The following is a 267,252-nucleotide window of genomic DNA, read 5'->3' on the forward strand; positions in this document are numbered from 1 at the left end:
CTGCTGAGTCTATCCACAATGTGCAAATGTTTTCCTGGGTTGTAGGCTACAAGCAAGTCAAAAGCCTGCAAATCTCATTAGCATTCTCTGCAGTCTTGGAGGAGGTTTGTGTAGTCCTTTTTTAAACACTGACTCACTAAACAACACTGCCAGGTGGTTAATGATCAGACTCCACCTGTACCTGTTTTCCATACAGATACTGTTTGAAAGTTTCACACCCATCCTGTGCATAATAGCGCGGACTTATTTTTCTATTTGTGCATATCTTTGCTGCGTGTCAGTAAGAGACCTTGAGCCATGTTCCACGGGTTGTCCTTCTTGCATTATTATAGCTCCATATCCTTCACAGCTTGCATCCACTGTTAATGTGACTTCCTTGTTTATATCATAAAAACTTAAGCACTGGGGCATAACTTACTAGTTTCTTCAATTGTTCAAATTTGTGTTGTCTCACACCCCCTTCCAAACACTTATCAGACAGGTTTGGTATGAACTTTAAGAGGTACTGCACCATGCCTTAGAACCTCACTGCTCTTTGTTAAGCTTTAGTTCGATGCTCCTTATTCTGTCAAGAAACTGTCTCAGCCTTTTGTCGTGTTCCTTGTCTGCACCCGACGCCAGACTGTCGTCCATGACATTAACAACTCCTTCCAAGTCCTACAGTTTCTGAGCAATGCATTCCTGGAAAACCTTAGAAAACTTAAAACTGCCCTCTATCTAGTTGTATTTTCCAGAACCCATGGTTTGCGTCCAATACAGAGAAGAACTTTACATTTGGCATCTCTGCCATAACCTCCTCTACCGTCCACAGGGGAAAGTGTTCTCTCTTTGTGGCTATGTTGGGGTTTAGGGGGTCAATGCCGATTCTTATTTTCTTGTTTGGCTTCTGACCATGCTGTTAACCCAGTCAGTGGTGCTGTCTGTTTTTTCAACCACACCAACTTTCTCCATCCTTTCCAGTTCACTTTTGATTTTGTCTTTCAGTGCTAAAGGCACCTTTCTGGGTTGCGCGAATAACTCTGCTACTGCTGGATCAAAATGAATGTGATGCAGTACAGGTACACATCCAAACCCTGTGAACACATCTTTATATTCCTTCAGGATGTCTGCCTCCTCTTCCCTGTCCACCTTGTCGATTCTTGTTATTAGTCTCATTAATCAATGTTCACCTCTAATATCCTCGATCAAATCTTCATCCCGCCTCGGACTGGACTGAATGCTTTACTAAGTTGGATGTTCACTTATTGTCACGGTCTTCCATTGTCCCATTGTGGGTTTAAGAGTTTAACTGGATGCTCACATTGCGCCCTGTGGTTCACAGGTCTCTCTCTCTCTCTCTCTCTCTCTCTCTCTCTCGTTTACAACCTACAAAATATATTTTCAGGCATTATAAAAGATCACAACAGTCACAAAAAATAATTGATCGGTAATTCCATATAAATATAAGTTTATACAATGTGTAGATTGAAACAAATTTTACATTTTCAAATGTATTCTGTTATTTTAATGGATAATATAAAGAAAATCCCTTGTTTATTAAAAATCAATATAGTGGTTGGACTTGGCAGACGCATGTGTTGTTGCCATCCTGCTGCAATTGTGCCTCCTTCCACCTGGTGGCAGCAAAGGGCAAAATAAAACACATTAATAATTTGCATAAATTGGATTTGCCCTTTCCTGATATAATTGAAAAGTCCATTAGAAAGTAAGGCTGAATAAATAGCTTCTTCATACCATGATGTTTTTAGCTTTCCTCAAAAAAATTGATATACACCTACCGAGCACAAAACACAAATACTAAAAGACAAAAATAAAAAAGCAAAACATAAAGCTCCAACTTGGATCTGATGTAAACTAAAAACAGATGCCATTGGGTCTATATTAAGCAGTATAATGAGGAAAGGGAGCGTTTCCAGAGCTCAAGAAAATAGGGTTTGGGTCAGAGGCAGAGCCATTTGCAAAGACAAATAAATACTGCAGAAGCAAACAGGAGCTATCACACGTTGATGGAGGCGACCAGGCGTAAACAGTAGGCCGCTTCGGCAGGAATGTCTCTGGCGCTGATCTGATTGGCATCCAAACGTAGCACTGTCAACTTGGAGTAGTTGATCATGTCCACCACTTGGCAGAAGCGGCTCAAAGAGAACTCTGGAAGACGGAGGATGAGGAGGGGACAAAAGAGGAAGACGTTAGAAGATGCATTGTTCAGTAAATATTTTAGAAAGCTGTCATATGCCATATTCACTAAATATTCTCATATTCCAATATTGAGGTCATTAAACAAAAAATCATTGCAATAACATGCCGGATGATGTCCAGACTAAATCGCATCTGGATTTGTGCGAGCAATCTCAGCTTACCTTTTATATGATTGGCCTGTAAGTAGAGGTTTTCCAGGTGGCTATTGACCACAGGAATTCGTTCCAGTTTATTGTGGGAAAGATCGAGTTCTATCAGCGTGCTGACATTGAAGACATTGAGGGGAATCCCTTTATCCGTCAGCTTGTTATTTGCCAGCCTGAAGAACTGCAGTTTGGGAAGCCGGCTCAGAAAGCCCTCAGGCACGCTCTCTATGCTGTTAAACTCCAGATAGAGCTGGTGGACCCTCTCGGGCAGGTTGTCGGGGATATTGCGGAGTTTGTTTTTCCTCATGTCCAGAATGCTCAGAGACTTCAGTCCCTTGAAGACCCCTCCCGCGTCTTCAATGGCGTTTGTGTGCAGCTGGAGGTGGGCGAGGTCAGCCATCCCCTCGAACGCACTGGACCGTAGTTTGGAGATCTTGTTGTGGCCCAGACGCAGGTCTCTGACTGACCTTGGTAATTCGGGAGGCACGCGGGTCAGCTCGTTGTGATCCAAGTAAAGCCGGTCCAGGTGCTTCAGCTTTCTGAAGACGTTCTTGCCGATTTTGTCCGAATTGAGCCGGTTCTGGAACAGCATGAGCCAGACCAGGTTGGTGGCGTTGTCGAACACCCCATCCTGTATGCCTGTGATCTGGTTTCGCTGCAGGTAGACGTATTTGATGTGTGTCGGCACGTAGGGGACGTGGTGGAGGTTGCGGCTGTGGCAGTACATCGCCGTGGGGAAGATGGAGGGACAGTCGCATTCCAGGGGACAATCCTCCTCCGGCCGGTCGGCCAGGTAAGCAGCGTGGTGTCGGCGGCGGCTCCTCAGCTGAGAGAGCCACTGCAGCTGGCTCAGATGGTGCCCCACGCTCAGGTTCACTAGACCCACCGTCAGAAGGAGCATCACTGCACGCATCGTCACTGGGGAGACAAAAATTATATTTCCTGTGAACTTACGCCAGACATTCTCAACCCCAGAGTCGCAGCCTCACATCAACCTCACACCAATCCATATGCAGACAGGGGTCACGGAACATTTTAAAAACTGATATACATTGATATTTGATTGACATATCTTAAATGAAGACATATCATCATTTCTATTGTATATATTACATTTGGAGCTCCCTCCATGCTCCATGATATCATAGAAGCTGATGCTCAAATTCACATGAAACAGTTTTCTCACAAGCAAAGTGGAAAAATCTGCTCTTAGGTGCTTATTTAACCTCCATCTGTTGCTTATAGGACTAAATGTGAATTGCAATCCATAAAATCTGTTCTGCCTCCAAAATAATAACAATACGAAAACTTGTCAACTGTAACTGCTGCTGTTGTGAGAATTTGGTCAACTAATAATGTGGCCGTGGGCCAAAAATGGCCCTGATTTCAACTCTAAGCTATAAAGTCCTACAATACAAGCCATTTAAATTGGCTAAGTTCATCAGCAAATGAAAATATTTATATTACAGATAATCATTTCAAAGTATTAAAATCATCAAAGTACAATCATCTCGCTCCACCTTGGAATCATATGGCTACTGTACTCACCAGGTGTTTGTCCAGACACACTCTTGCCTCTCTCCCTCACTTTGTCTTCGTTTTCCTCAGACTGACTGGAGTACGGTGTTATTACAGAGCAAATATCCTCCTCTCCACAGCTGCAGCCCCAGCCACTCTAATTAGGATGCATACATTTTCCACGAGTGTGTAGGCCTTACACCGCAACATATCACCTCCAGCCATGTATATATCAATCCCATCTGGGGACCAGCCCAGACATCTGCTGTTTAACAACCTTGTTTTCTCTCCCTGTGTTGTGCCTTATCATTAAGGCGGCCAAGCAGGGGTATACCTTGCTGTTTTTGCTAAGGGTGTTTAGGTTATGGAGGATTTATGGTGCCTCGCTAAGCTTTCCATAGGCTGGGTGCCAACATACGTGGTGGCTCACGCAGATTCCACAGTGTAAAGACAAAGCGGAGAAGTTGAATGATGATTGTGATTACAAACTAGCTTTAACGCAACCCCATATCTTTGCCCACATTTTAAACCCTGTCTAACATCACCAATCAACAACACTTGATAATACATTTCCGTTGACACATTCCGCATTTATTTTGTCCGGGCCTGCTCTGAGGGGCCTGCACGCAGCCACTCTTTTTAAATTACAATGTTTAAGTTGTGCTGAAAGTTAACATATGTCTTGACTTGGCGCCCCTCCAGACAGAAGAGGACCACTCCGCCTGCAGGTCTTCTACAAAACGAGCGGCAGCATTTCCATCCTCTGTTGGAGCCGCATGCATCGCGGACAGCGCACCCTCCCTCCATGCATTTGTAATTTGAGAAAAAAAAAAACTATGGTGTATGAAACTTGGGAATTTCCCTTACTGTAATCTGAAAACAAATTCACATTTCTGGAACCTTTCTTCACAAAGAACCCTGGCCACATCTGGACATCATCACCCACGAAACTTTGAGCGTCGAGCACTAAATTTCCCGCATTCAGGTGAATCTGCACCAATTTGTCCCTTTTCTGCGCCAATTTATGGTGGAAATGTTTTTCATGCGATAATTGGGGGTGGGGGGGGGGGGTGGCGACATGCATGTGTTGTAAATATTGAGGGGGATGTAGCCCCAGCAACCCCCCAAAAAAAAAAAATCTACGCCTATGCTTGGCCAGAAACAGCATTCTCTGTAATCCTAACCTGAAGCCCCAGACTTGGCCACATCCTGGATGGATTTCCATGGCAAAATCAAAATCATTTAGAGTGTGTAGTCATTTTCATTTGGATCCACCCTAAAGTAGAATGAACAATAATTACAAAACATAATTTATTCTAAATAGAAATATACTGTATGTAGTCTTAAACAAAAATGTTCCTGACTGGATCATTATAGAGTTGTTTTTCAGGGCTCCTCCCACATGCATGTGTAGGTCTATCTATAGACTGTATGACGCAAGGGTCAGTATTTGAGATCTTCTTTGCATGCTGTGTTCAGGGTTTTGCATCAGGGAGAATTGCAAGTCTCTTAACAGACCAATGTCCGGCGTGTTTACAACATCATTAAAACCTGTGTTGACACCTTTGGTTTATTGGACACAATACCTAGTTTGTATTGCCATCTGTGAAGGCTTTGGAAGGCTATTAAGATGGAAAAATGAAAGAGAAAGTTGAGGTAACTCATTGGAGTAAAATACATTTGACTTAATATGGAAATTTAAAAAAATGATAAACACAATTATAGACATAGCGATTAAATACACAAGACAAAACATGATTTAAAAATATTTAATCCAGAATAAAAGACTGGAACAGTAGTAAATTATTTCCAACAGAAATAATTTTTGCTTTTTTTGATATACCCCTACTGCCTTCCACCCATCTTTCGCTGTCGTTCACATAATATGAACTGAATAGAACTATTATTACCCAATCCTAGTGTGCAGTAAGTAAATGCTACTGAAGACCATAGCCTCATGATATCTGAAATGATAGACAATTTTAAGAGACAGCATGATAAATCAATAAATCGTGATGAATGCTGCCTGGATTGTCTGGTGGCTGGACTGGCGAGCAGAATAACACACCAAACAAGAGTTTCAGCCAAAAGTATAAATAAAAATGACAGTCCAAAAAATATGGGAGCAGAACATCGCACAATAAAGCACACTTATATAAAATAACCTACAGTAAAATAACCTAAAAATAAGCTCTTACATAATATTGTTGATGTGAGATGTTAATTAATACTGTACCGTATTTACATCAACCCCCACCGGTCCAAAAAACAAGACTGAGGCACATACACAGGTTTGTTTCCCCTGGTGAGAGGTTTTTAAAAAAAAAACCTGAATTGCACGTACATTTCCAGTGCATAGATTCGCTTTTTAAAGCTCTTCCTACAACAACCAGGGTACAGTGTAAAAGCAGAGAGAAAGACCATGAACTGATAAGATAACTGGCATGGTTTTCGACAAGTGCAAGAGAATTTTACATTTCAAAGGCTTGGAGTCGGTGCGGCTGTGCTCTTTGCTTTCTTTCTTCTCTTCATGAGCAGCGGATTAGTGGAGTCTTCAATGGTTTTAATTTTGATTTGTTCATAGTCCACTCTCATTGTTGCCAGGGCGCTCGTCATTTCCTCCTGATAATCACGAAAACAACTCCATTATTGAAACCAGCCAGGATAAAAAAAAATAATAATAAATAAATAAATAAAAAAGCCTCATGCACAATTTTCCTGATTGACTTGCTTTTGATCAGAGGGTATAATGACAATGGCACACATGCACTGGCACACATTACAGATCGGGAAAAGCTATCTCTGATTCACACGTCAGAATGGGCCAGCGCAATATCTTGTTAACAGAGGGAAAAACACCTTGTTAAATCTGAAAGTCCTGTGTGCCCGTAACATCTTTGTCATCTTTGTTCTTTGGCATTCGGTGCTTCTAAGAATGTGAATACAGAGAAACTTGCAAGGGCTCCAGAATTGTTATGAAGACAAATGGAAATCTTTTCCTTCAAAAAAACACAACAAAAAAACAAACAAAAAAAACCAAAGCCTACTTTCCAATAGTTTACCAATGGCACCCAAACTTACCTTGACCTCCTCCCAGACATCTTTCTCCTCCTGCAGCACTCGGCTAGTGTGGAGAGGAGTTTGGGGAACCTCCATCGACTGCTGTAAAGATTGAGCAATATGGTATTAGTATTATGGTACGGTTTGTGTACTAATAAAGTGTTATCCTATTAACAAACATCACAGATTTCTATTAAGATTTATATATTATATATTACGCAGACTTACATTGATCCAGGGATGGTTCATGAACTCTGCAATGCTGATCCTCTGTGTGGGCTCCGTCTTCAGTAGGTGGCGAATCAGTTGTTTGGCTTGACACAGGGATTCACGGGTCAATGTTAAAACCTACAGTACCATGTGTGTTATGATGACAAACATACGTATTGTAATTTGCGCTGATATAAACCTTTGTCACCACAGCGGCTATGGTTGGCATGGTGAAACATGTCTCTCTCTCTCTCACCTTCCTCGGACACGTCCGACCACTCGGGGTTGGGGAACTCATACTGGCCATTGCGGATTCGCCGCTTCATCCCCGGAGATATCGCCAGGCCGTGGTTGGAATAGAATGGCGGATATCCGCAAAGTCTGGGAAGAGGAGAGGAAATAAATCCAGAGGGACCGACTCGGCCACGCCAGGAGTGGGGGCCGTGGGACGATCTGCTGTCGTGCAAATATGACTCTTCAATTCCTTACTTTCCTTGTGTTTTGACTTACAGAATATACATGATGACACCGAGAGACCACATGTCACAGGAGCGGTCGTATTTCTCGGGACCAAGAACCTCTGGAGCTGCCGTAGTTTGAAGGAAGATGATATATTCAAATGCATATTTTAAATCACTTTAATACACTTGGGACATGCACACTTCGTAATCTGGATCACGTCCAAAAAGGAGGATCCCCCAATAAGTGATGCTTAAAATATGCATCCTAATTAGAAGTCCTCAATCCGTCCAAAATATTTCCAATATTACATACATCGCAAGTAGGAAGTTACAGGACTGAAGGAAGTGATTCACTCCTTACCTACATAGTACGGCGTGTAGCACGGTGTAGCCAGAGAGTTCAGTGTGGTGATTTCTTTGGCAAACCCGAAATCCGTCAGCTTGAGGAGAGCGTCGGGCCTTTTGGAGGTGTACAAGAGGTTCTCTGGCTGGGAGCCGGCGGAGCATCAATCGATCAGTAAGATCCGTCATTTTTAATGTAGCACGATCAAAAAGGGAGACATGAAAACACTCTCATTGGCTGGCAGGGGGCTAGTGTCAGATTTTTTGGACAGGCTGACAAAAGCCTATTCGGCCCAAATAATAGCAAGCTAAAGAGGATCTGAAGAAGAGCAACAGTATGTTGAAAGAGAAGCAGGAAATTAACTCCATACTTTTCACAGTGGAGGCTTTATAACATTTTCAAGCTGCTATGGAGGACATAAAAATAGTCTCATGTGCCGCTTAAACATGCTTTAAAATGTGAATTTATTGAACGACCCCAATTCTCCAGCCATTTCTATATCCTGTGATTGAAGCTGTACCTTAATGTCTCTATGAGCGATGTTGACGGCGTGGAGGAAATGTATGGCTTCCCCGACGCTCTTCATTATGTCAGAGGCCTCTGATTGGACGGACGAGAAATTTGTTTATAACGAGAGGAAACCACAAATAAACCTGTACAACGAGACAAGACTGGTTTTTCGAATTTCAAATCATTGTCTACCTCGCTCCGTAAATGCCTGATTGCCTCTGTCCTGGATGTGACTGAAGAGCTCCCCTCCGTCCATGCTAGAAGCAGCGTGAAAAAACGAAACAAAAAGACAGACGTTGAATTAGTGCTAAGATTGGGCACCACAAAATTTTTTTTAATAAAAAAAAAATTTTGAAAGACAGTTGTAACCAAAGCAGATGGTATCTCTACGTGTGACGCCTCCGCTGCCTCGGAGGGATCTAAAGGCAGTTACGCATGCTTTTCTGTTGGAGCTTATCAGGGAGCAAATTACAGCCTCGCAGACAATCTGACATACGTGGTTAGACTAGGAAATTACCCAAATATCCCTGAGAAACATTAACACAACGACTTGGCCAGGTCGTCGCCAAGACAGTCTCCCCCTGGCAAGAGATCAGTAGAGCGGGATGAGAGGCATGAACAAGAAAGACATTCTAAGTAAATGATGCTATTGTCATCTGAATATTACAAGGTAGAAATTATAACAATTTAAGATGTTTTACGCCACCCGTTGTGCGTCTCCGCGTAATCCTCCAAGGATTTCCTTGCAATTTTACATTTCAATTAAACACTTAAAATCAAAAAATATATATTTTAAGTTTTGTATTTATTTAAGACTGATAATTCGTTAAACAGGCAAGTATAGAGCAGTGGTGTAAATGCCTAATGATTCTCCAATAGAGACCGACACCAACCCCTCCTTGCACGATTATTTACTTTCCACGTGGATCATTACGATTGCAAATTGCACTCGGCAGCAAAACTTTACAACCGCGTTTGCGCCGTCATATCATTAGCGCAACATCTTTTGCGAATCGGACGCCGAGACGGTGCGGATAGGTGGACGCAATCCATGCAGAATTCGCTGACGGCGCAATGGACCCCCGAGTGTAGCTTGTGCTGGACCTCACCACTCCATGACAATGAGGAGGCATTTCCTGCCCTGGTAGAGATTCTCGTACACGTCGGCGATGCGCACAATGTAGGAGCAGGGGGAAGCCCTCCAGTGCAGCTCCACCTCGCGCCGAGCCTTCGGGCAATCCTGCAGCATCTGGACAGAGATACACAGAGGTGCACGTGTTTATATCCTGATCTGTGAAGTGGGTGATTTGGTTCCACTGAAGCGTCCAACAACATAGCACATCAAATGGGCTGTTTTAAAGCCAGACAACGTTTACGGGTTATATCCGTTTGACTGTGGGTGAGAGAGCAGTTGGGATATTTAGAAACTGGACTATTACGCTGAGCGGTCGGGGCTATAAATTGGAAGAAAAAAACGAATTAAATCAAATAAAATCAATAAACCAACTTGGGAGCTTTGAAGTATGCAGTATATCTACAAAGGACTTCACAGAATAGAATTACAGTCTTGGCTTTTATATGTTTTCCTTGGCTTCCACCACCTGAATCACTGGATTTCTTTGTTCGGAGCAGAACGTATGAAGCAGATGTACAGCTAATTTGAGCCTGATACAGGTCTTACACTCTGATCTGGATGGATTTGGTGATGACATTTTAAAAGTAGCAGTACAGTATTTGTATTTGGCCCCAGCCGTTCAGTCCTGAAAAGTTCAGCTCAGAACAAGAATTTCCATTTCGGTGCTTAGAAGTTGCCTAAATGGAAAAAATCCTCTTTATGGCAGCTTCAAATAATTGTTACTTCAATTAAATCACATCCATTGCCATTCAAGAGACAATGTGTAATGTTGGACAGCGAGGCGATGCAGCAGTCTCTCATAACTTGATCAAAAAACAAAACTAAGAATGCCAAGTTTAAACTTGAGCCTGTTATTACCTGTTATTACCCTCTAACCTCTCGCACAGTTGAAGCTTGTGTCAATTCCTGTTTCCTTATTATTCTAAAGAACAGGGCGTCATTGTTCCAGGAACTTCAGGGTCTTTGCGGTCAACAACATGGTGTTCGGCTGACTAGTTTTACAGGAAATAAACAATGTCCAGAGCTAGAGAGAGCCAAAATGGACCAGGACCAGAATATTGTCAAAAAAGAGGCAACAGTAAAGGACAACCTGCCATGAGGGCTGGATATTACGCTCCATGCAGGAGACTGAGGCCAAAAGTTGTTTAGTGAGGCTTACTGTAAATAGAGATATAGATTAACCAAATATCAAGTGACTGCACCTTTGGCATCATAGTCCCAACAACAGGATTAGGTATTATACTCTATCTCTTTGATTCAAAAATGTGTGTTTTTATAAATTATGTGTGTTTTGTCATGTATGTCATCTCTGCTGCAACACTGGATTTTCCCTTTGGGGATTAATAAAGTAGCTTTATCTTATCCTATCTAATATTGCATTTTATTGTGATCAAGGTAGCCCAGAGATCAAACTGTGTGGCCATACACACTCCTTGTTAATTCCATTTATTCTGCAAATATTGTATTTCTATGATTGCTTCTGTTGTTATTACTAATCACCATAGTAATCGCTATGGCTGTGACAGAACTTGCTTTCTATTGTTTATAATATTTTGAAATTGGAATAATCAAATTGCAACTAGAAAAAAAAAAAAAGAATGATTTGACTTGACAAACACTACAGCAATAGTTGTGGGCTGTGAGTCCTTTATCCAGGCCCTGTAGAGAAACCAGAAGAACAAACAAACCCATTTGCTGACAACAAAGGCCAATCCAAAATAAAGGTCATTTGCCATTTTCACGCTATTTGTTGACCAGCCTCAAAAGGCCCAGAGTACCTCATAAAAGCTGAGAGAATCTATCTACATGACACTAATGTTCCCACATGCACTGAGGCTTAATAATCCCCAAGTCATCCCCGGCCTCCTGCACGGCGCTACTTTTAGACAGGCATGTCCCCTCCCTCTCTTCCAGGCTGGCGACATTTGGATGAGTCACACGGCACAAGAAAAGTCAACACTGCTCTTCTCTGACATGGAGGCATGGTGACGTCATGCCCTTTAAGAAAATATATATATATATAATAATAATAATGAATTTAAACAAATGATATACTCGAATGCTTCAAATATTTCAAACGATAGAATACATAGTTAATCAATGTCTCAATGTCATCTCCGGCAGGACATCAAGAATGATTCATCCGCAAATCAAAATCGCACCAATCAGGAGAGCCGCTGTGGAGGAGGGGTGAGGCACGCCTCAGGGGTGACTAATAGATCCCAGAGGAGAGTAGGATAAGAGGGCGTGATCCATATTCAATCATCTTTTTCTGCTGATCATAAGCTATGGCTTGGCACAGGAAACACTGTCCTGATAAACCGAAAATAATAACAGAAATAATAAGTTGCATATGCGAAGCAGTCTCTCTGAAATAGAAGAGAAGCATGGACATGGCATTCATTTTAAAATTAAATGTCCTGTTGAGTTTGTTTGGTTTTTGCTGCCACTACAAAGACAACCTAAATGCAGGATTAGGGTCGACTTTCCAGGAAGCTTAAGGCCAAGAATCAATCACAGAAATAGCCCTTTAAACTCCTTATCAGTGCAGACACCTCCAAACATCCCCCAAAAAGGAAAACAAGAATATTACAGGGATACACATTTATTTACATTTAATCTTAGGGGGTGTGCATACATAACATCTGTAAAAACAACTAATATATATTGCCTTTTAAGTACACACACTCCTGATTGCACGACTTACATGTTAAATTAAAAACTTAAAATGTTCTTGATAATAATAACCTTATTCTCACCCCTAAGAGAACTACAAAGACGTTGTTCCTATACCCTTTAATTCCCCCAAAGTCATATCATGAAATATTCTCTCAGATCAAGCACAATGAATTGAATAGGAAATACGTAGAAAATCCTCGTTAATCAAGATTTTTTTTTATTTTTTTAAAGCAAAAAAACAAAACAGTAACCATATGAATCTCACAATAATACCGCCATGTAAACAGACGCATGTGGACCGCTGTTTATGTTGCTGCTTTGTAAGCATAAGAGTCCAGCTCATTCTTTTCCAAATGACGTTATTGGATAGAGCGGACGAATGTGTCGAGACCGCAAGACAAACCGAGGCTCACATATTAGACTTGGCAGCTCATCATTTACCAATCCAACCCAATTCAACTCAAATCAAAGGGAGCCTTTCCAACACGCGATTAGGCGCCGCGCCATCTGAAGCCCACGCCAAGGAAAAGGGCAATTTCCTCGTTAGAAACTAACGATTACGCGGAGCGCGACGATAGTTTCGGACGAACACCACCGCGTTCCGCCGGGGCGGCTTCCAGCAGCAGCGGCGGAAACGACACCGTCCACGTGGAATCGGATCCGTGCAGTCGCGTCCACCCGTCAAGGACTCGGACCGCGCGTCCCAGGCTAGCTCCAGCGCGGTTCGACTTTAAATGTGTTTTTCGGGTCAATTTCTTTGTCAAATCAACATGGTTACACATCGGGGAGAAGGGAGGGATGAGGGGGGGGGGGTCATTTACCTTGAGTGCATATTTCTCTCCAGTCTCCTTTTGGAATATTTCCAGAACTTTGCCATTGATCCCCATACCGAGCACTTGGCTGGTCACCTTGTAATCGTCCGTGATGGCTTTCTTTTTAATCTGGAGGACATTGTTGGGCTTGAGGTAAAACTGCGGGAAAGCCGGGTGGTTTAAATTCGGAGCCGGCGCTTGGTTCTGATTCGGCTCGTTCGACAACATTTTTTTTTTTTTTTTTTGTATAAATTTCCCAACGCGCTCGATCGGGCCGAGGAGGACGGTGAATCCGGGTTTAGCTTTGCTTCCCACCGGGCGGACAACGACTAAACGAAGCGACTCCCGCGGCTCGCTGCATGGGGATGCCGGCGTTGAACGGTTGCGGGAGTCCGACGGAGAACTTTCCGAGCTCCGCGCGGAGCGGGATCCTCTTCGCCCGGCTGTCCCGTCGAGTCAACCCGGTGGAACGTCAGATAAAAACCATCTCTTCCAGTCGGAGAACCTCAGTTTGAGGTTTCTCCACCTGCACCTTGTCAACAGAACGGGAGACGCCGCTTCCCCTGGTTCCTTCCGGGTGGCATTGCGAAACTACCCAAACAAACAAACAAACAAACAAACAAATAAACAAATACACATATAAATAAATAGATATAGGCATTTATAAAAAAAAAAAAACATATTAATAAATAAATAAAACGTATCAAATATACAATTGTGAAATACATTAAATGGCATCTCTTTATTTATCTAGTTAAATCATTTAAATTGACGTTAATACACAAATACAAACAAATAATCAACGAAATCTGTGAATTGATTTTATATCGAATTTATGGGGAAGTGATCCATGTAATTAATATGAATTACATTTTTACACACTCTACACGCAGCTTCAGAGAGAATGTAAATATGTTTATTTACATGAGTGAATAAACGGGAGCAGCCGAAAGAAAAAGAAGAAGACACGAGAGAATAAAGTCCATTTCGACATTTCTTCAACTTTCCATCCGGCCTTTTTCCATTCAGCCGGATTTGAGCTTTTTGCGATTCCAACAAAACATGTATTGAATATTAAATAGTTGCTTCTTGTACTCGTATGTTGTTGTTTTTTTTACTTTCGTGAAAGTTACAAGAAAGAATCCACTTTCACTTTCAATAAGGCACAATTTACGCATTGCGGAACCCAAGTGCTGCGACTGAAATAACACTGTTTCTAGTGGGTAAGTGTTACGTGCCGGACCATAATAACACGCCATTGAGCGTCGTGTGGAGCGTAGTGTGGCCGCTTCTAAAACGATAGAACTGTTGGATTATTGAAAGCGCACTATGTGGTTGAGCCGAAGGACATAACTGGTGCCGTAGACTTATTATCTTTTTACCTCCAATATGTTCGCAAAGGCATTTCGTGTTAAGTCCAACACCGTGCTCAAAGGATCAGACAGGTGAAGTGACATCTCTCATCTCTTATTTCCATAACTTTAAAATGTTGTCTAATCTTAAATAATCAGAATGTTGCACGTAATGTAATGAATATGCTATACCATAAACAGTTAGTTAATATTACAAGTAATTATATCTGAATATTGGACTGGTTTCAAATACGTTGTCATGTTACAGGCATCATTTCTAGTTTTTGTTCAGGTGTGTTTTGCCTATTATTTGCTCTGTCAGTCTACATTGTTTTGTGTATAATAACATTTAGTGTTAAAAGTTGGTCATCACAAATATCCTTCTTCTTGTCAATCACTTCAGGAGAAAACTGAAAGCTGAATTATCCACTGCCTTTCCTCTACTGTCTCCGGAGCAGTTATCAGAATTGATTCCAAACAAAGAGGAGTTGAATGTGGTTAAAGTTTATGCACACAAGGGAGATGCAGTTACACTGTATGTTCTTCATAAAAACCCATTGTTCTTTGAACTGGAAAAACGGCTCTATCCCACAGGTAAACATCTGTGGGGAACTTAAAATAAACTAATAGTGTCACTCAGTGCACAGTACAATAATGTTTATTACATTTTACCATATTTTTCAGTGTATATGCTGTGGTGCTACCCAAATGTTTTGCCAACATTTACTACTTGGCCTCCTGTGCTTCAAAAGTTAATGGGAGGTGCAGGTAAGCGGAAATACTAGGTTAAGATATTTGTGTGTGTGTGTGTGTGTGTGCGTGTGCGTGCGTGCGTGCGTGCGTGCGTGCGTGTGTGTGTGCATGTGTGTAAATACACATACTGTATATTTCTTTCAAATCAACATTGGAGGTCAACTAAAATGATCTATGCTTATCCATAGATCTTATGCTGCCTGGAGTTGTAGTCTCTTCACATGGTCTACCAGAAGTACAGCGGGGTAATACCTGCGCTGTTACAGTTGTGAGCAACAGGTGAGCTAATGCACATGTTATCAGTCCATGGTTGTCAGACTTGAATCGCGGGGTAACTGTAATGTTTGTTGCCAGGGCGCCAGTGGCTGTAGGCACAGCTGTCATATCCAGTGCGGAAATGTGTAGTGTGGATATGAAAGGTAGAGGGGTATCTATTCTCCACACATACATGGATCATTTATGGTAAGTGGCTTCTGGTAGCCTTAATGTTAAAAGCATGACTTGCTTTTACTATAATCTAAGTAAGAGACCATTCCAGATATACAAGCAAACCTATACTTGTGTGTTTGATTTTCTTCTGTTAGGGCCTTTGGAGATAAGTCTGGTCCTCCATCTATTCCGGATACAGACAGTGAGGGTCTGGTAGCAAATATAGAGAAAAGTGATGAAGAGGAGGAGCTTGAGAATGATGTAGAACACGAACCATGTCCTAGTGCAGCTGGCGACCAGATAACAGACCCGTCATGTCCACGAATTGAAGACCTGAGTTTGGCAGAGAAAGAGGACCATCAAGGCCATGATGAAGAGGAGACAAATCAGGACAAGCAGAAATCTCCTCAAGGTAAATAGGATGCATAGACATTTTTGAAATATGTTTGTTTGTTTACTTATATGTTTGTTATGAGGTGTAAGTGCTTGCAAAAGAATAATTCTTAAAAAGTAGCATTTCCAACCTATACTATGTAACTCTGCAAAAAAAAAAAAACCCACATGTTGTCATTGTTTGTACTGCACTTTTTTTTTCCTACTTTGCTCTGAGAGGGTGATAGTTAACTCTGCAACGCCCAAATAGGAAACAAGTGATAGAGATGAGCTTCTTGGAAAGTTGGACCCAAAAATGACAAAATTCCCAGATCTGTTAACACATCATCCATCCATTAAGATTGCAAGGACAAACAATAGGACACGTTGACCATGTAAATGTCGTTTTTAAAAGAGGTACAAGAGGATGTTACACTGTTATTATGTTATATTACACCTAGGGGTTTTACAGGTACTGTAAGGAAGTGAAGCTGAGGTGAAACTTAATTGAAAAATGGCTGGATGACTAGTGTGGGATGAAAATGTTAGTTTGCAATGTTGTTCGTTGCATATCTTATTTAGATTTATTTACTGATGTGCACCAGACATCACTTTGGTGTACTATGGAAAACAAGTGTAAAATTATTTTTCCCTCAACCCTGTACATGTTTGTTGATATTTATTTTCCAAAACAATGCTCTCCCTGATAACTGCAGATGTTAAAGCCTTACAAAACATCTCCTTTTCAAAAACTGCTCACAATATACTCAGACAGTTTTTACAAGCCATCTACAGTGGTACCTTGATTTATGAGTGCACTAACATACGAGTTTTCCGAGTTACGAGCCGTCGTTCCATCGATTTTTTTTGTATTGATTCGCATCAAAAATATGAGTTACGAGGAGCGAGCTTCAGGTACGCTGCTGCTAGTTGGTGTGGCGAGCAAATCCGGCCAGCATCCGGCGTTTCACTCGTTGACTTCACGTGGTTACCTCTCTTTTGTGTTTTGTGCTCCCATTTTGTGCTTTTTGTGCAGTTATTTTGCCAACAAAAAAAAAAATGTATAACCATGGGTCCTAAGAAAGTAAGTGCTGAGAAAAAGAAGCTGATAATGTCGATTGAATTAAAGCATGAAATCATAGAAAAACATGAGCGATTCTCTTCGACATTCTCTTTTATTATGTTTTATACAATATTTGTTATTTATAATTACATTTTTCTTATTTAAAAACACGTAACAAAAAAAATTGGGGTGTTTTTTGGGGGGGCTGGAACGGATTAATGGCATTTCAATTAATTTCAATGGGGAAAATTCATTTGCTAAACGAGCAGATTGAATTACGAGCTCTGTCACGGAATGAATTAAATTCGTAGGTCAAAGTACCACTGTATTTCAAATCAATCAAGCTCTTTTGACTACATGCACGCTAACGTAAGATACTAGAAAGAGGAACTTTCACCTCTGTAGTATGAAAGTGTGGAGCTCTAGTGTGGAAGTTTACAAATGCATTGGATGTACTGCAGTCATTGCAAGGAGTAGTTTGAAATAAAATATTATATTACTATTATTCAAGACTGGCCGTTCTGCCTGCCACATGCCATCCGAGTGGCGTTTTAAGGGCCCTCCAGCACAGACAATAGGGTTGCAGACACAAGTTTATTGTGTCGATGACAGACTCCCCTCCTCCCTTCCGGAGCTTGGAGCCTTGGGCTGCTGTGCTTGCTGGTGGAGGTCTAGCTGGGCTTGGCTGTTGCAGGGGCTGCTTGGAGGGGATGCCTGGCTTGGATGGATGGTCCCGGCAGTGGCTGCTGGGTGGAGCAGCTAGCTGCAAGCAGTTACCCATGGTGGTTGCTGCGGCTGCTTCTCCCCCGGTCCTCCGCCGGACACCCTGGGTGCTGCTGCTGCTGCTGCTGCTGCCGCCTGTCGAGAGAGGGTTGGATCTGTGTCCCTTCCCCGTGCCGGAGAGTCCCTGTTTAGGCGCCACTGTGGCAGTTCCGCCTGCTACACACCACCCCAGTGGCGTTTTCAGGGCCCTCCGGCACAGAGATACAGACGATAGGGTTGCAGACACACATGTTTGTTGTAGCAAGTGAGCTAGGTGGAACAAGCCCAGGAGCAGATGGACAGCATGTCATGACAAGGGCTCCTCTCCTATGTGTGTGGGGATGGGGGTTTTACCTGTTGCTCGTTAGACCAATCAACGAGCAACTGGTAAACTGCTACACTGATCCTGGGCCCCCATTACCTACAGCCAGGACAGGTGTGGCTGCTCAAACCATACCATCCCCAAACCACAAAGACGTCTTGATATAATACATCACGATATTTTGAGATATAATGCAAGTTCCCTGCTTTCAGAAAGGAGATTCATCATATTTTTTGTTTTATTTGTTGAAAATTGTAATCTCAAACAAAAGCTTATTGTGTACAGTACATGTTAAGAAAGGGTTCTACACTATTTCTGCATCAAGTCTATTGCTTACATTCATTTTATTTTGCATCCACAGAGCTGATGGATGCCTTGCTACTCCAGTGCTTCCTGCATGCTCTTAAGAGCAAAGTAAAAAAGGCAGATCTTCCACTGCTCACAAGCACATTTCTCCGAAACCACATGTTCTCCTGCTGGTTAGTATGTTTTTGTTTTTTAAACAAGAAGGAGTAAAAACAAGCACTCGGGAACAGTTTACAATCTTTATTTGTATTCTTTTGCAGTCCGAGTGGAAAACAACTTGATATCAAGAAATCCAGCTATAAAAAGGTACCATGGATGTTCAGAAGTCTGACATATTTGGAAAACAGACCACATTTTCTATCTTCATTCCTCTATCCGTAAAGGGATATATCTTGTGTTTTTGTCAATAGCTGTCCAAGTTTCTGCAGACCATGCAGCAGCAGTATAAACTTGTGCAGGTGAAAGAGCTGAGCAAAGGAGTGGAGAGCATCGTGGAGGTGGACTGGAAGAATCGAGAGTGAGCCAAGTTGTGCTCTCTGCAAAATTCCTTGTTGAGCTTCAGTCAACAAATAACATTGATTGACTATCTTCTGTTTTATTTATCATACAAACTGTTTACAGACTGCGCTACCTCCATGTCCCTGAGGAGGCTGATGTAGAGGAGGCTCCAGTGCAGGTGGAAAGGGACGGAGAGAAGCCGTATCACCCCCCTGAGATCACTACTTTATACTCTGTGTCAGCTCGACTGGAACCTCTATTTCTGGAGGCAAATAAGAGGTCTCTTCGCTTGTTTTTGTCATTACTGTGCTTCTCTATGAATATAGATTGACACTTTCTTTTTGTCTGTATTTATGCTTCAATTGTACTGCCCGGAATTATGTATTTACAGGAAAGGAACAGTACTCCAGCCCAGTGATGTTAGAAGTATAATCACAGACTATGTTAAAAATAATGAGTTGGTGGATGAAAATAATAAAAAGTAAGCAAATTTAATTATTTTCATTTGTTGTTTTGTTTTTTGATAAAAAAATGTTATATAAATATAATTGTATTGTCATTTTTGTTTTTTATTATATATTATATTTTTTTATCATTACTTTTCATGTATTATTATTGTTGACTATTGCTACAGTAATTCCTTTATGTATTTCTTTCTCCGACAGCTATGTCCTCATAAGCCCAACTCTGTGTGACTGCCTGTTGGATAAATCCGAGTACCAGGAAGTGGATGCTCTTAAGTGGGATGATCTGTTCAGCAGGTAAAGAGAAATCAATTAAAAACGTCACTCACACTTTAAGAAACTGTCAAAATAAAATATACTTCCTTTTATTAATGGCCGTTAGTGTGGGTGTGACCCTAATCATGAGAAGAAGGTAACGAAAATGGATGGATGGCTGTGCATTTTCTCTGAATCTATCGAAGTTGTCAAAAGGTTTGACAGTCCTACAATGAGAAGTTTCTTCGATCACTGAAATAGCTTCACATGCAAATCACTACATGCTCTCACGAAGGGTCTGAAGGCTACAATTTGAGGGAGAGCTCCACCTTGGTTGTACCCCATACTAATGGTTTAAGCAGTGCCACCTTATGTTCACAGGACTCTAGGTAGGATGCAGGAGTGTTACAAGGTTGAGTTCCCTGGTCAAGCACCGATTACAAAAAAGGGCCACATTGAGCCGATAGACATAGCTGTAGCTTCTCGAGGCTCCAACAAAAAGGTATTTGAAGTTCTGATTACATAAATGGTCTTTTTTTTTTTTAAATTTCATCCCAAATTATGTATTTCTGGAGGAAATAGTTTATTTATTATTACATACATTATATACTTTATTGATCAGCTGTATGTGGCTGTATTTGCAAGTCTTCCCATCTTCTCGCAACAGGTGACTACAATAAAAAACCTGGAAGTTTACGGGTTGGACCCGACCGATGTGTCCGTTGCCTTGCAACGCAAAGTCCAGGCGAGCTCAGTCTTACAACCTGTCCCTGGAGCCAAGGACAAAGTTCTGGTCCAGATCCAAGGCAACCAAGTTCAACAAGTTGGCAATCTGCTGCTAGGTTGGAAGAAAAACATTTAAGAAAAATAATCTGCTTTACAAGTAAAACATTAGTACTTGCACAAATACGTTTGTATAGTCATTTGTCACATTTTTTTTTTTCCAGAGCACTATCAAATTCCTCGTAAGTACATCCAAGGATTTGAAAAGGCTCCAAAGGGCGGAAAGAAGAAACAACATTAAACGGTTTGGTGAACCACTCCATGGGAAAACAACAACAAAGTCACTATTCATGCAATAAATCATCCAAATTCTTCTAAGCGTTGGTCAATTGAATCTGAAACTAAAGTGTTACTGCACTTTTAGTTACCCCTGTCCTTTTTGGCTGCGTGTACAATATTCCAACCTTTCAAGGTCATCTTTAACCACTCCCTGACAGCATTGGTGTGGTTCAACTAAATTTGTTGGCTTTCTGACAGACTTGTTTCTTCAGCACAGTCATCATGTTCTCAATGGGGTTAAAGTCAGGACTTTGGGAGGCCATTGTAAAACCTTAATTCTAGCCTGATTTAGCCATTCCTTTACCACTTTTGATGTGTGTTTGGGGTCGTTGTCCTGCTGGAACACCCGACTGCATCTAAGACCCAACCTTCGGGCCGATGATTTTAGCTTTTCCTGAATCATTTGGAGGTAATCCTCCTCCATCATTATTCCATTTACTTTCTGTAAATCACCAGTTCCACTGGCAGCAAACCAGGCCCAGAGCCTAATGCTACCACTACCATGCTTTACGGTAGGTATGGTGTTCTAGGGGTGAAAAGGCCTCACCTTGTCTCCTCCAAACATATTTCTGGTGATTTTTGCCAAATAGCTCAATTTTTGTTTCATCTGATCACAGAACTTTCCTCCAGAAGGCCTTTTCTATGTCCATGTGATCAGCAGCAAACTACAGTCAAGCCTCAAGGTGCCGCTTCAGGAGCAAGGGCTTCCTTCTTGCACGGCAGCCCATGGCGATGTAAAACACACCTGATCATGGACACTCAGCTTCTATTTCATCGCTGACCTGCATTTTGGTGGTTCTTGGTTGACTGTTGACCATCCTGACCAACTTTCTCTCAGCAGCAGCTGATGGCTTGCGTTTTCTTCCTGATCGTGGCAGTGACGCAACTATGCCTGTACACATTTTACTTCCAAACAATTGTTTGCACAGTTGATTTTGGAAATAGCTTTGAAATGGCTCCAAGCAACTTTCCTGACTTGTTCAAGTCAATGATCCGCTTTTCCAGATCCGTGCTGAGCTCCTTAGTCTCCCCTGTAGCGTTTGTGGCTGAGTCTAATGAGTGTATCAAATGAGCCCCATTTAAATGGGCTCAGAGAAGTCGCTGGCTGTAGTCAATCATAACCACTCACAAGAAGTCAAGAGGCCATGACACCAAGCAAATTCGACTGACACAACTCTCTACATCACAAAATTGATCATTCAAGTTGCTCTATGTATAGTTTTGACCCAGCAGATTTGGTCACATTTTCAGTAGACCCTTAATAAATTCATAAAAGAACCAAAATTCATGAATGTTTTTGTGACAAAGACGTATGTGCTCCAATCATTCCACCACAGAAATATAAGAGTTATATGAGAATTATTGGGAACTCAAGACTAACATGACATACATGTTCTTTGCAAGTGTGTGTGTGTGTGTGTGTGTGTGTGTGTGTGTGTGTGTGTGTGTGTGTGTGTGTGTGTGTGTGTGTGTGTGTGTGTGTGTGTGTGTGTGTGTGTGTAAACCTTTTGAAATTCCATACTAGTCCATCATAAATGTGGGTATGGAGCGATTAGAAACAGATTTACTCTTTCAGTGTAGCTGGAACACGTCTCTGAGGGACATTAGAGGTAACATCTGCAATAAAATCTCCCAGTGAAGCCTCAGTTGATACCAGCTCACAATGAAAATGAGAGGATTAGGAAAACATAATATTTTTTAATAGTAATTAAAATTAATTAATAGTAATTACTTTTTTTTTTTTTTTTTTTTACATAATTTTATATTATATATGGGGGGCGGGGGGAGGTGCGGGGATACATGATTATTTTTGTTTCCACCAACTCCAACAACATTGAAGCCTTGTATGTTGCAGAGTTGAGGTTGCCCCTTAATAATACAGTCACATATAATTGGGGGAACCTGTTTGGTCTTGTGTTATCAATAATTGCTGTTACATTTGTTATTTTTTTCCGTCCTGGAGTTGCAATTTATAGTTTGTGCTGGACAAGCATTGAGTCACTATCTTTTCAGGATTCATGTCCACCAGTGTGTTATATGGTGTGAGATGATGAACCCTTCCACTATTTGAATCCATCTCCGTTTTGAATGAGTGTTGTTGCGCTGATCCAAGGTGGCCACCGGATGGCGCTCTATACGAGCCGAGCTCTGTTCCAATCCACCCTCCCCGCGCTTTCATGTTGCACGTCGCCTTTGCCTCCAGAAGCGATTTTATAGCTTGTGGCGAAGCTTTAAAGCTGGCCCTGTCGCCAAAGTGAGCAACAGCAGCCGATCAGCCCTTCCACGGGCCCTCGATACTGCAAACTCAAAAACGACGGATTACCCAGCATGCACTGCGTGGAGAGGATGGGGCAGAAGGAGGAGAAGTGACGACGTCCCTCAAAAAATGTAAATTAGGCAAAGTGTAATAACATTTTACACATAGAAACATTTAACATTTGGTATTTGTGCTATTCAGCTCTTTTCTGTGATTTATATCCTATCATATTCAACCGCCAACTGACAAATATGGTCACTGCTAGGGAGGACCTGAGCTGGCAAAAAATGGCAACTATACCGCAGCTTTTTTAGTTGAGAATGACATTCAGAAACGTATAAAGTTATCATTTTATAAAGTCATTGCACAGATGCAGAAATAGTATATATTCATAGCCGGTCACATCAGACTTCTGAGGTTTCTTTCTTCTGGAAAACATCCAACTCATGACAAATTGATAGTTAGACACCAGCTGAGAGCCAGGCATTAATAATATGATGTTCTAACCTTTACTGGTCTAGCGCTGTGGTGTGGTTGTTTTACCTGTGCTCGTTGATTACTCTAACGAACAACGGGCGTACAGCCACCCTGATCCCGGGCCCCATTACCTAGACCCAAGACAGGTGTGGCTGCTTAAACCACACCACCCCCACCACAAACACCTTTCATGCACGCCATGCAACTCAAAGTGCTTTACAGGAACATTACCAATAGAACACATAATTATTTTAACTGCTATTTTGCATGAACAATGAGAGTTGGTCTTAACTGTTTTCATTTCTAACTATCAATGTTCTTTGCGGGTGGTAAATGAGTGATTCAGAACAACTCCAATGCATGCATCTTTAAGGACACAAGCAAGGAAAATAAGCATTAAGGCAAAAATAAACATTTTGTTACACGTACGCTGGTTGCTATTTTTAGATGTGCTTTGTTGCCAAGGAAACGAGGATTCGGTGATCAGTATTCTGGACTGTGAAAAGAATCCTCTTTGGGTGATTTGATGCCTCTGGTGACCTCTGGGGTCGCCTAATCTTTCACACACACCCAGGCACCCGACCAGGCAGCCTGCGGGGTCCTAGCGGGGGGGCTCGGCTGCATCCTGGTCATCCAAGGGTAGGTTAAAGGGCTGTTGTCATTTCATGCACCGGCACACAAAATATGACTGTGATTACTGTGCACTGAGGATGTTATGTAAGGCCGTAAGCCCATCATTAGGAGTAATGTTTTTAAACAAGTATGAAATCTGCTTCTGGCATCTGCCTTCCAGTTGCTAAATGACGGTGCTGGTCGGGGTTTCAGCCCGCTGGAACTGAGATTATCTCCCTTGGACCACTTCCGTTACCTTAAAACCGGTCAGTTCCTACATTGTCTCAGCTTTTGCGTAGACATTTAAGGCACTCGGGTTAGTTGTAAGTTGCAATATCTGTTGCAATCAGGAAAGTTCTGATTAAATAACTACATTACTCATGCTATCCATATTTCAACATTGTAAATGAACATGGCCTACACACAGCAGGGCATGGTTCCACAATATTAGGACAATAAGCAGGGTCATCTTTTGTTTCTAGGTCAAAAATGATTTGACCCTTACAAAGGGAAAGATTTCAAGGCTAAAGATATATTAGCTGCCAGAGGACACATACTTAATTCACAAATATTGCCAGTAAATCAGCTTGGACTAAAATGTAGTATTTTAGCAAATTTTGAAGCTCCAATTATTCCACTGCGGTAGCACATCTCTCACAGGCTAAATATACTTTTTTGCATTTACATTTACATTTAGTCATTTAGCAGACGCTTTTATCCAAAGCGACTTACAATTATTCAAACACCGACGGACGCAGCCATCAGGAGCAATTAGGGGTTAATTGTCTTGCTCAAGGACACTACAGCATGCTAGCAGGAGCAGCCTGGGATCGAACCAGCAACCTTTAGATCACTAGACCACCAGCTCTACCGCCTGAGCCACCATCCCCCCGATTTACTCCTGATGATACTGACCGACACTCCAACACACAAGGGATTACTTTTACAAATGCACAATGACATCCATGGGATACATATTTTAAGAAAATCATAATTGATCTCATAATTTACAGTACTGGTTTTGTCCAGTTAAATTAGTCTTATCACATTTCCATTTAACCGGTTTTATTTTAAAATGGCCTTTCTGGTGTTTACTGACCACCAGTGGGCAGGTCACAGCATTGGCAAAAAAAATAGTAGAGGGGTAGGAGACCTCATCTGTCATTTTTTTCTGTGTGTATTTACAGTATGTTTCTGTCTGTGGAGTTCTTAAGAATCTGAAGACTCTCTTCCACTGAAATGCTCTCTAAGAGAAAAAAAATCTGCCCCAATTATCACTAATCTGATGTGGAACATGGATTTCTCTTTATGGCCTTGAGCAAAGGGCAGCGGAAGATACCTAGGATGTATTTCCTTGGCGGGCACAACACATTCTTGTGTTGATAGGATTTATAGGACTGATGAAGCAACTGGAGTTATGTCAACCAGTGTTCAAAACCTATATTTAGTTTTAATGGAACTATTCAGAGATCTTCTACTCTAGTCACTGCAAAAGCTGGCAACTGACCTGCTTTACTCCCATGTCCATAATATTTTTTCCCCACATCTGAAATTTACGTCTATTTTTTTTTCTGAAAGAAGGATGTCCAGCGTCCTCCTAGCCGTTCTTGAGTCTGTTTATAACTGCCCTTTGTGTTGACTTTCTTATTTATTCTTTTTCTAAGTCTATTAATTTTGCTTTGCTTTGTCAGCCTACAAATATTTCACCAATTCTTTCCTTATATGAAATTGAAGTCGTGTTGAACCAGTAATGAAGTATGTAAACAGCATTGCTCTGTAGTCATATCCCTCCAAACTCAATATTTGAGAGAGGTGAACGGCCATAGAAAATAATGTTAAAGTAATGCATTTTACATTCAAACCCTCCAGTGAGAATGTCATCCTTATCATAAATTGGTTTTGGCGCATTACGTTTCTAAAGGAAGAAGTCAGTCAAAAGACAAAACTGTGGGACACATGCGTTACCGAGGGACTCGTTGACAGTGAGTAAGATGGGGGGCAGTTTGCTACCAGCTCAGGACTTGAAGAATCCATTGGGTGAAACATCAATGGCGCAGAAGGACGTGCACATGCATGACACTATCCAGCAGGTCATGCAGGGCAGCGGGGAAAAACTGGGACAGCAGAATAAGACAAGCGTCTGGTAAAGGCAGCCAGGAGGATTATTTCAGGATCAGTGAGATAATCGGCGTTTTTTCCTGTCCAAATACAGAAATCATGTCTAGTAAATCAATATTATGTAAGTAGGGACTAGTGGATTGTGTTACTATTTATTGACAGGCCTTTAATGATATGTCATGAAAAGGCCCCAGTCACTTTTATCACTTTGTATTGTTTGAGTAGAAAATACCTCCTTCAACCATAATTGGAGACGTCACCTTATAGCTAATGCAAATACTGTACGTAATACAAAATGGTTTAATGTCTTTGATGGTGTTAGTGGGACAGATATAGGGTTTTCAATTGCTGATGCCATTATTTAGAGAGCAGGGCGGCCGAAGGCAGATATGTTTGTTTTTTTTCCATCTGATAAAATACAAAAATGTTATAACAAATGACACAACTGAACTTAAATAAACATTTAACACTAATATTGCACTAATATAACATTGTCTCTGTAGCGCACTTTTTTTTTTTATAAAAAAAGTATGAACTAAATTAATGTACACAGGTATTCAGATAATTTAACTTTGTAAAAAAATTAAAAACAATTATAAACGATAAAGAAATAAACTGAGTCATATAAAAGTATGGTTGGGAAATACAGGCTTCCCGTAACAGAAGTGTAGGATTTATTTACAAGTAAAGTAAATAAACAGAAACATCCAGTTCACTAAATTAAGTCCCATAACAACGGGGAGACCGTGGCGTGGCACAGGGTTTGTTTGTAAGGGGACGGTCCCTTAACCCAGTTGTATTTATAAAAAATAAATTACAAAATAAAAATGTTTTCCTACAAGTGGAAAACAAAAAATCAATAGCGCTAAAGGAAGATGGGACCCACACACGAGGAGGAGAAAAAAAACCAAGCTAATTTGCTGAGTTAGGTAACGTTTTACGTCAAATGTGAAGTATTTAAGAAAGCACTCCTGCAGAGGCTCTGCACTTGCCATCTTAAATGAGCTAACACCATAACAAACCGGAGCGAATGAGACGAGTGAGTGAGACGAGGCGGAGCTATGTGGGCACTGCATCGGTGTGTGTGCCAACTCGCCGTGGGAGAGAAGCGCAGCTATTACTGATATATCAATAGTGCGGACAATGAGTATTGAAACCATTTCAAATATTCAGAAAAGATATTTATAGAAAAATAGACTAGTCTGCAGATATTGTTTATCAGCCTCTTGAGCGCAGGCATCGGCCGATGCGGATTATCTCAAAATGCACAAACATCGGCCCCATTTAATCAGGCCGACCACTAGTTTTAATGCCATGAATAGAACCATACACTGGCAGACAGAAAGAAAGGCTTATTAAAACAAATAAGGTAATATTTTCAAATGTTTACCTTAATTATTCAAATTTTTGAATGTGCAAATATCAAAAAAAAAAGATAAGATACACAAAACTCTACATAACCAAGATATATCCATAGGGTTTTCAATTAGCCTCGGAGGAAACTTAACCCTCCACGTGATTGTAACATGTTAGAATATAGTCGGCTGAACCCAAATGCAGGACACAGAGGAGGCTCAGGAGTAGGTGCAAGGGAAAACTTATTGGCAAGGAATCAGGGTGTGGGAACAGGCAGGGAACCAGGGTCTGTGAACAGGCAGGGAACCAGGGTGCGGGGAACAGGCAGGGAACCAGGGTCTGTGAACAGGCAGGGAACCAGGGTCTGTGAACAGGCAGGGAACCAGGGTCTGTGAACAGGTAGGGAACCAGGGTGCGGGAACAGGCAGGGAATCGACACAGGAGGCAAGAGAAGAGAATTCTATCTGCACAGACACAATGACCTGACCAAGCGCGAGTGAACGGGGAACAGGTTAAATACAAGAGGAGCGACGAGGAAGGTGAAGACAGGTGACGAGATTGCTGACTGGGGACAGGTGTGCAGTGGCGGGGAAGTGGAGCCAGAGACAGACAGAGGGAGCTAGAGAGGGACACGGGGACTTAGAGGGAGTTCGATAACGAACAAGCACAGGGCAGGATCCTGACATTTTGTCGAAAAAACCGAAAGGCTCAACCTTTCCGTTTTTCCCTTTTTGGTAGACTGACTTTAGCTGCGGCTTTGTTGAAGATGCAGTGTGCCTGATTCTGACAATTTAATAGTTCAACTTGGTTGTTTGGCGCTCAAGCTTGTATGAGCTCCCTTCTTTCATCCCAGAAGAACTTTCATGGGCCTTCTTTGTTAAATGAAGAAGAGTGAACTTACAGAATGAGATGCTGTTGCTTGTCACTGATCCATCGGCTGCGTCATTATGTTGAGAGGATTGGAGAGCTAAAAAAGGATTACACCATTTGACATTTTTTTCTGTACAAAACTGCTAAAGCACTTTGATTAAAGGGAAAAAATAAATTCATGACGAAGGCACATCAGATCAGATCCAAATCTTTTTTGGGGGGGCTGCTCATGTTCTCTCCGAATTTATGTGGTTCAATCACAGAATGTTGACGAGTATTTGAGGACAAATATGCAGATATAAAGTATGCAGATACTTGTATATGCTCTGATATGTTCTTACGTTTTAAAATCTACACATTGCCATGATTTTGAATGTTCTTTCAACCCGAATACTGCCCAAATTGTCTTTCTACGAAGTTTACTCGCCAAAATAATTGACCCATCTAAGGGAATCGTTTTCAAAGTTGAACTCCATCCAACCCATTCACTGTTCAAGAGGAACAAGTCTGCCAACAAGATCAGGAAATAAAATATCAATTCAATATTGTAAGATTGGTAAAAAAAAAAAAAGGTGGAAATATTCCTGGACACAAACTTTGTGTTTGAGACATAAATATTAATTGTGATTGGGCCGAATAAATTTTTTATAAGTAATATGCGTTAATATACGAACACGTACGAAAAGTAAAGGGTAGGTATTTAGAAGGTGTAATGTCTGAATATCAAATTACTCTAATACTTAGTATAGTGCTTTTTGTACCATTAAATTGTGTATGTTTGAAGAAATCAATCGTGAATATAGGGTAGAGGTAAACAGTGTACACTCAGATACACGTCAGATCTCTTTCTTTGTTTTCAGACTGAAAATGAGCATGTACTGTAGATGTACAACTATTAATTCCAGGCACACTGTTTAAGAAACAAATTCTAATTTACATTTACTAATTGCTCAATTACTCCCTGTACTTTAGTCTTCTTTTCTTGTTGTCTTTGACCACATTTCTTCTTCTTTCTTCTTCTTTGATTTTTTCCAATAGGACGCCTCACGGAATTGCGTTTGAATGCACAAGAGGGCCATTCATTTTCTGTAAAAGGGACTTAATAGCACATTTTTTACAACCCACATTAAAGCAAAATGTGAAATCCATACAGAGGATACACTGACCCCTGCACTCCACTGCAAGAAGTGAGGTCATTTGGGGAACCAGTCTAAACTATATGACTAAAGGATCCTTTTAATGGAGGACTGAAAGCAATAGCAAAGCTGTCTAACATGATATTATATATTTAAAAAAATGTTTTACTTAAAGGTGCAGTGTGTAGAATTAAGTGGCATCTATTGGTGAGGTTGCAGATCGCAACCAACTGAATACCCCTCCCCATGGCGGTGCAACATCGCAGCCTCCGTGAGATGGTGGAGAGCCAGTGTTTTGTTTCTCAGTTCTGACCCTTGAGTGCACCGCACGTTGGGCACTCTGTTGACGGGGGGTAAGCGAGCGACTGACATTGCGTCCCTGTTATGCACGGTGCCTTTCTTAAGAGAGCCTTTCTTGTTTCGTTCAATAAGGTAACGGAGAGGCACGGGGACGCTCAGCGGAGTCACTTATATCTAAAATTGCCTGTCTCAATCTCTGGTCATACAACAAAATTGTGATGGATTCAGAGAATTGGGGAATATACTATACTCAATTTAGGATGCCTAAGTCTGAGCCTTCATTCCATGTCTTGAATAATTGCAGATAAGTGAAAAAAACAAACTGCACTTTATTTCCTCTTCCTGGATCACTTTGATTAGGCCACACTGAGCCAGTTAAGTCAACCACAGAACAGTTAGGCATTTTTTGGTCTTTATCATAAACCTTCAAATGACATAATCAGATCAGTCTACCTACAGTAAAAAGTCACACTGACTCCTAGAGAAATGCCCTGACTGAGCCAGGTAAAAAATAAATAGAATGACAACCTAGAACCCCATAGATAAGAGTCATTATGACCTTGAATTATTACCTTTTTATTACCATAACTACCTTTAAAAGGTACTTATTACCATAATTATCTCATTACCGTGCAGTGTTAAATCTGGGCCAACCATATACAGTATATGCTTTACATGTGATGTTTTTGTTTTTCATTATCTATATTATACATTTTATTTTTGGAAATTGGAATTTTTGTCGGTTGACAAGGTGTGTGTAGGTTAAGACACAGTTTCCTCAGTATTTAGACTCATTTAGTACTCAAATAAAAAAAGCACGATTTAAGTGCGTCTGTACCTACTCGCTGCCTGATCAGAGAACAGAAAAAGTGGATTCAGACTAGTGCATCATGGCCTTAATCTGCGGGATTAATGCATTATAAAAGTTTACTCCAGAGTGATATGTGTTTGCATATGTACATATACTTTTTCACATATTTATACATACGTAGCTTTAATTGCATAAGTGTGCATGTGATTAAATGCGTGTCCTAGCTCTTGTATTGATCCATGCGCATGTGTATGAAAGCAGTTGTATGACAGCGGGGGCAGAGGAAGCGAGGTGCCCGTGGGTTAAGAACTAAAGCCGCTTGGCCCAGATGAAGATGGCTCACGGGCCCTCTGCCAATAAAATCTCTGCCAGCGACCCACTCTCACTGACAGAGCAAAGGAAACTGGGAGTTAGGCCACGCCCCCCCCACCACCACCAGAAAGTTACAACTTGTTTTCTTGTTCCCGTCTGAATCTTAATTTTTCACATTGAAAGTTGTTTATTCTGAAATTATTTCCAAATAAACAATTTGTCATTTATTCACTATAGGCAATTCATACAGTACAGCATCTCTGAGATATGACTATCCAAAGCTTCTCACTTATTCAAGTTTCAACATTTTGTTGTGCAATGCTATGGCCCTCCTTATTTGTTTATTGCTGCTGAGGAGATTAAGAATAGATTAAAATGTCAATAGTATACAACTGATTTTAATGCCATCAGGGCTTCATCCAAGTATAAATATTGCAGTAAGAACTTCATTTGGAGATTTGAATGATCACTTAAAAAAAAAAACATATAAAGCAGTAGATAATGGCCACCAAACTCAGCCATAAAAATATTTCTCTTGTGCTCAACTGTATTTATTTGATGGTTAATTGGGTGTTTTTGATTTAGCCTAAATCTCTAGACTTTCCATTCAAATTAATCTTTTAATTAGCCAAAATCTGGAATCTATATGGCAACCACATTAACATGCATATTGTATATTGTATGTGGTTTCAGGATGAGCCACAGTGACCGGACTGTCAGCCAAACACAGGGGGCAGATGTGACCGGGAGACTATGACTGTCAATCAGAGTGAATCGAATCATTTTGACCATCTGCCAAAAGTGGGAGCTCATCTTACCTGAGGTCACCGCACTCTATAAAAATACAAACGGTTTAAAAAAACAAAACAGTATATTATCATCCATTAAAAGACAACTTTTTTGGCCTCGCTATATTTGTCATTAGGAACGGGGCATTTGAGTGCTTTGGATTAACGTTTTTTCTAAACCTCAGTATTGTGGCTACATTCGACAAACCGTAATAACCCTTAAAGCCAAAAGCTCCTTTTCTGTCTTTTACAATTGCTGTCCTTCTCAGGATGGTTTGTGTAGGGCACAAACTGTCTGATTAGATTCATGCAGAAGTCCAGGAATCTCCATGTTTCACTTATTGATTTCAGAGTTCATCTGTCCCAGTGAATCACTTTGAGGGGGGGACTGAGGTGATACGGAGCGTTCCGAACCATAGGATTTAAAAAAAGAAAAATGCTATCATTAACTATTATCTTTCGCAAATCCAATTCACACTTTACATTGAGCAAAACGGTGAAGAGCATGAGAGGTTTGCATTTCTGTCCTCTAAATTCACGGTTACACAAGCACAGCCCCCAGCTCCACTGTAGATAATGGACCGGAGACCCAAGAAGAAAAATAAAAGAGGGAAGCAGCGGAAGGAAAATTACAAAAGAGGAATGAATGAGCAGTGACGAGGAGGAATCTCGTCTCTCATCTGAAAAGGAAATACTCCATCACAGAAGACAGCACTTTGTTATTTGATGTGCCTCCCCACTGTCTTCAATCACTCCCTTCCCATCTCTATCTCATGATGAGATCGTGGATGATTAAAAGTGTGCATGAGAGAGAGAGAGAGAGAGAGAGAGAGAGAGAATGGGAGAGCGTAAGAGCGATGGATGAGCAGGAGGGCGGGAGGTAGTGAGAAAGATAATACCCCCTGAATGCATGATGAATGTAGTCATCAGGGCTTAGGTTGACGGGGGCAATGAGTGGCACACAGGCACTGAGAGTATGAACGAGTGTGTGAGCGTGTGACCGTGGTTACAGGCGCACCGTCTACAACTCCACTCAGCACCACAGTCCCATTCTCCAGCCTGAAGACGGGGTGACAGACAAGGAGAGGGAGAACCAATAAGTAGAGATAGACCTGTTCCTTTTCTCCCATATCTCTCCTCTGGAAAATCCACAGAGGGCAAGAGACCTAATAAATAAGGTGCATCTTTTTTTTTTTTTTTTTTACGGAGACCTTGGAGCTCCAGAGTTGTCGTCGCTTCTCTCGACCGGCGGGGAGCAGAGAGGATGCAGAACAACCTGCCAGACTGCGAAGAGGGTGAAGGGGGACCCAACAGCCAGGGTGAGTGACGAAAGCTGCTCACAGTGAGATGCAGAAATAGTTGTGTGTGTTTGGGAGGGGTGGGGTGAGGGTGGTTCATCTGGGGTCATGTGAGTATGTACAGCATGTGGGCATATGTTAATGTGTATGTTGTTAGCTGAAGAAGATTGTCATTTCAGGGATAAACACATAAGTGCGTGTCTTTACATCTGAGCCATTTTGCGTATGAGTATAAGTAACTCAGAGAGATGGATGTACCTGTCGATCGGAGATTTTGTGTGATAATATTACTCATGCTGCATGTATTTTACTGAGAGAAAAAAAGTGAAAGAGAGCGGAATCCCATGCAGGGAAAACATATTTAGGTGACAGGATCTTTGAGGAATGCACTTCAACCCCTGCATGGTGGCCATTTTCCTCTATTCATTCTTTTATTTTTAAGGTCAATGCAGTAATAGTAAGGATGCCGTGGATTCTTTCATCTGTGTGACTTTGTAATACAACAGTACTGCAAAGTCATATTGGGGTCATTTTGTGACATGACGCATAAGACATATTGCCAAAGTTTGCCGTCCCTCTTCGTCAAGAAACATTTCACCACAGGCCACATCCACCATGATTCACACTAATACCACACGTGCTGTGCTGTGTGTGTGTGTGTGTGTGTGTGCTCCAGCATTAATTAACTACTGATTAGACACATTTGTCATAGCTCAAATGATTTTCCCAATATAAAGTTGGGCTGTTGTCTGCATGTATGATTTCTGTATTTAGCATCTGTTTCCTAACCAAAATGTGAATTTCGTAATTTTCCCTGAAGGAAAGGATTGACTTAGGTATGCAGCTGTTCTTTCAAAGATCATTCACAAAGTCCATTATGTGTTTGGCACATCATTCTGACAGAAGATGATTCTATTCTGTTTTTTGGTACCTACTCACCTCTTGCAAGCCTTGTTGTGTCATAGGATTACCATAGAACATTGGATTACATAGGCAGCTACAATATCTGCATTTAAAACACACTTGTATATACAAGATGTGGGTTAACTGTGGCATTGTTGTCACCCGTCTCTGACTGGACACATGACTATACTAGGATAAAGCTATAAAAGGAAAAGTGATGGCTGGGTGATGTCAATACCCACCCATTACCCTTGTGAGTCATCTGGATAATAACTTTCTATGGTGCAGGTATTTATCATTGTCATTTAATTCCATGAGTGAACATAATGTCTCAATGATAAAAAATAACCTTTTTTATATTCACAATTACAGCTACATCATTGTAAAACACTGCATAATGAGATATAAATTTCAATCTGCATGTCTCCAAATGGAAATGTGGACCCCAGGCTTGTTTAATGGCGGGATCAGTGTGAGGCTAGGCCTTTGTAGATGTTTCTCAAGGTGAGTTTATGGTATGGAACAGGTTAAAGCCAAAGGAATCTGTTGAACTTAGGCCCAAGAGCGCCTTCCCTTGGGTCTGTCTGGTCTTGGTTTAGCCAGTGCTCAGCGCTGACCGATCGTGCCCCTGATGGTAAATCATCCACAACAGATTGAGTATTACTGGCCCGTTGCCTAATCTCAAATCCTCCTGTCATTAGTGAAGAGAGTGATCGAAGACAGTTATCAACATAGAATACTGGTTAACCGTTTCCACAACATCTCCATTCTGCTCATTATGATCCTGGACATGCCTTTGGACTGCATATATGACACAGCACGGACTGCTAGTTGTTCCAAATGGGAGCACTTGCCATTCATACGCCTCTGGTGGCTCCTTACGTTCCATGTTGCGCCATAAGAATCAAAGGAGAGTCTGTCCTCAGGTAATGGTCTAACTTGGTGAAGATTAGATTTTATGTCACTGCTTATAGCCACTCTACACCGCGTTCCAAATTATTATGCAAATTATATTTTTCTCCGATTTTCCTTAATAGTCAATGCAAATGACAGTCAGTATAATTTTCAAGTCATCAACCATTAGGGTATAATTTGAATGTTATTGAACAAACCTCCCAATGATAACAGCAGTTTTTTCCAAAATAAAAAACTCAAAATGCACTGTTCCAAATTATTATTCACAAGAGTTTCAAAACATTTTATATGTTGTAAAGAACTGAAAATGGTCATTTGTTGAATTTGCAGCATTAGGAGGTCATATTTACTGAAATCAAAAGCTATTTCAATCAAAAACATCTGAACAGGCCAAGTTACATGTTAACATAGGACCCCTTCTTTGATATCACCTTCACAATTCTTGCATCCCTTGAACTTGTGAGATTTTGGAGAGTTTCTGTTTGAGTTTCTTTGCAGGATGTCAGAATAGCCTCCCTGAGCTGCTGTTTTGATGCAAACTGTCTCCTACCCTCATAGATCTTTTGCTTTGCAGCATGAGATGGTGCATGGTCATGCATGAAGATGATTTTGCTACGGAAGGCACGGTTCTTCTTTTTGTACCATGGAAGAAAGTGGTCAGTCAGAAACTCTGTATACTTTGCCAAAGTCATATTCACACCTTCAGGGACCCTAAAGGAGTCTACCAGCTCTCTCCCCATGATTCCGGCCCAAAACATGACTCCGCCACCTCCTTGCTGACGTCCCAGCCTTGTTGGGACATGGTGGCCCTCCACCAACCATCCACTCCTCCATCCATCTGGACCATCCAGGGTTGCACGGCACTCATCAGTAAACAAGACTGTTTGAAAATTAGTCTTCATGTATTTCTGGGCACCTTGCAACCGTTTCTGTTTGTGAGCATTGGTTAGGGGTGGCCGAATAGTAGGTTTATGCACAACTGCAAGCCTCTCCCCTACACCTTGAGGTTCACGGGACTCCAGAGGCACCAGCAGCTTCAAATACTTGTTTTCTGCTTTGTAATGGCATTTTAGCAGCTGCTCTCTTAATCCCATGAATTTGTCTGGCAGAAACCTTCCTCATTATGCTGTTATCTGCACGAACGCGTCTGTGCTCTGAATCAGCCACAAATCTCTTCACAGTACAATGATCACGCTTCAAGTTTTCGTGAAATATCTAATGTTTTCATACCTTGTCCCAGGCATTGCACTATTTGACGCTTTTCGGCAGCAGAGAGATCCTTTTTCTTTCCCATATTGCTTGAAACCTGTGGTCTGCTAAATAATATGGAACGTCCTTCTTAAGTAGTTTTCCTTTAATTGGGCTCACCTGGCAAACTAATTATCACAGGTGTCTGAGATTGATTTCAGTGATCCAAAGAGCCCTGAGACACAATACCATTCATGAGTTTATATGAAAAACAAAAATTAAATGTTTAGGACACTTAAATCCAATTTGCATAATAATTTGGAACGCGGTGTCTGCTGGCGGAATCGCAGGGGCACATTAATAACAGAGGGACATATAGTAGGACCAGGGAGTAGCTGGTTGTTGAGTACTTGGCCTTGATAGGAAAAAGAGCAATTGTGATAAGGAATATACCAATATGTAGGTATAGAGGACCTAGGGAGGACTAAAAGACTTGGCAAGTACTGAGTTTGGCTATGTAACCTGCTTGAACCAGCTCATATTCTTCCTTATTGTGGATTTCAGCTAACTCAGGTTTCTTCTGAAACTGCTGTTCAGCCCGACAGAGAAGGGGCATTGGTAGGGAGGTAAGGCCCTTGGAGTGCCCAGCCAAGTCTAGCATTTACTGCTGCAAGGGCCCACTATGAACAGAACGCTTTCAACAGGAGGTGAGGTGGGGATTATCAGACTCAATGCAATCTCCCCTCCCTACCCGGAGGCTGTACATTGGAAAAGGCATCCAAAGGCACTTGATTTAGATGGCGATAGCATTGCTTGAGCCTGTTGATAGGGTAAGTCTGGATCAACGGTGGGAGTCTATCTGATGTAAATGCCCCTTCAATTGTATGTGTTCTCTCTGAATTTGATGCTGCAGAAATTTTTAGGGTGACTGACCTACCCAGCATGGTCTCTGTCTCTTGGCTTATTGTGCGCAGGTCAAGTTTCTCGGCCGCCCCATCTAAATCAGGGTACTCAGCGTCTGAAGGCAGTAAGATGGTGCGCTCTGAGCCATCGTCCAGGATTGCATAGGTCTCAAAGGTCCGGTTGTTATTAGATTAGCTTTAACTGCTTTAAGTATGACTTTGGGGGACTTGACTTATTTTAAGGATTCATGTTGAGCACTTTAGATGCAGTAGCTTGTTTATTCACATCATGCTGGATACCCAAATGCTTTCCATTGCATTTATTGCAGAGTTTCTTTAAATCACAATTTTCTGCCATACGTGACCTTTCACATCTACGGCATCTTCCTTGCTCTTGAATTCCGTTACCCACTTTTTCTGTATTTAATTATTTCAGTCTTTCACAATTAATCACAGAATGATCAATAGACTGACACTAGGAACACGAAAAATGTAATTTGTGCCTGAGGCACAATAAATGTGTCTCAGTCTGCTTTGGAATTGGCACCATGGAGTATGGTAGCTGATAATATGGAAAACTCCGATCTTTGACTGTATTCCCTTCTCAGGTATTGAGAGGTGCGCATTTGGAGGTTTGGGGCCTGAGCTGCCACTGCTTGGCACTCTGCTTATCCTTGGCGCCATAGTGAGAAGTCTAATAAATTATAATGGGCATTTGAGTGAACGGCACATGCATGTCTTGCATAGTTTGCTACTAATTGAGCGGATAATTTTCTTAATGAACTTGTGGTGCGCAAGCAAGTTTTACTGCCCCTTCTTGCCCTAGAGACTGTAATATACCCACAATAGATCTCACCATGTACTGCAAATTTGTGGAAACTATCTGCATTACCAGGGAGAACTATGGGAAGGTTCAGGATAGACTGTATGTTTCTCAGTGCAAGGCAATGTGGCTGACCATACTGCTGCTCCAAAGCTGGTCGAGCCTTGGTATAGGGCCGTGGATCATAAGCATAAGAAAGGGCAATATGACTGGCTGAGCTCAACTGAAAGTGGTTTAACAGAATATGATATTTGTTCATTTCAAATTCTTCTGCTGGAAAGAGGTTATTGAGAGCCATCTTTAACATTGCAAACTCATGGTCCTCACATGTGAAGTCAGGAAATGAGCGTCCTTGAATGTGTGGAGCATATCTTAGTTAGTCAAAATTTTCAGCCGGATGTTGCCATGCTGGAGCTGGTGGGGGTTGTAATATATGGGGTCAGCTGGGAAAAGGGAATGGGCTGAGATGGAAATGCAGGCTGGGGTGGACATACAGGCTGGGATGGATAAACATGAGGTGGGACTTGGGCAGCGTGGGTTAAAAGTCCATGGGCGGACTGTAAAGAAGCTCATGATGGTTGAAGAGGAGGTAGATGACTATGCTATGCATGAGCTGTTGGTGCTTGACTAGAATGCACATGGGTCAGGGGCATTTGGCTTTTATGTGCATACGTTAGATGCACCCAACTGGAATACACATGGGCTTGTGGCACTTGGCTGTAATATTTGTGGGCTACAGGCAGTCGATTATAGTGTACTGAGGTCGTTGGCCTGGGAGACGCTTGGGCTAAATGTGCTTGGCTGAAAAGTGCAGGAGTGGAAGACAGTTGGTTAGAATGTACATAGGCTTGGCTGAAAGGTGCTTGAGCTGAGAGTGCCTGGCTGGGTGGTTCATGAATTGGCGGCGCTTGACTGGCAGGTCAATTTGGTGGGGGCCCTTAACAGGTACTGTAGGTTAATGAGCTGGGGACACTTGACTAGTAGGTACAGAAGTTAGATTTTCACTGCCTCTAGTTGCAGATTGGGCTGAAGTGCTCAGCGTTTTTTGTGCTCTGTCTCTAAATTCCGCAATGCGATACTTTGGTTGGTGCTCCTGGCAGGGAGTGTTTGTACTCTACTGGCTGAGAAATCCTACTACATTCCGTTACATGTACAGACTCTGAAAGTGCAGGCTCTGAATGCACTTCATCATAAGGAGTGTATTTCTTTTGGTAAAAACGCTGGTGCTGTTCAACACATTCTCTATCAGATGGTTCATCACGACATTGCTTCTTATCAGAGTCATCTACTTCAGAATTACACGTTCATATTGTTCGACTCTATCTTTAAGTTCGCTGACCATACTTTTTAACTGTGCCATTTCTTGCCTTAATAGAACATTCTCTGGAGGTGAAATGCAGGTTGCTCCATCCTGGAAGAGGGCTTGGTTGTACAGTTCTGTTTGGTAGTCTTAGAGATAACCAGCTGGCCTCCTCTCATGACGTGGTCTTCCATTTGATTCCTCTTAGACACCATCTGGGTTGGCTCTTGGATCCATATCCAGTCCAGAGATTTATTCAGCTCGAAGGACCATGTAAAAAGACTATATACTTTGAACTTGGCATGTAACGTAAATTAGATTTATTTTGCCAGGTTAAGTAGTATAAGGATGACTGGACCATAGAGCCCCTAGCCGGTGTGCACATTTAAACACAAGGATCCAAGAGCCATTTAACCATTTATTGAGTGGGGAATGGATGATTGGGTGGAAGACTGGATCAGTGGATGATTTTTCTGTACAATAAACAAACATAAGTCAATATTTTGCCATGCATACCATAATGAAAAATAATAAACAAAAGTACATATTGTTAGCTTACATTATTAATGCAGCCACTAGGTTAAGAAGGAATCTCTAAAGCCTCCATCCGGATCCTATATATGGCAAACATGTAAATACAGCATAACAAAATATACAGCTACTTTCTCCTTTAAATTAAGACAGTTTGCCTTACTTACAGGTTTCAACTTTATCTCACATGAAAGAATACTAAGTGGCTTCAACACAGTGCATGATCTGCTTCTGTACAATTCTGCCTTACTTAGAGGTAGGTACTGTATAGTATATCAATCACCTCACAAACAATACATCATGATCTGCTAGGAAGTGAGATACATACATTGAATTAGGATTCATAGCACGTAGACATATTATATATATATATATACTGTATATATATATATACATATATACACTACTCACAAAAAGTTAGGGATATTTGGCTTTCGGGTGAAATTTATGGAAAATGTAAAAAGTTCACGCTACAGTGATATTATATCATGAAAGTAGGGCATTTAAGTAGAAGCATGCAATGGTGATTTCCTCATCTCAAACAATTTATTGAAACAAAAGCCAACAACAGTGGTGGGTTTACCACAACAAAAAATGTCAATGTCTCAATGACTTGTCATGTGCCCTTGAGCATCAATTACAGCTTGACAACGACGTCTCATGTTGTTCACAAGTCGACTTATTGTCTGCTGAGGCATGGCCCCCCACTCTTCTTGAAGGGCGACCCTCAGGTCATTGAGGTTCTGGGGTGCAGAGTTACGAGCCTCTACACAGCTAATCAGCAGATCCCATAGGTTTTCTATGGGATTCAGATCTGGAGAAGTCAGGCCACTCCATTTGAGGTACCCCAGTCTCCAGCAGCCGTTCCCTAATGATGCGACCTCGATGAGCTGGAGCATTGTTGTCCATGAAGATGAACTTAGGCCTGTGTTGTTCATGCAGGGGCACAATGACTGGATTAATGATGTTATTCAGGTAGTATGGGCTTGTCACTGTACCATTCACAAAGTGTAGGGCGGTTCTGTATTGACTAGACACACCTGCCCACACTGTAACACCACCACCACCAAAGGCTCGTCTGGTGACAACAGTGGCTGATGCATAGCTCTCTCCTTGACGTCTCCGACATTGTTGGCGGCCATCATTTCTGCTCAACGTGAATCGACTTTCATCAGAGAACAGCACTGAGGCCACTGGTCCCTCGTCCAGCGTAAATGCTCCCTGGCCCGTGCAAGACAATGATGCCTGTGCCTGGTGGTGTGGTCAGGTACCCTTGCAGGTCGTCTAGCACGCAGACCGCGCTGATGTAAATGGTTTGGAATGGTCTGACGTGACACTTGGGTGCCTCTCACCTCCCTTAAATGTGCCTGGAGTTGAGTGGCATTCATCATCCGGTTGCGCAGGGCACTGTTCACAATGAAGCGCTCATCAGTGTGGGATGTGGTCAAAGGACGTCCACTTTTATGCCTTTCTGTGACTCCTCCAGTCTCTGTATCTCTGTTGCAACCTGCTGATGACACTCTGTGACACTCTAAGCTCAGTGGCCAATTCCCTCTGAGAACATCCTGTTTGAAGCCTCACAATGGTGAGGTACTGTTGATCAATTGTTAGGTGTCGTCTTGGTCTCATGATGTCAAAATGTGAGCAGCATGATGAAGAGGACTGTTTAATTACCAATTCTAATTGAACCAGGAAACGTATTGGTCAATGGATCATGGATCAAACACCTGAATTTTGCTGTTCAGCTCCTTGTTAGAGAACAGCAAGTTTTGCAAAAAGTACTGAAACATTGAACAGTTGGACATGTGCATTCAAACGTTTAGAGAAGGTCAAATTAAGTTCACCTGTAAAGATTATAGTGCATTTTAGGTTCATCCTGAAATTTCACCCGAAAGCCGAATATCCCTAACTTTTTGTGAGTAGTGTATATATAAACAATATGTAATTTAGTAGAAATTGGCACGCTAATTTCCAACAAACTTAGTGGTGACACAGCATGGTCTTAGACAAAATAATCTGAACAGTACACATCCAGCCCTTATATAACCTCCCCTTCACTAAACACCTCCCTGGTGCACTGACAGGTGAACCTCTCCACCACTCCTGATCTCACGAAATTGATATTCAAGCTTGGGATTCTTGAACAGTCCTGTTGTTTGACCAACCATCAGCATATTAAAGCCTGGGGTCAGAATTGGAAGTCAAAAGCAGTTTGTCTGTTGTTATAGTCTTGCATGCTTCAAAGAAAACACAAAATAGTATTTTGAAAAGTAATTCATTTGGGGAAATAGGGTCAGCTTCCTGTGGTGGTGCCCATCTTATTAGCAATACAATTAATGCATTTTAGTGTAATCCAACTCCTAAATCGGTACGATGAAAAGAGGGATCAAAGCACTGACAGTTCACTCCTATGATAAACTGTAGATCTATCTATGATGTTTGGATTATTGATGTATTGTTTGCTTTGTTCCATCATCAGAGAAACATGGATTTTGCCAGTATCTACATTTTGGCTTTATATACATAACTAGATGGGATCAGTGGATTATAAAGATTGGATTATAAAGTAAAATCTACAGGTAAAGGTTGGGTTAGGATATAGCTGTTGAAAAATGGGGGGAAATATAGTTTAAGAAAACATTGACCTAAAGCTGCCAAATAAAGCCACAGCTCTGTAAAAGCTCTCAACACGGGGACTAAATGTTGATGTCATCAACTTTTTGTAGATTGGGAGAGAATTGAGTCTATCCAAAGATTACTCAGGTTGTAGGATGTCGACTTTCAAATCTCAAAACAAGCTGTTTGCTTTCTAGTTCTGTTCAAATATTTTGGGTGTATTACAAATACTCATGCAGACACTCATTGTGAGATATATATGTGATATACAGTATGTTTCTAGCTTTCTAGTCCAGAGGACACAAAGGCCTCACAGTTGCCCATCAACGCACACGTTCATACACATTTCACTGGATATATGTATAACCGATATATGTATGTGACAAATAATCACTTTAACTTGAACTTGAACATATGGAGGATAATCTTGTTTTCGAACCACTGCAAACGCAAAATGCATTGTTTAACAAATTCAAATCAAAATTTCAATTTAAATTTCCCAGCATTTTTAATTTAGCCATTATTAAGTTATTTATTTTTGTTATTCATTTAACTGCCTATAAAATTCCTTCTTTTTCATTAATATGTTGTGTGCTACGGTTTCAGAATATGTATATTTTTTCTATCTAATGTGCTTTTTCTTGTAATAAATGCTTCATAAAATAACCATGAACTGAGGAACATTTTGATTAAACAGGATACCATAAACAATACCAGAAAATCAGCACTTTTTTTTGTAAAATAGTCCAAGACATAGAGGAGAAGGTGACTGTATTACGCAGTCAGGTTTAATGTTCATAAAGATATTTTTAAATCGTTTACCTCATCTTGGCTGCACAGCTTTTTCAGGCTTCAAAGAAGAAGCATCATATTTAGTAATAGCCACCAGTGCACTCCACAAAACACAACTACTGTGCATTTCTATGATATCATTGGTGTAACAGAATACTGATCATTTCAAACACTTTGCATGTCCCTCTGTGGGTGCCGAAAAGCACAAACACCTATGAGAGTGGGTGACAGACGGAGCGGCCAGGCTACAGATGCTGCTAGCTTTCTGCCTGTCCTTGTCTTTTGGGAGTAGGTCAAAATGAGCATTGAGGACAGATGGTGTGGACCTGTCCTCCAGGGGCTGTTTAGAATGGGAGAGATTACTGTAAGACTCGTCTGATAACACGCAAACACATATACACACATGCGCATTTGAATCAAAGCACAAGCAAGTTGACGCACATACAGAGTAAAGCACATAGTGCAGAGGCTCAGCATCATCACACAAATTATTATTATATTATTAATTATTAATTATTATATTCACGGGACCACCACTACTAGTCCATTAGTTGATGAAGGGTTAGGGCTGGGAGATATATCTATATATTATCAATATTGCAATATGAGACAAAATATTGGGATTTTTGTCATGATGTTGTCTTTTTCTGATGTTAATGGTTGTGAAGTAAACTTCATATACTGCCTCCTAACCAATCCAATTTAGTACTTATTGTGCGTAATCTCTGGGTGCGTTGCAATGTCATTTCACTACATTTCACTACATATATGTATGCTCGTATGTATATGTATATGACAAATAAACATCTTGAATCTTGAATCCCTCTACCTGCTTAGTGACATCCACATTACTAATGATCATTTCTCAAATATTTATTGTGTGTAGATATCTTAGCCATCCCCAAATTATCAATATAAAGGGGTTTGTGATGTTGATATAGGTGCTATTTTGTCAATATGAAGGGTTGTCAAATGTTCGTACAGCCATATTCAATGTACTCAATGTACTCCCCTCAAGGTTATCATGCAACCCATTCCCTTCATAATTCACACAGTATTTCCCTGTGTCTAAAATGGCCAAATCTGCTTTCCCAGCTTTTGGAAGCCGCCAGTGGTGTGTGATTCGGAATCAATTTGCTTGATTGTCCGTACGTTCATGTAGAACGACTACCATTGTAATTTTCCGAAGAGGAAGGTCAGGCAGAAAGGTGCCTCTATGCTTGGTTAAAGCCAGTCAAAATCCAAACTAAAAAACCCTGTTATTATTTTTATTTATTATTCATTATTTTTTACGATCCCCTGCCCAATTCACAGCCTTTCATGTCGAGTGTGAATTATAATATAATATAGTCTCGTGTTCACAGCATTATCTTCACCTTTTGCTTCCTGCGTCCATCCAAGTGTGTAGTTTGTGTTAGATATGAAGAGTCATTGTATCATTGTGGAGAATGTCACTAGTATTATGTCACTGCAGAACAGCGATGCATTATATAAGTCTGTGCTTTTAATAACATAAAGGATTTTCGCTGCTTCCCAGTAATTCCACTGATGTTCTCTCAATTGATTTACAGCTTTGCTAAATTGTGGTTGCCAGCTGTATGCAGGAGGAAAAGGCCATTCCTTTGCTCTGCAAAGATGATGACAGCCAATAAAATAAAAATAAATACATTCAACTGCCATCACCATCATGGATATACTAGAAAACTGAAAAGCTAAATTTCAGAGAGAGGAATGTTTTTTGTAACTCTCAGACTTGCTTAAATGTCATCATTTCGAATAAATTGTGTTCTATTTTAAACACATTTCATGGGCTTGGAAAATGTCAAATCTCGCAAATGACAATCAGGGGATTCTAAAGTGTTGATTAATGGGGAAAAAAAAGTGCTAAAGCTGGATGAAGTGAAAAGGTTTTCAAGCCACAACATTAAATAAATAGTACTTTTAGTTTGGAGTGGGTAGTAGTAAAATTATTTTTGTGAAGAAAGTAAAACGGGGGATTGACAAATTGTAAATAGTCGTCCGCTGATATTTTTGCTCCATGTTTGAGTTATAAACATGTAATTTTTTAAACCCAAGCATTGCATGCAGTGGGTGATCAGAACGATTAACTCAGATTAACGTCTAACGTCATAATTGCGTGTTTGTAGATTGATCTTAACTTTTTAATAAGAGTCCACTCTCAAACAATCACTTACCAAGATGATTTAGCGTCACAACAGCTTGATTCAGTAATTCAAGCTGGACAGTATTTCCTCTCCGGTTCTCAAATGTTCTTCAAATAAATATTGTCCATTTAACAACCTGTCCAGTGTTATTTATGTATCTAAGGGAGTCCAATTTGTTTTCTTAAACAACCGTCCGAAGACCAGTAACAACTCCTTACAATGAGCTGAATGTACCACTTAGGGTACATAGGCTGAAACCATGGTCTTTAGAGACTGCTTATCTGAATGAATTATTATTAATTTGGATTTAAATTCCTGATGCATTGCTCCATGGTTATTTGAGACCGTTGAGGCCTTGCACAAATATAGAATGATCTATTCCACAAACTTCACATTTATCCGATCTCCGCATTGTTCACCTTTAAACGTCTCCCTTTTGCGAGTCAGATGGGTCCCGGGTGCTGATGCTTGGCTGAGATTACAATCACACCACAAAGATCTGCTGATCAAGGATCACAGCAAGCAAAGCTAAGAGAGGCGCGCGGATGGAGCACGACGCTAATCCTCCCTCTAAGCTCAAACATCCGATACTTTCTCTCCCGCCCGCTCGGCTCCTTAAAATCCTCTCTTCCTTGCTCATCACGTCTCCTCTCGCCCGACCGTTTACAGACGTCCAGTTCGGAGCATCCATCTCTGTCTGCACTCGTGGACGTCTGAGGTCGAGCTATTTCTTCGAAATGATATGTTGAAATGATGAATGTTTGGAAGGTGTGGGCTGTGAGGGCTGTGATATTTGTATCTGAATAGGTAGAGAATTTGTACTTGGTGTCATGTTCACCTCAAGAAAAGACGCCCGTTCAGTCTCCCAGTTATAGGATTATTTTTTTTCCATCAGCCGTCATATGAGATATCACTTTAAATTCACATCACATTGTTTTTCCCCATATTCGACGCCAACTCGGATCTCAGAAGACCGTGCTGGATGCCGGTCGTAAGCAGTCAAAAAAAAAACTTCTGGGAAAATCCTTGAACTTACTGAGACTTATTTTCCAGAGGCCAAATTTATTTTGCCGGCTGTGTCTTCACAAACAGACCAGGTACTCCCCTCCAACCTGTCAAGCCCGCTGCGAGGCTTCCCGGGACGGCGGTGGAGCTTGCTTCGGGCTCACTGAGGAGCATCACAACCGGGCTGCATTGCCACCGGACGTCCTCCATGATTAGTGGCGCTTGTCAGCAGCGTTGCTCCACGGCGCTCCGCTGTGACGCAATCAGAGCCGGTTAAGTCGTTAGATAAACGGTCTCACTGAGCGATGATGTGCAGAGAGCCGCGTTGGCCGTCGAGCGCGGCCTGCGTCGAGCGACCGCGCCCGCGGGACCGAGCCTTCCCGCTACGGTCGGAGGTCTGCTCACTGTTTGTACAGCGATGGCTCCGTCCGTTGATTCCAACTTTCTGTTTCTTCCCACCGTCCCCTTTCTCCCCTCGCATGCGGTGTGTGGGCTAAACTCTGCTCTCGTTTGGATTCAAAACAACCGGAGTTTAGTTAGCGGAGACCTCGGCCAAGAATCCCTCGTGGTATTTTACAAATCGTTGGACACTTCATTGGAGCCAAAGTACTGTTTTTATAGAATCTAGATTTCTATAAAAACAGTACATCAATTAATCTATGAACAGATTTGTGTTGACGTTTCTAACAATACAAACAAATTCTGTTATTAGAGACTGACAAATCAAATAATTATCATTTTATTATTTTGGAGCCAGCACTGCTGATTTAATTACATATCTCATTTAGGCATACCGTATAAGTAACAAATTGAGGATAATTAATATTTGTTGTTTGTACTTTCAAAACTGCATATTACACAACTTTCTCATGGTAATTTGAGCCATGGAGGGAGTGCCGTTTTTAATTAAAAGAATGTTTTTAATGAATCCGATATCAATACAGCGATAGACACATAATATATATATCCTGCGACCCCGCGTGCATATCAAGAACCCCAAGTGGGATCGCAATCCCATGGCTGAGAATGTCTGGATTAAAGTACACGTCATATTATACTGGGAAAGTCCCAAATTCACATCAAACATCAAATCTCTCCATCACATGAGCTCTCTAATAAACGGATGCATAATGTCTTTCCATACCAGAATCCTCTTTGCATGTAGTTTATTTATGTTATTTATGTTGATAGGCTGTTGTGACTCCATTGTTGCAGAAGACTTTTATTAGAAACACACATCTGCATCCATTCGATTGAGTGCAATTATTGATAATGCAGATAGTAATACAGTTGTCCATAATTCAGCATAGCTATTATTTTATGTCATTGTTAATTCGTTTTTATGTTACACTATCTTTACAGTGCATGAAATGCTTCTACATTTGGCTGTAGCTCGTGCTATACCTGCTCACTGCATTTTATCCTCAGCCTCCTGCTGTGCTTTAGTTTCAAATAAGCCTCAAAAAGGAATAGGACACTAATCTTTTTGCAACATCATGCTGTAGGGACTGGGAGGCCTGGATTAAATGAAACAAACAGGATTAGCGGCAAACTACCGGGGCCAATCTCTGTTGTTTTCCTCTGCTTTTGTCAGTGTTTCACTCCGTCAACGATCCTGTGATCTCTAATCAAATGAAAGTGTCTTCAAAACAACATAATTATTCCAAGCCACATATTGTCGTTCATTCTACAGACTTGCTGTGTTTGCAATAAAAGCGCGCGCGCGTGCGTGCGTGCGTGTGTGTGTGTGTCCACATTTGGGAACTGTAGGCTATGGTGCGCGATCCACTCTGCGTTTCTCCAAAGAAAACTGTACATGTATATATTTGACTTATTTAATTTTATTTTCCGACGTTTCCGTAATTGAATGAAAAGCCCCATGACCGGCCGTATCCTGTGCTGCTCCAAGCTCTGGGCTGGTCCGAACACCGCAGTGAAAGTTTAAACGAATGTTTAAATTTAGGCCCTGTAGATCTAATATGAGTGAAGGTTCGGCAACTGGATTGCTTATTTCTCACCCTAAATTTGTTCAGAAACAGTTTTTGGTGGACTGAAAAGGTGAAATCGGTGAAAGTTCACCAAGTAAATAAAACAAAACCCAGAGGCCATGCCCTCATACTCAAACCCCAGTGGCTCACAGAACTAGGGGCCTCGGGAGCAGCCCGTTTTAAGACAGGGTGGATTTGTTGTATGTTAGAATGGCTCGAATACATTATCTGAGTGCTATTTTTGAGCAAAATCTTGTTTTGGAGACCTCAGGGACAAGGAGCACAATAGGTCCATTTTAACTCAGAAACAATAGTGAGGCAAGAAGCTATGTGACTCTTTCATCAAAATAATAAAATGAGGCATACGCTAAGGGCAGTAAACTTCTCCAAAAAAAGAGGGAAATGAATTTAATTCGACATCAAGCCTCATCAAGAAGCAGAATTGGAAGACTTCCGCCTTACGGATCGTCGAGTTGTGGTGGAGAGTTTCAGTCGGCTTTCCAAAGCTTACATGGGCCAAGTCGAGTCCATGGGCAGTTGCTGCAGCTCATCCCGTCCACCAGTGATTTTCAGCCACGCCGTTTGCCACGCCAAAGTTCCCAGGCGGATCGGCTGAATCACCAAACCTCAAGGTTACGAAATAAAAGAAAGAAGATAAGAAAACACAATTCTTCAACTGGGTGGCTGGAAGAGGCTTGTTCAATCAAAATTTTAATTTAAATTAAAAAACGTAAAAGTTCTTAAACTCGAGTGAGGAGCCGCCTGAAGACACAGTGGTTGACGGCTTCTTTTAAAACACTCACCAGGGGAAGGAGGAGTTTGGGGTGTCTCCCTTTGTGCACCTCCTTTCATATTGGCTGCCGATTCTTCCTAACCAGTGAATGTGATTTCTTTACACGCAAATGTCACATAGTTTCACACAACACTATGTTCAAACAGGGGGTTGGCGATACCGCAGAATTTCGTTTCGATCCGATACCAAATAATACCAGAATCACCGAAATTGATACCGATACTGACACGGCTGGTTTAAATTATCATGCGTGACGTGGCACTAGTGAGTCGGATCATTTGGCTCAGCTCAGCAATAAGACATCTCTTTCGGCTCCCAAACGGCTCTTCATTCAGTGCCACCTTTATGCCTTTAATACATCAGCCAAATTTAGCCCATGTCTTGACCTGTGATTGGTATGTGTGCACATATATCCTTAAATTATTCAATTTAATTATACTAAACCTTATAATTTCCAGAGTACCTTAAATAATGTAAAACAACATTTTTACATTTTTCATCATAGTGATGGTTAAAGAATAATTATCTTAGTTGTATAACAAAAACAATACACTACTAATAAAATAGCATGGTTAATAAATAATTACACAACACTTTACAGACTGATATTTCAATTTAATTTTTATGATATAATATTAAACAATAACCGGTGGTTACCGGTGCAACACACAAAGTCTCACCATGGTTGGCTCTTAATGTTATTCCCAAAGTGAGATGTTTCGGGATCGTATTCAGCCAATACCTGACAGGATCATCCTTTTGTTTTGTCTTGTATTAATTTACAAAAAATAAATAAATAAATATACATGCTCTCAGAGGGAGGCGGCGACCATCGTTCACAGAGGCCGGGTCATAGGACCAACACATCACTGCACGGTGCTCCATGTGGGTGTGGTGTGGAAAGGATCTCCCGTTCACTAGCAAACAGTGACGGGCAGCGAGCCAAGTGAGGAAAAATATACATATAATAAAAAAGAAATAGCAATTTTACTTATTTTGAAGAGAGAAACTTGTCCATTTTTGGTATCGTTCCTATTGACGCTAGAATGGATCTTCAGAAGGAGACGTAGTATCGATACTTTTGGTATCGATCAGCCCACCCCTAGTTCAAACCAATTAAGGATTTTCAAACAAACTCTCAAAACTGATAATGTTTTACATTCATAATATAAAATAAATCGGCATCTTTCAAAACAATTCTTTCAGGAACATAAAAGTAGTGACTTATTAAATGTAAGGATGAATCAAATTACTATTAAAACATAATTTATAACACTAATAATAAATGGCATAACGTTATCTTCCTTAGTATGACAAGAATACACAATGAGCCTTTTAATCTTGATGGTTGCCGCGATTTCTATGTGTTGGCCCCTAGATGGCGGCCTGGCAATATGAGAATAACGGTATTGATTTCAAGAGATTTCAAGAGGTGTTGTAACTGTGTTGTTTTGCATCGTACAGTGATGGGAATTAGATCATTCTTCAGAGACACATCCATAGAAATAATGTTACTTCAATTACTGACTGATGACTGACATTGTGACATGACATTGGTTCAGCTTGATTCAGGCTTAAACACGATGGAGAGACTGCAGATGCAAATAACTAAATAATGTGGATTGCATTTTATGGCCAGGTCTAGAAGACCATGTTTCTCTGCATGGGTCCTGGATCGAAAAAGGGAAGAATGCGGGTTGGGTGTGAAAGAGAGGTAACAAAACAGAGCCATGTGGTCGTCTTCCCGTCTGTCTTTGTTTCATCCCAATTGGCATCTTTATTGTGTGGGAATGCAGAAGTGTTACAGATCCTGTGATATCTCCCATTGAATCACTGGGGAAGGGATTCCAGAGAAGACAGTCCTGGCTATGCCTGCTCCAATGGCTTGTGAAAATGTTTATTTCATTTTCCCCTCAGCTCTGTGTCTATATTGGATTGGATTGTTCATTACATTATATTTGTATATACACATTAGATGCACATTATCTCCAACCATTATTTTTTTTTAATAGCTTTATAGTGTGGTAATATGACCATATCACAAAACAAAACCAATATTTCCCCCAAGCGACCTTCATGTGCTCACGCCCTGATCCAGTGATTCCCAAACTGGGGTGCCAGACCCCCACAGGGGGTGACCAGAGATTGCACGAGCGGTCATGAGGCCTTTGACAAATTGAGGCTGTTTCCCGCCTGGTTTCCTTCATTCAAAAATCCACACAAGGGTTCCAATTGAAATAAAATCCATGACTTTATGTTTTAATGTATTGTATACCATAAAATGTTGCTCTCCATGTCATGAAATTAGAAGAAATTCAGACGGCTAAATAATACATAAAAAAATAGCACATTTTTAAAATAGGACAAACAGTTTTGATTGCTAGTTTGGGAGCCCCTGCTCTGATATCTGGTGTCTCATATGATATTTACATAATCTTTCTCTACCTCATATCATATAATATTTGGTTCCCTGAGGCAATTAACACCTATTTGTCCACTTTATGTAAATATTGATCGACTTTATATACATATGCTGAATTCCCAGTTGTAGCACTTGGAGCTTTCTTGGTTTTTAAACACACGAACACAGCCAGGAATGGAACGGCCTCATTATCGGCTGAGTTATATAAAGCATGCCCGCCTGCCACTTTCCACCGATAACCTGTCACCTCTTCTTGCAAGAACACGTTCTGTGTGTCATGGTTACCGAGGTACAAATTGATCTGATCGTTGTACTTGAGGTGGAATACAAAGCAGATGGGGGATGTTGTTGATGCCGCCATTTCCATTTATCCTGTGTTTCGACAGGAGCCACTCTGAGGACCAGGCATGTGCATTCATGTCCTGTGAATATTGATGTGTTGATTATCATTTGTTATGCAAGTTGCTATCTAGTCTGTCTGTCTGTCTGTGTGTCTGTCTGTCTGTTTACTTCCAGCATCCAACAGTTTTATTTTCTCAGTTCTCTTGTCTTCACTGTGTGCTGCTTTCAAACCAATGACATTATAATTTGAAAAGGACAGACAGCCCAGTAAGTAACTGACGCCGCTTTTGCGAAGCAATGTTTTCTTTTCCTTATTTCCTTCATTATTGTGTCAGAAGCACAAATTTTAGAAACTCATTTGATTTGTTTTTTCCAACTTTCTTGGCCCGCCTTGCTTGTCACAATGAGAGAAGCCAACGTTTTGAGTAAACAGGCAGCACAACAGTCCAGTTGTTAGGACATTTTGTTGTTGACTTACTGACTTAAGAAAATATGAGATGTGGTTTCAAAAGCTTGTTTCTTGAGCGAGAGAGAGAAAGAAAATGAAGAAAGACAAAATAACCAAAGGGATCTCAGACATTCAGGCATCCAGCGTTTGGGCAAAATGAAAAGCAGGGACCGGACAAAAGAAGAAGAAGACGACAGAAACAGTTTCACCAAACTATGACTGTGCGCTGTAGCTTTACCAGGATGTCCACTCAGTCATGGTTTATTAGAAAATAAACCAAGGATGAGATCAAAATTTGTTCATTTTTGCACTCCCCAATGGATCGCTTTTCCAAAGAGACTTACTGTAACACTAAAACAATTTTTTTTGCCTCTCAAAAAGGACGAAGGTACACAGAAAGTTTTTATGTCATACGTGCCACAAACACTCTGGAGCTCTGATTGCGTAAAATATGAGAATATCACAATAATTTTGTGAGTGCACAGAAAATTACACATAAAAAATAGAAAGTTTTGTTTTGGGAAATTTGTTTTGTTCGGTATCCTTTCCACTCTGCTTCATGAGGGATTTACATGATTAAATTTTTTATTATATGAATCTGACATTGTAAGAGCTCTGAAATCTCTATCACCAATAATTACGTACCACTCAGTTAAAGATTGATTTATGACAAATTCAGTATAACCAAATTCATGTAATGCAATAGCCATTTTGAACCCATCCTCCACGTCGATTAATTTGTTTTGAGAACTTAATGTTCAATGGTCGGGAAGAACACCGTTTACATTAAGGACACAGATGCTCTCTAGCGCAATCTGTCACATTTCGCTCACTTCCCTGCCGGTAGAGTTGAGGGATGCGGTCGTGCTGTGAAAGCTCATCGACGAGAAATGACGTCACGGCATGGTCACCAGTCATCTATTTGGCCGAAGAACTGAGACACGTTTGAGAACTGGTGGGAAACATGAGAATCGAACAGCCGATACACCAACTCCGAGGACTGACATTTTATTCTCCACCCGGATGAGCCAAGGTGAGGCCATATGGGAGCGTTGTCGTCGGAATTTCTATGTTGTTGTGCGGCCGAGTTACAGAACCCCATTCATATACCAGAAGGTAGTTTTTTTTTTTGCCGTCATGTCCTCCAGCAGCTGTTTGATAATCCCCTTGAGCCAGGGCTCTATTAAGCTCTTAAAAGCCGGTATAAACTGTCCATTTTGTAAGAGCCATGTCACATCAAGGGTACAATCTGCACTGTTCCTCTCATTCTGCAGGCTTCGGTCCGGTCTCAGTCGTCGGTCTTTCCACTAGAGAATCAGTTTATTGTGCTTCCATTGTTTAGGGAATCAGAGTTTGCTGCAGAGGACTTGTCTTAATGTGATGCTGTTTGTCCTGAGGTTTGAACCAGGGATGGTAGACAGGTAGATAGATGAGCCTCCACTGCTTATTCGGTGAATTCTATCCATAAGCATTCATAAGAAAATAATGTGTGCTGGGAGCTGGGATGAGGAAGTTGGATTTATTTTCCCGCAATAAAACTCTATTTCTTAATTAAAACTAACTACTTTAAATACTTTTACTGAAACTTTACGTCACGTGCACTTACCTCTCACACTTTTTTACATACCATTAGCTCGACAAGGAGATGTCACGCAGAAATAATAATCACTACAAAGATACCAACTTTCCAACTGGGACAAGTGCAGCAATTAGGAGATGGGACAAACTGGGGCCTCTGCTTAATGTCACCATTTGCCACAACCACAAAAGCCGAGTATGAACCTTGAGTTCATGAAAACTGTCCATCTTTAATTGGCCTTTCGTAGTTTCCTGCATCTAACTGCAAACAGAGCCTGTAAACCCATCGCTCACTGAGATTACGTCACATTCCTGCTTTGAATCTCTCTGCTGCAAGTGTCGGTGAAGTAGGGAACTTAAGAAGTTTATTGGTGTTTTCCACTCTGCAAGCCTTCATTCTGGTTGTGCCGAGGTAGAGGAGAGATAGGCATGGAGATAGAGACCGACGTAGAGGAAGAGATAAGCACAGGGATGGCAATATAGATGGATAAAGAGATTGATAGAAGTAGAGACAGAGGTAGGGATATATAGTGATTCATTTATAAGAATAGAAACTGAATTTAGAGATAGAGGTGGAGATAGATGTGTAGAGAGAACAAGGTGGTGAGGTTATTGAATTACCATGATAATTGTGATCATTATGAATTATTATACATACAATTCGATTCTTGTAAAGCTGCATTTTAGAGGGTTGTATCTATCTACATCAAGTGTCATAGTCTCATTTATATTCAAATGATCTGTATGACAATGAAAGGGAGAGGGTGATAGTGTTTTTATTTTGTTTTTATAATAATAAATATATTTTTTAATAAACTCCCTTTATTGTTTTGTGCAAAATCTTTAGTAGAAATTGGTTTGGAGCTGTCTGACTTGATTGACAAACTTCTTCACCCTTTGTTGACCCACACTAAAATGGAGATTTCCTGAGGTGCTACATATGTTTAGAAAATGCCCCGCCGGCGTCCTTCGTCCGATTCACTTTGACAGTGCAGATGAATCCAGCCCTCAAGATGCCCGCTTTCGAACGCTGTTCTGTCACCTCGCCCAACACGCGACTTCACTCAGAGGGATTTTCAGTAGTCACTTCTAATTATTTGTCCAGTTGTTTTTGTTTGTCAAGCCTTTAGTCACATCACGTCAGAACCGATTGATCTGAAGATGTCCCTCAAGCCACACGGCTTCCCCTCAAATGGGGCAGAGGATGGAAGACACATTGCACTCAAGTCAAAAATCAAAAGCCCAAACTATACTGAGTATTTTCTATATATGCAGGTGCTTGTCTGAAGCCTTACACACCTGAGAGATGTGGTAATGCCCTCTTGGTTGGAGGAAAAATAAAAAAGATAGTACCATGTCGAGTTGGCTGAAATCAACTAGTGAAATCTCAATGAAATGCCTCATCATCTGAAAAAAGTGCTTTACTGTGTTAAATGTAGTTTCATGGTCGGCCAAGAGCTTCCAAGTCTGTCGTTTGGATTTCAAGGTCATTATTTTACTGGATGGAGGGATAGAGGATTGTTTTTTTATCTCTTGCATTAGCATATTATGTAATGTCCCCTCCCGGCCATCAAATCAAAGATAATATTTTTTAAGCTATATGGCATCGATATACTGTATTGTCACTGGGACTCAATAGACTGATGTGTACATTTATTTACCAAGGGGGCAAAAGGGGTTTAAATGCAGATTTTAAAATTCTGCTGGATTACAGAACACTCAGGTGGTTGGTCTCAACACAAGGTAAACCACAAATGGTAAAGGGGAAAAAAAACGGGGTTGCTGAGGAGAAGCGTTGCTTTTCATAACAGTAAAATTATTTTGGGGTTGTTCCTGGATGTCTTAGGTTTATCAGGAGGGCTAAAACATATTCTACTGGAAATACTTTCTCTTGAACTGGTTTTAATGAACCTTTCCAATAGGGTATCATTCAAAAAAATGTGGAAGCTGCCTTTTTACCAATATCAATACATGCCATTATGTAACACTATGACATTAAAACCACCTGTATAATATTGTGTAGGTCTCCCTTGTGCCGTCAAAACAGCTGTGACCCGTGGAGGCATGGACTCCACAAGACCTCTGAAGGCGTCCTGTGGTATCTGGCACCAAGACGTTAGCAGCAGATCATTTAAGTCCTGGAAGCTGCGTGCCGTTTTCACACCAAAATTAGCGGGTTGAGTTGGGTTTTTTTTTTAAATAGGCGATGGGCACCTTTCCCATTGCCAGGAGAAATGCAGTTTTTTTTTTCACGTTCGACTTCACAAACACGCCGGAAAAGGGGCATGTCATGGTTCCAGTGTGAATAAAACAGTTACAGAAGACAGCAACTTCAACAAACAACGACCTAAAACTGTAAAACTTGGAAAAAAAAAAGTATTTTGAGCCGTTCAGAATAATCCGATTGCTCACGAACGACCCGACACTACACTAGAAGCAGCATGGAGCACCGGATTCTCCATTCTGCCCGTTTGCACCAGTCCTTCGGCGGCGGGGACCAGGGACCTGTGGGGAGCAATATTTGCCCGTCGACCCTGGTGTCCTGTTCACATCGGTTCACATCTGAGCCGATTGGAGGTGGAGCCAATTAAAAGCGGGTCTATTGCCAGGTAATTTGACCCACTGAGCCTTGAGCAGTAGTGGTCTAACGGAATGAAGTTGATCCGTACGGGTTGCCCCCCACAGTTCGGCACACATGTGAACTGCGGAGCAATTGCAAAATGTAAGACCTGTCGTTTTGGAGATGCTCTGACCCAGTCGTCTAGCCATCACAATTTGGTCCTCGTCAAAGTCATTCAGATCCTTACGCTTGCCCATTTTTCCTGCTTCCAACACATCAACTTCAAGAACTGACTGCTGCTCACTTGCTGCCTAATATATCCCACCTCTTGACAGGTGCCAGTGGAAGGAGATGATCAATGTTATTCACTTTGTAGTTTCTTGATTTTTGAATTTGATGTGTTGATGAAGAAGGAGAGACCGCTGACGCTGACTTGAGTAAAATAATAGATTTATTAGAAAAGAACAGCATCAGACTGGACTTGCCATGGACGCCCAGGAGAGAACCGAGCCGGATTGATTCTCTGTCGAATGAAACTCAGGCAGGTGCTTTTATGCTAGCCCAGAGAGAACGTTGACCCTCTGCTTCCCCTGCATAGGTCACCGTTCACGTTTTCACCTCCCTTATCACCGGGACCCCTGACAATGGGCTCTGTCTCTCTCTTGAGACCCCTGGCACCGTCTGTTAATAATTATTATTTTATACAATGGGCACTGTCTTGGGACGCTACTCATTCCCAGACACCTCAACTTCACCCGTCAGTGGTTTTAATGTTGTGGCTGATCGGTAGATCCAGTGTAGTATGGGTATTTTAGATGCGCATAAACAGAACGCATTTCCGACAATGCGGTACACACCTAATCCTTATACAAACTCAAACTGCATAAAATTGAAATGTTTGCTCATCCAATTTGATGGGTGATGCGTCTTTAGTGAAACGCTCCAACTCTCAAAGGATTATGTGCTGTGTGACAGCAATTTGGCTGGCAGTTTCCTTTCCTTCTTGCTTTTAAGATTAGTGTATAATACCAGCGGAGCTTGGGGAACAGGAAGATCAAACTTGATTTTGTCGCTACAGGCTACAAAAGCCTCTGTGCATCAGGCTTTCCCTGTCCTACTCCTTATCAGTAATTTATGTGTCCCTTTGTGTGTCCCGTTGGAGGAGTTTGGCCCCCACAATGTGTAATGTTTGATATTCCCAGATAGTGGATACTCTTGTTTATGTTGATGTCATTGAATTACAAGACACTGTTAAAATTACATAAATCCCATAATCAATGTTCGATTTGAAATGTAAATCCTTTACAATCCCTTAATGTGGGGTGTGTGGCCGCCTGGTGGTATTCAAACATGTCAAGAGTGTGTCTACAATTCTCGGCGCGCTGGCTGCTCTTGTCTTGTCCAGGCGATGGGAACCCCAAGGAGAGCAGCCCGTTCATCAACAGCACGGCAGCCAGCGACGCAGAGAAGAGCCAGCAGTACGACGGCAAGAACATGGCTCTGTTCGAGGTGCGGACGCGCTCCCATCAGTGCCGATCGACACATAAACAGACGCTCTTACGTAGATGTAATGGTGACGCTCATGCTGACATCTGTACTTGCGCGCTACAGGAGGAGATGGACACCAGCCCGATGGTTTCGTCTCTGCTCAGCAGTCTGGCCAATTACTCCAACCTACCAACAGGCAGCAAGGAGCACGAAGAGGCTGAGAACAACGAGGAGGGGCCACGTCCGTCCAAAAAACCTATCAAGGTGTGGAACCCACTGACTGATAAGTAGAAGGGTCAAATGGAGTCACAAACTGGAAACAGATCAAAGCCTGTGATGATCACAACCTCAATTCCTGCAACTCCCTGTGGCTTTTGCTTACCACAATAAAGCCAAGTTTACTGTAGTGATATTTAAAACTTGGGGCTCACCTGGGAAGCTCATGTTCAATGCACCATACCTGATATAAATTCAGGTTTATCATAGCTCAATATCAATATCAATATCATATTTATCATAGCTGTTTTCTACTGGCTGAGAGCAGGACTTTGCTTTTTCAGTTATTCTGCATAATGTGAAGTTGAACATACTGTGTGTCAATGATCATTTTCAATCTGAACCTGTTTCCTTACCGGAACATAACCCCAAATTCAATAGATGTTGTTTTCTGTGTTATACCGCTCTATCCTTAGTAGAATTTGACTCTTGGGAAAAAATATATAATAAAATCAAATAATTAATTCACAATATAATGGAAAAAAGTGGAATTGCAGGACTGAATCTTTATTTTTTTCCACTTGAAGGAAGGTATTGAAGCGAGTGGTTAATCCTACGTTGGACTTTATTTGATCATTTGCGTGAGCTAGCCTTTGAGGCGTTTCGTTGATTTCTTGAAAAATTCCTGTTTTTCTGCTGTGCCCAAGTCAACAGAAAAACTCACAACGGAAGTCCTCCTTACCTCCCTTACTTTTCCTTTGTTGATGAGTGTAAAGGTATTTGTGATATTGTCGACACCTCAGCCTTAGGCCTTAACTGTTTTCATTTCTTTTTCTTCTTCCCCAGGCACCGCAGTTGGGAACTCTGATGGGCGTTTACTTGCCCTGTATCCAAAACATATTTGGGGTGATTCTCTTCCTCCGGATGACCTGGATGGTCGGCATCGGAGGAGTCTTCGGCTCCTTCATCATTGTCTTCATGTGCTGCTCCACGGTGAGTGGCACTCCATCACCTGCAGGGTTCCATTTTAAAACCTCTCTGTTAAGTACAAAAAAATGAAAAAGCAAAAGCATGCACCGTGTCTTTGGAACCCGTAATCTTTGTTTTATTTTTTTTTTAAGCGCCGCTGTTTTATCAGATAATCCAAAAAAAGTTTTGTTGCGGCGTTAAATCACGATAGAGAAATAGCGGCGATGGCCTCATATGCTAAGCATGTTTAGCATCAATGTCGGAATGAGATTTTCGGGCAAGTACGGGCAGGTTTTTTTCCGATACAGTGTTCCAGCAAAAATAAATTGTGTTTGGGAGAGCTAATCCAGAGCAAGGGCAACAAGGTCATTAACAGGTCTAGTGAGGATATTCAGGAAGATGCTTCAGTTTTACATTTCTTTTTTTTGTTGTTGTAATAAACCTGTTAAATGTGCAACCTGTTTACTTAAGAGTGGAGTAGAGAAGTCTCTCCTTGGATTTTGTAGTACTGTAACCCTTTAAAATGAACAAAATGAGATGGGGGGAAAACAAAAGGCTGAAGTTGATAAAGTTGAATACAATATTTTTCCTGTTTTTTTGTTCTGATTCGCCATTAACCTCATTTTGTAATATAATCGTTTGTGTGTCAATTGTATTCCCAAATTGTTGAGACCGCCTGCAGCCATGTATTTCAAGCTGTCCTATATCAAGTTCTGTACATTTAAATGGCTGTCCTGTCCTACATTAAGTTAGAAATGGGCACCTCTGTGTGACATTAGTACAGTATGTTTATTTTAATATGGCAACAGAAGAGCCAAGCCTGGTGAAGATGACTCAAACTACCAGCTTTGCCTCATATTTATGAATCAGCTCAATGATATATTTTTGCAAAATAAACAGTTTGTAAATTCAGTAATATCTTGCAAATATATTATAACTTATATTTCTCAACCCACATGAAGATGATTGCACTTTCAAAGATATGCCTGTTGTCTCTTGATATTATATTTCGTGTCGTGTTTGGTTATACCGAAAATGTTTTGAGAATGACACCAATAATAAAAAGCATTATATCTCCATCAGTGACAAATACATTTTTCATTGCATGAGGGATAGTTGTTGGATCTACCTTGTGACACCCATCCACTAATCCCGGCAGCATCAGATGACAGTCAGAGCAGTGATGGGGGTGGCAGCGAGGTCACTTCATTAAAACCTGATTATAGAGTCACACACAGACAGCTGTGGGCCTCAACACACTTATTTACTGGAGATCTTTTTTAAATGATAATATTATCACAGAAATTGCGCAATTGGTTTCTCACCGGCTCATCGACATTATTATACTGTAATGATTTCATTCTGTGAAATACGACCATTTATTTGGGTTGTTGGATAGATAGATAGATAGATAGATAGATAGATAGATAGATAGATAGATAGATAGATAGATTTCTTGATTTCTTGATTTCATGATTTCTTGATTGATAGATAGAGATACTTTATTCATCCCCAGAGGGAAATTGCAGTAATACAGCAGCTCATCATTATCAACATCTAAAGCCTTTTATTCTTTTGTGTTTATGTATTTATTTCTTTTTTAATCATTTTTTTCAGTGTCTTTTGTATTCTTATTTGAATGTCTTTCATGCACTATGTAAAGCACCTTAGATTGCCTTTGCATAGGAATTGTGCTATATAAATAAAGTTGCCTTGCCTCTTAAAAAAACTATAACTATAAAAATAATAAAGTAAAGAATGACAATTTAAAAAAAATGACAATATGCAATCAACTTCAACATTTACAAAAAGTTGAACAAACGGCAATATTATATATAGCTAAACATTTACAAAAAAATAAAATGTTAAAATATTCAATAAACATAAAAATTCACAATAAAAATATTCCTATAAATTAACAATAAACCTGTCTATTAACAATTCACACTATGTAAAAAATAGGAAATGCAGGTGAAATCTAGCTAAATCGTGCATGTTTTTCTCTCATTTTCTTCTATAATTTAATTTAATTTAATAGAATTGAATTTAAAATCATTTTACTGGAGATGCATTCAATGCCATCTATTTGACCAACAACATTGTCTTCCAATAACTCACTTTATTCCAAAAGCAAAGGTTAGAACTTGTTTAGTCACATAAGATCAGAGGTGGAAAGAGTTATGGAAATCCTTACTGCTACTGCAAAGATCATTTACTTAAGAAGAAGTAGAGGTATGGAAAACCACTCATTAGAGAGTATATTATTAGTTTGCTAAAATACTATTAAACTCAAGTGATTGCTTTATTTAGTTACTTTTTTGGCCTGCATATCTGTGCGACCGCAATCCTTTTTTTTAATTGACATAAGCTATTTAATATAACTTATTTGTAGAAAACATCCACAAGCCCAATTAAATGATAAACCAATTATATTTTGGCTCGATAAAGTCTTCTTTTGTTCCTGTGATTTCTCCTGGAGTCTGTTCAAATGACTGTCTAGTTTATTTAAGTTATCTTGGACGAACTAACTATAGACACTGTCTCCCCGTCTTTTCAGACAGTTGCTCAGTTGTACTCTTCTGTCTGTTTTTGTTTTCAGACCATGCTGACGGCCATCTCCATGAGTGCCATTGCAACAAATGGAGTTGTGCCAGGTGAGAGGAAATCAATAAGGAACATATTCATTTGCGTGCGTGCCTGCGTGCCTGCGTGTCTAACTGTCTGTTTTACCCCCGTAAAGCAACATATTTTGTTTATTTGTGATCCGCAGCTGGGGGCTCATACTACATGATCTCCCGTTCGCTCGGGCCTGAGTTTGGCGGAGCCGTGGGAATCTGTTTCTACCTGGGAACTACCTTTGCTGGCGCCATGTATATTCTGGGCTGCATTGAAATTCTACTGGTAAGGAGTCTCAATTAGCTGTTTTGGCTATTTCCTCTCCTTTTGACCATTAATCTTATCAGACATCTTACTTTAACCCAATAAAGTGACATTTTAAGCTAGCAGTGACTACTTTGATTCAGCATTGCACTCACTGATGATATGGCTTTTCTGTTTTTACCATTTTCATCCTTCATTTTCTCTTCTCTCCGTCTCCCTTTTGCCTCTACTCATCTGCTACCTGCCCCCTCACCTGCAAACCCTCTGTGTTTTTCCACCCGTCCCATCTTATAGATCTACATCGTTCCTCAGGCAGCCATCTTTAGAATAGAGGGCCTGGAGGGGGCGGAGGCGGAAGAAGCTCTGCTGAACAACATGCGTGTGTACGGCACCATCGTGCTGAGCTTCATGGCTCTGGTGGTGTTTGTGGGGGTGAAGTACGTCAACAAGCTGGCGCTGGTCTTCCTGGCCTGCGTCATCTTGTCCATTGTGGCCGTGTACGCCGGCGTCATCAAGACCGCCATTGACCCCCCGGTTTTCCCGTGAGTTTCTGTTTTGATTACTGTGCACGCTTATCTGATGTTATTTCAACGACCTCTTACACATAAAATTCACAAATGTGACGAAATGAGAAAATGCAATTTCGTAGAGCCTTTATCTGCAACATGCAGTGAAAATGAATGGGAAGTCACCAAGGTGTGGTTGCAGGCCAGCTCAAGATATCAAAGATGCCACACAGAGATTAATTAAAATGTTTGTATTATCGGCTTTTCGAGCCACCATTGCCAAATATTGTCCACGGAACAATGGGACCCCAGTTTGATAAACACTGGCATCGATCTTATACATCTATTCAGAGAGAATCTTTTACTTAATGTGCATCTATGATACTGCCCGACGCTATCGTAATCTAGATTGGGTAACAATAAATCTGATGGAACTGGTCGGGGCATTGGGATTTCATCCATCTCTGGCAGCAGAAACAGAGCTAAAAATAATAAAGGGCCGCAAAAAGCAAGGTTGTTCCTCTTCACACTCCACCCACCTCCACCGCAGGGTCTGCATCCTGGGGAATCGAACGCTGCTCTCCAAAGGCTACGACGTGTGCGCCAAGGTCATCGAGAGGGACAACAGCACCGTCACCACCAAGCTGTGGAGAACCTTCTGCGACTCGGAGTTCCTCAACGCGACGTGCGATGAGTACTTCGTCAACAACAACGTGACGGAGATACAGGGGATTCCAGGCGTCACCAGCGGCATTCTGGCAGGTCAGAGGTCACTAACGTGTACAACAGTAGATCCACTCGCTGAGAACAATCTCTTAGAATGCGTTCTAAGGATTGGCATGAATCCCTGTGTGAAATTTCCCTTTACCTCCACCCTTCTCCAGAGAACCTGTTTGGTTACTACCTGGACAAGGGGATGATACTGGAGAAGCGCGGGCTGGCGTCAGTGCCAGATGTGGACGCTCCGTCTCCCACCAACAACCGCTACGTTCTGGCCGACATCACCAGCTTCTTCACGCTGCTGGTGGGCATCTACTTCCCCTCCGTCACAGGTCCGTCACAGTGTTGACAACGCTGATCTGTTGAGTGAGTACGCTGAGCGATGTGCGATGGGATTGCTTTTTTGCCGGATGCCGGAAAGGATAGATAAGTTGGATGTTTGAACCGTGCGAGTAATAATGAAGTGGAAAAATGAGATGACAGAATCAGCTCCACACCTCATGTCCCCCACCAGGACCCTTCTCCATGCTGCCGATCGTCACACATCTTATAACACATTCTCTTTTGAGAACCTCTGGCTCTTATACTGGGGATAAAATGCTCGGAAAGAAAAATGAAGTTCAAGTACGAGAAAGTGAATGTGTTATTGTGTCCTGCGCTCCGAAACTCCCAGGTATCATGGCGGGCTCCAACCGCTCCGGAGATCTGCGCGACGCCCAGAAGTCCATTCCCATCGGCACCATCGCTGCCATCACCACAACATCCACAGTGTGTATCCTTCGTCGACTGAGGCCGGTGATCAAACAGCCGGAGTTGGTTTACAAGAGATATACAAATGTTTTTTTTTTTTGTTTTTTATATAGATTTTATTTCTTAACTCTTGCTGTCAGACATGTCGTGTGTGGTGCTGTTTGGGGCGTGTATAGAAGGAGTCGTCCTCAGAGATAAGTGAGTCCCCTGTAATCCAGCTTTAAATCCAACCTGCTCCACTCTGCATGTAATGCACCAATGTCGACCTGTCTGATCATTGATCTTTGAGGAAAACCCTTCCATTCAGCCGTCGTCTTTGTCCTCAGGTTTGGTGAAGGGGTGAATGGCAACTTAGTGATTGGAACGCTGGCGTGGCCGTCCCCGTGGGTGATCGTTATCGGCTCCTTCTTCTCCACCTGCGGGGCCGGTCTTCAGAGCCTGACGGGCGCCCCACGGCTCCTGCAGGCTATTTCCCGGGACGGGATCATTCCTTTCCTCAGAGTAGGTGCATGCGTTGCATCTAGATACATCTGCACAGAGAGGCCTCTCAAAATGTGGCTTCCTCAGCTGAAACCCAATTAAAATAATTCCGGCCGTGTTGATGAATGCCTTTTCTGTTTTTTTTAAGACGAACTGAAACCATAAATCAGTCGTAACTCTTTTATGTCTGTAAACCTTGAGCACGCCATTATAAAACACACAGCAACATTTTTTTTTATCCGTAAATGACTTTTCATTTCCATGGTTTTATCCAAAACTATCTTCCAAAGTTATAAGTTATCGCAGAAAAAAACGGGTGGTATTGTCAAATTAGGCTGCCTGCTAGATTAAATAAGGCATATATGTCCACGTGTCCCTTGACTGTCTGTGTCTTTGTGGTTATGCAGTATAAACTTTTATTTTGTGCTACTGTAGGTGTTTGGACATGGAAAAGCCAACGGCGAGCCCACCTGGGCGCTCCTGCTCACAGCGAGCATCTGTGAGATTGGGATCATCATCGCCTCCCTGGATGCCGTCGCTCCGATCCTCTCCATGTAAGTGCACGGCGCAGGTCTAGAAAATAGTCAATGATCAGATCAGGTCCTTCTCTGCACCTCGATTTCACGTTCTGTCTGTCTATCAGTCTGCCTGTTTGTCTACCCGTCTGTCTTTTTGTTTATCGCTGCGTTGTGACTCTCGCTCTCTGTTTCTTTTTCTTCCTGTTTGTCTCTCTTTTTTCCCTCCTCCCTGCAGGTTCTTCTTGATGTGCTACATGTTTGTAAACCTCGCCTGTGCCCTGCAGACGTTGCTGAGAACGCCGAACTGGAGGCCCCGCTTTAAATTTTATCACTGGTGAGTGGGAGGCGGATGTGAAATTACTATAAATATACTTAAATCGGATTCAAAAAATAGAGCATCCCTGCATAGTGATCTCCAGACCAGATTGAGTTCCATAATATGGGTCGAAATGTGTGGAAGGGTTAAATTAGTTAGTCAAAGTTATGTTTTGTTGTCATTCCTTATCAGGGCTGTGAGTGCAACAACCACCATGGGAATCTGGAGCCTTGCTGTTCTTGTTCATATTTATCCTCTCATTATCTCAGCCAACTATGACACTTCCTATTATCCTATTATAGCAAGATTATAATTTCCTGTCCCCCACAGGGCTCTCTCTTTCCTGGGCATGAGCCTGTGTCTGTCGCTCATGTTCATCTGCTCCTGGTACTACGCCATCGTCGCCATGGGGATCGCTACCTGTATCTACAAATACATTGAGTTCTGCGGGTAAGTGATTATTATTATTCCCCGCTTCGAGACCCAGACATACTCAAAGGTTGGCGAGGGAGAATAATTATTGTGTGACCGCATGCAGTCCTCCTTTCAATAGAGGAACTGCTCTGGTCACTTTCTGATTATCCTACAACAGTACTGGTATATTCAATTAAAAAGAAATGTATGCCCACATGGGACACAATTGTTAAAAACTTTCATTCGAAGACTGAATAAGAAAGGTTCTGTTTGGCAGAGCGGAGAAGGAGTGGGGTGATGGGATACGAGGCATCTCCCTGAGCGCTGCACGCTTTGCCCTCATGAGGCTAGAGGAGGGACCGCCACACACCAAGAACTGGAGGTCAGCAACATTCGCATGGGATGTGTTGTTGAATGTACTGGGCCAGTTTGAGATCAACGAGAGCCAGGTTCAAGGGTCACTGACCAACGCAATCGTCATCGATCCCTTAAAAAATGCCTTCCTGCTGTGTGTCAGGCCTCAGATCTTGGTGCTGGTGAGCGTGGACGCTGGGCAGAATGTGGAGCAGCCTCGCATGCTATCCCTCACCAATCAGCTGAAGGCGGGGAAAGGCCTGACCATCGTGGGAACCTCGGTGGTGGGAACCTTCCTCAATAACTACGCCGACGCCCAGAGAGCTGACCAGGTTAGACTCACGCATCGAGGGCAAACAAAATAATCTTGATTGCACAGTAATATAAGATATAATATCATATGTACACACTGTAAAATGTGTTTGAGTAGTATATGAAGACTTTGTGGTTAAACACACACATATTTAGCTGATTTGAATGTCTGACAGTTTCTTTGTCACTTTTTAAAATGTTGTTTTGTTATGGGGGGTGCGCTTGATTTACCCGGAAAAAAAGTATTCGAACAAATGAATAACATCAATTTTATGATTAGTCGAAATCCCAAATTAAAAGCAAACTATTTTGAATCGTCTCCCTAAACCCACGTCAACCGCGACCAGACACACGGACATTCATCATCCTCGTTCCTTCTCCCATCGCTCCCTCCACAGTCGCTGCGTAAACTGATGGAGACGGAGAAGGTGAAGGGCTTCTCGCAGGTGGTCATCTCCTCCAACCTGAGGGACGGGACGTCGCACCTCATCCAGGTCGGGGGACTGGGAGGCCTGAAGCACAACACGGTGCTGGTCAGCTGGCCGCAGAACTGGAAGCAGGCCGAGGACCACCAGCGCCTCAAAAACTTTGTCGGTAAAGTTTGGAAGATTGGTTTTATATCTATTCCTAAATTATGCTTCAATATCCAATTTTTTTTTTTATCCAGTTGAAGGTCATATAATGTTTTTTTTTAAACAAAATAAAATTACACGATACATTTACTCTTACAAGCCTTTACTTTTGGCTTTTGGCGCTCTCTGTACTTTACAAATGAAGGTGTCTCTCTCCTTTTCTAACTATAGATCAATCGTGTTAACGTGACGGAGGTCACGTAGGGATTTCACGTTCCTATACGTCAAAGATATTTTTTGCGATCCCTCTTCAGAGGTGGTGAGAGAGACGACCATCGCCAGTCTGGCCTTGCTGGTTCCTAAAAACGTTGCGAGTTATCCGTCCAATGGAGAACGTTTCACTGAGGGACACATCGACGTGTGGTGGATCGTCCATGATGGCGGAATGCTGATGCTGCTGCCCTTCCTGCTGCGGCAGCACAAGGTGGGGAAGCTTTCAGTTCAGCTCCCTGTGTTCACAAACATGTCTGACATATATATAGAGAAATGGGACATTAAAGGATGTGTCATGCACATCATTTTAGCTCCCGTTTTGTGACGACAGGTGTGGAGAAAGTGCAAGATGCGCATTTTCACCGTGGCTCAGATGGACGACAACAGCATCCAGATGAAGAAAGACCTGCACATCTTCCTCTACCACCTCCGCATCAACGCTGAAGTGGAGGTCGTAGAGATGGTGAGAGACCCGTCTGTCCAGGACTTATATGGGAAACAAAAAAAGAAAAAAGCCTCCGGGGAGATGATATTTCTGTGTGTTAATAAAGGCATCAAACGGGTTTATTGTAAATGCAGCCATCTTTGTCCTTCAAAGCATGAGAGTGACATCTCAGCCTACACCTACGAGAAGACTTTAGTGATGGAGGAACGCTCACAGATTCTCAAACAGATGCACCTGACCAAGAACGAGAAGGAGAGAGAGGTACAGTAAGGCTGGAGTTACAGTTTAAGCGGCCGCAACAGATTTTCTTCTTACTTTTAATTAGAAATTACATTTAATCAACATAATATTTAATTCATACACTATGAATTCAAGTTGGCCTGAATGATCTAACATTGTAATGTTCAACACTAGCCACTGCAAGTTCCCAGCTTCCGGTGCTAATGAACTAAAGGTCGATGATATCAACAGGAGTTAAGTTTCCAGGTTTTTGATGCAAATTCCTAACTCATAAAGGATCCATTTGCTTAATCACAGAAGGAAGAAAACTAAATGGTAGCTCGACAGTTTACGAGCCCTTGAGAAGCAAGGCTCATCCCCTGCTTTCTTGCGTTTTGGCCACACTAGATCCAGAGCATCACCGACTCATCCCGCGGGTCGATCCGCCGCAAACACCCGACCGGGCCGCGGCTCCGGCAGAGCGTCGACGAGGGGACCAGCGTGGCCGAAAAACCAGAGGAGGAGGAGGAGGTACAGAGGAACGAACCCACATGAAATAATGGACGTTTACGCAGCGTTGGCCGTCCCCACCCTCCCCTCCGTCCTGTGACCTCCGCTGCCTTTGCATCCTCTACTGCACTAACCCGGCATAGGCAACAGCGATGCTTCCCTTTGTTTTAACCCCTAAAGATTGGGGTTCGCGTCGCCGCTCGCCTACCACGGGCGTTTCCCCACAGGCTGACCCGTGTCTCTCTCCCTCTCTCTCTCTCTCTCTCTCTCTTTTTCACACGGTCACGTCACATACGTCCCTTTCTCAGTCTGTGGCTGTGTCCCGCCCGAAACAGGTGCAGCTGATCCACAGTAAGAACTTTGCGCCCGCTGGCCCGACGTCCCTCGCGGCGCCTGCGGGGGCGGCCGCCGCCGCCGCCAGCGCAGGGTCCGAGGCGCAGAGGACATGGACGGAGGAGAAGGGCGCCGGGCAGGGGAGGGGCCAGGCGGCATCGGCGAATCCGGAATCGGCGAAAGACCTCTTCAACATGAAGCCGTGAGTGAGCTTCCACGCCCCGAACCCTTTCAAATGAAATTGCGAACATTTGCGTATATGAAACCACGTTTCAGGTTTCAAAGTTATAGAAAAAATTAATAGACAGCTTAACTTATGCCATGTCTCGTCTGTGCTACCTTTCATAATTATCCTTTTTATTTAATGCTGCAGTGAATGGGAGAACCTGTAAGTACTGCCGCCCGGTTCTTCTACCTGTGCAGGTTTCAGCCTTCAATACGGTACGACTCGGGGGCTCACGTCTTGTTCTTCTGCCGTTCCTCGCCAGAAATCAGTCCAACGTGAGGCGGATGCACACGGCGCTGCGGCTCAACGAGGTCATCGTCAAGAAGTCCACCGACGCCAAGCTGGTGCTGCTCAACATGCCCGGACCGCCCAAAAACCGCATGGGCGATGAAAACTGTATCCTTCGCGCCTGTGTCGGATCTGCGGCGCCGTCGGCGTCAGGGTGTGAAATCGTTAAAGCTTGAATTGTGTAATGTTTGTAACGACTACTACAGTGAACACTGGTCCTTTATAACTTAATAACAAACCAAGGACGGCAAGCGGGAATCCAACTTTAGACCTTTGACCTCCTTGCCGCTCTGCATCTTGAAATACAAGTCTTATGTTGACTCTGGCTTTTTACCTTTCTGATCTTCATTGACGGAAAGCCTGGGGTTTCTTTCTTTGAGATGCTTTTTTTTTTGTTGTTGTAGAACGCAGGGCTCTTGCCTCCTGCGGCGAGGACGCCATCTTCCCACAGCAGTAGCCCAGATAGTCCAGAGAGACAGGCCGGGCGTCGTCACCACATGGAAAAGTGGCTGCAGACCGACCGAGAGTTTCTCTTAAAGTCTGCAAAAAATGCCCCTTAAGCCTCTTAAATGTTTCAGTATTAAATAATATCAGTTCGGTTCTGGACCATATGTGTCATGCCCAGGCTCACCCGCGTCAACTTTTTCACATCGGATATATTCAAGATTCAAGATTTTTATTTGTCACATACATATACATACTTCCATACATATATGCAGTGAAATGTAATATATATATACGGGTGGAGCAGGTGGAGCTTGGGTGGAGGAAGGCGGAAAGGGACCAGGAGCCGTTTCGCATGCATTGCATTGAGATGAGCCATTTCAAATGTGACAGTGATGATTGGAGCAGATCAGATTTCTCTAAATGTCGATGTTTGAGTTCCCTGAGTTCCTTCTCACGGTCTCTTTCTAATTTGCCCAAATCCCTTCCTTGACTCTCACTTTTCCTTCCCAGACATGGAGTTTTTGGAGGTACTCACGGATGGTCTGAACAGGGTTCTCCTGGTGCGCGGTGGCGGACGTGAGGTCATCACAATCTACTCCTAAAGGGGGCGTCGCCGCACTGGCGGCGCTCCGCCCCCGTATTCACATCAGTCGCACCGGTAGCTACAGGTCCCCCTGTGCCATTCGCTCAACCCTCACTGACTCTTTCCCGGCCGTTTTCTTTCTGGTGATGAAGCTTTTGATACTGTTTGCGTGTTGTTATGTCTGATGTACCAGCAGAGGTGGATAATTTCAGGTTTAGTAAAAAAAAAAAAAAAATCCTGTTTCCATGTTTTTACTCCAGCCGGGCACTGATCCAGCGGTTTGATCCCCCACCGGTCGATGCAAATGAGCAACTCCCGGAGTGGAGTTTATTTACTTTCTGAACCAAGGTTTTCCACTGCTGCATACCAGCCGTTGCGCAGAGAATAATGTAATTACCGCGTTGATGTTTGTTTTGTACGTTTATTTTCCGTTGGAACGTCTCCGAGCGTGTGATTGGATATTTCCAGGACCTTATCCCAATCCTGCTTTTCTGACCGGAGAATTCTTCCTTTGTGAAATTACATCATTTCATTTAGCTTTAGTTTCTGCGCTTGAAGGGATGAGAAATGTTCTTTGCCATTTGTTCTCTTTTTTACAGTTTATTTATTATTTGTGCTATTTATTTATTTATTCACCCGTTTAATTATTTTGTCTTTCTCTGTTGTCGTTGAATGCTGTCGTAGTATATTATATCAATAGGTCAATATTTAATCTTGGAGCAAGAGCTCTGTGAGGAAGTTGTTGACGATGCAAAAACAATAATAATTAGCAATTCATGTTTTTTTGATTGTGGCATAGTTATCAGAGGGACTGAATAATAGATTTTTCTTCTCTCGTCTTTAATTGCACCATCTGTTGTATGCTTTTCCGGGATGTTTTTTTAAATCCGTTTTTTTTTTTATACCATGTTGGGAATATAGTGAGAGCAGGAGAATAATTTATTGAATGCTACGTCCCAAATCGTCTGAAAAGTCAGTTGTACCGGTGTCCTGTATCACCGCCATAGTCCTACATGACCCTCTCGTCCATATGTACAGATTAATATAATAAAAGTAAATAATTTAGTCATTTGAAATAATTTGGGGACGACCTCCATTGGCTTGTGTATATTTGTCTTAAAGTCAAGACTGAGCACATTACACCACTCGAAAATGCAATTTTATCTCTCATTTGGTCTGGCACAATATCGGCCTTTGAGTGTTTCTTATTTTTTATTTTTATATATATTTTTTTCAATTCAAATTGTGCCATAAAAAGGTGTCGACACATTATTCGTTATGATCGCATTATCACAGGTTATTGTGTCACTACAAAGACACAATAATGTGTGAATTGTACATAAAGTATTTCAGGTTTTTTCACCTATAGAAGGCACTGTAATGTATGAACGTTTTAAAACACTACATTTGTATCTCGAGTCATTCATTATTTTTGGATGTGCATTTCAAGTATATTATTTATTCAGAACGCGTCATTTAGAGAGGATACTATTAGGCTTTTCAAACTCTTGTCATTTTAAATTTGAATTTGAATAGAATGGAAAAATGGGTCACAGTGAAGCTTGACGAGGTGGACATTTCAAAATGTAGTTTGTTATAAATGGATTTTACGAGCCAAGTTTGATATTTGCTGTATTTTGCTCCCTGTATAAAAGAAGCATTATTTTAAATACTGACTCTCAATGCGTACATGAGGATAATTTGTTTATCCTTTTAAGTACATTTAAAAATAATTCCCACCGGCCATTCACGGCTCTCATTGAGCATTATTTATTTGGAAAGCCAGCCATGAATGATCTTAATGTCATCATGCATTCAAAAGGTATTATATAGAAATGAAAAGCATAATGGAAATTGGTAATAGAAATAAATAAAATGTTATACTGTCGCCAAAAATATAATTTAGCAAACTGTAAACATGTTATTGTTATTTACAATTATTTTTAATTTTTATATTTATCTTTTTTATTTCAACAAACAAAGCAGTTGCTGCTGTGTTCTCTGGAAGGATGTGGGGGGAAAAGGGGCTGAAGTTACGAAATGCATTTCGTTTTTCTCCAATTAATTCACGCTGTTCTCTCCCTGATTTGCAAGGAAAACTTTAACTCGTCCTCCCCAGGTTTAAAAATGCCTCGTAGTCGTACGCACTCTAATCCTCCCTCAATTGGACCTTGCCTTCAGCTCAGCAATTTAAAAGAAAGTTTATCTGAAAGCAGCCGTGGGTTACAACACAGGTTTATAATCAGATAAGTGGTTGAAGTTGGGTAACACGGTTGCTCCCCTTTCTCCTCCGGCCGCAGGATCCTCTCCCTGTGTGTGATCTAGAAAATACTCCGACATATAAGACTTTGCCTGAATACACACGAACCACAGTGTTGGAAATGGTCTTGTATGATTTAGATTCATCTGTGTTGCAGCATTCCATCCCTAAACGATGTACGTTGTTTATTCCTAGTACGTGGTAAGTTTATCATAATTCAACAATGAAGCAATAAAGTGAAGGCAGAGCTTTCCATATGAATAAGTGTCAGCTCCCCCGTGTAGCGCTCTGTAGCTTTTGCATGAGATTTGATGATGTTGAACTCTTCTAACTCTTGCAAAATCACTGTTTAACTCCAGCTGAAAAATGTTATCGTGACTGTGGATCTTTCATAGTTCTCATTGAAATCCTGAAAAGTGTAAAATAAGAGATGTCTAGAGATCATCAGATTTTTTTTTTTTTTATCTAGCGACGGCATGAATAACGGATATTACAATTCCTCATCTGAGAAGAGATATTATTTATTGAAGTGAATGGTTACAGCCTCCTTACATTCCAGAGCTCGATCTAACACCACCAGCAACAATAGTCATAACATAATTATAGCACCCAGAATCGCGATTGTGGCGTCGCCCCTTGCGGCCGCCTGCACGAGCACCTCGTGTCGATTACTCACATTTTAGTATTTTTAGTATTTTTCGAGCTAAAAGAGCTAAAAGTGCGTAATCACCGGATGTCACGACATTTCACTGCATATATGTATGACCGTATGTGTATGTATGTGACAAATAATCTCTTGAACTTGAACTTGAACTTGAATGACCTTTAAAACACAAAAGAATTATGACATCAGTACAGTTCTATGGGTAGAGACATATTTTGGGACCGCTATATGGGTGTGTGCAAGAGAGTGTGTGTATGAGAGATATGCCACATTGCTTTTTTGGAGTAGTATCAGCGTGTAACAGTGATGGCGTGTGTAAATATATGGGATTTTAAACTGACGAAACGAAACAATAACCTGTAGTTATTTAACAATAAAAGATTCATATTTGACAGTTATTAAAACATGTAATCTATCGTGTCCTAAAACGATAAATAAACAATATTTGATGTTTTACCATGTCAAATGCCAATGGAATTATGGATCAGGAAATGAAAGAATTTCTTACCTGTCTGTACAAAATACAATAAACGAAGGGAATTTTAATACAACAATGACCTACTACAGAGTTGGTTTATTATTTTATCAAGCGCATCCCTGTCTGAGTGATAAAGAAAATTATAAACACACAGAAAATACTTTTCTATAATAATTTAAATCTGGAAATAGAATGGACGCTTTACAAAACACATTAGGTTTGGTGCACCTAGAGTTCAATGGGAAATGCAGACTAGACACAGAAAAGAATTGAGAGAAGTCTTGACTCAGGGTTCATGAACTTGATGGACCGCAGACATTGAGCTACAGTGATTGTATTTTTATATCAGAATAACAGCGTAAGAACCGACCCGAAAGAATCGACTCAGACGGAGGATATTTTGTGACTCAGGCCAACCTCAGCCTCGGAGGCCAACCTTTTGCTTTGCTTTATTTTCAAATGGAAATCAATAGTCCACAACTTCCGCCTGATTTGAATGTTTTGGTTGCTACAAATACCAATACACCAGAAAATTGATTATGCTGTTATGTAGGCAGTAGTCTATCACAGCTGAATTCTAAAATATGCACAAAAAGAACATGGTAGAAGCAGTTCAAATCAATCATTTAATTACTTAAGACAGACCAAGGTGGTATAAAATACACTATTACCCCGTAAGAGACATTATTGTATAATATGCGCCATTATTATTGCACTGACAGACATATTATATGAGCTCTATTCTGAAACTGACACTGATCTGTGTGCACTCTTTGCCACTGTTACATTATTTAATTGGAGCATTGTGTTGCAAAATAGCGACAAAGAAGCTGACAGATCATAACGGTAAAATAATGTATTATGACGGCCAAAGTGCACGCAGCGGTCTTCCATTACAAAGACAATGTGAGCAGCCAATGTGCTGGGCCTTCCTTATCTAGCCAGAGAGAATATAAAAGGTGAGGACAAACTCCTAGCGGTTTCTCTGGCGTCGCTCTCAGAATGAGGAAACACTCGACCAACCTCCGCGTGAGGCTGCCTGCGTTGGTGTTGGCCTTTGAGGTGCTCGTCGTTGCTCTCTACGCCGCCTTCGTCACCTACGACGACCACAGCGACGCCAGACTGCAAAGCAACCAGACTGTTGCCCTGGACAATGCAATGTACAGGGACTACCCTTACTTTACCGACATACAGGTCATGATATTCCTGGGCTTTGGGTGTCTCCTGGCTTTCTTTCGACTCTACGGCTTCGGGGGAATGGTCTTTAATTTTCTCACGGCTACGTTTGCCATCCAGTGGGCCATTCTGGTGCAGGGCTACTTCCAATTTAGCCATGATGGGAAGATCCACCTGGGCGTGGTCAACCTCATCAACGCCCAGTTTGCCTGCGCTGTGGTGCTGATCTCCTTTGGTGCGGTGCTGGGCAAGACCAGCCCGGTGCAGCTGCTGGTCATGGCTTTGCTGGAGGTGCCCATCTTTGCGGTCACAGAGTGGGCGGTGCTGAAGTATATCAAAATCAACGATGCCGGTGGCTCCATTCTGATCCACCTGTTCGCCTGCTACTTTGGCCTGGGAGTCACGTTTGTGTTGTACAGGCCGCAGCTTAATGAGGGACATTCCAAGGAGAACACCAGCTACCAGTCGGATATCTTGGCTGTAATGGGGACCTTGTTCCTGTGGGTGTTCTGGCCTTCCTTCAACTCCGCGCTGACGTCAAGGGGGGACGACCAGCACAGGGCTATCCTGCACACCTTCATCGGCCTCAGCGCCTCCACGCTCACGGCCTTCGCCCTCTCTGCGATGCTCAACAAAAACGGCAAGCTCACCATGGCCGACGTTCAGAACGTCACCCTGGCTGGAGGAGTGACGGTGGGAGCGTCAGTCGACATGATGATATCCCCTGCAGCTGCGTATGCGCTGGGCATGTTGGGTTGCACGGCCTGCATGCTGGGCTACAAATACCTGAGCCCCTTCCTGGCCCGGCACCTCAGGATCCAGGATCAGTGTGGGATACATAACTTGCATGGCCTAACAGGACTTATATCATGCGCTGCAGGAATACGTGCTATATTGACCGCTACAGAGGAGGTTTATGGTCCCAGTATGTATGAGACCTTTCCCCATAGGGCCCCTATGGCAGGGGACCCTAAGCTACTGGAGCTCCAAGCGCTGATCCCTGGTTTGAAGCCGGGTTTGGGAAGGACAGCCCAGGAGCAGGCACTTTACCAGGTGGCGGCTGTGTTCTCTACTATAGGAGTATCAGCCATAGGAGGCATCTTCACAGGGTTTGTATTGAAAATACCGTATCTAGCCTCACCATCGGATGATTTCTGCTTTGATGATGAGCTGTTTTTTGATGTGCCCCGTGACCCCATTAGGCTCAATAATGCAATTCCAACAGAGGATTCTGTTGTGTGATGTGCAGCACGAGTACTCTGTGAAGTTCACTGACTTTGATATTTAAAAAAATATATAATATCAATTTTGTTTATCGATAAATGTTATGTATCCCTTTAGCAAAAGAATACATAGTAGGATACATACTATATACATACATATATCATTATCAGTATTTCTGGTCATGTTCCAACACTGTCTATTACTGTCTATTATTATTATGTCCAAAATGTCCGAATAAATGTGTACTTGTGATACTGGAGTAATAAATACTGAATTTAACCAACCGTGCATTGCTATTTTACGAGTTCAAAGTTTTGTTATTTGTTGTAAATTATGTGAGTTTTAAGCTTCTGTCATGTTATTGTTATTACTTTGCCAGTCAAGGAGCAGCCATTTGAGAGCCGTAAAATCCCTTCTTGGTAACTGCCGCTAGATGGCAGCAACGGGCCGCTCTTGAAGAACGAATGCAGCGTTCAAGTCAAATGGGAGAAATGGAAACTGTTAGATTCCAAATTGGAAGTACCCCTTCACGCCAGCTTTTAAGGCCCAAATGCTACTTAAATGCTACTTGTGAACACCGAGTTGTACTTCTTAGCCCGATTTTAAGAGTTAGGAATCATCTACGGGCATAAAGATAAACGAATGTTGTGCCGAGAATGCCGAGAATAAAAATAGCCGAAGCTTCGAGGCGTCGAAACTGGAGAGCACAGCGACACCCCGTGGTCTGCCCGCGTTATAGCAGCCCTCGTCTGGGCTGGGGACGAGACTCGGGGGAGTTCCAATCTCTGAAATGTGCCCCCCCAAAAAAAACAACTTCAGGAAGGCTTTGTGCTTTCATTAGTCATCTCCTGTTATTCGTTTTTTTTTTAATGCATTGCCAATCGGTACATTTAAAATTATTTGTTGAAATGAAAGCAAAGCGTATTAGGGCATTATAAGGCATTATGAGCGTTCGCTTCTACAGAACAGTACAGTGTTGTGTGTGTGTGTGTGTGTGTGTGTGTGTGTGTGTGTGTGTGTGTATGTTTTTCCTCAAGTATTTCATCTGAGACTTGATGCAATGAAAAAAAAAAAAACACATTTCATCACCAGTGCTTGGGGAATAAATGTGAACAAGGACGACGTATCATCTATGTTTTGGGGGAATGTGTTTATGCAAAAAGGGAAGCGGGGCGGTTTTATTCCGTTGTCGTTGTCGTTGTCGTCTTTGTGTTGTTTTAACATGGTGCCTGGTCGGGGCGAACCCGGGTCGCAGTGGCTCCCTATTTGCATTCAAGTACAATTTAAAACAACACGCACGCAGAGCATCGCCGTCGAGGCGTGGCGGGCTGCGCGCTGAAACCTCCAGAAACCCCCCTCAAACCACTTCCGGCGAGTCGGGACGGTAGCCCCCCCCGTATGACGTCACAGTGACGTGCCCCCCCCCCCCCCCCCCCCCAGCACACTGGGTCCACTATTCCGCGCCGAGTTCAGACACATGTGACGCATGCAAACGACGCGTCGGTGTCTAGCGTCGCATCCCAAATGCATAGCGTCATGTATACCACGCGTGATTTCATTGCATAACGATGCAAACAATGTATGTACTAATCACATTTCTCGCTTCGGTTGTGCTTTAATGTATCGATGAAATGTTTCTTAATTAATTGATTACCAGGCATTACATTAACGCTGGTTAATTAATAGTTATAGATTAATAGTTAATAGATAGTTCAGAATAAAGCAAACGGTCTCCTTGAAATGTCCACGAACCGAACGCCTGAACGTTCGTCGTTCAAGGGAGCAAGTCGCCCAAAACCGGCAGCCGGACCCCCCGAAAACACACACGGAGCTCTCTTCTCCCCGCTTGACTTGAAGGCAGCGCGGGCAAGCCAGACACCGAGCGCCCCCCGCTGAAAGCTCTGTTCTCCCGCTCGACTCGAAGGCAGCACCGGCAGCCAGACACCAAAAGGCTGCGGAAGGTGCACTTCTCGCGGTGGTAAGCGCCATTTCGGGAACGGCGTGCCACGGACGGTCAGCGCAAATAATCCGCGCAACGTTCCCACCGCGTATCAAGTAGTTAGCAAAGTCAACCAGGGGCCGCGCGAGTTCCACGGAAGAAGGACGCGAGGCTCAGAACTCTTTGAAATACTCTCATTTGTCATTTTCTGAAGGTGGGTAACGCCAGACAACGCGTAGCTTTCTCAGCCAGCCGCGGCTAGGCTAACGTTAGCACAACCAGCTACACTTTCAGCGCTCGCTCGGCCGGCCCCGGCGAACAACGGCGGCGCGATTTCCAAAGCGGGCGAAATATTAAATGTTTCTCGGCGACATGTTGGATTATCTGCCCCCGATCCGCGTTCTGGCGTTGACTTAAACGTCTAATAAGCTAACGAAGTCGACGCCGACACGGTTCGCTAGCGTCGAGGACGCTGTACGCATGTCCTCCCGTCGTTTAATCTAGTTACGTAAAACAAATAAGTACTATGTGTGTTTGTATAAATAACCACGTATACTTGACACATCCTCTCGGCATTTAGCGCGATGTATGTATTGTTATGATCGTTTGTTTTCCTACCTTATATTAACTAGCAGTATAGCTTGTACGTATGTGTATATATATATATATATATATATATATATATATATATATATATATATATGTGTGTGTGTGTGCGCATAAACGTGCACAATATCCTAGTTTTGACGTTACGAGTTGTTGACACCCGTCTTCTTATTTTTGTTAATCCCACAATGCCGGATTTTTATTTTGTCCTCCTCGGAGCCTATTGTTTTGCTGTGTGCTGCTCCTAACGCCACGGTTCACCTCAGTTTGCCAGCGCTTATAGAGGTTAGTTTAGGGCGAACACACTGCGTCAACAAGTTTCTCACTGGTGCATGTTTCTGAAGTTTTGGAAACCCGTTTCCCCCCCCCCCGCAGGATCATGGCTGACGATTTTGAGATTGAGGCAATGCTGGAGGCCCCGTACAGGAAGGTGAGTGCCGGGTTGTTCAACACCCTCCAGTTTGGCTTTAGACGCAAGACATTTTTTTGTATTCTGCCATTCAATTGTTACCGACTCTGTGAATTGTTTTCGTGTGTGAAGCCTTTCCAAACGCAATGCGGACTTTAAATTTCCATCTATCTCTCTCTGTAGACTTGCCTAATGATATCTCAACTCCTCCAATGAGTTCATCTTTGATTCCACTGTGAACTGTGATAAAAAGTAAGGTAGTTATTGCGTAATGTACTGATGTACTGTGGTTCCCTTAGGATTAAGAGGCTCAACTTTAGAACGTCCCTGTTGAGTGTCAACAAGGTGAATGGGATGGACACTGAGCGCAATGTACCTGTGCTAAAGGAGGCAGTATTCAGATCTGTGTAACGCAGCAACGTCCAGTTCAGCCACAATTGTGAATTGTGGTCGAACTGGAACATGCTCTGCAGAATCTGACGACGACTGTCAGTTTTAGTCTATTAATCACTTATCTTACACATGTTTGTTTAAATGTTAAATCTGTTAAATTGCATATTATTGTGTTTCAACTGATACTATGGTACATTAATAAAAGTTCTTAGAATGTCTTGCTCGAGTTATAGAAGCTGTATCTTGTGTAGAACTGAGAGCCAGAATTCCTGCAGATAAATGAGTTTTAATGCTTTTCATATATTATAAAACATGAATACTGCCTCTTTGTGAACTGTATATATTCTGTAAGGTTTCAGTTCATCAATTTGCATGCTAATAATACACAACACTATTTACTATAATCCCAGCATTGAAATGGATGTTTCTATTCATCTTTACTATATCATTACAAAAGCCAATAACTGTTCCATAGTGTGTATGATTTCCACTTGAATAAAAATGCCTAAATGGACTGTCGGCTCTCTTGGAGACCAAAAGACATAAGTCATTTACATGTGGCTGAAGTAGAGGATTACTTTTCCTGGGCATCCATGTTACTAAGCAGTGTGAATCCCTGTTTGCTTCAGGGCGAGATGTGTGACAGAGGTGGCATCGAGCTCTTACAGTTCAAGAAGGAAAATGGGTGAAGATCACTGGACTGACACCAACCACACAGGATCTCTTTTAGTGGCTGTGGGTCATACATAGCCTCAGACTTAGGCACAGATAGTGGCATTGGTATGACCTAGTAGGAGGGGGGACAAACTGTTATCAAAAGATTACTGAACAACGCTAAAAATCTTGGGACAGTCGCCCATAAAATGTTTGTATCTTTGGTTGCAGTGAGTATTGAACAATGAAGCTAAATGTCTGTTCTGGGGGGCGGGGGGTTAATAGGGCACTGTGTCCAGAATAGTTAGTTGGGAATATTATTAATTTGATTTTTGTATTTTCTCTTGTCCCACCCCTTCCCCCTTTACCTTGACGACTTGAATTGTTTCATCTACGTCCTCATGATGTTCTTCTATCAACCTTGCTTAGGATGAAATCAAATCCTCTCATGCAAATGGACATGAAGCCCACAGCAAGAAGTAAGTCCGGAACATAGGATATTTTAAGCCCGGGCCCCGCACTTGAGCACTCTGTTTTGTTCTACAACCCCGGTGTGATGCGTTCCAGGAAAAAGAGGAGCCGGAGCAGGAGCCCGGGCTCTTCTCGGAGACGGAGCAAAAGCAAGGATCGGAAGAAGAACAAGAAGAGCGGCGGGGCCGGGGAGAGAAAGCGAAGCCGCAGCAGAGAGCGGCACCGCAGCCGCTCCCGCAGCAAGGAGCGCCCCGGCCGCTACAGGACCCGCAAGAGCCCCTTGTAGGTCCAGCCACACATCCTTTTATTTTTTTTTGGGACCAAGCTGGTTGAAAATGAAACTATATGGGGTTTCCTCTTAATTTTAAGTATTAAAAAGGTCATTTGTTTGTTTTTGTTTTTTTGGAAATTGGTGACAGTGATTAAAAAAAATAATAATTGTGTACGTTTACTGTATTTCATAATGCATATCTATTCTATAGGAAATGCGCACAGCTTACGATGTAAAGTTAAATATTCCAGTTAGGCCAGTTGTAGTGGAAAAGCCGCAGCCCCTTGGCCCTCCATGGCACATGATTTCACATGAATGAAGAAAATGCAGTCGGTATTTTGAGCAAACATCACTAAGATCCTAACCCATACACTTAATGTTTGTCTCTCTGTAGCCGGAAACGTTCCAGAAGCCGGAGCCCTTTCAGAAAAGACAAGAGTCCCGTCAGGTGAGCCGAGAGTCCACTCGACTACGGAACAAATCCACGAACATCCATGTTTACTAGTGTGTTTTCCAGCGCCTCAGAATAATCCTCCTTTCATTCCTTTAAGACAACCCATTGACAACCTGACGCCGGAGGAAAGAGACGCCCGCACAGTGTTCTGCATGCAGCTCGCTGCCAGAATCAGAGCACGAGACCTGGAAGACTTCTTCTCGGCTGTGGGAAAAGTTAGTCTTTATTGATTATATTATTCACTAAAGCGCCTAAATGACTTTTAAATGAAACAGGAAGACCTGACACTCTAGTATTTCTAGTTTCAATATGAATGCGCATGTTGCGCTTTTTTCTTCTTCTCCCTCCTCCTGGATGCTTTGTTTCATTTATGTTTTGTCTGCTGCCTCTCTTGGCGAGGATCCTCTTTTAAAAAGATTCAATTGTTAATGTGGTGAAATAAAGTACAACACATTTATGTTTGAATAATTTACACTCTCCTTTCGTCCCTGTAGGTAAGAGATGTGAGGATGATATCCGACAGAAACTCCAGAAGGTCCAAGGGCATTGCCTACATCGAGTTTCTGGAGGCGAGCTCCGTGCCGCTGGCCATTGGTTTGACCGGCCAGAGACTCCTCGGGGTGCCCATCATCGTCCAGGCCTCTCAGGTACGTTTTTAGTTTTTTGTAATCACTGGACCTATTAAATAATGCAAAATATGCATGAGACAAAGTGTTAAACTGTATTTTTTTTTGTCTCTGCGTGTAGGCAGAGAAAAACAGGGCTGCAGCCATGGCAAACAACCTCCAGAAGGGCAGCGCTGGGCCGATGCGTCTCTACGTGGGCTCACTGCATTTTAACATCACTGAGGACATGCTGCGGGGGATCTTCGAGCCTTTTGGAAGGGTGAGTGGAGCACAAAGCCCCCCCTTTCCCACGTGGAATCCGTAACATGGCCGGATAATAAATATCTGGAAAACGCAGGAGGTCGTCATCGAAAAGTTCCGTATGGAGTCTGTTCCCACTTAGATGGATGTTACGGATACGTTACTTAATGCTCGCGCGACAGGTGTCTAAATCTCACGCGAGACTAGGCAACAGAATCTGTTTTTAGATCAATGCTTCGCTCCCCGTCTTCCCGCCCCACGGGCTCCTCCCTCCGCTGAATGAGAGGGGACAGAACCCCCGTCCCCGGACAAAATACCCCTAAACCCAAAGTTATTAAATCAGTGTGATCACTTTGAACCTGTCCTGCACTCTCTGCCTCCGGAGAAGGAACTTTCTCCACCTGTTGTCCCCGTCCACTTGCTCCTGCCCCAGCTCCGCCCTGTGGTGCAGCTGGTGAGGAAGCCAGCTGTAAAAAGACACGTCTAGTGTCTCAGAGGCATTTTTAAGAAGAAAAATCATCAGATTTAAGAACAAACACCTGACTCCGTAGAGACTGGACGTGCTTCAGTTTCAGAGCTCCGCAGGTTCAGAGCTGAGTCAACATTTTCCGTAATGTGTAGCAGCTCCAGAAATTATACCACTTCAAGAGTGGGGACTTTTACGCAACATTGACACCGGCTTCCGTTCCCACATGTCACCGATATGGAACATTGCCGGTAGATTTACGGCTTTTAGTGCAAGTGGGAAAGGGGATTAACTAGGCTTGTTTTGTTTTTCTCACCACTTGCAATGCAAACCTGTAACACACCGTGTTCCCTACAGATTGAAGGCATACAGCTAATGATGGACAGTGAAACTGGACGCTCCAAAGGATACGGCTTCATATCTGTGAGTACGGAGGCGAACTGAACATTGTTTGGTTCTGGAACTGGAACACGGTCCGGATAATGAAATGTCTTCAAAGTTCGCAGACGCAGAGTGTGCGAAGAAGGCCTTGGAGCAGCTGAACGGCTTTGAGCTGGCTGGGAGGCCCATGAAGGTGGGCCACGTCACGGAGCGCACGGACGCATCCACCGCCAGCTCCTTCCTGGACAACGATGAGCTGGAGAGGACGGGCATCGACCTGGGCACCACAGGGCGACTGCAGCTCATGGCCAGATTAGCAGAAGGTCAGTTTGAACGGGACCTATTATGCTGCTTTTTACACAAGTTCATACAAGTCGGTCCCCAAAATATATATTTTTATTTTTTATTCAATTTTTTTGCTGAAAATACCACGCGGGTGAATCATTCTGAGCATACCTCTTAATCCATCGCCCGAACGCCCCTAGCTCTGTGAGCCAATGGGGTTTGAGCTTTACCCCATTCTTTTGTATTTCCGAGTGCCGAATCTTCACGCATTAATTCTACAAGACCTAAACTTAAAAGGCTCTCTGGTGTCGGGAGCGGCTTGGGGCTTTTGTTTCATTCATTTATGGAAACTAAAATAAATGTGGTTCTTGCCTGTCAACCAAGCGTGGGCACGCTCAGCAAGTACTTCCATTTCCCTCATCTGCAGTTTTGTCACAGACATTTGGTGTTAATTCCTTTCTTTTAAAACATTTGTGCAGGTACATAAGCCAAAAACAGCTCTTCCCATGCATAACACTGACATAACAATACTGTAATGATAAAATATCAAAAGCTGCTTTGTATTTGTATATCATTTCAAAATGCAAATGTCTACAATAAAGGGTAGGACTGTCAGATTCAGTGAGTCTGATTTGGCAGTTTAATTTGACCGTTCCTTTTATTTATTTTTTCAGACTTTCTGGCAAAATTTAAATAGATTGGGATTGAGTGATTTAGACATTCTCATAGTCATGGTCAAGAACATTTTTATTTATTTTTAATTTAAGCGAAACGAAGGCAGTGGCGTGTGATGACAGTGCTGTCACTATGTGTTCATTTTCTTGGATGAGAGCAGCAGAAGCTATTCCTGCTTAAACAAAAAAACTTTATTGTTAGGAAAAAAAAAAAAAAGAAGACTCGTAATAAACAAATGAAACTTCATATTAATGCCATAGTCAAAGCCTTTAGTGTCTATTAAAATAATTGATGTAAACAAACAAATACGCGCACGAGGAATGATTTGACAGGGTAGACAAATGAAGTCATATTCATCGGTGACCTGACTCGTTTCCAAAACAAATGTCTCAATTTGCCATAAGCTCCCATATTACTCTGGTATTCTCCACAAAAATACACTTGCTATAATTTTACAAGTCAATATTGTGATATACTCCCTTTGCATTTTTTTTTTCTACGTTTTACTTAATGGACTATTATTTTTAAAAAAAATGGATTATTTAAAAAAAAAAAAAAAAAAAAAAAAAACTAAGTCGACTGAGGTCTTGGTTCTAGTCATTTCATTGAACTGTTACAGGTTTGCTAATGTTCTCTCTTGGTTTCCTTCTAGGCACTGGTCTGAAAATCCCTCCTGCTGCTCAGCAGGCGCTGCAGATGAGCGGCTCCATTCCCTTTGGAAACCTGTCGGCCACAGCAGGTGAGCGGCGTTTCTTAATGTTTGCTATTTTTACATTTACACTGTTCCACTATTCACTGTGTGTGTGTGTGTGTGTAGCTGCTCCAGCCCAGGCGGTGAACCTCCCATCACAGCCGCTGGCCACTCACTGCCTGCAGCTGTCCAACATGTTCAACCCACAGGCGTAAGTAGAGCCGGCACAATCATTACATGGCCATCCAATTTGAAGAGGAATTTTTTCGATGAATAAACTGCGTCCATGTTCCAGAGGTGGATGCCAATAGTATGCTTTTCAGCCACAAGACAAATTCTTAATCACAATTACTTGTGTGACAATTGTCAAGACGCCAGGCCAACGCTTGTTCAGATATGTGATGTAATACTTAAAGCTTGAGTCCAGACCTTTTTAAACTCGTTTCCCCCCCCCAGGGAAAACGACCCAGAATGGGACGTGGAAATCAAAGATGATGTCATCGAGGAGTGCAACAAACATGGAGGAATCGTTCACATATACATAGACAAGAACTCCTCTCAAGTGAGCCCGGTTACACGTTTATGTTTTGAGTTGCTTTTAAAACAAGATGACTCGATATGCCGAACTCTAACACCCCTCCTACTTTATAGGGAAACGTCTATGTGAAATGCCCCTCAATACCAGCAGCGCTGGCAACTGTGAACGCGCTCCACGGCCGCTGGTTCGCAGGTATGTGCATCTCTCGGGTCTTGAAAGGTTTGATGAGACCGTTGAAGTTGCATCATTTAACTGCTTTTCCTCCCTCCCTCCCAGGCAAGATGATAACCGCAGCATATGTTCCATTACCCACCTACCACAACCTTTTCCCAGACTCTGTAACGGCGACCCAGCTGCTGGTCCCGGTGCGTAGATAGGCCGGCTGGAGAGTCCGTACTGAATGTATATACATTGTTTTTGCATACGATGACATCTGATAGAAGCCGATCAGTTGTAATAAGTTGGTTGTGATTATTAAAACTAATGGTGTTCATCTGGTTAGGCAGTTCATTTTAATGTCCAACGCTTTCTGGGTTTGTATTGTAAATTACCACGACTAGTTTCGCTGAAAACTGCATTACTGTGATTTTAATACTATTCTTACAAGTTGCCACACAAGCAGCAGAATTTTATCTGTTAAAGTTTATAAAAAGCAATTGTGATAAAAGTGTTGAGATTTTCAGCATCTATTCCTCATCGTTTAGGGAATGTTTTTTTCTTTTCTTTTTTTTCTTTTTTACAAATAGAAGTTTAAGTAATTTCAGTTCCATCTTTCATGATTTGATCTTGCCAGACGAACTTCCTAAACTTTTTCTTTTCGCGAAAGACTGGATAACCGCAATTGGATTTACTATGTATTTGTAAATAAAGGCTTATTCACAACTCAGTGTGTTGTAAAATCTAAACTGTTGCACATCAGTTAGGATTTCTAAACGTGGACTATGTGCACAGACACCAGATAGAGCGACAACCTTACTTGAAGTGCGTCAATTGAGGTACCGTCCTTCATGACGCTGCTCGCTGAAAAGATCCACATCGTACTCATTTAAGAAAGGTTTGACTTCTCATGGTCGATGAAATGATTGTGCGTGGGTCCAGTCTGAGGCTGACTGGATACCCTGTTGCGGGGGCATTGAAATGACTTCTGGAGAAAGTGAACTTGTCGGTTATTTGAATCAGATTTCCAGATCGTGCACATTTCAAATGACCTTTTAGAATAGGTCCAAAACGTTTTCTACATAGTTTTACATAAAGCTTTTTGTTTCCGGCCGACACGCTGTCCTGACTTTCATTTCTTTGGCCTTGGCAGGAGAAATGTAATTACATGAGACTGGTTTACTGCATGAATTTTAATCTTTATTTCTCCAACAAAAGGTACCACTGCAACAAAGTTGTTGAGTTTGACAAACCTTAATTAAATCACAAATCTACAATCTAAAGTACCAGTCAGAATTTTTTTTTTTTTTTTTACATATTTTTTCTTCAGATTCTATTTAGAGTTCAACACTTCAGTGTCCTGTAAAACAGAAAGAGCTTTTAGACTGAAACAGAAATGAATAATGAAACATTTAAAAGGGTCATTGTACATTTTAAATGTTTTTCAAAGGCTTCAGCTGCAGCAGAGCGGTGGGTTTTTCCACTCGTGAAGTGTTTGTCCTATGAGCGGTTATAAACGATGGAAACCAACATATGAACAGGGCCTGGGTTGAAATACTGAACGTATCCTCTAAAGGCCAGAGTCGGCATCAAGTGGACAACAAGACACCTTAACATGACTTCACCAAAACAAAGGTTGGCACCGACCTGAAGGGGTTCGTTACTTCTTAGTGGAGCACTCTTTAGCCTGGTGAGCCTCGAGCACAGCCACCGCTTCCTCCACCTAGAGAGGGAGTCCAGTGTTTTATGAAGCTATGAAACTGTCAAACAGACAGCGGATAAGCAACATGCATTACAACGTCATCCTCCCAGAGTTTTTGTTTGCTCCATGCTGCTTCGATTAGCGTTATTGTACTATCACCACGTCTAGAGGTTAGAAGTGAGCCTGCCTTGGAGTGCAGTGACTCTGGCGACTCGAGCATGTGAAGCAGCTCCGAGTTGTCAATCTCCAGCAGCATTCCTGTGATTTTTCCTGCCAGATTGGGGTGAAGGGCCTGGATCAGGGGGTACAACCTCTCACCTGCACACAAGGAGGGAAATTGCCACGTTGTGAGAGGAGAAGCAGCGAAACACCTCAACGGCATGAGGTCAAGGTCAAGAGATTATTTGTCACATACATACATACATACATATATGCAGTGAAATGTCATGACACCCGGTGATCACACACAAGCTCCATAAGCTCGAAAAATACTCAAATGTGCGTAATCGACAGCAGCTGGTCAGGAGAATACACACCCAGTAGCTGCTTCTGGTCCATGAGAGGAGCAGCAGCCAGCATGGAGGCAGTGAGCGGCTCCTGGCCTCGAACATGCACAGCCGGCTCCATCACGGCCGTAGAAACCACCTGGCACCACAAAGCAGGAGGAAATCATTCAGGATCATGTGCAACTTGTACATTTTTGTAGGTTTACCGGATTTTTATTTTTGCATTGACACGCTTAAAACAGTTTGTAGAGCAGTATTTGTTTTACATTTCTGATAAAATACATACGCTAGCGGTGATGGTGCATATCTCATTCATCGAGTGTGGGAGTGAACTACAGCAGTGAAATAATACCCCTTTCCCACTGCACCAAAACCCTGATAACACCCTCTAACAATCGGCATTTGTCACCAGTGGGAAAGGAAAAACCCGGGTCAGATGACCTGGGTTTTAACTGGCTCTGATGTGAACAGGACACCCGGGTCGACGCGCTAATTACCTTTACCTGTGCGATGCAGAGCGCGTTGGAGTTCCGGACGCTGGCGCATAAATAAACAGGAATATCCGTGTATCATTCCATATCCCATTTAGAATCCAAAATTAGAAATTAAAACTTTTTTCCCCCGCATGGGCGACCGTGAAATGTGAGTGCGGGAATCGCACCGTGGGGACCACAGCAGAGAACCCCCACGCTCCCCGCCGCACACAGGCAGCATGGAGTATCCGTGCTGCTTCTCCTGTAGTGTTGGGTTGTTCATGAACGACCTGATTCTTTTGAACAGCGCAAAATATTTTTACAGTTTTATTTTGTTGTTTGTTAAGTCGCTGTCTCTACTATTTTATTCCCCAATCACATTGGAACCATGACACAGCCCTTTTCCAGCGTGTACGTGACGCACCAGAAAGAAAGGCATTCTCTTGCCAATAAGCGGTTTGAAACCGGATCAACCTGCTAATTTTGGTGTAAATGCGGTATAAGTCAAGCAGGAGATTTGCACTCTCTACTCAGTTCCACAAACTTCAGCGTTGAATCGAGACACTGTATTCAAGTCTGTAGAGCACTGACCAGACAATGAACAAAAACATCACAGTACATGCATGATGTGAACTTGCATTAACTTCAGTCAGCCATTCAAGTAAAAGTAAATGAAACAGAGTACCTGCTGTCGTGCCATAGATGCAGGTACACTGATGATGTGCAGAGGGTTCCTGCCAGCAGTAGAGTACTTGTACTGTCCTCTGGCCACACCAGACACATCACCCCGGCCCCCCATCGTCTGGGTGCCGATATTAGCTTGGCAAAGACAAAGGGAATGTAAGCCACTAGTTCCAACCAGTTCAAGCTTTGTTACGTGGCGCTGGTTGTCTTTAGTTTTTGATCGCAAATAGTGCAGAACCTACTGGTCTTTTGATACTTTATGTTCGGCGCTTGGGTGGAAGCCTGTCGGACAGTGGCAATGGTAGTGGATGGACGTCGGGGATGTGCGGCTCCAACAAACTGGGTGGAGTACGGGCCTGAGGGAAGACAAGATGGCCGTATGGATCTGCCACTCTGAGTGGATATGGGTACACGCAAATATGCAGCGTTTACTGTGTGCTCGAGGAGGCTGCACTGTCCAGCAAGGGGCCGTTCTCACACTGCTCACAGTGTTGTGGTTGTAGAAAGAGCGATTAGGAGGCTGTAAGCACAAAAAATATAAATATATATTAATAAGCACAGATTATATCACAATAGTGAAGATGAATGTCTTAATCATTTAATTACATAAGGCCATAAATCCTTGCAAATACTGTGATGCAGCTACTTTTGTTGCTAGTTATCCAAGTGGAGCTTGGCAGTCTATGATGAGTAAAGGTACACCCACACCACAACTACTTCTCTAATAAAGGCCAGGTGACACAGGCCAAATCAATGTTTTTTTTACCAGTACTTCAATAACACTAATTTGAGGATATTTCTGGGATGACTCAATGCTTTGATAAAGATATTTACACACCAAAAAAATTTTTGACAAACAATCATTAGGAATGTCGATATTATGACCAAAATTATGTCTAATGTAGCCTGAAAGAGGACATTTACATAATGTACATATAACAATATAATAACATAATAAGATAACAACCAAAATCCTAGACGATATCTAGTCTCAGATCCTATTGCCCAACCCTACAGTATCTTCAATCAAGAGTTCCGCTCACTAGCTTTAGTGCTTCTTACCTGTGGTACGGTGGACACGTAGTATCCCGTCTGCTGGTATGAGTCGATGATGGGGCTGGGCATGGTACGCACAGTGGCCAGCCTTTGCAGGTACTTGTTGGTGAGGATGGCTTTACGCTCCTCTTTACGCTGCGCCAGAGCCACATAGAGAGGCTTGGTGGCAACAATCCGACCGTTCATCTCGGTCACAGCTTTAGTCGCTTCCTCGGGCGATGAGAAGCACACAAATCCAAAGCCTTTGCTCTGGCTGCCATCAGTCATAACCTAGACAACAAAGCAGCACCAACGATGCAAAAAGTGTTCAATGGAAGTGTTCAAACTGAAATGACAATATGACAACATCACAGCCGGACCATTCCAGAACGAACGTCCTGTTACAAAAGAAAGTATCGGAATAACCGGATGCTGTTTTAGCCACTGATTACTATCGCTCCCTTATGCTCATTCAAGTAATAAATAAACAAGTTGGCATCTGTCTATCTTCACAAGTCAAGTAAATACATTTGCTAACTAAAACAGAAAGACTACGACAAAATGTCAAATAGGTGTCAAATCAGAATAGTCACGAAAATTATCCATTTAATATTCCACCTATCGGTCCATGCAACTTCTGCTTACAATTTTTCGTTTGTTCTTAGGCGAATGTGTAGATCACAAATGTGGAATTATTGGTTAGCTAGCCAACTTTAAATTCTGTTTGATTTAACCATGGACTTTTCGGCTGTCACCAGTGATGACTCCGTGGCTTACGTTGCTCTGGATCACGCACATGAAACCGCTCTTGGTCCAATCAGTTGGGTACTTTGAAACAAAATGGAACGTGTTTGCATACTGGCTTCAACCCTTGCAATTTACTTGTGAGGTACTGGCCACGTACATTTGTCGTAGGCCAGTGAAGTTAAGATTAAACAAAATAAATGGAAAAGGAACAAATCCGATGAGTCAGGCCAAAGCAAACGAGCAGCAACTGCAACTGAACCCTCTGAGTCTCCGTGGGGTGAACATGTTCATACCTTGGCACTTGTAATGGTGCCATAAGGGGCAAACTCCTTCCTCAGTCTCTCATCGTCTATAGTATCATCCAGGTTCTTGACATACAAATTCACCCCCTGGAACCATACAGAATTCAAAAACATTAAAAGGAAAGCCTATAAATGGAAAACGGTTCAGAGTCACATGACTTCAAACAGAGGAGAAATAGTACCTGTCCATTTAGTTACACATCAGAGCATTAAAAACACTTGATTGATAGATACTGATATTAGATTTACATCTCAGGTCCCACACCATATAAAACAGAATATCCATCACAGGCTCGGTGACACCACAATTGAAGTTGGAATTATTCTCTGCTCACAATAAATAACCACAATGGAGTATGTGAAAGACAGAAGTCTGAATCTCTGACGTGAAAGACGCCACGTCATGTTCAATTGTCGTGAAATAAATTGTTATCAAAAACGGTGCAACTCAAGTACTTGCATTTTCAAACACGGCCCCTTCACGCACCTGATAGCGTTGGATGCGATCCTGTTTGATTTGGTCAAACTTGCGCTTGAGCTCTCCCTGGCGTTCGGTCCTCTTCTGAGCTCGGCCTACGTAGAGCACTTTCCCATTTAGCTCCTTTCCGTTCATCTCCTCAACTGCCTGGCATACAAGACCACCATCCCATTGCACATGGACATCAAAAACTTAACAGAAAGACTAATTTCACCTGATGTTACACATGTTTTAGTGGAATGGCCACCCTTAATTAGTGAATATTACTCAAGTCTCTGACAAAAAAGTGCAGTGGCTTAACGTGTTCAGAATCAAAGTATCACACAGAAACAAGTAAAAGCAGTTTCCTACAGCTAGTGGTGCGTCAAATAAATGTCGGTACGGTTAAGGACTGAGCTGTTCAAATATTGTAAGGTGAATTATGAGTCACATTTCAGACAACAAAGCGAGACATTCTTAACCTTTTGAGCATCCTCATGGTTGTTGAAGTTGACAAAGCCAAACCCTCGAGAACGGCCCCTCTCGTCCTTCATCACCCGCACACTGAGGGTCCGACCTGAGGTTCAGAGGAGAAAATTCATCCCTTCCCCTGGGTTTCTAAAAGTGCAAACTTTTCAAAAAAAAAAAAAAAAAAAAAAAAAAAAGAAAATTGTAAAACCAAATGTCTCATATTGCAAAACATCACTATTTCACGTCACCCTACCAAACTTGGAAAAGATTTCCTTAAGATTCTCATCAGTGCAGTCTTCCCAAAAGTTTTTGATGTAGACGTTGGTAAACTTCCTGGCTTTGACCCCAAACTCTGTCTCCCTCTCCTTGCGGGACTTAAAGTGGCCAACAAACCTGCAGAAAGAATATGTGATGATAAAACAATGCAGAAGAGAGGTAAAAACAAAAGGACCACCATGAACAGGGTGAAAACAAATTGTGAATAGCAGGTTCAAAATGTGACGTTACAGAGAAATGCACTTTGCACCAACAACGCATTGTTCATATATTCCATGGAAAGAGCATTTTAGCGTCATGTGACTGTTTCTTGCAATATTGCTCATAGAAATTTTATTTAAAAATATTAAATGCATAAAACCCTTATTGACTTGCTACCAATTCACTGACCTACACAAGGATAACAGACAGTTTTCCCCCAGGAATTGGGCCTTTGGCTTGGCAATGTCAGATTCCAACTCCCTAACAGTCTCTTGTCTGAGCCAAAAAAAAAAAATAATAAACAATTAAAAAAAATAAAATACAAAATCCTATTGATACAATTATTTTTGGCCCCGACTATAAACCTTGCAACATACATTCAACATTAAATGTAGAAGGCCGTTGAAAACAAAACCCAATTTGTTATTTGGCATAAACTCACACTTTTCGATCATTTAACAGCATCCCGTTCATGGTCTCAATGGCACGGTTTGCAGCCTCCTGTGTCTCAAAGTGGACAAAGCCGTAGCCTTTTGAGCCTTTCTCATCACACACAACCTAAAAAGAAAAAGCTTTATTCGTGTACAAGTTGTTGAGGTGGTGGTGATGACCAGTTTTGGAATTCATAACATTCATCCAAAATGAATAGTATGCACCAGTGCTTGAAGTGGGCCGGTACTTACCGGTAGCAGTACCGGCACTTCTACGTTTTACTCTTTGGCGTATCGATACTTTCTCGCATACCGGCACTTCTCACAAGCTGCCGGTACTCTGTTCTGCCCTCTCAAGTGGACAAATCAAGTGGACATTTTATTCGGTCGGTGAGCACGTTTTCTTTTAACTATTGGAATGTACAAGCCGCGAGCTCTGGCTTGTGCTGTGCCTAGAACGTAATGTGGCAAATGCGGTCTCCCAGTTACAGAAGTGCAGGATTTATTATTTACACGTAACGTATTCACACAAAAAACATCTAGGCTCTACTAAATTCCCATAGCAAAAGAAAGCAATGGGGAGACGTGTGTGTGCGTGACACGGCACGGGACAGTGAGAAGACAGGTATTTTTGAACAGGAAAGTCCCTTGTTTCATACAAGTAAGAAACAAACGAAAATAAATAGACCTAAAATAACACAAGAAAACTGGCACCACTGTCTGGAGGAGAAACACTCCACTCCAATTCTGAGGAAACATAATATCTTTGAGACATCACTAAAATCATTCAATTTGCATATAGAGCGGGGAAGTGAGATCCGGTCACAAGTGGTTACTTGAGACGCATTCTAACGTCTGGTGTAAACAGACGTAGTCGATTCAGACCGTACACTTCGCAATGAGAGTTAGAAGAACACAAGCCCTTCCTCACATGGAATCTGTAACATCGCTGGGTTAAAAAAATAAATAAAAAAAATCGGCAAAGGCAGTCAGTCACTCATTGGCCTCCTTTACGTAAAAGTTCCATATGGAGTCTGTTCCCACATAGATGACTGTTATGGATACAGTACCGACAGTACAGACACGTAATGCTCGCAGGAGGTGTCTAATGTCACGTGAGACTAGGCAAAGGTTTGGTTTTTAGAGACCAGCTCTCCTGTGTGAACCTCTCATTTCAATCAGTGTAATTTCTACTCTCTAGGCAAGTGTGCCTGATGTTCCCGCACATCTAACTCTAAAAGAAATCTTGGGTGTGAGTGGCATTTTTTTTTTTTTGATGAAAAAGAATAAAATGTAAGAATATAAAGACCAGTCTCTGTAGATACTGGACGTGTTTAAGTTTCTGCTCCACGGGTCGGACAACATTTTCCCCAAATGTTTTTTGTAAAAAATAAATATTTGTAAAAACCCACTATTTGTGATTTATTTGGATTCAGCTCCATGCCTACTTCACGGCAATGTTACTGCTTCCATTCCCACACACTTCCATTTACAGCCGTACCGACATTTTCCCATAAATGATACTAGGTTGAGAGTGGGGAATTGTACAGAACGACTTCTTCAGAACATTGACACCGACTCCTTTTCCCACAGATGTCAATGCGAAACTTTACTGGTAGATTGACGGCTTTCAGCGCTAGTGGGAAAAAAATAATTCTTTTTTTTTTTTACATGCAATACAAGAACACTTTAAAATTACACATAAATCCAAAACAGCTGTGAGCGGAGATAGATTCAGAGCGGGGGATCCATTTCAGGGAACGGTAAACTCAACTTACAGCTTTAATGCTCAGATTTTTCCTGGAAGATAAAAAAAAATAAAATAAAAAAATAAAATAAAAATTGTCTGTCATTTACTTACTGAATTGTCAACCTGCCCGAGCGTGGTTTACGAGTGACATCTTTAACGATTCAAAAACACCAGTGTAATCCAGACAAAAATCCATCCAACAAGGCTCAGCCATTTTAGGTTCACCACATTTAGCCATTTGGTGATGTGTGAAATCAGACAAACTAATTCTGAAAAAACATTTCAGAACTCATTGTTCAAATTTTAGGTAATATTTATCACTTAATTTAGAATGCAAAATTGAATATGACAATATGGCATCCTAGTTCCCCGTCGACAATATGAGATTATTTGTAATATGAGATTACAAATAAGAATGACCTAGATACAGTTCATCCCTACAGACAATTTTCGTTTCTCAAACAAGAGGATATAAGGATTCAGTGTTGTGGTTACTATTAGCACATTAGGGGCTAATTAATGTAATTACAGAGTTATAATTACTGTAATTGACGGAAATGTCATCTTAACATACATCCTACCAAATTTCACTGTAAAACCATTACCAATCGTCATTAACAACCTACCTTGCATGATAAAATATTCCCAAAGGCTGAGAATGTATCATACAGGGCCTTGTTGTCAATAGAATCATCCATGTTTTTGATGAACACATTTCCCACACCAGATTTCCTTAGTCCTGGGTCACGCTGAGACCACATTATCCGGATGGGACGGCCCTTGATGACTTCATAGTTCATTGTGTCGAGTGCACACTCGGCTAAAAATTCAGAATATATGTGGGGAAAAAACAAGAAATACATGATATAAAAAAGACCTGAAGCTGACATATAGAAATTGGCAACAAAATGTTTTACTTTGTATACAATTGAATGTAATTAAGTACAGTTACAGGACAATTGGCCTTTGAGGTCTGGTTTGAGGAACACTCAAAAGCTGCAGTGTGTAGAATTTATGGAACAGAATTTGCAGAAACGGAATATAATATTCATTAGTATGTTTAATTAGTGTATAATCCCATGAAAATAAGAATCGTGTTAGCGTTACCTTAGAATGAGCCATTTATCTACATAGGGAGCAGGTATGATTCCACTGAGGCTGCCATGTTTCTATAGTAGCCCAGAACAGACAAACCAAACACCGGCTCTAGAGAGGGCCTTTCGCGTTTTCCACAGCCCCCGTCTCTTCAAAGGAGGCCGCCATGTTGCACCGCCATGGAGAGGGATATTCAGTTGGGTGCGATCTGCAACCTCACCACTAGATGCCACAAAATTCTACACACTCCACCTTTAAGGCTTGGCTCAAGGAGCTCCAAAGAATTAAAGGACCATGGGTAACTTGAACATTAACTGAAAGCATGTCTGGATTAAAATGTAATAAATGACTCTACTTCTAGCCAGTTGGAGAGATCCCAAGAATTAGTACCAGGCTTGTTTAGGGTTAAATACAAGCAGTCTGGGACACAACCAGAATAAAATAATACATGAGTAAGTTATGGTAATATCAATGGTAAATTTACACAACATGTCTTGGTGGGTGATGCAATAGCATCTATCGTGTTTTTTTCAAATGACATCATCATACCATTGTCATAGATATCATCCAGCCTCACTTCACTTCAATATCACTTAAGAGTAAAAATAGATAAACTGTTAACACAATTTTGTAGTGCTATTATAATAGTGTTTGTGTTGTTGGTCTTAAGATAGATTCTACATTACCATCAGCTGGTTGCTGGAAGTTTATGTAGGCATATCCCAGAGATCTGCGAGTGATTATGTCACGGCACACACGGATTGATGTGATAGGCCCAGCAGGTGAGAACTTCTGGTAAAGCATTGCCTCTGTAACATCAGGATGTAGGTCCCCCACATACAAGGATGCCAGGGGGTATGCTGGTCCGTTACTGTTCATCTTGGGTTGCAACTGGAAACAAAAAGACAAAAATTAAAATTATATTCCGCCATTAGTCGGCTCATTTGTACCACACTGATGTATGGCAACACATATGATACCTTGCCTGATATACAGTGCTGTGCAAAAGTTTTAGGCACTTAAGGAAAAAATGCTGTGAAGTGGAGGAGGCTTGCAAAAATAATGCAATGAATAGTTTATCAATTAACGACATACAAAGTGCGGTAAACTGAAAAAAACCTTAATCAAATCAACATTGGGTGTGAGCACCCTTTGCCTTTAAAACAACACAAATTCACCTAGGTACACCTAACAGACTGTAGTACCAATAAGTTCCAACATTACCGGTACTATTAACGGTATTGGAGAAATTACCAAAACTGATTAATTCGTAACAAGATTAAGACAGACATCTAAGAAGCATTTTGGCTATTGTCAGAAGAGCTCTCTTTTCTCTCCATGCCGGAATATACACTGGGGGCGGGGCCGGCTCCCTCTGCCTGGCTCTCACACATGCAAGAGGAGACCCTGCTCTGAGTGAGTGACAATAGGCGTTTTCGCACTGCAGGGACCTTTTAATAGTTCTAAGAACTTTTTGGAGGAACCCTCCCTTTTGTGTCTGCACTGCAGGAGCTAGGAATGATCATAGTTCTTAAAACTCTGTTTTTAGGAACTTTTTTAGCTCCTACTCCAGGGCAGGGACTAACCGGCACAAGAGGAACAATAAGTGACTAAGTGCAGGGTGACTGGTCCAGACGTAAGTGCATGCGCCCCCCCCCCCCCCACTGAAGACAGCCCACCCGTCGAGTCACATCACTCGGTGGGGGCCAGCCTACGTACACCCAGCGGTAATCTTTATACACACACACACACACACACACACACACACAGTATTTTATTGTAGAAATTCATTCATTTTATTTTCCAACGTTAATTTTTAACGTGCAGCCCATAATCCCCGTGCGATGTACAGATGCGAGCCTGTGCCTTACGAAAGTTGGAGCAAGCTTTTAAATTACGTCTTGTAGATCGTCACTTCAGAGTTCCAATTGGCGGTGCGAATGCAACCAGGAAAAAAAAAGCCCTTGAAGGAATATAATTCTAAGGGGACCTCCCCATTTCCTAGTTCTCCTCAAGGAGTCTCCAGAACTGTTTGGTCCAAAAACGCCTCATCTGACCCTGTCTGACTGGCAGACCTAGCATTTTTGACAGGCAACGTGGGACATTTAAATGTGCTCAATTACAGTCTACTAGATCGCGATCTTGGTGCTGCCCCTTACGGCAGCCTGCGCGGGTGCTCCGTGTTGACTACACACATTTTAGCATTTTTACCCGTTTATCACAATGTCCGCCAAAAAAGCATCGGCAGTGATCTCCTACGACTGCGATGCACTCGTGGATATAAAAACATCCCTGAAAGAACCGCTTTGGGACTTTATCTGTGGATCTAGAGCGGCTGCTGGAGATTTTACATGCCAAGGCTCTCAACAACAACAGCAATAAAAACAACAATAGAGCGCTGTTCCACGGGCGGGCCCACGGAGAAAGCACCGTGGAAAAGCGGCATTCGGGTCAGAATAAGGATGCAACCTTACCGTCCACCTCTGCCAAGCATCCTTCTTGCCAATGTTCAGTCTCTGGAGAACAAGATTGATGAACTTCGAGCAGGATTACATTCCAACAGGATACAAGAAACTGTTGCAACCTCTGCCTGGCGGAGACACGGCTGAACCCGCTGGTGCCGGACAACGGCATACGTCCAGCCAAGTCCTTCTCGGTATTCCGCGCCGACAGGTCGGAGGAGTCGCGGAAATTCAAGAAGGACTCGGCTGGACGTATGGTTCCAATGACGTCAGCGAGTTTACGGAAGTAGCTGTGAGCTTCATAGCTACGCTGGCAGACAGCATCGTTCCCACGGCGAAAGTTTGGATATTTCCTAACCAGAAACCATGGGTCGATAAATCCATCTGCTGTGCTCTGAATGCTCGCACAGCCGCTTACGACAGCCTTGTATCCGGAAACATGGACAATAACAAAGCAGCATCGTCTACGGAGGGCTCTGATGCATGTGAACACCAGGAAAGCTGCGGGTCCAGATGGCATATCTGGACGAGTACTGAAGACCTGTGCTAACCAGCTAGCCCTGGTGCTCACTATGATATTCAACATCTCCCTGGCTGAATCAGTGGTCCCGTCCTGCTTCAAGAGGTCCACCGTCGTTCCTGTCCCAAAGATTGCCTCTCTGCCTGCCTGAATGACTACCGCCCGGTGGCCCTCACCTCAGTGGTCATGAAGTGTGTTGAGAAGCTGATTAAGGAATACATCTGCGCCTCCCTCCCCCACACCTTCAGTTTTTTTACCGGCAGAACAGATCCAAGGACAACGCAGTCTCCCAGGTACTGCACATCACGCTCTCACACCTGGATGGCCAGAAGGGGACCTAAGTGAGATTGCTGTTCATCGATTATAGTTCAGCTTTTCATACCATCCCTACTAGACTGGCTGTCAAGCTGCAGGAGTAGGGACTAAACACCCTGCTGTGTGCCTGGATCTCCTCACGTCCAGGCCCCAAGTGCTTAGGGTGGGGAGGCACGTGTCCAGCTGTGTCCTCAGCCCCCTACTGTACTCCCTGTACACATGGCTGTGTGGTGGGCCTGATCACCGATGGTGATGAGAAGGCCTACCGCAAGGAGGTGACTGACCTGTCACTTTGGTGCCAGGACAACAGCCTCCACCTGAACGTCAGCAAAACTAAGGAACTGATTGTGGACTTGCGGCGAGGATTACAACTGAGGACGCACGTGCCGTTGCTGATGAATGGGACCTCGGTCGACAGGGTGAGCAGCTTCAAGTACCTGGGAGTCCATGTCACATGTTAACATGGACTACACATACAGACACTCTGGTGAGAAAGGCGAGGCAGTGTCTTTACCACCTCAGGCAGCTGAAGAAATTCCGGGTCTCGGTGAGGATCCTCAAGTCCTTTTCTGGAGAGCATCCTGACAGGCACCATCACTGCCTGGTTTGGGAACTGTACTGTTCACGACACAGGGCCCTGCAGAAGGTGTGGCATTCAGTTGAACGTACCACTGGAACTACCCTCCCCTTCCTCCAGGACTTATACACCAGGAGGTGTAGTAGCAGAGACCGTAGGATCATGAAGGATCTGCACCACCCCAACAAACGGACTGTTCGAGCTACTGAGGTCGGGCGAGCACCTCCGTAGTAGCACGGCGAGAACAGAGAGCCTGAGACGGAGTTTCTTCCTGCAAGCCATAAGAACTGTCAATACTGACCTCACCAGGGGTCCTCACTGAGACACTCACTGGGACACACACACAGTACTGTATGTAGCATACTGTACCGCATATTGTATCACTGTTCTGGATCACTGCATACTGTGCGGTATTGCTGTTCTGTATTACTTTACTTGATTGCTGTGCCACACTGTTGTATACTGTATAAATCCACACACCACCTCACTTTATTCACATGCCACTGTAATGCACAGATCTGTGCGCGCGCACACACACACACACACACACACACACACACAGAAATAAGTATTGAACACGTCAACATTTTTCTCAGTAAATATATTTCTAATGGAACTATTAAAAATTTTCACAAGCTGTCGTAACAACCCAAGTTATCCACACATACAAAGAAATAAAAACATATGTCCATAAATTGTTGTGTAATAAAGTGGAATGAAACAGGGGAAAAGTATTAAACACGCTTGCTGAAATTTATTTAATACTTAGTAGAAAAGCCTTTGTTGGTAATGACAGCTTCAAGACACCTCCTGTATGAAGAAACTAGTCGCAAGCATTGCTCAGTTGTGATTTTTGCCCATTCTTCCACACAAACTGTCTTCAAAGGTTCCGGGGCCTCTTCTATGAACTCTGATCTTTAGTTCTTTCCATAGATTTTCAATTGGAATCAGGTCAGGTGATTGGGCCATTCTAGAAGGTTTATTTTCTTTCTCTGAAACCAATGGAGAGTTTCCTTGGCCATGTGTTTGGGATCATTGTCTTGCTGAAATGTCCACCCTCTTTTCATCTTCAGCATCCTGGTAGATGGCAGCAGATTCTTACCAACAATGTCTCGGTACATTTCTCCATTCATCCTTCCTTTAATTATGTGAAGTCTGCCAGAACCATATGCTGAAAAACAGCCCCACACCATGATGTTTCCACCTCCAAACTTCACTGTTGGTATGGGGTTTTTAGGGTGATGTGCAGTGCCATTTCTCTTCCAAACATGGTGTGTGCTATGCTTCCGAAGAGTTTAATTTTGGTCTCATCTGACCAGACTATTTTATCCCAGTATTTCATTGGCTTGTCCAAATGTTGTGCAGCAAACTTTAAACGAGCCTCAACATGCTTTTTCTTCAGCAATGGTGTCGTGGTGCGTGGTGAGTGTGCATAGAGGCCATGGCAGTTGAGTGCATTACTTATTGTTTTCTTTGAAACAACTGTACCTGATAATTCCAGGTCTTTCTGAAGCTCTCGGCGAGTGGTCCCTGGTTCTTGGACAAACACTTCAAATTATTCTTTTGACTCCTCTGTCAGAAATCTTGTGAGGAGCACCTGGTCCCGGCCGGTTGATATGTTCTTTCCACTTCCGGATAATGGCCCCAATGGTGCTCACCCGAACATTCAGAAGTTTAGAAATACGTCTGTAACCAATGCCATCAGTATGTTTTGCAAAAATAAGGTTGCGGTGGTCTTGAGAGAGCCCTTTGGTTTTACCCATCATGAGATGCTTCTTGTGTGACACCATGGTAATGGGAAACCTTTTTATAGGGCATCAATTAGGACTAAACTAGCTGATAAGAGGGGCAGGATTGCTACCTAAATACTGACAGATTTCAGCTGGTTTCTTGGCTTCCTATGCCAACTCGTGTTCTTCATGTGTTCAATATTTATTCCCCGTTTCATTTCACTTTATTACACATAACGTAATTTATGGACATATGTTTTGATTACTTGTGTTGTTACCAACATCTGGTGAACATTTCATGTTAATAGCCCCATCAGAAATATATTTACTGAGAAAAATGTTGTGTTCAATACTTATTTCCCCTGCTGTAAATACAGACATGTGCATTAAAGTGGCATGTGAAGTGAGGTAGTGTGTGGAGATATACAGTACAGTATACAAGGGTATGACATTGCAATACATTAACACCGAACAGCAATACAACACAGTATGCAGAATTTACTGAGAAAACTGTTGACTTGTTCAAAACTTATTTCCCCTGCTGTACATAATAGCCTATCCCATACACATAAGTCTATTCCCTTTATTTATATTTTGTACCCCCACCCTGTATTACTTGAGTTATTTTATTCTATATTATTCCATTTACCTATTGCATTATGTTTTAGGAATCAGTTAGTTAGTCAAGTAGAAATTAGGTAGCTATTGTGTCTAGAACATACCGTGCGTAATCATTGGTGCATTGACATTTCACTGCATAAATGTATGAAAGTATGTATATGTGACGAATAAACCTCTTGAAGTGGAGAACACAGCTGTACATACACCTCAAAGAAATTTGCTACAAAACTTTGACACCTGACATAGCACACCTAACATCTCCCATTTGTGCCAAACAATTTCCCAGAGGAAAATACTGGCTGAATGTGGAAGTATATGCATGTGATGCCTCTCTTGAAATTGAGTTTGACTGGTACTTTCAGTTATAGGGGACGAGATTCTCATTTCCTCCTTAGACTGTGGTGGATGTTGACCACGAGCCAAATGAGCTGCAAATGGAGCTGATGGAGATGAATAGTGTGATCCTCAGCAGTCTGCAGCAGCTGTCTCTGCCTGACTTTTACGAGAGCCTGGATAAGCAAACATTCCCCAGATGCGCTGCCACGCAAAGGGAATGTTTAGCTTGTTTGGGTCAATGTGCATCTATTAACATACATACCATTATGAACCTGAACAAGAGTCGGTTGAGAGTGCTACTGACTACCCACATGACCCATGTCAGAACTACAGCTGTCAAACAACACAACATATTCTTGACTTCAGGACACCATTTCAGCGCCATCACCGTTCTCATTAGGCCAGTGTGTTGACTCCACCAAGCCCAGATTGATATCAGAATTGGGCAAAGTCCATACTACAGAACATCGGGAATATTATATATAAAGCAAATAAAAATAAATGCTGGACCGTACATAGCAATATTTTAATTCTGAAATGCAAAATTCAAATAATTAAAATCAATCAGAACTGATTTGATCTTAACCATGAATATTGAATAGCCTAATTTAATAGGTTTGTGCCCTCATTTTTTAATTAGCATAATTCCACAGCCCAACTTCTCCATACGAGGAATGAAAAAAATAAAATCATGAATGAAGTGGACATTTGAGGTAATGGTAAACTCAATGGCAAAATAAATCTTGAGAATCTTAATAGCATATTTATAGCACACTTCAAGAATCTAGCGCAGTGCTATTCCCTTGCATGAATCAAATGACTCATCCATATTGGAGGAAGGCTGAGCTCCGTGAGCGACCAACAACGTGCGTCATGATGTACACCACTTTGGTCACTCGGCTGGCTGCTTTTGGTCGAAGTGTTGGCTGAGGCTATTGTCACTCAAAGTCTGTGGGCGGTACTTAATCAGTGAATTTGCATGTCCAAAATATGTTACACCTTTCCTCCGCTCAAGATTTTGCGACACTTCAAGACAAGTATTAGAAAGCCATAAGCTCTGGGGAAACCTAATATTTTAATATTCACAACACCTGTTTGGTTGATTGGGAAGGCTGAGTTGCAATTCTAATTCCTTATTTTGAGTAGACAGTGGTGTTTAACGCAAAACATTGCCTATTGTTGGGCGGAAAAAACAAATGTCTTTACTTTAATTCTGATCTATTGCTTTAATTTGTGTCAATAAAAACTATAAACGGCATAGCCGCAGCCGCTGGCTGCAAGGCGTCGCAACACCACTAAACTAGGTTCAGACTTGCCCCAAGTGCGAAGGCGCAAGGGAGTGCGTGACACAAACAACGTCACCAAGTGGTGGCGCCATGGCGTGTGGGGCAACTATGGTAGCACGACGACTCCGGTTCCTACTGGTGCTCCAAAACCATATGTAACCCACATCATTCCGCATCATTTGAAAGTAGAATCAGAGCTTCCAAACAAAGTAACACTTGTGCAAATCAAGCAAATATTTTTAAATCTATGACTTGTTAATGACAAGGGAGTGTGGCAAACTGTGTTTCTGAGAGAATCATCTCCAAAGTCTTACCCACACCAGGTTCATTCAGCCAGCTCCCAGAATGCAAATGGGGTTGGCGGACAAACAAAGCCTCATGGCTACTTGACATAATGCTGAATTGGCCAATCACGAACAGCTCAACAAAACACAACTAATGTTTTTAAAAAAAGCTTTTATTTAACATTAAGAATATACATGTTTTACAAAAGTGGAATTATTTTGGAGTTTAAAAGTATGGACAACAACAAAATCTAGAGTATCAATATTATGAGTCTCAGAAAATCTGTCACCAACCTCAACGGACTTCATCACGTTATCAACTTCTTCCATTGTAACAACGGACATATCGTCGGTCTCAACCGGTGGTTTTTGAAAATATTCAGTTTCATCATCACATTAAGTTTGAAATCTGCTGTTTGAAATGTTCTCCAAAGAAAAGTCCAGTACGTGCTGCTAACACTGACTCGGATCTATCGCACTGGTAAGATTAAGTCCAAATATGATTCAGAGTTTCCACCACCCGCACGTAATCCATAACGATAGGGAGAAAAAAGTTTTCACAGACAAGTGAGACCGAAACACACCCGTGCCGCGTTTTAACCGTCTGTTAACGGTTTACGGAAGAGACGTAGGTGCGTGACGTGTGACTCGTTTCTTCGTCTTCTTCTACGCCCTGTGGCTCCGTGTGTAAAAGTAGTATGATTTAAAGGTTGAATTCTATCAAAACGGTTTCACAATTATGACTTCACATCACATGGGTTGTTTCTCAATACAAAGTACGCGAAGTCCGGACTCGCGGACTTGGTAGTTCAGACCTGGCAAGTACGACTCGGGGGTACAGACTCCCGGGGACCATTACCACTGCTTGGTGCAAAATGCTTTCTGGGATACTCGGCTGTCCCAAGTACGCACAAGTCACCACCGATGCATCCTCACAAAAATGGGCGGAGCAAGTCCACATCCGGGCATTTGGACTGGACTTGGCTTGATGCGGACTTTGAATTGGAACAGTACTTGGGCTGCAACTGATGACGTTTCATAAGTCCACAAGAACACAAGTACAGACAAGAACGCAGATTGAGAAAGGCCTACAGAATAAGGAAGAATGATTTTCACCTGGACGCTCGGTTTAAAGGAAACGATCGATCGACGTTGTTCAGTGTTCCGTGTCCTGGTAAATGAACTGCATTTCCCCGTGTAATCAAACGGGAATATTTAACTCCACGGTTTAACATTTTTCTACTATTTATAAATCAAACTCGGTTTAGAAAATACGTTGAGATAAAAAAAAACAAAAAAAAAAAAAAAAAACACACAAAGGAACACGAATCTGGAAAAATCTCATTTTCCTTCAAGAAAGGTTTTTTCAACTTATTTGGCTGCTCCTGGCGATGATCCTGGGACACATGTGCCTTCACTTAACATTATGGTTTGGAGAGCGTGGCTTGAAATCCTATGTTCTTCTGTATGACGCACCACTGCTTTCCTTTCCCATGCGACTCAAATCAACCAGCAGCAGCAGCACTCGTCAATGTCATATTATGGCTGCTTATCCAATCAGATAAAAGTGGCAGGTCATAAAAGTTTTCACTACCGATAACCACCAGTTCATACAAACTGTCAATTATTTGTCAACATGTGAAAAGTATATGAAAGTAATTAAGGGCAAATGTAGTTCATAAAATCTCTAAAATAGCCCTTTTTTTTTTTTTATAAAAAATGGCCCGGATCTATTCATCTGTCATTTCGATCATGCATTAAAGCCCTCGACAATTACATATTGTTGATGAAAAACGCAAGTACGCTTTGGGTCCTCTGTGGGTGACCCCTCTCCATGCGTAATGGAGACAGGAGAGGGAGCGATTGCAAGTACCGTTCCTCGAAATAAAATAAATAAAAACATGGTGTTTTCATTTTAGATGTCATTTGTTGAATTTCCATATTGAACGAAACAAAAAAAGGAAACGTGCGTAGCATGGACACACAGCATCACTGTCTGAATAAGGAAATATAATATAACCCAGCATTCCCAATCAATAAAACAGGCGTTATAAACATAATAATATTAGGTTTCGCCAGAGATTGCAGCTTTCTGATACTTGATCTGTCGCAAAAACCTGAGTAGGAAAGGTGTTATATTTTGGAAATGCAAGTTTACGGATTAGGCTCCGCCCACAAACTTTGAGCGACCATGGCCAGAGCCAATACTGCGACCAAAGCGATGTATGTCACGTCGGCTCCACTACCACTTTGGGGCTAAAGTGCGTGTGATATCATTTTTAATAGCTATTCCCAAGCCAGAATACGGCAACATTATTTAACAATATTACAGCTGACAGCGCAGCTCTCTCGGGGGGGGGGGGGGGGGGGGGGGGCACGTGGCGACCCCAAGCGTTGCGCTTTAAACACTGGAAGAGCTTCAAACTGCAGTTCGGCTAATGGCCACTAGGTGCTGGCTCCAGAGGAAAGCTGGCTTCTGAAAACGGTGAAAAAACGGTGAAAAAAAAGGATCCTTGTCCTTGTATAAATGTGTTAAAAGTTAGGAAGAAAAAATCATCTAAACGTCACTTAGCCAAGCATCTTTAGCAGCTAGGCTAACTTATTTGGACGGCGAAATAAAAAAAAAAAAAATCGCAGCCCACTAAGAGGCGTTTAAAGCGGCCCGAGCCTTCAGTCCGACGCCGTGGATACCGACATAAGCACTAATTGATTTAAAAAAGGAAAAAAAAATAATAATAAAAGGTTAGTGAAAGACGGAAAGGTCATTAAGGCTGAAAAGTGAACTTACTGTCTGTTGGCAACAGGTCGGCTTTGTAGGAGTCGGCGCGGTGTCCGCTTGTCGCATCACAGCCTTTGCGCGGTCGCTTATTTTTTTTTTAATTATCGCTCGGTAACACCTGCCGACGTCTAATCCGCCCTCCGCCGGATAAAGTAGTTCCCGATCCGGCTAACGCGCTCGGTCGTCGCCGCCGCCCCCCCCCCCGGAGCTCCATCTGGTGGTCAGAGTTTGTACTGCATCTTACTCATTTCAATGACAGTCCACGCAAAAGGAAATGCGTCTTTGCTGACCCGAATTGTGTTACTGCAAAGAGCTCACTCTCAGGCGTGAGCGTAGAATATATTCGTAATTCAAATCATAATTCACAGAGTCGCCGTCTCCTCTCCAGATCAGTCACACGTTGATGAAATGTTTCCGTCGCCGAGGTTAGATCAACGCAAAGGTCAGCATGTCTCACATGTTGGGGGAAAAAAAGAGACGTCTTGCCTTTTATCTGAAACGAAACTTTTATTCCACTGAATGGTCTTTGACACTTTCCTATTCTTACATTTATAGTGAAACTAGAATGATTTTAAGATACATACACAAATCTAGAATTACACCAACCATTGTTTATCTCTGTTTCATCATTGCTTTATAGAGCTATTCTAAATTTTCACAACCACGTGTGTGCACTGGGTAACAGACTGTTACAGAAGCAATTTTAGCCAAAAGACTTGTCAGTAAAAACAAAGCAAGTTGAGATAGCCGATATACAGACAGGCTTTGTTCCACATTCACTAACTGCATTTTCATCAAGCATAGAGATAAATTTACTTTTTTTTTGTTTGTTTTTTCTCAATGAAGATTATCTCAATTCACTGGAACATAGTCAGAGTAAACAAACTGTCAGCTATACGTGGAATGGTGTCTTCAACTATGTGGAATGTAGTGGTGACAAATGGTATTGTGACACTGGACTTCTTCAATGAGAAATTTCTCCCATGTTTCCATCTTCAAAATAAATCGGATTTCCGAGATCAATGTTCATACTACAGAAACACAGCCTCTACCAACCTCCACTCCCAACACACACGCATGCACACAAGAAGCTGCAATATAAATCCAGGCACCAAATTTTGGAGAAAAGGACTGTTTTAAGAGGAATATTTTGCAAGCAGGGTTGGTACAGTGTGATAAGACAATTTCAATCAACATCAATAAAGAGTACTCAAGGCTTAACATACAGATGATAGTCTATCTTGGAAAATACATGGAACCACATTTAAGCACATAGAATTCAATTGTACTGATTTCAAGCAGCACCTGAACAGTGAGTAAAACTGACAATCCACACTTTCGGGGGGGGGGGGGTTTAAAAAAAAAAATAAGCACTGCCTTTAAAGAGCCTAATAAAGTGGAATGTCTTACGTTAAGGAAATCTAACACAACGATCTAAGGGGTCCCTTAATCAAAGTTTAAAATGGTGAATTTGTGAATGTGATTAAAGAGCAAATCACCAAGACGCCAGTGTCACAATACGGCCTACCTCCTTTCTGTATGAGCTCACAGCAGAATTGCAGTTAGTATAATACAGGATTGTACAGTGTATTAATTTCAAAATCAAACAATTTAGTTTGTGAAGCAAATTGAATACCTAGCATCACAGTGTTTGGTGAAAATCAACTGCCAGTTTAGTAACCATACCAGAAAACCTGTAAATACCATAGCGAATCACAACAAAAAAAAAAAAAAAAAAAAAAAAAAAAAAAGGAAAATGCACAAACAAACTAGCTAGGACAAAAGGAGCTGAGGAAGGACGATTAAAATCCCCCTCCCATACAAACAACCATTAACACCCCCTTCCTCTCAAAACCGCATACAACCTAACAGACGCATTCACACAAAGCCCACAAAACCAGCAACACTTACTTGCTAAAGAACACATTTTTTTTTCTTTCCACAAAATGACTGAACCTGCTAACAACTGAAAATTACCCTGTCCCCTCCCAGCAAACTGAGAGGGGTAAACTAGTTGGTCAGGAGCAATTCAGGCTGTTTGTCATACAGAAGGGGAAGGATCTGATGGAGTGGAGGGGGATGTATATAAGCTGTCTGTGTTTAAGATAAGAGTGTAGGTGGATTAACAGTGCAATTTCATTAGTTTTCCCCTTCTCCAGTCTCTCCCTCATCTCCCTGGTTTTCTGATGTCCACAGCTGTAAAGAAAAAATACATTACACGTCAATACACTCTGAAAAAAAAAAGAAAAAAGATTTAAAAAAAAAATATATATATATATCTATATAGTATTCATTACTCCAGAATTAATCCAAGAGCAAAACGATGAGATCAATGTAACTTACAGTCAGGTTGTCCCTTAGTAGTTGCATGATAAGGGTACTGTCTTTGTAGGAATCTTCGTTCAAAGTGTCAAGCTCAGCAATTGCTTCATCAAATGCCTGAAAAAACACAAACAAAAGAAAACCAAAACACAAATGAACACATTCAAAGAATATTGTAGATGCAGCTTTAAGCTGGTCCACCAAAACAAGACAAAAATAACCTGAGCCTAACTTAAAGCATGGCAATGATTGTTAAAGAACATAAAAACATCTTAAAATGGGGTCATCACCCAAAGGTCAGTGTACAGTTTTAAACGGTGTTTCCAATTTGCCAAAGCTTTTAATCTGATTTGGGTGTGCCAGATTCTGGATGGCAGCCAGTTTTTTATGACCCATTATTTACATAAAATAGCCCTGGAAGCACCCGAGCCGGAGCAACATCTTGCTCGGTGAGAAAGTCAAGCCACGTGGAAAAAAACTTGGATATGTGAAACAACATACGAGAAAGTCTCTGCATACAATTTTCTGGGAAACCAGGGAGAGAAAAAAATAAAATAAATAAATAACACGTTATATGAAGAAGGATTGCATTTCAAATACCATCTTTGCCAGTGTGCAGGCTTGTTCCGGGTTGTTGAGGATTTCATAATAGAAGACTGAGAAGTTGAGGGCCAGACCAAGCCGAATGGGATGTGTTGGCTGCATCTCTTTCTTGCTGATTTCAAATGCATTTTGATACGCCTGCTGGGAGTTGTCCACGGTGGCTTTAGGGAAGAATAATTCACATTTATAACATTCATTTACACTATATTGCGTGCATATTGTATTTTTGATCACACAGACCTGATTAGCAAGACAGGTCTTAAAGATGCAGTGTGTAGAATTTACGGAACGGACTTGGCAGAAATGGGGTATAATATTTATAAGCGTGTTTTAATTAGTTTATAATCCCACGAAAGTAAGAATTGTTGTGTTGGTGTTACCTTAGAATGAGCCGTTTCCACGGAGGCAGCCATGTTGTACTACCACGTTTCTTCAGTAGCCCAGTACAGACAAACCAAACACTGGCTCGAGAGAGGGCCTTTTGTGTTTTTCGCGGCCAACGTCTCTTCCACGGAGGCCGCCATGTTGCACCGCCATGGGGTGTGTTTCAAATGGAGCCATGAGGTTCAAATGGCTAGCAGTGAGGTTGCGGATCGCAACCTCACCGCTAGATGCCACTAAATGCTACACACTGCACCTTTAACAGCACCCCGCCTGAAATCATGTTTACTTACTCTTTTTGGAGTCCCCAGATGCTACCTCAGACAGGTATCTATAATAATCGCCTTTCATCTTCAGATAGAACACCTTGCTTTCGGCTGCAGTTGCGTTGGCAATGAGATACTTGTCCAGAAGTCCCTAGATACAAAGAGATTTCAGTTATTAAAGCAATGCGATTAAAAACAAAAAACTATGAATCACTAAGGTTTTCCCAATAAATATTATAATAATAAAGAAACTGCAACATAACCGCCCTTACCAGCACATCATTACAGATGTCCTGCAACTCCGTTTCGATTTTCTCCCGGTATTCGCGTGCCATCTGCTGCTTCTTCTCGTTGCCCTCGGTTTTCTGCTCAATGCTGGAGATGACGCGCCAGGACGAGCGACGGGCCCCGACAACATTCTTGTAGGCGACTGAGAGCAGGTTGCGCTCTTCGTTGGAGAGCTCCACACCCTGCTCCGTTACACACTTCATGGCACTAGCCATGTCGTCATAGCGCTCTGCCTGCTCGGCGAGCTTGGCCTTCTGTACCAGGTCGTTCTTGTCCATTTTTCTAGGCTGGAGGGATGGAGGGAAGGAAACACGCACAGAAATTATAATATATTATAAAGAGCAATTGCTGCGCACACACCACTCATGCTATTTGCCTGTTGGCCGCAGATTACTTTGATTATATTTTTGAATAAATATGAAAACAAAAGGAATATAGGATCAACAACAAACTATCAGCTTTTGGAATGGTTGGGCCGGCCAAACGCAAATTCTATATTGAACGATAATACCTCAACTAACCTTTTGAATTATGTACCGTATATGAAGGCAAACTTGTTCAATTTCCAATTTTTTTTGACAGAATGAATTGTTCATAGCGGTTTATTGTAATTTACTTTAATGTCTATTGCACCCTGCCAATATGAATATATTTTTTCGTTATGATTTAGGTTTATTGTATGTTGCCATTTTTCTATTTTCAGTTAGATTTAAGCTTCAATGTCATTTCTTTAATACATTTTCTTGGATTGTTGCATATCGCCATTTTTCTTATTTTCTTAATAATTCCGATTGCCTATTGTTTTATACGTGGGCTGCTGTAACACGGCAACTTTCCTCCCCTTAGCTGAGCCTTGAGGCCCAACCTGCACTTTATTTGAACGGAGATCAGCTTCATGTAGCCGCAGCCCTCCGTGTCGGCTCCGAAGGCCTCTCCCATAGGGACATGCCCCGCTCGCGGATCGATCCTCACCGTTACATCATTCGCGACATTCCGATCTTTTCGGTCGGATTTAACGTGTGCGCGACGCGTTGCGCCAGATCTAACCTGTCTTATTTATGATGGAGTCGGGCGGTTTCGAGTGGTTGCATTCGGCCTAGGATCGCCGTTCAACCCGCCGCTTAGCCTCCGTTATCTCCTCCAGCTCCGCTACCTAGGCCTGAAACAGCAATGGCTGACAATAACCCGAAAGCACGGACATCGGCTCGAGTTAACGTGTCGCTGTCATTTCCCGCAATCCACGAATTAAATACGTTTCATCGCAGTGGATTAATCATTCGGCTGAATATATTCGAAGGCCGATCGCTGTAACACGGCCTCCCGGTGTCAGTGAGCCGGACGGAACAAAGTGTCACGGAATCCGATTCCGAGCCCCCGCTAGCGCGCTAGCCGCGAAGCCCTTTCACTGAGCGGCTGGCTACCGTTAGCACGCCCCCCCACCCCCCGAACGTGAAATTCAACCGAAGGCGGCGTCGCCCCGCGCGTTAAAAAAAAAAAAATACAAATAAATACATGAGCGGATACCGCGACGGAGCGTGTTTTTCTTTCGATCGACCGGGCGCCGCCGCACTCACAGTACGTGGGGGGGGCGCGCTTTTTAATCCTGCTGTTTTCTCGCTGGGGGCTCGGGCTCCGTCCTCCGTCTCGCTGCTGCGTCTCGTTCAGGGCAGCTTCCACTTCCGCTCTGTGACGCTCGAGCTTCCGCTTCTCACACATCTGCCCCGCGCGGCGCCGGCGCCGGAGACGGAGACGACGACGACGACGACGCCGCCGCCGCTGGAACCCGAAAAAAAAAAAAAAAAGGCAGAAGAAGCGCAGCCGCTCCGCCGTCTCACGTTTTTTAGTTTGTGCGGTGGGTGCAGCTCGAGAGGGGGGGGTGGATGGAAGTAAAGAGCTGGAGGTTCGACCCGGGTGTTCGTTTAAAACCGACTTCGTGTTTTTATTAACGCCCGTGTAACGGGACGCGGGGGAGCGCGTCGCACCTCGGTCCGTTCGTAGCAGATTACGCACGTTTGTGTTTTTGGGAAGCATGTTGACAACAAATAGGAACCAGGTACCAATTGGAACCAACTTTTTTTGTTTGCTTTTGTTTGTTTGTTTATACATCGCGACGCTTTTATATTTTTGTATTGGGTTAATAACGTTTGTGCTTTTACGATCGCTGTCGCGTTGAGAACTCCCGTATTTCAAGTGGTTTAATGTTGTTGTATCTCTCAGTATTCTCGTGGATTTCATTGCTGAATTTTATTTAAATACGTTTTGAAATGAGCAAATGAATCCATCCATTTCGAAGCACTTGATAAGTAGTAATTGATAACTGATATATATATATATATGTATATATATAAGCAGTGTACATCAGCATAAACATATAGTAACAGGTGGCCGTATTAAAAACATGTGTTTAAAACAAGTAAGCATGTTTCATTTTTTATACCTATCTCCATACACTACTAAAGTACTCTTTCTTTTTTTTTTTTTTTTACACAGCACGAAGCGGAATGGACGTGTTCACAAATGAAAACGTCTAAAAACTAAAACCAGAAAACAAAATGTGTTCCAAAATCGCAGTCTTTGCATATTCTATGTGACAACCGTAATGAACGTCCCTGCACGCTAAAAGGACGCCGGTTAAGTGGTGACTTATTTGGCTAGTGGTGGATGCTTTTGGAGCATTTTTTTTTTTTTCTATACAAACTATTTCATGGCGCCCTGGGCCCCAACCCATCCAAACTATTTCAGTGCCTTCGGGCTCCAACCCATGACAGTCATGTAGCCAAACAGGTAACTGTAGGGCCAAAAAAAAAGAGAAACAGAAAAAACCAAACACGATTGAATACAATGTATTTGCCCCTTGAGGGGGAAAAAACCTCTGATGATTTGGCACGGACACAAGATCTAAAGCCAAGTTTTATAATACTCCAGCCGTTCCTTAAAAAATGTTTTAAGTAAGATTGTGACAAAGCTGACCCATTATCAATTTGATCAAAGCTTGAACATATACTCAAGATTGTTGATAGTAGAAGAGAAACACTGACCAGAAGCAACCTATACAACAAAGTATTGGGGATGAGAGCGAGGCTCTTCGGCAAACGAGCAAGACAACTTGTTGAAAAAAGCAACTTCCCAATCAAAAAAGATTGTGCTGTAACTTCTGGCTAATCATCCATGGTTGTTGGAGAATGCATAAATATAAGGTTTTACAACCAGGGGGAAATTAGCTTTTGATGGACACCAGGGACGAGGAAGGATTTACACGTGCGTGTTGTAGTTAATTTTAAACAGATGCTTTATTTTCTTCCCAAAAATAACTGCAACCAAAATATTTTCCTTGACTGTAGAGGACTATTCCAGAAAATAATAACCTATTACAATAGGACAATGGCTGTTTCACTTTTATTAATAGTATTACTGGGTATTGCGTTTTGCTTTAACCATCAACTTAGCAAATGTTTTTTAAGCTAAATGAATGTATCCCACCCTTCCTCGCCTTTTGGTCCCTCTCTACTCTCCATTCATCATCCTTCCTTGATTGCTCAAACTTTTTAAAGCCAACATTTTTTCCATTCGTTCTTTTTCCATCTGTTATATGCACAAAGCAGTTCCTTCAAACAAGGAAAAAACTGGTGAACTTACAGAGCTGTCAAGTTGCCATCAACCAAACTTGTTATTAAAACACTTTGCTTGTCTCCTCTCCACCCCTTACACACGATCCTACACAGTAAAGTGTTTTAAGTACAAACACTACATTGAGAGACCTAAGAATTTGACGAGTCCAGCAAATATTGAGTTAAATTATATTTTCCTTTCCTTTCTTACTGGCAGCTTAATAAAGACGGTGTGGAAAATTCTGCTGATCACATGTACCTCAGATGCAGCCCCTGCGAGCAGCCTTCTTTGCACAATATTTCTTTCATAAGTAATTCAGGCCATATATATTTTTTAATATGAGGACTTTGATCTGCATGGTGATTGTTGTGCCATGCATCCTGTCTTCTGCAGATGGATTTATGGAAGCAAGGCAACCCAAGGTAATAAAATCCTGTTGGACTTGATTTGCAACATTGGTCTTAGGCTTTCAGATGTACCTTTGTGTTGTCAGTACCTATAAAGTATTGTTGAGACTCTTACTTTCTGCAGAAAGACATTGTGAATCTTCCGGACTATGACGTGCCTGAAGACCTGGCACCGATTCCAAAAGCTGATGGTAGCTCTGGTTTGCACGGACTGAATGATTTTATCTGTATCCACTTTCAGAATATGATCACTTGTTATTTTTTTCCACTTTTATTGTGAATGTACAGTAGTTAAAAATGTACATTAAGCACCAGTAGGCCACTCCTTCTTTTTATGTGCATAAGAAAACAACGTGTCTTAAAAAGAAATGTGTTGTTTTCAGAGCTGCCAACATGCCTACTGTGTGTTTGCCTGACTGGATCAGTTTACTGTGAAGAGGTCTCGCCCGAAATGTCTGCCGTCCCAAAACTGCCAAAGGAAACGGCGTACCTCTATGCACGCTTCAACAAGATAACAAAAATAAAAAACAATGATTTTTCAGGTATGGGTAAATGAGGGTCCAATTTGTTATAGCTTTTCTGTTCTTTGCTGAAGAGTTTTTTTTCTCTCTTTCCAGCCACATTAAAATGGATTGACCTGACAGGGAACATCATCACAGAGATAGAAGATGGGGCCTTTTCCAAACTAAATAATCTTGAGCAGCTCACTCTGGCGGACAACAGACTGACTAAATTACCGATGCTTCCCCCAAGCCTAACATTTTTCAATGCCAATTTCAACCATCTTAGTTCCACGAGTGTGAAGTCCAACACCTTCAAAGTAAGACAAGAATTCAGTCCAGTCATTTTGTCCAAAGGCTGTGAAATACAAAATATATGCAGTCTTTTGATAGCGGTCCAACTTGTCATATTAATCTAAAAGTAGTTTAACATATTATGATTTTAGTCCAACTGGAAAACTTTTCCTGAAGGACTTTATTTATTATTGTGTTACTGGTGGATACTGACAGTATTATTATCATTAATATTGCAGAAACTTACAAGTCTGGCTTTTCTATATCTTGGTAACAATCAACTTGAAGTGATACCACAACTTCCAGAGTCTCTTCAAGTTGTGCACCTAAATGTAAGTACATATTTAAATTCTTTGTAATAACGCATTTTGGTTTATCCTGATAAAACGATTGTCTAATTTTCTCTCCTGTCGCAGAACAACAATATCTCTACAGTGACCGATGAGACGTTTTGCAAAGGCAACAACACTCACTACATCAGAAGCATCATGGAAGAGGTGAGACTGGACGGGAACCCACTTGTGCTGGCTCAACACCCAAACAGTTTCATCTGTCTGCGGTCCCTCCCAATTGGACACAACTGAAGTAACCACTGTGTTATTTGTGGCGATGCAAATACAGTATCCTATCTCAAAGCTACATCTGAACTGAAAAGGTGTCACATAATCAAATAGTGATCAATGCCACAGAGTAGAAACCACAAATACCTAAATATTAACATTTTTATAGCCCTTCCTTTGCTGTATTATACAGCAACATTTATACATTAAAGTTTTTTTTGACAATTGATTTCATAACCGATTGATTTACAACATTTTATTTAGGCATGTTTATATGTTATGCATCCTCTAACAAAAATAACTCAATTTATTCATGAAAAAACCCAGCATTTTGTTCTCATGCTGGTGTTATTTTATGTAAATGATAAATAGCTCAGAAATTTTCATGACTCACAAATCCGACCAGGGATTCAATTAATAATCACATATCGGCTCGGCTAATGTTCTTCAGCTTTCTTTATGTATTACAGTGATATTACATATGCATGCTTTACATAAATCTTTACAATACACGGCTTGGGGGCTTTTCATATGTTCATTCCAATTCGGTGTGAAAACATCCCAAGTCCACAGTCCACAGATGTCCCGTCCCATCAGCATTTCCATGACTGTTGGGTCTTTAAGATCGACCATCGCTGAGCTTCTGCTGGTACTCCCGTTCTGATCGTTTTCTTCTGTAGACGTCATCTGGCAAATGAAGAAAAGCACGATGGGACTGATGATCACAGACTTGTCAAAAGAACACGGTGTGAGACAACACGTAGTCAGGGGGGTGACCAGACTTTCGATCTGCGCTTATACGTCATCACGGTGTTTCGTTTTTAGCTTTGCTTAGCTTTGTTCTTTTTGTTCCAACAGTGCACTTGTGACTTCAGCTGGATGCCGAGCGGTGCTTTACAGTTGTTGTGGCTACTAGAAGAAGGGCTTAGAGTCGCTTCTGAGATTTTGGGGATGGCGACGATTAAATTACTTCACGGGCTGCATGTTTACTTTGCAATACACCCACGTCAAAGCCGCTGGGCAAGCAAGCGCTCGCTTGTTTCTGTTTTCCAACTCCCACGTCTGGTGTCTACCTAATTTCCTAAAAAAAAAAAATTATGAAAACAAATCAGTTCGGGGCGGAGCAGTGACAAGTTTTAGAAGAGGGAGCCGTCAACAAACTCTCTGTGTGTTAATGGATGCTTAGGCTATGACGTCAACTCGCATGGAATTCTGGGAATGTTTTTAGCTTCCACGTCGGTGGTTACGTAATTTATCTTTAATTTTTGTTGTTGTTGTTGTTGTTGTTGTTGTTCACTGGTCGTTGCTTCTCTTCAAACACAACGTCAAGCTCAAAGTGAAAGGTCACAAAAATGAAAATGTTCATAACAACACTGTCCAGACACGCGGGGCAGGCGCAGCGTGGTGGAGCAGCAGGTCAGCCAATCACTCTCGTTGCCCTTTTGTGAGTCAATTCAAAATAGTTTGTAAAAAGGCAGTAATATCGAAGTTTAAAAAAAACTTTATATTTGTGTATATGGTTTTTCACAATAAGCAATATAAAACGGAACTTATTTGATAAGCTCGGCATGAAATAATGACATTTCAGAAATAAAGCAAGGTTGTTCTCAATGTGTGTTTATGAACGTGTGGTACAACGCGTGCTTGTGCGATAATACGGCGTTGGCGTGTTTACTTAACGTACAGAAAGTCTCCTTCCCTATCCTCACGTTGATCATAATCCACTCCATGACGCCGCCGATGCAGAAGAACACGGGGAGGAATCGGTACGTTCCGAGGCGACGCCTGCCCGGTACCAGGCTCAGGAGGCGCGTCAGGCTTCGGCTCTTCCGAAGCATCTCGGTCACCGAGCAGCCTCCGTCCCCGGGTGTCGCTTATTGCTAAACACGACGAGAGAACGACACCTCCGTGGGACGAACAACCCTGATATGACACGGCGTTGCTAACACCGGCAGAAGGACACCTCCGTGGGACGAACAACCCTGATATGACACGGCGTTGCCAACACCGGCAGAAGGACACCTCCGTGGGACGAACAACCCTGATAGAGCGCGGCGTTAGCCCGTGTCCTTTTGCGGTCGGCCGGGGCAGGTCGGGTTTGCACGTTTTTCTACACAGCGTAGCCGAGGCGGGCGGAGTTATACGGACGGATACACCCTCGCTGGGAGTTGACCTTGGCGAGTGCGTTAGCCATTTTGACGAACATAAATCGGACGCACCAAATAGGGTGTTACGTCATTTCCGGGCTGTAGTTCGTGCGATACCTGCTCACTGTATTGAAAATGCCTCCTTAAAACGATACAAGTTTGAGTGTATTTAAAATTGTAACATTTTCATATATATATATATATATTTTTTTTATATATATAATACATCGGGATAAATTAATTGCAACCGGTTCTAATAACGTTTAGCACCCCCACCTTGTGTATTTAACATGAGTTATTCGCAGGTTTACCACCTCAAATTACTTCCCCAAAATATTATTACTATCACTGATTCCACCAGGTAATTAGAGTACACATGAACCTATTCTCACTGGGTTTGGACTAGCACATTTGCATTTACATTTGCTTAAAAGATCATACTTCACGCTAGAGGCACATTGTCAGCTGTTCACATTAGAAAAACCAGATCATATATAACAGTGAGTTTCCATTTGCTATAAGTTTGTGACTTGAGACGAATACACGTCTCACATATTTATAAGTTAAGTCCCAGAGACTTTTAAGGGTTTGTTGTCAAGAGCTAAGTAAGTGTAAGCATTGAGGGCAACAAGCTATAGGGGAGACATTGAATTTCTTTTGTAAAATTATTATTTGAACTATAACAAAGTAATGTGGTGGTCAGAAAATGTACTTTCTTTTTGCGAGCAATAAAAATATTGAGACCATTAATGACTAACGGGCACAAGTACCCAGCAATCATAATATAGGGAAAGGAAATAGAAGGATGTACAGATGTATAAAAACAAGTTTTAAATACCTGCAGTGAAAACATAGGTAAGTAAAAAGGTACACCAAACATATAATAAATGACATACATTTATTTGGCTGTGGAGACTAACTACATTACTACTACGAGCTCTAACAAGACACAATGATAGTCTGGATACAAATATGGTAAACACATACACAACATGCAACACTGTTAGCAAATAACGAGAGATACTAGCATTATAAAATGAGAATTGTTCTTTTTGTCTTTAAATTAAGAGCTATAGATAGTAATTAGAACAAAACCTGCTATATACGGTAGCTTTGGCTGTTCTTTTAGGTGCAACTGAAATGTTAAGGGCAAAAATCGGGTGTCATGGAGACATTAGATGCAACAACGACAACATCAAACACAGAAATGGGGCATTCCATTCACAACTCATATCATAGCTTTGACCTTTGGGGTAAATAACAATAATCATGGGCTGGAGAAAATCATATTTGAAGCCATACTGTATTTTAAGATGTTTTTGTTTTGGTCATCAAAAGCAATAAGTCATGAATAACAGTCATTATATATATTATATCTATTCTTGATCAAATGAATGAAAATTGCATATTGCATCAAGAATTGACAATGATAAAAAAATTGAAATTGACTAAAGCAAACCGACAACATAAGGGTGTAGTTTGTATTTGTAAATCCCGTCAAGCACAACTTTAATATGAAATCTAAGACTATCATGAAAATCTTGGCCACATCACTCAGCCAAACAATATTCCTAAAATAACCACTGCTACGTGTAGTGCCTATTTTTTGTTGTTTTTAAAACCAGAAAAAAATACAAAATTGTATTATTAGTTTGCAATGAAGAATGGATTTTGTTTGTGATAATACAATTAATGAGTATGTCCATTACTGTATCTCAGGTTGAATCTTTAAAAGTCATGAAATTAAAACAGTATTTTGTTAAGACTTAATGCCTTGCATTCTATATGTTCCACAAAGATTAAAAAGCAATGATTTGTTATCCCATTGCATCCCCAAAATGGATAAGCGCACAATTTATTCTCCTTTCAAAAGATTTAAACATTTTCCTCACTTGGTTTTACAATAACAACAACAATATAGACTAATTAGCATTTCCTAAAAATTCCACTTGAGCTCAGTCTTCAATTTTATAGGCAGGCCGACAGAAAGTCCAATGGTGCTCCACTGTGTTTTCGTTTGCGCGTTCACTCATGTGATGCACACGCGTGTTTCGGATGGTGAAGCCCTGCTTCATGATGTAGTCCATGAGGTGGACCCTGAGGGACACCTCCTGGTGATAGTCACAAGGGCCGAAGGTGAAGGACACCTGGCAGTCTCTGGTGTCCATCATGTGCTTGTTCCACTTAGTGAAGTTGTTGGAGATGCCCTCTAGCAGAGCGTGCACCTTGGTGGTGATCGTGAGCTGCGTGATGATGACCGCCACCGGGTTGGAGTACTTGGACAGTTTCCTTGTGCTCGATAGTTCCACCACCTGCTCAAAAATGTCGGGAGGGAAGAGCGGTTTGGGGTCGCCGAGGCACTGAATCAAAGGTTCGATTTGGTAGAAGTCAGCCTCTTTTCTCAGCAGGTCTGTCTCCGTGAAGTCCATGGGGAGGGTGAGCTCGGACGTTCGGAGGAAGTTGAGGATGTAGCGAAACAGCGTCCCGTCACGATCTATGAAGTAATTCCCTTTAGAATCTCGAGTCGTGGGGAAGTCTCCTCGGAACATGGCACCCAGCATGGAGTCCGGATAGCGCTGCAAGGTCGACAAACTGGTGGTGTAAAGATGGCCGCCGATGTTCAAGGTAACAGGATTACTCATCTAAAGCGAAGAAGGATGAACAAGAAAAGCATTAAAGTGATGAAAAATAATTGTAAATTGTAAATCAATATATACAGCATCATCAAGCTAATGTATCAGCATATATGTACAATATAAATTTCTCCATCAGATTTAGCAGACAATCCATAACCCGCAAATGGTCTCTCATGTGGATACAACTAAATCAGACTGTGTATGGTGTGTAGACAGCGATTCACCAGCTTTAGTTGTCAAACATTATGTTTTTGAAACACTCTGTGATTGCTCTTCCTCCAGAGTGATTTTAAACCATCTCTTACCCTATGTCCCCAGTCTCCATTATCCATTTGTAAACCAAGAAACCCACTTGGAAGACAGACCCAGAACAAAACAATGATGGGTTTAAGAGAGTCACCTGTTAAAAAAAAAACAATCACATCAGAATCAGATGTGATAAAATAAGGTGGTAAAACTCAATACCGATTACCAATATCAGCAATGGTTCATTTTCAGCTACAATAATAGCAAGTTCAAGTAGTTCTCTCTGTTTATTATTTAAAAAAATAGGTTTGTTCAAATAAAACAGACCTATCAGATCAGTTGAGGTCCAATGATAAAACATTTAACCATGACCCGATGCAACTCAATTATGCATAAAACTAACCATACACCCATTACATGGGTATCAGGGCTTAGGTATTGCAGCAGTTTTGTAAAGTATGAGTACATAAACAGGATTTCCCAATAGATAACATCCTCAAAATGTTGACAATATATTATAAAAAAAACAAACAAACAGTCCATTATGTTTGCAGAAATCAGACTTGTATACCAAAAATGAGACACAGGACACCGCCAATAGCAGAACTAAGATGGTTGTGGTAACTGGTTGTTGTTTTTTTATTGATATCGATGACTTCAATTTAAATAGGCGTATTTGTCAATAGTAGGATCATCTAAAGTGAACCAGCTCCCCATCAAACAAAGCCGGACAGACAGCTTGGCGAGCAATATAATACATTTGAAATAAATAAAAAATACAATTAAAAACAACGGAATTAGTCGGACATGACTTTGGGTCCATTTAGTCGTCGGCTCATTATGTGAGGAAACCAAGCAACTGTTAAATATGAAGTAAAATCAGCTCCGAGGCGAATGAGAGCCCCGGTTGCAGCTAGCTAGAGGCTAACCGCTAGCTAACGCCAGATGTTCGTCGGCGTGAATGGTAATTACGCTGCTTCGCCGCTTGCTGGCAAACCGAACGTTGTCCCCGAAAATCCCATCATGAGTAGATGCGAATAAAGCGTTTACCAGCTCTTTCGTTGACTGCTTCTTCTCACAGAAAAATGCGAACGCTCGGCGGCTTCTGGACGAGCCTCACGGAGGTTCACCGATGTTCAGACTGACACCTTGGGCTGCAGTTAGGGTTGCCAGGTCTGTGGCGGAAAACCAGCGGAAAGCCAGCCGGGGCGGGGGGTGGGCGCACTCACGGAGAACGTGTCTCCATTGCGCACGGTTTGGTTCCATACCTTTCCACACATCAGCCCCAGCCCTACAGGCCTACCCAGCCCAAGGGCAACAAATTCAACCCGCGGCAACGCCTCAAAAGTAGCCCAGTTCGGCGGGAGAGCCGCGGACCTGGCAACACTGGCTGCAGCGTTGTGTCTCACAAGGAAGAGAAACCGGTGAAAAATCAAATAATTAAAATAGCATCATTATTATGTTACTGATCAAATATATGGCTTGCTTATAATCGTTTAAAAATATTTAAAAGGAAATATATGTACTGTCCATAAACATATATTTTGATTATGGGTATTTCTGATGGTATTTTTGAATATATATTGTTTCAGATTTAGATGATGAATTAGATTAAACATTTTCTTCCGACCTTTTTTTCCACGGCCTGGTGTTTATCCCATATATTACTACTTGTATGACTGCATGCGACAAATAAAGAATCAATCTTGGAATGGATGCACGTGCAGCTGAAGGACGAGGAGAAACAAGCTGGGCCGCACGCTTAAGTTTGACTTGATCTCTTTATTTCACGAGGACTTCTTGTCCTGCTGGGAGACGATGAAGTCCAGGATGAGTTTGGCGGTCCGCCGAGGCCGCTCCATCACCACGGCGTGGCCGCAGCTCTCCAGCAGCTCCACCCTGCTGCCGGGCAGGAGCTCGGAGACCACCGCCGCCCCAGACACATCCACCACCCGGGAGAAAAGGGTTTGGAGAGTAATGTCACGGCCCCGTCAAATAGTTTTTACAGCTAAACGTTCAGCAAAACAACCTCACTTCGTTTTCACCCTCATTACCTGGTCCTGTTTCCCCCAAATCACTTGCAAAGGAGCCGAGATCAGGTGTAAGTGCTCCTGTAAGGCAAATCTGGATTTCCCCCCAACAATTTCCATGAAAACTGAAAGAAAACGACAAACAGTATTGTTATTGGTGCCCGTCCGTGTTGCATTGTATCTGGAGGATGTTACCTGCTGAATCAAATCAACGGGACGGACCTTCTTGGTAAAAGTCATTGTGAGGAAGCCGGACATCCACCAGTCCTTGAAGAATCTACACAGTGAATATGAATAAGATGCACGAACAATAAGGGTGACCGTGTCCTGTGCAGCGTCATTGCATATCATTTTTAGGCTTTAACCCTCTTATGTTAGATGGCAGCATTAAATGCATGCTTCACCTGTTGAGGGATCTTGAAGCGAACGTGCGAGCACAGCCTCAGCATGTCCTCCATCTCCTCCGCCGTGGTCGGGATGAGCGGGATATTGAGCTTGTACTGGTTGTGCTCAAGGTCCCGCAGGTGATTGTCAAATTTGGTCTCGCTCGAGGGTCTGATACCTGCGGAGTTCATAGAAAAAAATGTATTTAAAAAAAAAAAGATGTTGGTGCTCAATCAGTGTCGGATTCAATAAGTAGCTGCTAATCGTAAAAATGCCTTTGGAAAGCATAGAAATATTACATAACAGGTAAGAGATGAACGCAACGCACCTCAGAGTTCATTCACCATACTCACCATCTGGACAGATGAGAGTCATGCTGCAGATTTCGGAGGGATAGCAGGCTGCGTAAACTCCAGCTACATTGCCCCCCATGGAGGTTCCCACCAAATGAAAGGGTTTTCTGTTTAAGCGAACGGATGCCACAAACTACAAGAAAAGAAGGGGGGAAAAAGCGGTATTCAGCCGGATGGTGCCACTTAAAAAATCTAAAACATATCAAACATACAGTATATTTTGAGGGCATTTCTGGCGACTGGGGAAAAAAATCGGAATTTGAATGACACAGTATGACTCATGTACACGCTGAAACATACCTGATGGATCCTTCTGACCTGACCCTCGATGGTATAATCCTCTCTGCTGGTGCGTGTTGTGCCCTCATGTCCAGGCAGGTCCACGCACAGTATATGTAGATGTTTGGGGAGATACTAAAGCACAGTGGTGGAAGTTAAAAGTCAATACGGGCTCATGAGTTCACATTAACCCACTATTGTACTCCTCACCTTGACGACAGTGAGCCACGTGTCTTTGTGAGCAGAGAAGCCGTGCAACATGAGGATGGAGGGTCTGAGCCCCGGCTTCCCTCTGTACGAGTAGCAGAAGCGGAAGCCGCCACAGTCTGCGTAACGTACCTGCATTCCCAAGGTCCTTCTCCAGTACCTGTGCAAAGGTAGGTAAAGCTTTATATTTTACATCATGGTATTCTAGAGTTTTTGCATTCTTAGTCTATTCCCATGCACCTTACCAGTAATACACTCTAATGAGCGCGGAGGGCCAGAGTATGAAGGACGCTGCGAAAGCCAGGATGGGAATAGCGAGTGTTGCACCGGCAATGACAAACAGGTTCACCACGTCCAGATCAGCAGCCATGACTCACCTATGAAGAAAATAAAGTCAGTTCAAGTCTGGTTCAATTTGGAAAGGCCTTTATCGCACGGTTCTCACAGTTCTCACACAATCTCAAAGGGCTTTAGAAACCCACACTCAAAGGACAGATCAACGGCACCCTTTATTCTAAGAGGGAGAATATTCCCCTTTCCCAGGATTTCTGAACGAGCAATGGTGGTGAGTTGGCAGATGTTTATGTGTTGTATAAGATCAAATAAATGAAGAAATAAATGAACACAATATTAAATAATGTCAATAAAATTGATGAGGCAAATATACTGCTGTGTTTGTCAACACACTTCTAGCCATTATAGATTCGGACATTTTCATTTTCATTGCAAAATATACAAAACAAACAAATCTAGATGAAATGTCAGGGGATGTGCATAATCAATATTTGACAGCTGCACAATGCTAATGTATGTTAAATGTCCCACATTATAGCCTCACATTAGAGTTTACCTAAAAACACATTATAGTTCAATGACACATAATAACATACAAAAACAGCTTGGGGTGGTTCAGACTGATACACATTTTTATAAAAAGTAATTGAAAAAAACATGCACTTCTTAAGTGTTCTTGAAATGTCTTTGACAAATCCAAATGGTCATATTGTATTTGATCACAAAGTATCTTACTTTATCAGTACGAGTTATCTTCTTATGTCTTCCGTCATGAGAAGACGGGATGATCCAACAGCAGGCTTGGTGAGTTAAACGCATGCAAAATAAACCACTTAGCTTTTGCAGTTGCTGTTTGCGGAGAAGAAATGCATGTTCAAGTTAAGATCATAAATTAAAACGACGACTTGTTCAAAATTGTGCTTGGATAGGGGCAGCAGTCGGGCTGATTATGCGGGTCTGGGCGAGGGCATTGATTGATACTTTGCTTTGGAGGAAAACCAGGCCAGATTATTCGGTCAATCTTTTAAAGCGAACGTCGGTCACAGGCATTGGCAATGCGTAATCATCCCACTTGTCAAGGGGCCTTAATTATGAATAATCTATCGTCGCTGAGAACTGACCACTACTAATTGTTTGCATTAATACATTCCCCCTCCCAAATTCTTAAACTTTAACTTGAAACCATGTGCCAAGATAGATAAGATGAACTCAAACCAAAGTTTATCTTGACCTACAAGATTGACAATCAGTACCAGACCTTATTACTAGTTACATATTATTTGATAGATTTGGGTCTAATATGGATATCTCACTAATAATTAACAGCTTGTAGAAAGCAGGCTAGAAGAATCCCACACAGTGCAGGACTGTGGGGCTGCCGTACCCTGCTTTGCTGGTGATGACCTAGATAGAAACTGGAGCAGAACAAATGGACACGGCAACTCTGCAGCCCGGCACCGACTCCCCTGTAGGTAGTGTTTCGTCCGATTTGGGTTTATATAGGACACGGAGGGGACTGTCCTGAATCTCTTCCCCCGTCACACGACGGCATGTCCCCCAGATTCCACAAGCCGTCCTCTCGGTCATCGCTGAGAGGGATCCTCAAACACTAAGGAGATTTGACGAAGCTAATTTAAGGCTTTCTTTCAGGAGTCTAGTTACCGGGCCTCTTACCCATGCCGCATAAGAGGGCCTGTGATTTTTACCCAGCATTCATGCATTGCACAAATAGACTTCACAACAAAACCAAAGGCCATTTTCCTCCAAACTCGGCTCCAGTTCTGGTCCCTGTTCCCCAGTCATCTGGCAAAGTGGCTTTGGGCCAATCCTGACCTCAAAAGTGGAACCAACGAGCACAGAAGGGAAACAAATAGGGATATCCTCATGGAGATATTGTGAAAGCATTATAAATAACAGTTGCAGCGGTTTCGTTCTACTACATGTACCAAACGCATGAAAACCATTTCGCTAAAGATGAGGCTCGCTCCTCTAAGATGGTTTCCACCCGTTTCATACAGGAAAGGCATGAACATCTACAGCAGCATCCTGTCGTGCACCAAATACATCGAAGCATCTGTGGCAGAGCAAATGATGTGAGAAACAGAATAGATGGCATAACCCTGCCCATTTTCTGAGAAACAGAACTCCAAGACAAAGCTATCGGACAAAAAAAAAAAAGCATGAAAATGAGCAAGACAAGTAAACAAGTACATCAACAAATTCATTGCATCATTGGACCGACAAAGGGAATGTGGGGCCCAAGGTTGCCAAGAATCCATAAAAAAAAACCCCAATAAAAACACACAGTAATAATTTATATCAATTTGATCTGTAAAAATTGGTTACAGAAATCTCCTGCTTTATGACTACTGGGGAATGCTGATGACCTAAATTTCCTTTGTGTCTATTTTTTTAGTCCAGCCCTGCTCTCGGAAGTGGTCCCATCTGTGTAAGCTCTGGTTGATAAAAAAAAACAAATAAAACAAAAAAAAAAAAACAGATTGACCAAAGTGTGTGTCGAATAAAACATTTGCATGGATTGTGGAAGTGAGAAAATACAAATGATATATAAGCATTTCATTGCCATCATGACTCCAGCTTTAATGTTGTGCATTGACAAATAAAACTTTGAACTTTGGCACATCCGGGCATTGGATCAGAGAGTGGGTGTCAAATATTTAACAACTCCTTTTAAAGGTGTCAGTCAAAAGAATTGTCACAACAGTAGAACTGAATATTTAAGGATGACACCCCTGGCGAGGCCGATATTTAGGCCATTTTCCTTAATGCAATCTTAAAATACAGCGTCTAAATTGCAGGTCAGCATGAGGGTAGATAACCTACAGTATTAGAGAGCATTAAAACACTGAAACACTGCATAATTCAGACAAGTGAACCATGGCAGGCATTGATGCATTTGATTCTTAAATTTCTTCCCATTGTGAAATATTGATCTTGTACTTATCACCATCACAAATCTCAATACAGTCATTTTCAGGCACAGTAAAACTCAAATTAACATTCTAGCAATCTAGCTCTGGGATTATATCCTCAGTCAAATAGTCATAAACAGAGTTCCAAGTCTATTTTGAGGATCTGTGACACCTCAGCTTGGTTTAATGGTTACTCCAGGAACCACGTTCTCCTTAGGGGAACGTGCACAGACGTGCGTGTGTGTCACGATGCCCTTTGTATTTACACTGGGGTCAATCATTTCCTCCCTCAAAACCATGTTGGGACAAGAGATTTGAGTTTTGAGACTCTTGAATTTTGCAAATGTCACTCCTGAGTCCAGAGTATTATGATTAATCATCTGAATTAAAAATAAGAATAATTAGAAAAAAAATAAAATGATTAAAAAAAAAAAAAGTTATGATAAAAAAAAAAGTTCTTGTTTGATGAGCAATGAGCCAATTGAGCATTAAGAATACATACTGATAGGTGTCTATTGATGAGTAATGCCAAGGGCAACTTTATTCCTGCACGCAAGACGACTACATGAGAAGACATTGCCTAATATTTCAGGAATGATTACCAAATGACATTACTCAAACATCGGAAGGGCTATGCAGATTGTGAAATGTTGCAATCGGCATTTCCCTACTGCTTAACTGTACAGAATAGAGCAAGTAGAGAGAGGCAATGATGCTCAACCGGTTGATAGACTATTAGAGGGAAACTTGACACAACCAGGGGTTCAGCTGGATTAACAAAACCTGGCAACGTGTGTGTAAACATCAGTGTTTGCAATTCAGCAATGAGCTATAACTTTGAATAACATTGAACAATTCCTATTGAGCTGTGTAGCCTAAATTGAATATTTGTGTATGTTTATGTAAATATATTTGCTTTATTTTACTCTGAATTTGAGTGTAAATGCAAACGAATGGACATATCTGGATATTATGGATATTTTAAAGATTAAAAAAAAACATTCAACGGCTTCAATTCACAAGTCACATTTTTATTAAAAGCTTCCTTTCCAGTGAATAATATTGCCTAGTCAGCAAGCAATATCATAATGATTTACAATATTATCATAATCATAATGACTTATAATATTTCAATGTTAAAATCTGTTAGCAGCAAATTTTATCACTAGCAGCAAACGCAAAACAGAAAAGGGAGAATTCTCTAAATGTTGATGCTTTTGTTACCAAGCTGATCAGAGCATTCCGGTGTCGCTCTGTGACCCTGAAGGCAATCTTCCCCTGAAGCAGGTGAGCTGCACTATCCAGCCTCCCCTGCTGAAAGCTCTGTCCTGATATTTATTTCTGCTTGGTCCCCGGAGCAGGACATCACGTGTCATCCTATTTGTTCAGGTCAAACTGCAGGGCTTTTCAAGATGCAATACTTTCTTCACTTCCGAGGAAACAGGCCTCGATAACTGCTTTGCACCTCAAACGAGTTGCTGTAAATATGATCTGCTGCACTTATCTCCTTTCCTACGAGGAAGCACTTTTAAAGGTGACAAAGATTCAAGATTCAAGAGGTTATTTGTCACATACATATAGTGGGTAACATTCAACTCTTTAAAGACTGCCTACATTTAAATCTAAGATGAGTTAAAAAAAATCTTAAAATTTCAGCCGAGTGAAACAGAGGCAGGGCCAGGCAACAGTATGCACCAAGGGTGCATGGGTGCTGGGTATTCAAAGATTGAAGCCACGAGATGTCAAGATCCTCCGGTGGCTGTTTTCAGAACAACGTTTAGCCACACCCACACCAATGCAAATGAATGGGGCACGAGCCAAAGTAAAAATTTCCAGTGATGGGGGTTTAATTTCGCTAAGATCCTTTCGTGTTAATATCCCTCCCGGTGTTCATTTGTCAGAAATGTGTATTTTATCATATTCAAAGGGGGGGCGTGGTCAGGCCCGGCCACGGGTTGATTGCCAGTTCTTACTGATTTAGCGTCTACATTCTTCCTGTGTTGGAGTTATTCATAACGTGACGCCGCCAACGTGTTCATACATGTGTTCTCCTGTAGGATGACATCTGCCGGCATTTCCTACATATCATAGGCACCGTGTTTTCATCTCATGGTATACTATACTAAGAGCAGAAAAATCCAGGAACAAAGCGTGAAAACAAATGAAATCCTCCCGCGTTGTCCTTCAGACAGTGACGTAATAAGTAATAACTACAGATTTAAATAATGACACTTAAATGACACTTGTTTTAATCTTTAATAGAGGTCACTCTTACATCTCAGAGCAATTAGTCATATGCTTTGAACGTCCGCACAATGCATTTAATTCCCTTTACAAACTGCCTTTGCAAGATTATTTACAGGGATAAATAAATTTTCCAAATCAAAGGCAATAACTCTTAATTAAGTTCGATTTGAGAATAGGTTTTTACCCAAACCCTTTTTTTTTTTTCAAGTAATTTAAAATGTTCTGGAACATTTAAACACAATGATCTTCTGAATGAATATTGCATCTGTTTGTTATGGGGTTTTTTTAGCTTATTTTCCTTAGTTGCTTGGGATAACTGATACCTGACTCCCATGGAGCGGGAAAGTTCCTACTACACTGATAACAGTTGAATGCTGTGATATGTCATTTATATCTTTCTATTCAATAAAACAATGCCATTAAACTCTTTGTTTTGACTATGCACATGGTTAATTTCTGCCATCACTCAAGTGTGTTTCAAGTCATTTACACTCACATGTCAGCCTCATTGATACACTAACTACATATAAGAGGAAGAATGAAAAGTATTTTCCCTTGTTCTACCTCATCGAAGAGGCGTCGAGAGATGCCTGGAAGGTCAAAAGGATTTAACAAGCGATGCCAACCACAACGAGAGGGGTTGGGTATACAGACAGCAAGTGCAATCTGGACTTATATTACTTTGATCATTATAATTATTTTTGCCAGTTTTCCAAACACACGTTGTGATATAACTCATTTACGAAGCAAAACAAATTGAAAAAAGTCAAACGTATGGTATTAAGATACTTACACACGTTCCTACATACAGCCAACAAGCCACTGGCCGATAATGAATTTAATGACTTGTCATGGAGCCTCCCTATTTCAGTTCCCTTGAGAAATAATCCCTTTGTGTTAATCATCGGACTTCAGAAAATCCCCCTACGCGAGGTTACTTCACTTTAATTTCAGTGCTGTGATGGCTCAAGTGATATATCATCGACCATTCATATGTGAATTTCAGACGCTGATCTGTAACTGTAGCAGCGAAATTACTTCCTTACTATCTAAGAGAAATAAACATGCATGGGGTGGGGGTGGGGGGGGCTTTGCACTGGTGCCAATTGAGATCTCTTTGAAAGTTCCGTGACGGGTACACATGGTGTGTTTAGGGAAGCTACATCTGCATGATCAATATATAGCTATATAATTGCTAAAGTGGATACACTATCTTTACATCCAATACTGGGTGTCCACTGACTCCAATTGTTAAAAAGCAAGACTTAGAATTGGTCTAAAGAGATGTCCTAACCCTCAAAGAGTAAATGCATGGATACCAATAGCATTTGCTCATTTAACTGACATTTGTTTTTATTAACTTCTGTTCCATCTAAGGTTATGTTAGAAATCAAAATGTGTAAGTATCAGCTCTCAAAATTAATAGTGGGGGTCGATGACGGTGCGATGCGTTTCAGTCTCACTGTGGACTTGATGACAATTAGGGATTGGTGAGAGTGAGAAGGATAAACGTGTGCGTCGCCTCCCTCAGGTCCTGAAAAGCACGGCAACAGTCACAGCTGTCAGAGCCACGGCGGCCGCGGACCCCCAGATCATCCATGGTTTCTGCAACAGGTGGTGACAGACAGGGAGTCATGAACATGGTTCCACTAGGTCGCCCAGAGGGGACCGGCTTACGCTTTTTGCAAGAGGGAGCTCTCTGTTAAACCCAATGCAGTGAGCGGAAAGGTCACAGGTTAAAAACAGCCCCTCCAAATAGACGATGATAAGCCCATCCAAGCCCATTGAGAGAAACAGTTGTTAGAATTCATCCATCCAGTCGACACAAGACAAGCAGATGCCAGATGTTGACACGATGACAAGAGAAGTTAGATTTTCTGAAGGGACAGTTTCTGGATTTCCCCCCTCTAGGGAAGCGAGTCATGGCGGGAATGAGGGAAAGCTGATTACGTCATGCAGTGCTCTGAAAAGGAATGAGGAGGATGAGAGGTTTTGCCTGACTTGACAGGTGTAGTGTGTACCTTTCTACCACAATGCGCTGAAGCACCAATACAGCAAAGCCAGGATAAGGCCGGTGACTATGGCTTGAACGGGCAGCAATAGGGAGGTCTACAGGAGGGAAGGGATATTACAGTAGTCAACTACAGAGGGACATTCTGCAGATGGGCATTGGTAGACTGACTGAACATTTGGGTGGGAGCCAACTTTTCTAATCAGTTTATCGACAAATCTTGTAAGTCACATGTGCCAAGTTAGGAACTGTGACAAAGCACAAAGCAACATTTAAAAGGCAGCGAATGACTGAGGTGTTGCAGGTGCGCCGCACTAAAAATGAAGATTCACCTACTACACCAGGAGACAATTTAGACACTTGACAATAGTGTTCAACACAGAAAATTTAAGTAAGCAAAGCTCATGCCGACAAACTGAACACTGCCAATGATGGTCTCTGCCCTTGTCGGTAATAGCTACGATGCCGCTCCCACACATGAGTAGCAAGCAATAAGTCAGACCTTTTTAAAATGAAATTTTGAGCATCTGCTTAAAACCGTATGGGTTTTTATCGAGAACGACGAAGGGCCTTTCTTCCTATGAGTGACGCGTGGGAGCACGACTCACCTTGGACCCTTTCTCCTCTAACAGCTTCATGTCTGCTTTGCACTCCTCAAGCTCCTCCGCCATCAGCCTTTTCTCTTTCTCTGTTTGCTCGTACTGCTCCTGCAGGTCGGACAGCTGCGTTTTGGCCTCCTCATGCTGCACGGGGGACAGGGCAGTATGTCAACGTCAAAGGAGATGGGAAATAAACCTCACCGAGCTCCGTCAGCTCAACCCTGTAGCACTGGACGTCCTCGGAGCCCACCTCTCTCTGCAGGTCCTTGGTGCGGCCACTGGCCTCCTCCAGTTGGGTGTGGAGCTTGGCGTTGTCCTGCTGGTGCTGGAGCTGCAGGGCGCCCAGCCTCTTCTCCAGCTCCTCCTTGGCGCTCTCGAGGGACTTCAGGCTGTTGTCGAGCTCAACATTCCGGGCTTGTGAACTACAGCCGAGACGAGGGGGAAACAAGGGATTGAGATGTTTGAAAAAGGGGAAGTGTGCCGCCGTCGAATGAAACGGGGGTCGGAGCAAATTGTAGACGTCTTTTGACCGACCTGGCGAGATCCTTCCCGATCTGCTGCTGCTGCTTGGCTAGATACTCTTTTTCGGCACGCAGGGTAGCGGATTCACTGAGCAGGTTTCCTTTCTCCTTCTGGTGACTCTTGAGGAGTCCCTCCTTCTCGGCCTTGAGTTCAGCGCATTCGCTCTGCAGGTTCCCCCGCTCCACCTCATGCTTGCTGACAATGTCCTGCTTTTCAGAGCGCAGGGCAGAGCACTCCTTGTGGAGAGCATTATACTCCTTCTGCAAGGACTGCAATTCACCTGCTGTATGTGAATGAAAGCATTGACCCCGTAAGTCACATTTGATGCTTTGTATGAGAGACTGCAGAAGGGATAATTCCTCCAAAACCATATCTTATTATATCTATTATTTCTACATCTTTGTGCATGATGGTACAAAAGAGGGACGACTCATGACACATTTTTGGGGAGTTGATTCACTACGAAAGAATGTCCCACGCCTTGATTCGGGCTACATCTATTAGATGTACAACCCATTTGGATGTAAAATTGCTGAATCTCTGAGTCTGCTTACTGCAGTCTTTCGTTTTTAACTATCGGAGAACTGAAGCGAGGATACTCTGAATTGATTTTCTTTCTCTTGCAAGTACTTGGATTCTTGAATCAATGCTATTTTTCACACACAAATACGATTTTTGCATAGATATTACATCAATATGTAGATTTAATGACAATTGGTACCTTGTATTTCTGCAGTTTTTTGCCACTGCATGCTCTGCTGCTGAAGGTCACCCTGCAGGCTGTCAATCTCACGCTCGTACATGTTGGCCGTCTGATGCCATTTGTCAAGGTCCTTAGTAACCGTTGCTAGGTTACTTTGGATGGCGGTGAACTCTGTATCTCGTTGGGCGGTCGCTGTCTCCAGGGCACGCTGAAGGGACCTCACCTCCTCACGTGCACTGTGTAGTTCGCTGCGTGCACTTGAGGAGGCGTTGTCCCTCTGCTCTTTCAGGAGCCCAATTTCGTCTTGGAGCTGCCGCAGTTGGCCTATCCACACAGAGGCCATTTCTCATTGTGAACAAGGTCGTTTTCAATATCGAGAATAACTGTCAGATTCGTATTCCAAGAGGAGTTTTGCCTTCACACAACCCCCGGAAAACGTACACAAATTTCTAATTTGCTCACACGCCATAGGCAACACACTCCTAAGTATAGCCGCTCACCTTGGAGATGCTTTACTTTGTTAGCAGATTCGTCCCCTTGATGCTTGTTTTCTCTTCTCTCTTCATCCAAGAGACCTGCCAATAGTAATCAGTGTAATCCGTTTAAGGGTTTGTGGATGTTTTGGTATTCATATTAGAAACACGTATTTTACCTATGTATATTGGACGCATATTAGTAATTAGGATTTTTGAAATTAGGATGTTGTTTTCCATTAGAGAGCATTGCATGTGCCTGTACCTTGTAATTCCATGCATTTGAGCTTTTCGATATTGGCCACCTCCTGGGCCTCTCGGAGTTCCTGGTTCAAATGCTGGATGATTTTCTCTGAGTCACCAGAGGACCCCATGTTCGACCGGTTCAGCTCATCTGAGAGACCAATAAAAAAAAAAAATAGCATGTTTACCAAAGGAGCAAAGCCACGGGCGAAGCAATGAAGGTTGACATTTGACTTTTCACATTTACATTAGTGTTGGCAAAGTAAACTTTCTAGTTACACCAGACTGCAAAGTACACTTGATATCGACGCTACTTTAGGCAGAAATGACGGGAACTCTCAAAGTAGCATCGAAAGTGGAACATGACAACCACGGTGTTTTACCTTGTTAATTCCAGCCCTAAATTTCAAATTAAGCAAGAGTTGAACAGATGGATAATTTCCCAAGACACAAAATGGGTCTATTACACTAACTAATTGCTACACCCAGAAATAGACACAGACGCTTTTTCTTAACATGACATAGTGTATATTAGCACTTTAATTATTATTATATATTTTTTTGCATTATCATGGCAGCATGTAACTAGCTTTAAGAACTTTGGCACATTTACAAAGATTGTAAATGGTCTACGAAACAAATAAACAAGCTCGGGTTGTCAGGGCTATGTTATGTTTCCTGGAGGTGGAAACAAGCTTTACTCATACTTTTGGGCTTTGGAATCCCCGGTAAACATTGTGATCCTCTGATCTGTCATGGCTACAAAAAGGGATGACCTCATCTCACACCAAATATTTGGCAGGGGGAAAAGCAAGAGGGAGAATAGGTCAAGCATGTGCACCATAAATGGACATATTTGAGGGGTGACCAAGACTATATTACTATGAGTATACTGTGAAATACCAGCATTTACTGCTGATATTTCACTACATCTCATCGATAGTGGTAACAAACCATTACATGTACGTGCGCGCACACACACACACACACACACACACACACACACACACACACACACACACACACACACACACACACACACACACACACACACACACACACACTGTTAGTGTTCTATCAGATGAAGGTGCGCTAATTAACAACTTTAAAATGAAAGGGTGTGGAGTGACTGATGGAGGCTGGTAGCACCCACTGGCTCAAGCACATGACTGCCCTGCTGCATGCCAGACTGTAGATGGGAGGGCAGAATGCTCTGCCCCCTGGCTTTGCTATCTACGGGGAATTGACTGCGCAAACGCGCGCGTGCGTGTTTGTGTGTGTGTGTGTGTGTGTGTGTGTGTGTGTGTGTGTGTGTGTGTGTGTGTGTGCTCGCGCGTGCTTGTGCGTGTGTGTGTGCGTGCACGCTTGTTTTCACAGGCAAACAAGCGTGCATGCATGCACATCCGTATGACTGCCTGAATGAACATCAGAATGTGAGTGGGCTCACTGTGAGCGAGTTCTAAGTTCAGAATGTGCAGCAGATGAATAAACCGGAGTGTGCTTTTTATGCATGCGTGGATATAGGTGGAAAACCGGGTGTATGCCCGCGTGTCTGCGACAGCAAGGTACTCCATAGTGCTTGGCTTAATGTTCCTATGTATTAAAAATACATTGCAGAATAGCTGAGTCTGTTGAGCGTCATCCTTAATCTGCTGCAGAAAAAAAAAATGCAACACTGACCCTTATTTAGCTCAAGTGCAGGAGACTGGAGGCATAGCTATTTTCTCCCCTCTTTCAAAATATCTGTCAAATGAATATGACAGGAGTCTTCCATAGATTTGGGGGATTAATCCTAGCCCTGGGCCTGACATCGATGTACAGTTGCAGAATGTGCTGTTTGTAATAAAAGATAATACATATCAAATAGGCAAGGCTGTTAAATGTCTTTGGTCTTAAGTGCTGTCCTGAAAAGCCTGTTTGTGTTTTGCTGATGTATTGTGTGAGCAGTGCAGCATTTCAAAATCATCCATCATGCTAAATTAATTCACCAGTCAGTTGAGTAGCATATTGTACAGTACATCAGTGTATTTCAGAAACGTCCAAAATCATGGATTGTTCTTCTGGCTTGACTCTTGGTGGAGATAGTGTCCTCTAACATAAAGCCCCATGTAAAAAAAAAAAAAAAAGTGAACTCTAAAGCCATCCATTCCACAACAAACTATCTTAAAGAGTGTTGACCCTCACCAGACTCTTTTTAAAAAAGCAATGTCAAGTACAACACAGGCTGTGCCAAATATACAAGCACTGCTTAGTCATTCTCCCCCGCTCTCTGTCTCCCCATCTACATCCAACAAATAAAGAGCTATTCTACCTTTAATCAATGAGACGTTATTCAAAGGATCGCTCAGTTCTTTCTGATCCATTGGGTTATCTGTAACATAGGAACAATTCGATGTGATGTGAGTGGCCTGGGAATACGTCACACATCACAAAGTCAAACACAAGCAATGTATTTATGAAAAGTGATGCCATTCAAAAAGGATGACAGATAATAAAGGACAAAGGGAAAAAATAAGGTACACATTCAGAGAAGAGAAAACATTTTTTTTTTTTTTTTAAACAAAAAAGCCATAATAGTGTTTTATGATTTCATATTAAATCAGATTCACAGTAATTGCACCCTTAAACATAAGGTATAGAAACTTAGATGGAAGCATTACCTTGAGGGTTCCAGGAGCTATTATATGTGCTGGGGCTACAGCAGTCCCTGACATGAAGAACTCTTCTCCAACTATCAGATTTTTCAGATGCGAAATGGAACAGTCCATCTATGAAGGGGGACAGCACAAGCGATGACCAGGACTCCGTCCGATCTCCGACGTGTCTGATCCACCGGATCCAGTGTAAAAAAGCACTGTGTAGACGTAAAAATGGACAATTACCTCACAGGCATTTAAAAAGCTGCAGGGAAATGGGGTCAGACGTGGCTCCTCTGATGCATAATCCCCCTGTCTTTGGTCGCGGTTCCTAGCCTTTCCACACTAGGTCATGCATCCGAGCAGGGCATTTTCGGAAGCTGCAGCTGCACAGGGAGACACAGGGAGGGTTTGTTCAGGGAGCAGAGCTGTTCCCGGGTCAGTTGGTGCTGACCACACAATGGGGCCTCCAACTGTGAGAGTGTGAGCCCTGCATGTTTGTCAATCTCTCTCTCTCTCTCTCTCTGTCTTTCCCTCTCCCCCTCCCCTCTCTCTCTCTCTCTCTCTCTCTCTCTCTCTCTCTCTATATATATATATATATATATATATATTTCCCTCTCTCTCTCTGTCACTACCTCTCTACTTCATTTTGCCATGCAGGGCCTTGCTTTGTCCCTTTAAATTAACTCAGCATGGTCTCTGCATTCTATAAATACACGCTGGAAATTGTAAATCTTGCACGAAAAACAAACAAAAAAGAAGATATTAAATAATAAAACATTATATTTTTATATGTGTATTTGTAAGGAGTTGAACAAGTTGTTTTTCATAAACTCCATTACACTGAGCACTGTTGGCCAATATTAAGATGATCCTTGACTGGGGCGGGGTATTGTTTAAAAACAAAAATGCGATACCAGTACCAATACCAGTTCCCTGAAAGAGTACCTCATTCTATAGATTTTTTTTCAGCACGTCATGTGAATGGAAGCATTCAGTTGGCTGAAATGCCACCACTCCAAAGAAGACATTTTGAAAGTATTCAAATAATTGAAATACTTTTGAAATAACTGTACAAAACTGTACCATGAAGTATTTGGGCAGTGTAATTAAAAACACAGGAGGAATGATGACAGCAAGGAAAACCTCTTTCATTGTTCATATAGACACCTGACTGTTGTTTTAAGACAAGACTTGAAATTGTGAACCTACTGTTGTTAGACTGTTGTGGCTGCTGCGGTAGTGAGCCAATCACACGTCGCATTAAATCAAAGATTAAATCGCTGTTATTGGCTGCGAGCAAAACCATACAAATAGTTTTGTGTGTTTTGAATTTTTTTAGTAAGTAAGTATGCAAGTATTGAGTGGAGAAGTTTCGATACCACCTGGTATTGGGTCGGTCGATACCTTAAAGGTATTGAGTACCAATACCCAGCCCCGCACTTGACCCATGTGCAGGCCTATAGCGAAATGGAAGCACAGGATGCGATCACAAAGTGAGAAAAACATTAAACAACAAAGACAAAAAGGAAAAGGGTAAGCATGTTGCACACAGCAATACGCCCACGCAAACGTTAAGATATGCAACCGGGACAGGAACAATGTGCTCACACACACGTTCAGGACTGGTTTCACGGCCTTCTTCGGCCTTCACCTCCGCACTTTATAAACACGGCCTGTGTCATTTTAATGGGGCCCTGAAAAATGCTGTAGCGCAGGCAGACAAACATGTTTTACCAACAGGTTTCATTGTTTCACTCTGCGCCGCAGCCAGCGTTGAAGCTATCCAAACAGAACATCGCCATAAAAGCTCGGTGGAAATGTTTATTGATATGAGAAAGGAGAATTTAAGGACGACCATGCGAGTCAGACTTTAGCTGTATGAGATGTGAGACTCAAGTGATGCTCAGCCTTTTTTCTTCACACGGAGGACCCTGAATTTGAAACGCATTAGGCTACAGACCCTATTTTGATAAGATTTGTCTCCGGGGCCCCCCCGACATGAGAAGATTTTTTAATTCTTAGATATGAACGCTCATTATTGTGCCTTCTCTGATAGAGCTCTCATCTTGGAAACAAAATAACAGGGAAGTTTAACTTATTCATCATTTCGCCTGGGGGGTGGGGTGGGGCTGTCCCCGACACCTCTTGAAGGACCGCTGGCGGGGCGCAGACCCCGCGTTGTCAACCACTGCTCTATTAGGCTGCATCCCAACTCTGTAATTCTGAGTCGTCGGTCCCAACTTCCACCGTCTCTGTTTGGGAAAACACAGACGCCCGCAGTGAAAGTGTCTGTTTACTTGGCTGTTTTCCCCAAACGTCTGCACTGCAGCTCAAATCACCGGAGTAGTTCCGACCAAAGTTGAGACTTCAAATTAAAAAACAACCCGGGCAAAGGGAACTTTGTCCACCATAAACGGTGTGTGTGTGTCCCGGTTAGATCTGTTATCTCTGCAAACTGGCCCCAGTGACCTGCCCCCAAAATGCACACTTAAAATGGCCGTTCCTTCACGCTTCCCCCCCCCCCCCGAGTGGGAGGAGACGATTCTGGTTCAGAGCTCGATGGAACGCGGCGTTCCGGCGCACCCCTCCGCCGACGTCACATGACAGCACCGATGACGTCGGCGGAGCGCTGTTAGCCGCGCGGCCGTACAGACCCACGACGCGCGTGGGAAAGTATAGGAAGTTAGGGACGCGGCGACTGGTTTCCTGGAGCCGCGCCGGCGGAGAGGAGACTCCTGCGCTACACGAGCGATGGAGTGGGCGTGACCTCCTGCCCGGCGTGACGTCACCGAGCGCTCTTGTTTACCGGGGGTGATGCTGGAGGTGGATCCACAAGTTCCCAACTTTAAAAAGCTGTCTCCAGATGCCCACGAGATACAGCCGCCGCCTCTGAAAGTCAGCTGTTATTATTGTTGTTGTTGTTGTTTTTTTTTTTTTCTTTCTTTTTTTTTTTTCGGGGGGGGGTGGTGGCGCCGGCATCTTTGTTCGATGACTTCCACCGTCTTCTCCTGGATTTGGAGCGAGAGCTTCTGGCTTCCAGGGAACATTACTTGGGCGGACCTGGAGCATCCCCCTCCCGGGGCGGAGTACCCTCGGCTGGGCCAGGTCCTCTACGCCGTCCCGCTGTCCGTCGGAGTCCTGGTTCTCCGACTACTTTTTGAGAGGTGGGACTTCTTCTCCATTTTACTTTGCGTGTTTGCGTGCGTGTGCGTGTGCGTGTACGCGTACGTGTGTGCAGCGGCATTAGTTGTCCCGCGGATTGCACTTGAAAGACTTTGCTTACTTTGTTGTTAAAATAAATAAATTAAAAAAAAACAGCTGGGGGGTGGTTCTTGCGTCATAAGTCGCACATCCGCATTTTTTTGGAGAAGTTCGGTAAAATTGTGACGTAGCCACCCACCCGACTTCGAAAGCTACGCGTGCGGTGTGAGCTGCAGTGTATTACACTATAGATATTATTGAACATCGCGTCGGTCCGCGTCCCCACAAGCGCTAATAAACAACACGCAGCGTGCTCTCCAACGCCTTCCCCGCGGCTCACTGATTGACAGTGTGGTTGAGGTGCCAAGTAGATGATTCATCTCGCCGGGTCTGCTTTCAAAAAAATATAATCAAATAATTTTGAAAAGGGCCCCTTTCCGTGCTTTACAAATGTGTGAGAAATGAGAATTCACTATCGCTGTAGTTTCCACCAGACGTGTCCATTCCCCGCCGTGAGGTGGTGAAACAGCTCTGCCAGAGGAACAAACATTGATTTCAGATGATTGAGACCATGGCTGATAACATTTAACTTTAACTATTATACTTTGCACGCAGAGGTTTGGTCCGAGCTCTTAGAAAGAAGGTGAATGGGCCGAAACGGCCTGGACATTGATCATCCCAGCATGGTGGATCTCATGACAGGAATGTGCCTCATGGTCTGAGATATGGCTCACCATGTGTGTCTGCAATGATCGGCTCACATGACGGCTCCTCATTGTTTGGATGAGGTGCTACATTATTCAGAATTCTCACTCTCTCTCCTGCAATAGCCTCTCCCTTGTTCTCTCTCTCTCTCTCTCTCTCTCTCTCTCTCTCTCTCTCTAAGGTGCAAATGCATTCCAAACATAATGGTTGTGGACAAACTGTGAAAAGTCTGCTGCGATGCATCGTTTTACTTGAACTGTTTCACTTCTCAGTGCCCACACCCTGTTTTTCTTTTTCTTCTTTTTTCGCCTGTGTCTGTATGCGTGTAGGCTAGTGGCCAAGCCCTGTGCCCACATACTTCGCATTCAGTCAGGAGTGAGTCGGCCAGCTCAGCCCAACGCTGTCCTGGAGCGGTTCTACAAGTCCAGAACGGTACATTAGTCCTCAGATAAATAGATTCACTCCAGCCTGTTCAGAGGCTGAGAAACAGCATTGGGACGTTGAATGTGTGTGTGTGTGTGTGTGTGTGTGTGTGTGTGTGTGTGTGTGTGTGTGTGTGTGTGTGTGTGTGTGTGTGTGTGTGTGTGTGCGCTAGTTTCCAGATGTGAAGCAACTAGAAGGGCTCTCTAAGCAATTGGACTGGGATGAACGGAAAATACAGAGATGGTTTCGCCTTCGGCGAAATCAAGACAAACCCACTATTCTCAAAAAGTTCTCTGAAAGCATGTAAGTTTACATTTTGAGTATTTTGGTCGCCTCAAAATAAGGAAGCCTAATAAGAAGGGCTGTGCTAAAAGTGAATTTGATATACTTTTCTTTTCCTGAGCTTCTGTTTATTTTTCCCTTTAGGTGGAGGTTTGCGTTTTATCTTGGGATATTTATTTATGCAATTCGCCACTTATGGGTGGTAAGTTCACACCGCACATGCTATGCTATAGCTCAGTGACCTATATTCAATATTTACATTCCAGATATAGAATCAAGACGATAAGTATGTATCGTGACAGCACGTAATATTTAACTGTCTCTAAAGGTGGAATGGTGTTAAGCATTTCTTTAAATAATACATAGGTCTGATTGTAAAAGCTTAATGTCTGGTTTCCCTCAGTCACCCTGGATGTGGGATACCAAAGAATGCTGGTACAACTACCCCTTTCAGGTAAACTCATATGTTGAGTATTAGTGGTGAAAAGGGTGTTCCACATTTGCATTTGCATGCCAAGTAGGAGCAGGTTTCTACCAAATATTCAAATTACTTGCAAGTAAAAGAATCGTAGAAATTCCTCACGCATGAGTAATAGGCAGGAGAAAAACACAAACAGGCCGACGATTCCCAGCGATCCCTTTTGAACCGATGACATTTTGTTATTATCTCCCAAAGCCCCTGAGTCCTGGCCAGTACAACTACTATGTAGCTGAGCTGGCCTTCTACTGCTCCCTCATGCTCTCCCAGTTCACGGACATCAAACGCAAGGTAAGCAAACGGAAATCTCCGCTGTCGCGCGGCCTCTCCGTCGCCTTCACCCAGGGCTCGGTGTCACTGGTATTTCGTGTCCCTAACCAGATTGTCTCGAAAGACTGGCGGGATCTATCCCGTCTGCTGCCATTTTGAGTCCATGCAAACGTAGAATGTGTCCGCCATGCAACGCTCTACTGCTAATTAGTGTAAGCCTATGTAATTAAAGTGAGTGTGGGACACCAAGTCAGACCGTCACTCGCTGCAAACAGGAACTTAAAAACTCTGATGATCAAGGTAATATTATAGTTAAGTCAGTTAGCTAGATTATCAAAAAAAAGAAATGAAAAACAAAATAAAGGCAACAAATACAACAGCAACAGCACGATTATTTGTAAAACCGTACTGTTGTATTTGTTGCCTTTACTTTGTTGTTCCATCTTTTTTTAAGCCTTAAGATTGACTTGAAATCCAGTAACCCATTTTCTCATATGAAAAATGAAAAGTTGAATATACTATACTGTCTATATGAACAAAATTATCTATCATCCCTCAAATCAGTTTAGCCAGTGGTTTGTCCACTGTTGGTCAGTCACAACCAATGGCAGTAAAAGTTAATAAGCCAGTAAAGCTCCATAAAACAGCGGGAAAAAACAAAACACCGGACACACTGTAGTCACTGGGAGTTGGTGATTTTGGTTTTGCAGAGAGTGTCAGGACTCTCGGGTTCAGGACATAGACTGTAGGAAAAACAAATGTTCTGTCTGTGATGTCCCTTGTTGGCATCTCAAAAGACCATTTGACCTAAAGTCTGATGCCGTTTTTCTGTTTAGCAAAACGGCATCAGACTTCAGATGATGCAGGTTTAATTGCAATCACAAGGACGTTTATTATTATTTTTTCCACAAAATATTTATTTCATTACAATGTTATTTTGAAACTTGTATACATATTTCCCTTTTGTTTCTTGTTGCCCCTGTCAGGATTTCAACATCATGCTTGTCCACCATCTTGCCACCATAGCACTCATCACCTTCTCCTATGCCAACAACATGTTACGAGCGGGAACTCTGGTCATGTGCGTGCATGATGTATCCGACATCTTCCTGGAGGTAAAAGTCCTAAAAACACAAATCTCATGTTGACAGAAATGTTCATGTGACATGTAGGGAAACACATACACAGCGACAACAAAGCCCTCTGTCAAATAGTTAATAGTGAATAGGTTTTTCTATCTGAGGTGGCTAGAATGATGTTCTAAGTATGTGGTTTGCACTCACCTTTGGAAGAAAAGACTAAATCCAACAATTGTCCATCAGTCATTTACTTTTTTAAGATATTCCACAAAGAAACCAACCAGGGTGACAACATATCCTCCATGGCGAAGCTAATGTATAAAAATATGCCACATTTTGCTGTGTTCCACCACATTCACAGCTACAGTATGAAAACAAAGACCAGGGTTCTTACCAGGTCCTTGAGGTGCTCAAAGTCAGTCCTCAGAAATTTAAGTACTGGAATACATTGGAAATAGCCACTTTTGTGTTTAAATGCAGCCATTTGAAACGACCACTGAAAACCTGTGATATTCCCCCTGGTTTTGTTATTAGAATTGTGACGTAATACGATTTTTCCAGAATGGCTTTTATGACAGAGACTATGCCAGGGAAATCTAAATTTAATCCAACATAGTCAGAAATAAACACTTATAATCGTAAATGACAATGAGATGAATAGTACGGTCTGTTTGCACACGTGCATTCCGAAAGTTTTCAGACCACTTTTACTACTACATTTTCTACAAGTATTCTGACCCTTTGCTATGACACTCGCAATTGTGCTCAGGTGCATCCTGTCTCTGTTGATCATCCTTGAGATGTTTCTACAACCTGTGGTAAATTCAATTTGTTGGACATGATTTGGAAAGGCAGACACCTGCCTATATAAGGTCCCACAGTTGACCATGCGTGTCAGAGCAAAAACCAAGCCATGAGGTCGAAAGAATCGTCCGTAGACCTGCGACACAGGATTGTGTCCAGGCACAGAATCTGAAGGATATAAAATGATTTTGCAGCATTGAAGGTCCCCAAGAACATAGTGGCCTCCGTCATTCTTAAATGGATGAAGTTTGGTTCCACCCACACTCTTCCTAGACCTGGCCACCCCGCCAAACTGAGCAATCGGGGTCTTGGTCAGGGAAGTGACTGAGACGCCGGTGGTCACTCTGACAGAGATTGAGTGATTTCGTGGAGATGGGAGAACCTTCCAGAAGGACAACCATCTGTGCAGCACTCCACCAATCGGCTTTTATGGTAGTGGCTGGACGGAAGCCACTCCTCAGTAAAAGGAATATGACCGCCTGCTTGGACTTTGCCAAAGGCATGGAAAGGACTCTCAGACCAGGAGGAAAATATATTCTCTGGTCTGAGGAAACCACTATTGTACTCTTTGGCCTGAATGCCAAGCGGCATGTTTGAAGGAACCCAGGCACCATTCATCATCTTGCCAATACCATCCCACGAAGCATGGTTGTGGCAGCATCATGCTGTGGGGATGTTTTTCTGTGGCAGGGAGTGGTCGGGTACGATGGAAAGATGGATTCAACAAAGTACAGGGAGATCTTTAATGCAAACTTGCGCCAGTGTGATCAGGACCTAAGACGGAGGCGAAGGTTTACCTTCCAACAAGACAAGGACCGGAAGCACACAGCCAAGAAAACACAGCAGTGGCTTCGGGACAAGCCTGTGAATGTCCTTGAGTAGCCCGGCCAGAGAACGCACTCGAACCCGATCAAACCTCTCGGAAGGGACCTGAAAATAGCTGTGCACCGACCCTCCCCATCCAACCTGACAGAGCTTGAGAGGATCTGCAGAGAAGAATGGAAGAAACTTACTCCAATGAAGGTGTTCCAAGCTTGTAGCATCATTCCCAGTCTGTCCTCACTGCCAAAGGTGCTTCAACAAAGTACTGAGTAAAGGATCTGAATACTAATGTAAATGTGATATTTCAGTTTTTATTTTTTTATTTTATAAATTTGCGAATCATTTTAAACCGGACTTTGCTTTTTCACTGTGGGGTGTTGTGTGTAGATTTATGGGTGCAGGGATAAAATGAAATAATCAATTTTAGAATAAGGCTGTAACATTACAAAAATCGATCAGCCACAATTAAAACCACCTGCCTTATATTGTGTAGCTCCCGCTCGTGCGACTACAATAGCTGTGACCCGTGGAGGCATGGCCTCCACAAGACCTCTGAAGGTGTCCTGTGGTATCTGGCACCAAGACGTTAGCAGCAGATCCTTTAAGTCCTGGAGGTTGTGAGGTGCTGCCCCCATGGATCGGGCTTCTTGTTCCAGCACATCCCACAGATACTTGATTGAGATTTAGGGAATTTGGAGGCCAAGTCAACACCTTGAACTCTTTGTCGTGTTCCTCAAACCATTCCTGAACATTTTTTGGAGTGTGGTGAATGCATTATCCTGCTGAAAGAGGCCACTGCCATCAGGGAATACTGTTGCCATGAAGGGGTGTACTTGTTCTGCAACAATGTTGAGGTCGGTGGTACGTGTCAAAGTAACATCCACATGAATGTCAGGACCCAAGGTTTCCCAGCTGAACAATACCCAGAGCATCACACTACCTCCGCCGGCTTGTCTTCTTCCCATAGTGCATCCTGGTGCCATCTCTTCCCCGGGTAAACTACGCACACACACCCGGCCATCTTCTTCCATTGCTCCATGGTCCAGTTCTGACGCTCACATGTCCATTGTAGGAGCTTTGAGTGGTGGACAGGAGTCAGCATGAACACTTTGATCGGGCTGTGGCTACACAGCCCCATACGCAGCAAGCTGTGATGCACTGTGTGTACTGACACCTTTCTATCGTGGCAGCATTGACTTTTTCAGCAATTTGTACTAAAGTTGCTTGTCTGTGGGATCCAACCAGACGGACTAGCCGTCGCTCCCCACGTGCATCAATGAGCCTTGGACAGCCATGACACTGTTGGTAGGTATTAACCACTGCATACTGGGAACACCCCACAAGACCTGTCGTTTTGGAGATGCTCTGACCCGGTCGTCAAGCCAGCACAATTTGGTCCTTGTCAAAGTCGCTCAGATCCTTACGCTTGCCCATTTTTCTTGCTTCCAACACATCAACTTCAAGAACTGACTGTTCACTTACTGCCTAATATATCCCACCTCTTGACAGGTGTCATTGGAACGAAATGAGCAATGTTATTCACTGTGTGTGTGTGTGTGTGTGTGTGTGTGTGTGTGTGTGTGTGTGTGTGTGTGTGTGTGTGTGTGTGTGTGTGTGTGTGTGTGTGACATTGTTTCTCAAGTGCAAAAACAGGAGCTCTTGGTGTGTCATTTTGTCATTAACCCCCAATTCTTTTCCAGGCTGCCAAGTTGGCCAATTATGCCAAGTGCCAGAGGCTTTGTGACGGCCTGTTCGTGCTGTTCAGCATGAGCTTTTTCTTGACTCGGCTCATTATCTTTCCGTTCTGGTGAGAGGATGATTTTTGTATTATTTACTTTTGGGGGGGGGGGCATCACTACCCCAACTTGGAGGACAACTTTAGTGAAACCTATAAACGATGGAAACCAACAAAATAGGAACAACAGTTATGAAATGGTTTCTTCCTGTCACATTGTAGTCAAAACAATAAAAGAATACTCCAATAATATAACATTTTCATATTGTGTGCTACAGGATCGTCTACAGTGTTCTGATTGAGAGCTGGGAAATTATTGGCCCGTATCAGTCCTGGTGGCTACTGAATGGCTTGCTGCTGGTGCTTCAGTTTCTTCACGTCATCTGGTTCTACCTCATTGCTCGGATCGCCATCAAAGCCATTTTCAAGGGGAAGGTAAATCTGGTTGTACTTGTGTGTTCTGCTCATTATGGCTGCAACCATTTAAGGTCTTCGGTGCGCTACAGGAAACATTGCTTTACTTTACAGGTATCGAAGGACGACCGCAGTGACATAGAGAGCAGCTCTGAGGAGGAGGTTGACGCCAACGGCAGGAATCACTCCAGCCGTGGCCTCAATTCTAAGGACGCCAGTCACAACAATGGTCATCCCAAAGTAAATGCCGGGGACCATTAACATTGAGAGCTGGGCTTGATTATTAAAAAACAAAATCCAAAAAAACAGGTACATTTTTGATTTAGCTTTAAATTACTTTGTGTGCCTCTGACAACCTTCCTGTCTGGAGTGTGGATTTATCTATTTATCACTGTATTTCTCTGTCAGGTTTACAGCTACCTGTTATTTGCATAATGGTGTGGACAGGGTGTGCCTGTCACAATTTTATAGGCCAAATGCTCATTTTATAGTATTTTTACAATTTCACTGCGATAACTCATTTTATTCTGTGAAACTGAGCTTTATCATTGAAATTGTTAATATATTTGCTGGTTGTGAATGTATTGTTCTATGTGCCTTATTGAAGCTGTTCAAAAAAGACCAAATACAAATTATTTCACATTAAACATTTGTTAATTAAACTTGGTTATTCGCGTGTTACAAGTTCTTAAATGTACATAAACACGTATTTATGATATAATTGACTGGGACTAACTATTGACAGTTTAAGATTAGGATTATATGATGATCTCTTTTCCCATCATCCCGATATAATGTGCAATATACACATTGCAAAGAGCTGTGATATCAGGAATAATATGATCACTTTCTGTACATTCCACCCTCTGAATCACACCGAATGATCCAATCAAGGGTGCATTTGGAACATGTGATAAATGCAACCACAAACGGAAAAGAAGACTGAAAAGACATGCAAAGAGCTGACTAAATTAGGTAAATTAGTGGTTCTGATAAAAACCTGAATACCAAGAGTGATTACATCTCACAAACACAGTTGTTGTGCAGACCCTGGGAAGTGTTGTTCCAACAGCCCAAAGAAACATTACATATTTTCACCACAAAGTCATGCAAATGAATTTACTTGAGTCCTGAAATGAGTAGCGTTAGTGCCCCGCTGAGTCTGCCACCAACACTTGAGCCAACACAGACTTTGCGGGGTTTGGCCAGCATTGCGCTATTTGATAAAATCAATTGCTGTATTTGGCAGAAGAAATGCTGCATATTCACAATTATTCAAGTAGTTGTTCACAAAATATATGAAAAAATGTCATGTCTGTATAATCAAGACTCAAGGAAATGGAGTCACAAGTCACGATATCACAGATCTTCGGTCTTGTCGAACCCTATAATTTTTTGGTAATTTTTTTTTTTTTAGTATCTTATCTTATCACAATTGTACATCATATAAACCTCTTCACTGAAGTCATTATATTTCAGGCTGAAAGAAAATAGAGGAGGGGGAAAAAAAAGAAAAGTTAGGTAAGTCATTGTCGACATTAACTGGAAAGAATCTCACATCACGTTGCATTTTCAGTCAAAAATCCTGGAGGCTCACTCACTCCATTTCCTGCAAGCTGACGCTCTCCTCTGCGACTTGGATCAGAGCTGCTACGGAGGCATCGGTCAGGTTGTTGTTACTCAGGTCCAGGCTTCTCAGAGAGCGGCTGGCGCCCACCGCTACACACAGGTCCCCAACACAGGCATCCGTCAGGTCTATCATTTCGACTCTTTTTAAAGAGAACAGACAGGTGTGTTAATAACAACATAAAACTCATCCGACAACGTTAAAAGTGGTGCTGGGCCGGTGCCTGGTTGTCTCATGATTGGGGTGACTGACTCACCCCAAGACCTCCAGTAGACAGTGTGGATCTGCCAGAGCATTCCACAGGTATTTAGCTCCCTGGTCCCCAACACTATTCATAGATACAGACAGGGACTTCAGCTGAGATGTCCCACTCAGCAACAACATCCCAAGCTCCTTGAACACCACTTCGCCGAACTCACAGCGCACCAACCTGCAAGAAAAATAGAATCTGAATGTCCGTCCACATCATCCTACCTTCCTACACCAAATGGTTTTCAGAGTGTGATTTTTTTCACAAGTGGGGGTTTATCGCAGGAAACACTTGGGAAAAAACTATTGAGTATACCAGAGTTTTTCCATCGGGCATCCGGGTTTGCTGAGGGCTTTGCACAGCAGCAGCGCTCCCTCCGTGCCCAACTCGTTCACTGAGAGATCCAGCTCCAACAGAGAGCAGTGTTCTGACCTCAAGGCTTCACTCAAGCCAGGGCAGCACCCACCTGTCAGCTGGCTATCAAACAACCTGAAGAGAGACGGGAAAATGAGCATTTAGAAAGGGGTACTGTAACATTCCTGGACCACAATGGTTTGGTTCAATTTGACCTCCATCACAGGAAGCGCCCACTTTCCTTAATGGAGTGTCCATATTCGACCCTATGGCACTGTCTAAAAGTAATAAAAAATTAACTCAGCTATCTACTCATCAAATGAAAAGAGCCATACACAGGCAGCAAACTGATCCTCTAACAGTCTTACTTGAGGCTCTGCAGTTTACAAAGTGGATGCTGGAGAGCCTGGGATAGATATGCCACTCCACTGTCACCAATGGTATTAAGTGTCAGGTTCAGTATCCTCAGTTGTGAATGGCCGGAACACAAGGCTCCGGACAAAGCCTCCATGGATACTGCGGTTAACTCACACGACCGGAGGCTGGCAAAAAGCCACAAACAAAAGGTTAGACAATTATGTGAAACACTTGAAGAACTGATGCAAATATAACAATTCCATCACCCCCAAAATTTGATAAATAGAAATCATGCACTGTGTACAATGTAGTCATTGGTCACATAAATACCGCAGATAACTTTAGTACATACTGAAGCTCCTGTAGTTTGCATATAGGGCTATGCAGAGCTTGGCACAACTGTGTGAGCCCCTGGTCCCCAAGCTCATTACACATCAAATCCAAGACACACAGCTGGGACTGGCTGGAGGTCAGAACGGACACTATATCTCCACAGCCTTCCTCTGTCAGCCTACATACTGTAAGTCTAAAAAAATAAACATGGTACAAATCAATCAAATTTTTGCTATGTTTTGCTTTGAAAATAATGACCGTTTGACAGGGGGGAAAAAATCCCACTTTAATTTCTGCACCCTGCAGTCTCTGAGTCCAGTGCAGAGGATTTTTAGGCGTGCGTTTCCAAGGTGGGTATAGGAGAGATCCACCTCCTTAGTTCTTCCTTTCGTTAAAGCCGAGGCCAGATGTGCAACAGCCCCGGTACTGAGGGAGCTTTGTGACAACCTGAGGAGAGAGGGGGGGGATTTGACCCACACTTAATATAATCGTGCTCACTCATTGGTGCTTTTTTCTAAAATGTCAGTTACAAGCACAGCGAACACTGTGGAAAACACGTCCATTTAGAATTTGTATTGTCTGCGTTCATGGTAACTTACATTATCTTGTCAGAAAAACAGATGGCTGGGGTCAGGATCTCAGCTTCCTCCTCTGTCAAATTCTTAGTGCCGTACAGATTCAACAGTTCCACCTCCCCAAGGCACACAAAGATGTAGTTCAATGCTACACAGTTTCCCAGGCTCAGGTCTCCGTAGCTGATGCCAATTCGTGCCGAAGGAGTGATGATTTCCTTTACCAACATCTGATTTTGATTTTGATGAAGCAGTCGGAAGCATTTGAAGTGTTTTTCCTGGTAGCACCCTTTTAGTGTCTCCTGAGAGCTGCTTCTGAGCCAACACTCAAAATCCGCAAGCCGATCAGAGTTGAAGTTCCCTATCACGGCCTCTAGTGGTTTCCTTTGTTTGCAGTTTAAAAGCCCTGACATGTAAAGATCCAGATACTTTACATGGCCTTCGTGCTTTTCTAACATTTGGTTCACACTCTCACTCGACTCGTCCAAAAAGAACGACACAGCCAATAGGAGCTCCTGTATCAGATGAGTGTGGAAAGAGAAGGAACACTGATCCGATTCCAGGTCACCGTCTACTAGCAACAGGGAGTCCGTTGAGGTGTGAAAAGTAAGGAACTGTTGTAGGCCAAAAGACTGAAACAGCTCTGCGGTGCAGGTAGACTGTCTGTTAAGACAGCAATGAGAAGCCATTCTACCCAGGGCCAAAACTAGTTCTCTGGCACTGGCCTTGTTCAGTGAAAGTGCTCCAATTAATTGCACCAGTATACTTATCCACATTTGAGTTAATGTTGCAGGCAGCCCCTCTCCCACATCTAACAGGGACCTGTAAATGGAACACACTGTCCAACAAAATCTAGGGGAGGAACAGAAATCGTAAAAGCCTAATGTCTGCTCCATGTTCAGAAGTGCGATATTAGCCATATTTTGGTCAGTGAAGAACCGCTCAAAGTAGGTCTTTCTCTGGGGCTTCAAGAAACCCAACAGGTCTATCGTTGTGCTATTAAGGAATGTTAGACATCCTGTAGGCCTTGAAGCTATCAGAATAGTAGCCCCGTTCAGGAGTGTCCCATGAAGCAGGCCGGCCACTAAACTGGATATGGTGGTTGATTTGTTTGGGTCGGAGCACATGGTCTGGACTGAGGGGTCCAAGCTGTGTTTGTACTGATCCAGCTCATCGAAGACAAACAACACTTTCTCTGGGTTCTGCAGAACTGAAGGCATAGAGTCTGGAGAAAAACCGTGGCAACTCCGCGACATCAACGTCTTCAAGGAAAATGAGCCGTCGAGGCCGTTCAGATCCTTCAACCCAAAAGGGCACAGATAAGTAAGGTTTTGGAGGTGCGCTCCTTTCGCCCAGTCTACAATCAACTTCTCCAAGGCAGTTGTTTTACCAGACCCCGCTGGGCCAATGAGAACGACAGGTTTGTTTTCACCACATAGTGCAGCGTGGATGGCATGGTCAAGAGAGATAAAGGCGGCGTCTTCGTATTCATCTGTTCCTTGACCACAAGTAGTCACTGTAGATACATACTGGTTGTTATTCACCACAGTGAGTGGCCCCTGGCCACCGAGAAGTGATGGTGAGCCCTTGGACTCCAAGCGATTTGATAGTAGTGCTTCTTGACACAAGGCTGCCATGGTCATCTGTTATACAGAAAATAAACTAGTATTAAACAAATGCATGGAAATATAAAACTACTATTGCTCTCTGTGTTGCTCTCATGACTTTGTGAAATGGACTTTTTAAATCTACATAAAGTCTGCTTTCTTAATTCTCAAAAGGAAGGACTTTCCCTTTGTCCTCAATATTTGGCATATCGGTTGCGGGCCGTGAGGGAGTTGACAAACAACATTGAGGGAGCCTACAGACATGTCAGTCGCGGTCTGTGGCCATAGACCACATTTGATGGTTAGAGTCTCTCGGACCCCAATCTGAGAAGATTTTTATTGTTAGATATAATTTAGTCTAGAATTACATATACAGTGGGGGCAAAAAAGTATTTAGTCAGCCACCAATTGTGGAAGTTCTCCCACTTAAAAAGATGAGAGAGGCCTGTTATTTTCATCATAGGTTCACTTCGACTATGAGAGGCAGAATGGGGGGAAAGAATCCAGGAAATCACATTGTAGGATTTTTAATGAATTAATTGGTAAATTCCTCGGTAAAATAAGAATTCGGTCACCTACAAACAAGCAAGACTTCTGGCTTTCACAGACCTGTAACTTTTCCTTTAAGAGGCCCCTCTGTCCTCCACTCGTTACCTGTATTAATGGCATCTGTTTGAACTCGTTATCAGTATAAAAGACACCTGTCCACAACCTTAAACAGTCACACTCCAAACTCCACTATGGCCAAGACCAAAGAGCTGTCAAAGGACACCAGAAACACAATTGTAGACCTGCACCAGGCTGGGAAGACTGAATCTGCAATAGGTAAGCAGCTTGTTGTGAAGAAATCAACTGTGGGAGCAATTATTAGAAAATGGAAGACATACAAGACCACTGATAATCTCCCTCGATCTGGGGCTCCACGCAAGATCTCACCCCGTGGGGTCAAAATGATCACAAGAACGGTGAGCAAACATCCCAGAACCACACGGGGGGACCTAGTGAATGACCTGCAGAGAGCTGGGACCAAAGTAACAAAGGCTACCATCACTAACACACTACGCCGCCAGGGACTCAAATCCTGCAGTGCCAGACGTGTCCCCTGCTTAAGCCAGTACATGTCCAGGCCCGTCTGAAGTTTGCTAGAGAGCATTTGGATGATCCAGAAGAGGATTGGGAGAATGTCATATGGTCAGATGAAACCAAAATAGAACTTTTTGGTAAAAACTCAACTTGTCGTGTTTGGAGGAGAAAGAAAGCTGAGTTGCAGCCAAAGAACACCATACCTACTGTGAAGCATGGGGGTGGAAACATCATGCTTTGGGGCTGTTTTTCTGCAAAGGGACCAGGACGACTGATCCATGTAAAGGAAAGAATGAATGGGGCCATGTATTGTGAGATTTTGAGTGAAAACCTCCTTCCATCAGCAAGGGCATTGAAGATGAAACGTGGCTGGGTCTTTCAGCATGACAATGATCCCAAACACACCGCCCAGGCAACGAAGGAGTGGCTTCGTAAGAAGCATTTCAAGGTCTTGGAGTGGCCTAGCCAGTCTCCAGATCTTAACCCCATAGAAAATCTTTGGAGGGAGTTGAAAGTCCGTGTTGCCCAGCGACAGCCCCAAAACATCACTGCTCTAGAGGAGATCTGCTTGGAGGAATGGGCCAAAATACCAGCAACAGTGTGTGAAAACCTTGTGAAGACTTACAGAAAACGTTTGACCTCTGTCGTTGCAAACAAAGGGTATACAACAAAGTATTGAGATGAACTTTTGTTATTGACCAAATACTTATTTTCCACCATAATTTGCAAATAAATTCTTTAAAAATCAGACAATGTGATTTTCTGGATTTCTTTTTCTCATTTTGTCTCTCATAGTTGAGGTGAACCTATGATGAAAATAACAGGCCTCTCTCATCTTTTTAAGTGGGAGAACTTGCACAATTGGTGACTGACTAAATACTTTTTTGCCCCACTGTACCTACTATCTATACTATGGCATATACATTGGTCCCCGGGCGCTGAACTGTCAGATGCCCACAGCTCCTGGCCTGCCCCCCCGGAGGAAGGACGAGCCATGATGGGAAAATGCGGAAGAGACATTTCACGGCCTCCATTGCATGCCTGTGTCGGCCGTTGCTGCACGAAATGCATGTGTGTCGTGGTGTGTTTGTGACTATAGACGAGCTAATCTTGTCCTGTTTAATCTCTAATCTAAATCTTAATCTTAATATACAATATACACTGCTATACAATATATAATATGCTTATATTATTATTATTATTATGATTATTATCAGTTGTAGTCTCTGGGACCCCAATCTGAGAAGATTTTTATTGTTAGATATCATTTAGTCTAAAATGACAAATGCTATAGCATATACCGTATACACAGCTATACTATACATAATATGCTTATATTATTATTATTATTATTATTATTATTATATTTTATGGTATATATAATTAGGGAGATAGTGAAACTATGATCAACACAGTCATTATTACATTGTCTGATGGTGCTGAAATGAAATAATGGTGTTAAACTATTATATAATATATAATAACTATTATATATTATATATTTTTTTTTGCTGGGGATCCTCTGTATTTTATTAGGGAATCCCTGACGGTAGCACGAAAGAGCTCATTGCACAGGTATCCACCGACGGCCAAATAAAAAAGAATAATAAAAGGTAGAAAGATATTTACCTCTTTTAAAGTGACACCACCTCGTGGTCCGCAACGTGGGAGTGGCCGCTAAAATAGAACTTGAGCGTGCCAAGACCCAGAGTTAAACTGCGGGACATTCTGTCTCATAAGGTGAAGGAATTGCATCAAACCTAAAATAAAAAATAAAAAAAGGGGGGGAATGTCGGAGCTCATGGATTCTAGAACGATTCGTTTGACAATCACGTGAAAAGAGTTTCGGGATCCACCGCTCGCAATGTTTTGTTTTGGGTTTTTTTTTTACGGAATGAAATTATGTTCATGCGAATTGCATTCCCAACGCAGGGCCTGGCCCTCGCTCGGTCTTAACGGCAACTCCTGCCTTGCTCGTCGTGCGTCGCATCGACAGAATATTTAAAGGAGGAGAAAACGAGGAAATCGGGGAAATCGACTCTTTTGAATGGAGTGACTGCCCGAGCGCCCAAGTCCTGAACGCAAACCCAAACCTTCCATCACGTCACGAGCGAGATCGAGTCACTTCCCGAAACGACTCACGTGCTTTCTTGTTGACACTTGTAATTATTGTTATATTTATTTTTATTCTTCTTCTTTTTTTTTTTTTAAGTATCTGTCAATTACCAATAAATAGCCTAAACGGATTAATGTTTTTTTTGCCTTGATAATGCAAAGCATTATGCTGCGTCATGCGTTATTGTCCTATAAAGAAGCAAACACTGCCCCCTGCGGTTGATCTCTGACAGAGGTTCGTCTCAGTTTCAGGTACATTTAGAAACGCGTCCCACTGAAAAAACCGATGGAAAATGAATGCGTTTCATATATCACTTCAGACAATTTAGTAAAAAGCTCAGCTCTTTTCGGCTTCCAAACGGCTTTTTGTACTTCAGCCAAATTGGGCCCTTTGATTGGTATGTGTGCACAAATATCACTTAAATTATTAAAAGTCATTATACTAAATATTTCCATTTCCAGAACGCTTTAATTGATGTAAAAGAACATTTTTACATTTTCCGTCATATTGGTGGTTAAAAACGTAATATCCTATTTGTATAACTTAAATAATAACACTACTAATGAAGTAGTTATTAGTTCATTAGTTAAAAGATAATCACACAACTCTATAGAGACCCATATAAGTCGATACAATTTTTATGACATAAAATGAAACGAGAAATATTTCTGCTCTGTTCCAAATGCTCTTTGTTATTCATCATGCATTTCTTTTTCCGCCATTTATCCGACCGGCGTGTTTTATTTATCAAAGTGGGACGTTTCTGGGACGGATTTAACAAATACGTTAAAATACGTTATTATTCTGTCTTGTGTTCGTTTACAAATTAATCGTTACATATTTTTTTTAATGCCTAAATATTATTATAATAAATATGTTGTCCAGAATTATTTAGAGGCTTTGTATTCTTGTTTTCAGTCAGCTTTAATAACATTCCTACAATTCACCCCAAAACACAGATATGTGTGATTTGTTTTGAATGTGCAGAAAGTTTTGAACACGAGCAAAAATCTTTCTGAAACACAAACGAGCTATTAAAGTCCAGGGGTTTATAAGTTAATTAGAATACATTAATTTATCACTGACGTGAAGTAGATCATGTGTGTTGACTCAGCAGGGATAATATTAAATTAGAAAATCTCCTCAGGAAAATAAATCTTTGAAAGCAATATAGAATGCCTGAGAGCCTTACTGCATTATATTCCATTATATTTTGAATTGTCACCTGGTGCCTGGATTTTGTGTTTTCCTTTACACAAATAAAGACATTCTCACCATCAATTGATGCAGAAAAGGCACAGATCTGTGCATAAAAATCCACCAGAATGCAGAACAGCGGAACGTAGGTCATGTTCAAACAAGACCTACGCCACTACACACACACACACAAACACACACACACGCACACACATAATTTGGCCGTACACGCTTTATTATTGGTGCAGACTATTAACAAAAGAATATAAAAAAGAATATAACACAAATATTATAGCATTGTATCATGGGTGTCATGACATTTCACTGCATATATGTATGGCCGTATGTACTGTATATGTACGTGACAAATAATCTCTTGAACTTGAACCTAAACTTGAACCAGGAACATTTTTGTCTATTATGTGTTGGAAAGTATCTTTTGGCCTCCAGCTCCTCATTTTGCTCTTATCGGTAGATCTCAGACGGATCTCACACACACACACACACACACACACACACACACACACACACACACACACACACACACACACACACACACACACACAGACACACACACACACACACACAGTTGTGGACTTCAGACTGTTACCCCTTGAGAATAGTGGATGTTCATATGCTTTATCAAAAAACATGCACTATACTTTTGTCTTGAAAGAATTAAAGATTATATCCTTATAATCTTTCATTAATAATAAAAATCTTCTAACTACCTGAAGGTTATTTTAAGTTATTCAGTTAGAACGGTTGGAATTCTCATTTGGCTCTGTCCTTTAGTTCTGTGGCTTTGTTAACTGAAAAGAGCTGCCTCCAAATAGTTCCTGTTCACCAGCTAAGTTTGTGTTGAGCAACATGGAAAGGAGCCTCACAATGGTCTTTGCCTGGGGCGTTCGGATCACTAGAACCGCCCCTGATGACTAAACAGCGGCATCTTGGAAGCCCTTATATAGAAAGACACACACACACACGCACACACACACACACACACACACACACACACACACACACACACACACACACACACACACACACACACACACACACACACAGTGAAGGGAAGGTGTTGCACGTCCTCACTGTTCTGCTGAATTTGGGACTATAATAGGTCCAAATTGTTTTTGTTTACGAGATAAAATGTTTTATAAATTATAATCAAAATAAAATAAAATAAAGGAAACACAAATTCACGAGGCCCCAAGCAGTTGCGTGCCTATGCCTATGGTAAAACCGCCTGAGTTAAGACCTATAATTTAAATTCCACCGTTGATGTGTTGTTGGACTACTTCCTCCCGCAGTGGGTGGGTTTCTCTCCCCCTCTTTAGGGCTCCTTCTGGCATCCCTCCCAGCCACTTATGTGACATTCCGTGTACTGTAGGTCCAGACAGAACTGCCATTCCTTGGAACGTTGCTTTGAGGTGATTATATTCAGATATTTACTATTGTTTTGTGGTTTTTATACTGACATAACTTTAATATAATGATAGAGTTTGAGAGAAAAGCAATAAGGCCGATACAATATTTCATATATAAGCAGTGCCAGGTATTTTGAGTTTAACGAGTCCTTCCACCTGCACAGGTTGCACAGGTTGCAAGGCTATGTTCATTTATGTATGCGTTCATAATGCTCTGTTTGTGCATCCTTAATGAATACTACCTGATCTATGACATTTTTCAAATTCCTGGTGAGACAAGGAAACAATCCATGGCAGGAGAAAAGGCACTGTTGACAAGTCATGAATTAGCTATTTTAGAGGGATGAAAAAAGTAAATAATAATAATAATAATAATAAGAAGAAGAAGAAGAAGAAGAAACACAGTTTGAATGTCAGTTTATTTGTAACACAAGATACACAAGAGTCACACAGAGAGGTGTATTCACACATTTATGAAACAACGTATATATATTATATATGTGACAAAAAAAAAGACAAATCATATCACATGTTCATTGGGATTATATGCTCAACTAATTTTTGGCACAAAGTTAAACATAAATTATGCAATACTTCATCTTCTGAAGCCATGCACTATGTATTGTGCAGTAAGGCGCGGTTCAGACGTCAGATCTGTTCAGAGACTCCATCCGCTTGATGAGAACGGGCACGGACCTGCTTTGTTGGTAGATGTTCGCTTTGGGTGCAGAGGATAATAGGGCAGTGGACAAATGAGAGACATATTACATTACACACTAAATATATGCATCTCCAGTTACAAAGAACATTTGTTACGCGTTAGAAAACACCCCAAAACTGCAGGGGTTAGAGCCTGCAGTGAGATTGCCAGATGCAGGGCAGGGGGTACTGTACTTCTTTCAATGTGTGAATGTTGTTTTATATTGTATTGCACTACCTTCCACGTGTTGTGTTTTTATGTTGGGTATTCAGTGACATTGTCTGCTGCTTTATTGACCAGGTCTCTTTTGTAAGAGAGGTTCTTAGTCTCAATGATAAAAAAGAAAAACATATTTGAACATCCGGACATTGACAAAGGTTTAGGAAACATTGATCAATACTCACTTTTGTTGGGCACTGACTGAATGCTGACGATCGCCTGCTGACCAATCCTGAAACCAAGAGAGAAAATATTCCATAACATCCCACACGTGACCTTTATCCCTCATGTCTTTATTCGAAATGGCCAAAATGCCTCAGTTCAAAGATGGGTTGGCTGTTTACCTCTCTTCCTCCCCCTCCAGCAGCTTCCTGTAGGTGGAGATCTCGATGTCCAGAGCCAGTTTGATGTTCATCAGCTCCTGGTACTCCCTGACCTGCCGGGCCATGTCCTGCTTGGCCCTCTGCAGAGCCTGCTCAAGCTCCTTGATGCGGTCGTTTGCGTCCTTCGTGGCCTGCTCCCCGCGGTCCTCCGCCTCGGTCATTTGCCCCTCAAGAGCATTTTCCTGAGGAAAAACGCACGGAACACACGTTTGTTTTCAAATACCTGCAAACGTGTGAATCTGTCATCACAGGTATACGAAAGACTGTAAGACTTACATGCACTTTGTACAAAAACATGGTCAAACTTGAAACCAACCAAATGTTTTACATGCCTTATGGCACGGCACCGTCAAACCACCCACCTTGTTCCTACAGGGTGGTTATGGTATCGTGTGAACGTGAGGTGATGAAGAATCGGGAGAAAAATACAAGGGAGGGCTAGGGTGTTTAAACAAATCCGAGAGCAGAAAATAAGCGCTTGGTTTTCTGCCAGTCCATTTAGTCCATTAAGGGAGCTTTAATTGGGCGTTATCAATTCCAAAACATGACCGAGACACTTTTGGTAGAGATTGGCCCAGAATCTTTGCCGGGAATTTAGATATCAATAGTTCGCTGTCGAAGGCGGGGATCTCTACATGGCGTAGGATGCTTGGACACCTGTCGGGAAGGCGCGGTCACACGGCACAAAAACGCAGAGCTCTGTTCCGCTAAAGTTACTTCCTCACCTGTGCCTTCACAGCCTGGATCTCATTCTGCAGGCGGCTGATCATGCGTTGGAGCTCATTAATCTCCCCCTTGGTGCTGTGCAGCTCGCTGCTGTACTGGTCGGCTTGAGAAGACATCTGGTCAAACTGGTGTAGATGGAGAAATACGTTTCATAATGATTGCATGTTTCTCTATTCTCTAAGCTGAATGACTGACAGAATGCTTTTACTTGTATACAGTTAAATGTATTGCCTCTTGAACTCATTTACCTTAGTCTTGTATGCATTTTCAGCTTCAGCACGGCTCCGTGCAGCGATGCTCTCATACTGGGCCTTAACCTCAGACACAATTTGATCCATGTTCAGGCCGCGCGAGTTGTCCATCTCCACCACCACGGAGGTCTCCTTCAGGCTCTCCTGAAGCTCGCGCAGCTCCTGAAGAATAAAATAAAGAAAATACGAACAAAATGCAATATGGTCTGGAGAAATTGTTACAGATGAAAATCTCCCGAAACTTTTATTTTGTATGTGTTTTGTATTTACCGTATCGTAGAAAGCCTTGAGGAAGTCCAGCTCATCAGTCAGGCCAGACACCTTGTCCTCTAGATCCACCCGCGACAAATAGGCAGCATCCACATCCTGGAGGGTTTCATATTACATATCAGCTTAAAAACGGGTTTTCTTTGTTCTGCTCTCCCTATACTAGAAATGTGACATTTTACTGATGGTTATAATCATCTTTATAATTTTTATTTGCCATTTTTTATCCCTGTTTCTCAGTCGTGACAATTATTTCCAGGACGGCTGATTCAAGAGGTCTGACAAGTGAAAACGCAGGGGCTTGACAAAATTATTCTGATTTTAGACTTAAAAACAGTAACGAACAAAAAACATGTATTTAATGGAGAAAGGCAACACTGAAGGCTGTCAAAGCTGGTATGATGGTACCTTTTTAAGCAGGACGAAATCATTCTCGGCTGAATTCCTCTTGTTTATTTCATCCTCATAGCTGGAAGAGGCCAAACAAGGATGTTTGAAGATTAGATTGGAACGAGGAGTCATAAAACCCAGTAGTTATAAGACAGCCGATGACAACCATTATCTGTTATATCCTACTTTTTTGTTCTGATTGGGTTTCTTAACATTCTCACATTCCATGCATAAAGGCTTTCAAGCCACGCATCCCAAATGGGGGCATACTTTGTCTTGAAGTCGTTCACATTGACGTGCATGACGTTGTTCTCTTGGTCGAGTCTCCCCTTGTTGCTGGTGATGGCGTCCAGCTGCCTCTGGAGGTTTGCGATGTAAGATTTCAGCATGGGCTCGATGTTGGACGGGGCTGCGGTCTGCTCGCTCAGCAGCGTCCACTTGGTGCCGAGCATTTTGTTTTGCTGCTCCAGGAACCTCACCTGGGACACGTGACACACCCACCCGCGCAGCGTGAGCGCCCAAACATCACTGATCACTGGTTGTATTGCTCCCATGCTTTATGCAAGGTTGTACAACAGCAGGTTGTAATTAATGTTAACTAGTCATCACGGCATGTTATTAACTTCAGCAATGATGTACGATCAAAGTAAACAAATCACCAAGGGACAACGCATCTTAGCAAATCAGCGTCTTACCTTATCAATGAGGGAAGCAAAGCGGTTATTGAGGCCCTTGATCTGATCTTTCTCCTGCGTGCGGACAGCTTGGATGGTGGGGTCGATATCGATCTGCAGCGGGGTGAGCAGGGTGGTGTTGACCGACACAGGCTTGATGGATTCCCCCAGGTAGGGCCCACTGCCCCTGGCCTTGGGGGTGCCATAGGATCCCATAGACTTGCTGCTGAACCCCCCAGACAAGCCATAATACCCTTGATGGCTGTTGCGCTTGTTCCTTAGACTCATGGTTGTGGATCTGGTGTCAAAAGCTGCTGGGGGCCGAGTCGACTGAAGAGGTGGGTGTCACTGAGCTCTATCAGGTACGTCTGATCAGCTGTATCTGACTTTATAGGCAAGCCAGGGTGGGGCTTGATAGAGGGGTTATGTGGCACTTGTATGCGGGTAAACCAGTCCGACACATACCAGTTCCTCTCCCACCAGCCCAGTCTGCAGAGGCTCCATTGTTTTAATTGCCGTTCTAGAATACAACTCTGTCGAATGGCTTCAGGCATGCAGAACTTTGCGCATGAATCCTCAAAGACAGCTTGACATGTGGGCTCTGAAGGAAATGAAATTCCCAAAGCCAGAAACTTGAGGCATAGACAGAATGTTGTTTCCTGATCTTGAAAAACGCTCAGTTGGAAAGGTGAATGCTGAGGCTGCATGATTCAAAAGCCAGTAGGTCTCCAATGACAATAATCCAGGACTCAGAATGTGTTTCTACATTCCCAAATGGGATTATTAGAGTCTTTGCATGCTCATTAAAGTAAGTCGTGTTTATGAAACTACTTTGCAAATATTCTCTAAATATTGCTGACAAGAAATCTAAAGATGGCGTATCACAGACATATCCCTGATAGAAAATCCATCGGAGGAATCCAAGCCAATCTCATTTAGATTATTGAAATTCTCTCAACACCTCTCTCAGCAAATAATGTATTGCAAATGCAACATGCCACCGCTTGGATCTCGAGTGTTCTCATCTTTTTTACAGCTTATATCCTAACGCTGACATCACAATTCGGCTGAAGACCTTACACTCAACTAAACCCAGGTTCTTAACAGTTTCCAGAAAAGCAGGACTTCATGTAGTATGACAAAAAAAAGGGTGAAGGGGAGCGGAAAAACTGGGCATACAAGGAACACTGGTCTAACTACAAAGGTAAGGCTCTGCGCTCGATGAGGCTGTGCTTTCTGCAGCTTTCATTGGGTTTCGAGCATTTTTTTTCTGATTCAGGAATCTCAACGGGGACACGACACGCCCATTTCGCACAACAACGTGTCAAAACGTTACAATGATAGACGCCTTCCTCCGTACCTACTCGTGCAAAAAAAACGAAAAAAGAACACAGAGAGGAATGTTTTCTTTGGCCTACCTCGGGTCACAGATAAAAGAAAAGCAAATGGCCTGAATCTCAAAACTGAACATGCTGTGCCCAGTCCGTCCAATTGAACCAAGCTAAAATGTGTTGACTGAGATTCTAATCACAACATTTGAAACAATCCCCTGCTTACCTCTCCTGAATAAAGAAACCGGTCCGCCCACCTGCTGTTATTCAATGTCAGTCATCTCCTTTTCTTTAAAACTGCTTGTTTTGATTGCCCAATCTACGCAGTATAACCGTTAGTGTACACCAGGGCGGAGAACCATTCTGCCGGCGTTTGTGGTTGCATTCTACTCTGGTGCTTCAGATTTTTTTTTTTTTTTTTTTACTCAACGTTGAGCCTAATAAGCAGATGTTTGAGGAGCGGGAGCCGTGCAAGCAAGGCAGCATTGGGGGAAGCCGTGTTTAACGCGTGTGTTTTTGTCACTCTGTGGATCCACAACCGTCAGTAGCTGTCGGAACAATGAAGATTGCCTCGTTTAACGTGCAGCGATTTGGAGTGAACAAAGTCTCCGATCCGGACGTCCTGTCGGCATTAGTTTAGGTGAAATGTTTTATTTGTTGGGTATATTTGTGTGCATGTTTGTTTCTGTCTGTCCGTCCGTCCGTCTGTCTGTCTGTCTGTCTGTCTGTCCGTCTCTCTGCGTTGTGCAGCTGTGTGTTTGTGGGAGTGTCTGACAGGGGAATACCAAAACTAAATGAGTCCAGGAGCCAAACTGACGAAGAAGACTCGCATTTCCTCTCCACGGCCTCATGTTAAAATGTTACAAATTGAATGGGAAGATTTTTGGGAAAGGGGCGGAAGGACGCGAGGGAATGTAAGACAGGGTAAGACATTTGTAGAGGTCATCACTTGGCTGTATGGATTCAGTGGTGAACCACCACATGTTTAAATCACCAAGTATGAGAATTAACCATCTATCTCTTTTGCATATCCTACCTACCCAGATTGTTTCTCGCTATGACATCATACTGATTCTGGAGGTGGTGGATGCGAGTGGGGTTTCTTTCAACCTGTTTTTGAAAGAGCTGAACAGGTGATTTTTTTTCAGTGCTCTTGTGTTTTTGATGAGATTGACAGAATTAAATGAAATGGAACAGAGATTCTCCATGTGTCGTTTCTTGTTCACTACATTTGCTTCACTTTAATGGACGGCAGAGTCAGCGTCGGACGCCACTACCATCTAAAATCAGTTCTCGCTTGGGGAGGAACAAATAAAAGGAGCAGTTCTTATTTCTTTACAGGTGATAAACAACATTAACGGCAAATTACAGTCAAAGGAAGTTCAACGTCAGTGTCTTTCACAACTAGTTAATGCTGTCAACCTGGTTTGCGTACCGCGGGTCATCTTCATTTCAGGGGCGATCTGGTGGACTTGATCGACTGCTTTCAATACCAAGACAACCAGGCAGACGACCCGGATGCCTTCGCCAGGGAGCCGTACATCCTGCACTTCAAACCGCACAACACAGGTTGGCCCAGTCTCCTGCTTCCCCAAAGCACATTGCTGAAACCTCAAGCAAACACTAATGAACGCCTGATGTTTGTCCCGTTGATCGTGCATAGATTGTCGTGTCAATCATACAGTCAGTGCGCTTGGCACATGGCACATGGCAGGGTCGTCTTGTTTTGTTTTTTGTTGCATTGTGATCCATTGTGATTGCATGTTTGAGGAATAATGCATTGTATTTTTTTTTTTTTATTTAGCTTTCAATTGAATCTCTGTCTTTGTTTCAGTGCTAAAGGATGTCGTTCTGATCCCTGTCCACACCAGACCATGGGACTCACAGAGAGAGCTGGACGAGCTGTACGAGGTCGCTCTGTTGGTAAAAGACAAGTGGAAAACCAGCGTGAGTTACGTCTCAGTCTTGCAGTATTTTTACGGAGAGTTTTTCAAAAAATTGTATTTACACACTGTTTTGAGACAAATAATTATAATGCGCCTCTATTTCTTCTAGAACATCATGATTTTGGGAGACTTCAACACGGACGGGGCATACGTCTCAGATGACGATATGAAAGAAATCCGTATCCCCGAGGACAAGGATTTCCACTGGCTAATTTGGTGACGGGGTGGACACCACTGCACACACAGGAAGTGAGCCCACGTATGACAGGTAATCTATCTATCTATCTATCTATCTATCTATCTATCTATCTATCTATCTATCTGTCTGTCTATCTATCTACAGTATCTTTCAAAACACTAAATATATGTTGCTCTATTAGGATTGTGGTGTACGGACAAGACATGCTTGAAGCTATCGTGCCAAACAAGAGAGTTAGGACTGACAGAAGAACTAGTGAATTTAAGGACGAGTTCTATGATGTACCAGAGATACAGTTAAATGTCCCGCATACAGCCTTTATTCTGATGCCCTCATCATCTTCCTCTCTTTCCCTCAGGCCCTCAGAATAAGCGACCACCACCCTGGGTAGTGAGGTAGAATTCCTTTAAACGCCGCCCTCTTTGATGACTGAGGGAACTTGCAGAACTGGATATAATCAGTCACCGTGAGCACTACTTGAAAGACCAGTTAACGGTTAACATGTTTTGAGCACACACACTTACCCTTTACAAATGAGCCTGGAAGACAATATCTGACTTCACAGTGTGGAAGTTGTTCTCTGTACAGGTAAAGTAATACTTAGCAGAATGTATTTTGCAGAAGGTTTGGCGGCTAGAGCATGTATTTATCTTTCGGATAGAAATCTTCAAAAGAAACAATTACAGTCTATCCTACTGATGATAAAATGCAATTTTGTCTGGAGGATTATTATATTGCCAGGTTCTTTCCAGGTTATGATCTCACCTCCTGATTAAGAATCTTTATTTGTCACATGACCACACTACAACACATGCATATACACACACACACACACACACACACACACACACACACACACACTTTTTGGGGTGGTGGCCAGTGAAATGTGGCCTCTGCATTTTCCCATCCTGGCTTGTCCTTCCTCCGGGTGGGCAACATTCGTCGACGCGCCCGGGGACCTGGTACCAAGTGTCCATCGCTGGTCAGACGATGATGTGTGCATGTTTTTGGTGGGGGTCCTTACTGATGGTAGGTGGAGGAAACCCCATGTGAGCACGGGGAGAACATGCAAACTCCACACAGGAAGGCTCCTATTTGGGAGATAACCCGCCGGAGCGTGGTGCCAACAGCGCCCCAGGCGGGAATCGAACCCAGGACATTCTTGCTGTGAGGCAGCAAGAAGGTGTGTGTGTGTGTGTGTGTGTGTGTGTGTGTGTGTGTGTGTGTGTGTGTGTGTGTGTGTGTGTGTGTGTGTGTGTGTGTGTGTGCGCGCGTACGTGCGTGCATGCGTGCGTGTTTTTAACCAGTGAGTCTCAAGGAGAGCTTAAAGATTGATTTAATGCAACTGAAGAAAGAGAACCTGCTGGTGGAACGAGAAAAACTTCAACTTGAGATCAACTTGCTACAACACAACCTTGCTGATTCCATCTCGCACGAATAAATATACTGCATTTTTGTCTGTGTTTTCTGACTTCCATGACTAACTTGTGTACTTCAGAATCTCCGTATTGTAGTGCAAATGGTCTGACATGAAGGTCTTCTACATGGTTATCTACAGTACATTGTCACATCAATAAAATAATTTTGTAAGTTTGTTTTCTGGTGATAGTGTCTACACACTACACCAAATAGTTACTATAGTTACCCTTCTTTAGAGTATTTTACCATTACATTTTGTCATGTTATATTTCCCAAAGTACTTCACGTTGTATATTTGATTAAATGTAGTGTTTTTTTATTTTTTATTTCAATACAGTAAATATAGAATATAACCCTGTATTTTTCTATTTGTAGCTAGGGCAAATATACTTAGTTGATTATTTATACCTATAATCAGATTTTTGATTGGGAGGGAATTTTATGTACAATGTATTTTAATTAACCTTAATACCAATTACACACCATAAACATTTATTATGGAAACTAATATCTGATCCTAGAACATATTACTTTGAAAAAGGGCGCAAAATTTGTCACTTGTCAACTAGGGAGAAGGTAGAACCAAGACGCAGACAGTTTTAGGTAACACTTAGTAGCTTTACTTGGAGTACGATATGGAAACTGCATACATGGAACTCTGAGACGGTATGACTCAAAGGGGCCGAGTAACATAAAATCATCAAATAAACACCAAATTAAAGATAGAAGAAGTTGCGAACTAGCGACAAGACATACTGAGGGCAGGGAATAAATACACATTGAGGCAAATATAAATTGACAAGTTGGCGAATGGGTGGCGACAGGAGGGAGACATCCGCAGGACCAGAGACAAACTGCAAGAAAAGACGAAAGAGAGAAAATGACAAGTGAAACAAGACTCGGCTGAAATAACCAGACTGGCTCCAGACGTCCCAACAGCATGGCGCTGGCGGAAGTATGTTATGAGTTCTGAGTCCAAAATGTCTCTGGGGAACCTAACTCCTCTCCTCTGGCCCGTAACACTCCCAGTCCATCAGATATTGGGCGCCGCCACCCTGGCGGCTTGCATCCGGCAGCTGTCGCACAGTGTAGGTTAGGTATCCATCCAGGGCGCAGTGGGGTAGCAGGGGCAGGTGCCAGGGGGTTAGACTTGAGCGGCTTTACCCGGGAGACAAGGAGTGTCATGTTTATACGGATAGACAGGGGTAGCTGGAGATGCAAAGACACTGGGATTATGACCTTGGAGATGGGAAAGGGGCCGATTAACGGTGGAGTGAGCTTACAGGATTCTACAATTGAGAATCACCAAGATTCCTTGTGGAGAGGCGCACTCTCTGGTCAGAGCTGTTGATGGGAGCGGGTGTGCGGCGCTGATACCTGTCGGTGGTCCGAAGAAGAGTGGCCCGAGCCCGAGGCCCCCGGAAAAAAAGCAGAGGTTGATACCCAAGAGGGCACTGAAATGGGGGAAGACCGGTGGCTGATGAAGGTAGGGTGTTGTGGGCATACTCCACCCACACAAAATGCCTGCTCTAGGTGGACTGGTTGGAGGCGACGGGACAGCAAAAGCCCACCTTGCCTGACGGGAGTTAAACCGTTTAGCCCCCTAGGTGCAGAGCACATTTTTGTGGGCGGTTCAGACTAAAAATGGCTGCTCAGTCCCCTCCACCCAGTGCCTCCACTCCTCAAGGGCCACCTTAACTGTCAGGAGCTCACGATTGCCGATGTCGTAGTTCCTCTCTACCGGGGGAGAGACACCATGAGAAGAAGGTGCAGCGATGCAGCTTGTGCTCCTTCGGTGAACGCTGATAGAGAACAGCAGCCACCCCTGTCTCCGAAGCATCGACCTTGACCGTAAACTGCCGAGACAGATCCGGGTGAACCATAATGGGGTCAGATGTGACGTGCCGTTTTAGCTCCAGAAAGGTCTGACTGGCATCTGGAGACCAGGAAAAACGCCTTGGACGGTGAAGACAGCCGAGTGAGGGGAGCAACCAGGGAGCCAAAACTCCGGATAAAACTCCGGTAGAAATTTGGTGAACCCGAGAAAGCTTTGGCGCTGCATCACAGTAGCAGGGTTGGGGCCAACAGGATCCATCTCTCCATGTCCATCCGAAATCACCTACAGTACCCCAGGGAGGAAACGGAAGGTACGTGAAACTCACACTTCTCCACTCTCACGAAGAGCTGGTTTGACGACAACTTTTGGAGACCCTGGTGGACATGACAAGTGTGCTCCTGAACAGAATTGGAAAAAATCGAAATGTTGTCAAGATACTCAAAAACAAAACGGTGAAGCATGTTTCGACGAACATCATTCCCCAGCGCTTGGAAGCAGAAGCGCAAATCCACCTTGGCTCCTTGAAGAAGCTTAAAAGCGGAGGACAGGAGAGGGAGTGGGTAGCGGTTTTTTACTGTCATATCATTCAACCCACTGTAGTCGATGCATGGACTGAGCAATTTGTCCTTCTTGGCAACAAAAAAAGAACCCTGCCCCGGCCGGGGAGGACGATGGCCGTACGGGTGTCATGAAATTTCACTGCATACATGTATGACCGTATGTATATATAGGTGACAAATAATCTGTTGAACTTGCACTTCAACTTGAACTTGATGCCGTTTGCCAGGGACTCTTCAATATATTGTTCCATGGCCAACCTCTCAAGGCTGGAGATGGAGTACAGATGTCCTCGCATAAGAGTAATGCCTGGCAGAAGGTTAATTGCACGTATTGCCGATGGGGTGGCAGGGTGGTAGCACGGGTCTTACTTAAGACCTTCCAGGGGGACGATACACCGGCAGTACTCTGGCGAGGTCAGGATACTCAGAGGAACTGACAGCTACAGATATGAAATGTGGGACCGGTGTACTTAGTCTGTGAGTGGCCAAAGAGTGGCAAAAAGAACTCCAGGATAAAATGGTGCGTGATTCCCAATCAGTGTCTGGATTATGCAGTTTTAACCAAGGGTAACCAAATACAATAGGGGATAGGGGGCAGCCTGTGTCAAACTGAGTCACCAGGGATTGATCAGTAAAACATCCATCAGGACCAGAGTGAATAAGAACAGAAACCGAAAATAATAAGTCTTTCCAGCGGAGGCTGACAGGCAACTGACTGCCTGAGAGGAACAGATCAGCCACTAACCTCCCATTTATCGGTGGGACCATCCTTTTCCCAAAAGCTGAAGACAGGCAGCAACATAGTGACCAGGCTCCCCACAGTACATACAGCAGCGACTCTGGATCCTTCGTTGGCGCTCAGCGGGGGTGAGTCTGGCCCTGGCGTTCTGCATGGGTTCCGGATCAGAGGAATAAACTGGGGTCCGCTCCTCCGGGAGCAGGGACACAGCGTAGGAAACAGCAGCGATGGGCCAGAACCGCGGGGCAGACCCTCCTCCGGCATCAGAGAAGAACAAGGAGGTAGAACGGAGAACTGAGGGGCTCTCTTGTTTCCATTCTTGGAGGCGGTTATCCACCCGTATCGAGAGCGAGGCCAGGGCTTCCAGTTCATCGGGTGGGTCGCATGCCGCAAGCTCGTCCTTGAGGAACTCGGACAGTCCATTTAAAAACGCCGGCGTGAGGTTCACGCCGGTCTGGGACGCTGCGGGTGCCCTGGTGCAGCCAGAACAGGCTCTATACAGTATATATTTTTTTTCACTAATATTCTGCCATTACTTCGTTTAAATAGTTTTGGTTTGTAATGTTTTTTGTTGATCATTCCTTATAAGAAAGAGGAGTATTTCTTATTTTTTAATAAACTGTAAAAACAACTTTCCTCTCAGTAAACTGTCAACTGAGTTTACTGATTATAGCATAAATGTCCCAAAAATTATATTTTTATTTTTATTCTATGCAGATGCGCTCCCCTACAAAATCACTCAATCATTCGAGAACTATTCATTCTTTCCAAATAGAGCTATTGAAGTCTTCTTGTGAAAAAATTCTGTATTTTTTTCATATCACAATATACAGTGTAACGCAGAAAACAAAAAAAAATTGCAATGGCCATCTGGTCGTAGATGGCGCAACAAGTTCGGTCTGTGTCTGCTGGGTCCAGTACTGGCAGTACTGTCACAGGTCAACTTCCCTATTGTACTTGGAGTACAATAGGGAAACTGTGCATTGAGACGGTAGTACTCAAAGGGTTAGACTAACGTCAGACATAGAAGGAATGACGATCTAGCACACACTGGGGGCAGGGAATAAATGCACATGGACCAAAGACAACTGCACAAAAAAGACCAGAGGGAGAAAATGACAAGCAAAACAAGAGGCCTATGATCGAACCGGGACAAAATTATTGTGAGGGTTATTTTCAAAATTGTTGGAGAAGTTCAGTGGTTTTTTATTTTTTTATTATTATTTTCATGACAATTTGATTGCCTTCTATTAAAGAGGTAATCCACAAAATCCATTATCACTCTTATCATTGTTGTTTCTAAGTGATATTGTTATTATGATTATTATTTTGTTTTTTTTATTTCTATTTTTTTTTTTTGTTTTATCATACGAGTATAAACTGCATATCACTTTACATATCGCCAACAGGTATCAAGGAAGCGATCAAAGCGGAATTCCATAACTGTGTAAACAGTTGTGTCATGAGTTACTTGCTTTTTAAAAAAAAAAAAAATAGTCATATTGACCGAAATTATATAAACAGTGTCAGAGTAGAATATCAGATGTTTCCATTTGCAATCATAATAAATGTTATATTTAAAATGTTAAACTCTACTATTATTATAAAGTTTGGCCGTGGTGGTGTCAACGCTATGTTTACTGTGAGCGTTGACCTACTTTTTGTCGGAGGCAAAGCTGCGTTCGAATGGCAGTCGGAACTCGGTAATTCCGACCTCATAGCGCACACCTGCGAGCTAATGGACTGCCGCCGTAAGCGTGTGTCTGTTTGGCAAGCCTGCGAATTCTGCAAACTACAACGGTATTTGAACGTTGCAGAAAAATTACAGCGCAGTATATATATATATATAAATGTTAGATTCAACTAATTGTCACTCGGTAAACCCGCACAGTGCGACCTACCCCCGGAATTCGGACATGGGATCCCAATTCAATTGCAGGTCCGTCGCGCTTCTCCCAGTGGGAATTCCGATTTCTCCGAGTTGAGACTCGAATGCCGCACAGGGAGAAAACACGACGCGCCTGCGTCAAGCGCGTCCCCTCGCGTGACGTCACCAGCCCGCCTCCCCCAGCCCAAACACAGCGAGCGGAGCAGCAGCACCGGGAGACGGAAACCCGTAAACACAGAGCCGAGGCGGGGGTCACAAACGCTGTACTTTTATCCGAAACGACACACTCTTGTCCCAAAGACGCATCAATGCATCGCAGGGAGGCATCGAAAGCGCTGCACAGATTATTATGGAGGCCTACGAGTTGTTTTCAAGCTGCAAGAAGGGAGACCTCTGCAGGGTCAGGTACGTCGTTGTTTACCTTGTTGATGGTTCGCAGCACAAACAGCTGCGTGTGTTGGAAAGGAACCATGGCTTCTAGTGGAAGGTGGCGGATAGACGGCCACGGCGACTGTCGAGCGGTGCGGATGACAGCCACTCTGGCCCCTGGATAATAGTTTGAAAAGCTCACGTTGGTACTGCAAGGGGTGGTTTGTTGTTGTTGTTGTTGTTGTTGTTGTTGTTGTTGTTGTTGTTGTTGTTGTTGTTGTTTTGCTGCAGTTCGGTTACGTCCATTTTCTCTGTGCAGCTGACGTCAAACGTTCGATAAACTGATTGGATTTAGTTCAAAAACAGTTTTTTTTCAAGAGGGGTCGGGTCCTGTAAATTGATGGTTTTCTCAGGTTACTTTTATTACGATAGCGACACCGGTCTCTCGTACACACCCACCCACCCACACACACACACACACACACACACACACACACACACACACTCTCTCTGTCTTTCTCTCTGACACCCTTTTAACACTCCCTTTTAATTTGTATAAAAATGGGTTGCATCGCCTCTATGGGCTGAAGTGAACACTCATCACTAAACTATTATGGGTCACTATTCCCCTGTGAGAGAGCTGGTCTTGTGTGTTCCAATTTGTTGGACATGTTTTGCATATGCCGGATAAAATGTGCATTTTTTTCTTCCATAGGTATCTTGTTGAAGAAAGAGATGCGGACATTAATTTAAGAGACAATTGGGACAGTACCCCTTTGTAAGTACAGTTTCCTGAATTCAAATGACAAAAGAACCCGTGGCCGCGACTGCTCAAAACGTACGCGTTCACCCCGCAGGTATTACGCTTGCCTCTGTGGTCACGAGGAGCTGGTCCAGTACCTGTTGGCTCATGGTAAGGATGTCGATTTTACAGAGAACTTCCTTGTTGGTGATGTAACACGACACAAAGTCACATCTTTGCCTCGCCGGGTTTCAGGCGCTAAGTGCGAAGCCAACACATTTGACGGAGAGAGGTGCATGTACGGCTCCCTGAACGACTCTGTTCGACGTCTGCTCAAAGATTACAAGTGCATCAGCAGCGAGACCAAGAAGGGGGACTACTTTGACTACTTTCTGCACACGTAAGGATCAAGTGCATTATAATTTTCATGTCAACTGTTTTCAATGCAGAGTTGTTTTACCTTGCATTATAAACAAAGAAAAGAATATGACTTATACAGAGAATTTATTTAGGGAAAATAGTGACTCTTAAAAGATTTCTGTTCTAATATTGGGTAGAAAATACACCTATGTTAATTTAATTTAAAACACCAGCATGCATCCATACTATCGCTTTTTTGTCACTGTTATTCATCAGGTTGCTTGAGCAGGGACAGTTCAGTGACGTCAAGTTCCTCGTCCACGGAGAGACATTTTTGGCGCATCGCTGTGTTCTCAGCGCCCGCTCAGAGTACTTCACCACGCTGTTTGAAACCAAATGGGAAGGGAAGAACGTGATCACCCTCAAACACCCTTTGGTAGGAGCAGAAGTCATTACATTGCATCGGTTTTTTGAAAATCTAAATGTATGGCATCGGTTTGTCTAACGTGTAATCATAAGACATGCATCTGGTCCCAGATCAACCCTGCAGCTTTTGGAGCCATCCTGCAGTATTTCTACACAGGTGGGTTAAAGGGCTGTCACTTCTACGTCTGCTTGCTCATCTTATTTAAAAAAGACATTTCTTTCATATTTTTTCTCTCCCCATAAGGACGCATGGATATCAATGTGAACTTAGTTGAGGACTGCAGACGCCTGGCAAAACAGTGCAAGATGGAAGATCTCATCGATGCTCTGCAGACTAAATGTCAGCAGGTGCACGACTTTGGTGAGGACGTCTGCTTACCCGCGTTTACAGATTTATGCTGGAAAGAGATTTTGATTGTACAAATAAAGAAAATCGGAGTGCTCGGTCTTAAAGCTTTGAATGTGTAACCCAGAAAGACTTTTTTTTTTTTTTTTTTCTTTTCTGTTCTGTTAAGTTTCCAATAAGCCTGGAACTTGTGTAAAGGTGCTCACACTGGAGCCTCATAACTTGAAACTCCAGGAAGATCTGGCTCAGTTGGCATTGGGTGCACTGCCTGAAGAATTAACTGTGAGGAAATTACCAAAATATACAAGATTGGTTGATGACCTCCCATGATCAGAAACCATTCAAAATAATATTAATATAATATTAAAATGTTTCATGACGATTGTTATGCTGATTTTCCACAGGTTGGATACGGCCAGCTTCCATTCATCAAAAGCGTTGACCTCCCTTCTTATCCGGACATTGGCTTCAGAGTTGATGGCTACATTTTCCTATGTCACAAGGTATTTTGTCCATCAGATTTGAGACCCGTGGTTTGTTTTGGTGCCCTCATGGAGTTTATGTTCGTGGGCTGCAGGCGTTTTTCTGCGGACGCAGCGATTACTTCAAAGCTCTCCTGGCGGACCACTTTAGCGAGGGGGAAATACTCCAGTCTAAGCCCAAAATCCCTGTCCTCACCCTCCACAACATCTCCTCCGACATCTTCACCTGCCTCCTGAACTACATCTACAGCGACGACCCCGAGGTAAGTTCCGTCCGGTGGGATGTCCTGATCAGATGTTTGAACGTTCTCCCTTTGGTTCTGCGGTTTAAGATAAGACAAGATAACATTCTATTCATCTAGTTGACCCCGGACAACGTGCTGGATGTGCTCTACTTGGCCGACATGTATTTGCTGCCAGGGCTGAAGCGTCTTTGTGGGAAAAACCTCGCCAAGGCCATATGCGAGGACAACGTTTTCCACATATGGAAAACAGCCAGGCTCTTCTGTATGTCGCGCCTGGAGGACCAGTGCAAAGAGTTCATGGCCAAGATTATCGAGAGGGTGAGCGCTGTCTCTTTCTCTGCTGAAGTTGGGTTGGGCGAATGTTCAAGTTCAAGTTCAAGAGATTATTTGTTCACATCTTTCACCCTTGATTAATATGTGTGATTAGTAATGAAATCAACTAGTGCATGCTCGTTTAAAATGTCTTTCTAAAGATTCTCTAAAACATTCGAATGGCACAGTTCAACAAAATGTCAACGATTCAGCCCTGTGTTCCACAATGGAAGATGACACTGCCGGTTGAAGTCATACAGTACATCGGGGAAAGACTCTAGGCTTGGGCTATCGTGCAAAATTCCAATCGAGACTTTATCAGAGACGTGTGGGGTTCACGCGCATAGAACATAACGTAATGTAATGTGGCAAATGTGGCCTCACTTTTCCAGTAGTGCAGGATTTATTATTTACAAGTAAAGTATTTACACAAAAACATCCAGCTTTTACAAAATGATGTCCCAAAGCAATGGAAAGCAATGGGGAGACGTGCATCCCTACAGTGGGGACACACAGGTTTTTTTGGAACAGTACGGAGTAAGGACTCGGACAGTCCCTTAACACAGTTGTGTTAAAAAACAAACAAAAAAAACAAAAAAACGAGTTTCATACATGTAGGAAACCACCGAAAATAAATAGATGTAAAATAAAAAGGCAGGTATGGGAGCCTGTGCGCACCGCTCTCTGGAGGAAAAACAAAAAAAACTCTGCTCCAATTCTCTGAGTTAGGTTTACGTTTTTCATTTTTCATACAAGTGAGAAACTACAGAAATAAGATTAATCGAAATCTTTCTCTATGAGATTATATTATATATTGCTGTGTTATAATCACAAGATTTGCATATTGAGCGGCGAGGGTGTCCGAGGACCTGCCCCATGGACCCCACGGTGCAGTTCTTATCACATGGGGGTTTTTTTTGTGTTTTGTTTTTTTTTTGTTTTGTTTTTCTTAGTAAAAGGTGTCAAGGTAGCGGATTGTCTGGGCAAGATTTATTCATGGATTTATTCATGAGGAACGCCTCATGAACCCTGCACCTCGGCACACCTGCGATGTGCGCACAGCGGCTCTGCTGTGCTGCTCCGTTTGCCCAGAGCGGCAAAATGCATAGAACCGGAGCTGGGGGTCCATGTGCCTTTTATTTATTTTTTTAGTACCTGCCCCTCAAGGTCTCTGTACCAAACTGTAGGGGGAAAGTGAGATTTGATCACCAGTGGTTACTGGACAGCTCAGAGCATAGAGGGGGAGAGCCTCTGCCACCTCTCTCTCCTCTCTCCCCTCCCCCTCATTAAAAAAACAAACTAAAAAAACGTGTCATCAATGTCAATCGCGATCGACAGAGTCAATCGCCGATAGACGATTGAATCCAAAATCGGCCCAAGCCTAAAAGACACTTAGCTGCGGAGCCCTGAAGCCCCGCCCCCCACCAGCTCCCCTGCAATACAGCTGCATGTGAAGTAGATCGGATGAAGCGTTGTCAAGATAGTCAAAGGACATACAGACACAGACTCCTTCCTTTATAGTTGCAGCGGGTATAGTTGCAGCGGGTATAGTTCAACAATAGGTATCCTACACAATATTTCACAAGTAATAGGTAGGTGTGTGTGTGTGTGTGTGTGTGTGTGTGTGTGTGTGTGTGTGTGTGTGTGTGTGTGTGTGTGTGTGTGTGTGTGTGTGTGTGTGTGTGTGTGTGTGTGTGTGTGTGTGTGTGTGTGTGTTCTCAATAGATTGTCACATACATACAATTTATTTTCTATAAGAGATGATCCTGCTCTTTGATGTATTAGAATTTGAATGATCTCAGTAACTATTATATTCAAGTAAAGATGATCAAGAGCACAGGATTCCTTTTTCTATGTTTTTATGTTATTCGTAGGTGCTTTGTTTTCTTCTAAGTGGTCCTAGTTTAATGCCCTGTCAGACTGCATGAAGTCAGTGAGATTTGGACCCGATTCGACAGTGTGCCTCGTCAGGGGCGGCTGGTATAAACAGGCAATTTTCAACAGCCAAGGAGATTGTGCATCTGCACCATGGCAAAGCAAGTGGGCGAGTGTTTACCTCTGAAATTGAGGAGCGTGTGATATTGTGGCAGACTTATCCACGTCTAATTAGTGTACGTCAGCGCTGCTTAATCGACCACAGTAGTGAGCTCTATGGCATCCGTGTTTGTTTTGGTACTACAAAAACATTGCGAGACATTTAGCGGTGCCGCAAAACTCTGTTGGGCTGTTCTCTGTCTTTAGATTTGTGCTCCTCAAAGACAGTCGTTATGTGTGCGAGACAGGAAATCTGCAAATTTCAATCGTTAAATGTGCACTGCTCAATCTTTTCATTGTCGTTCACGATTGAGGGGGGGAAAAAAAATTTTTTTGGGATAATGTGGCCCCAGCTTTAGTTGAACAGTTCCCTTTTTCGGAGCCAATCAGCTGATTACCTGTCAGACAGGTTGCTCGGTGCACGTCAAAGACCGTTTCGTACTGTACCAAAAACCAAAGAGCATTGTGGGTATGTGTGCACTTGGAGATGGAATCCAGGTGAAGTCGTTTTTAGAGTGTCCCTACTGTAAAATGTAGAGGCTCTGAAACTGATTCGGCGGTGTGACTTATTGACAGACAGTGGACTTTTATTTAGCGCTCCCATCCAGTATGGCCGTCCCCGGACATAAACCTGACAAAGCTGTACTTCACAGCTCGTGGAACTCGCTGAGTTTGCCGAGATGATCAAAGAGGACGCCCAGGCGGTGGAGTTGCGCCACGAGACGGACTCCATCCCCCTGGTGGACGACATCCGCTACCACATTGCCAGCAACGTCCAGACATTCAGCGCCATCGAGGAGGCCAACATCAAGCTGCAGGCCCTGGAGAACCTGCTGTCCAGCATTGGCCTGGAGTGCTGAGGGGTGGGTGGAGGAGATAGGAGGGCTGGGGGAGCTCAACCCCACCCTTTGACCGGGAGGATTTTTATTTAAAGCTCAAGGTTTTGAGAAGACCTCTGAACGTAAGATGAAGCAAACGTCCTCTTTGGGGGGGGGATATACATACATACATACATACATACATACATACATACATACATACATAAATACACACACACACATTGGGGTTTTTTTTAGTGGAGGTGGAATTTGGACGATATCCAATATCGTGGATGTTATTTTATGCTCAATGTGTTAAAGCAAGATAAACAGCAACCGGATTGTGTTTATGTATTTGTTCCAATCCACATATCCGTTTATTTTGTATTGAAGAGTTGCTTGCAGTAGACAGAATTTGGACCACAACATTTTTTACTTACAGTCCTTCATTAATGGGATTTAAGACTCTTAAACTGTGTCATGACAGTTTTTACAGAAGTGCTTGCAAACTTACCTTCGTTTTTTAAATTTAATTTACTTTTTTTTTTTTTTTTACCTTTTAAAGCCTTTGTATTGAATTAAAAAAAAAAAAAAAACTCCAAGTCAAGCAGTAGAAATACAATAGAGAGTCGACTGTGTCATCTATTTAACCATTTTATTGATATATTTTTATAGGACTAGGATCAGTGTTGCCAGATTGGGCTACTTTTGATCACATTGGGCTGGAAAAAATAGCATTGGGTGTGGTTTGTGAAATAATTGACCCCCCCCCTTTTTTTTTTACAAGAGGGAGCGATCGTGTCCCTGTGCCCTGTTCAGCCAAAGAATAAAATAAAAACTGTGGTTTTTATTTGAGATGGCTTGTATTTTACTTTGATTCTTTATTGAATGAAACAAAATAAGCACCCCCCACCCTCCATCCTCATCAACAGTTTTTGGTTGATTAGGCGACTTTTAGACTGTGGTTGGGAATTCGGAATTGTCATTCCGATCTGGCAACACTGATAATGATATTTCAGTCCTACCCAAATACCCTTCTATTTGCAATATTTTATATTGCATAAAGATTTAGTGCCATCATGTCAAATAATTTCCTGCCACCCAGGCTAACTGCAAAACCGTGTGTCTATTATGTATGGGCTGGATAATAGACCTATGCAGTTTGGGAAATTGATTTCTGCACGTCGCCCCCCCCCCCCCCCCTGAATTCATCTGAAAGAATCCCTAGAATTCCCAATGTAAATACTGTACATAACATAACATCTCGATGAAGCTCTGATGTAAGAACATATGGATAACTGCACCAATAACAATGGGTTAATGGAAGATATAAGTCTCTCATGTAGTGTATATACAGTAGGAAGCATAATTTACATTTGGGATTGCCTGGCTGTCCTAAAATAAAAAAACGAATGCTCTTTAGTTTGTTTTGGACACAAATGTTACAATTACTTAAGTCATTTGCAGAACTGCAATAAAAGTCATTGTAACCTGATATACGTGGCATATCTAGATATTCCTGAATTTGCAGAGAAGGTCCCTTTCCTCTGTTACACCTGGGCTGCACCGTCTTTAATGCAGAGCAACTTACTTTTACTATCCTGACAGCAATTGCAGATTTTTCTTGGTTGAGTTTCCTCTTTGATTGCCTTGCGAATCTAAAGCGTACAATAAAATGTTTTTCGGTATGTTGCCCTTTTTTGTGTGTTTTTAATCAATTGTAAATCAAAAATATAGTTGTTATTTTAAGCTTGTTCCTGTGGGTGGCGCCATTTCTCTTATGCCGTCATAGGTTCGGCGATAAGATGAACGCGGGTTCAAGTTCAAGTATATGTCGCATACATATACATGCGACCATACACATATGCAGTGAAATGTCATGACGCCCGGTGATTACGCACAGTAAGCTCTAAAAAAACACAATACCAAAAGTACTAAAATGTGCGCTGGTGGTGGAATTTAAGTCATTGGGATTTCCACAATCTGAAATATTAGTTTTGACAGTATCACATTTTTTTTTCAATCCTGTCTTGTGAGAAGCCAACGTGTGTGTGTGTGTGTGTGATTGTGTTTGCCCACACTCTGTTGCCTCTCCGGGGCTTTATCCTTCTGAACTCCAAAGGAGGTAAAGACAAAGTGATGCATCACTTTAATGGAGCCCCAGTTCCAGTCGGCGGATCCTGCGTTATTCACAACAGGGAACGAGCTGTGTCGCGAAAAGCTGCCCCGGAGGAACATTTAAAGGAGAGTTCAACCACAATCACGAATGCCGTCCGTTGGAAAACAAAAACCCTTGGCCGAGTGCCCGCTGCCTTGAAAGCTTACATATCGAACAGACAAAGAGGGGAAAACAGCACGATCTGTTACGAGCCCCGGCGAGTTTCCTTCGCGAATGTCTTAGGGTCGTTCCTAAGCAACTTTTTAGGGCTGCCGAATGGGAATGTTCACTTTATTGGGCTCCAGATCCACAGCCACATTTGGATTACTGAATATGTATGAGGAGTAGGAGAAGAACTTCATTCCAGGTTGTTGTCTTTTTTTTTTTTTTTTTTGCTGTTGTTTTTTTCAAGTGCCAAAGTAACGTTATGCTCTGTGAATACATGGACGTGTTCAAAAATACGCCGTGTTGACATCAGCTTTGCCGACCGACCGTTTTTGCGTTACAGTGTTTTTAGTCAGACAGCAGCGTCTCGGTCTTCAGACGGAGCTCAGGAGGCTGAGCTTCATTTTTTTGGGGTTGTTTCCCCCCCCTTCCTTCGAACGATTTCCGTCCTATTCGATCACATCGCGGAGGCTCCCTGTCAGCACCGCGCCTCGTATGGAACCTGTGACAGCGGCGCCTCCTCCGACGCAGCCCCGCCCAGTCCACAGACTCATCTTTGCAACAAAAAAAAAAAGCCCTTCTTTCTTTCCGCTCTATTTGCCCGAGCTTCTTCTTTTTGGAACCCAACAAAGGGCGTGGTTGTGAGGTGCCGAGCCGAGTGCGGGACGTAAGTCCGGCGACGTCCGGGCTCCGAGCTCGCCAGCGACAGGCATCGCCGCTGTGTGGGTTGATTTGACCTCAAGAACCGTTTCAATGCCAATCACCACCCGAGCCTTCTTTAACACTCGTCAACCCGGGTGATGAGAGGTTATTGTTTTTGAAATTGAAAAAGGAAAACTCTCAATATTATTTTTTTTGCGGGTGTCGTTTGTGCAGTAGTATACAGTGCAACTATACACATGGTACATTGCAATCCTGTTGTCCGTCCCTGCTGCCTATGTCTTTTTTATTAGTCTAAGATTTGCAAACCAAATAGTGACACGCTTGCGTACTTGACGAGACTGCCCTGTTTTTCACCCTACGCGCTTCTTTCTTCAAACATCGAAACTCCTTGGAAAGATGCCTTAGATAGCGACGGGACATTCAGGTCCTCTCTTTGATTGCGTTACGTAAAAGCGGGACATCAATGACTTGCTCCAGGCGATTTCATTTCATAAGAACATTTTTTTTTTTCTGCTTTTGTTTATCGAAATTCTATTATCCTTTATACACATCACTTTTTGAATATTTCTTCTTCTATAATACTTCAGCGGGGGTCAGTGTACTATACCCGATTTGTGCCCGGCGATTATGTAAGAAAGGGCATGGGGAGGACCACACGTGCCCCAAGCTCAGAAGACCTCTTTACGGGATTGTCCTGCGATGAAAGCCGTGTCGGCTCAGAAAGGGTGTTGTCGAACCTTCATGCAAATATTCAAGGTTATGTCATGACCAATGCCCGGCTGAAGATACAGATAAAATGTTATCGCCAGTGATTGAGGCACAGGCTTATCTGCTCAGAATTCTGTTTATTTCCATGCCCCGTGTCGAAGCCGCTCTTGGCAGCGTGCGACGGTCAGATGCGTACACTTCACATGACATAGTCCTGGTAACGTGGGATTAAACCTTGCATGTCCGCTTGATGTTTAAGCTCCCGAAACACAAACAAGGAAGTGTGCATTGGCCTCATGGCTTTCACAGCAAACTCTTTCACAACTCTGAGTACCCCCCCCCCCCCATGCATCTTATAGCCATACTTTGTTATTGCATCTGTTTTTTTGTGTTTTGTCTGCACATGTTAATGTGTATTTGACTTTTCCTTTTTTACGCACATTGTTGAATGTAATCTGCTCGAGGTGAGTCACAAGGTTGTCAGAGAGCTTTGCAGGAAGACACAGACAGTGTCTGCATGTGAGACAGGATTAAACCATTTACCATGTGACAGGACTCAGACAGGCCTCTAACAAAAGACAGGCTAAATCCATCCAGGACAAGTAACTCTGGCACCTAATACCGACAAGGCCTTTGAACAACACCCTCGCTTTTGGTCACGGGAGAAGCCTTTCCATTAGCAGTGCTTGGGAGGAAAACGATGTTGACGGCCTTAAATTAGGAAGAAACACCCCTCGCTATCGCAAGGACTAAACATTTCACAATGCATTCATCATTTGCATACCTATCATTTGTCTGTTAACGGTAGTAAGGAGTTGCATTTGGCACATTTATTGAAGTCTCTAAACCGACATAGGGGCGCGGCTGCAACAAGTCAGTGTGGCTGTGTACTTTGACGTGCAGCTACTTCAGATTCTATTTCCCACTTCCTCCCTCGGCGTTAGACTGCGGTCGGTCATTTCTTGCAGGGCTTTTGTTTGCTGCACGGGAAAACACCATTAGCCCATGGGAGACTGAGTGGCTTGGGAACACAAAGTATTAGCCACTTTTTCCCTGAATTGATTCATAAATTGTTATGCTGCACCTGATCCTGTCATTTCCAGTCCCTCCGTTCTGTGTCTCCCCCTGTATTTCTGTCCTTATCTTGAAGGACCAGATCACATGTGCTGCTTCCCTGCACCGTAGATGTCCTCAGTAGGGGTTAAACGTGCCAGTGTTGCCTGCCTTCCCCACTGATAATTAATCATTATCAGTCGTTGTATTTAAGCCTTAGTCTCTTGATCTTGTTTGTTTGCCTCTATTCTAATTAACCTTCTTGTAATTATTCCGGTTCAATTTGTTAACTAAGCAATACGCCAAGAAAGACTTTTGACCAATACTTTGTGACCCCCCGGTTGCCAGTGGCACCATGACAATCGCCCAGACAGCTTCATATTATTACATTGTTGGCAGGGTGCTTTCTCTGGCCATTGTTGTGTGGGAACAACAACATTCCCCGCTCGTGTTCCTACTTATTTTTTGACTCGATAAATGAATCCATTCCACCCAGTTTGTGGAACGGACGCTTGCCACTCATTTTTTAAATCTCCAGCAGGGACGTAACAGAGTGCCCTACACAGCACTGAGTTCACACTGCTGGCAGCAGAGAGTGGGTGGACTGAAGAGGCTGTTTTACTCACTTTACTAATTTGTTCTTCTGAGGTAACAGATCATTTCACAGATGCTTTCCTCCAAAGTGACTTAAATGAAGAGACAAGTTGATCTCCCTCGCCTCCAGAATCAACCACTGCATTCGAGAACTTTAGAGCGAGGAGCAGGGATCCGGAGCAGCAGTTCCACACTGGTATTCCTCAAGTCCCGGTGCATTATCTCACCGACACCCTGAGGTTGCAGATGGAAGGCAACTATTACTCAGCCAGGCAGAATGCAATTGCAACATCCAAAATCAAAAACTGTTGGCCATTAGGCGGCTTTAGAAAAATTGATGCTTGGCAGGAGGGAGCGGAATTGCCTTTTGTAATCTGGATTGAACACAAGAAACTGGATTACATCCAGACTACCAAAAGACTAAATTCCTAGCAAGCTGAGTGGACTCTGTATTTTGGATGTTCTAACGTCTGTGTTCCGAGAACCTCTCTCCACAGGTTTGATTCCATGTATGGGATCCCAAACTAAATTAGATTATCCCCACTGCTAGCATTGCTCTGATACCATTCCCTCATCTGGCAGGCTCTCAGTGAACATTCTGACCCATGTGGACATCCACCTATGTGCCTATTTGTTGCTGATACAGTCCACCCCCGTAAGTCCTCCAGTGGACCCTTTCTTCCTTTCTGGTCTGTAATCCAATTTGTTGCATAAGCTCGATGGCTCTTCTGGTGGTCTTACTTGGAATCAGACCCATTTACCTTAATCCGTGCTCGCACCACCTCTACACCAAAATAAGACTTCTAATCATAGACCATCAAGGCTTCACCATCCTTTGCCCTGTTGACTTTTTCCACTGACCTGCCACCATTGGAAGGCAACACAACCATCCTCGCCATCAGTGAGCACTTCCTGAAAGCCGCCCACTACGTCCTGTAACCTGAACGGGACTTTGCCAGTGAAACAGCCCAGTTGATGATAAACAATGTCTTCCAGATGCATGTTTTATCTCCGGACGCAGATGCATGTTTTACTTCCGGAGCTCTAATGGAGACCCCCAATCTATACTGTGTTTCTGGAAGGCTTAGAAAACAAAAAACAGGTTCGGGGTCAGTGGGTCGGCGCACCGCTGGGGGGTGGCTGGGCTTGTGTATCATACTGCGTCCCGGGGGGGGGGGGGGGGGGGGGGGGTGGTCCGTCCTGCCAGGGCTGGTTAGGCATTCTGTCTGGTCCTGTCAATCAGGGTCCTGAGCAGGGCTCACCATGTGGCCTCCTTCGGTGGGGGGCGGTCTCCTGTTGTCACACCGGGCTGCCGGGGTACCTGTCCTCTGGCACTCTCCATGCGCGGGGCGCTCGTCGCTGGGGAGTTGGGCTGTAGGTGGGGGTGCCATCTGCCGCCCTCTGTTCTGTTCATGCTTGGACCTCGGGCGTGGAGCTGCCCAGCATGGCGGAGGTGCATGGCGGACTGCTCTCCGCCCGTGGCTGATCGCTGTAGGTTGGCTGCCACCAGGTATGGGAGGTGGGCGCGCTAGGGCACGGTTGGGTCCAGAGGGAGGGGGTCCGCATGGTTTCTCCCCGGCCTGCTGTGCCCCTGGATCGATCCGGTCGCTATTCGCCTATCTCTCCCAGTGCCAAAACTCATTATCAGCACATACATCACCCAATAGGCCGAGGGCTTGCAGGATGGGCGATAGGCGATCTTGCGGATCATGCTCCTACCCAATCGTGCTTCTCGTCCGTCCCAAAATTTAGTCCCACTCACATTAGCTTAGAACACATACACTCACACACCAATCCTACTCCGAGCAACACTTCACCGTACCAGGGTCTGCAGGGCAGGAGGGCTGCGAGCGATTCAGTTTGACTTGCCTGAAGGACTCACACCCCCAACCCCGCAATTTTAACTGCAATTACCAACAGCACACATTGAGCACTGGGGTTTTCTGGGGTGGCCGGTCGCTGGTGGGTCGGTGTGGGGGCGTGGTTGGCCGGGGGCGGTCGGGTGGGCCCCCCCTACCGGCTGGGCTGGAGTCCTGACGGCTTGCGCCTGTTGGCTTAGGGTGTGCTGTGACCTGGCAGGGCTGCGGAGAGCGTCACCGGGTGCCTTTCGGGGCCCCTGGGGGGACTATTTGCCGTTGTGGGTGTGGGTTGGGGTGTGGGGGGCGGCTATTGACCTTTTGCTTCTGCTGCACCCCCGGGTGCTTGGGGGGGTGGACAGCCCGTATATCTGGCGGCCTGCTGGCATCGGCGCGCTGAGCACACGCTGCTACATGTATGGGCACTTGGCACTCATGCCGGGTGGGGCGTCTGGACGGCTGCGGTGGGGGGGCCTTCCCCCTTGCGCGGGGCAAGGGTGGGCTTGGGAGTCCTGCTGGCTCGCCCGCAGGGCGGGCAGCTCAGACGGGTTGTCGGTCTGTCGCCATGGGGCCAGGATCCGGGCCTGTGGTCCGTGCCTTGAGCCCGCGGCCTGGGTTCTGTGCCTGCGGCTGCGTCTTGTCCCTGCACTTGGGGGTTTGGTTATATGTGTGCGCCCCTGGGGTGCGGGGTCTCCTCGTGCTCCCTGGAACTGGGTAATGCTCCTTGGAGCTGGGCGTGGGGGTTGCTCCATGGCCCTCTAGCTTCTCTGGGGGCCTGAGGTCTTCTGTGACTGCAGGGCAGGGTACTCGGGGCTTTCCTGCAGCCGTAGGGTGTCTACAGGGCTGCGTAGTTCGGGGGGCTTCGGGACCCCTTCCGCTGCTTGAAGGCGACGTGACATAATACAGACCTTCTACACCAGTACCAATGGGGATAAGTCATGTACACTCACTAGTGGATATCTTACACACATACACACACACACACATACACACACACACACACACACACACACACACACACACACACACACACGCAGACACACACACAGGTGGTCCCATCACACAAGCACACACCACCACACCTGCATGGAGTGCACCCCAGCACCCTCCTGGTTGCATTTCTCTCCTTCATTCCTCCCTCATTTGCTGCCATAACTATGACAGGAAGAGGCCACGTGACCAGTTGTAGCTCCAGTTTATTTGACTCACCCATGGTGAATCTACCCCTCTTGGAGTAGTGATCAGTTGTTTATAGACCCAACATGAAAAGTAGTTCTCCAAAGTGGGTGGTTGGTGGTAGTTCTCTATAACCAAAAACTGTGCTCTTCTCATCCTACAGGTCATTCAGCGTACAGAGTTATTGCAGCAGTTCTTGATGATTTACGATTTAATAAAAGGTTAAAAAAAAAAACGGTGGAGGTGGAGCTTCTCTCATCGCGTGCTCAGGTCGTCTGTAACTCCTGAACATGCATGCACACGCATGTTTCCTTTTTGACTTTTAAAGTTTGCTGTGTGGATTTTTAAAGTTCAAGTTCAAGTCCAAGAGATTATTTGTCACGTACATATACAAAGAGAAGCTCCCCAGTTAGACTCCCTGTTTCTTCTTTTTCAAGGTCTTTGCACTTTTCATATATTTATCTGGCGTTTTAAAGAGCTGCAGATGTGTTTACATATATGTGTATAAATAAATAAATGTGTGTGTGTATATATACATACGTGGACAAATTTGTTGATCTTTTGAGCATTAATTTATCTCTTCACAGTTTCTTTGCTTTACTCTATGACATACCAAAGGCATGCAGTTATACATGCGTAAATTGCTTTTAATTTCACCACTTTTTAGGAGGAATGAAGCATTGTTTCAGTTAGCGGGAAGGGTACCAACAAATTTGTCCATGTCTGTATGTGTGTGTATATATATGTATGTATGTAGTTATAATCCACTTTTCTGCTCCTTTGGGCCCCTTTTTCACATTCATCAAAATCAGGCTTTGTCTGTACATTGTAACCTTGGAAAAACTGATCTCAGTGAAGGCTGCAGGCTGCAGTGTATCTACAAGTCTTCCCCACCCACAGTCACGTGTATTTATTTCTTTCCCCAAAAAATTTTCCGCGTCCCAGATCGGATCCCTCCGCCGGCCGAATCGGGCCCCCGGGCCTTAGGTTTGACATCCCCCCCCCCCCCCCCGCCCCCCCCGCCCTCGCTCGAGCCATTATCGCATCAAAACACGTGGGCTTCTATTTTGGTATCCTCGTCGGTGCGCGGGATTCTTTTCGTTTTGAACGTTTGTTTGTTTGTTCAAAACACGCGTATGCGGTTCTAACGCATTCCGTGAACCCGAGCACCTGCGACGTTCAAAAAAAAACATATATATACTAATAAAACATTTAAAGCGGAGCGTGTTTGTCCGCTCGCGGGCGCCGTACTGGCCCTTTAAGACGCGGATCTCCTGTTGAGCTGAAGCTGGTGATTTTCCACTCAAACTGATATTAAAACGCGCACAGCGCACAGAAACAAAGGTCACAGTGAAAAACATCCCCCTCCCGATGACATTACCCCGTCCAGCAGCCATTGTTACAGCATAAGGAACGAGGAACCGATCAGTGGGAAGGAAGGAAGAAAGACAAGAGAGAGCCGGCAGGTAATTCAACGGTTTCTTCGACATAGTTGAGCGGGGGGGATGGAGGATTTATGAGGAAACGTCGGGTTTTCTGGAGGTGAAGCCTCTGGTGGTTTTTTTGTTTTTTTTTTGTTTTTGTTTTTTTGGGGTGGAGTGGGTGTCTCTAACGCCAGGTTTGGCTCCATTATTTGTCCACGCGTTTACGATGCTGTGACACTACAACTAACTATGTTTATTGTTCCGACTGTTCCGCGTTAGAATGGGGGGAATAAAGGTCCGTCCGCGGGGGTTGTTTCTCCCGAATTCCAACCCCCGTTTTGAGGTGGGCTAACTGGATCAGGGGCGGTATGTGCTGTGATATGTCGGTTTCTAACGTTTTCTTGGTGCATCTGGCAAGATAACCGTCTTAACCCGTTTATAGTATCAATGCATCAATCTGGTCAAATACAACAAAAACAGGGCAGACAAAAAAACCCAACAACAACAAAAAGCAGGATAACTGATAGAGTCATATAGATGCGCACACACTTATATCTTAAGAAACACACTTCAAATCCATTAAACACCATTCAAACACAGTTTGTCCATCAGGTGAAACCCGAGGGTACATGTATTTTAATGGTTAGTTTCCTAGGCTGAAAACCACCCAAAGTGCACGGATCTCCTGTTTAAGTTGTTGGGAGGGGGGAGAAAAACAACAACATTGGCCTGTAGTCATTGGATTAACCATTTTTAAAATTAAAAATTCTATTTTTTTTTTATTATTTAGGTTTTCTCAACTTATAACGTGCGTCTTAATTTCTCAATTTCAAGCCGAGATCACCGAATAAACAGATTTTTTTAAGTTGGTCTCCTGACTTGCATGACATGCTTTGGTGATTTTATTTTATTTTTCTTCTTTTTTCTCTTCTTGGTCAATACTGTAGTCCCTGGCTGAAAATAACCACACGAAGAGCAAAGCTATCGTTAATGTGTATGTAATAAGTATAATAATTGTTAATTTTCAGTAAACAGACTCTGAAGTCTGTTCATGGCTTGCACTGTTGCTTACTTAACTACAATGTTTTGGGTTATTATTTTTTTAGACATAGAGCCGTCAGCCATTTACCATCAAAGCTGTGTCACGAAGAAATAAACTTGCACAACATGGACACACTCAAATATTTAAACACGCACATCACTTCCTTGTGGAGGTTTTCTGTTTTGTTTTTTTTAACCATCAAGGACTGTTTTCTAATAATGAACCCCATTCATCCTCTTTGGCTTCCTCCACCAGTTTGCCTTCATCACGTTGACTCATGATGGTGTTGTTTTTCAAGACCTGCACAAATCCTTCCTCCCTCCTCATGGCTTCTTGCTTGACTGAATATAAAGGGCTGCTATTTTGTAATAACTCACATGCCGCCATTCAGTACGTGCAGCTTTGTAGTGTGGACGTGGGCCGTCTAGTTTATTAGAACATTATATTCCATTTTGTGCATTTAACGGGGTGGTGTCTGGAGCCTGGCTGCTCAGAGACATGAGGCACAGTCCCACTCAAACCAGCCCGATTGTCTCCCTGGTGCCTTAGAAGGTGTTAACCGTATGCACAGGTTGGGATAGTCCGCTTGTTGTGGAACGGAGCGATGTGCAGATGTCGCAGCATGTCCAGTAAATGAATGGCTTAGTAAAAGACTGTCTTTGTTAGAGCAGGACTCTTTGATTCAGGCGCATAGAGTCTGTGCTGGAGACACGTTGGATGCTGGATGTCTCTCTGACATCCCGTATTCTCTCTGGACGTGTATGTCCATAAAATATAGTTGCGCTAAACCACATAGAATCTGAGGGGATTCAGAGGCAAAATGGATTGGATTCCTTGGTATAAAAAAAAAAAAAAAGAGAGAGAGAGACATATAAACTGTGGTTATTTGTGATCTGTGCATTGGTTAATGTACTGCCGGTGTCACATGCTGTCTTACAGATGGCGCTCGTGGCTTGTGAGTCAGAGCGCGACCTTTTCCAGCCCTCTTCCTTTCAAGTGATGATGGCAAAATTGGATTTATGAATTGCATATTGCCTTTTATTTCCCTATAAACTAAGATGTACAATATGTAATAACACAAATAATATAGCTATTATTTGACTGAAACTGCCATGAGCTAAGTCCTGTTACCTCCATGTGTTAAGTCATAGAAGCCATTTGCGCATCTCCTGCATCATATTCAAAAGCACATCAGCAATTTTTAACCGTGGGATTCATTTTTTAATGGCCTTTTATCTGCTTGCAACCTGAAAATTATATCAAAAACTGTACAGGATTTAATTAAATGTGTTTTTGCTTTGCAATAAATGATTTATAATGACTGAATGAAATAGGATTTATGTCAGTTTCCACAGAGCAGTCCCAACACATCTCATGACAATTTGCAGCGGGGCAGAAATGGCCTCAATAGAATGCCACGTACCCAAAATAGCACGCAGACTATTGAGATGATCAAAATATAGAGACTTGTGAAATGACAGTGGGAGTCTGTGTGCGGCATTGAAGAGATGACTTGTCACAAGGCCTGCCGCCCTAACAATGCTGCAGCCTCTGTGCGCCCATTTATGAGTATATGGTATCCAAACAAACTGTAGAGAAAAAAGATGGCACATTTCCTTATTAGGTATTGTTGTACGGGGAATACTTTGGGCTTTTCTCCCAGATAGCTGGTGGGGAGTCAGGTCTAAATGCTTAACAATGATCCTAAATATATCACAGACAGAATTTTCACCATGAAGAAAAACAATGTCACTGCAAACTGATCAACAAAATCACTTTTTATCTAGTCTTACAAAGGAGCATAGGGGAAATATATAAATAATATCTGCATGATTTAAATCCAAACCACTTAAAAGTGGATAAAAGTTTTATTTGAATGGGATAATCCCCCTTCAAATGTAACAATCTGAGCTTGATCACTCCTTTCGTGTTCTCAGGTTATTCAACATAAAATATAGGTGAATGTGCCTCATACAGAGCAAAGCACTAATCCTCAGTCAGCAGCGCTGTGTGTGGGTGTGTGTGTGTGTGGGGAGGGAGAGAGAGGGAAGTGGAAATTTACAGTCCCCATGTTCGTATCTGAGTTGTCTGTCACTGTGTGGCTGTACCCAATCTCCACATAGGATTTAATTGTCTTTAGCCGATGGGCGGTCCATGCTATCAGCTCCACTTCTTGTGAACTGTGTTGGCATAAAGGCATTCAGTACAGAGGAATGGTGACAGCTGAGAGAGTAGCACCCTATACATAGCTGCAGCCATGAAGGAAATGTAAGTACTACAATTTGCTTTTTTGTTGTGTGTGTGTGTGTGTGTGTGTGTGTGTGTGTGTGTGTGTGTGTGTGTGTGTGTGTGTGTGTGTGTGTGTGTGTGTGTGTGTGTGTGTGTGTGTGTGTGTGTGTGTGTGTGTGATAGGACTTTGAACGGGATTGTTTGACTTAACTGTTAAATCAAAAACATCTCAAGGTGTAATTGTGTGTGTTTTTATTATTATTTTTTTCCTTTATTAGAATCGGGTGAGTTCCCATAATTAGTTTGGCACCGAAAGTAAGGAGTTATTTCAGTCAAACTGTTTGTCAGTGGTCTTTGTTAGTGTTTGTGTTTTATTTTTATTTTTTTTTACTTTCTTTTTCAAAATAAGGACACAGATTGTGTGGTTAAGGGTGTCTTGCTCTGTCACATGGCTTATCCCAAGGACTGTTTGCCTTAAGTCTTATCCGCTGTGCAGACCAGACCGCCTTCCAACAGCCGGCAGGTGAAAGCACACTGAGCAAACAAGAGGAAAAGAGGAGGGCAAGAGACAGGGGGATAGGGAGATATAATCAGTGGTAGAGAAATAGAGCAAGTGAGAGCAGATCCAGTTATGTAATGAGGCTTCAGAGTGAAAAGCCGTTCAAGTTGACTGGTCATACACATACACACACACACACACACGCACGCGCGCGCGCGCGCACACACACATGCACACATGCGCAGGTGAGAACCTGTAAAATGACAGAACAGAGCGAGGGACATACAAACAGAGTAATGGGAGGAATTGTTCAAGAAATAGTTAAGGGGGGGTCTTACATAAAAACATGTTTCTCCCTGATTGATTTTGAGAAAAATCAAAGATTTTAATTTTATTTTTTTTCTGTAAGATAAGATTTTAAACAGTCACATTTGTTTTGTGCGAAGCCTAATGTGTCATAGTTATGGAATGGATAGAATATATAGTGTATATGTCAATTATAAATGTGCATTGACACAAATGAACGGTTATGTTCAGACTCCTGATAAATAAAATGTAATTTACTTGGGTTTTGATGAGCAGTTTTTTAAATTTTATATATTTTTTAATGGTTTAAAGTCTTGGATGTCACTGTTTCCATGTTTCTGCCAGCTACCGTACGTCTCAAACGGAGCCTTCTGCACAGCAATTAATTATTGTTATTTCCTCCCGCTTCATTCAGAAACAGTCATTATAGGATATGGCAACAGGAAGCTCAAAGCGCTTTATGTCCGATGTCTAAGCTATTTCTCAAAAAGACGGTGCTGCCGTATTAGGGTTTGGGCTGCAGGCGCTTCTTTGGCTCCACTTGGGAAATGGGATACAGAGGGCAGTAATAACAACTCCTGTCTTTCTTGGAAAGGCCGTTTACAGTATAAACACTCTTGAACTTAAGCTCTTGTGTCCTTCGGAACACGGCCAGAGTTTCAGGAATGCAGGGATATCTTCTCTAAATTTGGCCGACTTTGGATCAACTTCTCTGATACTGTAGCGTAAGGAGGAAAGTTGCTCAGACTATTATTTTAAAGCTTCCCCTCAGTTCGGGCAAGGTCTGAGAGCGTCGTATTGTATTCAAAACAATCCCTTCCTTTTCCCCCAACTAACAATGGACCCCCCACTGAACACAGAACAATAACGCAAATTCTGCTGGGAAACACAGCTCCATTTACATATAATCTTTCTTCTTTAAAAGCTTTCTACCAAAGCCAGAAAACACTGACTATGAAAACAAATCACACAGACTGTGTATAACTAGGAATTCATAGCTGTCAACGCATCGTGTTGCCACTTATTGGAGTCGGTTTTCACACATACTGCCTTTTGATTTGCAAAGCTGGGGAGTGTATCAAGTCTTGTAACAGGATCCGTTGTGGGCTGATGTCTATGGAGGGGCCACAAAAATGACAATAGAGTAGAATATGGAGGATATTCATATAGATTAATAATAAGAAAAAAAAAAATCCAGTTACACAGAAATCCAGAAAGTATCTCTTTATTTCATTTTATAATTTATATGAAAATAATCATATTTAATTTTTTTTCCTGACAATTGTATCTTTTGGGCCAGAGCACATGTTTATCAGAGTTTTTAGAATAATTTAATTTACACGCCCTAATGCAGCCCGATGTTTTGTTTGCTATTTAATTGAATATTTTTTTCTTTATAAATCTGTTTTTTAGTTGCCTGATCATTGCATCTTATGTTTTTGTTATGACTATTATTAAAATAAAACATCAAAAACATTGGCGTTCGAAGTTTACAGAATGTATTAGATATGATTTATGAAGTTGGTGAGGCTGTTGGGATCTCGTCGTTGATTGCGACACAGTATTCCACACTCAAATTAGGTGTGTGTGTGTGTGTGTGTGTGTGTGTGTGTGTGTGTGTGTGTGTGTGTGTGTGTGTGTGTGTGTGTGTGTGTGTGTGTGTGTGTGTGTGTGTGTGTGTGTGTGTGTGTGTGTGTGTGTGTGCGTGTGCAGAGAGTATATACGGAATTCCAGTTATCTAAATGTCTTCCGAGCCGGAGGAGCTTCCATCCTGTGTTCAGGTTAGCAAGATAAGCCATGCTACGGTGTTTATCGTGCACACTGGCTGCACAGCGCGTTCTAACACAAACACTAGGCGGCATTATCTCCCTAATGCACTCTCATATCTCGGCCTTAAGCAGTACCTCTCCGTCGCCTTCCCTCCTTTCTGTCTCTCTAGCCCGAGTCTCAGTTTTTTCCGCCGTTTCATTTTCTCCCCTTTTGACGTTGACGAGTGACCCATCTCTCCCCTGTCTGCTCTTCCTCAGCATGGCACAAAAGGAGAAGCTCCAATGTTTGAAGGACTTCCACAAGGACACCCTGAAGCCCTCCCCAGGGAAGAGCCCCGGCACGAGGCCCGAGGACGAGGCCGAGGGGAAGCCTCCTCAGCGGGAGAAATGGGCCAGCAAGCTTGACTTTCTCCTGTCCGTGGCCGGCGGCTTCGTCGGTTTAGGAAATGTCTGGCGGTTCCCGTACCTGTGCTATAAGAACGGTGGAGGTAGGCAGTGGAGACGGACTCTGCAACATGTAGAAAAACAATAGGCTGTGGAAAGGAAAGATCTCAACTTTTTGATTGTTCTCTCTCTCTCTCTCTTGTGTGTGTGTGTGTGTGTGTCCTAGGTGCGTTTCTCATACCTTACTTAATCTTCCTGTTCGGCGGTGGCCTGCCTGTGTTCTTCCTGGAAGTGGCTCTGGGGCAGTACACCTCTGAAGGAGGGATCACCTGCTGGTCCAAGCTGTGCCCCATCTTCACCGGTCAGTGCATACGGAGATACCGCATTTAAGTATATTCACACACATACATACACACACACACACACACACGCCGGGGTCATTAGGGTGGCATCTGCCCTAGTCACCAAACATATGGCATATTTAGCCTTTAATGGTAATCCTTCTGGTCCACGCACACTGACAAACAGCCTATTGTATCCTGCCTGCTGCAGCTCCATAAACCCAGACAGAAAATGGTATTCGGCGGCCCCTTTTCGCCAGATATTGTCTCTTTGTGTTCTCTTAACTGTCATATTTCTTAGGGCAGTAGAGAGAATGCAACCTATAAGCTGAGAATTAAGAAGAAACGATTTAACTGCCCAGAGAAATAAGTATAATCCAATGTACAGTAGTCTAATTATATTTATCTTTGATAGCTAGTGTTGACAGTGACTAGTGTGCTTCAAATTCAAAAACAAACGCACAAATCCAGATACATGCTTGCACTGCCATATAATAATTTCTGTTGCCATGGAAACATAGCAGGGAAAATCACCTAACCGAGCTTGTCTAGCAGTAAAAGACATCGCTCACCGTTGTTGCTGCAGAAAGGGGCACAGATTTGAATTCAAATATAACTGCAATGATTCAGGTGCAGGTGAAGTCAGGTGCTCGGGGCTGTGTGTCTCCCAGATTCCCTTTTGAGGCCCCGTGGCATGAGTTGTTAAAAAATCCTGCTCAGACAAAGAATGGCACAATAGCTGGATATCCTTAAACTAATTTTCTAATTCGACACACCATCGCATTGAAATGCCAGCACATTGCTACCAAAACCTTATTTAACCAGTTGTCGTGTTCGTATCGTCCCATTTCCATCCAACAAATACACAAATACACTAAATTATTCCCAACGCCCGATGGGCCCAAGAGCAAATGATTTTCAAATTAATAGGTTTTGGCAATCTGCTGGGGGGTTCTTAAGGGTTGGCCTTTCAGCCTGGCCTGTGTAAAGTTATAGGGGAACCACAGGTCGTGATTTGAGGGCTAGCTCCACTCTCAGACCACACCCATTGATACCAGTAGTGACCCTGGCGTACAGACGTCATTGATTTTAAGTCGCCCGTTCCTATATGGTGAAGCGATGCAGGTAGAACTGACAGCTGAAGTCAAGCAATGGCAGGGAAAGTGGGGGCCAAGACCCCCAGACCCCCAATGTCCACGTTCATGTTTACACACGGGGAGACATGAAAGGAGGAGAAGAACGTCCAGGGAACAGCTGAAAACAAGCACGGGGTGGCACCAGATCTGTGGCAGCTGTTGGTGTCTGCTATTTAAGGAATGCTGAAGCTGCTCCCCACCTGGCATCGTGTCCATGGTGGAAGGACACAAATCCACAGGTGGCCACCAAACCGGCCCACAGCTAGTCCTTCATTGTCCTCTCGCCATCTTCAAACTGTTTATTTTTATTTTTTTTAATCACACGTTCAGATGGCCTGCCTTTTTATTTTATTTTTTTTCTTCTCGGCTTGTGTGTGTGTGTGTGTGTGTGTGTGTGTGTGTGTGTGTGTGTGTGTGTGTGTGTGTGTGTGTGTGTGTGTGTGTGTGTGTGTGTGTGTGTGTGTGTGTGTGTGTGTGTGTGTGTGTGTGTGTGTGTGTGTGTGTGAGAGAGTGTGTGCACTTGATCTGTGGTTCTGGCTCTGGATTGACTAGTCCACCTGGTGGCATGCGGGAACGATGAAGGAGGGGGGGCGAGAAGGGGAAGTCGACAGAGGTGACACCGGTTTAAAAATACTCCAGTGAATGAGTGGGGGATTTCTGTGTCCACGTTGGGACCAAGGGCGTCTAAAAATGGCATACAAACATTACAAGCCGCATTAAATCATTGTTATTTGATTATTATATTAAGAGATGAAAGAGTGAGTGTCTTAAGGGTCTGATGTTTATTCTGTATATCCATTGGCACGGCAGTGGGGAGATCAGTTGGGTCTTCAAAATGGACTCACTCGATGATAGCAGAGAATACTCTTTTCCCTCTCTGACATCCGTTTATTGATAGTCCTAGAATGAGCCATACAAAGACATCTCACAGAGTTTAATTTTGTGGCTTTATTTGAAGAGAGGTCACTGCCACTTTGTCCAAAGGGGGGGAAATTAAAGTGTAGCAGCTCCGTAGTCTGGACAGGGCTATCCAGGCGAGTTCTCTGAAACGACTTGGTTCCCATGCTTTAGCTTCTCCAGCTCAGAGTTCTGCAGAATCCCTTTATTAAGTGTCATGCTTTTCAATAAACATATTCAAGAGTTAATCAACACCAGCCAGAAGAAATGTCTCCACAGAGTCTGCCTGTCGAGAGTATTCCGGTATCCCAATATAAAGCAGTCATTGGGTTCTCTAAAGCCCTGAAAATATCTGACAGTGTTTGGGAAGGGCCGGTGCCAAAATGTAAGGTATTTAGAGGCCGGAGAACGGTTTGCACTCGTTACGTGACGGATTACGAGACGGTCTTTGTTGGTTTGACCTTCAGAGGCCCTTCAAACCGCACAACGCCGTCTCTTTCCTCGCCGACAGGTATCGGCTACGCCTCCATTGTCATCGTTTCGCTCCTGAACATCTACTACATCGTGATCCTGGCGTGGGGGCTCTACTACCTGGTCCAGTGCTTTCAGCCGGAGCTCCCTTGGGCCAAGTGCAAGCAGCCCTGGAACACCGAAAACTGTGTGGAGGACACCGTCCGCAAGAACAAGACCCTCTGGCTGGCCGCAAACATCACCAACTTCACCTCCCCCGTCACCGAGTTCTGGGAGTGAGTACGCTTCCTTTCGTTCGTTCTTTCTTTGACTTTGTTCTGCTCGATTTAATTACTCGCTCTCTGGTCGTGAACACATTGTTCCCCTCCTGTGTGACGTCACAGGACCTTCTTCCTTCTTTCTGGGATTACTTTTGAGTTAGCAGAGCACAATGTACAGTCGGCAGTTTTAACTGTTTTTATTGTAGGGAATCAATCTGCGCTGCCGCACACCGCTACTGATTTCAGTTAAGCCGTTGTGTGGGTCTTTGTCCCTGTGCAGACGCAACGTTCTGAGCATCTCCTCTGGGATCGAGGACATCGGTCCCCTGAAGTGGGACCTGGCCCTCTGTCTCCTAGCGGTGTGGGTGATCTGCTTCTTTTGCATCTGGAAAGGAGTCAAGTCCACCGGGAAAGTAAGTTCCGCGGTGCACTGGTTTTGTTGCCCGGATGCTGCTTTGCTCTTTTGCGTTTCGCCGTCGCAGCTCCGCAGAGAGCGATAAAACACTAATGCCCACAGACAACTCAAACCTTATGGGAGCCAAGTGGATTTATTAGATTTAGAGCCACAGGGTGCTGTACTGTGTGGTTGGCCCGACCCCAAATCACCTGTACTTGGTTGATGGGAACCCCTTAGGCTCTTTCTCTGCTTTTGTTAGCAGGACTGTCTCTGGGCCAGATCCAATACCCAAGGAAAAAACATTTGCTGTGGCTGCTGCTTCAGTCCTCTGGGCCTAACTAGGCCGGTGGTCTTTTCATATATCTATTGGGTAACTCTTTATTTGTATAGTCCAGTTAATGTTAATAGTCCACAGGTTAATGTTAATGTTCACCCAATGAATGTTACTTAACTAGCAACTGAATACTAGTCTGCAATTTGGAGACTTAACCTTGACCCTAACCATACTAACCCATACATGACAATTTTTAACCTGGCCTTAACCATATTCAACCTTATTCCAGCTATCTGTGGTGCGATCCAGGAGAAATGCCCAGATTCAGGGAGGCTGATTAACATCGATCACTCATAGAGCTAATACAGTTTGGTATTAAGGGTGAACAAGTTGAAACGAAGTAAATCATTAACATGAACATGATTTGCCTCAGTTGTAAGTCAACCTATAATCTGTGTAGGATGAGTTGAGTATTTACTTTGGACTTTCAAAATAAAGTGGTAACTGCTTATTGGGTATTCAGGAGACAACCTCTGGGTTTTTAGTCGGAATCTCTTGCGTCACCAATTTCCATCAATTTATATCTTGTAAATCCTGGAAATGTCAGCAGACACTTCACTCTTTTGTCAGTGAACTCAACACCATGTCAAATACAGTACCATGTCCCCAGAACAATACATGGTATGCACCTGACACAGTTTATTCTCCCAGCACACGTTTTTTTTTTTGCCACATTTTGATTGTATTTGCCACTTGGTGACTATATTTTGAGTGCATTCTCTGAGAGAGGGAATTTCCCACAAATGCATTTAACACACAGTTGTGAAAAGACCTTGGGAATCCCCATGGTTTTTCACAGATTTTACCAGGAACCCTGCATGTCACGACATGCACTAACCGGTTTCTCCAGACTTGCTCTAATGTGCAAAGCAGTGAATAAAAGACTGTTCACATGTTGATGCAAGGACGGGATCATTCAAAATAATGTGATTCTGATATGAGTCCAAGACAAGGGTCTTTAGGGGCTTTGGTGGAGAACGCTAAATGCAAATGTAATTGTCGGCTGATAATGGTTTTGTGTGTTCCAGGTGGTGTATATAACAGCGACTTTCCCATTCGTGATGTTGATTGTGCTGCTGGTGCGTGGCGTAACCCTGCCTGGAGCATCTGAAGGGATTAAGTTTTACCTGTACCCCGACCTCACTCGCCTGCAGGACCCAGAGGTAATCACATTCCAAACGGAATAAGATTGTTCATCAGGAGTGAATGAATGAACCGATCAGAGACCCGCTGTTTACAAAAATGTGAATTGTCAATAGCCCCTTTTACACAGCCTGTTCAAGGTGGGAATACTGCGTCTTTATTCCGCCTCGTCGTTCTGTGTAAAAGGTATGAACATGCAATGGGGGGGGGGCATTGTTGATCCGCCTCTCAGCCGGCGGCAGGGGTAGTCACAGACTACCTACTACTACTAACTACTAAAGACAGTCTTCGTAAAAGGCACATCCAGTGTGCCGGGACAGGAGTGTGACGTTTTGATGACCAGGTTTTTCATTGGGCAGTTGGTCGCAGTGGGGGAAAAAAAACAAACTATTTGGCAGCTGCGCCTTGTCAAAATTAACCTTAACCTATTAGGGCTGCAGATATTTCTCTATAACCCCATGCTAATTTGTATGCTTTATTACTTTTAATATGCATTACGCACACGATTCGAGTTCACTGCAGCAGCTTCACACATTGGCCTTGGTGTGTTAATTTACCCTCACCTCAGGTGTGGATTGATGCCGGAACTCAGATTTTCTTCTCCTACGCCATCTGCCTGGGAGCCATGACTTCTCTGGGAAGCTACAACAAGTACAAATACAACTGCTACAGGTGAGCGGCCGCGCCCCCATTAGTCGTGACCGCGACCCGTGTCTGAGACGGGGTTGCGTGGAAAAAAGAAAATGGGAACTTCGGTTCCATCTGTGTTATCTAACAACCTCCATGACATATGTGTGACATAGGGACTGTTTGCTGCTGGGAGGCCTCAACAGCGGTACCAGTTTTGTGTCTGGCTTCGCAATATTTTCCGTCCTGGGCTTCATGGCACAAGAGCAAGGGGTGGACATTGCCGATGTGGCAGAGTCAGGTACGAGGGTCCAAGGTTCCAGTAGCAGTGATGGTGGGCGCTGCTACTGAAAAAGAAAGAGACAAATTTGAGACTCTTAAGGTCCAAAAACAAGTCTAAACAACACCTCAATCTGTCTGTGGAGGGAAAATGCGTAATTTGAATATTACGCTTCGGAAAAGGTGATGTTGAAATGTAGAGGTATCAGCGATTGCACACTCCTTGGGGGAGGAGGAGCTGTAAGGATACAGGATTGCTGCTGCGGTGTGGTATTTGTTCCGCCGCCGCTGGTTCCTAGCTACAGTTATGTGTTTTGGCTACCGCTGCACACTGAACTGCTTGGGTCGAGAGCTCCTGCGGGGCCACCGCCCTTACTGCGACCGCATTGCTCCCGATTTACCTTTGCTCAAAGGCACGGGGCGTGCCGGCGACCATGTCGGTCGGCAGCTTTAGATTCTACAGCCAAATACCCTTAAGAAGATTATCCCCGTGTGGATTTGCTGTGTCGAAGTAAAAGAGAAGCTACTGTGGTCGGCGATCTGTTTCAACACGAGTGCACTCTTCACAGTGTCAAAGTGATAACGAATCCACATTCGTATTTTTCCGGCGATGACACACTCTGCTTGTGGTGGTCGGCAGTGCCATTTTCCAGTCCGCGGCATTAAAGCCCAGTTCTGAGCGGAGCTGAGGACCTCGGGAGATGGACCCCATCCGTTCTGTTTCCGCCTTTTTTTTGTTTTTGCTCCGTGTGGACGGAAGGAGATGTGCCTTCTTTCAGCATGCTCATTCTGTACACTTCAAATTACATGTTTTCTGATTTCACTGTTGAAAGTTTTTGTCCTGTAAAATGAATCAACGCCATCCGATGTGTGACGAGCGCATTATGCACAATGTGTCAGAGTGACTTCATTTCCTTTAATTTAATTTCTCTGTTCTGATATTTCCTGCGCTCAGATTTTGTGGCAAATGACACATTTAAGATAATTATGTGCATCTATCTCACCTGTAAGATGAAATCAGTGTGTGATGACAGTCTCCTGTGTTATTAGTTTTCCCACATGACATAAGCTCTGACTGAAATTGTGTTTTGTTAATATTAATCATATTAAATGCAGCACACCATTTTTATTTTTTATTTTATTTATTTTTTCTGATTTTTCTCATTGCCACTTAAAAAAAGGATGAGAACGAGCGCCAACAAAGGATAATTACACTGACCCAGAGCACCTCTCAAGCGCTGGGATTCATCCATTTTGAAGAATTTTCTCGAGAATATCCCGCTGAGCCTCCGTACACAGTGCTTGCATTGTGTTCAATCCCCCCCCCCTATCTTGTCTGAGCTGAAATCAGACAAGCAGGTTAATTCTCTTCTCTTTTTCCCTTTTCCACCCCCTTCCCTTCTCTTTTCTGCTTCCAGGTCCCGGCCTGGCCTTCATCGCCTACCCCAAGGCTGTGTCCATGATGCCACTGCCCACCTTCTGGGCTATTCTGTTCTTTATCATGCTTCTACTTCTGGGCCTGGACAGTCAGGTCAGTGTTTCCACCCGTTATAATGCTTCAGTGAGACGCCTATCTCGTTCCCCGGGCCTCTGGTTTCTAGCTAGGGCTCCCTGTCAGACTCAATGTGTAAAACAGATTTAGTGCCTCTCTGATTCACATCTTGCAGCTCCACCATCTCGCATGACATGAAGACAGAAGAAAAAAAAAAAAAAAAAGCGGGCAAACATTGTTTGCAATATTTTTAACGCTTCTATTCCCACAGAATTATTTCCCGAGCAGATTCGACTCGGACAAATCGCCAGACATTTCCCTTAAAGTTGTTGAAATCGAAACCGTGATGTTTTCAAATCATATACAAATAAATGCTAAATTGGAAAAAAAAGAAAATATATATATATTACTGTAAAGGATAGCGCGCATGCATGGTGGCCATTTGAGCTTTGATTTCAGCTCGGTCCAACAGCATGGAGCTTGATTAAGACGAGGTGGTCCGAGGAGACAAAACACAAGTGTGCACCAGAGGGGTACTCTCGCTATCACATTTCCTACTTCCAAGTGTAATTCTACTCCTGTGCTAACGCAGTTATGCACATGGTCAGTTACTCATCTCGGCCAAATGTGAGATCAGGGTGATGCTCTAAATTTGAGCGCATGTTAATACTAATGCAAGCATAGCGGTTCCAGTTGTGTGTGTGTGTGTGTGTGTGTGTGTGTGTGTGTGTGTGTGTGTGTGTGTGAGCGTGTGTGCGTGTCACTAACAGGGGATTTTATTCAGACTTGGAGCGATTTTATGCATCTTGGTGGACAGCACATACTTTGTTGCTTCCTGGGGGATTTTTGCATTTGATGGTGGGGGAAACACGTTTTCTCGAGTGGATTTAACACATAGTGCCGCGCTAAATCACAAAAGCGGGATAATATAGTCATTGTTCATCAAGTTGTATAGCAGATCATTCAGACTTTGACGCAGAGGGGGCGAGCGAGAATGTTTGGAGGTAAAAAGGGGAAGAGTTTAGATTTATTGCCATCCCACAAAGACTGTGTTCTCCAGTTACAAGTTTGAATGGTAAATACTTTAATGTATGCATTTCCCTTCTTTACAGTTTGTCGAAGTGGAAGGACAGATCACCTCCATTGTGGATCTGTATCCATCCCTCCTAAGGAAGGGTTACCGCAGAGAGATCTTTATAGCCATCATGTGTTGCATAAGCTATCTTCTAGGACTTGCCATGGTAACGAAAGTAAGTTCACGGAGCGTAACTTTAGCGATCCTCCCCGTTCGAGCTGCAAATCACACTGAGTTATTAACTGCTCGGCTCCATACGACAGAGCTTCCCTGGCCTTTTTTTTTTTTTTTTTTTTTTAACTGCAACATCAGATTACCAAATATGGTTTCCAACCAAACGGCCGCTCACATCCTGTGCGTTTGACATGGTGAATGGAACAATTTGGAATGCCGTTTTCCATTTAGCGGTTAACTATACTTCAATGACGTCGCGGCACCTGTTGAACTCCGCCACTGTTGGCAGAGCGCCCGCATTCTTGTGGGTCACTTCCCTCCCCCCAGCCCTCTGCCTTTTTCACTATCAATGTTTTTTACCGTCCTTTCCCTGTGACTGTGTTTCTCTTTTATTTGGCCATGACTGATAATTTATAACCCTTCTCTCTCCCTCTCTTTTTTTTCCAGGGTGGCATGTATGTGTTTCAACTCTTTGATTACTATGCAGCCAGTGGTGTGTGCCTTTTGTGGGTTGCATTCTTCGAATGTATTGCAGTAGCCTGGGTTTATGGTAAGTGAAAAGGGCTCCGCTCTGTGGGCGAATTACAGCAAATGCCGACGTAAATCACGCGCGTTAAAATCACGGCGACAGAACCTGCCACGACTGGTAAACAATGTCGACCTTGTTGGTGCTTCCTCGCTCAGCGTCCCGGCGGTAAATAACTTTCGGCTCGCTCTGGGGGCGCTCCATTTAAGGGCTATTGCACAGAACAGTGGCACCTCTCAGCGGTGACCTTTTCCGGCGACGCCAAACCTGGGCACTGGGTCTTGACGGCTCTTGGAAGCGCTATTTTATCGCCATTTTAATGGTGGCTATTATTACGCACGCCGACCGTCGTACCAGGCAACGGCGCATTGTGAGCAACCTCTCATATTTGAATCAAAATTGTTTCCATTTCATAACAAACAATGCAGAGTTTATTTATACTGTGATACGTGACCCAATGGAAACGCATGCAGTGGATGAGGATCGCTAAAAAGTCATGGTGACAATGCCGGTGTCCTTGTTTACCGGTTGTTGACGCTGTATGGGAGCCGGTTTCTTCAAATTAGTGCTATGTCGCAAACAGAACTTTGATTATGTTTGTCCACAGTTTAAAAGCCTGTCGTTTTGTTTTTTGTTTGTTTTTTGTAACACAGGCGTTGATAATTTCTATGATGCAATTGAGGATATGATCGGCTACAGACCAAACCCGTGGATGAAATGGAGCTGGACCGTCATTACTCCCGTCCTCTGCATGGTGAGAGCTCAACAGTGGCTTTTAGTTTGTCGTAGGTTGAAGGCGGAGCCGAGACCAGGGTTGTCCAGTTGTTCTTCAACAGGTTTGTTGTTTGGGTCTCCCAGGGTTGCTTCGTCTTCTCGCTGGTGAAGTACAAGCCTCTGACCTACAACAAGGTGTACGAGTACCCCGACTGGTCCATCGGCTTGGGTTGGTCTTTGGCCCTGGCGTCCATGATCTGCATCCCCATGGTGATGGTCATCAAGATCCTTCAGTCGGAGGGACCCCTGATCGAGGTCAGATCTGAAGCACCATAACTCTCCATAGTAGATAATATGCAGCACATGGCATTTCATGATGATCCAGCAACAGCAAACAGCTTTGCAGATGTTAATATGGACACATCCTCACAACATCTGTAAGCTGTTTTTACCAAGATCAGATTGCAAATAGGGATGACTGTATGGCGTCATTTCATTATTTGGATTTTTTTTGGGGGGCAGGCACAGGTTTTTGAGACTCCGTGGCTGTCTACCAGCTACTGATTTTAGGTTGTTAGCGACGGGAAAAAGTAATTGTCCCTGATGTTGAATTTATTGAATCTATTTAACGTGTGAAAGGGCTTCACATTTCACATAGAAACCAACAGCTTCCCCTTATTTTAACGCTCCCAAATGTAAGAACACATTCCTGTGTCCTGCAGTATCTCTCACTCCCTATGGGCTGCAAGATAAATGTGAGATAATGTCAGTTAAGCTTTTTTTTTTTTTTTTTTTTTAATGCTTATGGTCTGTACTGGAATGCACCAAGCCTCACCAGAAGAAATTCCTTGCGTAGTTAAATGTGCCCGGCAATTAAAAAAGATTCTCAGATGAGTTCCAAATGAGTTAGAGCCGGATCTACCGGACTCCTACGCAGCACACATTTAAATTGTATTAAGTCGTTAAGGAGTAACCATCTGTAATACTAACCCTGTGTCCGTATCCCCCGCCCCCTCCAGAGGATCAAAGCGGTGGCGGCCCCGGTGAAGGGTGGCGCGAGCTCTTGCCCCAAAGAGTACATCCTGAAGGCCAGCGAGCTGACGCAGCCCCTGGACCCCAACGGGAACAATGGCTTGATGAAGCCCACTCACACCATTGTGGAAACAATGATGTGAGCGCTCTCTGTGAGAGGAATAAGATTGATGTGCTTTCTGTGTTATCATATTTGCTAACTTTGATAGTGGTAGGTTTACATTGTCCTATATATCTGCACTAGGAACATGCTGGTCTGGTTTCAATGAGGAGAGTTACATTTTTGTTTTCTTTTGATTTATGTTGTCGATTTTTTTTTCCCGTTTTTTAAATTTAAATTTTTTTTTTTACTTAATTTGTTGTCGTCGGTGTTACCGTTGTCGTTGCTGTAGTCGGCACTGATCTCAGTTAAGGCAGTACTTTTCGAAATAGAGCGTCTTCTATGTTTACCCCCTTTCCGTTGATTCTGAGGAGACGAGGTGCGACGGAAGAGCGACTCGCCTCCGCCCATCAGTGGAGCGTAGTTGCGCGTGTAAGCCAGATAGAAAACACCCGAGGCGACGTTCCCGGCGTTATCGTGGCAGTACCCTCGACCCCCAAGGTAAAATATATATATATATATATAAATAAATAAATTCTAAAGTCTTGGTGGTCGTCGTCGTCTGTCTTGAGATGTGATTCGAATGTAGCTCTGCACGCCACAGACGCAAGCCACTCACATCCCCAGGTAGAGAACATGGGCTGAACGTCAAGTGGTTCTACGCAGTGTACATAGTTAATCATTCATGGCACCGATTTAGTAAGCAAGCAAGGCCCTGGACAAATACTACAGGAAATGCACTCACAACAAGGACATCTCGACAGAGGATAAAAACAGGCGAGCGCGAGAGAGACAGAGGGAGAGAGAGAGAGAAAGAGAGAGAGAGAGAGAATTAAATAACCAAAGGGATGAAGAAAAGGGAAGTGTCATTTTTATAGTATTTAGGGTATTTGTACACCGCCTCCGACTTCCACAGTCTGTCCCAGTGCATTTATCGAAACTTCTCTTTGCACTTTATATGTAACATTTCACCTTTTAACGTTGTATTTAAAAAATTCTTTTTTTTTTTTTTTGATTTAAAATGCAAATGACGTTTGCAAACACATTTCAGGAGGAAATATTTTTAGCTTCTAACCTTTTGATATTGTCAACTTTGGTATACATTTCAGAACAGTGCATATCTACTTCCTAAGACAATGGGGGGAGGGGGAAAAAACAACAAAAAAAAAAAAGAGTATTGAAATTCACCACCTAATCAGATCTTCGAGCTCATCAGTAGTGGAGATTGAAAACTATAACCTCTCAAAACTTGTTTGTGCTCATTTCGTGCTAATTTCAAACGTGCAGATGTTCTGTTTAATATCTGAACCATGCAAACATACCACTGGACTTCAGAGTTGATCATGTTCCATTTAGGCAATAGTATTGTAGAATTTTAACTTGTTTGTAAAACACACATGCCTTTTGTAACCATTTTATACTGTACATCATATGAACACTATCACTAATGACTTATTTTTTCTGAATACTGTCAGCAATTTGTATCGTAAATCTTGATTATTGTGAAACATGGTGCAAATTCTCAGTGTACTCTATTCAGAGAAAATTGCCTTCTTTGTTCCTTCAAAAGTGATCCATCAAATTTAATGTTCATGTTGCACAACATGAGTAATAAGTCACAAGAGCACTGCCTAAATAAATAAATGCAGTTTATCCCAGAGCCCCAGTGCAGTGGTGCTTTGTCAGCAACAATCTGGTGTAATGGAAAAATATATAGCTCAAATGTAATTGTAAGTATTTCTCGTCATATCTGTCCCTTTTGAGATACACATTGCATCATTTGATAGATTACAAATAAACTTTTTTTTCTTTAGCTGTTTCTGCGTGTCTCCATTATTTTGTCCTCAAAAAAAAATGGAATTGATATATCAAATGTGACTCATTTAGACCAATTTCAAAACAGCCTTTCAAAACAAACTGATACAGGTTCTGTATGTAACCCCGGTCATTACACTGATTTTAAAATGTGAGCCTAGTTTGCACAAGGGTCAAGAAACCATTGAAGCACCTTGATGCCAAAACAAAACATTTTGTGAGATACGATCTCTCCGTGATGCTTTCTAACCGAATAAACCGACTACTCATACTACTCACTACACTACAGTTATCGCCTGTTCCACCAAGCTTTTTTTTTTTTTTTTTTTTTTTTTAAACATCTGGTATTGTAGAAACGCTCTCTTCCTGTCTCTCGTTGATATTTAAGACAAGTCTGCACTTCCAGCCAACACTGTCTGTCGGGCTGACAGCTCATCCACATTTCTTGCAGCTGTCCCTAGACACCCCTTCTGCCGTCAGTCCAACAGCCCCGGGCAGATGGAGAGCAGAGGAACTGTTGCAATATCAAAGTTGGATTTACCCCAATACCCCCCCTCAGAGCAGGAACAGAAACCATTGACTTGACCAGAGAATAAGTCATTTTTTCCAAAGAAGGCCATTAAATCATGAAAAAACACCCTACATTTCATTCACATCTTTAATTTGATAAAAACAAAAATACATTTCTGAGCGACCAATAAATTAAAAATAAATAACAAAAATAATTAAAATCATCTTACAAGCTACTTTTCCAAAATGATTCCCTCATTTTAGGTGGTATCGCGTGTGTATGAGGGGAAACGAACTATACAGACATTCAAGATCACATCTTACAGGAAGAAACCACACATGCATGCCAGTAAATAAAGACAATTAAATAAAATAAGACACTGTACAAATCTGGGTACACAATGTTTGGGGAAGAGGGTATTAAGGGTATGTAATACATGAGGTTTAGGATTAAACAATAAAAATAGTACTGGCCATCATCCACTTGGGCTTTGAATTGAAACGTGTAACTTTTTCACTTCAACATGTTAACACCAGTAATTATGTAACTTTATTTAATCTGCAGCCGTGCATTAGGCAGGACAGCATCAGGAGATATATATTCTTATTAAAAATACTTTGATAAAAAGAGAATACCTTTTTGACAGCCAAAAAAAAAAAAAAAAAAAAGATCGCTCCATTCCATTATTGGTTTCTATGCATGCTCCACCTGCTCATAACCACATCTATAATGGGGCAATTTGAAAGGATAAATATGTTAAGTACACAAGATTGAAAAAACATAAAAGCGTTCCTTGTTGAAAGGCGTTGGATCCCAGATCCGCAGAGAAGGATTTGGGAAGGACTGAGCTTTTCTTCTCCTGAGGCGCTTCTTCAGACACGTTCACATGGAGCCTCGCTCACATGGGGGTGTGATAGGCTGGTGTGGTTGCAGAGCGACTTTGAGCTCTTCAGGGATCGACGCGTGGGTGAGAAATCAAACGTATGTGTGTATGTAATAAAAAGTTAAAGTATACGTGCGCAGTGGAACCAAACAAAACAACATTGTGAAAGGGTGACTTTTTTTTAAATATATCCCCGAAACACTCTTTGCTTCCAAGTCCTCAGACAGCTTTTTTTAATTGTCGTGGCAACCACTTCCCAAACACTGATCTAAGGACTTCAAGGGTTGTTGAAATGTTTATGATTGGGGAATGGAAATGTTTACGATACTCTGTGCGTGGCGTCCACCGTTTGGAAGCACGGCCTCGTCTTTAGGTCAGGAAGTTTGGGGGGGGGGGGGGGGGGGGGGGGGGGGGTCGGGGGTTTGGGTGGGTCAGCTGAGCCGCCGGCCAAGCGACAGCGGAAAAAATAACCTCATCCAAACGAGCCCTCTGCAGGCCTGCTTGTTTCCGAGTGTGCAGTGCATCTGTTCCAATCGTGTGGGTTTCGTCGCATCTACGTGCGTGTGTGCGTGCGCTTCTAACCAAAAATTACATAAATCAATTTCACATTATAAAGCAATTCGAACCAAAACGTACAGGATTCACACAGTGAAACAGGACTTGACGGAAGTGTGTGTGGTGTTTAAATGCATCCTGAGTTCAGGCGTGCGTGCGTGCATGCGTGTGCTTTGCCCTGGCCGAGTCAGAAGCCCTGACTCCCGTTACATAACGCTGCATGTGGCTTTGCCTCGGAGGGGAGGGTCTTGCAGCCAGAGCCACCCCTGCTCTTCATCACATGAACACAGTCGACCAAAAATCAGATAAAGTGACTGGCAGCGAGTGCCTTCGATAGTGACCGGCGAGTGTGTCTGACAGGAATAAGGGTTTCTGTGCGCAAACTCATTTACGCACGTGAGCGTGTCCACCTGCGACCGTGTGCGACCACCACCCTCCCCCAAAGAAAATCTCAACATGTGCAATGATATGTGTCGTGGTCCAGTGTTGTGATCTCAAAAGCTAGTGTTTATTGTCGCGAACCTTCACCTTAATCACAGGGCAACGCTATTTGCTCTGCGGTCTGGCAAACAGAACGCAGAGTTGGAGTGGCCCTCGAAGCTCTCGGGAGGCCCGCTGTCCACGAGCGGGTTCCTGCTTATCACCAGGTTCAGGATGTCTCCCGCTTCGATAATGAGGGGAATGGTCAAGCAGCAGTCCAAGTCCCTGGTCCTGGCACAGTTCACCTGTGGAAGTCAATAAGCTCAGTTAATATCGGGCATGTCTAGCCGTCGTCGGCAGTATGTTTTCACATTATCCCTGTATTTGCAAACAAGGAAAAAAAAAAAAAAAATTGTTCTGGTAATTGGACTTGCCTGCAGTATGCGGTCGTAGGGCTTCAGGCCCGCCTGGTCGGCTGGACCGTCGGGGCGAATCATGTTCACATAAACCCCTTTCTCAAAGAGTCCATCCGACACACTGAAACCAAAGTCGCAGGTCTCCGGGTCCTTCCTCAGAGCCACCTAGGAGCACCCAGGGATCACATTTAGACCAAAAAGCAAATACCATACATAGGAAAGGGGCTTTTCGATACGGTCCCGTGATACAATCCCTCATTTCTTTGGTGCGTTGAGCACCACCGCCAGGAATGTCGACACCGTGTCTTAAAAACATACAGACCATCATTCAGCAGCGAAGACTCAACTTTATCCTCTGTTATTGTTCCATATTAAGGCTTTAACCATAACCAGCTGCCAGGTGGAAGATAAGACTTCCCGGCAATGTCAAGCCGAGATGACTTTAAGATGCCAAGGTAAGCCGGTTCAACACTAAATATTTTCGATTTCTGCCAGAGAGAACTTTAGGCATCTCGGCATAACTCAAGAGCTACAACAAACAACCGTTCACGCTGAAGACCAGTGACTTCTAGCGGGCGGTGCAGGGCGCAGGTCAAGGATTTGTCACATTAAAGGAGTGGAGCAGCCGCTCCGGAAGGTATACACTGTGCCGGGGCAGCATGCGGTTGGAGGACGGTAATAAACACACCCCGGCAGCTGCTGCTCGGATAAATGCTTCATAACGAAAGCTGCTGCTGTGTTTTTTTTCTGTCATTAACACACTGCAAGTCCCGACTAGCCTGCCATCCACTGGGTCCGGTTACACGGCGCTGATGGGCATAGCGTGCGAAGTAAGGGACACACCCAACGACTAACTGTCATCGTTGTTTGTCCGTCTGTACAAAAGCCGCCGCTGTTTGTGCATTCTTTCATGGGACGTGCTGCAGGTAAGACTCTGCAAACGAATGGTGTGTTGCACCTTGTGACTTCCTGAGACTTTTTTTTTTTTTTTTTTTTTTTTTTTAAAGACCACTTTCAGTTGTCTGTCCCGGTGGTACCTTGCGCAGTTCCAGAGACGTAGGGGACGAGGCGTCGGAGAGGCCGCCGTTTCCCACGGGCGGCGCGTCCCTGGCTCCTACGGACCTGCCCGGTGCGCCTTTGGTCTTAGGCTCATCGTGGAGTCCCTCCCTTCTAATCGAGCCGACTGTGGTCTGAAACACTGAGTCGTCGTGGGACTTTGTCTCCTCCAGGTACAGGCTGAGACTGCTGTTTGTCATGGATGCCTGGATGAGGACAAAAGGAAAAAAGCCCCGTTTGAGGTATAAATAAAAAAAAACAGATAAAGTGGCATAACCAGACACGCACGCACCCACCCTGTCATGCACTGTACCGATAGATATATGCCAGTGCACAAGTGTCTTCCTTTATCAGTGGGGCAGCACACGTCTGGCCTGCCTGTCAGATTTAATAACAGATTACACACTCCGGCGATCATCATAATGCTTCATCTGGCATGGTCATTTCAGCTGACACCGGCCTATGAATAAATGAGCGGGACAAAGCAGATGGTATGAGAAGGAACAGGGGGGGGGGGGGGGGGGGGCGTTATGACATGCGGCCTACCTCTAGCTCCCTGAGAATCTCTGATTGGCCACAGGTCTCGAGGTCCTGCAGGGCCTGGGACCAAAAGCTGTCTCCCTGGTTCAGGGTGCCATGGCAACGAAGGGGGCTGACGAATCTATGACAATGCACGAACCAAAAACATGAGAGCGGCCCTGCGGTTCCTGACGTCGGCCTGAGACTGGCACCGCCTGCAAAGCAGCATGGGTAACGCAGGTTTTTGGGGTTTTTTGGCCCCGCATGATGGAGAAGTCCCTCGCTCAGGACCACGAGGGTCGCCGTAATCTCGCTCGTATGAAGCAACTCAAAAGCCGAGCCGTCCTCTCGACTAGATAAAGTCTCAACGTCGGTTCAAGTCGTTAAAAGTGAGTGTCGCCCACAGAAAAAGAGCAGGAATTAAAAAAAAAAAAAAAAAAAAAAAAAAAAGACGCAAAATTTCAGGAAAAAAAGAAAAAAAAGATGTCTAGTGATGTGACGAGACAAGGTGGAGGAGTCCACGGGCCTTTTTTTTAAGGTTTTGTGGAAAAAGGTTTCGTGAAGCGACAAGAGTGACAGACAACGAGATGCATTTATGTGAAACACCAAAGGGCTCGGGGGTGGCAGTTTAGTAAAGCAGATGGGAGAGAGAAAACCTGAGAAAGAGAGAGAAAAAAAAAAGGCAGATAGGAACAACGCCACAGGTGGAAGCATGAAAGAATAAAATGACACGGAAAAAAAAACATTCAAACTGTACAACTTGACTTTTTGTGATTAACTTCACGAAGAACAAGAAAAAAAAATAAAATAAAGTTTTCTCACTGTCTGACTGAATGAATAACAAGGCTACGACTGAAGGCCGCAGACATGAAACAAGATGGTCGACAGAAGGTGAACTGCAGCCGACTCCCTCTAGGTCCGCTCACCCCGGTATTTTGTCCCACTCCTCCTCGGTGAACCTGCCGTCGTACAGCGGGGCGTGGTGGGGACCGGAGCCGGGATTGCTCCTGAGTTTCGTTCGCCTCCACTCGTTTGCGTTCAGCGGGATGTCTGGCGCCTTGTGGAGATACGTCCCTGAATACGAGGTTAAAAAAAGAAAACATAAAACAGGGACGTGACTCGCGTCGTGTTTTGTTCGTGCATGGAAGACGACGTGCGTCTGTTCTTGTTATCAGAGGGCTGCGACTCTCACCTTGGCTTCCGAAGCCCGCATCGAACCCAGAGCCATCCCAGGAGCTCATGGCCGAGTCTATACTGGGGATGGTGGCTGAGTACACCTCTGAATGTTTACTGGTCTTCTGAGAGTCGGCCAGTTCGTCGTCCGTGTCGCTTAGAAACCCCGCCTGCTCCAGGGAGCGCTGGCCGTCGGATTCTGGGAACGGACAGCGGGCCGGGTGAGTCGCAAGGAATAATAAAAAAATTAAATTAAAAATAAAAACACCCGGGGACAACTTTGCCGGAACCGCGAAACCAACAAACGCCGACGTACTGTCCGACTGCTTCTTGATTTTCAGGGTCACTGATTCCCCAGCCATCTGCAGGAGGTGGATGGCCTCGCTCAGCGGCTTTCCTTTCAGGCTGATCCCGTTTATCGCCAGCACCCTGTCCCCGATGTGGATGGCGCCGGTCCTGCGGGGCGGCGGGGGAGACAAACAAAACCGCCGCGGAGAGGGCCCGGTTGTCGCTCGTGTCTGGAAAACGTGTCAGACCGTTTCGCTATGCTGACTAAGACGGGGACAAAGAGCCCCGTTGTCAAATGAAAACACGCGCGATTAAGACAACCATTGTTTTGCAGTAGCGTTTAACAACATGGAGTAATTCGGTGTCACGAAGCAGGCCTCCGCAGGCTCCGCTCGCCTGGATCCGATTTAAGCTTCAAATGAGCGCGCCGTCAGCCACGCCCCCCCGGCCCTCTCACCTCTCGGCCAAGCCCTTCTTGGTGAGACCAGAGATAACGATGGGGTCAAACGGCTCCTCGGTGCCTGATATGGTGATGCCCAGGGGTCCGTTGTACCTTTTTAGCTCGACCGTGTAGATGATGGAGCCTGACATCTCCAGCTCATCTACATTGGCATAGATAAGGACATTACGTAAGATGCGGATATTACATAAAGGAATAAAACACAACCACAACCAAGTCTTGCGATAATCTGGGTCACATGCTATACTTTTTGACCACCTGGCGCGACACAGCTCTGCAAAGCGTAATAATGCATGTAAAAAATGTTGTATAAAATTGAATTTATATTCACACAAAAGTTTTATTTAGGCAAACTGTGCACGGTTGTTATTGGAGGTTTTAAATGCTTTTAAGTACCAATATTGTCCTCGTCCTTCTGGATGCGGAGCTTGACCATGTCCTCCGCCTGCTGCAGGACGTGCATGGCGTCCTCCATGGTGCAGTTCTCCAGACGGACACTGTCGATGGCCAGCAGCCTGTCTCCAGGCTCCAGCGTGCCTGTTCTACCAGGTACCAAAGCCAGAGGATCACACAGTTATGAGGAGCCGGGGGAGCGGACTGAGTCATGCGGTTTCAATCCTATTAGCTGGGCGTCTGAGCGGGACACTTTGGGGTGACCCCGACCCCACCTTAATCGACACTGAGCCTTTTAGAAACATGGCTGCTTCGCCCTACTGATCCAGTTTTGGCAGCTCAATCCAATTAGGGCTGCGTGAAGGGACGGGTTCATATCATTTTGTTCCTAAATAATAATCCAGGATAGTCCAGGAAAATCTGGTTCAGTTCCCTGAACTGCTGGTTTTGAAACCTTTAGTGTGACACCAAAGCTGGAGGTGGACTCAATGACGGGCGTCAAAACAGTATCAGGGATTTTTTTTTTTTTTTTTTTTAAACCTTCTTGTATCTGCTGCTTCCAATTGAGTTCATAACTGCAGCCAGTCCAATATCTGTGATTTTTATATGAAAATATATTTTAGGAATTTTTAAAAAATAGCTTTTTGGCCAAGAACAGGACTTATCTTATATTGTAATAAAAAAAAAAAAACATATATATCTTTTTTTTTTTAGGTTTTGTTAAGTCGCTCTTCTGCACATACCTGTGTGCTATGCTGCCTTTCTTTATGTCAGAGATGATGAGAGGCTTGCCTGGTTTCTTACTTGCTGGTGGAAAGAATAAGAAGATTTTGCACATGAATGAACAGAAATAAATAATCAATAATAAATAGTTAACTATGTTTTGTTTTTTCAAAACTTGTTAAGAGTTTAAAAGTGGCAATATTGAACGTTGGTAATGGATAAATATCAGAGGTAATGCATAGGCATGAAACTCATGCATAGCACGAGTTAAATTGAATGTATTGTAGACTGAGGTTTCCCAGTATCACAGATTCTTCCTGGAGAGACGTCCATTCCGCTGATGTGTGATTCCTAAAGTTGAGCAGCACTGCCCCCTGTTGGATCACTCTCACTCACCACTGATCGTGATGCCGAGCTCCATCCCTCTCCTTTTAGGCAGTTTAACATGAAACGTGCCACTGCTAGGAACTACAGACTCTAAGGATGATTTAAAAAAAAAAAAAAAAAAAAAAAAGGGAGACAGAGAGCAAAATCAATCAACCCGTAGATAAAAACTGAGAAGAAGAAGATGCCGATGTCAAAACTGAGGACATTAACTTAAACCATTTAACGATGGGATGTCGACTCATCTCCCAGTACCTGCGACATCAAACTCCAGTTCCAGCGTGACTTTATTGGCCAGAGCAGCGTCTCTGAGCAGCTGGTGGGCTTCCTCCAGGGTCCCGTCCTCCGTGGGGATCCCGTTGATAGATAAGAGTCTGTCCCCGACCTGCAGGAGCCCACATCTGGATACAGACCGGGGAGAAAAGAAACAGTACGGATTAGAAGTGTGGAAAATAGTAATCCAATGATATTCTCAGCTCCCAAACCAAAAAGGCATTTGCATCAAATACTATGTGTATTTCATTCCGGAACAGAATAGCCCGGGCCCGGGGCATCAAACCTCTTTTAATATTAAGCTATAAATATCCCAACGAGAGTAGAGAATGACCTCGGGGAAACCTCATGAAACTGGTTCAAGCAATTCATCAACGTGGAAAAAAAAACCAAAAAAACGTTTGTGTCACACGTAAGCCACGCATCCTCACAACATGCCAGCCTGCATTAAATTTCTATTTTCAGATAAATGACTTAGACACATGTGACACTGAGTCACTCGGGCTGCGGATGCAGGACCTTTAACATGGACGACGGGCCTCTAGTGGGGACATAAAGCGGCAGGAATTGACCTCGCTTCAGAACAGACAACCCTTCCCAGTGAACACACGGATATATGCGCCAACATTTAACGAGGAATCCAATAATCCCGACGTGAAGCCGGTTCCCTAATTAGGGAGGAACACAATGGAAGCCCTGTCAAATAGGATTAATTCACTCACCGCGGCGATTCATTAACCTTGTTTTGATGCTGAGGAATCAGCGGCACAATGCAACGTTCTACTGGAGTCACTTCAGACGAGCCGCCGCTCCACTTTTCATCCTTAAAAAAGACCCCAGGGAAGGGGGGTGGGTGGGGGGGGGGCGCAGCCCTGGGTTTTCCGGCATGGACGTCATCATTGATCTCACAAGACAAGGGCAGATAACGCACGCCGGCCTTCGTGAAAGACGATGCGTTTGATTGGTCGGCGCCACGTGGACTGGGATCAACACATTAGAGATACAGGATCTGCTTGCACGCCGGCAGCAGCACGGACTCACTACCCAATAAATCAATACCCTATTGATGAATCACTTTTACATTTGCCGCCGTAAACACTTTGGACTCAGGCACAACAATATCCACTTTGACCTCATCAATACTTAAGAATAAAATCTATCCCTACGATCATACAAACATCAAGTCCATTGTTGTGATGTCACTAAAACCCAGTCTGCAGTTTAGAAAATACTCAGATGAATAAAAGTAAAAATGCCTCGACATAAAAATGGCTAGTTAAAGTGGAATTCTAACAGTCACGTTTCTACTTAAGCAGGCGTATTTAAGTACCTTCTCTTAAGTGTACTTCAAATATCAAAAGTAAAACTACTTCATATGTCATGTCCAGTATGCTGATATAACAGAGCCTAGAATACAACATATATTGGGCCTATTATAGCTTTTCTGAGTCCTCATATCCTGATAAAAATTCATTTTTAAAACCAACGGTATAGGATATACTTAAATAACGTAACATGACTGTATTAGAAGTCTAGTAAAGTAAAAAAATAAATTTGATTTGAAATGTAGTGGAGTAAAAGTTAAAAAGTCTCTGAAACAGAATTTACTTAAGTACAGATACTTTACTTTAAAAAAATCGACATAAGTTCAGATTACTCTCCGCCACTGGTAGACACTAGGTGAGTGCATCTGTGACCTTGGAGACGTGGAACTCCTCCGGATGTTAAAACGAGTCAGTTCCGGCAGATCAGGCAGAGCCACGAGGACCGGGGCCCCGGCGTTCAAGGTGACCCGGATCAGGGCTTTGTTTTTTTGGGTTGGTTTTTTTTTGCGTGTGTTTATTCGGTTGGGAGTCTGCGTGCGCTACCTCTCGGCGGGGCTGTCGGGCTCGATAAAGCGGACGACCGGGGGAGCAGACAGGGTCTCTGTGGCGAAGACGCCCCCCTGCAGCTGGATCCCGAAGCCCGTGAGCGGATCCCCCCGCAGCACCACCTCGCTGGTTTCCACATGGACAACCTGACCCCCCGGGCCCACCGAACTGGACGCCAGCGACACTGAAGGAGGGACGCAGTGAGACGGCCGGGAGAGATATAGTGGAGGGGAAAGGAGACGGGTGAATGGAGAAAGAGACGGATTGTGGAAGGGGAGGGAGAGAGAGCGAATGAGTCATACATCAGAGTTGACGTCAGTCGTGTTTAAGTCAGCGCTCACTCAGATCTGTCAACACACTGAAAGGGGGTTTGCGGGTGGCAGGGGAGGGAGGGGGTGATGGGGAGTGAGCGGGTGATACGTTTTTAACAGCATTTGCAAAAGTTCTTTGTTTGTTTCCCGCGCCTCCTCAATGCATTTTTAGCCAGAAAGAAAGACTGCTGCCGTACGTGAGCTCTTGTGGTCCTTCTTGCGGTTCCTCCTGCGGCCGGTGCAGCTGCGAGGGCTGGTAGGGGGGGCGGGCGCGGCCGGGCAGGGGAGGGTGCTGCTGCCCTGGCTGCCGAAGCCCGAGGTGGCTGTGGAGGAAGGGGAGAAGCCACCGCTCACCAGGGCTGAAAGGAGGAGGAGACAACAAACACTGAAAGCACAAAACAAAAAACTCAGCTGCAATGCCCCCCCCCCCCGTTGAAAACATCAGCTGGCCTATCAGGCGAGGCCGCGGTGGCGTGTGGCCACGTGCACGTACGAGAGCACAGAAACGTGGTCGCCAGTGTTGTGTCGTGTCGTGTCGTGTCGCGGGGAGAAAACCTCCCGGCGATGAATTTGTCAGACGCTCTGGGGAAAGGTTCCCTGCACGGCGCGCAGCCGGCAGCCGGCGCTGTCACGCGGCATCCCTTACACTTGCAGGCGTCCTGCTGGCTGTGCGGGTGGCTCGGGCTGCCCCACGTCTTGCTGTGGCTGGTGTGCGGCGCGTGGCAGTAGTTGGTGGCGCTTTGCTCCCAATGGTGGTGGTGGTGGTGGTGGTGGTTGCTCTTCTGCACTTTGACTGCAGCACCGTCAGGGGAGGACCGAACACATCCGTTGTTAGCGGAGGGGAAGAAGAAAAAAATCAAAATAAAAAAAAAAGAGCCCGACTCACAGTGCGGCTACGCGCTGCTCTTAATTCCACCCGTGAAATCCCCCTTTCATTCCCACGTCTAAATTTACACCGCGGCAAACACAGCCCGCGGGATGATTCCCAAGCGGAGTAATTGATATTTAATGTTTTCTTCATGGTACACTAAATCAAATCCTGCGCTGTACTGTATTCTGACGAGATTCGGAAAATCGCTTGGACACGTGCAACTAAATTCAAAGGTGGCGGCGGCGGCGGCGGCGGGGCTCTTACTTCCACTCGCAAGCGTCAAAAATGCCAAGTGCAAGTTGTATATCGTTTTCATGATTTCCTTTTCAAAGGAGCCGGAGGGCACGGGCGCGGGCAGGGCGAGGTGCACGCCGGGCATGGTTGCTGCAGTCAGCGGAGAGTGGCGCGGCGCGGCGCCAGGACGAAGGAGGAGGCGGCGCTGCTCCGCCTCCATTGGTCTCAGCTGAGGGGCTGATTGCCGCTATCGCGGGAGAGGGGTTGGGTTGGCGAGGGGCGGGGGCGCAAGGGTCCAAACCGGCCTGGAACGATCCCGTCGCCGAGGACATTTCAGGCTCCGCGATATCGATGGATTGTAACTATGGGGTGCGCGTCAGAGCCGCCGCGACACACACCTAAATAACGTGCCTTCGCAACGCAGACTCTCGCAGCTAAATTTGTCGCAAGAAAGTCGAATGTGACAGTAATCCTCGCCGCTTCATTAGCAGGGGCCTAATCTCTTACAACGGGCTCCCACGGATGGGAGGATTTGTGGGCAACTGACGGCGGCAGCGGCCGGGACGCACGCCACGTTTCGGGGAGGTGGGGGCGGGGGGCACCTGGTTAAATCTGCGTGCGCGCAATCGGAACACGCCCCGCTGGCCCCGGCGGAGCCCCTTTCTATCAGGCTCACTCAAACCTGCAAAGCCCTGCGTCTCGGGGCTTACGCTAAGCTCACCTGGGGGAGGCTCTCCAAGAAATGGCGTTTTCTATCAGCGGCGTTGAAAGAAACATTAACTCATAATCTCTCAGCGGCCATATCATTCGTATTAAATCCGCGGAGGGATTAGACAAATGACATCTTATAATCACGTCTTATCCCGGGAGGAATGTAGACGGCGAATATCATGTAATTGTAGTTCATGAATTCATACATTCCAAAAAAAAAAAAAAGGTGTTCTTATTGAATCCGAATTTGAAAAGGTACAGTAAATAAACAGCCACGAGTTCACGGGAGCGTGACAATTTGACGGGCGACATCAACAACTGTCTCTCGTTCATTTGAAGGTTCCGTAGCGGGATGCACGTTGATAACTAACTGGGTATCGCTTCGGGACATTATTCAAGATAAACCTGGTGAAATGAAGTTTCGTGTAGGAAAAGAAAAAAAAAAAAAAAAAAGCCCCAGACCGCAGATTAGAGAAGAGGCAAAGGCGTTGGAAGAAGGGCCGGATTTGAAGCGAGCCGTCTCAGATAAGCGTATCGAGCAGCATATACATAACACAAACACAATAAATTGCGATACGTCTAAATAAAGTTCCAGCCAAATAAATATGGGATGATTATCAAATATTTCAAGTGTGGGGTGTGACTCCCCTGAGGACACACCTGTTTCCTGGGGCCTCATGGGCAGCCTGCTCTGCACGGCCGGCAGGATCTCCAGTTTGACCACGTCGGACGTGCTCGCCAGCAGCTGAGTGGCCTCCATCAGGGAGCAGTGCTCGGTGCCGGTTCCGTCTATGGACAGGAGGATGTCGCCCACGTGCAGCGCCCCGCACCTGAGAGCCCGAGGGGGACGCGACGAGGTCACAGCGTCGCACTGTCAAAACATGACCTTTATCGTCGTTAAAAAAAATAAAGTAAAAATAAAAACAAAAAAAAAAAAAAAAAAAAACCCTACGAGACTTTTTCTCACCTTTCCGCCACGCTGGCTCCCTTGATTTTGTCTACGATGATGACCTGTTTGTTCCTGTACGCCGCCGTGGTGAGGCTGATTCCCAGGCTGGCCGAGGGGCCCTTCATGATCTCCACCAGCAGGGGGCCCGAGGCCTGCTGCACCGCCTCTGGAGCGCGGAGAGACACGCACCCACGGAGACACAGCGTTCAACGCCGACGCGGAGGATGGAGCGGCTTTCTCTTATTCGCGACACAAAAACCTATGGTTGTGGATGTTGCCATCCTCACCGTGTTTTACTCTCTCACTACTGACATATCCACTCTCGGGGTGGACTGCCCCCCCCCTCAGAAAGGACTCGGAAAGGGTGGAAAGGACGGTGTTGCAAATCGTCATCTTTAACTCTAATATGAATTATCTATTATTATTATTATTATTATTATTATTATTATTTATTAAATCAATTATTGAGAACCCCCCACGCGTAATGTTAATATTTACAAAGAGCGTAAAGGAGAATCTTGCCGTGACTGATGGTTTATGAGTTTTCGTGTCCACTGGGAGGTTTGGGATCACTGGGGTTTAGAGCAATGGCAGCTGAGGCTCGCCAAATAAGCCCCACTCGCGCGTGACCTTGTTTTGAGAGTCATTTATTTTTTTTATTTTACAAACCAACGAACGTCCCATCCTTCGTGCAGCGTGAACTAGAGAGAGAGAGAGAGAGAGAGAGAGAAACCTCGCTTACTACGAGAATAAAGCGTCTCCCCCTCCCCGTTCGTGTTTACCGAACCGTCATTAATCTCTCCGCGGATTTCGGCTCCCGCGCTCCGCGGGGAGGTGGCGCTCCCGACTCCCCTGGTGGCGTCTCCAGCATCCCCGACGCTCGATTTTCACCCGCGCAAGTCAAACGGCCACATTATTTGCCCCGAGAGCAGCGCTGTCCCACCGCGCCTCCTACAGCCCCCCCCCCCCCACACACACACACACACACACACACACACACTCCCCCCGCCTGTGTGTGCTCACCCATGACGGAGACGTCATACTCGATCAGGAACAGAGCCTCCTGGCCGCTCTGCATCAGCGTGGTCAAAGCGTCCGCATGCTTCTCCCTGTTCAGCGGCATCCCGTCTATGCTCAGCACACGGTCGCCGGCCTTCAGCGTGCCCTCCCTGCTGGAGCCAGACGCCGAGCAGGGAGGGTGGAGGAGAAAGAGAGGATGGGGGTGGTCGAGAGGGGTCACACCGGTGTTTAGAGCTCGGTTCGAGCTCATTGTTAGAAAGTTACACAAGAACACACCTTCCGACGTGAGAAGTAGGATAACTGAGATACACGACCTTAAATTCTCACATTCATGTATTGTATGTATCAGGTACATGTATATGTAGAGTTTTGAGGCGTGCACTCAGTAACTTCGAGTGAGAGTATACAATACTGCAAAAAGCATCAGGATACATGCCGCCATTTTTGCATGAGTAGATTGCCACAATTTCATTTTTTTTTTTTTATTATGTTATAGATTTTAATTACATTTTTTAAGTTGTCAATTGTCTATTAAAATATATTTACATTACCTTTTAAAAATACTATTAATTTAATAATAAATAAATAACAATCACAAAACATTAGGTCATTACTCCAAGAAGTTTAGCAGGTCTCACATAGACAGAATAAATACTGACAAACACAGGGTGACAGTAAAAATACTGACACACACACATACACACACGCACACACACACACACACACACACACACACACACACACACATTACACATCACATCGACAGGCAAATGTAAACAACGGTGTATGCTGAATGAGCGAGCACATGTGATACAAGTAAACACACACACAAACAAACACACAATCACACAACAACACTGACGTATCCACTACATCACCTGTCAGCGGGACCCCCGGGTCTGACGAAGGTGACAACCAGAGGCCGAGCCCGGCGCCAGTCTTCATGGAAGCCTCCTGATGAGACAAAAAGACGGACGGTAAATCTGTGCAAAATTCACTTTATGCACTACATGTACAAAGATATATACAATTTAGATTCTAAACTAAATACTGCATTAGAGACCACCCACCTCTCATGACAAATCCAAAGCTGTTCCCCTCCTTGTGTAAGCAAACGTCTATGGTCTTGGCTATAACACCTGAGGGGGTCTGAACTAAGAGTAAAAAAATAAATCACCAACAGCAACTACCACAAAAACGACGGCTAACAATGTATATAGGTATTTCGTTTGGATTATTTGAATACTTTAGTATTGCTTTTATATGAATACCTCCATTAATACATAAAAGTATTAATGTTAATACTCTCGAGGCTGCAAGTCTGGGTTCGCAACTCTTGTAGAAGCTTGAAAAGACCTTTCATGGATTATGTTCTTACAGATTATTTTCATAACCGGAGGCGAGATGTAGGATAAATGAGATGTATAGACTTGAATTCTCAAATCATGGATTGTATGGTTCATGTAGATGTAAGTGTTTTGAAATGTTCACTCAGTGAAAAAGTTGTGTTTCTACCTCAGACTCCTTTGAAACGTCAACATTATAAGATCCGTTGGAAGAACATACTCTACAATACAATAAAGGTTGATATGATGCTTTCAGTTTTTAATGTTCGTCTGAGCATTGAGATTGACCTTGAGCTCATCGTGCATCATTGCTAGAGGGGATTTTTGAACCTCTCCCACTTGGTTTGAAATCAGTGGTCGGCACAATCTGCAAACCCAATCCAAGTAGTAGGAGTGCTGAAACGTGCAACTACACACATGATCCCCAGAGCTCCACTTACCAAATGGTGGCAGTTCGTACTCCACCTCCAGCACGACGCGCTCCCCGATATTCTTCAGGAGGCTGATGATCTCGTCGTGGCGGAGCTTGGACAGGTTGATGCCGTTCACCGACTTGATGTAGTCGCCCACATTCAGCTGGTCACTCCTGCGGAGAACACACGACCGTCAGGTTGAAATAAAAACACATTTCACTTGAAACGGGCACAGATCCAGAGCCTATCCCATATACATAAGCCTATTCCCTTTATCTATTTTGTGCCCCCACCCTGCATTTCCCTTGAGTTCTTATTTTATTTTATTTTATTCTATATATTTTTATTTTATTCTATAGCATTCGACTTACTGAATTATGTTTTAGGAATCAGTTAGTTGGTCAAGTGGAAATTCTTTGGTAGCTACTGTGTTCAGTCTAGGACATATTGTGTGTAATCAGCGGGTGCGTTGCATTGACATTTCACTGCATATATGTATGAAAGTATGTATATGTATGTGACGAATAAACCTCTTGAATCTTGAATCTTGAGATGTGCCCTCGAGTGTTAATCTGCCCCTCATTTCAACACAGTCACAGAGGCAATTCTCAACGCCGGTAATGTAACTTTCCCTTTGTGTGAAAGTAAACAAGCTGATGTGTTGATGCGTTCACATCATGTTCCTTCATTTTGGGGCAAAACCCGGCGCACAGAGTGATGCAGAGCAGAGCAGCTCAGTGAAAGGATGTGGACCCACTGAAAGATAATCTTCTTCAGGCGCTGAGAGAAAACGATTTCCCTCAGGATTTCACATACAGTTTGACATTATGAGGCAGTCGGCGTCGCCGTTCTTTGAAAAGCTCATTAAATGGATGTGCCGTCCTGTCGGCCTCTCACCTCGGGGCTACTGCCAATCAGAGGCTGACAGGGGACATGATGACATCACCATCATCATCATCATCATCATCAGCCCAACCAGCCTCACCAACCTCGCTCTGCCTGCTACCCTCTCTGTCTCTTCAACAGCTACTCAACAAGACCACGGAGGATGTGCAGGATGTGTAGAAATAACCAGCACGGTGATCGTCTTGACAAGAAATGTAATGAATTGTCAAGATAATTCGGAGGCCTCACTCTCCCACGTCTCGCATCGTGTGCGCGCGTCAGGGTTGTGTACGTGTGCTGGGGTCACATGGCGTTTAGTCATCTCGAAGCATTTCCTTTTCACTACACTTTCCTTTACTGTGTTTGACCACGAGGGAAATAACATAGACGGAATCCTGTTTAAACACAGTTATAATCTCACATATACAGATACATCAAAACAGAAAATAAGGTAGGTCCCCACAATGCAAGTTAGAATGTATACTCCCAACAAGCGGGCTTGTTTCTTATTGAATCTATGTCGCCAGTGCGCCTCGTTGGGAGATTGGTCCCGGGGTCATGATCACTAAGTAAAAGTCGGATCTAATGTAGCACCGGCGATCCTTGGGGTGAGAGCGAGCCGGTGTAGCGAGACCACACCATTGCGGTTTTTTTGGGGGGAGAGTAACGCGTGCGGACAGCTTGGCGCGGTTGCCAGGCTCACATCGCTTCAGCGGAGATCTCACCTGGCAGCCAGCCCACCTGGCCGCAGGTTGGACACTCTGGGCTTGCCGTCCTTATCGGAGCCGCCGGAGATGGTGAGGCCCAGGTTGCTGCCTTCCTTCTTCATCAGGTCCACGGTGGTCACTCCTCGGAACTCGTCCCCTGGGAGAGGCGGGAGCGCAGGCGGTTGTTGTTCAATTATGCGTTCTGGAGGCTTTCCACGTTTACTTCACAACACATCAAAGCACATGTCTATACATTTTTTCACTTTACTACATTTCTAACACAGTTTATTTTTATATTTACAAAAGCAACAGGGACCAATCCACTGAACCAATCAGATTGCGTTGTCCCATATTACAGGCTATCTATTTACATATCAAAAGTATATCCGATAAGATTGTTTTTTTGTAAATTGTAAGCAGGAAATGCACGAGGACTCAAAAAAGTTATAAAAGGCATAATTTATACCGTACGTATTTTAGGCTCTGTTATATCAGGGCACTGGATATGGCAAGTACTTTGAATTGTAATATGCTAAGTACATTTAAAAGTAAGTACTTATGTGTTTTTACCCAAGTAGATATGTCAATGGGACTTTCATTTTTAGTAGAGTAATGTTGTGTCTGTGTATTTGTACTTTTACTTAAGTAAAAGGTCTGAATACCTCTTCCACCACTGTCTCTCAGTGAAACTTAGTGCCCACAATTCAATGCATAGCTTTGTCAATAAACTAAGTTCGAGTCATAAGGTTCACAACGAGAAATTCGAGTACATTCGGGAAGTCGCAGAGCTCTCGCTCTCATTCTGTCCGGCAGCAGGGCGTCATTGTGCTGTGCTGTTAAATCACTCAAAGTGAAGTCCACCCAGGAAGACTTGTGCGGTTTAGTCACAATGACAGGTGTGCCACAGAGGCAGTTTTCCATCCTGTCTAAGCATTTGTCAGATATCAACCTAACAGAGCACCGGGGACACGTCGGTCTTCACCGGCAAACAGACCCACACGCATAGCAATGGATGACGCAACAGCTCAACGGGGCCCATGGGAAACACAGGGGATGTAACGACCGGTCCTGTTCTACCTGAGAGGCTGCGTCTCTGGGAGCAGTGGGAGTGGTCGGCGGCCCCGGAGTCCTTGCCTCCCTTGGAGTACGGTCCATCGTCTGAGGAGAGAGCGGAGGCATGTGAAGGCTGGTTGTTGATGTGCACAACCGCCGTTTGGGGAATAACTCTGATGCTTTGCCGCAAATATCCTCGGGGCTCAGTGAGCACGACTGTCACATTCCCGGTCCTCCCGGGCCCTTTGACACGTCTTTATTGCTCTCAGCTTCATTTGTCAGATCACAGTGAGCTGAATTCCACCTGAACTGGGGGACCTAGAAGGTCACTGCACTCGGTTTCCAAGACGACGATGTAAGAGGGTCAAGAGTTGAAAATAGCTCCTCTCGGGTCTGCTGCAAAGACCCTGGGAAACGACGAGTTTAACACAAGACTACATCTGCTGCAGCTTGATTTATGCAACTGCTAAAGCATGGGAGCGCTCCTTAAGAAGGACCAGCATGTGGTTAATGGACTCTCAGGGCAGAGAGGAAAATAATAGTTTCCCTGTTGTTACAGCAGCTGCTGCTTAAAATCTGAAAAATATTCAATCTGCACTGCAGAGAAAACCCTTTTTCCTCAACAGCGCGAGCCGTTTCTGACACAGCTCTGGCCCTTGATGAAGAGTGCCACTGCCTGGCCGCCCGAAGCCGAATCCGGCTACTAGAGCACGTCAGCAGTCACAGTGATGAGGAATCTGACTTGGCACTTCTCTAATCCTGTCCACTGAGGATTACCTTTTCATCTTGCCAGTGCAGTGTTTAAACATCATATTACACACTTAAAGGAGAGCTCTGCCAAGTCCTCAGGAGCGAGGGGGTGTTTTTACCTCATGATATAGACATTAGACTTACGGCAACAGAATCTGAAGTATATATGAAGTATATGAGGATATATGGATCAGGGAGTGCCTTGCTTAACACTGGTATTGGAGGGGAACTTAATTTCTTTACTAAATCCATCCAACGCCCCCTGCCCAAACACACACGTACGCACGCATGCATGCACACACACACACACACACACCCTGCCAACTATACATTCCTTAACATAGAGATAATGAAAGGTCAGCCAAAACCATGATTTGGTGGCATTTGCACACATGTTCAGATGACACAGCAGCACAGATTCAGTTAATCTGTGATTTATTAACATCAGAAAGAATATTCATAACATTCACACATTCATTAATAACGTGTCTGACATTTCCCATTACTCAAAAGCTTTTTACAGCTCTTGCATGGACCATATCCTTTTAATTTTTGAAAAAATTAAAAGCGGACACATTTATTTGTGCTGATGAAATAGAACTGGTGGAAGTGCAATGTGGTTAAAAAAAAAAACCCAAAACGGTTCCCCTCGGATTCCACGCTCAAATTTGAACACCATGAAAACCTTCTGACGTGCGGGGGTCCGAAAAACATGTGTCGTGAAGGGGAAATTCATGTCCGGGCGCAGCGCGGCGGTTCGACCTTCCACCCCGGAGGCTTTGCAAAGATTACACAAGCAAATGCAATATGATATATACTTTGAACGTAAGGACATGCAGAATATGCAAATGTATACGATGGTAATTGCGAACCTTTTACACACATAGTCGCGTAAACATCTTCTACCGCAGTTTGAGGCCCGCGCACGCACGCACGCACGTAGGCAAGCACGCATGCACGCGCGCACACACACACACACACACACACACACACACACACACACACACACACACACACACACACACACACACACACACTGGGTGACACATCAAAGACACATTAAGCTGGGGGAAAGCATCGTAATCACACAGCTTCCTAAGGGCCCTGACAGTCCAGCAGCTGTCATTGCAGTCAAAACGCGACAGTAGCTCTCGGTTACACAGCCCGTACACGCCGCACGTGACTGAGAGCTACTGTACCATTAAAGCAGCCTCCAGCCTCCACCCCATCCTGAAAAACAAACCGTCGGTAAGCCCGTTCAGAATCGCTATCGGTTCGAGTGACAAGTACATTTCCCAGACTAAAACAAACGCAAACCCCTTATTAATATTAACAGGGACTGTAGATAGGAGCGGTGCCTTGCTCAAGGGCGCGGCGTGCAAAGCTACGACGCAAATGTCATCATCATCGTTGCCTCCACACCCCCCGAATATCTGGTGAGTCAATTAACTCCTGATTTAATTCAGGGCACCGAAACGCGGCACCTCTCCCGGCCAATCAGAATGTAGGTTAGACACAGAGGCAACCCTGACAATGGCCATGGAATCGTTATGCTATTTCCAGACGTAAAACTTTATTTATACAGCCTTGCTCGGCCAGACCTAGTTTGCATTTCTTCATCTGCCCCAGTTCCACTTGGCGGGAGGTTTACGCGGAGCTGGTTATCAAGTGGCTTTTAAAACAGACCACTGCAGTGTTGTGTGTAATGCCTCCAGTGTGCGATGACACACACACACACACACACACACATAATAACAAACACACACCCTACTGTACACATTTATCAGCTAATCTTCTGATTTTACTTGACATTTAGGTTAAATCACCATTGGCATTCGGCTGAAGTGCCACAGTACTGCAGTACTGTGTGCATTATAGACCTATACCCCCACACAACGCATTTTTAACAAAGTACAAAATGTTGCAAATTAATCAAACAAATGTTACGTAGATAAGGGAAGAAGGAAGTTTCTTTAATTTACAAACCCGTCAATATTTGCATCTTTTTTTACTAGCGCCGTCAAAGCCACTGGTATCCTACTTCCCCAGTTCATCCCCTGTTGAGGACATAATAAACACCTTGTTGCAGATGTGATGAAGCTGTGCTCTTACCAATGCTGTTTTTGGCATCTCTCCTCAGACCACACAGCATGGCTGGAGTCCAGTCAGAGCATGCACCTTTGGGGAAGTGACCTCGCTGATCTCTCCCCCCCTCCCCCCACCCCCACCCCCACCCCGAGCCGAGGTCCCGAGGAGACGGGATGGGCCGAGAGAGCCAACTCTCAGCCACTCAGAAAGGACAACTGCATCTTCCTCACGTCCCTTCGTCGGCCCCAATCCCCCTGACCTCCTCCTCGTGGTCGCCGGAGAAGAACCCCCAGACAGAGGGTCTCTGTTGAGCGGGACTAATTCTGATCTGCAGAGGATGTTGAAAATGCGCCCTTTATAATCTCCAGCAGTCACAGGTGTTGTTTTCCAGCCATCTCGCCGCGGTTCCTGTTTGGAACTGGTCGCTCGTCCCGTTTCAGAGCTTTAAATCAGCCTTATGCTCACTCACTCAGTCACACACTCGCACACAGAGGGCTGAGATAGAAACCCTCTCTATCCCTCTCTCTCTCACAGCCATAGTGACTATGGTTGAGCAAATTCCGCCCCCCCTCTTCTCCCTCTCTCCCTCTCTCTCTCTCTCTCTCTCTCTCTCTCTCTCTGCCAGAGGGGTGCAGCGAGGCAGACACACACCCTGCACACATGACCAAGTCACTCCCCCTACACACACACACAGACACACACAGACACACACACACACACACACACACTCATGCTTTCCCCACTTACCACCACTCTGCTGAACTCCAGGCACATACATACGCACACAGGTACAAGGCACACAGAAACACACACACACACACACACACATACACACACACACACACACACACACACACACACACACACACACACACACACACACACACACACACACACACACAGTGCAAGGCTCTCAGTAAAACGGCACACACACCACCACGCATTCATTATCCTAACTACCTAGTTCAGAGTGCCAGGATACAAGCACTCACATTTTTCTCACACACAGTTTAGACGCTCTCCACCTCACTCTGTTATCTCTGTCTGACAAACGAACAGAAACAAAAGAAAAATACGTCTCCCTCTGTCTGTCTGTCTCTCTCTCTCACACACACACACACACACACACACACACACACACGCACACGCACGCACGCACACACACACACACACATGTTGGTAAGCTGATGCCTGCAGGGATCTCCCCCACATTCAAAATCTCAGGACATTCCAACAATGTGCTGAACTGATAAACTTAATGAAAAACACATTCTGCTCAAGAAACATAATGAGAATTCCTACTGGTGCAAAATACACGACGACAGAAAGAAATCAAGGAACAGAGTAAAGGATTAAGTCCCAGCTTGAATCCTTTATAATCAGTGGAAACACCAGTGCCTGTTTCCCCCACAAGCTCTGGGAAAACCGGGCGTCTCATGTTTCTTGCCGCAGGGAGCCGGGAGAGGGCCGGCGTCTCGGTCACGCCAACTCCGTCCGCCCCCGCCCGCCCCTGAACAGAGTGGGGTCCAACATGTCTGCTGACAGACCCAGACCTGCACCTGTTTGACCATTTGTCATGCACACATGCCTCCACGCCCCCCTCCTCTCGGTGCTGACTCCGCCTCAGCACCCTCACCATTTTCTGCTTTCGTGAACCCCATTAGAGTTGTGCTGTAGAGGTATGACACGGAAAGGCCCCAGCTCAGTCCAGAGACTGGGTCCAGTATTGCAAAAAACAAAGCTAAATAAAAATCGATGTTTCTACACCACTCTGGCCTTGAACCTAATTAGTTAGTCCTTCAAAGTGGACACAACAGTCTTCGGTGTAGATCATTTCCTGAGAGACTTTTGTCCTTAATACCCCATTGACAGTGCGAACGACTGTAGTGTTTTCAGAGCAGAACTAATTAATTTCCACCAGAATAAAGGAGGCAGGGGACCGAGCAGTGTGTTGGTCTGTTTTAATCCCAGGGGAAGAGGGTGGTAAAAAAAAAAAAAAAAAAAGGCTAACAATTAAACAGCCCTTTTACTAAAACAATTTTACACTAGAATAATCACCATCTATGCAGAACCCTGAGTAAATACAGAATTCAGAGTAAATCATTTATGTGATAAAATTTTTTTTAATAAATACAGAGTCTGGGGTCTCATTAGACTTAATAAACCAAGAAAACAAGAACAAATAAAATATATAAAGAGACCGAAACCCCTGAGAAAATGATATGTAAATAAAAAGGATTTTTTTTATGCAAAAAAGAAAAAAAAGAAAAATAATGTATCCAGATTGATGGGAACGTGAAAAGTATAATTTATTTCCCTGAAATGCGTTCACTTCATAAGGACCCAAAATTAATGATGTGAGCTGCTCCAGTGTGTTTACAGAATTCACGAGGGATATAATTATGGAGTAAACTGACTGTACTGCCATCCCATGGTTATATCCCCCATTACAAGCAAGCCACTCAATAATAATATAATAACATAGTCAGCCAGCAGTGGAGAGGATGCAGTAAAAAAAAAAGATCCATCATTACAAAGAGGACTACAACATAGACTCCTACTATGAGCTTTAAAATAAAATGACAAAAAAAACCATTTGTTTTTTCTCCTTTCATTATTTTGTTTTGCAAATTTATTGTGCACGCAATGGTCGTGGGTTGTGTACGTAGCAGGTGACAAGCTTCTCAAGAGTATTGAGATACTTGTGTCACCTACTACGTATTCTGTTCACATCTATATTTCTGTGACTGCAACACCACAGATGGTGGGGATATACATTTTCTGCCACATAACTATAGAGGGGGCAGTGTGCTATAACATATTTGTTATTTTTCATTGAAGAGAATAGTGTCAGTGTAGGCCATCATAGCCCTGCGACAGGACTCTGGTGTCAACATCTGAGCAGTACCAGTGATCCGAAATGGGGACATTCCTTATGTGCTGGTGCATTTGCTGTTATTCTAAATAAATTGCTAAGCGGAAGATAGCACCACCTTAGAAACAATATTTCAATCTAGTAACCATCTTAAGCACAAATTCTGTGACGTGAAGTAAGGTTTTACTTTAGGATTTACCTTTGGTTCTGCCTCTGATGATGCCCAGCCTGCATCTGAGAGAGAAGGAGAACAGCCTCCTCTTTCCTCCGCCCGGCCGGGCTCCTTTCCGGGTGGAGTCGGCAGGAGAAAAGGCCAAGGCAAAATGCTTGGGGCTGGGTCGCCCCTTTGCAAAGATCACCCTCGCTGACATATTCATTTTTCTTCCACTGACAGGGAAAATAAGACTCTATGTCCCAACGCTGTCAACTTCTTTACCACTGCAGTCTCAGGCTGTCTTGTTTCCACAGCCCCTTGAGTCTGGAAGACTTCCAATCATCTCAGGTGAATCCTCCAAACCAGTCACAAAAGCAGGGGGCATGGAGGGGTATTTATCCCAGGAGCAGTAAAGATGGAAATACATAAACTTACGTCTATTGTAGGCATCTTCCTTTAGCAGACTTGCTCATTCACCTTTCAAATTGCCTTCAGGCAATATAAATGGCTTTTCCTGCATCGCGGGCATGGTCGCTTTACCATGGACAGATGGAGCCAGGCTACAAGCTGTGGGGCACACAGCTTGGCTGACAGAACGCAATGGAAACTCTCACCCCGGGCTGTTGGCTGTAACGGTACAACGCAGTGTGAGCCGGTGATGTTGTGGTAAATGGTTGTCGTTCAAACACCCTTTATTATCGCCAGGCTCTATAATGTAAAATGTTAAGTGGTTTCCTGCATTGGCCAAGGTCAGAACTGGCATCCTTATCCATATCCCCAAATATGAGTTTATAATTTCTGAGCAAGAACATAAGCATATATGGAAGGCTTCAATGATTTTAATAGCCACAGGACATTGACTTTATAGACTATTAGAGGACGACTATGTTTTTAACAGATTAGAGGAATAAACAATAATATTATTCACGCTACAATAGACAGACAACCCTCAGGCATTCTTTGGGCTGCACTTCTGCCTTATCCGTTTTATTGTGTTCAACACTTCCCCATTTGGGAATCTGCTCATAAGTGCCTAAAAACAAAATAAGGAAGTTGTTGGCAATACAGGACAGAAACCAGGCTGACAAACTCAATTTTTAAAGACTTTATTGTGAAAATAATGGCCAGATCATTCGTTCTCCTCGCTGCGCAGCCTGGCGTTGGGGTTGGTGATCTTGATGGCCAGCTGAGCTGCCCGCTCCACAATGAGCTTCCTGTTCTTTGAGGAAACATTATGGGCAATCTCAGCACAGTGGGTCCTGCACAAACACACAAGAAAAAGGACAGTTTCATTTAAATTGAGGGGGTTGAGATCGAAGAAACTAGAAAATAAAATAAATTGTTATTTCTATTTCAGGTCTACATTACATTTGTGACTTGAGTGAGATTACCAGGCAATGTGGGAAAAGCTGCATTACTTAATCACTACACTTGGCGAGTAAGGCCAACCACCTTATTGAAAGCCCTTCCAGAGATCCAAAGACCTTTGGCACAGGGCAACAGTGCTCATGGGAATGCAGCATTTATTCCAGAGGGGCATAAAGCAATAAAGATCATAGCAAAACTTAAAGACCAACTCCTGTTTCCCGGGACAGTGGATTCTATTTAATTGGGGTGGATGTTACGGCTCACAGCTCATAAAGCCACTGCCCTATGACTGAACACCCCCCCACCCCCCGTTCGGTGCAGCCCCCATGGTTAACTACGCTCACGTGGAGCGTGGTATTACGTTATCACAGTAGAAGTCACCGGATGCGTTGGCGCAGCGTGGCATTGGTTCAGGCGTCCTATTAAATCCACTGTTGGAGCTCCACGGCATTTCTGCGCGAGTATTTATTTATTTTTACTCCCCCACCTCAACTGTGCACAGCTACAGCCTTTTCAATAGAGACGAGATAAAACTACATAGAAATGTTTTTGTAGAGAGTGCAATCAATCAAGGCGTCCAGTCAGAAAATAACCCCCTGTGATGGCCGTATCCCCATTACGGGTTTGTTCCATAAGGAGTTATTTAAATAAAACACAGTTCTGGCAAGCTGATCATGGCCACCACATTGTTGGCGCGTGCATCGCTAGCATGCGCACCTGTGCCCCTCTCTGCCTGAGACAGACAAGCAAATTGCTCCCGATCGCTTGCTCACAGCAGGGTCTCCTCATGCGTGTGAGAGCCGGGCTGGGGGAGCCGCTCCCGCCCCCCGTCGCGCATATCTCTGGTTATGCAGCGGGAGAGAGGAGCAATGTCTCTTCTGATGATATTGAAAATGCTTCTTCGACAAATACCTTTATCTTATTGCAAAGAAACGGGTTGTATAGCCTAAAAAAATAGAAAATCAATTTTGTTAATTTCTCCAATACCGTTAACGTCGGAGCTTATCGATACTACAATCTTTAATAATTTACCCCAGGGACACATTTAATACAGAGTCTCTGCTCGAAACCCTTGGCACAAGCTTTTGCCCCACTCTTCCTTGCCTCCCCCCTCCCTGAAAAGTTGAATATTTGCATACATAACAGCTGAATGCAATTCGACTGACAAAATCTTAAGTCCAGTACAGCCCTAGACGCTGCACATCTCCAAAAAAACGACTGCTTTAGGTTATGATTTTAAATAATTCAGGCAGATTCTAACATCAACAAGAGGCATGATTAATGTTTAGTGACGTCATTCCAGGGCATGAGCAAAGCATGAACCTCTGAGCTCTGCCTTGGGAAAGTGCAGGCGTCATCCCATTCCCCATCATGATGATTCAAGTACAGGATGAATTTCCAGGTTAACTCTTGCTGTGCATTTAAGTTACATTTTTACACAAAGAAAAAAACCGCTCCATCTGTTGCATTCCTCTCCATGTATGCACACAGTCCAGCTGTGTTGGGCTCGCTGCAGGGCAGTGCTAGTACAAGAGTAAGATAATGCATCCCAAATGTTTGTCTCCAGAGGTGCATATTTTAGGAAACGGCTGCAAAAAGAGAAAACTAATTTATTCCACCGCTGCTGCTGGAGCAACCATTAACATAGAGTCTGGCAACGCAACAGTGGAACAAGCTCACACCTAGTGCCAGGACTGCTGAATCCCAATCCATTTTTCACCAGAGATTGTAACCCATGTTAGTGTCTGCTAGATGACAATGAATAAAATAAATGTTAACCTTCACAACAGCCTCTAATGATAGTTTCTTGCCAGTATTTGATGGTTTAATGAGCTGGATCTGAATATTGGTGTACACACTATTAGAATTATAAATCTACCATTATGCTTAATATACCATTGTATGTATGTCGACCAGTTTAATTAGGCGAATCATTCAACATGGCTGGCTAGTCATTTTATAAGATGAAAAGGCTTGACCAATCATACATGGTATGATGAAATGTTTAAGTACAATTATGAGTAAAAGCTGACATGAAATTTGTTGTATAATAAAACAGTCGCACAACCTTAAAGGACAGATGTTCCATTGACTAGTACATGCCTTTGAAGGCATTTAATGGTATTATTTTTAATATAATACTTAAAATTACCACAACCTCGTGTTACTGCTGCATCTTCCGGAGATCTCCAAAAGAGCAGGCATGTATTTACCTCAGGTTACACCCAGGATTATCCAAGTTTTTAAGACTTTTTAATACCACTTAAATGAAATTTAATGCCAAATTCACAGCCATAGTGGCTAAGTATGAAGGATATGATGGAAAATCAGAAGAATTACTTACCAAGTACTTGAATAATAATAGCACTTCAATAAGAATTTAGACCGATTTATATCATCAGTTAAAAAACAAAACTTTTTTGCATGGTAAAAGAAAAACAGTCTATTTCTTAAATACAACTCATTGGGGCAACACGTGCAACCACATGTGGCTTTTATGCCAGGCATGTAAAAGGACAGCTTAGGCAGCCCCCGGCTGGAACAAAACAGTAATGAAATGAAAATGCTATATTTATAATAAACCGTTTATAATAAATGAACGCGTGTGACTGGATTTTATATTATTTAAAGTAAAGAGATCGTTTTCGCAAACCTTATTGTGGGAACCCTCTAGTAAAAATGCGATCACTCTATACGTTGAAGAAATACTGACGTCCAAATTGAGTACTCATGCCCATCCCTAACGTCGTCAAGTCGAAATATTGCCATTATCACGATGTAAACTTTTCCATTCGTAAATTCTTAATAGAACATAGTCTGTCTGAATTAACTAACTTAATTATCAGTTAACGAGGGTTGTCTATCAGTCTGAAAAAAAAAGTACTACTACACCACGTAAACCGGAAACCCCCAACAAACCACAAATAATATTTTCACTTCAAACTCTTGTAAACATTTCACAGCTTTGCCGCCTATTTTTCTTTGAAATATCACCAAAATCCAGATAAATGTAAAAATAATATTAATTTGGCTCGATACTGAGATAAGCCTGCACTATCCTTTTAAGAATTGAAGTCGCCACTTGATGTCATCTCCCTGCTGCGCCGTTATTTGCATGTTAAAGGGTATGCGACCAGACCAGTTATTTATGCCGTTACATGTTTATTAAATCGTACAAAATTCAGTACTTTGTTAACTAAATTAAACGCCTTTTGGGCCTCATTTTAAGAATATTAAATGAAATGCTTTAATGCCGCCCGACCCCGAACAGGAGCAGCCAAAAGAAGACGGCGAATGACCCCGCAGGTAAACTGTGTTAGTTGACGATTTGATTATGCCAGTCAAAGCAGATTCTACTTGATTTCTTAAAAGTTTGGTTTCGCATTAGCATTCACCCTAGAGAACACATTAAGACATGTCCACCGCATTAGAGAATGGGAAAAACAACATAAAGGCTTCAAGACAAAATGCAAATAAGACGCCAATGGGGGTGAATGTGGCAGTCATCTGACCCCAAAAAGCATACGCTAATATTACAATAGGCAAAGTCATCTACATCATTCCAATAAACATTCTAGAAAGTGGGATGAAAGACAACTTACTTGTTGCTCATCATCAGCACCTCGAGCTCCTTGATGTTGTGTATAAGGAACTTCTTGAAGCCAGTTGGCAGCATGTACTTTGTCTTCTTGTTGCTACCATAACCAATGTTTGGCATCAGCATCTGACCCTTGAACCGCCTGCGGACCCTGTTGTCAATACCTCTGGGCTTACGCCAGTTTTTCTGTTGAGAGAAAGTTAATACCATCAGGCACCTTCAGTCACCACTGGGGTCTTTAGAAAAATTTCAGTCACATTCGCATCCCACGGTGCAAATGCACGTCACGCAGACTCTTACCGCGATCTTGACATATCGGTCAGACTGATGGCGGATGAATTTCTTGGTCCGCTTTTTGACGATTTTAGGTTTTGTGAGGGGCCGCAGAGCAGGCATGGTGACTAAAATAGAAAAGGAAAAACACAGTTAACATTAGGTCTCATGACAATAAAAGTTGGTGGGTTTGAGAACATGCAACCATAACTTGTCAAGGCATTATTTTAGAGTTTAATAGTAACATAACGAAACAGGCTGGTCTTGCGACATTAACAAAAAATGGCTTCATTCTGATACAAGGCCTATAGCCCCTATCCACAGCAGACATTTTGACATGACATGGAAGGGTATACGCCGCTTGAGACTCTAATTGAGGTTGACTGTTGGTGCGCTGTGTACCAGCGTGTGTCCATGGTACACAGTAAAACCTACGCGACACAGACACTATGAATGCGATTGGCTTCAGTTGTGTTTAGCCATTAATACACAATCAAAACCACTGCTGTGAAAAGGGGCCAGGGCGATCCTTCAGTTACTCACTGTATACACGAGCATGGACACCCACAAGGCTACGTGTAGGCTAACGAAACAAGCCTCGGCAATGGCGCCTGGCGTCTATCTGCAGCCATGCTAATATACCTCCAAGACAACATGTATTAGGGTGCATGTATGAGATCTATCGCCACGACCTCAACCCTTTGGATTCGCCGGAGCCTACGCGCAGGTCGTCGAGGCAGCCGGTGAGGCCACGCTTCGAGACGGGCCCGTATTCAAGCTAGCGCCATGAGAGACGGGGAGCTAACCGAACAGAGCAAGCCGCTCGCTCCACTCGTACGCTCCGTTTCAGAGGAACAACGAAGGCGCCGTCGACCATTTGTACGCGGCGCACACACGGGGGGTGATTGCGGCGGACCGGTGGCGGGTTTGCGTCTCGATAACGCGAATAAACGCACAGATGGACATAGATTAGGTCCACTCACCCGCCGACAGTATCCAAAAAGGGCTTCTCGCAACGGCGGAAGGAAGGAAAAGGGCTTCCGGGAGCGCCGCGGTGGATTATGGGTAGTGTATTTTTCTTTGGACTACGGCGTACAGGAACGTACTGCAGTTTAGTCTGATAACACAAAGTTGACCATAGTATATATTTTTAAATGTAAGACGTAAAAAAAAAAAATCATGAATTGCTATTGAATATATACTTGTGTTGCTGTCGTTTGTGGCGTTTACGTTCAAGGCACATCCCCTTTTACGCGAGTGTAGTTGCTTCACGGCATTGCGAAAGAGAATCGCGCACTTCCTGGAAATAACTGTCTCGTTTTTCCTGGCCGGGGCTGCTTTAAGTTTCGTTTCCCCAGACTTCACAGGTTTCCCGACTCATCCTCCGGCCTCTCGCGTCTCTTCATTTCGGTGTCTTGAAGATGGCGTACCAACACATCCACAGGTGAGCGAGCTGTGTGGCGGCCCCTCGGGCGCACCGTGGCGGCTCTTCTAACGGGCTGTACTGCTCTGCTTTCAGCGAACAGTTCCGCGGCGTCGCCAATCCCGGGTACGCGGCGCACCCCGAAGCGGCTCCAGGTAGTACACCCCGCGGCTAAAAAACACTGCTCAGCTCACCACCTATAAATAATACACCGTTATTCTATCTCATGCTACTAGTGGGGACAACGGTTTGTTATTTTGTAAAACCAACTTCATATTGTAATAATCGAATTGCGTACATTTTATTTTGTGCGTCGAACGAACATGCTGTACACGTACACGACGTTGTAATAACGATAAGTAATATGATAACATTTGATCCCCGATGGATATTGAATGATAATAATCATCATCATCATCATCATCATCATCATCACCACAAAATCAATCGTTGCACTTCAAGTTCAAGTTCACGTACGAACTTCCGTTTATTTATTTATTCATTGGATAATTCGGGGAACGGGGTTGTGTTTTTAGGGGTCACAGTGTAAGTGGGCGGCAAGCCCGATGTTGACGCATCAATGAGGCGCTTGATCTGAGCACCGTGGGCTGGTCCGCTGGGCCTCAAACTTTATCTCGGAATCGAAACCAGGACCTTCTTCCTGTGAGGCGGCAGTGCAATGCACTGAAGATCTACACTGATCTCTCAGGTCTCCAAAGATCTCTACTGATATCTAAACATCTCTACTGATCTCTAAGATCTCTAAAAATCTCTAAGCATCATCATCGTCTGACCAGCGATGGACACTTGGTTCCATAGTCAAATGCAGAGGCCACCATCCGAAGCATGTGCGTGTGTGTGTGTGTGTGTGGATGCATGTGTTGTAGTGTGGTGTGTTGCGTGGCAAGATTCTTCTTAAAGAACTCTATGGATATCTAAAGATCACTACGGATCTCTAAGATCTCTTCTGATCTCTAAAATCTCCAAAGATCTCTAAAGCTATCAACTGATCTAGAGATCTCGAAAGATCTGTAGAGATCTCGAAAGATCTCCAAGTCTAAGATCCAAGTCTAAGATATTGTCTTTCAGCTGATTACCCCCTTCACTGGCATTGGGAGGAAAAAATAAAAGAGAATTAACATAAATTATGTACTATATGTGCGTCTTGTGTTTTTTTTTAACATTAACCAATGTTTTTTTTACACATTTCTTTTTTAATTTTCGAAGTACCCCCTGTAGGTACCGCCTGCAGTACCCCAAGGGGTACGCGTACCCCGAATTGAGAAACACTGGGCTAAATAAGTAAATATTTACTGCACCCCGTAGCATTTTAAGGAATAGATTAATTAATTTTATACAATATTTTCCTCTTGCAGTGCATGTACTTTTTATGAACAACACAACTTAACGTTTATGATTTTTTTTTTTGCCTTGAACTATATTACAGATATTTGACGTTTCTCAGTGCGCGCGCGGAACATTTTTTTTGGAAACCGTTTTGTTTATTTAACAATTGTATCCAAACAAAGTCATGGAAGTTGAGTAGCGAATGAACCCGCAAACAGAAACATGTGGGTGTGAGGAAACAATAATATAAAATACAAAAAAAAGTGAAAATAAATAAACGTACAATAAACGAAGAAATAATTAAATAAATGCTTTTTTTTTTTTTTTTTTTTTACAATGTGGGAAGACATTGCCAACATATTGAGAGCCAAGGGCTCTTCGGATGTGTTGTAGTAATTCTTGTTTGAGGTTAAAGGATTTTTTTTCTTCAAATCTTCCCGTCTGAAGCAACAGTTTCACGTCACACAGGGACAGCGTCATCTCGGACGCTCGGAGTGTGAGTGTGTGATCTGTGGGTGGATCGTCACGCCTGCTTTTCTTCCCGTTCTGCTGCGTTTTTCTCCATTTTCTCAATTTCCTTGAACAATGACCATAGCCTGACGGGGTCCGCTTGACGCGCTTCGTCTTTCAGTTGTTTGTATATCCTTGTATATAGTCTATGTCTATACATGTACAATGGAAAACCACTTGGAGGGACGAGGTAAGTGAAGGCCAGCTCTGCGCTCATTCTTATCCTCTGTTTTACCTTGTTGTTTATCCGAAAGCCGAGGAAATGCGGGGATCGGGCACAACGAAAACGATTGTGATAAAGTTTGCTTCGCTGACTTTCACAAAATCTGGCTGTACAAAATGCCTCGAAATGACAGCTCTACGTGCGCGTCTACGCCTCAACGAGTTTATCTGGTTTGCTTGCAGCGATGTTCGCCCCACCCACGGGCGACTCCCTCGGCCCCAGCGCTCCTCCGGCCAACATGTTCGACAATGTGCCCGGATACGAAGGAACAATGTCCGGAGGCGGAGGTGAAGTATGGACGGTGGTCCAACGAAAACAAACCAAAAAAAAAAAAAACAATTTAAAAAATTGTGTTTAAAATAAGCAAGTCAACTTTAATAGACCAGTGGTTCTCAACCCACGGTCTGGTGACCCCCAGATGTTACAACACGCTACAACATGCCAGTTCCACTCTTATCTCCCTATTTGTAGTATAGACTGGGGTGGAATTTCGACAATATCATTATGTAACAATAAAAATGTTCTAAGATTGAGGCTCCTAGAGACAACATCTTCAGCAAATGGTGTCAGGTGGCCTAATGCGTATAAAATTGAAGGGGTTGGGAAAAATGTTGAGACTGTTCGAGGCAATTAAGTTAAGAATCTGCTGTGCTCGCTTGTTTGTTTTAGGTGGATTCTTGCCCCCGCCAATGCCTTCCTGCCCCGCTCCCCAGCCAGAACCTGGACCTTCACAACTGCATTGGAGGTTAGGTTTCAAATACCACTGTTGGGGGATTTATAACACAAGTTTATACGCTGTATATGTATATAGGATGTATAAACCACTATTTGCAGTATTCTACTTTAGCAGAATTAGTTGTTTAATTTAAGGCTATAATAGCCTGACTTAGTAGGTTTAACTGTATCGCAAGTGCGAGACTCAATTTTATTCCTTTTTTTTAGAAGGATACAACATATTTAATGAGAGAGAAAGTACAGTAGTCATTATGTTATCATGACCCCAAACTCATGTTTTCAGCAATATCACATATAAAAGATCTGTGTCTCTTGGATATGTTAAGCCAGATGTAAAGTCCCCATCTTCATTGACTTAAATGGAATCAGAATTTATTACACATCTCTTTGTGTACCTGTGTACCTGTTTTCAGCATCCCTTCCATAAGTGAGGATACGGCCCGGGATGCGTTGGCCCTGTATGCCTCCAGTAAGTGCTGCTATAGTTCCGCACCAGCAAAGGATGGGGTGATAACCAACATGGAGGCATTCAATACATACCGGGTAGGGAGGAGAACTAAGTGTATGTGCATTTATATCTGGATTCAGTGCAGGATATTTGCATTCCTATAATTATTGTGGAAACCAGCTTTATTTAGCAGAAGATGTTGAGCGATATATTTATGGCATGAAACCTTTTGACAGGAATGATGTTTTCAACATCCTGTATAGCTAATTGTTGATTTTGATTCTCCACTTTTTATAATAATGCCTTTTTAAAATTCTCACATAGCAATTTATGTAGCATATCTGAATGCAAATTAAATACTTTTGTCTCATTTTGTGAAAAATAACAGTTAAATGCTCCCCCTGACTGTTTTAGTACCGCCTGGAAACATTCACAGAGTCCAGATCTACAGAGTGGAGTCAGGAACCATACAATGGTGTGGACATTTTTAGCCATGGCATATGTGTCTTATCTTTTTAATTCTAGTGGTTGCCATTACTTCACAGTTTTAATACAAGGTTCTTTTGGTCAGGCCAACCTGTGGATGCCTTTTCCCAGCCATCTCCAGGACCCTGGGATATCCCTGCTCAAACTCCCACTTTTTTCAAGGATGAACAGCAGGTTATCAAGGTTCCATACACATCATCTGTGAAGGTAAATCTTCATTAGAACTTTAATATGCCACTTTCTGTAAAGATGACAGAACACGCAAATCACATGACTTTTTCCTGATAATAAATATTTATCTACAGAACTGCCACGTTTGTTTTGGCATGGGGAGAACACCTTGCAAACACTGTGCTGGCGCTGGCAGTGTAAGTCATTTTCTGAAGATTTTTCAGAGGTTGCTTTGGGACCCAAAGAGTGTTTGATGCATGATTCATTTGATTTGATTCATTGTCTGTCATGTTTGTATTTTTTATTTTTTGCCATATTTAGAAAGTTTGTTGGGTGTGCAATGGATCTGGCTTTCGCCATGGAGATGATCGATGCAGCCACTGTAATGGCAGAGGGAGAGAAAAGTACATTTGTGTCCATTTTTTTGTTTAGAGTAATGAAAAAATAGCGTCAGTATCTATCATTTCTAAATTATCTTCTTAAAAAATACCTTTTTCTGTTGCAGTTGTGTCTATTGTCATGGCCAAGGATCAAGTGGATGTGGGATATGCAACGGAAAACGACAACTTTTGGTCTACATCAAACTGACTGTGAAATGGTAGTTGTTTTTTTTTGCTGGATAATTTCTATTGGGACTGACAAACATAGCTACTGAAATGGCGGTTTTCAAGACCTTACAAATATGGAAATCATAGGGTTTTATTGTGGCATAAAAGTTGATCATTCATTTAAATGATTCCGTACATTTGTCCCAGGACTAACAATCAGGACGACTATGTTGTGGAGCAGTCAAGTGGTCTGCATTTGGAAAACCTGAGCAATGTGACTGGTAAAGAGCTCTTCAGAGATGCTCAATACATGGTAAGCTTACTAACAGAGGAATAGAAAGTCATTTGGGGACTGTGACATCATTATTTACTTATTTCAACATGGGACGGTTAAACAAATGAACAAAAAAAAAGACGTGCAATCTCGACCCAACAAGTAACTTGCTGTGATGTAGGTTTACCCTCTCATGGGCTTCCCGGACCCTGCGGTGGTGGGTGCTGCGGAGCGCCTTGTCCGTGATCACCAGGGAAAGTTCTCCCAAACATCTCGCATTCTACAACAGGTAAAAATGCTTCCGCTCCCATTCATATCAGGATTATGTAGTCTTATTTTATTGTATTTTATTTTTTTCATTTTTGATCATTTTTCATTCAGCAAAATCTCCCGCTTTCACTGACAAATGTCTTTTACTTCTTTTTTAGCGTCAAACAATAGAGTTGATCCCCATCACCAAGGTGACCTACAGGTGGAAAGGGAACATGCACATTTACTTTGTTTATGGGAACGAATTCAAAGTCAACGCGGATAATTACCCGGCTACCTGTTGCTGTTCTATCATGTAACTTTACTGTACTTTTTACAGCCCTGCATTCCACTCGATGATAAATGAATGCTTTACAGAACAAATATAACATCTAATCTGACATATGTAACAAATAACATATATTGGGTGATTCATTAATTAATCAATCTTTGCATTTGTGATCTTCAGTCAATACAGTATTTTCTGACCATAATCTGTGTAAATCAATTGGTCAATGTTCGCACGCGCTTTATTTTTTATAACGAACTGTATCTCAATCCAATAAAAAAACGTGTCCGAATGTTTTGTAGTTGCGTCATTCACAGCGGACGGTGCGTCACTGCGTCGCCGGCCTATGACGTAGATACCTTGTTGCTCAAGCATCATTGGTGTTCGCCATCATGATAACACATCGTGATCAGGAAGCTGCGGTACCACATATGGAGGGTTGGTTGTAAAGCACCGTTCCTGCACACCGAGGCGTTAACCTGGCGCGGAGCACATTTCGTTCGACGTTCGTGGCTGCGGGGCTTTTGGAAATATCGAAGGAAAGCTGAACGGGACAACGAGGTAACTAAGGTTAGCATGCTGGCTGTCCTGGGCTAGTGTTACCTATGACGATGCTAATGCTAACGCTACACAGAGAGCACCGAGTGGTCAGCAGGCATGGACCCGATTTCATCCTATTGCCTAAACCCCAACGTTATATATGTTTATCGCACCTCCTTTCCACCAGTATCGTCGCCGTTACATAGAACGCAGGCGTCAGAATGAGCTTTCAAAACAGTGCTGTGGAGGAGCCAGTTGTGGTAGCTGCCTGAGTTCCACAATAGTGTTCCTGTTGCCCAGAGCCTCCATTGGTTTGCCAGATTTGTGCCCCCCCCCCTCTCCCAGTAAACAGTTAATTCAAAAGTACAACTCACAAGGCACGTGTTCCTGCTATCATGTAGATTTATGCTTATTAATTATTTGCTGTGCACGGTCATGTCAGCTGTTTGACAGGACCCGCAGCAGCTGGGTTGGAGCAGTAAAGCAAGTTGAAATGTGCTTTTATTTATTTAAATTCCCCTTTTGGTCTAAACTTGTTGCTTTTATTTATTTCCATCCATTTTTTACCCAAACAAGTTTATCTTATCTATTTTCACCCCCCTTTTGGCCCAAACTAGTAGTTTTTATTTATTTGCACCCCCCCTTTTGACCGAAATCAGCTGTTTTTTGTTTTTTTTTGCATCCCACCTTGCCGCTAGGGGCGTGTAAACCTTGGGCACAAAAGGCAGAGAATAATAGGGAATGGGGAATAATAACATATAACACTTTATTAATCCCTTGGGGAGGGGTGGGGGTGTTAGAGTAGAAAAACAGTCAAAGAGATAAATCAAATGTAAGTATACGTCTATTAACAAGGAGTAGCTCTGCTAAATAGTGAACCCAAAGGTGGTGGAAAGGCCAAAGTAAGTAGAAATGGTAGCAGTGTGTTGGTACTACTGGTAATAAGCTAGTATATAGTAATGTAGTATATAGCTAATAGATAGTAATGATGTATACAGCCATGTTTTAGAAGTATATCTATCTGTAGAGTAAACACTGAGTGTGTGTAGTAGTGAAAATAAGTGGTATTTGATAAGATTAGCAGCCCTACTCATAAGGATAATAGTATGAATGCTAATAATACTAATAGTGGTTGTACCACTAATATACACATAATGTTAGGGTTTGACAGTAACTGTTGCCTGGTTGCCCTTGGCAACCAGATTGAGTCAATTGGCAACCATTTCGTGGACTCTGGTTGCCCCCTTCGGAAGCCACTTTTTTAAACAAAGGATAGGGACGGCAAAACCTGCACTCCAAAATCAAGAAATTTCTTGCATTAGTGATATTTAAATACTGCTGTTACAGTCAGAACTAGAACGCTGCACGTGCGTTGGTGTGTTCGCTCACGTGTGCACCGGTGAACACAGGCACCTGTTTTAGAGACAATAGCGAAGAAATTAAGTTGTTTGACTGTGGAGGGGTTTGACTGACCCATCAACATCATAAACTAATGTGCAAACTGATTTTAACTGACAAAGAACCAGATCAACCTGAACAAAAAAAGGAAATTAGTGAAGTCTTGGGAGGCCAATCTGATTTGATGCAACTGTCCAGCGACAGGACGGATCAGGCATGCAGGAGTTTGAAAGTTTGCTCTATTAACATAGCATTTGATTAACACTTTGGATATTAATGTCTGATCTTAGTATGTTATATAGTAGGGCTGTACCCGTCTCAGAATTGTCAGTCTAATTGGATTTGACTGTTCAATACGAAGATTCAACTATTCGTTCCTTTTTTTTCCCAGTTCAAAAAACACACACAAAGTAAAAGTGTGCGTCATGCTCATAGTTCAGTTATAAATCCTCCAAGAAAAAAACAACGGCATTGTGACAGACAGCATTAATAATGAGCATGGTGTAGACCTCGTCTGGTGGAGAGCTACTTTTAAATGGGAAGATGCAAATTAGAATCTACCATTGTTAAATGGAAAAAATAAAATGTATATGGTGAGCATATACTGTACATGTGGGTGTAAGAGAGAGACAGACAGGTTCTAAGTGTTATCAAGCCAAGTGTGACCAGAGGTGTTTCTTCCGCCCTGAAGATTCAAATTCTGTAACGTATCAGATAAAACCCAAACGACAACGATTTTTTTTCACTTTAATTACCGTTACTTTAATAAAGCCTTTAAACATTCCTTTGTCACACTTTCATTATTAAATGGACTTATGACTACATAGTATCTTAATTACTCAAAATATATGAAAAGTTAGTGTTGAGCCCTGCTTGCATCAATCCGTCAGGCTGTGCTATGGCGTCGGCGTCTGCCAGTGTGGACTCCAAGGCAGAGCTGACTGCTCTTCTGGAACAGTGGGAGAGAGAACAGCAGGGCAGCACCACAGAGCTGGTCAGCATCCTCACCAAGTGAGTGGTTGGCTGTTTTGTTTCAATATGGAATTATTTGAGCCACAAATTTAGATTTCTTTACAACACCTTATGTATGCACCGAAAATATAAATGTTTGCCTCCGATTAAACTTGCAGAATCTCTGAGCTAGTTGAGCGGGAGACTGAGGAGTACCACAAAGCTGATCCAGATCCGTTTGATGACCGCCATCCTGGTACAAAACCCTAGACATGATCACACACAGTGGCATTATAAATTCATTAGGATCAATTTATGATTGCACGTACATTTCTATTTTTTTGTCTTGGTCAACAGGGAGAGCTGATCCGGAATGTATTTTAGGACACCTGCTGAAAATCCTTTTCAAGAATGACGACTTCATGAATGCCGTAAGAAAGAATTGTGTTTTTGTCAAGAAAGTTGTGCTCATGTTTAATGCAGTGAATTTAAATCTGAGATTGGAAGGTCATTTCCATTTTGTTTTTCTTCATTCCCAGCTGGTAAATAGCTATGTAATGACCAGCAGAGAGCTTTCCCTGAACACGGCAGCCTGTCGCCTCCTGCAGAACATAATGCCTGGCCTGGAGACAGCTGTGGTGTTCCAGGAGAAGGTATGCTATTCATGCGCACATGAACACTTGCACTCATGGGTTTGATTATATTTGCTCAAATGTCCCTGTGACTGCCCTTCCAAATTCTCATTTATTCACAAAAAAATGCAAAGATATAAAGGGTTGAGTGAAAGAAAGCGTTGGACATTATAAATGCAACTGAAGTTTTAACAACATGATCTTCTGAATATGTGTGGGAGTCACCAGGTAACTCATGACACAATACATTAGCCACAATAACGATGGTATCATGATACAGGCGTTTCCCCGGTAAACAATACATTGCAAGAAAATCCTTGACGGTTCATCGCAATATCTGTGTAATTGAAAAAGGAAAAAATATGAAAACACCATTTTATTCAGTGCGTTTTTACATACGGTCTATTTCACAGAATTTCCAAAACCAGAGATAAAACAAGGTACATAGAGCATGTTCCATATTGAGTGTGTTTGTCCCATCAATATTGTAGAAGCCAAAGTGGGCCCAAACTTTAGATTTAGAGCAGGAAGGTGGATCTCTGATTTTTCCACTATCTGCTCTCTTTATTGAGTTTTTCTTCCTGGCAAGGTAACTTCACCCCACCCTCCCCGACCTTCCCCCTTTATGCTTTAGGAGGGAATAGTGGAACGGCTGTTTAAATGGGCTCAGGAGGCCGAGCAGCCACTCAGGATTTATGCAACAGGCCTGCTTGCCGGTGCGATGGAGAACCAGGACATTGCCGCCAACTACAGGGAGGAGAACTCTGTCTTGGTGCGTATAAGTAGTAAATCCTGCCAACTTAACTCACTGAATGTTGAACTATTTATGTAAATTGTTGGACATTGTGTTTAAAAAAACAAAACAAAACAAGAAAAATAACCCTTTATTAGCAAATTGAGGCTACAATGCTGTGTACTACTTTTTCCATCCAGGTACCCCTGATGCTGCATCGGCTGCGCGAACTTCAAGACAAGGACGCTGAAAGCAAGCGGGAGTTCAAGCGTCCGAGCCCCAGGAAGACGCTGGGCGAGGCGCTGCTTCCGCTGGATGAGGAGGCCGTCGACGGCGGGTTTGAGGAAGCCTCCTTTGCGCCGGATAGAAATGGGGCTCAGGCGGAAGAAGAAAGAACTGAGCAGAACGGAGAGGGAACTTCATTCTCTGCCATCGAGCCTGAGAACGAGCTGTCTTTCCGTTTCAACTCCCCTCACAAGACCAGCAGCTGTGCCAGCTCGGCGGTGAAAACTATGATGAAGCCCATGTCTGCAACGGGATCGCTGACCCACCAGGACATGTTCGACGGCAGTAGTTACCTAAAGAGGAAGGCGGAGAGGGAAAGCTGCCGAAAGCCCAAGCACAAGCTGAATTTTTCTTTGCCAGACCCAGAGAGGAGCTTCAGTGAGTTGTCCAATAGCAGCTGGTCCGAGATGAGCCCCTGGGTCATTGGGAACAACTACCATCTCTATCCTCTGACCCCGGAGATCGAGCAAAGACTCATCCTGCAGTATCTCACGCCTCTCGGGGAATATCAGGAGGTCGGTCCAGCTGCACCACAAATCAACACCAGTAACATGTTTGGTTATACTAGTTGTTTATTGGTTTGGCAAACGAAGAGGATATATTGCATAGCTGGGGGGAAAAAGCGTCTGACTGGCTCCCCAAACCTACCAGCAGATGTCAGTCTCGCTCAACATTTGTTAATACATCCAACGTAATAAGCTTAATTTTCAATATACTTGAAGTGCAGGGGGGCACACCAGACACAAATGGCTACCACTTGTTATTTTTGAAAAAACCATAATTACAAACCACCAAAAAAAAAACAAAAAACAACTCAGTGGATGCTGCGGAATGATTGTTATCCATAATTCTGTAATAAGTAAGTAAAGGCATTTTTTTTTCCCTTGTGCCTCTCCCTCTGCCTTTTTTCCACAGCTCCTAGCGGTGTTCATGCAGATGGGCGCGCGGGAGCTGCTGATGCACTACATGGATCTGAAGCAGACGAATGATGTGCAGCTCACCTTTGAGGCTCTCAAGGTTGCCGGTCTTCTCTTCTTTTTTTCTTGCCACAGACTTAATCAAAGTGGCCGAATGTTCTCATTGGTGTTGAACCCGAGCAAACCCAAGCCCCTTCCACTCCCACCACTCTTGTGTTTCTTTCTCGATCGACAGTACCTGGCATCTTTGCTGCTGCATAAGAAGTTTGCTGCAGAGTTTGTCGCTCACGGTGGCGTCCAGAAGCTGCTGGAAATCCCCCGGCCATCCATGGCTGCCACCGGAGTGTCTCTGTGTCTTTACTACTTGGCCTATAACCAGGACGCTATGGAAAGGGTATGTCAAATATAACATGATATCCTGTTCCCAGTGGTGGAAAGTAACAAAGTACAAGAATTTTGTGACTGTACTTAAGTACATTTTTCAAGTGTCTATATTTACTTAAGTATATTCAGTTTAGGAAACTTTCGACTTTTACCCCACTACATTTTTACTTTACTACATTTCTAACAAAATATATCTATATCTGAGTACTTTTTCCACCTCTGGTTGTTCCACGAAAACACTTATGTTTCTTTTTCTGTGAGCGCACCACAAGCAAGTTGCTGTTTTTGTCTGAAATCCTGTTTCCCCATTTGTGTGCCCCCCCCCAAGGTGTGTATGTTGCCCCACTCCATCCTGTCAGATGTGGTTGGCTACACCTTGTGGCTTCTGGAATGTTCCCATGCATCCGGCTGCTGTCATGCCACGATGTTCTTTTCTATCTCGTTCTCATTCCGCGCCGTGCTGGAGCTCTTTGACAGACAAGATGGCCTTCGGCGCCTTGTCAACCTGGTAGGAAAAAATAAAAAATAAATACACACACACATACACACACACATACATACACACATACACACATATACATACATACATACATACATACATACATACACACATACATACAGATGTGTGTGTGTGTGTGTGTGTTGTGTGATCTCGTTGTAACTTCATTATGAACGACCAAGCTTGAGTAATTCTTTCTTTGAAGGGCTCTCATTCAAGCAAATGGAGAGAGGGGGATGCATAATGACATGCACACTAATAATTCACATCAATAATATGTTTTTTATGGCAATAATCAAAAAATATATATTTTGATTATTGGCATAACTATATTATTGCTGGTAATCAGATTTTAAGATTACACTTAACCACTCTCAATGAAAAGGAGAATCACAAATTGACGCATATATAGACAATGGATATGTACATATACTGTATACGTGTCAGGTTTCTCACATGATATAAAGTTCAAGTTCAAGAGACTATTTGTCACATACTTTGGCGAACCAAATTTTTCCAGATCAGCACGTTGGAAATCCTCAACCCCGAAGATCAGGGGGCTCTTTTGAGCGATGATGAGATCTTCTCCAGCAGGCAGACAGCCAAGCACACCTGCATGGCTCTGCGCAGGTACTTTGAGGCCCATCTGGCCATCAAGGTGGAGCAGGTCAAGCAGTCACTGCAGCGTACAGAAGGGGGCGCTCCCATTCACTCCCAGCCTTACTACAAGGTTAGGACATGAAATAATTGTGTGTGTGTGTGTGTGTGCGTGTCTGTCTCTTGGGATAGTTTTGAATTTTTTTTTTTTATCGAAATTCTTCTTTAAATGTCACCATTCTGGTGCATCAGTAGTTTCAGATTGAACGGATCATTTAGCAGCTAATGAGCTGTTCTCGTTTCCTGTAGTGATGATTGACGTCTTTGCGTTTCCCCAGGCGGTGAGCTACAGCCACGAGCAGGTGGTAGAGATGGTGGAGTTCCTGATCGAGCACGGCCCGCTGCGACTGTACTGGGAGCCAGCGGAGGTTTTCCATAAGCTCTCCTGCGTCCAGCTTCTCCTGCAGCTTATCTCCATCGCCTGTGAATGGAGGACGTACTACGGCAGGTACAAACCACACGTTTGTCGATTGTCCTTTTGAATCTATTAAATCATGCAGAATGCATTCATTCATTCCGTTTTCTCTCTCTCTCTCTCTCATGTTTTTTTTCCCCACAGGAGCGATACAGTGCGCTATGCCTTAGACATCCTGAGCATCCTGACAGTCGTTCCTAAGACACAGCTGCTGTTGGCGGAGGCCGTCGCCGTGCTCGACGAGCGGGGTTCCACTGTCTCTACTGTCGGTGCGTGCTGATGTCATTATTACTCACTTTACTGCTTCTGCTCAAGTTCAAGAGATTATTTGTCGTATACGTACACATAGGGTCATATATATATATATATATATGCAGTATAATTGATTAATCAGTCAAAAAATGTATTGAATATACTTTTTTGTAATTTAATATTTGGCATGCCATGTGTAAACATTTCCAATATTCCTATTTTCAACTCCACTGAGGTGTAAATGTCAGAACTTTATAACTTTAAAGTTAAAAACATTATTTCTCATTTTCCAATACATATTTCAGTTACAATTTCATATATATTTAATATTGTTCACCATTATTATTATTTTTTTTTAATTTTTTTAAAGAAATGTTATTATGATTTCATGGTTTAAATTAATTAAGTCAAGTAATAACAGAAGGTATTGGAGGCAGATGATCTGCTGTGGCGAGCCCTAACGGGAGCAGCCGAAAGCAAAAGAGGAAGAATAAAAGTATACCCGTTACTTTTTCATTCTGATGGTATTTTGCGCAACATTACTTCACTATACCATCATAATGAAATACACTGCGTTCCAAATTATTATGCAAATTGGATTTAAGTGTCGTAAACATTTAATTTTTTGTTTTTCAATTAAACTAGTGGTTGGTATTGTGTCTCAGGGCTCTTTGGATCACTGAAATCAATCTCAGACACCTGTGATAATTAGTTTGCCAGGTGAGCAAATTAAAGGAAAACTACTTAAGTAGTACGTTCCACATTATTAAGCAGGCCACAAGTTTCAAACAATGTTGTTATGAAAAAGGATCTCTCTGCTGCCGAAAAGCGTCAAATAGTGCAATGCCTTGGACAAGGTATGAAAACATTAGATATTTCACGAAAACTTAACGTGATCATCGTACTGTGAAGAGATTTGTGGCTGATTCAGAGCACAGACGGGGTGGTGCAGATAACGGCATAATGAGGAAGGTTTCTGCCCGACAAATTCATGGGATTAAGAGAGCAGCTGCTAAAATGCCATTACAAAGCAGCAAACAAGTATTTGAAGCTGCTGGTGCCGCTGGAGTCCCGCAAACCTCAAGGTGTAGGATGCTCCAGAGGCTTGCAGTTGTGTATAAACCTACTATTGGGCCACCCCTCACCAATGCTCACAAGCAGAAACGGTTGCAGTGGGCCCAGAAATACATGAAGACTCATTTTCAAACGGTCTTGTTTACTGATGAGTGCCGTGCAACCCTGGATGGTCCAGATGGATGGAGGAGTGGATGGTTGGTGGAGGGCCACCATGTCCCAACAAGGCTGCGACGTCAGCAAGGAGGTGGCGGAGTCATGTTTTGGGCCGGAATCATGGGGGAGAGCTGGTAGGCCCCTTTAGGGTCCCTGAAGGTGTGCATATGACTTTGGCAAAGTATACAGAGTTTCTGACTGACCACTTTCTTCCATGGTACAAAAAGAAGAACCGTGCCTTCCGTAGCAAAATCATCTTCATGCCTGACAATGCACCATCTCATACTGCAAAGAATACCTCTGTGTCATTGGCTGCTATGGGCATAAAAGGAGAGAAACTCATTGTGTGGCCCCCATCCTCCCCTGACCTCAACCCTATTGAGAACCTTTGGAGCATCCTCAAGCAAAACATTTATGAGGGTGGGAGGCAGTTTGCATCAAAACAGCAGCTCTGAGAGGCTATTCTGACATCCTGCAAAGAAACTCAAACAGAAACTCTCCAAAACCTCACAAGTTCAATGGATGCAAGAATTGTGAAGGTGATATCAAAGAAGGGGTCCTATGTTAACATGTAACTTGGCCTGTTCAGATGTTTTTGATTGAAATAGCTTTTGATTTCAGTAAATATGACCTCCCAATGCTGCAAATTCAACAAATGACCATTTTCAGTTCTTTATTGTTCTTAATTGTTTTGAAACTCTTGTGCATAATAATTTGGAACAGTGCATTTTGAGTTTTTTATTTTTGAAAAAACTACTGTTATCATTGGGATAACATTTGAATTGTACCCTAACGGTTGATGACTTGAAAATTATACTGACTTATACTGGAAAATCAGAGAAAAATATCATTTGCATAATAACTTGGAAGGTGGTGTAGATCATGCAGTGCATTACCTTTTTGGAAATGGGTTTCACACCACCCACTGGTTTCCCTCCACCAGGTATGAGCATTGTGCTTGTGGTGGCCGAGGGCGAAGTGTTTGTGAACGACGCGGAGATCCAGAAGTCAGCCCTGCAAGTGGTCATTAACTGTGTCTGCGCTCCGGACAAGCGCATGTCCAGCATCGGCAAGTTCATCGCAGGGACCCCCCGCCGCCGCCTCCCCCAGCAGAGCAAGTCCAGCGAGAGCGTGCTCACCAAGATGTGGAACATAGTGCAGTCCAACAATGGCATCAAGGTGGGGGGATGGCTGCTCTCAAAGCTTTAATGACCCAAAATAGTGGGTTAGAAAAGATTGATATATCTTTATCCTTTAATGATATATGAATTAAGCCACACTAAGCAACATTTCCCTATTGTTCCCATCGTCCAATTGATATATTTTCGACCATCTTCAAGATTTCTTATTCACTTCAAATTTGCAACAGAACACATGTCCATGTGACCTGATTGTGACTATGATTTATTGTGATTATGATTTTTAGGTCATTTAGCCACTCAGGTCTAAATGACCTAATGTGCCACCAAAAGTCTGGAGTTTGTTAAATTATTTTCTATATTTCCAGATTTTCCTTTCAATTTTCACCATAGTGACATCTCATGACCCCCAATGTCTTGTTTAATTTGAATTTTAGCTCATTAAGCCTTGTTAAACTTTTTGTAGCCCATTTTCATAAAAAAAATAATTTTAATATATATCTTCTTTTACCAATGGTGGTAAATGTGCTGCCCCACAACTATTAGTATGTCCTGAAAAGTAGCTTCTCTTCGGTTTTCTTGGTTCTCACTTCACTATTTTTCAGGTGCTCCTTTCGTTGCTGATGGTGAAAATGCCGATCACGGACGCCGATCAGATCCGGGCTCTGGCTTGCAAGGCTCTGGTTGGCCTGTCCCGCTCCAGCTCTGTCCGGCAGATCATCAGCAAGCTCCCGCTATTCAGCAGTGGACACATCCAACAGCTGATGAAGGAGCCCGTGCTCCAGGATAAGCGCAGCGAGCACGTCAAGTTCTGCAAGTTTGCCGCCGAGCTGATCGAGAGGATCTCGGGCAAGCCGTTGCTGATCGGCACGGACGTGTCCCTGGCATGGCTGCAGAGAGCCAACGTGGTGGCGCAGTCCAGGATCTCCTTCCCCGAGAAGGAGCTGCTGCTGCTCATCCGGAACCACCTGATGGCCAAAGGTCTGGGTGACACGGCCAACACTCTCACCAAGGAGGCGGACCTCCCTATGGCCATCATGTCCCACCAGGCCCACCCTACGTCTACCTTCCCCCCCGTCTCCGCCTCACCCGGCTCCTCCACTGTCACGGCCCTCCCCCGTACGCCGCGCTTGGCCAACGGGGTCGGGCAGCGGCACGGGAGCCTCAGCTCTCACTCGTCCACGCCGATGTCCGGCCACCCGCAGCCCCGCCCCTCCACGTCGCAGCCCGTCACGGCATCCGCCGCCGCCGTCTTCCCCTCCACATCCGTCACCCACTGCGCCAACGGCTCGTCGCTCCTCGGCCGCATCGTGTTCACCCGGGAGCGTTTGTTGGCCTGCAGCACGCTGAGCTGCAAGAAGCCGCGCGTGCTGCGGCAGAAGTCGGACCACGGGGCCTTCAGCCAGAGTCCGGCTGTGAAGAAGCAACTGGACCGGCACCTTCCCTCCCCCCCCGCGCTGGACGGCATCATCACAGAGTACCTGAGGGAGCAGCATGCGCGCTGCAAGAACCCGGTGGCTACCTGCCCCCCCTTCTCACTGTTCACCCCCCACCAGTGCCCTGAGCCCAAGCAGAGACGCCAGGCGCCCACCAACTTCACGTCCCGACACACACGACGGGTTATATATCCCAAGTACGGAGGGGTGGACGGGGGCTGCTTTGACAGACACCTCATCTTCAGCAGGTAGACGTCCGACCCTGAGGAGACATTGTTTGTTTGTTGTTTTCTGAGTGTAGAAACTAAGTGCTTAAAAGATGGGTTCTATTTTTAAACCCAGTCCTTTATTAAAATATTGGTTACCGTCATTTATGACTGTTCATAGCACAACATTGCTTAGCATTTTACAACTAAGAAACTTACCTTTCTGCTGCAGCTTCTCCCTGCTTGAATGCAGTCCAATGGGGCAAGTATATTTGGTCTAGTAAAATCTCCTTTAAGAACATAGTCTTTTCAAGGTTTATTTTGCACTTTTCTTTGACTATATCTGCGCTAATGAAGGAAATTACAAATAGGAAGTTGTGCTGATTCCACTCAGTAACCAGCTGTAGCCAATGATATGCTTTGGATGTATTACAAAGAGTAGTTTTAAATAAAGAGATTTAAAGTTTTTAAAGGTTTGAACATTTGCTTCATCGGACTGCATTTAAGCACGGTGAGAAGCTGCAGCAGAGTGGTAAGTTTCTCAATGGTAAAGCGAGGTGCTGGGGTGAATAGATATAAATGATGGGTGCTAACACAACAAGGCCTTGGCCAGGTTGAAAAATACTGAACCTATCCTTTGAGAAAAGTTAGCTGCAAACTGTAATCTTATTTTTATTTATCTGCCACCAGGTTCCGGCCCATCTCGGTGTTTAGGCAGGCCGACGAGGACGAGAGTGGATTCATGTGTTGTGCCTTTTCAGCTCGCGAGCGTTTTTTGATGCTGGGGACATGCACAGGGCAGCTCAAGCTTTACAATGTGTTCACAGGCCAGGAGGAGGCCAGTTACAACTGTCACACCTCAGCCATCACCAACCTGGAGCCCTCGCGGGTCAGTGGAGCAGCGCCATTACTGCTTTTGCAGCGTTTGATCCAGGAGGAGGGCAAATTGGCCACCTGCTGTTGTTTTTTTTTTAACAGGTGGTCACTGTCAAAGGACAAGGAGTAGATATGAAGTCACAACAGAGAAAAAGCTAATTGAATTAAAAAAAAAAAATAATAATAATTATATATATATATATATATATATATATATATATATAGATAGATAGATAGATAGATAGATAGATAGATAGATAGATAGATAGATATAAAAATATATATATTTTTTTATATTCGGGATGTCTTGTAATACACCTTGTTGTAATACCGGTTGTGCTTCTTTTGCCTTTCTTTGGGAAAATAACATCTCGTTTTCTTCGGTGCAGGCCAATTTCAGATCGCCTTCTGAAACCAAAATACATATTTGCTTTCACCTGATTTGAGTCCGATGATAGTTTTTGGGTTGATTCTAGTTTCAGTGAATTTCAAACAAAGAGGCAGGCAGCGATTCCTAGATTTAGCAAAACATCAAGCACCTAGTCATTATTTTTATAATGTTATTATTGTGTTATCTGTGTATCTGGATACTTTGAAGTGAACGTTGTGTTTGCTGCTGCATCAGGATGGCTGCCTGCTTCTGACCTCAGCGTCGTGGAGTTACCCGATGTCTGCACTTTGGGGGATGAAGTTTGTGTTCACCATGAAGTAAGTGACTACAACAACGACATTCACGTAGTAGTCACTTCTCTTTAATTGCTGAAATGTATAGTTAACAAATTTAATATTTATTCATGTTCAAGTCAGTTAAGCAGGATATTTTTAAGTGTTGTCACGTCATATATATATATATATATATATATATATATATATATATATATATATATATATTTTTTTTTTTTATGTCTGTGTTTGCACAGTACCGTGAAATCCAGCAGAGTCTGATTTATTCTTTACTTTTAACTGAGCACACCTTAAAGGCTACCTCTCGCCAAATTCATTTAATTACCTACCTTTAACCCCAATTTTTTTCCAAAAGGAGAATGGACAAATTGGTAGTAGATTCACATGGAACAGTAGCGGCGGCAGGCAAAACTACTAGTTAGCACTACCGTCAATAATGGCGAGAAAAAATGATCATAGTGACCATTTTTGCTCTCCAAACCAAAATTTCAGGCAGAATCAGTGTGAACAAATGGCTTAATTGGGTGTGCCAACCTGGATAATCGTCGGTTTACAAAGTACAGTTTGAACAAAACCTTTCGATGCTAAAATCATCCAATTCAAAAGAAAATCCATGTCGCTGATTGTTGGAAAAACAACAAATCGCTCAAAAATGCACAATCTTCTGGAGGTGGTCTTTACGATGTGGTTAAATTGCACACGCCAAACGCTCTTCCCATTGTCTTAAGGAAATACTGGAGTTCTATCCACTGTTCATCCATATCAAACAGAAACAGCTTTGAGGCTTCTAAAGTTTTTCAATGCTAACAGTTATCATTTTCTTTGATTTAAAATAATAATTTCATTATTTATTTATTTAGGCATTCCTTTTTGGGTGACCATTATGTGGAGTTCAGTAAGCTGTCTCAAGACAGAGTCATCGGCACAAAGGAACATGTAGCTCATGTATGTCCACTTTGTTAATAAACATTTCAAACCTTTGGCACAAAATACATAAAGGTTCCCGCCGAACACAACCGCTGAGCAGACGCTGGTCTTGGCCTCTCTCGTTTTGGCAGATCTACGACATCCAGACGGGGCAGAAGACACTGACCCTGAACAACCCCGACCTGGCCAACAACTACAAGAGGAACTGTGCCACCTTCAACCCGACCGACGACCTGGTCCTGAACGACGGCGTGCTGTGGGACGTCCGCTCAGCGCAGGCCATCCACAAGTTCGACAAGTTCAACATGAACATCAGCGGCGTGTTCCACCCCAACAACCTGGAGGTCATCATCAACACAGAGATTGTATCCTCAAGTCTTAATTTCCTACATTGATGTTAACAGCCAGAATAACACTGGATGCGTGCTTGGCGCTTTGTGAATCAAGAGATTTCCTTCTTTTCTGAAGGAATCGGTTTTGGCGGGTATTAACTAGGGCTGGGTAAAAAAAAAAAAAAAAGGAACGGGGGGGGGGGATCTATAGTCCAATACTACTCAAGTCTCAATTGTCATATCCGTAATTGATTTGGAAGTTATCTAACCACTTTCCACTGAATGAATTCCAATTGAATTGAATTCCATATGAATACCAATATGTTGAATACCAACATAGTCAAAGGTGAGTTGAAATATTTAATGTATGTATGAGACTGAATTTGTTCCGTGAAATATTTTTGTAATACACATCAGATGGGATGCTGACAACATGGCAGCCATTGTTATTATGCAGACCTGCCAACCTGTACGCATTTTGTGTACCAACCACGCAATTCTTGGCCAACATACGCAGGAATGAAACGCCAGCTGAAACCACGCAAAAAACAACCGAAAATTGAACGTGAGCTGCATCGGCCGGTTTTCAGCTTATTCGGCCGTGAATGGTGATTGGGCGAGTGTCAGATTTATCACATTCTGTGCCGGTCAAATTGACACGGCCGATACTGCGCTCATGTACTGTACTGGTGAAAATGTTCCGGTACTCAAACCCGATACCAACGTAGTGTAACATAGTTGCGTAGTCCACGCTCAAAAAAGAGCGAAAGAAATAAGATGTCGGCTGTTTGGAGGTACTTCAAGGTAAACAAAGAAGATTAGATAAATTATTTATCTATCGCCTGACAATACTCATTGTGCAAACTCATTGTGCGTCTCCTGCGGTCACAGCTCTGCTCCGCTTGCGATGAAAGCTTGACTTTCATTTGAAGTTTGAACTGAACATTTCCATGTTAGTTATATGTTGTGTCCTAGTAAAACTCAGTGAGAGTTAAAGGTTGAATTAGACTGAAACTTGGTGACAGTCCCATGTTCAGTTTTATTGGAACTCTGTAAATGTTCCATGTTGTAATTTGTTTTATTGGAACTCAGTGACAGTTTCATGTTCTATTATTGTTCCACAGTGAATAATGAACAATAATTAACACACAGTGTCAAAATGTCACCATTGTGGTAACTGAAAGTTGCAGCAGTAGTCCATATGTGCAGCTGTCCTATCAGGTGAGCGTGATCAGATCACGTGATGTATTTGTCGTTGACGTACAGCAGATCGGAAATCAGAATTGGCAGGTCCGACTTTATGAATCTGAATTAACCAAGAAAATTAAAATGGGTGCATCTCTAGTTGGTAAACATGTTCGGTAACTTTACGAGATGATGCATTTGAAGGGGTATACTGTATGTAGTTACCTGAAGTAGCTTGCATACGATGTGCATTACGATGTGAGGCGGCTACGGTGTGAGTAACTGATGGAGTCATTTAGCTGCAGTAACTCAAACACCACGGAGACTCCCTGTTACACTGTTGTGGTTCTCAAAATATTTTGCCAAGGTTGGCAGGTCTGCATTATGTATAAAATGCCAATATATGAATATAGTACCATGAGCCATCAATAACTGATCAAATCGGATCATGACCCTTTTATATCAAAATTGTATCCGAGTACCAACCTCTTTTTTTAAAGTTTTAATCCCAACTAAATTTCAAATAGTCTCAGTTGGCTTCCTGGCAGTAGTTTCAAAAGTTCTATAGTAAGTGAAGGGATCCTGTCGTTGGTTCCTTAATGAGCGTCTCAGTGGGACCTGCGCACCTTCCACCTCCTCCACACGGTGCCGGCGCTCGACCAGTGCAGGATCGTCTTCAACAACAACGGCACCGTCATCTACGGAGGTAAGCACCCCGGGCCATCGGTCGCATTTTGCGCACCTGTCTCCCTCTCCTACGGTACCGACAATATGCACGCCGGCAATGGGGTGCACAAGATCGGCGCCCCAAAACAGTGTGTTTTTATGTAGGTTATTTTATTTTACTCCTTTATCCTCTCCTTAAGGAACCAAACAAGTCCGTACGGAACAAAACGGTGCGTAATGGGGACACTCTCCCTAAATAATATGAACCGGGCTACAAGTCCCCACACTGTTTTAACTTGTTTATTTATGATTCCCCTTATTTGTAATTCCCCATTGAAATGTTATCCCTGCGCAGTTTGTAAGGGTCTGTTTGTTTTATCCTGTTATTGTAATGCACACTGACTGGAGGAAAAACAAACAAACGTCTGCTCGACATGAGGAATCTCAGTCGACCGATGGTTTCCCCGCTGATGATTCGAGGCGGCAGCCCCTAAATTATATCCTTCAATCCATTCTCTCTCAACGGCCATTGCAGGTGTCAAAGGTGTGTTTGATGCAAAGCGGATTATTAGGGTGTGTGGATTTGTGAACATGTTGTTGGGCATGTTAAGGTGTGGTTTTGGTTTCGATGCCACAAGGTCCCACCGAACCATATGGGCAGAAGGCTGAGCTCTGGGCTGGCAACAGAGAGAACCAGCTGGCTCCCAACCCCCCACCACACACACACACACACACACACACACACACACACACACACACACACACACACACACACACACACACACACAGAGTCCAACAAGCCATACAACTACCCATAAGCTATTGAGCAACATAGCACTGTAGTTTGAGTCTGGTTGCTTTAATTTCCGTGTCCCGAAATTCCCAGCGATGCTGCAGGCCGACGACGAGGACGATATGATGGAGATGCAGATGAAAACCCCCTTCGGCTCCTCATTCAGAACCTTCAATGCGACCGACTATAAACCCATTGGTAAGTCTCAGATGCCAATGGTTTTTTTTTTTTACGGGCGTTGATTTTGTCTCACCGTCAAAAAAAAAAGACACTTCAGTGACTTTTTGACCGCTCACACATTTTTGTTTTGCTCTCCTCTCAGCTACGATTGATGTCAAGAGGAATATATTCGACCTTTGCACGGATACAAAAGACTGCTACTTAGCCGTTATTGAGGTGAGCCTCTGTCGCTGTTCTAATCTACGATGCAGTTTATTGTAATATAATTTGAATGCGTGTAGAAATTTCCATATGAAATCGTGTTTGTTGCTCTTTTCGTCCCACAGAACCAGGACTCCGTCAACACAGACACCGTGTGTCGGCTCTACGAGGTCGGCCGCCAGAGGCTGGCAGAGGAGGAAGAGGAAGATGAGGAGGATCAGGTGAAGGATCCGGCCTCCTCTCTTTATCTTTCTCTCTCAGGACACACCGGGGTTTCTTGAATCCCAAGATTTTCATTTTTTGGCCGATTTCTTTTTCAACTTCTCACACGGTCGATGGGCCTCGCACATTCCTGTATTACCTTTTCTTTCTACTTTCAAAGAAACAAAAAGTCTGACCGTCCCTAATGGAAACGTGCTGTGCCAGTGATGATAAACAGATCAAAATCATTGATTGAAGGGAGGCTCCGCCGTTGCCAGCGTGGGATGAATTTTTATTGAATGAAGCCCCCCCCCCCCCCCCCCCCCCCCTCCCCAAAATGGTTTTCAGGTGAAAGGGCTCCATTGATAATGATCATAACCACGGCTTGTGAAGCGGAGAAGAGAAAGCGCAAAACTGTACGACAAAAAATGGTATCACATGAGTCAGATATGTGGGTGAGACGCCGCAGTGACATTTCACCTTATTGTGCATCGAAGTCATTCAGTCTTTCAGTGGGGATGCTGGGATGTTGTGGCTGGTCTAGAAAAGAAACCTGGATGATCTTGGAACCCCGTGGTACACAATTGGTGTTTGGGGGGCGGGGGGGGGGCATCTCAAAGTACTTTGCTTTGCGTAATCAGATTACTTTATAAGCAATGTATAACATGCCGTGCTGATTGTTTTTAATTCAGCAGTTTGAAATAGGCCGCGTTACTCGCTCATCGTCATTTTCGATGAATCTGTTTTGTGAACAGGAACGGCCTTGTAACCTTTCAATGTAAAAAAAAAGAAATGCATCAAAATACCTACGTGGTGAACTCTCAGCCCCATCACACCTTTCAACACCCGAAAGAACGGATCGTGAGGTTTGACCAATAAGGTCATACTGTACATCCAAAGCCTCGGTTGTTACAAAAACCCACACTTACTGGGAAACGCCAATTTGGTGGTGCTGTTATTTTTGTTATTGCATATTTTAACCAAAATGACGACACAACTGAGACATAATGAGAGAAGATTAATTAAGTCTTTAACGAAAAATAATTTGAGGAAAAGTATTAGTATCATAGAAGTTTTTTGTTGCTGTTGCTTTTACTTAAAACGAACAAATTTCTTCATTTATATATTAAATGAGATGTACCAGAGCTGATTGGGAGTGATGCAGTAACCTGTGACTCATTAATGTTATTATTTAATGTTATATTTATTTGTTCCTTCTTGTCAGGAGGACGACGACCAGGAGGACGACGACGACGACTCTGACGAAGACGTCGACACGGATCCCATGATCGCCGAGCTGGAGAACGACAACCGAGGGGAGGAAGACGACGAGGACGAGGACGAGGAAGAGGACGGGAACGACGACTTCTCCCCCTCCGACGACGAAGAGGTGGCTCGGCTGCTGGAGCAGGACGGCGAGGACGAGGAGGAGGAGGAGGACGACGACGACGACTCGGACAACGAGGACGCCGACCTGGGCGGTGAGAACGGTAAGAGGCAGTCCGCGGGGGGGGGGGGGGGGGGGGGTTGTCGAGGGGTCGTGGGCGCCGGGTTCGACCCGGCAACGCTGAGCCGGCGAGTTCCAATTTCTGACTTGATTTTCTGTGAAACTAAAAATTCTCTCGGCGGGGATTTAAAAACTGCACGCTCATGCGAGTTTATTGAAGTTGAGGGATTGACAGGAAAAGCGTGAGCTTGAAAGAGGGGAAAAAAACAAAACAAAACAAAGGGGGGGGGGGCTGAAAAGGGCCGAGCTCTCAGACGCTCTCAGAGGACGTGTCGCAGAGGGCTAGTTTTTGCCTTTTTGGCAGTTTTCGGTCCTAGCCGGCATGCAGCCCGTGTATCCTCCCGACTTCTAAACGTGTACTTGACTTTTATTTATCAACCCAGCAGACAGCTCGGACAACTCCGACCTTGAGGATGACATCATCTTATCCCTGAATGAGTGAGGAGCCGTCCACATCCGGGGCCGTGGGACTCGGATGGAGATTCGGGACTCGTAGCCGGAGGAACGCCCGTGAATAGAAAGAGGACGGTGGAAGGCGGAGACACTTTGGCGCACTGCCAGTTTTGCAAGCCCGGAAGGTGTCGACGCCTAAAGAGCCCGGAGAGAAAGGAGGAGCTTTTTAAAAGTGTCAGAGATCCGGGGTGGGGGGGGGGTTCACACAAATTGAAAAAGATTGTATATGATTTCTAGTTTTTTAAAACACCTGGAGTTTTTATAAGTGAAATGGTCCATTTGCAGAAAAGTGAAAACTTTGTTTTTTTTTTTTTTTTTTTGTTTTTTTTTTAATGACAACAGCACAGCTCTTTCTAAGCGAGCCTTTCCATTCAATATGGACCCTCATGCATCTTGTTACGAGCTCTCTTTTTTTTTTTTTTTTTTTTTTTTTTGCCACAGATTTGTGACCTGGAGTTAAGAGAAGGCTAACCCCCCGGGAGTCCAGATCGCGGTGGCAGAGTGTAAAGTGTGATACTATGAGATTGCATCAGAAATGAAGTTGATCTAGTTCACTGAAAAATAAAAGCCGCGCCTCGCACTATGTCACGAAGAACCAATGACCAAAATGAATTACACTGTGGTGCCCTCACTGACTTTTGCCTCTAGATTTGATTGTAATAAAAAAAAAAAAAAAATGGAATTCATTCTGGTGCTCTTCAAATCTGGAAGAAGTTTCAAACGTTTCACTCAAATGTACAACACAGCCTTAACCGTTGCCCACTATTGTGTCAATCCCGAGAAAACCTTAAAGCTCAATGTTTGATGTTGGATTCAGTTTGTTTTGTTAAAAAAAAAAAAGCAAAAAAAACAACTCAGGGCTTTGTGCTAGTTGGCATAGGTCCCGTGTTACTGATGGGTACATACTGTGTTTCACAGTTTGTACCCTAATGTGCTTCAAGATTTTTCATTAGACATAGAAGTTTGGTATTCTGTCAATGATCTCTCCCACCTTTTTAGTTTTGTAACATTATTGGCCTTACAAATGTTTAAAAAAACAAGTGAACTTGAATGCGTTGAAGGGTGGGGGCGGGGACTGTCTCTTCTAGCTTATTGGGTGGCTTCCAAAGGGTTTTCCTAATGTTTTTCAGTGGGTATCTTTCTTGAGGTGGCTCATGGATACATTTGCCAATTTTGAACCCATATAAACAGAGAGTTGGTCACTTGTTATACTTCGATGTCAGGACTAAATTGGCCACTGAGCCGTCTGTGAATTCTGTCTGCAAATCAAAGTATTTCTTGTCAACAATATTCTATTTCTATGTTGGTTCAACATTGACAAAATGTTCCCTTTAAAGAGTGTGAAAACATGCTTTGGACAGTTGTTACAACGGTCTCAATCTTTCATCTTTCATGTTTTTGCCTTGTGTGAATTTGGTCTTTCCCATTTTGTTTTGTTACAAAGACTTTTTTGGAATAGTTTCTGTACAGCTTGTATGTATCTAAAGTATTTTTACAATAAATAAAAGTTCAAAATAACTTCTTTAATACAGAGCCACTCATTCATCTCTGTCACACATTCAGTATGCTGTCCCAATGACATAATGAATACAGTCAGGTTATGAGTGTGGTCTTGATTGAGGATTTGACGTAAAGGTTTGTTTTCTGCAAAAGTTATTTGCGAGCTGGATGGTGTAATTTCTGTCACTGATTATTGATTATTTGAAAAAAACAAAACTGCGCCTTTTATAGCAAATTTTTGCTTTATTTTCACTGACATCTTTTTTAAATTTAATTCTATTTGGTCTGTTTTAGTTCTCTTTTTCTCTGCTGTGAAAATGCTAAATTATTTAGCCTTTATGATTATTAAAGACAAGATTGTTTATTTTAGAAAGGGCATCTTAGTGTTTTAAAACACCTGCGACGACTCAGTGAATGCCTCACTGGGCAGGGGTAAGTAGTATACATTTAAACAACTAGGAGTGAAAGGTTTTGTACTCATTTTAATTATTGAGTATGTGGAGGTATTTTCTGTCGATTGACACCTAAGATAGAAGTGTAATAACTACATTTGATCATGAATTATAGCCAAATACAGTATTAGAAGGTGTTTTCCGCCTGATGTATTTTTATGCATCTCGTATTTGTACTTTGTCAGAGTCAACATGTAGGCGACTGTATCGTGATAATCATGTTAGGAACGTAGATAGCCACAACGGACCCATTCACACGGGCGGAGCAGAGGGAATTGAGCTTGATATGTTGTGTAGCAGTGCAGTGCGCATGGCGGAGTGCATATTGAAATTGTGTGTGTGTGTGTGTGAGAAGCAGATGATTGATGAGAGGGAACAGAATGGCCGTTATTACCTCAGCCTCTGGCTCTCATTGTCTGCTGGAAGTGTTGGAACCGATCAGCGCTCACAGTGTTAGTCAACCTCCCTCCGTCGGGCAACTCAACCTCACCCTTGAGATTACGGTGATTCAGAGTCGGAGCAAAAGCAAACCACGGCTCCATCCTGAAGCTGTTCTGTAAGCTTGGGGGTTGGGTTGAAAAGTCTGAGTGTGTGTGGAGGAGAGAGGTATACTATGGATATGTTACAATTATGACTAGGTTTTGCATTATAACTTTGAACATTTTGAATCGGCGTTGCATTTCCACATTGTTTTCAAAGCACTACAAGCATTTTCATCATAAAGCGCGCCGCACTTTTTAGACTATGTAGGCGCGCGGACCACCCGCACACTTGAAGTCGCAGACAGATGGGAGTCACTCATGGAGTCGATGTGATAGAGATACATCACCCGCCCTCCCACACCCTGTCCAACTCACTGGATGCCCCCGTGTTCATCAGATTATGCGCTCTACTTTTGCGCTCTTAAGTACAAAATCCTCTTCCCTGATCATTGGTTTGTTGACTGTGTAATATTTTCAAGGTAATCATTTTTTTTATATCGTTTAGAATTAAAACATTACTTACGTCTTGATTAGCATATTGTATCACTGGGAAATTATAATGAGTAGAATATGTGAATAATCGTTTATTAGTAATATATTGATATTGGAATAATCCACTGCCTTGCAAAAACACTGCACATTCTTTAGTCTGTGTTAGGGTTTTGGTCCCATAGTGGCCTTCGCCAGAACGTACATTTCTATTTATACATCTATATGATCTATTTTTCATTTGACTCCCAGAAAACTGGAGCACAATGATGGGACCTCAGAGGTAACTATTTAGTCAACGGTACCAAACTCACCACCTCACATTTAAATAAATACAGTTTATCGCAATGTCTTCTTATCCCGGCGTAATCGTGCTGGTAAAGTTGACATTTGATAGAAATGATTTGGTCTGTAGATATTTTTGTTTTGCTCACTTGCGCCACGACACCCATGAAGTTAAAAAAAGGCAAAGAGCTATGGCCACATAGGATTTTAGGGGCAGAACGTTGTGGTTTTTATGCTTTAGGTTTTGGAGTCAGAGATGACATACGGGGTACGATAGAGTGCGACGGCGGAGCACTGTGGGATGTGCCGATGTCATTGGCAGGTACATTTTGGGCGATTCCTTCTTAACCTTTATTAGGCCCCAGGAACATTCCCCTTTCATGGGAGTATTGATTCGATTATCCTCATCTTTGGAAATAGATCCACGGAGTAAATCAAATTTATTCACCAGTAACTGCACTATGACAAAGCCTCAATGGTGTTAAGCGCTTCCTTAGAAGTGACTCAGCCCAGAGAGCCGTGCACGGGGTCTGGCCCAATACGGCTCCCGAATGATGTAACACGAGACGGCCCCCGGGCTGCAGATTCAATCAAGAGGCAGCGGCTACTGATCGGCCTTCCTACGCCGCGGCAGGCACCAGGAAACACAGTGTGTGTTTGAGATGGATGCAACTGCAGTCAGTCTCACAGAAAGAGAGAGGGAGGGAGGGAGAGAGAGAGAGAGAGAGACAACGACAGAGGGAGAGTGATAGAGAGCGCGAGGTGGAAAGGTAGAGAGAAAAATTAGACAAAGACAGAGCGAGAAAGAGCGATAGAGAGAGGGGGAGAGAGAGATGGAGAGATAGGGGGGAGACAGGAAGAGAGGGAGGGAGAGAGAGAGAAAGAGACAAAGATAGAGGGAGAGCGATAGAGAGCAAGAGGTAGAAAGGTAGAGAGAAAAATGAGACAAAGACGGAGTGAAAAAGAGGGATGGAGAGAGAGGGAGAGAGAGACGAAGAGATAGGGGGGAGACAGGAAGAGAGGGAGACAAAGATAGAGGGAGAGTGATAGAGAGCAAGAGGTAGAAAGGTAGAGAGAAAAATGAGACAAAGACGGAGTGAAAAAGAGGGATAGAGAGAGAGGGAGAGAGAGACAGAGAGATAGGGGGGAGACAGGAAGAGAGGGAGGGAGAGAGAGAGAGAGAGAGAGAGAGAGAAAGATAGAGGGAGAGCGATAGAGAGCAAGAGGTAGAAAGGTAGAGAGAAAAAGGTGACAAAGACAGAGCGAGAAAGAGGGATAGAGAGAGGGAGAGAGAGACAGAGAGATAGGGGGGAGACAGGGAGAGAGGGAGGGAGAGAGAGAGAGCGAGAGAGAGACAAAGATAGAGGGAGAGTGATAGAGAGAGAGAGGTAGAAAGGTAGAGAGAAAAAGGAGACAGAAAGACGGAGTGAGAAAGGGCGATAGAGAGAGAGAGAGGGAGAGAGAGACGGAGAGATAGGGGGAGAGAGGGAGGGAGAGAGAGAAGGAGACAAAGATAGGGGGAGAGTGATAGAGAGGGACAGATAGAAAGGTAGAGAGAAAAAGGAGACAGAGAAAGAAAGACGGAGCGAGAAAGGGCGATAGAGAAAGGGGGAGAGAGAGACAGAGAGATGGGGCAGAGACAGGGAGAGAGGGAGGGAAAGAGTGGGGGTGCAGAGATAGGGGCGAGACAGTGAAAGAAAGAGGGTGAGAGAAAGGGAGAGACAGAGGGAGAGACAGACATGGAGCGAGGGGGGAGATGCAGAGGGAAACGGAGGGAGGGCGGTAGGGAGAGAGAGATTGATAGGGAGGGACCGAGAAACTCAACGACAGAGAGGAGGGGGAGAGAGAGAGCGAGAGGGATACAGTGAGAAAGGGAGATAGAGAGACAGAGGGGGAGGGAGAGAGTGAGAGAGAGAGACAGGGACAGAGATGGAGAGGGGGGAGACAGAAAGAGGCAGAGGGGGAGAGAAAGAAAGAAAGAAAGAGGGAGAGAGAGGGACAGAGTTTGAGTTAAAAAAAACCCCAAAAAAACCTGGAAGATAAAGCAATGAACACAGCAATAAAGAAATATGAGTAATAGT

The 267,252-nt window shown here is 43.3% G+C and overlaps 22 protein-coding genes, 1 long non-coding RNA gene and 1 pseudogene across 38 annotated transcripts; 12 read left to right on the forward strand and 12 right to left on the reverse strand.

Moving 5' to 3' along the window:
• Window positions 1-1,996: 1,996 nt before the first annotated feature.
• On the reverse strand, window positions 1,997-3,258 carry fmodb (fibromodulin b; the record flags this gene model as incomplete). The annotated part of the gene is made up of 2 exons (XM_080015306.1): window positions 1,997-2,148; window positions 2,361-3,258. 2 exons carry the CDS (start codon window positions 3,256-3,258, stop codon window positions 1,997-1,999), a joined length of 1,050 nt encoding a protein of 349 aa, XP_079871432.1.
• Window positions 3,259-5,616: 2,358 nt separating this feature from the next.
• Window positions 5,617-13,961, reverse strand: LOC307241568 (MAP kinase-activated protein kinase 2-like). Its single transcript, XM_080015734.1, has 10 exons — window positions 13,083-13,961; window positions 9,557-9,696; window positions 8,640-8,704; window positions 8,458-8,537; window positions 7,956-8,082; window positions 7,644-7,719; window positions 7,390-7,514; window positions 7,152-7,237; window positions 6,945-7,025; window positions 5,617-6,485 (listed from the first exon to the last, which is right to left on the reverse strand). The coding sequence occupies exons 1-10, from the start codon at window positions 13,299-13,301 to the stop codon at window positions 6,342-6,344; spliced, it is 1,143 nt and encodes a 380-aa protein (XP_079871860.1). The 5' UTR covers window positions 13,302-13,961; the 3' UTR covers window positions 5,617-6,341.
• On the forward strand, window positions 11,556-21,974 carry eif2d (eukaryotic translation initiation factor 2D). The gene is made up of 17 exons (XM_080015733.1): window positions 11,556-11,567; window positions 11,707-11,772; window positions 14,475-14,518; window positions 14,829-15,019; window positions 15,110-15,193; window positions 15,367-15,457; window positions 15,533-15,640; window positions 15,763-16,019; window positions 18,488-18,605; window positions 18,693-18,738; window positions 18,843-18,949; window positions 19,054-19,209; window positions 19,322-19,411; window positions 19,596-19,691; window positions 20,031-20,151; window positions 20,317-20,491; window positions 20,597-21,974. Exons 1-17 carry the CDS (start codon window positions 11,565-11,567, stop codon window positions 20,671-20,673), a joined length of 1,830 nt encoding a protein of 609 aa, XP_079871859.1. The 5' UTR covers window positions 11,556-11,564; the 3' UTR covers window positions 20,674-21,974.
• Window positions 21,975-33,012: 11,038 nt separating this feature from the next.
• On the forward strand, window positions 33,013-70,155 carry LOC307241263 (solute carrier family 12 member 5-like; the record flags this gene model as incomplete). The annotated part of the gene is made up of 26 exons (XM_080015307.1): window positions 33,013-33,067; window positions 57,723-57,826; window positions 57,929-58,069; window positions 58,868-59,014; window positions 61,590-61,644; window positions 61,761-61,891; window positions 62,165-62,412; window positions 62,927-63,138; window positions 63,261-63,428; window positions 63,770-63,868; window positions 63,987-64,044; window positions 64,173-64,347; window positions 64,762-64,880; window positions 65,080-65,178; window positions 65,491-65,610; window positions 65,852-65,956; window positions 66,092-66,260; window positions 66,639-66,834; window positions 67,127-67,296; window positions 67,417-67,548; window positions 67,684-67,791; window positions 68,158-68,280; window positions 68,595-68,794; window positions 68,966-68,980; window positions 69,081-69,214; window positions 70,064-70,155. The coding sequence occupies 26 exons, from the start codon at window positions 33,013-33,015 to the stop codon at window positions 70,153-70,155; spliced, it is 3,375 nt and encodes a 1,124-aa protein (XP_079871433.1).
• A 4,385-nt stretch (window positions 70,156-74,540) lies between these two features.
• Window positions 74,541-75,956, forward strand: rh50 (Rh50-like protein; the record flags this gene model as incomplete). The annotated part of the gene is made up of 1 exon (XM_080015308.1): window positions 74,541-75,956. The coding sequence occupies one exon, from the start codon at window positions 74,541-74,543 to the stop codon at window positions 75,954-75,956; it is 1,416 nt and encodes a 471-aa protein (XP_079871434.1).
• Window positions 75,957-77,888: 1,932 nt separating this feature from the next.
• Window positions 77,889-85,919, forward strand: LOC307241043 (RNA-binding protein 39-like). 3 transcript variants are annotated; one of them, XM_080015004.1, is made up of 15 exons: window positions 77,889-78,091; window positions 78,859-78,913; window positions 80,369-80,418; window positions 80,507-80,692; window positions 81,076-81,129; window positions 81,233-81,350; window positions 81,630-81,782; window positions 81,883-82,020; window positions 82,825-82,890; window positions 82,967-83,171; window positions 84,461-84,547; window positions 84,626-84,710; window positions 84,956-85,061; window positions 85,151-85,229; window positions 85,314-85,919. In XM_080015004.1, the coding sequence occupies exons 2-15, from the start codon at window positions 78,863-78,865 to the stop codon at window positions 85,412-85,414; spliced, it is 1,479 nt and encodes a 492-aa protein (XP_079871130.1). In that variant the 5' UTR covers window positions 77,889-78,091; window positions 78,859-78,862; the 3' UTR covers window positions 85,415-85,919. The 3 variants fall into 3 exon arrangements, with proteins under 3 accessions (XP_079871130.1, XP_079871129.1, XP_079871128.1); XM_080015003.1 differs by having other exon boundaries at window positions 84,461-84,710; XM_080015002.1 differs by lacking the exons at window positions 77,889-78,091; window positions 78,859-78,913 and adding exons at window positions 78,927-79,237; window positions 79,915-80,020 and having other exon boundaries at window positions 84,461-84,710.
• A 466-nt stretch (window positions 85,920-86,385) lies between these two features.
• On the reverse strand, window positions 86,386-106,306 carry pabpc1l (poly(A) binding protein, cytoplasmic 1-like). Its single transcript, XM_080014994.1, has 15 exons — window positions 106,243-106,306; window positions 96,010-96,214; window positions 94,855-95,048; window positions 92,490-92,605; window positions 91,824-91,963; window positions 91,582-91,676; window positions 91,130-91,267; window positions 90,634-90,729; window positions 89,621-89,884; window positions 88,991-89,078; window positions 88,801-88,914; window positions 88,560-88,693; window positions 87,432-87,540; window positions 87,083-87,213; window positions 86,386-86,916 (listed from the first exon to the last, which is right to left on the reverse strand). The coding sequence occupies exons 1-15, from the start codon at window positions 106,297-106,299 to the stop codon at window positions 86,854-86,856; spliced, it is 1,944 nt and encodes a 647-aa protein (XP_079871120.1). The 5' UTR covers window positions 106,300-106,306; the 3' UTR covers window positions 86,386-86,853.
• Window positions 106,307-106,726: 420 nt separating this feature from the next.
• Window positions 106,727-111,781, reverse strand: LOC307241540 (14-3-3 protein beta/alpha-2). 2 transcript variants are annotated; one of them, XM_080015694.1, is made up of 6 exons: window positions 111,668-111,781; window positions 110,078-110,380; window positions 109,833-109,956; window positions 109,156-109,319; window positions 108,577-108,672; window positions 106,727-108,429 (listed from the first exon to the last, which is right to left on the reverse strand). In XM_080015694.1, exons 2-6 carry the CDS (start codon window positions 110,369-110,371, stop codon window positions 108,373-108,375), a joined length of 735 nt encoding a protein of 244 aa, XP_079871820.1. In that variant the 5' UTR covers window positions 110,372-110,380; window positions 111,668-111,781; the 3' UTR covers window positions 106,727-108,372. The 2 variants fall into 2 exon arrangements, with proteins under 2 accessions (XP_079871820.1, XP_079871819.1); XM_080015693.1 differs by lacking the exon at window positions 111,668-111,781 and adding an exon at window positions 110,615-111,012.
• Window positions 111,782-113,936: 2,155 nt separating this feature from the next.
• Window positions 113,937-115,975, forward strand: ognb (osteoglycin, paralog b). The gene is made up of 6 exons (XM_080015695.1): window positions 113,937-114,124; window positions 114,234-114,300; window positions 114,493-114,651; window positions 114,727-114,929; window positions 115,143-115,235; window positions 115,320-115,975. Exons 1-6 carry the CDS (start codon window positions 114,041-114,043, stop codon window positions 115,485-115,487), a joined length of 774 nt encoding a protein of 257 aa, XP_079871821.1. The 5' UTR covers window positions 113,937-114,040; the 3' UTR covers window positions 115,488-115,975.
• Window positions 115,905-117,579, reverse strand: uqcc5 (ubiquinol-cytochrome c reductase complex assembly factor 5). Of its 2 annotated transcripts, XM_080015697.1 has the most exons (3): window positions 117,486-117,569; window positions 117,148-117,426; window positions 115,905-116,150 (listed from the first exon to the last, which is right to left on the reverse strand). In XM_080015697.1, the coding sequence occupies exons 2-3, from the start codon at window positions 117,299-117,301 to the stop codon at window positions 116,083-116,085; spliced, it is 222 nt and encodes a 73-aa protein (XP_079871823.1). In that variant the 5' UTR covers window positions 117,302-117,426; window positions 117,486-117,569; the 3' UTR covers window positions 115,905-116,082. The 2 variants fall into 2 exon arrangements, with proteins under 2 accessions (XP_079871823.1, XP_079871822.1); XM_080015696.1 differs by having other exon boundaries at window positions 117,148-117,579.
• A 416-nt stretch (window positions 117,580-117,995) lies between these two features.
• On the reverse strand, window positions 117,996-121,632 carry kctd6b (potassium channel tetramerization domain containing 6b). 2 transcript variants are annotated; one of them, XM_080014835.1, is made up of 3 exons: window positions 121,543-121,632; window positions 120,552-120,646; window positions 117,996-120,252 (listed from the first exon to the last, which is right to left on the reverse strand). In XM_080014835.1, exons 2-3 carry the CDS (start codon window positions 120,576-120,578, stop codon window positions 119,566-119,568), a joined length of 714 nt encoding a protein of 237 aa, XP_079870961.1. In that variant the 5' UTR covers window positions 120,579-120,646; window positions 121,543-121,632; the 3' UTR covers window positions 117,996-119,565. The 2 variants fall into 2 exon arrangements, with proteins under 2 accessions (XP_079870961.1, XP_079870962.1); XM_080014836.1 differs by lacking the exon at window positions 120,552-120,646 and having other exon boundaries at window positions 121,543-121,626.
• Window positions 121,633-122,279: 647 nt separating this feature from the next.
• Window positions 122,280-124,115, reverse strand: abhd6b (abhydrolase domain containing 6, acylglycerol lipase b; the record flags this gene model as incomplete). Its single annotated transcript, XM_080015309.1, has 8 exons — window positions 122,280-122,444; window positions 122,547-122,647; window positions 122,745-122,799; window positions 122,927-123,084; window positions 123,260-123,392; window positions 123,560-123,673; window positions 123,749-123,905; window positions 123,991-124,115. 8 exons carry the CDS (start codon window positions 124,113-124,115, stop codon window positions 122,280-122,282), a joined length of 1,008 nt encoding a protein of 335 aa, XP_079871435.1.
• A 5,099-nt stretch (window positions 124,116-129,214) lies between these two features.
• On the reverse strand, window positions 129,215-139,396 carry slmapb (sarcolemma associated protein b). Of its 4 annotated transcripts, none has more exons than XM_080015399.1 (11): window positions 139,216-139,394; window positions 136,431-136,624; window positions 136,082-136,141; window positions 133,793-133,921; window positions 133,555-133,629; window positions 133,073-133,378; window positions 132,364-132,634; window positions 132,080-132,251; window positions 131,839-131,973; window positions 131,241-131,328; window positions 129,215-130,824 (listed from the first exon to the last, which is right to left on the reverse strand). In XM_080015399.1, the coding sequence occupies exons 1-10, from the start codon at window positions 139,386-139,388 to the stop codon at window positions 131,245-131,247; spliced, it is 1,599 nt and encodes a 532-aa protein (XP_079871525.1). In that variant the 5' UTR covers window positions 139,389-139,394; the 3' UTR covers window positions 129,215-130,824; window positions 131,241-131,244. The 4 variants fall into 4 exon arrangements, with proteins under 4 accessions (XP_079871525.1, XP_079871528.1, XP_079871526.1 ...); XM_080015402.1 differs by lacking the exon at window positions 139,216-139,394 and adding an exon at window positions 136,653-136,715 and having other exon boundaries at window positions 136,431-136,538; XM_080015400.1 differs by lacking the exon at window positions 131,241-131,328 and having other exon boundaries at window positions 139,216-139,396.
• On the forward strand, window positions 139,280-147,272 carry LOC307241354 (ceramide synthase 5-like). The gene is made up of 10 exons (XM_080015405.1): window positions 139,280-139,573; window positions 140,645-140,747; window positions 140,911-141,041; window positions 141,165-141,222; window positions 141,424-141,474; window positions 141,697-141,789; window positions 142,755-142,883; window positions 146,174-146,280; window positions 146,487-146,643; window positions 146,737-147,272. Exons 1-10 carry the CDS (start codon window positions 139,398-139,400, stop codon window positions 146,881-146,883), a joined length of 1,152 nt encoding a protein of 383 aa, XP_079871531.1. The 5' UTR covers window positions 139,280-139,397; the 3' UTR covers window positions 146,884-147,272.
• Window positions 147,273-147,368: 96 nt separating this feature from the next.
• Window positions 147,369-151,752, reverse strand: LOC307241266 (NACHT, LRR and PYD domains-containing protein 3; the record flags this gene model as incomplete). Its single annotated transcript, XM_080015310.1, has 8 exons — window positions 147,369-148,102; window positions 148,224-148,391; window positions 148,506-148,679; window positions 148,815-148,988; window positions 149,222-149,395; window positions 149,563-149,736; window positions 149,829-149,990; window positions 150,143-151,752. 8 exons carry the CDS (start codon window positions 151,750-151,752, stop codon window positions 148,036-148,038), a joined length of 2,703 nt encoding a protein of 900 aa, XP_079871436.1. The 3' UTR covers window positions 147,369-148,035.
• Window positions 151,753-158,091: 6,339 nt separating this feature from the next.
• LOC307240794 (keratin, type II cytoskeletal 8-like) lies at window positions 158,092-161,468 on the reverse strand. Its single transcript, XM_080014656.1, has 9 exons — window positions 161,180-161,468; window positions 160,755-160,963; window positions 160,503-160,563; window positions 160,098-160,193; window positions 159,825-159,989; window positions 159,576-159,701; window positions 158,812-159,032; window positions 158,653-158,699; window positions 158,092-158,266 (listed from the first exon to the last, which is right to left on the reverse strand). Exons 1-9 carry the CDS (start codon window positions 161,444-161,446, stop codon window positions 158,190-158,192), a joined length of 1,269 nt encoding a protein of 422 aa, XP_079870782.1. The 5' UTR covers window positions 161,447-161,468; the 3' UTR covers window positions 158,092-158,189.
• Window positions 161,469-163,048: 1,580 nt separating this feature from the next.
• Window positions 163,049-165,025, forward strand: LOC307241267 (deoxyribonuclease gamma-like; annotated as a pseudogene). The gene is made up of 8 exons: window positions 163,049-163,129; window positions 163,534-163,622; window positions 163,780-163,830; window positions 163,946-164,058; window positions 164,324-164,436; window positions 164,545-164,703; window positions 164,816-164,867; window positions 164,993-165,025. The product of its transcript is annotated as a deoxyribonuclease gamma-like (transcript).
• A 6,271-nt stretch (window positions 165,026-171,296) lies between these two features.
• On the forward strand, window positions 171,297-178,899 carry abtb1 (ankyrin repeat and BTB (POZ) domain containing 1). 2 transcript variants are annotated; one of them, XM_080014647.1, is made up of 12 exons: window positions 171,297-171,482; window positions 172,162-172,224; window positions 172,304-172,359; window positions 172,444-172,588; window positions 172,825-172,984; window positions 173,068-173,131; window positions 173,219-173,335; window positions 173,490-173,602; window positions 173,725-173,823; window positions 173,898-174,065; window positions 174,165-174,365; window positions 177,047-178,899. In XM_080014647.1, exons 1-12 carry the CDS (start codon window positions 171,427-171,429, stop codon window positions 177,251-177,253), a joined length of 1,449 nt encoding a protein of 482 aa, XP_079870773.1. In that variant the 5' UTR covers window positions 171,297-171,426; the 3' UTR covers window positions 177,254-178,899. The 2 variants fall into 2 exon arrangements, with proteins under 2 accessions (XP_079870773.1, XP_079870774.1); XM_080014648.1 differs by having other exon boundaries at window positions 173,086-173,131.
• A 7,994-nt stretch (window positions 178,900-186,893) lies between these two features.
• On the forward strand, window positions 186,894-206,048 carry LOC307240975 (sodium- and chloride-dependent taurine transporter-like). Of its 2 annotated transcripts, none has more exons than XM_080014906.1 (14): window positions 186,894-187,050; window positions 193,112-193,341; window positions 193,464-193,598; window positions 196,123-196,357; window positions 196,623-196,755; window positions 198,102-198,236; window positions 198,785-198,888; window positions 199,020-199,144; window positions 200,541-200,653; window positions 201,727-201,864; window positions 202,311-202,413; window positions 203,043-203,143; window positions 203,248-203,418; window positions 204,123-206,048. In XM_080014906.1, the coding sequence occupies exons 2-14, from the start codon at window positions 193,113-193,115 to the stop codon at window positions 204,276-204,278; spliced, it is 1,878 nt and encodes a 625-aa protein (XP_079871032.1). In that variant the 5' UTR covers window positions 186,894-187,050; window position 193,112; the 3' UTR covers window positions 204,279-206,048. The 2 variants fall into 2 exon arrangements, with proteins under 2 accessions (XP_079871032.1, XP_079871031.1); XM_080014905.1 differs by lacking the exon at window positions 186,894-187,050 and adding an exon at window positions 190,184-190,318.
• Window positions 206,049-207,967: 1,919 nt separating this feature from the next.
• LOC307241636 (glutamate receptor-interacting protein 2-like) lies at window positions 207,968-227,464 on the reverse strand. 2 transcript variants are annotated; one of them, XM_080015821.1, is made up of 24 exons: window positions 227,338-227,464; window positions 224,500-224,580; window positions 223,441-223,579; window positions 221,858-222,003; window positions 221,142-221,225; window positions 220,950-221,025; window positions 220,075-220,220; window positions 219,070-219,217; window positions 218,763-218,932; window positions 216,933-217,079; window positions 216,484-216,645; window positions 215,973-216,159; window positions 214,087-214,232; window positions 213,844-213,924; window positions 213,468-213,531; window positions 212,728-212,873; window positions 212,329-212,473; window positions 211,900-212,039; window positions 211,603-211,782; window positions 211,337-211,484; window positions 210,438-210,552; window positions 209,873-210,097; window positions 208,854-209,000; window positions 207,968-208,724 (listed from the first exon to the last, which is right to left on the reverse strand). In XM_080015821.1, exons 1-24 carry the CDS (start codon window positions 227,375-227,377, stop codon window positions 208,533-208,535), a joined length of 3,255 nt encoding a protein of 1,084 aa, XP_079871947.1. In that variant the 5' UTR covers window positions 227,378-227,464; the 3' UTR covers window positions 207,968-208,532. The 2 variants fall into 2 exon arrangements, with proteins under 2 accessions (XP_079871947.1, XP_079871948.1); XM_080015822.1 differs by lacking the exons at window positions 207,968-208,724; window positions 208,854-209,000 and adding an exon at window positions 210,188-210,269 and having other exon boundaries at window positions 209,960-210,097.
• Window positions 210,066-213,558, forward strand: LOC307241637. Its single transcript, XR_013844562.1, has 3 exons — window positions 210,066-210,133; window positions 212,786-212,880; window positions 213,439-213,558. It is a non-coding gene; the product is annotated as an uncharacterized lncRNA (long non-coding RNA).
• A 3,970-nt stretch (window positions 227,465-231,434) lies between the features above and the next one.
• On the reverse strand, window positions 231,435-236,623 carry rpl32 (ribosomal protein L32). The gene is made up of 4 exons (XM_080015765.1): window positions 236,565-236,623; window positions 235,609-235,709; window positions 235,313-235,494; window positions 231,435-231,601 (listed from the first exon to the last, which is right to left on the reverse strand). The coding sequence occupies exons 2-4, from the start codon at window positions 235,702-235,704 to the stop codon at window positions 231,472-231,474; spliced, it is 408 nt and encodes a 135-aa protein (XP_079871891.1). The 5' UTR covers window positions 235,705-235,709; window positions 236,565-236,623; the 3' UTR covers window positions 231,435-231,471.
• Window positions 236,624-236,661: 38 nt separating this feature from the next.
• On the forward strand, window positions 236,662-242,570 carry ssuh2rs1 (ssu-2 homolog, related sequence 1). Of its 2 annotated transcripts, XM_080015763.1 has the most exons (13): window positions 236,662-237,025; window positions 237,101-237,159; window positions 239,267-239,371; window positions 239,754-239,829; window positions 240,233-240,362; window positions 240,682-240,742; window positions 240,839-240,960; window positions 241,059-241,121; window positions 241,246-241,328; window positions 241,430-241,522; window positions 241,680-241,785; window positions 241,928-242,035; window positions 242,175-242,570. In XM_080015763.1, exons 1-13 carry the CDS (start codon window positions 237,003-237,005, stop codon window positions 242,313-242,315), a joined length of 1,170 nt encoding a protein of 389 aa, XP_079871889.1. In that variant the 5' UTR covers window positions 236,662-237,002; the 3' UTR covers window positions 242,316-242,570. The 2 variants fall into 2 exon arrangements, with proteins under 2 accessions (XP_079871889.1, XP_079871890.1); XM_080015764.1 differs by lacking the exons at window positions 236,662-237,025; window positions 237,101-237,159 and adding an exon at window positions 238,698-239,051.
• Window positions 242,571-245,120: 2,550 nt separating this feature from the next.
• On the forward strand, window positions 245,121-262,116 carry dcaf1 (ddb1 and cul4 associated factor 1; the record flags this gene model as incomplete). 3 transcript variants are annotated; one of them, XM_080015426.1, is made up of 24 exons in its annotated part: window positions 245,121-245,233; window positions 245,353-245,429; window positions 245,531-245,604; window positions 245,713-245,826; window positions 246,440-246,577; window positions 246,739-247,338; window positions 247,739-247,840; window positions 247,976-248,134; window positions 248,453-248,632; window positions 249,144-249,353; window positions 249,559-249,728; window positions 249,840-249,964; window positions 252,121-252,356; window positions 252,922-254,000; window positions 254,649-254,847; window positions 255,460-255,542; window positions 256,379-256,463; window positions 256,577-256,810; window positions 258,575-258,668; window positions 259,515-259,619; window positions 259,744-259,817; window positions 259,928-260,023; window positions 261,229-261,493; window positions 261,894-262,116. In XM_080015426.1, 24 exons carry the CDS (start codon window positions 245,121-245,123, stop codon window positions 261,950-261,952), a joined length of 4,671 nt encoding a protein of 1,556 aa, XP_079871552.1. In that variant the 3' UTR covers window positions 261,953-262,116. The 3 variants fall into 3 exon arrangements, with proteins under 3 accessions (XP_079871552.1, XP_079871553.1, XP_079871554.1); XM_080015427.1 differs by having other exon boundaries at window positions 261,897-262,116; XM_080015428.1 differs by having other exon boundaries at window positions 261,229-261,484.
• Between the last annotated feature and the right edge of the window lie 5,136 nt (window positions 262,117-267,252).

Source organism: Zeus faber (genome assembly GCF_960531495.2).
Source record: "Zeus faber genome assembly, chromosome: 15".
Taxonomy (NCBI): Eukaryota; Metazoa; Chordata; class Actinopteri; order Zeiformes; family Zeidae; genus Zeus; species Zeus faber.

Coding starts and splice junctions, on each gene's coding strand:
- pabpc1l (XM_080014994.1), bottom strand. CDS start 106,299: ATGCGACAAGCGGACACCGCGCCGACTCCTACAAAGCCGACCTGTTGC. Junction 88,694..88,800: donor CATAAAGTATCAAAAGACCA/GTAGGTTCTGCA, acceptor GTCTTTGCCAAG/CTAATATCGGCACCCAGACG. Junction 87,541..88,559: donor CATCTATGGCACGACAGCAG/GTACTCTGTTTC, acceptor TTGTGGTGCCAG/GTGGTTTCTACGGCCGTGAT.
- LOC307240975 (XM_080014905.1), top strand. Junction 202,414..203,042: donor TGCAGTAGCCTGGGTTTATG/GTAAGTGAAAAG, acceptor TTTGTAACACAG/GCGTTGATAATTTCTATGAT. Junction 203,144..203,247: donor TTACTCCCGTCCTCTGCATG/GTGAGAGCTCAA, acceptor TGGGTCTCCCAG/GGTTGCTTCGTCTTCTCGCT.
- uqcc5 (XM_080015696.1), bottom strand. CDS start 117,301: ATGCTTCGGAAGAGCCGAAGCCTGACGCGCCTCCTGAGCCTGGTACCG. Junction 116,151..117,147: donor GATAGGGAAGGAGACTTTCT/GTACGTTAAGTA, acceptor TTCATTTGCCAG/ATGACGTCTACAGAAGAAAA.
- LOC307240794 (XM_080014656.1), bottom strand. CDS start 161,446: ATGAGTCTAAGGAACAAGCGCAACAGCCATCAAGGGTATTATGGCTTG. Junction 159,033..159,575: donor TCCAGGCTGTGAAGGCACAG/GTGAGGAAGTAA, acceptor GTTTTTCCTCAG/GAAAATGCTCTTGAGGGGCA. Junction 158,267..158,652: donor TCAGTCAGTGCCCAACAAAA/GTGAGTATTGAT, acceptor CTGCACCCAAAG/CGAACATCTACCAACAAAGC.
- kctd6b (XM_080014835.1), bottom strand. CDS start 120,578: ATGGATAATGGAGACTGGGGACATAGG. Junction 120,253..120,551: donor ATGGAGACTGGGGACATAGG/GTAAGAGATGGT, acceptor TCTTCGCTTTAG/ATGAGTAATCCTGTTACCTT.
- LOC307241568 (XM_080015734.1), bottom strand. CDS start 13,301: ATGTTGTCGAACGAGCCGAATCAGAACCAAGCGCCGGCTCCGAATTTA. Junction 8,538..8,639: donor TCAGGCATTTACGGAGCGAG/GTAGACAATGAT, acceptor CCGTCCAATCAG/AGGCCTCTGACATAATGAAG. Junction 6,486..6,944: donor ATGTCTGGGAGGAGGTCAAG/GTAAGTTTGGGT, acceptor CGTGATTATCAG/GAGGAAATGACGAGCGCCCT.
- ssuh2rs1 (XM_080015763.1), top strand. CDS start 237,003: ATGGCGTACCAACACATCCACAG. Junction 237,026..237,100: donor GCGTACCAACACATCCACAG/GTGAGCGAGCTG, acceptor CTCTGCTTTCAG/CGAACAGTTCCGCGGCGTCG. Junction 239,830..240,232: donor CCTTCACAACTGCATTGGAG/GTTAGGTTTCAA, acceptor ACCTGTTTTCAG/CATCCCTTCCATAAGTGAGG.
- eif2d (XM_080015733.1), top strand. Junction 18,950..19,053: donor GTGGACTGGAAGAATCGAGA/GTGAGCCAAGTT, acceptor AACTGTTTACAG/ACTGCGCTACCTCCATGTCC. Junction 20,492..20,596: donor AGTTGGCAATCTGCTGCTAG/GTTGGAAGAAAA, acceptor TTTTTTTTCCAG/AGCACTATCAAATTCCTCGT.
- LOC307241540 (XM_080015693.1), bottom strand. CDS start 110,689: ATGAACAATTCATTCTGTCAAAAAAAATTGGAAATTGAACAAGTTTGC. Junction 109,957..110,077: donor ACATCTGTAATGATGTGCTG/GTAAGGGCGGTT, acceptor CTTTGTATCTAG/GGACTTCTGGACAAGTATCT. Junction 109,320..109,832: donor ATCTGGGGACTCCAAAAAGA/GTAAGTAAACAT, acceptor TCTTCCCTAAAG/CCACCGTGGACAACTCCCAG.
- ognb (XM_080015695.1), top strand. CDS start 114,041: ATGAGGACTTTGATCTGCATGGTGATTGTTGTGCCATGCATCCTGTCT. Junction 114,301..114,492: donor ACCGATTCCAAAAGCTGATG/GTAGCTCTGGTT, acceptor TGTTGTTTTCAG/AGCTGCCAACATGCCTACTG. Junction 115,236..115,319: donor TTCAAGTTGTGCACCTAAAT/GTAAGTACATAT, acceptor CTCCTGTCGCAG/AACAACAATATCTCTACAGT.
- slmapb (XM_080015399.1), bottom strand. CDS start 139,388: ATGCCGGCGCCACCACCCCCCCCCGAAAAAAAAAAAAGAAAGAAAAAA. Junction 133,379..133,554: donor CAAAGTAAAGCATCTCCAAG/GTGAGCGGCTAT, acceptor CTGTGTGGATAG/GCCAACTGCGGCAGCTCCAA. Junction 132,252..132,363: donor ATCGGGAAGGATCTCGCCAG/GTCGGTCAAAAG, acceptor TCTCGGCTGTAG/TTCACAAGCCCGGAATGTTG.
- rpl32 (XM_080015765.1), bottom strand. CDS start 235,704: ATGCCTGCTCTGCGGCCCCTCACAAAACCTAAAATCGTCAAAAAGCGG. Junction 235,495..235,608: donor ACCGATATGTCAAGATCGCG/GTAAGAGTCTGC, acceptor TTCTCTCAACAG/AAAAACTGGCGTAAGCCCAG. Junction 231,602..235,312: donor GTGCTGATGATGAGCAACAA/GTAAGTTGTCTT, acceptor GTGTTTGTGCAG/GACCCACTGTGCTGAGATTG.
- LOC307241354 (XM_080015405.1), top strand. CDS start 139,398: ATGACTTCCACCGTCTTCTCCTGGATTTGGAGCGAGAGCTTCTGGCTT. Junction 139,574..140,644: donor CTCCGACTACTTTTTGAGAG/GTGGGACTTCTT, acceptor GTATGCGTGTAG/GCTAGTGGCCAAGCCCTGTG. Junction 140,748..140,910: donor GGTTCTACAAGTCCAGAACG/GTACATTAGTCC, acceptor TGTGTGCGCTAG/TTTCCAGATGTGAAGCAACT.
- LOC307241043 (XM_080015002.1), top strand. CDS start 79,967: ATGGGTGAAGATCACTGGACTGACACCAACCACACAGGATCTCTTTTA. Junction 80,021..80,368: donor CAGGATCTCTTTTAGTGGCT/GTGGGTCATACA, acceptor AACCTTGCTTAG/GATGAAATCAAATCCTCTCA. Junction 82,021..82,824: donor TCTTCGAGCCTTTTGGAAGG/GTGAGTGGAGCA, acceptor TGTTCCCTACAG/ATTGAAGGCATACAGCTAAT.
- abtb1 (XM_080014647.1), top strand. CDS start 171,427: ATGGAGGCCTACGAGTTGTTTTCAAGCTGCAAGAAGGGAGACCTCTGC. Junction 173,336..173,489: donor TCAGCAGGTGCACGACTTTG/GTGAGGACGTCT, acceptor TGTTCTGTTAAG/TTTCCAATAAGCCTGGAACT. Junction 173,603..173,724: donor CACTGCCTGAAGAATTAACT/GTGAGGAAATTA, acceptor GATTTTCCACAG/GTTGGATACGGCCAGCTTCC.
- LOC307241636 (XM_080015821.1), bottom strand. CDS start 227,377: ATGCTGTGTGGTCTGAGGAGAGATGCCAAAAACAGCATTG. Junction 221,226..221,857: donor GTACGAACTGCCACCATTTG/GTAAGTGGAGCT, acceptor TTTTACTCTTAG/TTCAGACCCCCTCAGGTGTT. Junction 213,532..213,843: donor GCTCGGCATCACGATCAGTG/GTGAGTGAGAGT, acceptor TCTTTCCACCAG/CAAGTAAGAAACCAGGCAAG.